This window comes from Thermobia domestica, chromosome 11 (genome assembly GCF_964235325.1).
Source record: "Thermobia domestica chromosome 11, izTheDome1.hap1.1, whole genome shotgun sequence".
Classification (NCBI taxonomy): domain Eukaryota; kingdom Metazoa; phylum Arthropoda; class Insecta; order Zygentoma; family Lepismatidae; genus Thermobia; species Thermobia domestica.
In genome coordinates, this window is record NC_137464.1 from 231,437,671 (window position 1) to 231,726,028 (window position 288,358).

Below are 288,358 nucleotides of genomic sequence, written 5' to 3' on the forward strand. Positions count from 1 at the left end.
CGCTGTTACGGGGCTAGTGAAGTAAACAGAATGAATGACTGTGTTGAGTATCGGACGGTAACCAGGCGTTAGAGAGCACTGAAATGTCAGGTGATAAATAGAACCTTCATTTTTTCCGCAATAACACAAACGTGAGGGGCGCTGCTGGATGGGAGTCTGAGCAGTATGAAGACGAAGGCGAGAATATAAACAATGATGTTTTCTTGCGTGCGTAGTCCTGCCCCCCTCCCCATCATGTAATTCTTCGAAAACAATTTCAATCGTTTTTACTTCGTTTGCTCCCATTTGCTCAGCAGTAGCTCCGTTTGCTCCCTTACCGTTCCCGAAAAAATAGAAATTTAAAGTTGGGGGGACAGAACAACATGGTTCCAGCCCCCCACCCAATAGCAAAGAGGAACGGATGGTGGCAATCGTTTGTACTTCGTTTGCTCCCATTTGCTCCGCAGTTTCTACGTTTGCTCCCCTACCGTTCTCGAGAAAATAGAAATTTAAAGTGAGGAACCAGAAAAAGGTGGTCCTAGACCCTCGAATTGAAAACAGTCAGAGACGGGAACAGATGGTTGCATTCGTTTGTACTTCGTTTGCTCCCATTTGCTCAGCAGTAGCTCCGTTTGCTCCCTTACCGTTCCCGAAAAAATAGAAATTTAAAGTTGGGGGGACAGAACAACATGGTCCCAGCCCCCCACCCAATAGCAAAGAGGAACGGATGGTGGCAATCGTTTGTACTTCGTTTGCTCCCATTTGCTCCGCAGTTTCTACGTTTGCTCCCCTACCGTTCTCGAGAAAATAGAAATTTAAAGTGAGGAACCAGAAAAAGGTGGTCCTAGACCCTCGAATTGAAAACAGTCAGAGACGGGAACAGATGGTTGCATTCGTTTGTACTTCGTTTGCTCCCATTTGCTCCGCAGTGGCTCCGTTTGCTCCCTTACCGTTCTCGAGAAAATGGAACCTTAAAGTGGGAAGGGGGGCAGAACTACGTCGTCCCAGCCCCCCACCCAATAGCAAAGAGGAACGGATGGTGGCAATCGTTTGTACTTCGTTTGCTCCCATTTGCTCCGCAGTTTCTACGTTTGCTCCCCTACCGTTCTCGAGAAAATAGAAATTTAAAGTGAGGAACCAGAAAAAGGTGGTCCTAGACCCTCGAATTGAAAACAGTCAGAGACGGGAACAGATGGTTGCATTCGTTTGTACTTCGTTTGCTCCCATTTGCTCCGCAGTGGCTCCGTTTGCTCCCTTACCGTTCTCGAGAAAATGGAACCTTAAAGTGGGAAGGGGGGCAGAACTACGTCGTCCCAGCCCCCCACCCAATAGCAAAGAGGAACGGATGGTGGCAATCGTTTGTACTTCGTTTGCTCCCATTTGCTCCGCAGTTTCTACGTTTGCTCCCCTACCGTTCTCGAGAAAATAGAAATTTAAAGTGAGGAACCAGAAAAAGGTGGTCCTAGACCCTCGAATTGAAAACAGTCAGAGACGGGAACAGATGGTTGCATTCGTTTGTACTTCGTTTGCTCCCATTTGCTCCGCAGTGGCTTCGTTTGCTCCCTTACCGTTCTCGAGAAAATGGAACCTTAAAGTGGGAAGGGGGGCAGAAATACGTCGTCCCAGCCCCCCACCCAACGAAACATAATCGCTGAATGGAACTGATGGTGGCATTCGTTTGTACTTTGTTTGCTCCCATTTGCTCCGTAGTTTCTACGTTTGTTACCCTACCGTTCCCGAAAAAATAGAAATTTAAAGTGGGAGAGGAGGCAGAACAACATGGTCCCAGCCCCCACCCAATAGCAGAGAGAAACGGATGGTGGCATTCATTTGTACTTCGTTGCTCCCATTTGCTCCGCAGTTTCTCCGTTTACTCCCCTACCGTTCGCGAGAAACAGAATTTTAAAGCGGAGGAGCAAGAGCAACATGGTTTTAGCCCCCATGCAATGGTACAGAGGAACGGATATTGGCATTCGCTTCTACTTTATTTGCTCCCATTTGCTCCGAAGTTTCTCAATTTTCTCCCCTGCTGTTCCCAAGAAAATGGAACATTAAACTAGTGGTTTAGGAAAACGTAGTCCCAGCACCTCGAATTGAAAATTATTTCAAAGAGGAACGGATGGCGACATTCATTTGTACTTGGTTTGCTTCGCGGTAGCTACGTTTACTCCCTTACCATTCCCGAGGAAATGGAACTTTAAAGTGGAGACTAGAACAAAATTGTCTCAGCATCCCACTCAAATAATCATAATGTCATAGGGGAGCGGATGGTGGCATTATTTTGTACTTCGTTAATTTCGATTTGCTTCTCAGTCGCCTGGGTTGCTCTCCTAGCGTTCTCGAGTAACAGACCTTAAACACGTGATCTCAGCCACCCTCCCAACTAATTTGATCGCAGAGGGGAGTGGATGTTGGCTATATCTCGTTTGCCCATATTTGCTCCACGATTGTTCTGAATGCTCGTCTACTCCGATTGGTGTTAAGAAAGAGGAATTTTGAAGCGGTTGGTCTGTTAATGTGATCCCAGTCCTCAAGCTTCTAAAAATTATAGTAAAAAATAATTGTTTGCGTGATTTGCCCCGAATTGCTCTGGAATTGTTTCACTTTCTTCCTTACTGTTCCCTGTAAAATGCCCTTTCAAAATGGGAGGTGGAACAACATTGACCCAAGCCCCTCGTTACTAAAATTAATCGCAGATGAGAATAGAAAGTGGCGTTTCTTTGTACTGCCTTCGCTTCGATTTAGAGTACATTTCCTCTTTTTTCTGCCTTATAGTTCTCCAAAAACTGCAATTTTAAATTTCTGCTAGAATAAGATATTCTGAGCCCTGCCCCTATCTCACTACATGTAGGTCATAAATAATGGAAGTTGGTGTTTGTTTTTGCTGCGTATCCTCCGATTTGCTCCGAAGTTGTTTGTGTGTTCCTTTAATGTTTCCAAGAAAATGCAATTTTATGTTACTACTCTATATGCAAAGCAACTGGCAACTATTGATCTTGTGTTTATTTTGCTTTTGTAGGCGGCCGCGGTAGTTCAGTGGTAGAGCGTGCAACTCTGGTGTTTGGGGTCCCGGGTTCGATCCCAGCCCCCGCCAAGTGAACTTTGTGGTGGACAAACACCGTGTATGTGGTTTTCCTCGGGGTTTTCCCGTTTCCTTCCACTTCCTTCATTCCACCATTTCATTCACTACTCATCATCACCGTCTCCTTTAGCATAACCGTGGGACGTAAAATTTTTCATTTCATTTTTGATTTTAGTAGTTTGTCTGTTATGGCCGTTAATGGCAGCGATTGTCATGGGATATGAAATATTAATGACATACCTGTACATGTATTATTTCAACTTGAGTTTTGACTCCAAAATATTGAAAAATACACAGCTAAAGAGGGCATTTCCCTGAACGTTACGAATGTATTGTCCGCCATTTTGTGTTCGTTCCCTCCAAAAAAAAAAAAAAATCAGCGTTGAATCCTAAAAGAAATGTCACAGGAACCTATGTACCATAGCTCTACGGTGGATGCCTCCTCCTATTTCAATTCTTTAGAATCTTACGACAAAATAAAAATTAAGAAAAATGTACAATCTGGAAAATCAGTAGTTTTGAAAACACGTCAGTCTATAAAAACGGAAGATGGCACTCATGCATACGAACTAGGATTCAACCATCTTGTTTTGCGCCATTTTGAAGATATTCAGAAATAAATAGTTTATAGAAACAAGTTTCTTTCCTAAAGAAGTCGACATTTCAAATGACCATATTAAAAAATCATTAAAGGGAAAGAATGGTTTTTACATATATGCAAATTTCGTATCCACCATCTTGCTTTCCGCCATTATGGAAATATTCAGAGTAGAGCAAGTGATATGAGTGAATAGCTCGCATCCGGAAACCCTAAGTTTGGTGTCAAAATATTGGAAATACACCGCAAAAAATGGAAGTTCTTGTATAGAATAAGAATTTCACCAAGAGTCCGCTATTTTGTTTTCGCCATTTTAGGCACTTTCCCCCAAAAATTCAGCCTGGAATCCGGCAAGGCGTGTTACAGGGATCAATGTGCCATAACCCTACGGTGGATACTTTCTCCTAACACACAAATGCCATCCGTTCATTTTTTTATTGAATTTCCGAGGCTTGGCTGGCTGACTAAAAAAGGTAAAGTACATAATTTTCAGAAACCTCTTGCAACTGTGACAACGTGCAGCAAAATTCGTTAACATTATCCGCTGCAACAATAACTATAAAAATATCCTTTCTACTAAAAGTAAGTCACTGGTTCTAAATGAGTATTAAACAAAATTCCTACCTTCTCTATATGTATGTCATTAATATTATCTTCATATATCATGACAATCATTGCCATCAACTGTCATAACACCCAAACTACTAAAAACAAAATATTAATGGAGAGCAACCCAGGCAACTGAGAAGCAAATCGAAGTTAACGAAGTACAAAATAATGCCACCATTCGCTCCCCTATGACATGATTATTTGAGTGGGATGCTGAGACAATTTTGTTCTAATCTCCACTGGAGTAAACGTAGCTACCGCGAAGCAAACCAAGTACAAACGAATGTTGCCATCCGTTCCTCTTTGAAATAATTTTCAATTTGAGGTGCTGGGGCTACGTTTAATTTCTATTTTTTCGGGAACAGTAGGGGAGCAAACGGAGCCACTGCGGAGCAAATGGGAGCAAACGAAGTAGAAACGAATGCCACCATCCGTTCCCCTCTGCTATTGGGTGGGGGGCTGGGAGCATGTTGTTCTGGCCCCCCACTTTAAATTTCTATTTTTTCGGGAACGGTTGGGGAGCAAACGTAGAAACTGCGGAGCAAATGGGAGCAAACAAAGTATAAGCGAATGCCACAATCAGTTCCCCTCAGCGATTATTTTTAGTTGGGTGGGGGGCTGGGATGACGTTGTTCTGGCCCCCCACTTTAAGGTTCCATTTTCTCGGGAACGGTAAGGGAGCAAACGGAGCTACTGCGGAGCAAATGGGAGCAAACGAAGTACAAACGATTGAAATTGTTTTCGAAGAATTGCGTGATGGTGGGAGGCCAGGACTACGCACGCTCCCAGCACCTCGAATTGAAAATAATTTCAATGAGGAACGGATGGCGGCGTTCGTTTGTTCTTGGTTTGCTTCGCAGTAGCTACGTTTACGCTCTTACCATTCCCGAGGAAATGGAACTTTAAAGTTGAAACTAGAACAAAATTGTCTCAGCATCCCACTGCAATAAACATAGTAACATAGGGGAGCGGATGGTGGAATATTTTGTACTTCGTTAACTTCGATTTGCTTCGGAGTTTCTTGGGTTTCTCTCCTTGCGTTCTCGAGTAAACAGAACTTACACACGTGATTTCAGCCACCCTCCCAACTTATATAATCGCAGAGGGGAGTGGATGTTGACTATATCTCGTTTGTTCATATTTGCTCCACAATTGCTCTGAGTACTCGTCTACTCCGATTGATGTTATGATAGAGGAATTTTGAAGCGGCTGGTGTGGAAATGTGATCCCAGTTCTCAACCCCCTAAAAATCAGGGAACAGTAGGGAAGAAAGTGAAACATTTCCAGAGCAATTCACGGCAAATCACCCAAACAATTATTTCTTACTACATTTTATAGGAGGTTGAGGACTGGGATCACATTTCCACACCAACCGCTTCAAAATTTCTCTTTCTTAACAACAATCGGAGTATACGAATACTCAGAGCAATTGTGGAGCAAATATGAAAAAACGAGATATAGCCAACATCCACTCCCCTCTGCGACTATATACGTCGGGACGGTGGCTGAGATCATGTGTTTAAGTTCTGCTTACTCGAGAACGTTAGGGAAGCAACCCAAGCAACTGTGAATCAAATCGAAGCTAAAGAGGTACAAAGTAATGCCACGTACCGCTCCCCTTTGTTATTATGTTTATTTGAGTGGGATGCTGGGAGAATTTTGTTCTAGTCTCCACTTTAAAGTTCCATTTCCTCGGGAATGGTGAGTAGACGTAGCTACCGCGAAGCAAATCAAGTACAAAATAATCCCGCCATCCGTTCCTCATTGAAATTATTTTCTATTCGAGGTGCTGGGACTACGCTTCCCTGGACCTCTAGTTTAATGTTCCATTTTCTCGGGAACGGCAAGGGAGCAAATTGAGAAACTGCGAAGAAAATTGAAGCAAATGAAGTAGAAGCGAATGCCACCATCCGTTCCTCTCTACCATTGCGTGGGGGGCTAGGACCATGTTGTTCTGACTCTCCCAGTCTAAAATTCTATTTTTTCGCGAACGCCAGAGGAGCAACCGGACAAATTGCGGAGCAAATGAGAGCAAAGAAACTATAAACGATTGCGACCATCTGTTCCTCTCCTTGATTTTTTCTTAATTCGAGGGGCTGGGATCACTTTTTTCTGGCCCCTCGAAGTTCCCGGGCTCCTTTTTTCTGGCCCCTCACAGTTTAAAGTTCCATTTTCTTGGGAACGGTAAGGATGAAAACTTAGGAACTGCGGAGCAAATGGGAGCAAATGAAGTACAAGCGAATGCCACAATCCGTTCCTATCTGCTATTGATTGGGGGGCTGGGAGCATGTTATTTTGGCCTCCTACTTTAAATTTCTATTTTCTCAGGAACGGTAAGAGAGCAAACGGAGCTACTGCGGAGCAAATCGGAGCAAGCGAAGTATAAACGAATGTCACCATCCGTTCCTCTCTGCTATTGGGTGGGGGGGACCATGTTGTTCTGGCCCCCACTTTAAATTTCATTTTTCTCGGGAACGGTAAGGGAGCAAACGGAGCTACTACGGAGCAAATGGGAGCAAACGAAGTACAAACGAATACGACCATCTGTTCCTCTCTGTGACTGTTTTTAATTCGAGTGTCTGGGACCACGTTTTTCTTTCTGTTCCGGAACGGGAACACTTTAAATTTCAATTTTTTCGGGAACGATAAAGAAGCAAACGCAGAAGCTGCGAAGCAAATAGGAGCAAACGAGGTACAAACGAATGCCACTATCCGTTCCCTTCAGTGATTATTTTTAGTTGGGTTGGGGGGCTGGGACGACGTTGTTCTGGCCACCCCACTTTAAGGTTTCATTTTCTCGGGACCGTAAGGAAGCAAACGGAGCTATTGCGAAGCAAATGGGAACAAACGAAGCACAAACGAATGCGACCATCTGTTCTTCTCTGTGACTGTTTTTAATTCGGAGGTCTGGGACCAACTTTTTCTGGCCCCTCAGTTTAAATTTCTATTTTCTCGGGAACGGTAACGGAGCAAACGGAGCTACTGCGGAGCAAATGGGAGCAAACGAAGTACAAACGAATGTCATCATCCGTTCCCCTCTGCTATTAGGTGGGTGGGCTGGGACCATGTTGTTCTGCCCCCCCTCCCCACTTTAAATTTCAATTTTCTCGGGAACGGTAAGGGAGCAAAAGGAGCTACTGCGGAGCAAATGGGACCAAACGAAATACAAACGAATGCCACCATCCGTTTCACTCAGCGATTACTTTAGTTGGGTGGGGGGCTTGGACGACGTTGTTCTGGTCCCCCCACTTTAAGTGTCCATTTTCTCGAGAACGATAAGGGAGCAAACGGAGCTACTGCGAAGCAAATGGGAGCAAACGAAGTACAAACGATTGAAATTGTTTTCGAAGAATTGCGTGATGGTTGGGGGGCCAGGGCTACGCACCAGCGGCGTAGCGTAAGGGGACGCCTGTATGCCCGGCATCCCCTTTAATAAGAGAAAAGTACGTATTTCATTATATTTATAAATTCTTTGCTTATAATTATCACAATTATTTCCACTGCAATCTTCTGGATGCGCTCTCTTGCTTTGGCAAGCCGAACCTACGCATGCGCATCACTCAGATGCACATTTTCTGTCTTTCCTCTTGTTGTATGCTATGTTCCTCGGGCATCCAGGCCTACTGCAAGCGTCGGGGTTTTCGTCTGCTTTCTGTCGAATGCGCATGCCCAACTACTTCTTTTCCTGCTCCCGCCATCCCTTTGCATCCCAACATTTGCTTTAGATATAAGCTGGCGTATGCTCAAGTACTGCCAACTCTATATATTTTGAACTAAGCTATGGTTTCTATATAGAACGTATGAGCGCTGTCAAGGAAATAGAACAAAACATAAATAGTTAGTTCAACGCCATTATGAAGCATGTCGTTTATGTAAGTGATAGTACAAAAATAGTTATACTTTAATCGTAATTAAATGCATCGTAATTGTAATAGTAATTAAAGGCAAACTAATAATCTACGTCATAAATACATATCATGTCCCAGAATGTAGCCAGATAGTCTTTGAGAGGACTTACATACACAAGCATAACTATAATGCACTCTGTAGAATCACGGTCACCGATCCGGTAGGCCACCCTCCGCCCTTCACAAAGTTTACTTGGGCTCTTCCGTATCTGGATATCTGACAATGAAGTAGATACACAGAAATAGGCCCCCAAAATTGCTTTAAGTGCTTTCTATTTGTATCTTCAAATGATATACACACTCAGGCCCATATTCACGAACGGGTACCTGAGGTCCGGACCCAAGATTACAAATTTCTAGGGGTGACATTAAAAAAAAAAAAAAAAAACGAGATTGAAGTATGGTATCCGGAGAAAGAAGTTCCCACAAGAAAGAAATAAAGAGAATTATACTGAAAACAATATTTATACAAAAGTGGAGCCGGTTTTTCTCGTCACAATGCTAGTGGCAGAAAAGGAGCTGAGACAATTGCTTATTGGCATCTATCGTAATCTACGCATTTGCTACTGTATGCCCCACCAGGCGTGCAATTAGGGGAGCCTGGACCCCTAAATGTTTTGGCCTCCTAATTATTAAGAGTAGTTATTGATAAAAGAGATCCAGAATTGTGATGATTGGACCTCCTAGCATTTGTGCCTCTCTCCTAAATTTTAATGGCTGGTTGCGGGCCTTAATGAGCAGACTCAGCCTGTTAATCTTCTATTTGTGTTGTGTAATCGTATGGGATGGTTGCAAATTATGCCGTGCTAAATATAAAGCTTCTGCAAGTTGTTTAATCAACATGGCTTTACACTCCTTTCTTGTGATAAATTATTGGCTCACCTCTCCCTGGCTATGCTCTTGCGTTCTGTACTAGATTTATGCTTTTGATTAGCAACATTGATCGTTGATGGCCAAGAAAAATTGGCGATATAAAGTTTCTTTTGCGTTGTGATTTGAAATGAATATTTGTTTTATTGTTTTACTGTAGTATGAAGAAAATTATATTTATAACTAAGAGACAAAGCTGTGGAAAGTGTTCGGCTGCTACAAGGTATAGTACCTTACTAACTTTTAGCAAATGATGACTACGATAACAATACCAGACATAAATTTAATTGATTTTTTGTTAACAACTACCCTATCTCGGTTGACTTACGAGCAGCGCTGCTCTCTGAAAGGGATATGACCTACCCCAAAGCTTTCCATAAAAACGACAACTAGCAATCAGTCGCGAATATTTCAGTCTTCGTGGTATGATGAATGGTTTTCTTGGCTTTCTAGGTGTTCTGTAGGGAATAAAATGTTATGCTTCGTCTGCATTATGTTTGGGGCAAAGGAGTCGGATTGGTGTTCAAACGGTATTTCTGATTTGAGTAATTTCATGGAGAAAGCTATAAAACATGAGTCATCGAAACAACATTTGTTGCATAGTGAATCTTTTCACTTGTTAAGGAGAACACACATTGAACATGCATTGCATTGTATTGTATTATATCAGACAAGTGACTAACTTTGGCATCCCCATTTCGGAATACCACGCTACGCTACTGCTACACACGCTGTTTTCTTGTCCAATTATGAGGGGCCTCCCATTCTCTCGTGGTGAGAATCGGTTCTAGTTGCCAATAATAAATCCCTGGTCCTGATCGTTGTTGTTGTTGGTAGGGTCGCCATTCGGTTTGCCGTTTCTGGAGCAGCATCTCGGCGAACGAAGACGGAGATCAATCGGTGTGCCATGATGGGTTGCATATCTGCTCAGGATATCACTGACTTAGTTCCCGGGGATGTCGCAGTGGGATGGCGTATGAATTAACGTAACCACTTGATGATTGTTATGTAATATTCGAAGCTGTTGACGAATATTGATGTGTAACCATGTATAGGCAGATGACCATGGGGTTCTACACATTCCTTGTAACGCGCTAAGGCTATCACTACAAATGCCCACGATAGGTAGTTTTCGTTGTAAGGCGACTTTCAATGCCGTGCGAATTGCCCAGCATTCTGCTAAATAGATTGATGTATTCGGTGGAAGTCTGTGAGTCTCTGCGTAATTAAGCGCTGGTATATAAATTCCTGCTCCAACCACAGATCCATGTTCGGTATGCTGTTTAGAAGCATCCGTGTAAATTAAAATGGTATTTGAGTGATGAGATTGGGTGTGGTGTTCCCAGAGATGGCGCACTATCTGAGGCTGATTGGAGCGAAGACGTTTGAAAGAGACAACCGGTTGCTCAAGTGTGGGAGAATGTAGAAGAGTAATCGAAAGAGAGATATTGTGCAGTGTAACATGGTAGTTTTGGTCCTCGATGCAATTGATTAAGCCAGTTATGAATACTAACGAATGCTCGATAAATGCAAGGTAACTGTTTATAATATGGAAGTCGGGTATGAAGGTTGCTATTGTATAGGAATTGTAATTTTGGTACTAATAGGGAGGAGGTGCAGCACATGCGTTGAAGAAGGAATTTTTTAGCCACAAAATACAGTTTTTATTGGGAAACGAATTATTCCAGCTTCGTCTAAAAGTGCTGAGGAAGGTGCCGTCTTTGGTTGTCGGAATATAATTCACTGCGTTATGGCTTGAAGACGGATGTGATGTTCGCTGATCCGTTTGGGTAGTGGAGAGAGTAATATTCCGCCATAGTGAAGTTTTGCATCCACACATTGAGTACTGACTTGTTGCAGGGAGGATATCTCTGTTCCCCACCCCTTGTGGCTGATGCAGGACAGCAACTTAAAATAAGGTTGGGCTTTAAGTGCTATTTTTTGAGATGATGCTGCCAATTTACTTTAGAATCGAGATGGAAACCAAGATATTGTAAAGTGGGTGTAAGTGGTAAAGGAGCTGCCCCATCAGCATTTGTATACGTTTTCGCAAATTTTGCGTTTCGCTCACTTTGAGTGGTGTGACTGAGCGCTCCGCTCACTAACCTTCTAAACTCCACTTGGCTGTCTAAACTTGACTGGCAACAGTGACAACACATGATCAGCGCAGCAGTGTGAGGAGCAGGTTGCAGGTAGATAGAGAAGAAGAGAAATACAGCGGAAAAATAATTTTAAGTGATGTAATAATCCAGTGAGAAGCATATGAGGAACAATAAAATGAAAACATGTACTTTCACCTGCCGATCAAGGTAAGAAAGCGGAATTTGCGTAAAACTAAGGCGTATTCGTAAAGAAGCAAAACACTGCAAGTAAACATCGCATGTCACTATTGAAGATCGTCATATTTAAAACACCTGTATTATACTTATTTAGTTTGCATGCGTCATAGTAAAAAAAAGATTTGAGCAATTGAATTTAACGTGAATTCACGTATTGACGTCAAAGAAAAGGATTAAGACAGGTGATGTGTGTATACGGTACACGACACACTAAAGCATGCTTTGCACTCGTAACCTTATAGAATTCTTTTAATATAATCGTTGAAAAAAATGTGCATATAAAAAGTAAGTCTGAAATATTGATACAGTATTTATGTCAAGCGATATAATAATATTCATTTCAAATACTTCATTCAGAACCTAATCTATTTTACTGTATACAGCATAACAGTGATACAAGGATTAAATGTAAAGTTTCTTGCGCCAGTCAGTATTAGTAAAAGTCAATCACTCGTATACACTCTAGAGGATCAATAAATATAAAACGTCGTATATATAATGAGCGCACAATATGAACGCATTACTTTGCATTAAATTCTTTTCGCCTTAAGCACAAATTTGGAACATATATCCAGTAAAAGCGCTTGAAAGAAAATCAATCTATATATAATATACGTGTATATAATAGCATAACTTCAATTTATAGCTATAAAAATATCTAACAACTATAGTAGTAATGTAACATCGTGCTAACTAACCTATTTATCTGTAAAGAATGTTTGAAGTATCGGTACTAAATTGAATTTAATCTAAATAAAAGTTTGCCAGTCGCGACCATCAAGCGTCATTAAGTTAGTCACTTTGTATGTAAAGCAGTATTACACTAATGAATCATCTGTTCAGGCAAAGACAGAACTAAAGATAAAAACAATTATACCAAAGTATCAAGCATAATATAAGTTTAGTGCATCCGTAAAAAGGAAATAATAAAAAATAGTAAATATAAAAATAAATAAAAGATCAAGCTTCTCTAAAACAATTCTTTCTCAACTTATGAAATAACATAATTTGCTACTGTCGTCTAGACTTTCATTTATTCTAAAAAGACTTTTAGAAATATAGTAGAAAAACCCTATTCCATGTATTATTATTATTTTGGTTGTATGTAGTATTTTGTATATTTCCTTGTTTTATATATCTTATTTCTTTTAAGTACTTGCCAATCTCATTTTTATGTTAAACGGTATCAGTAATTGAAATCAGTAACGTTGCCAAATCATTATTAAATCGACTGTTTACGTCAAAATATTATTCGTTTGTGCTGAGCATTATCTGTTGTGTATATAAATACTGTTTTGTAATAAAATGTGGTATTATAAAAACAAATATAGTACATAAATATATATGGTTTTTAATAACAAGTTTGCGCAAGTGTATTCTAAAACTTCTAAGTCTCAATTGCATCATCTCTCTACGTCCACGCTACGTCTGACAACTTCGTAAATCACAACATTATAAAAATTTATATTAAAGGCTCAAATGGTAAGTTGTCAATTACAACCCAAAAGTGTTATTGTATTAATATTGGTATTCTTATTTAAGTTCATTATTTCTAATGCACTTTGTTCTCAAAGCATGCGCTCCTGCTACCAAAATTCCAAATAACAAAAGGTTATTAAAAATTTGTTTCATATTTTAACCACTAATACTCTCCACCGTTACCGTCACTGTTACAATTTACCGTGAGATGGATTGGAGGTTGAAAACGTTTTCGGGTGAAGAGAGTGCAAGAAGATTTTGCCCAGTTGACTGACATGCCGTTTTCAGAGGTCCAGGAATGAAGTTCTAGGAGAACGTCGTGCAAAATTCGTAGTCCGTCCACGATGTTAGAAGTTTTGACATATAACAACATGCTATCACAGTATTGTTGAATACGAACCAGTTTTCTAAGTCTTGATGAAAAGAGAGTGTGTAGATGTTAAATAAGGTTGGACAGAGACTAGAGCCTTGAGGAATACCCAAGTTAGTTGTACGGTAAGAAAAAAATCTGTTATGGTATTTGATGCAGATGCGACGCTGTACCAACCAATTATGAGTATAGCGGAGAAAAGGTGAGGGAAGTTGGAGTTGTGCCATAAGAGTGATGAGGCAATCGAGAATGATGGAGTCATATGCATGTTCCAGATCCAGTTTAACACCAATCAAATACTGTCGATGTTGAAATGTGTTCCAGATATCGAGAAGAAGAGCAGCTACCGAGTCCCAAGATGACATGCCTTTTCGGTAACCAGTTAATGTGGGTGGGAAGATTGAAAAATATTACATGTGCCAGTTCAATTGAGAGAGGATGATCTTCTCAAAAACTTTCACGACACATGAAATAAGAGGAATCGGACGATAGCTCTGAGCCAACCCGATAGGTTTATCTGGTTTAAGTATGGGGACTACCACTAACTCTTTCCATGAAGATGGAATGTGTCCTATCCTCCATATCTGACAGTAGAGTTGAAGAAGTACGGATCGACCGTATGGAGATAAGTCGTACAAGTGTTGATATCTAATTTGATCTCTCCCAGGAGCTGTGGATCGCCGAGCAGTTAACACCAGGTTCAGTTCTTGGATGGTGATATTCTTGTAGATTGGTGAAACGCACTCCGTATCGAGAAGATGTATATTTCGTCTGTCATTCAGTGGTTCTGGAGGCGTGAGAAGGCGATAAAATTCGTCAATCAAAGGCGGGAGACTTTCAGTGGGAACTGCTCGTGGAGGAGACCCTGTAATTTGGTTCCGTATAAATCTCCAGATAGAAGACGAAGTAGCCTATGGGTGGAGCGTGGCACAAAATTGTTGCCAGTGTTGTTTGCGACATTGCTGGATGTATCGTTTATACATCGCCTGGGACTGGCGATAGAGTACATATGTTTGTTGACTCTTCTCTTTAAAAAATGCCTTTCGCTTCTCTTTACTATCATTTAGGAGTTGTTGGCAACGCCTGTTCCACCAAGGAAAATGGGAACGGGATGCTTGCATTCGAGTCTGGCCAGGAATTTGAGAGGTAGATGTGGAGGCTTCTGAGGATGCTGTTTCTGTAATATGTATGAAATAAGAGGTATTGAAAGGAGTGACTTTTGCAGAAAAATACCGGAAAAGTTCGTCGGTCGCACCCTGGTATGTTGTACGATTGTATGATTGAGGAATGCTAAAAACGGTTGGGGCAGATGACGAGAGGTGAGCCTTAGGCGTTCTCGGAAAAGTAACTCCTTCAAGTGTAGTTATGATGGGAAAATGATCGCTACCACTTGTATATCCATAGACACTCCAACTATGGTTTGCATACACAGCAGAACTGAGGATGGTGGTGTCAGGCGCACTGGGATGACCATTGAGGTTCGGGAGGCGAGTATCAGTCCCATCATTTGCAATGAGATGAGTTGTATGGTCCATTGCAGCGAGAAGCTTCCGGGCAGCTACGTTGGTGTAACGATTGCCCCATTTTACACTTTTACAGTTCGGATCACCCCCAATAACACAGGGACCTTGGATTGAAGTAAATAATTGTTGCCAGTAATTTGTTGTAGGAGGGCTGTCTGGTGGGACGTAGATGTTGTTAAAAGTGAGTCCAGCACACACCACTCCGAGAACTTGTGTTTTTGTTGAGCCGGTTGGTGGAAGTGTTGAGATAGCACTAGCCGGTAAAGAGGTGTGGATACCCAAGGCGATCCCACCGTAGCGGTCATTCCGAGGACGGTGATAAACTCGGTATCCAGGAATTCTTAAGTTGTCTTCAAGGCGAGTCCAGGTTTCTTGTAACAGTATGATAGCAGGGGTAAAGAAGCGGCATAGTTGAGATAAAACACCTCCTTGCCACGAAATTGTTGGTTATTCCATTGGAGTATTCTTAACTGCTGTAACCGAGTCATTCTTGTATATGTTCCAGAAAGCTAATAATTCGTAGCAGTAGCGCCTGTAAATGTAATCCGGTAAATGTCTGGGTGTCGGACTGAAGTTTGGGAGTTAACTGATGCAATTCCTGTAGTATGTCCTGTTTCTTGACATAACTAGTATCAAGTTCTTGGTTCCAGACTGTCTTCGAAGAGCCGATGTACAAGCTATCTCCTCTGAACGTGCGAGTCCGTCTAATCGGAGAGGATCCTGGAGAACCTATTAATGCTCGTTCTTCTGAGGAAGAGGAATTAGTCGAAGTTGGAATAAACGATGGTGTCTGTGGAGCCGATTGGATCGAATCATGTCCAGTTGGGCGTCGTCGTTTTGGAGGAAGAACGTGGGGATGTTCGTCGTGGAGCTCTATTTCTTTACGAGAGAAAGGTCGTTCGGGTTTGGGAGAATAGTAGTAAGAAAGGGTGTTCACTTTCGTGGAAGAGGAAGTAATTGGTTGGCGCTAAGGCGTGGGCTGCTGAGGTAGTGCAAGGAGTGGGGAGTAGAAATTAGAGGTAGGGAAGGCCGAGTAAGGGTTAGGAGAGGAGCGCTGCAAAGGAGGCACTCGTTTTTGCGCTTCGTTATAAGATAATTTTTCCAATACCATGAGTTGATTAATTCGCTCATGTCGTTTCCGGGCCGGGCAGGTGCGTTCAGTGGTTGCGTGAGGTCCGTGACAAGTGATGCAGCAAAGGGGCTTGATGCAAGTGTCAGTATCATGTGAATCTCCACATTTAACGCATATTGATTGTTTGGAGCGGCATCCAACTTTTCAGTGTCCCAGACGGAAACAACCCCCCCAGCACTGTTTGACTGAGGGGATATACGTTGCTATTCGGAATTTCGCATAGTAGAGCGAGCATTCCTCTGGTAAATTTTGAGAGGTAAAAGTAAGTACCACTGTGGTGATGGGGATGAACTCGTTATTTTGCCGGCGATGAATGCGGCGGATATGGGTTATTTCTTCCCTACTTTTTATATCTGTTTTGAGTTCGGCATCCGTTATGTCAGTGTCCACCCCTGTGATCACGCCAACGGAATGGGTGGCGTAGGTTGGTATGTATGCTTTCCATCCGTTTTCTCGTAGAATCGGGTTAGTCAGAAAGTCATTAGCTTGCTGTCCGGTATAAAAAAGTACTTTAATAAGATTTCGTCCCGTAGGTTGAGAAGATTTTATTCGTGGAACCTTATTGTGAAAAAGTAGTCTACCAAGACTTAAGGGGTGTTTGCGCCCAATATTTGGACTGGTATTAGAAGAAGGATCAGATGTCATGTGCACTACGAAATCTGGAAAGTGGTGGTTTTGGTAAAGATTCACCGGTGGTATAGTTTCAACGGTAACCTCTGACGCTATAGGGATTGCAAAATCAGCAAATGTATTGTCTGTGGGAGGATCCGTGACCATGGAATGTGCAGGAGGAGAGTTTCCTCCCGATTGTTCAGCCATGATTAACACTTCCCTATATTATATATAACATAGTATGAATTATATGAATCACTGTCACAGGTAGAACAAATTAAGGAAACACGTCAATTAGTAATACTCAGCACTTCACTCGCGATTATGTAATCACTCAAGTACACAGCACCGCGCGCGAAACCGAACTGGTTTTTCTCTTACCTCTCCCATTCATGTACTTCAGAGGCAGCTACTCCCGCTCTCTGAATTGTGATTCGCTGTTGGCGCGCTGACGTCACCTCGTTGATAGCTGTAGGAAGATTTTTTCTGCTACTACGTGAAACACCATAAGTTTCCGCAATGAGCGACCCTTCCGAGGGAATAACTGTAACAAGCAGGCAGGCATTTTTTAAAAGAAAAACTTTTGTATTCCATTATAATATAGTTTCTTCAAAGATGGGTCTTCTTATACATATCGTTTGATTTATATTACATTTTTCCCTCACCATCTTTCAATAACGTAGAAACTGGTTTTCATTTTTTTTTTTAAAAAAATGCAAATCCTGTGTGTATGAAACGTTCTGCAAGTCAAAATTTTGACACAAAACAAAGTTGTTTGACCCAATAAGGCTACGCTTATTGTTACTGAATATTAATACAGGCCTATTTTTAATTTGAGTGTGAATATAAATATATTATATATAAAATCATTACTTAAAGGGCATTTTGAAGCCCATAATTATAACTATAACTAATTTGCGTTGCATAACAATAACAACGAAAAAAGGATTTGGAAAACTGTCGGTTAGGACCTATTTGCAAGGTACCATCACAGCATTTGCTTAGTAGGACTGAAGCAAACCTTGAAAAACCCGTGAGGATGATTGGCGGGAATGAGAATCGAGCCCACGACCTTCCAAATGCAAGGTTAGTTCTCTATCAACACAGCTAACTCGCTTGTCAAAGCTTATTACCTATACATAAGTCATCATCCCCCATGGAAGGCAATGGAAAATCACCAGGGATCTTTTGCGTCAAAGACCTGTTTTCGGGTAGAACACAACATCATCATCACTACTATTAAAGAAATAAATATCTCTTTTACTTACCCCGTAGGAAGAAGGTGTGGAAATTAGTCCTACTGCAAACTTCTTATTTCCCAAAATACGAAGAAGCTCACAACTGATTCCTCTTCGCAGCTGATTTCTTCATGCTTTGTTCCTTTAAGTTCTTATTCAGATGTCTGATTCTGATAAATATCCTCGTTCGAACATACGTACGTATGACCTTATCATGAAGCTCAGGAAACTTTTCTTTTACTATAGCACACAATCGCTCCATTACACTCTTGCCTAACGCATAATTAGAACCATGGAAGGCATCGAAAATAACCTCCAGTTGCTTAATTGTTTCAGTCCATTGCGGAGATGGAGTTAAAAGTCCTCTTCGCGAAACGAATGAAATCCAGTCATTAGAGGATGTTTCACTTTCGTCGCATAATTTGGAGGGGTTCCCTAGTGTTCTATCAATGGAATGGCATCTAAAAGCGATGTAACCAGCAACATACTTTAAAGCATCTAAAGAAATATCTTCACTGTCAACTTGATCACCATATTCTTCTAATGACAGCAGTGTATTTTTCGCTAGCTCTTCACCTGCAGTTGTTTGTGGCTGAATTTGGGATGAATTTGGTTTATCAATGATGTCGATGAAAAGTCGTTGGTCATTATGTTTATTCGATCATCACTGCTTTCCTCACTAGCCTCCTCACTTACATTGGCATCCTCAACGGCTGTTCTTGAAGAGAGTGGTATCTCACTTGCGTCTTTGCTGAGAATAAGCATACGTATTCTGTTTCTGACTTCAAAAGGAGAAGGCTGGTTATAAAATACACCAAGCCCACGTACTGTGGAGAAGAAATTTTCAAGACAGTCTTAATTCAATCTACAAGTGAGGATGTAGGAAACTTTCATTTTTTTCAAGTCTTCAAACAAACCCAAAAGTGACTTAATAGATGTCATGAATGCAGTTTGACAGAGAAGCAACCCTTTCCTGTCCCCAAAACGCATCGTGCTGCACACCTCAGAAAACATTTTCAGTACGTTTTCTTGGCTCGCCAGATTCAACTCATAAGCACAACGCAAGGGTGTTCTATTGTCTTTGGGCACTCTTAAGTTGAATACATCGAAAACATCATTTATCAATTCTATGAAATTGGCTTCTTTATCCTTATGGAGAACGTATCTTAACGCACAAGCTGTTCGTCGTGAGAAAAGTTGTGCTGCAAGCCTAAAGTTTTGCCGCAAGCGCCCTCTGACGTTTATGTACATTTCAGAAATATGGTGTGCGACGTTGACTTCATGCGGTAGATGGTCTAACAAATCAAGAATTAGATGTTTATCAATTTTTGTTCCATCTTGAAGTGTTATGCCTTCGTCGACAAAATGGTTTCGAAACAGTTTCAGCAGATCGGGGACGTCGTGGAAAACCCAGATTTTCCTATTTGTATCCACAGGGTTGTGGAAATATGGCTTTATTTTATTGACGCAAAGTTCACTCCATACTTCTGAATTCCCCCCCCCCCCTGTGTCACATGTGACGCCGACAACCTTTAGACCAATTTTTTCTACTTCACTTATGATTTCGTTTAGAAGTTTGCTGATCATTGTAGTATCATAATCATAGAAAATGGGTTGCTTTCATCGCTTGCAAAGCCCACGAATCATCACTACTTGAATATTTGAATGCGGACCAAGAATTTTATCATCAGCCGAGTCATAGCATATGCGACCGTCCACATTTGTCTCGTCAAAACATAACACCGCTATTTTATCTAATTCATCGAGTGCCATTACTTTTGAATTCAGTAGAACTCAGTAGAACTAAAACTTCATGAAGTATGCCCGCCTTACACTTAAAAGATTTTGTCCAGTTCTGAAGAGTAGCACGCGATGGAAAAGGGAATTTTAATGTCCTTAAATAGGAATATGCTTTAGGAGAGAGAGCTCTTAATGTCAAAGCTCTTGCTATATCTTCTGCACTCCACGTCACTCGCTGGTTCCCACGAAGAAGACGCTTTATCTGTCCTTTTGTAAAACAAGGAGACAGAATATTGTGAATTTCTTCTGTTACAAGTTTTCGTGTATTACATGGGGAAATTTTCAGGTTTCTTTTCCGAATCTTATATCGTGCAGCCTTAGCTTCTTTTAATGCTGATTTGCATCTCAGTAACATTTTCTGCTGTGATGCAACCTTTTTTTCTAGTTCTTCAATTTTCTTTCGAAGTTCGTTGATTTCTACTTCCTTATCACGCACTTCTGGGACATCTTTAATGTCTATAGTATTACTACCTTCATGCGGCGTTCTTTTAATTGGTGATACGTTCTGAAGTTTAGAGACAGCACGTTTTTTCACTTCCTGAGAGAGGTATCTTTGCGAGCGAGAACCTTTTTCAGCACTTGAAGAAGGTATTTTTTCCCCATGCCAATTCGGTATGTTACAAGATGGGATAGCTACCGCACGTAACTTCTTTCTGGGAGGGATCCCTAAGAGTTAATTACGCAAGTCCCGTTCATAATCATCCGGTAAGAAGTGATTTGAGCAGACACGCGCACAGTTAACATGGATTTTGTCGGTTCTCTTGCATCGTGCTACCCATTCTCTTAAAACCCATTCATTTTTCGGAAAACTATGATATATTACAGGGGTGCCCACAAGGGGGTGCTATGACGCAAACTGCGTCATTGAAATATTTGGGGGGGGGTTAAAATCTATATAAATATGTTTGATGAGGGGGGTAAAATTAATCGAAAAGAAGATTTTTTCATGGAAGAACACCTACGGATAGACAATTGGGGGGTGCGTCATAGACATAAGGGGGGTGGGCACCACTGATATATTACCCCTTCCGTTTTCCGCGAATTATTAGGACAATCCGCTACGGCACAAGTACTCATACTGACAAGAATGAGCGCAAAGTATCAGAAAACTATAAAGTAAATAATACACAGAATTTTTTCTCTGTCACTCATGAGTTGCTAAATTAGCAAGGAATAAACAGTAACAACTCCCACTCACAGAACACTAATACACAAACACACACGAACACACTGAAACACATACTTGCAATTGTTGTGTGCAATTGTTCTGTGTAATTGTTTTATGTATCCAATATGTGGCAGAGGTTCACAGAAGTGAAAAAGAAATAAAAGACAAGTAATGCACACACGCGTGAAATCACCTGCTAAATGCTTCAAACTTGTCGCGCCCGATTTAGCAGACGATGCAACCAATCAGCGGGGTGACGTCAGAACGCTCAAAGCATGATGGTCAAAATTGCGCGCGCTTTCTCGACTCTAGCATACCTTTAGTGGATATATCTTGCATGTACTTGTTCAGATAAACCTATAAGGAGTCAGTAGATTGGAGGAGATGCGGCGTTTATTAGCTAAGTCCGTTATGGTCCTGGAGTTATTAAAAGATAATAATAAAAATCAGCGTCGTATTTAGGGGGATTTCTGGGCTTAAGCCTCCCTCCGAAATATTACTTGCTATAGTAAATTATATGAAATATCTTGCAAAATTTTCACATTTTCAGCCAAAGCCCCCCCCCCCCCCGAAAGTTAGCAAAGCCCTCCCCGAAACAAAATCGTAAATACGCCACTGATAAAATAAAAAAAAAATTAAAAAAGGAGAGAGAGGGTAAGCATACCATCTGGCATATATATACCTGAACTGTCCAGACGTCTGGGGCCGGGGCAAGAAAGCAAGCAAGCAAGAAGAAGAAGCACTACCATAGGAATTCATTACATAATGTATTATACATATGTAACTAATTGCGCCCAGCAAAAATCTTTGAAGAAAGTGGATGTTGTGTGCACTGAAGACGATACCTAGAGAGAAAGGTTGAAAGCTATAGACCCTATAGGTAATGATTTCTGCAAATGGTTAGCGAATGTACATGGTTATCCCATACAATATTTTTCGTTAAAGAATTTACGTCGCGAACTATGTATAGTGATTTTGCTGTTTGGTCTTAAATCCATTATTGTATTGATTTTAGGTTTACAAAAGACCGTTCTATAATCAATTTACTTTCTAACAAAATTAAAAATTGATAATTTTCTTCCTAGCATTTCATTTTCCCGCTAGATATTACTCTCAATTCTCAGCGGAGTAATAGAAGTTAATATATTCTCTAATCTACAATACTATGTGCGTGCCTCTTGTAGTAACGGTTGGTGCAAAATCAGCGTATTCAAATCAGTTCAAATAACTATAATAACGAGAATCGCAAAGTAAAACAATAATTTTGCATTGCGTGAACACAAAGTGTTTCGAAATGATCCGAAACTTCCAGATAGCCCTGAAATGGCTGTTGTTTCATCACAATTAACTTCTATTTACTCGCTCCGCCTACGGAAACCGATCCACTGAGAGGAAACCTAATTGTTTGCTAGCCCGTAGTTCGCTAGCACACTGTTATGGAGGTACCTACGTGAACGCAAAAGGAGTTATACGTTTCTCCCTGCTGGCAGCAGACGGTTGAAGCCAAGGGGTTGCCAAATCATCAGTATCTACAAAAATGAAAGGGATTGCGTTCTTAGCGTTAATACGTATTCATGTTTGCGAAAATATAGAGAAACTAATACCATGAAAATAATTAATTTATACGTGTTATTTTAACTTTCTTTATTAATGTTGCGGGTCTACCACCGGTAGCCTAGGTTACCCATAAACTACAACACTGCTTAACAGCACAAAATGTGCTAGTCATGTGCCATTTAAGTGTCCCGTGTAAGTGTCCTACTTTTTAGGTACCCGACACTAGGCACATATGATATTTATGTGCTAAATATGTACTTCAGCTACCTACAGTTTTATGTTCTTGTTACTCCTAGTTGATATTTGCCACTATGTACCACAAATATAGCGTTTGTTTCCCTGGCTCAGTTTCGCACTCTAAAAGTCAATTGTTTCAATGACGTCACTTGGGACATATATATCTCTCATGTTCTAGGTACGTCCTTTAGGTACATATTGTTTCAGATACCCTAATAGCACAAGATGTGCTAGGCGTGCACCATTTAGGTGTTCTAAATTTATCTCCCATATTTGATGCATTTGTTGCTTTTTGTTTCCTAATCGACTGTGTACTAGAAGCAACAAACGCATCAAATTTATTAGATGGCAACTGTCGCCGAACATTTGAAAGTGAATATGGAAGAACCATGAAATAAAGTAAATAGAACTCGCCATTTTGTTATAAAATTACATGCCTATCATATTACATCTGATCCCAAATATTTATCGTCGAATATATGCGGTTAAAGGAGCACTCTGATTAGCCAAATTCAAAAGACGTCAACAATTTATCCTCTACAAGTGATATTTTCTTCATCGCCCTCGTGGCCAAATCGGAAGAGCACGCGGCTAGTAATCGAGAGATTGGTGGTTCGCGCCTACCCTGGGATACATTTTTTTTTGTTTAAAGTGTTTTTTAGTCTCACCTTAATGTACACATATGCATATATTCGATTTAACATTTTTGGGGGGGAGTAATTTTGTGGTTCATTGATGCTTACGGCATGGATAGCATACCTAGAACATACTAGGTAAGTTCCCCAGGTACGTGTCAGGCATGTGGCTAGGGACGGATATAGACTGTGACTATCACTTGCTATCTTTGTAAAGGCTCTCTCAGAAGTACATAAGGCACACACTGGAGACATTCCCATATACCTGAAGGAACATGACCGGCATAGCCTGCCAGGCCCGTATCCACGGGGGGGCTAGGGGGGGGCGGCCCCCCCCTAAATTTTGGCTGGCCCCCATAAAATTTTACGGTAGGATTCCAAATGAACTATAATATGGTGATGAAGTATAATATAATTGGGTCGGGCCCCCCTAACTTTCACCGGGCCCTCCTAAGTTTTTGGGCTGGCTACGAGCCTGTAGCCTGCTATGTTATTGTGCTGTTAAGGTGATGGTCAGTAATGCTGCAGCAGCAAGAACTTAAAGGCTAGTATTGCAAGATCTTAAGATTAAAATGTGATAAAATAAATATTGAAAGTTTTAGTAAACTAGTTTTCACTGCGAATATAACATTCAACAAACAAAGCTTGTATTATATAATACTAATAAAGTTTTGGGAATTTATATCATGAAAATATTAAAGTAAGGCATTGTTATGAGTTATAGCTCTCAGATAATTAGTAATAGATCATAAAATAGCCTGTTGCAGACTTTAAAATTTTTGTACCGAGGGTGATTTTTAAAAAAAAAATTCATTCCGCTATTTGTAGCCGAACGTAGCAACACTGCCTACTGCAAGTTAACATATCAAAGTTTGCATAGGTTCGACAGTGGCCGTAACGGCGAGTGCCACGTGTGTGGTGGTACTCTGTGAGGAAGAGTTAAGTGGGATTTCCTATACAACACGTAGACTTTCTTTTCCAGTTACATGTACATACATCCCCTTTTTATACTCTCTCTTTTTTCATTTTCCACTTTTCCCCTGTTCAACTTGGCTTTCAGCCCTCTTTCACTGTCTGAACTTCTTTCCCGATTTTGACAATTTTGCACTCGTAGCGCACATGACTAGTGAGCTAGTGCACCTATCTATTTGTTCGGTAATGGTCTACGACAAGACAAGACAAAGTTTGAATAATAGGACAAAGTGAAAGAATAATGGAGAGGAAGTAAAGTTGAATAATAACTTAACAGTTAAACAGTTAGGTCTACAGTTCATTTTGAAGACAGTTTCCCATTTGTTTTGAGGATTTCTTGGTTTACAATGAATTTGTATGCCAGCTCACAACATTGGTTCAGTTCCTAGTTGATTGAGACCTAAAATACATTGAGAAAAATAGGTTGCGCAAATAATAGTAATTTGAAAGCTTAACACTGTCTCAATTTTGAACTTTGATATTGGATTTGACCTTGATGCCAGAAATTGAACCAGTGCTAATCGGTTGGTCACATCGTATTACATTGGAATGCTTGAGTTTTTTTTTCTTTATTTATAGGAAGAAAAATAGAGTTAAGTAAAAGTTTTTGTACTAGTATAATTAAATAATAGTTTTATTTAGTTTTTAATAAACAAAGTGCAGTTTTACTATACTGATCCACAGGTTGTACAAGTCGCAAAAAAATTTAGGAAAGTCTTTAATTTGTCCATTTTATGTCGAGAACAGAACCTAACGAACCCCTGCGAGGCTTCTAACCCGTTTATACTTCTACTGCTACCCCTACTTCTACCTCTCCTTCAACTACTGCTTATAATATAGATTCTTATAGTAAAACTGTACGGTAAAATGTACAGACAAGAAGTAGACATTTCTTTAATTAGCCCATTTTATGTCGAGAACAGAACCCAACCAACCAGCAAATCTGTTAATAGTACTACCACTACTAGTACTTACAACTACTAATATTGGGGGCGCGGTAGATCAGTGGTGGAGTGTTCACCTCCGGTGTTTGGGGTCCCTGGTTCGACCCCAGCTCGCGCCGTGCGGACTTTCGGGTGGACAAGCACCGTGCTCGTGGGTTTTTTTCGGGGTTCTCCCACTTTCTTTATTCCACCATTACACTCATTGTTCATCATCATCGTCTCCTTTAGCCTAACCGGCATACGCGTGGGACATAAAACTTAAAGATTTCATTTCAACTACTAATAGTATGGATCCATATAGTAAAACTGCACGCAAAATAATTTTAACACACAGTTATTGAAATTAAATAAAAGTCTTATATAAAAAGTAGTTCACAGAACATCAAGACAACCTCATACGTAATCAAGTGCAGTTGAGTTCGTTAAGTGCAGTCGCTGCCTTAACTTAGATTTTCTGAAAATGTTATCTCCCAACACTGCAATTTCTATGGGCGGAAACACTGAAGAGGTAAATGTTTAGGAGAGGGAGTCCAGAAGTACTTAGAAAATTCAAAATTTACGGGTAAAATGAAAGATGCAAGTACTTAGGCTTAACATAACCTAACCAAATTTAACCTGAACTAAACAAAACTAACTTAGTATTAATAAAAATAAGGGAAATTTCTTCTTTTTTTCTTTTGAAATTTATGCTGGGCTCAGACTAATATAATCTAACATAAACTAACTTAACGTAACCGAACTAAACTGATATGAACATAAACTAGCGAAAGTGTAACACTTTTAGAGAAAAAAAAAATGGCTCAACCCTTTGTGTTAAACATTGTACACTGCAAGTTCTTCAGGTGCATATTTTCTGTTGGAGAATAGCATTATCTGTAATTGTGGCAAGTCGCATTTAATTATCTCCTTTCAGTTATGAAAATCAAGGAAAAAAGATTTTTTTTTCAATTCCGAAGTTGGTCCTCCACCTAGTATTTCGCTAAAAGCGTAATAATTGGTTCTCATTTCTGTACCAAAGTTTAATATTTAATTCACATAGTATTGGTTAGCGAGTGAAGGTGGGTTAGAGGTCCATATTGCACGTTGTTTTCTGTCTTTAATACAGCTAAATGGAAAGAGGGACCTATGTTCTACAACCTTGCCGCCACGTTTGATTTGTTACCGTTACCTTGAAAAGTATAACTTTCTGCACGTTTCTTTACAGTTATTTGCTTACCGCATTTTCTACAATTTATTTTTAGATTTATTAAGCCACGACTTTTACTTTTAATAGATTTTCCTGATTATCACCAGCCATATTTACAGAACACATGCATTACATTAACATGAAGTAGCCTTGCGCGAAGTAGTTCTCTCCGCTTGACAAATAGTTCATTGTTCAGAGCTGTTTATGTAAGAAATTAAACATAACTTTCGCTCTCCTTATAAATTATCAAGCATACGTACAAGCAAATTATTAATTTCTTCCCGGTGAATTTTCAAAATTTTGCTAGAAACGGAGGACCTATTTTGGAACTTAATCCTTATTTTTAGTCAGGCAGACTTAAGCTATTTTTGTTACTTGTAACATGGTATAGAAATTGATTCTTGCACATCCGCTCTCAGATATATTCGTAGAGAAATTCCTGGAATATATACTCCTTTTTTCTCTTCATTCACTTTCTGTATCTTCAGCAAATGTTTTTGAGGTGTGCACTTGCACTCTCTGGTGCAGAGACACTTCAAGAGGTCTTGTTCTAAAACACCAACAAACCTGTACGAGGTGGCCAGTAAAACTCACGAATACTATCTAACCAAGTCATTACTAGTAATGAGAAATTCCCAGGAAAATATTATTCGGGAATGTTCTCTGGGAAAATTGCCGAGAATGGTAATATTCCGGGAATTCATGTACAAAGAAAATTGAATTTATTACTGTATTATGATTTCAAACTAAAATTCGCTTTTGTCACAGTATACCTATTACTGTTGTCTCCGGAGGGTTCTTTAAAATGTATATTCTTGGCAGTATTACGTTATTTTATTAGTTTTTCTATTTAGAAACTACAAATAAATGTATGTTTATTTACAATATGTTTTATTGAGTAAATATGTAGGAAAAACACTTGTATAGAAAGTCAACATACCTTTACACCGCTAAAACAGTTTAAATTTATATGTGAGTGGATTTTCTAAACTTGACCCTACTACTAATATTATAATCATATTAAATTTTTAAATGTTATAAACAAATGAGGCTAGGTTTGTAATTGCTGGAAAATATGCGTAGTCTGCTGAAAATTTCGTATGGTTGCTGGTGTGTGGGATGACATAAATACAGAACGTTGATTTGAGGTACACTCTGTTTAGTTACTGTGTACAATTAAATCTCTAATTTAAAAAGACAGGTAATTTCGAACAACCTACACGATGTTGGAAAAATTCACCAACAAAGCTTTGTACATGAATAAATGAAGCAAAAAAAAAAAAAAAAAAACTCCTAATTAACACAGGTCCTTAAACACCGGTACTAATGGAACATCATGAGATGCAACCCTAATTTTGATATGTAAAGTTTACATTTTAAAATTATATTTATGTACAACAACAGAGATCTCTTTATTCAATATTTTATTGTTTCTCAGACAACGAATTTCGAGTCAGGGACAGCAGTGCGTCTGACATTTATTACTGACGGCGGTTCGGGGTTTGTTGATAGTACTTAACCTTTAACTCTCCAGAATTACTAGATTAGTTTAATAATAGGTTCCTTTTCATCGTTTATAAATTAGTACTTTACTACTTTCTACTGCAAATGGAAATTAAGAAATCATATTATTACTTATATAAGGTAGAGTCAAGGAATTTCAATTCTTTGAACCTCCAAATTATTTAAAACCTAGAAGTAAATGATGATAAATTAAAATTTTGTAATTCGTCATATGGTTCTTATAATTTGGAAAAGATTTTAAAGAAATCGAAATAAATTTCTTCCCGGGATTTTTTATGCCAGGGAAAAACCCTGAAATATTCCATTTTTTCTTTCCCGGCGGAAACATTGCCACTTTCCATCACTAGTCAGGGCATGAGCGGAGCAGGGGACTTGCACGTGGTTGTGTCTCTTCGGAGCAGACGAATCTGCGATGGTAGGTATGCGTGTAAACGAGGATTGTGGAAAGCACTGCTTTCGTAATTCAAAAATATGCGATTGGTTCCTTCAGTTACATTTTGACTTTAAAATTTAAAAAAAAATCTATTACTGTTCTGCCGATATGTACTTCTTATCACTTTCGTGCTGACGATTTGTATGAACTTCAGAAATACGGTTTTCCCTTATGTCAGTGCTTCCTTCTTAAATACATATTGCCCGATATAATTTATAAATCCCTGAATTCAAGAATTTAAGTTTTGGTGTACCTCCGAACACTAACGTTTCATCTTTCTCAATCTCATGAAGTACTAACTTCATCCTCGATTTACATTGAATTTATGAACTATATCACAGATTTTTTCCACTATTTACAATTCTAGAATGGGCATATATTTCCGTGTATACATACTACATCAATGGTTCTGCTCCTCAACACTTCACCTTCGTATACCGTGTTTCACATTTGTTCACTTTATACACTGTGCATAATGACTACATGAATGACAATGTTTGTCTAATATGTTACACTTCAATTTTTATTTTCCTACTTAAAAATCCGTGCAAGACATAACACAACCAGGTATCTTTTAATTCCTCCTCCAATCTTAGGCATATAAGACCCAGTGCTACTTCATAAAATATAGCTGAGCGAGCGAAGGAGGTTAGAAGCCCCACAGGGCTTGTTTTCACTTTCTCGCAATTTAGACAAAGTATAATTGCTTCTGAAGTGGTGAAACAAGTTGGGGGAGATTCTATATGTTATCCACATAACCAACTTCGATTGTTCAGATACTGGTCTGTTACAATATTATTACTAATGTATTTTGAAAGCTTTAGAAATTTTCCATCGATCGATACTTGCGTTATGGCCGAATATGTGCGTACCAGTTTCGATTTTCATTAACGTGTTTTCACAATCATACGCATATCACTGGTAAGAACACACTATATCTTGTTTATTTACACACTACTCTATTAAAATCTTATTACAAATTTGTCTATAAATTCAAAAACTCTGTGGATACGTTCAATCCATTTGCTCCCGAAACGCTAAAGCTTGAACATAAACCGTTAAAATGTGCAATATCTTATAGGGGAAGGAAGACCACGATTTTGAAAGAAATTATATTTGTCCTTCGGGTATAATTGATGTTTGAGACAGATTAAGAATGCCAAAGAAAGGTTTTTGACAAATCAACGAAAAGTATACTTTGCAATGTTTCAAGTGCCTTTGTGTATAGCATTCGAAAACCCAATAATCTCATTGCAGTAAATTTGGAAACATATGTCAAAGCATACACTTATTTGTAAAAAGAATACACAGGTAAAATAGTATTTCATTGCATTTGAGTTAAATTTCAGTTTAAGAAGTATGTAATGTTTTAAGAGAAAGAGGTAGCGTATGACAGATTCCGTGTTAGAACCAGTATGTCTCTGTCGGGAAGACATTTTATGAACGACCTGAGTTCTGTTCCTATTAGTCCCAGTTCAGCAGAGAGACTGTTTTATATAACATTATGGCTTTGATCCCGCACGCTTTAGTTCGGAATCTATTTTATGGTACGTCCTGGGTTTGAAGCTTTGTATCCCTGTTTAAAACATTTTGTGACAGAAGTGAACTTTGTGGTGGACAAACACCGTGTGCGTGGGTTTTCTCGGGGTTCTCCCGTTTCCTCCCACTTTCTTCATTCCACCATTTGATTCATTACTCATCATCACCGTCTCCTTTAGCCTAACCGGCATAGCCGTGGGACGTAAAACTCAAAGATTTCATTTTGTGACAGATTTATCGTTGCTTACAGTGCGTTTGGGATTCGAACCCACATACGAAGTTAATTCAATCTTTCGTCTGGGATTCACTACACCAAATCGGCGTATGAAATGCTTTATCCTCTTAGTAGGAAAGTTTGTTCGCCCAACAAGTAACTAATATTAAAAGGAACTAAAAGAGAAAAAGTACCCTCAATAAGTCACCCATTCTATTCTGTCAGCTGTCTCAAAATAGCCCCGGGTTTCAGGAAATCTGATTCCATATTACTGCCGATTAAAAAAGAAAATTCTACGATGCACTGATGTTAAGCAGAGGAAATGAATCTTGACTGCACTGCATAAGAAAAAATGCAACATGTAAAAGAAAATCTTAATACTAGAACGTGTAACTTACGGAAATAAAGTACTGTACAAAATAAATGTAGCTCATAGAATGTATCTTTACATAACAGTACGTATAATCATTTACACTGTATTATGGAACATTAAAAAAATATTTGAAACTCTATTGGATTTGTTTTTAAAAATAATTTAAATTGTATTAAAAAAGAAAAGATGAATGACAATTTACTAATCACAAATTACATTTTGGTGATTATAAAATTTTCGGACCTGATTACGAATACCGCTATCACGGAACGTAATGCGAAAAATATGCGGTAGTACGCGCACGATCGATTTTTTTCCTTTACGGACGCAGAAGAGTTCATCTTGTCAAAGTCCTAGTTAACTGTTCTTTCAGTTTGAGTCAGGAGGTTAACGTAATCATTTAGACGACCACCATTCTCCAAGGATTGTACCAACTTTTAATAACATTTTCAATCCACTTCCTTTGTATTTACTTCATTCATGTTGACATGTACACCTTGTCTCGAAAAGGTCGAGCGCATTCTTTATTGGTGTTTTGAGACAAAAATTTTCTAAGTCCAACTTCGGGTATCTTCGGAAAATAGTAAACCAGGTTCCAACCTCGAAGCCAGTCTTTGCAATCAGGAAAAAGTTTGCAGTTGTGTTTCTTTTTAAATATAATAAGACTTGTTATCAAGTTGAAAAAAGTAACCTTATTTGAAATACTTAATGATACAATATTTCGAAACCTTGTATTAATGTCGGCACATGCTTGTTTGTCATTTAGCTCTCCATAGGTAATGGAACATTTAGATACGTTAAAGAATCTTTCCATACGTAAAATAATGCTCAAAGTTAAGACATAGAATATAATTTTCGCGTGAGTACTAAAATAAAAGTCAAAGAAGAACAAAAACAGCGTTTGTAGTGGATATAAATGTCATAATTTTCTTGAGAACCGTTATATAACGCTAGAAGCATGTTTCCAAAAGTCTTTGTGTTAGCTCACTGGTAAGCTGTCGGATTTCAAATCATAAGATTGAGAGTTCGATTCTCTTCTGGGTCAATGCTTTTTTTAATTATATTTTCCGCAATACATGAAAAATTATATAAAATAATTACATTAAAATACATCAGTTGTATATATATAACATAATCATTGCAGAACAGTAATTAGTATGTTTAAAATATAACATCTGAAATAGGTAGATGTTCACAGTAGGTCGGTATTATATATGAGATTAAGAAACTTGTTCAATAGCAATAAATAATTCATGTAGTGTATTTATTTGCAGGTATTTGTCATATAGAGGGTAATTCTCAACATTCATAATGCAACATGTCATTTATGTTCGTGAAAAATTATTCGATGCTGCACAGAGGGTATAAACAGTGAATCCAAAGTTGCAACGCTCGCAAGAAATTCATGAACCCTAAAGGTCACGTGAGCAGACTGGAATTATCCTTATGAAGCATGCCAGATCAGAAAGTCTTTACATAGATTTTCAATTCAATTCCTGATATATGCTTTTGCAATGTGGAAGTGTTGATGCCTTGAGTCGCTCTCTCTCGCTCGCTCGCTCACTCTCTATTTATACAGAATATAAATGTGGATATATATGTGTGTTTCAACATAATTCTGATACTGTATATCTAGAGCAATTTTAACTATATTTCTTACAATCTGGAAAAGATTACTGTCGGGATACATATCAAAAATGCTAGAAACGAGTCGATATTAGTATCGAATCCATAGTTTCGTGGTCGCTTAGGTGAATAGTTCTACTTTCAATTCAAGTCCAATTAAGCTCCCATTAGCACCCAGGGTGGTTACGTAGCGACGTAAATATCGAAATCAACCAATATTAGGATCGAATCGTAAGTTTTCAGCGCCGCTAATAGTGCCGCATTTCCCATTAGTCCACATTAGTCCACATTTCATATTAGACCCATTGCCTAGAGGGCAACATATTTGCATAGTGCAAAGTTTAAAATTTAAATAATATTTTAATTTTTTCCGTATCAAAAAGTTAAAAATCAAGAGCAAATATACTATTTAATGAACAATTCTCTTTTACTATTCTAATATGTTTAATAATAGCGTAAGAAGTCTAAAAATAATTCAGAACATGTTTCACATTTGTTATTTTTTGTTACGTAGTTGTAGCTGTAGCATGTAGTGAGTGGTATTTAACTGTAATGAATTCACTAATTAAGCATATTCGAATTAAGTTTTGTTTTTAAGTTAGGGATGAAGGGGCGGAGAAATATGTAGTTATTTGGGGCGCCGAGAGCAAAAGAGTGTAGGGACGCCGAGCTTTTAAATGTAACACTGGTCGCAAAATTAATTTGTAGAAATTTTAATGTCATTTAAGACCAAATTTAGTCCTAACGATGGCTGTATCCGGTTGCTCTCCTATGAAAAATGAAAGGGGCTGACATTAAAATTATAAAAAAGACCGACATTAGTGTCGAATCCATATTTTTCGTGGTGAATTAGATAAAAAATGGCACTCCAGGTGCCACGTAAGTTAAGCCCTCATTAGCACCCTGAAGGTGTGTGTGAAATTTTGACATGTAGAAGTAATTGAAAATGACCAATGTTAGTGTCGAATCCATATCTTTAGGGGTCCCCAAGTTCATTGGGAGCAGTTCTGATGGCCTTTAAGTTCAACTTCCAGCAAGAGTAAAATCCCCTAGCACATCTAATGAGAGTCGAGAGTCGAGTAACATATACAATGATTTAAAACGACCGATATTAGTGTAGAGTCCATAGTTTCGTTATCACCGAGATAAATAGCAATACTTCTGAACGAACATGTCAGCTGGATTTTGAATGCGCAGGTTCAGCATCGAAGGCATTGCTCGCACAGCTCTGAGTATTTTAATGTTTCTGTATAACTGTATATTCCAGCGTAACCCATTAATGTCTGGGGCAACATTTACCAAACTTGTGGGACATATTACTTTCAATCTAAGAAGAAAATATTGTGGTAGTATGAAGTTATGGAAGTTGGGAGGTGTGACATATAAAAAAAAATGTAAAACGACTGATCTCTCTTATTTCATAATTTTCATAATTCTGATCATAATTTTCTCTGTCATTGAGATGGATAGTGGTGCGCAGAATAGAGTTCACATCCAAATTCATCCCCATCTTTACAGGATGATGGCCTGGGAGAGATAAAAATATAATCTCAAAAATTACTGAAATATTTGTTGAATTTATGGTTTTCGGGGTTGAGAGAGCGTTTCTAATAACTTTGGAAGGTAGTTTGTACCCACTTCAAGATGGGTGTTTTAATCATATCAATTTCTCACCGTGAGAAAAATGACCATTTCAACTATTATATGAAGCCAAGCTTCGCAATCGACGAAGAAATTGTGTGGATGTATGTTTCGTCTTTAAAATGAAAGAAGACATGTCAAAATCAAAGATGGAGTTGGTCAATGGGTCGGTTGCTAAGTGGGTGAAATGGGTCAAGATTTGTGAGTAGGTCAGTAATAGTGACCTACTGCGAAACACTACTCAGCGTGACTCGCTCAACCTCCGACCCATTCTGTTCAGTGCATTGTAGACATCTTCTGAACACTAGTGAGCTTTTCTACATTTTACTTTCTAGATCTCCATTTTTTGTCATTTGTTTCTAATGAAAAAAGTTCAGTTGAGAAAATGAGAAATGGCCATAAATTTGTATTGTAAACTTAATTACATAAGGATTTTCAATTAGTACGGCATGCTTAATTATATAGAAAATTAGTTTTTCTTTCTTTTTTTTACGTTGGTCTACTTTTCCTTGATTTGAGACTTGCAAATTTCATCCTATTTTCTACCGAAATGTGTCTGTAAGGCAACAAAGAAAGAATTATATATGATAAATTTAAATTCATTTTAATACGGTAGATGAGAAACACTTTGCCATTATATATCGTAAAGGTCATATCCACCAGTATTGTAACAGAGAGGTGCTTGAGCCATTGATAGAAATTCAAACTCCGATAAGTGATAATTTCGCAGTCTTGTTTTATTACAAGTGTAATCTCTTTAGTCAATGGAAAGGAGGACGTGGATAATGGGTCAGAGTTGATGTCGATGGGTTTTGGTGGGTCGGAGTTGGTCGCAATGGTTCAGAGTGCTTCATAGTTGGTGGTGGGTCAGAGTGGATCACGATGGATGAAGGGGCAGAGTGAGCCAATGGGTCATTTGGGTGATGGTTGATAGTGGGTCATGGATCAAATTTTCATTGACCCGCACCATCTCTGGTTAAAATTGTACTAAAGATAAGAGGCACCGAAGATGCATGTCGGCTATTATGCTCAAATTTTGCACATAGATAGTACCCCACCAGAAAGCAATAAATCTGAAACGGTTCACGGTATCACCTCCTAGAACTCGAGATGTATTGGTTTGATTGGCTAAATTAAGACTTCAGTGATTTATCCTTCAACAACCAAGCTTTTTATGATCGTTTCCGTGGGGAAGTCAGAAAAGCACGTGCCTAGTAATCGTAATATTGATAGTTCGCGTCCACGCCGGGGTATTTGTTTTGTGTTTCTTTGACTTACCTAAATATAAACAAATCACACATATAGGCTTTTAAACATATTTTGGGAGAGTAATTTTGTGCTTCGTTGGCGTTTCATCGCATCTCTTCCGCTGGTAGTAAAGTTTTCAAAATGGAGCTGGGGCCACCGCGGATCGTCGCTGCGGGGCCACCAATTTTTGGCGAGAGATCAATGGTTGACCATCTGTAGCCCACCGACGCTTCCAGCTTAGAGTAATGAACGATGTCTTTGCCTTATAGACTTCATGACTACCGACGTCGGCAGTCAACTAGCTTTTAGTATTCCTTTACTAACCCTCTATCGTTCATGTTTATACACGGTGTTGTCATAATAATAATAATAATAATAATAATAATAATAATTATTATTATTATTATTATTATTATTATTATTATTTGTAGTAATAGTAGTATAATTGATAATAGAATAACTATATTGTCTATGTATTGTCTAGGTAGGACTGCACACAGGATTTGGCTCGTTTTGGTTCGACTCGAATCTAATCCGAGTCGAGTAGGAGGATATTTTTCGCGCCAAGTTCTAGAGTGGACCTCAAATATATCTGTTTCGAGTCGAGTCGAGTTTCAAAGAAAAGTCGCTCGTGCCCATCCCTACTAATGAGAGCTTAATCGGAGTTAAGCGAAATCGAAAGTCACACTATTTATCTAAGCAACCCCGAAAACTATGAATTCGACATTAATATCGATCATTTTCTAGCAATCTTTAATATGTATCCCCCTCCCATTCACCATAGGTAACCCGACAGCACTTTTTTTCAGACTATAAGAAATGTGATTAAAATTACATTAAAGAAGTTCTGGACACAGCTAAGGAGAAATGGATACAACGAAGATGATAAGATCACAAGAGAGAGAAAGAAAGGAAGAAGACAAGAACAAAAATGGTTTGGAATAGAAAGCCTAGGCAAAGAAACAGAGGAGATAAAGAGAATGCTTCGGAAAGCTGGAATTAGGACGTACAGGAAAGGAGGAAGCAGAATAATTGAACTAGTAAGAACCAAGAGAAAAGCAGTAGCGGACAAAGATCAAAGGGGAGTAATATATACCGGGTGCGTCATTTATAATGTCAAACCTTGAAGACGGAGAAACCAAAAGAGAGAGAGAAGCGAAACTTTGCACGAAGCAACTATACAAAGGGGCACATTGGTAGACGTATTATTTGACATCACCGGATGAACAGTGTTGCCAACCCAATATAAAGTTATGATTTTTTAAATGGAACGACCTAAATTGCATTTCATAATTTAATTCAACACTAAAAGGGAAGACGAAAGATATGCCACCCGCAGGTCAGTGTTGCAAACTTCTCGAGAAATAACGTTAAATATGTGTCACATTTAAACGCCTTTTTCACACACAGGGAGTGAGGTACACACTAGTTTTGCACAATAATTTAAATATTGGCCAGAACGGTTTAAATTGACACCAAGTTTAGATGGGTCCGTTAAACAGTGTTGACATAACAGAAAAGACAAAAGTCGAGTTTGGATATGGTGCAATAACTCGAAAAAGGCCATAAGTACATTACGGTTTTAAATTTATAGGACAATTTGTTATGTCATAAGAAACATTCTCACGTTTATTTGAAGTCGATAAGTCAAGTACTTACCGAGATATTCGGAATTTTGTAAAAGCTGAGAATTTTGCGCTGTAGAAGTTGGTAACGCTGTCTCAAATTCCCACTTTTCCCCCCAACGTTGAGGAATTCGTAAAAAAAGTGGTTGAAACAAAATATAAACATTAATAAACACACATACGATGATAAAGAAACGTTTTTCAGTACTTGAAATGACTAATTAGACGTAATTTAGTGGATATGAAAAAAAAACGTAAGGAAGTAATAGGACTTCATATGACAAGATAATACAAAGACGTAGAAGACATGTATTTACCTAGTAGCTACTTTCACACGATGAAAATATTTATTCTCTTATAAGTGTGGGACACCAAAATCAAAACAATCCAATACTCGCACCACTAAACGATACGACAGGTCAAGCTGCTTTACTGTGACAAATCTGGATTGAGCTACGAAGGTATGTATCATATGTTTGAAAGATTTGCATATACTGATATGTAGGGTTACCAGATGTGTTCTTTTATGAGTACATGCACTGTTTTTCAAGGTATTCACTTTTCTACCCTCTCATTTTGAAGTGGAATATTCTTTTGTCCTTTTTTTTTTAATAACGTGTGACTCCTGACATGCTGAATAATTTTTCCATGTATCTGTTAACAGGAATTGGTAACATGCTGGTAATGTACACAGTGAGTATTGGATTGTTTTGATTTTGGTGTCCCAAACTTATAAGAGGATAAATATTTTCATCGTGTGAAAGTAGCTACTAGGTAAATACATGTCTTCTACGTCTTTGTATTATCTTGTCATATGAAGTCCTATTACTTCCTTACGTTTATTTTTTCATATCCAGTAAATTACGCTTAATTAGTCATTTCAAGTACTGAAAAACGTTTCTTTATCATCGTATATGTGTTTATTAATGTTTATATTTTGTTTCAACCACTTCTTTACGAATTCCTCAACGTTGGGGGAAAAAATGGGAATTTGAGACAGCGTTACCAACTTCTACAGCGCAAAATTCTCAGCTTTTACAAAATTCCGAATATCTCGGTAAGTACTTGACTTATCGACTTCAAATAAATATGAGAATGTTTCTTATGGCATAACAAATTGTCCTATAAATTTAAAACCGTAATGTACTTATGGCCTTTTTCGAGTTATTGCACCATATCCAAACTCGACTTTTGTCTTTTCTGTTATGTCAACACTGTTTAACGGACTCATCTAAACTTGGGGTCAATTTAAACCGTTCTGGCCAATATTTAAATTATTGTGCAAAACTAGTGTGTACCTCACTCCCTGTGTGTGAAAAAGGCGTTTAAATGTGACACATATTTAACGTTATTTCTCGAGAAGTTTGCAACACTGACCTGCGGGTGGCATATCTTTCGTCTTCCCTTTTAGTGTTGAATTAAATTATGAAATGCAATTTAGGTCGTTCCATTTAAAAAATCATAACTTTATATTGGGTTGGCAACACTGTTCATCCGGTGATGTCAAATAATACGTCTACCAATGTGCCCCTTTGTATAGTTGCTTCGTGCAAAGTTTCGCTTCTCTCTCTCTTTTGGTTTCTCCGTCATCAAGGTTTGACATTATAAATGACGCACCCTGTAGAGTAGGATGCGCGGAGTGTAACAAAATTTACATAGGAGAAACAAAAAAGAAAATGCAAGAAATGATTAAACAGCACCAGGATGATGTAAGATTCAAAAGGGACAACAATGCGATATACAAGCGTCAGAAAGAGATAAACCACAGGATAGAGTGGGAAGGAGCAGAGGTCATAGAAGTAGAGAACAGGACTTTGGGGAGAAAATGGAAGAAACCCAGGGAAATTATGAAGGCAGGAGACAAGGTAATGAACTGGAATGCAGGATTCTCGATAAATAAGGAGTGGGAGAAGATTCTGGTTAAAGAAGAAGAAACGAATAGGAAGAAGAAAGGAAAAAAATTAACAAAGAAAATAAGGATAATTAGAGGACAATGCATCCAGCGAAAAAAGTAAACTTTGAATTGAACATGTGTGCAGCTAAAAAGTGAAAGTGAAAGCCACACAAGTGGTACTTTTTAATGTAGAGGCGGAGCCTAATTAAAAGTTGATCTCCGGAGAGTATATAAGTGATGACCAACTCCCAAGCAGCCAGAAGGAGTGGAAGTCTGATGAAGACACAGGTATTGTGTTAAAACTTTTACGTGATACTGTTTTTTTTTACATATTATCACATAGTCTTGCTCAGTGTGTTATTGTGTACTCTAGGCCAGTGGTTCTCAATCTAATTCCTATCACGATCCCCTTTTATCAATCCTCTTGCCAGCGACCCTTTTATAATTTGTATTTTATAATAAGCTTGTATGGAATTTTTAACATACCTATTTCCATTTCTTCTTTATAGTGAACAGTGCCGTGGCATGGAAAATCAGCGCCCGCGGCGAGAGTATACGACGATGTCTGCGTACATATAAGTGAGGTCGACAGACTAGCTGCGAAGCGCCACCATGATTGGCACGAAGGTCAATAAAATTTTCAAAAGTGAACCCTGCCTTTCCTTGATTTTGAGCACATTTTATTACGTTTTTCCTTCTATTTTATACATGTACACATGCACTTTTCTAACATGAGTAACACACTTCCTCTGAAATTTGTGCCCCCTTTTTTCGGCGCCCGGCACTGACAGTGGATACAGTAACTGTAATATCTATATTCCCAACGACGAAGGTGCTGGTTCAAGATGGATGTTAAACTCCTTTATTGAAAAGGCCATTAACGTATCTGATCTAAGCCCACAACTTCTTGACCAAATAATAGAATGATCATGCGACAAGTCTTTGCTACAGGTTTTCTGTAACGAAGACTTGGACAAGTTCTGCCTGATAAGGAGAGAAGAATACCCTGGTCTGGTATCTGCTGCTTTAAAAGTAATAATTCCATTTGCTAGATTGTACTTGTGCGAAAGTGTTTTTTTTTTTTTTTCATGTTAAACATTAAAACAAAGACAAGAAATCGCTTATCAGTTGAAAATGGCTTGATAAGTTCGTCACGAAGATTGAACAGAGCATTGCTGCACTAGTGAAATCACACCATGCTTAGGTATCTCATTAGGTTTCAATTTTAATTGTATTTCAATGTGCAGGTTTTGTTGCATGTGTATTTTTCTAGTATTTCTATATACAGTTCTCATTAGTTTCATATCATACCTCTTTCATTTAAATTCATTTTTAAACAACTCTGCACCCTTTGAAAATGTTAAGTAGACATTTTTTATTGTTCTTTATAGTATGTATAAAAAATAGAAGTATGCCTATCAGGAAAAAATTCAAAATAATATTTATAAATAATTTCTGGTATTAGATTCTAACTATTTTTATCTCTTCCGCTTATCTTCGCAACCCCTAGGGGCCGCGACTTCCAGGTTGAGAAACCCTGCTCTAGGCATACACGACTTATGTTGGAACATACATACATACATACACTTTTATATGTATAAATGCAGATAACAGAGAGTAGAGAGAGAGAGCGATTAAGGTATTACCGCTCTCAGTCTCTTCACTTAACTTTTGCTATTCGTGAATTTCCTTATGTGACAGTTTGGGGCTAGCTAGTTTTTTGTCTTGAACCAAGATCTGATTTTCGATATGCTCTACCTAAATGCTGTAATGCGAATATTGGGAAGTTATCTGCGTATAAAATAGCTGCAAATAAATACATTACATAACTCATTTATTGCTATTACACGATTTTCTTAATTTGTATTTAATAGTCACATATAACATACCGACGTTCTGTCAATACCTCAGATGTTATATTTTAAAGATAAGAATTACATATGTCGTGAAATATGAATATATATATATATATATATATATATTCAACTGATGATATGAATATATATATCAACTGATATAAACAACTGATGAATTGTACTGTAACTATTATACATAATTTTCACGCATTGAGGAAAGTAGTATATCATAAAAGAATCTCACCTGAACGGGTATCGAACTCACGATTTAAACGCTCGGGGGTGCACCACTGAGCTAACATGACCGCTTTTCGGAAGCTCCTTCTGAAATATAACTGAGCTCAAATGTAAATGTTCTTTTCCGTATGGAAATCACAATGACGAAATGAGAGTGTGAATACATAGTTTCGAAATATAGTATCATTAAGTATTTCAATCAACGTTACTTTTTTTTTTTACACCTAATACCATTTCCACATGTCTTATTATATTTAGCAGAAGGAAAAACATATCAGTACATTTTTTCCCGATTTCTAAGATTGGCTTGGAGGTTCGAACCAGCAGCTTTAGTTTACTGTTTTCCGAAAATACTTGAAGTTGGAATTCGAAAGTGTACGTCTCAAAACAGCTATCATCATATCGCTTAATCTGTTTTGTATATGGTATATGTTTTTATAGGTGTAAAGTCAGTATAACAATTCATTCTTTAAACAGCTTTTCGTATGGATTAATATTCCTTTATAAAAACTGTTTTTAATATTATTATTACGGCGCACCATTTTCAGATTTCTTTTGCGAGTCGTTGACCAAGTCGTTCCCTACAATAGGCGTGTCGTGCAAGTAACTAATCACACGTCAGGTACTAGCTTTTACCTATTTCTTCCTACTCACAGCTCAGAACATTGGTAACTATTAATAGACGTACAGCAGTAATTACTTTATGGGATTTGGAAGGCTATTCTGCAACTGCAGCTTGCAGGCGAGTAGGTGTCCCGGCCTCTACAAGAAGGCGATGGATTCAGAAATATGGTGCTACAGGTCAGACTGGTAATTTACTATCTCCTGGTCGTCCGCATGTGTGAACCGAAGCCGAAAATGCGAGATTAGTAAACAAAGCCCGGTTAGACCCACTAAGGACGTCTAGGCAGCTAAGGGAAGCTTCTCTCTTTCCTGGTAGTAAGCATACAGCTCTGCGAAGGCTTCGTCATGCTGGGTTACGTAACCGTTTTGCTGCCGTGAAGAACAAACTCAGACAACCACAAAATTTACCGTCTCGCGTTTGCACAGGCGAATGTGGGTCGCAATTGGGAAAACGTAGTTTTCTCAGATGAATCCATATTCACGACATCAAATGAGGGACGCCGTTTTGTGTATCGTCCGAGAGGCATCCGATATGACCCTGGATATGTGGCTGCTTGGAGTCGCAGTGGCCATGATCTATTTCATGTTGGGATTGGATTTCCAGTCGCGGAGCAGGACAGCACAGAATTGAAGGACATCTGGACAGTGCTCAGTACTTAGACATTATGAGCAATATCATGGTGCCATCTGTACGGGTATTTCAGCCTGATGGTGTAATTCACTTCCAGCAAGACCAGTCGCCAATACATACATCCCATGTGGTTCAGGAATGGTTCGCAGGGCAGCTTGAGATTGATTTAATTGACTGGCCGCCTAGTGGAGCAGACTTCAATCCCATGGAAAATATGTGGGCAGAAGTGAAGCGTACTATAAGGAACAGTTGGCCTGAGGCAGATCCACCAAGAACTGAGGATGACCTGTGGCATCTTGTTTGCGAAGCATGTCTGGAGGTAGGGGAAGGAGATAGATTTGTCACCCATTTAATAGATTCCATGCCCAGAAGAATGAGGCATGTAATAAATTCAGAAGGGTCTTGGACACAATATTATTGTCCCCGCCTTAATTCCCGAAAACAGCCCTTTCAGGGCTACCTAAACGCTTCTGAAAATATTTCTAGAAGTAAACCACTCCTTCTATCCGATTTCTGTGCGATTCTACTAACAAAAAAAAAATGATAATTCGCTACAGGCTTTGAACTCAAGACCCTTTCATTGCCCGTACTCTACCAGTAAGCTAACATAAACACGCAAACACAACCTGAAGAAACGCCTTTCAATTTCCGGTATTCAATGACAATGATGCTCATATACTTTGCAAATGTTGTATTGAACTTAGGATATTCCGCAACACACACACACATAAACAAAGCGAAAGAGACACAGAGAGAGAGAGATGAATATACAAAAGCATTTTCAACGTATTCGAATGAGACTCTAAGTAACGGCATTCCGTTCTAAAGGGAATTTGTGTTTCTTCCCTTGCCGTTTAGGGGATCGGGAAAAGTTGTGTCTTGAAGCAGGATCCGACTTTGGATACTCTGTTTATACACTTTCTATATCCGTAGGAATATACTGTATTTCACGAATGTAAATGACATGCTGCAATAAGAATATTGATAAGTTACATCTGTATGAAAAATAGCTGCAAATAAATATACTACATAATTTATTTATTGCTATTAAACGATTTTCCTAACTTGTATTTAACATTTTCATATATAATACCAATCTACTGTGAAAATTACCTCAGATGTTATATTTTAAACATAATAATTACTATGATCTTCAATGTTTATGCTACATATATACAACTGATGTATTTTCATGTAATTATTTTATATAATTTTTCATGCATTGCGGAAAATATAATTTCATAAAATATCATTGACCCAGATGGGAATCGAACTCATAACCTTATGATTTGAAATCCGACAGCTTACCAGTGAGCTAACAGAAGGACTTCTGGAAAAATGCTTCTAGCGATATACAACGGTTCTCAAGAAAATTATGACATTCATATCCACTACAAACGCTGTTTTTGTTCTATTTTGACTTTTATTTTAGTACTCAGGAGATAGTTATATTCTATGTCTTAACTTTGAGCATTCTTTTGCATATGGAAAGATTCGTTTACGTATCTAAATGTTCCATCACGTACGGAGAGCTAAATGACAAACAAGCATGTGCTGACATTAATGCGAGGTTTCGAAATATTGTATCATTAAGTATTTCAATCAAGGTTGCTTTTTTTCTACACTTGATAACAAGTCTTATTATATTTAAGAGAAGAAAAACACATCTGCAAACTTTTTCCCGATTGCAAAGGTTGACTTGGAAGTTCGAACCTGCTTTACTATTTTCCGAAGATACCCGAAGTTGGACTTAAAAAATTTTTGTCTCAAAACACCAATAAAGAATGCGCTCAACCTTTTTGAGACAAGGTGTACATATCACATTTTTCAATTTTATAACATTTGGTACTGGTAATCATGATATCACTATTGGAACACATCAATCTCTTGCATGTACAAGTGGCACTGCCTATAGTTGTTGGCGTCGTCGACTCGTCAGCAAAGTGGCTAACAGGAGCATCATGGAGACTACGTTTGCAATTCTTTTCTTGATTTGTAACCAACTGGTTTCTTCGTTTCTCCAGATTTTAACTGCTAATCAAGCAGAGCTAACTAATAACTAACGCCACTAAAAACAGTACAAATGGGAATTAGCTATTCAAATGAACAATATTTTACATTAAAATGTTACCATTTTTATTACTCACTCAAGTATTTTTCTTAGGAAGATTCTGCTTTCGTAAAATCCTACATGTATTTATAGAAATGAAATCTTTGAGTTTTACGTGCCACAGATACGTCTGCTCTAGGCTACAGGAGACGGGCATGACGAGAAATGAATGAAATGGTGGAAGGAAAGATAGGATCCCGAGTAAACCCACGCACACGGTATTTGTACACCACAAGCTTACTTGGCGCGAGCTGGAATCGAACCGTGCTCCAGAGGTAAACTCGGTAGCAAATGATCCACCGCGGCACTATAAAAATATGGACATGCGAACATTCTATACTATAATGAGCGTAGTAAATTTTATTGATGCGTATATATTGAGGGCATTGACATCTAAGAGAATTTTACTCCCAAGCAAGGCCTACCGCTTGAGCAGACGAATTTCTGAGAATAGGCCAAGTGAATAAAAGCAAGTAGGTAGTAATAGTGGGTAGTATGTATACCTTACTACTGAACTAATAATATGTACTGATCCTTTTTATTGCCAGGACATTTTCCATCATAACTGCAATATTTTTTTAATATTTCTTTTGTTGAAACTTTTACACAGTTAATCTTACCTTTACATGTATTAGTTCAGAACTGAAATTCATGTGTAAAAGGTGATATTTTTGGCATTGATCCTCTGTACAATAGTTTCTTGGCAAAAACGCAGCACGGAATGAAATTATGCAAACTGTGATTGTTCCATTGTAACGAATTATTTTTCATATCCCAGTCGTCACTCAATAAACATTCCATAAATTTTCAAACATTGCGGTCATTCTACTACACTTAGTTTAGTTTAATCAGTTAATACTATCTATATCCTTATATTTATCTCGTACAAACCTCGAATTTTTGTGTTATCCAGTTTTCCTTTTTAGTAAGTCTGGATCATTTTGTCATTGATTTAAGCAAAGTAAGGATATAGTCCTGATTTCGTCTAATCATTATAAATACAGGCTCTCTTAATTTTCCTTAACCTGTTCTCGTAGTGAAACGATTCGTGAGAAATTACCTTATATGTGTCAAACCAATACACCAAAATGATAGTCGCATATGTATAACTGCCTTCTTGTAAGAATATAATTTGATAATGATTTTGCATGGTACTTTTAATACTGATACTGTGTATAATCGTGAAATGTGTATTTGTTGTAAGTTTCATAGGAAAAGAATTATAAATACGAAAGTTAGAATGAGTAAAAAAAATGTTGCTAAGTGGACAAAAAGGTTTTCCTTTCGTTTTATTCTTATTTACTGCTCTTTTGACATGAGATTTGCCACATATGTGTCTTTGCCAATTAAACACACACTAACATTTTAAGAAATACTGGGTGAATTCGCTATCAAATCATGTTACTACAACATATTTGTAGACATGCGACAATGTTTTTGGACATGAGTGTACATTCCTCCACATTTTAATTCTATATCCGTTTCTACGTGCGTGAATTTTTTCTTTATTAGTCACTTGAAACAAGCACAGTAGTAAGAGCACGTCAAGAAGGAGTAACGAAGCATTTGATACACGACTGACAGTTTTCTGTTTGGAATTTTTTATTGTTACTTTCACAACAATGTGTCATGGGTAATGCAGTACAGTTAGTTGTTTTAAAGAAGCTATTCTTCGACCACGAAATTAACAATACAAAAGAAAATCGAAACAGACTGCTGAAAAATTCAGCAAATACAAACATTATTGATGGGCAAATCTTCACTTGTTTTCGTGGCCATGTCAATGTTTCGACTAAGTACATACTTTTAAGAGAATTCGAAAAGTCGACGCGAGGAATTACTATAATGTGAAGTATACTTTTATGCATATCTCGGACTGCAGAATAAATTTGATTTGTATTCCATTAATATCACTATGTGCTACTTTTGATTCAAGTCAACTTTAGTGATTCTTACGATTTTAAATTAATTAAATATTCTGTCAGTGTTCCTTTTTTTTTTGTCTTTTTAGGTTCAGTTCAGAAAAACACTGCAATTAAATAAGTCATTGTGGATTATTCTTTAGTGTGTTTCGAAATATAATATGCTAAATTAAATTTTAGAAACTTGGTGAATATTACGTATTAGTGGTGAAATAAGTTCTACGACAATTCGATAAATCATGGGAGATGAATATCAAATAGAATCTAAAGCTAATTTTACGCTAGATGAAATGTTCCTCAAGACCGAAAATATTGACAATTACCTTGAAGAAGATCCATTGGGAGAGGGTGATAAGACATTCACAGAAATCAAAGAATGCAAGAAACCTCTATCTACAGGAGAAAATCGAATAAAAACGGAACCCGTAGAGTTGCCCTCCACATCAAATGTGAGTAATGTACTCATACCAGAGCCTTCAAACTGTGATGGTCTTATACAGTTAACTGTTTGTGATGACAAACTGAAGATAGAAGAATGCAATCTTTCTACACAGTTATCTGAATCATTGCCCAATGAGGAAATTGGAGATACAAAAGATGAGCAAAAGAAACATCATAGGTATGTTGTTTGAAAAATCTCATTTCAATTATATAATCTTATGTACCATATTTTGTTTTTTATCCTTTCAATTTTTATATTGTTTTCGAGAAATTTTATACAGGATGTTTCAAAACAACACGGATAAAGTTTGGGAGGTGGTTCTTGACATCAAGATACTACAAAAGATAAAGACCAACCTGAGTGCACAAGTGCTTTCTTTCGAAGTTATAGGCTGCCAAAAACATGAAAAAAAAAGAACTTTAAAGGTCTATAGCTCCAAAAGTATGGGACATACCGTAGTCGGGTCAAGACTTCATTTAGGAACTACTATGTGCACTAGCTAAAATACATGTTCGATAATACTAAGGTACTCACGCAACAAGTTTTATAGCGGGAATTTTATATACGGGCATAGTACTCAGCAACTACCTCGATAAATATTGTTGTGGAACTATCGCAGGATTCTGAAACTTGGGTATTTGAATAGAGCACGTACTAGTTCCTAAACCTCTAAAGTTCATTTTTTTTCATATTTTCGGCAGCGTATAACTCGGATAGGAAGCATTTTTATACCCAGGTTGGTCTATACTTTTTGTCTTATCTTTGTGTCAGAAGTCACCTCTCAAATGTTGTTTTAAAACATCCTGTATATAGGATTGAACTATTTATCTTGGAATGATTTTGTAAGTTCTATACTTCTGGATAAAACCAATGAAATCTTGCAATATGCAAGTATCGACAGGAGACATTGTTTGACATATCCCACTACACCACGTGATTATCAATGCTACCAAATTTCACCATATCTGCGGAATAGAACTAAATAGCAAATTTCTGTTAACTACATTCTCTGATCCTCATGTACCGATAACCATGTATGTGGTTGAGTATAATAGTACTTTTTCGAAACAGTTCTCATGTTAATGAAGAAGCCGCAGTGGCTTAGTGATAGAGCGTTCACCTTTGGTGCATGGGGTCCCTGGGTTTGATCCCAATTCGCACCAAGTGAACTTTCTGGTAGACAAGCCTCTTGTGCGTGGGTTTCTTCGAGGCTCTCCCGTTTCTTCGCACTTTCTTTGCACCGTTTCACTTTTTTTCATCACCATCTCCCATAGCCTAGCTAACCGTGTGACATAAAATTCAAAAATATCATTTCACGATAATGAAATTTTCAGTTCTTTCTAATACGTCAATCATGATTATGGGATTTTACAGTAAGTTTCATCCGATGTCCATCGACGCATCCGTCTTACTTGTGTTATTGCAGTGTCAAGTTGTGACGCTGATAATAAGTGTGACATGAGAAGGAAGAGAAATACCTTGATCCTTGAATTGGAAGTTTGTTAAAAACGTTGTTTGATAATGTAATGACTTTACGTAGTGCCACTTCAAAATAGAACTATAACCTAATGTTAGGTTGGAAACACTGTTAATTAATTGTTATTATAGAGGATTTCGAACAGTTTTTTCCTGTAGATATTTTGCAAAATACAAATTTCTACTCAATTTTACCTTCTAAAATAAGAAGGGCATTTCAAGGTAAATGATGGATTACAGGATATCCATAAATTAAGTTACCATTTCCTGCATGTGTGAACTGCTGAAATTTGGACAAATACGAGACTCATTCCATTATTTTGAGTGGTTGATATTTTGTGCAAAGTAAATTTGCAATGGCGTTGCTGCACATGTGGGCAGGGTAAGTAAAGAAACTTAAGTAACGAAGGGACAGTAAAATATATTATTTCAGAAGGGTTAAGGAAATAACGTGGTACAATTTTCGAGTCGGCCGGTAATTTTATCGAATGACAGATGAAAATCCGAATACTTAAAGGCTGTTAACCTGTATAATTCCGAAACTTCTGAAACTTAAAAACTACGTAACGTCTTTAATAATTATTTTTGGCGGAAAACATTTCAAAAACCAAAGTTAACACAGGAGAAACAGAAAGGCTAACTCCAAAGTTGAAATTAGTAATTAGGATATTGTAATATTCAGAAAATCTTATTACACACAGCAACGTGGAATAACAACAGAGTCGCTTTTCTTTTTTTTACCTGTATTTAGAATGCTAGGGAATAAAATGTCGAAGAGGTATCTTCTGTTTTCGAGCAGAAAAAACGATAATATGGCAGTTATTTAAATGAGCATTTCTCGCTTCAGATTGCTGGTTCCATATTCTACCCGTGCCGTCTGACACACCAAGAATATAAAGATCTTGTATAAAAAAAAAAAAAAAGGTAAATAATTTGTAACTGTTGAAGGTTGTTCATTGCACATGTCGAAGGGAGCTGAAAGACTCCTGAAGCGGCGCTGCGCTCTAACATACGCAAAGAATGAAGAGGTACTTTTACACACGCTCAGTTACTTTATTATAACACAAGTTCGTATAAGCGCCATTCACCTCCTGCCAAAATAATAAGGTATTTACGACTTTCTTGCCGCATTTTCTTGGAAAATTCAAAGCATTCACCGAAGTGGTTGGCTACCTCGCCGTTAATCGTTCTACTAATCTTCTACAGGGTGAGGCAAAAGTCTGGATACACCACAATAGAAGCCGAATGGTGTGAGGAATCATAATGTCGTTTGGTGTGGGGTGTCTATAGGTAGGGACGCAAGTTATAGGAGCTGTCGCCATAGCTCCTATAAGTTGCGTTCCACCTATAGACTTCCCACACCAAACGACATTGATTCCTCACACCATTCGGCTTCTACTGGGGTGTATCCAGACTTTTACCTCATCCTGTAGAGTAGTCGGTCATGTTTAGATTACTGATATTAGGAAATCATTTCGATTTTATTCTGCCATTTCGAACATAGATAATATAGCAATACCAGTGTTACTGTATGTTGCATAGTCTAAGAAAACTTCCAACTTTCTGAATATGGTGCTCTATGATCCTATTGCCATTTGCAGTTTTTGAGTTGGAACATTTGCCTCCTTTAAAGAGCATCTATAACTCACTTTCATTTTGCTTGAAATATTTTTCGTTAGAACGAATTGAGAATAGCTTTCACACAATTCTAGTAGTTTTAGAATTACAGGTGTAGCATTAGCCTTTTTTCTACACCGACTTCGATCTAACGTTGTAGAAAATTCCCATCGAACAACCGGATACTTTTACCACATTATATATTTTCTTTCTTAAACACTTCCAAATAAAAGGCGGTATAAAAAAAACTAGGGAAACGACTCCTGTACAATTCAAAACCGTCACACATCACTGTTGATTTTGTTATGTTGTGTTAAAAGTCTAGTTTTGCAATATTTATGACTCTCATAACATTGAGATACTACTGCTTTTGTTATTTGTGCACATTTGTGACTAATCGGCTAGCGTACGCGCTTTTGGCGTGGGAACCCATGTTCGATTGGAGCGGGAGCTAATGTGGTTCGGATTCGACCTTAATTTGTAGGTCCACGTCTCATATAACCTCGCTGCTGAATGGGACGTTAAACTCAAAATCAACTCAACTCTGATTCCATCTTTGTTTTCGTACTTAGATTTACCCATCAAATTCTGCAAAAGGAATATCAGTCATATATATATATATATATATATATATATATATATATATATATATATATATATATATATATATATATATATATATATATATATATATATTGTCCAGTTTTCAGGGCATATCAAACGTTTACCGGATTTAGTCAATACACGGGCGCAAAAACCACTTACCAAATTACAAAAAGACTGGCGAACGTTGAGCAGTCTGTCACAAAACAATGCCATGAGTTATTAGGACAAGTTTAAGCAAACAACACAAAACACTAAAGCTTTAAGTAATGTGCGCCCTGAAGGAACTCTACCGAATGTCCATAAAAATAACTTCTGTGACGCCTTAATTAAACCAACGTATGTCAGAATCGTAGAAAACAAGGTCTTATTTGTTGCACTCGACTACGTAATTAAATATACGTTCTAACAGATTGACTTTGTACTCATTTGGATCATTTGTTATTACATTTTTTTACTACCTCTGATTTTGAATAAAGTAGTTGCACAAAAATACTAGATGAGTATTCTGTTTGCTTGTAAGTATGTCAGGCTAAGTAATGAATGATTTCAGCAAGTAATTTCAATAAGTAATACATAAACTAAGTAAGTGAACTAGAACTAATGATCAAGGAATACGAGGGTTTTAAGCATTTGAACGAAGGTATACAATGTCTGTTGTAAAGCTAAGGTAAGCTTCATTAACTCTCCACTATTCTGTATCTCCTTATATCTTCATATTTTTCTAGGTCGAGATTCTAATCTTTAATTTGTTTGTTGAGAAAATGCTTTTCATACCTATGTCCTTATGTAATCAAGCGTTACCCTGTTTTGGATATATTAACGTCAGTTATACATTCAGAAATACTAAAACTTACGACCTCGTATCAAATTAGGCTGAAATTCATTGGACCACTATCACGGTTAGTAGCCTTTAGATATCCAACATGACACGTAATTGTGTATTTTAGTTGCAGTTTTTTGGAAAGTGTTAATTATTTAGGCCTAGATTAATGTCATAGTTGTTTTTCTATACTTCTTTTCTTTTAGCTGGTAACTTAAATTACTTTATCGTTCCCTTTTTGGTGTAGCTTGGAACTAAACATTGGTCAACATGTGATGAAAACGGATCCTAAAACCGATCAATGGAATGAGTATATCAGCTCACTGTTAGAGAGGTAAGACTAGTTATCTATATCACATATCTGCTATAGCTTATAACATTGTTCTGTATAAATTTCTGGGTCTTATTCTGATTCAACTAAGGACTCACAATAACCTGATCTATCTTCTATCTTTTTGGCAACCGAACTCTTCATGATAATTAAGTTCGTGCCTCATTTATTGCTTTTCTAGTAACTTATATGCATGAAAGAAGAGATCACTTGCTGTATTCTTTTGCGGTTTTCAACGCTATAAAATTTGGAAGCATATGTAGTGTAATGAGAACAAATTGACTGGATATCTGTCGTCTCAGGTGCACCATTTCAACCACAAACTAAATGGATTCATGAAGTTATATGACTCTATGGATGATGTTTTCTGTACCGTACACTATAATCAGTATATCCAGAGGTAGTTTGCGAAGAAGGAGACCGTCCTGAGGATCTCAGTGGCGAAATAAACAATATGATTATTGCTAGGAAGAATTGCTGACTCGCGAAGTGCTTAATTCTGTGAGTAACATGATCTAGATTAGTGTTCTTCATTCGTACATTATTAGCGTCATTTGATCCAGCTGTAGAACTTTATTTCTTTGGTTTTAACTATATGAATCACATTCGCATGAGGAAGATACCAGTCAAATCGCAAGGGTATAGAGGAAAGAGCAGAAAGAATGTTCCGACTGTGTAACAAAAAATATGAAACGAGAAAATGCTCAAAAGATTTTGTGAAGACGATGATGGTACCGTTAGCTAAGAAATCGAATCCAAAGAGGTGTAAGGACTACGGAACTATTACGCCCATATCGCTTGCAGCAAAAAGTAATTCTTCGACCACCGAAGAGAATGTATGTGGAAGCATAAATGAAGAAGCTGAAACCCCATCGTGGGTACATGATTAGCGTAGGAGTCCTTACGGAGAGACACTCAGTTCTTCAGATCTCCACGATAAAGTGTGAGGTCACGTCTTATGAAACCTTGCTCCTGAAATAGACGCTAAATCCCAATACAACAAACAAATGACGAAATTGAGGAAGAACAGTTCAAGTTTAGGAGAAGTAAAAGCATTAGAAATGGAATCAACTTCTTACAAGTAATCGGTGTCAAATTTATATGAAAGGAGAATAAGGTTGTGTTTATTCATCAAACAAAAGCTTTTGACCGGCTGAACTGGGTATTATTGATGAGAGTTGTAACGAAGGTTGGATAGAAATAGAATGAGCGAAGATTCGCAAGAAATCTACATACGAAAAAGGGAATGTTATAATAGGGGAAAAGGGATGACAGTTAGTGTTGTAAATAGAAAAAAAAACCGTTCGTATTTTTTCAGAAATGTACGTTTTTTTTAGAAAAAAAAACATTGCCTCTCGTTTTTTTTCTAAATTTCGTTTTTTTTCAAATAGTCATTTGTAATGCATCTTACGTCTATTTAAGTATTAAATATTCTTATGTAGTATAATCACCGTAAAATGCAACATAAATTAAACGCTAGATACTGATACGCTACAAATATTTTACAATTTACATGAATACCTTACCTATTAACAATTCCGGTTTCACCAGTTTTCATCAATATCAACTAAGAAATAAAAGTAGAAATAAAATTTTGTTTTGTTTTTTTTTCGTGAAAGCAGGCCTTTAATAAGTACGAAAATAATGTCACGAACAGTATACAATTCAAATAACTTGTCTAAAGGTAAAAACTAATACTAATTTGCCCAATAGTATTTTTCTAAATGTCATATATAAATAATTTGTCGACTAGATATACTGTAGGGTGAGTTCGCCAATAGTCGACCGCTGAAAAAAAATCTTACTTCTGAACACTTATAAAACGTGATGATTTCATAATATTTGACAAAAGTGAATTGTTTGCTTCATTTGGGTTCTTTTGTACCATACCGTGTATTAACTGCTTACTTTTAAAATTTTTCAGTGACATAAAAATACGTTTTACGAAAACTTATCAAAATTTCCACTTGTCGACCATCGTCATTCAGTAGTCGACCGCATTCATGCTATTAGTCGACCACGCGCAATTTCTATCGTTTCTATCGCTTAGAAGTAATTAATTGCGTTAGATGATGTTTGGAAATTGTATTATTCGTGAGGTTTGAACTTGACAAAACGATGATACAGATTTTATCTAATTTTCTTAAAGTTTTTCTCCTTAGTGGTTATAAATTAAAGGATTAGGCTATTAGGTTTTGATACATAGCTACTTTATTTGGAATAATGGATTTGATTATTAAATGGTTCTTCCGCGTGAAACAAGATTTCTCTCCTGCGTTATACGCACACGTTATCTTATCACTTATTATAGCTTTACACATTTTAAATAAAGTACGACCCTAGTAGTAAGAAAGCTTTTGGCCAGTTTAGTGCGTGCTTGGCTTTCGGCTTACTACGCTTGCACTTGAAAAGCATGCTTTCATACAATCTTCCTTTTGTTGTTCTTGCAAGCGATGCTTTAGACTCTTCGCAGAGCGTCATAGCATCACTGGCCGTCCATTGGCTATTGATTAGACTTGACTTGTAAAACGCTTGCGTCAAGCTTGATTGGAGCACTGAATGCAAGGTTGCCCCCATGTAACTTCGTTACTGGAACCCAGCTTGCGGCATGCTTGCACGTTTTCCAATCAATCTGGATGCAAGCTTGACCGCTCTTGTAATTCAAGCTTACAGCAAGCGGTTTGCAAGTTATCTCTACTACTAGGAGAGTCACTATTTAAAAAGATCCTACGTGATCACGTTTCCCCCGTGTGAGGTTTATCTCCTGTGTTACTTGAGCACACCGAGTTATCTTCTCATATATGATAAGGTTTCCCTTCTGAGTTACTTTAGCACATTGAGTTATCTTTTCATGTAATAACAGTAAGTTCCTCATGTTTGTTCAAATAATTTATATGGCACACTCTGCACACACAAACAGTTTATCTGCGAGATCTTCCCATGCATAGCCAGCGGTACATCGAAAATGGAACCATTTACCACATTCATCGCAACCCATTAGTTTATCCTCACTTTCTAAAGGAAAATCGTTAATTATCACTCCACATTCTCTGCATATGGCTCTATCGTCATAGTAAATTACATAATTTTTATTGTGATGTTCTACAACAGCAGTTGTTCTACAGTTCTTCTTCGATCTTTTCTGAGGATTTTCCGTCTTGTTGCTCTTTTTTTGCCGTTCTTTAATCTCTGTTGCGTTTCTTTTCCTCCTCTAGTTTCTTCTGTTTTTGTTGTTTTGCAGTCGGTACTCGGCGATATTATTCTTAGTTAATTGCAAACAGTATCTTCTCTACCTTCCTCTTAGGTTTTTTGACTGGACTCTTGAGCCAGAGAAAATGCTTTTTAAAAGTTGCTGTTATATATTTATTGGTCTGATAATTTTAGGTGTTGCGATATTCTTCTGACTTGGTTCACTTAGTCCATCAACAACATCGCTTTCAATGTCCTTTGTTTCTTGCTATTCTTCTAGTATATAAACCAGAGCTTCAGTAGAATGTTCTTTGGGAGAATAAGTATCTTGCTGAATATCCTTCATAGGTTCAGCTCATTCAGTGGAGTTGATGACAACTGATTCTTCGTTTGGCACAATACTGATTTCCTCTTTCTTCTGTACTGCAATGGTGTCTGATTCATCAGGTTTCGTTGGTAGAATAGGTGCTATATTCACTGTTTTCAGTTGTTACACTTGGATTGGCTTCAGCAGTCAATGACTGGAGAAGGTCATTTAGTAAATCCTCACTAACAGTAAGAGTAGATTGAGGTAAGTATTCCTTATCATCAAATACAGGGATTTCACCAACTACAACTTCGTCACCTACTGATAAGCTGGCATTTTTATAATCAGTTTGTAGTGTTTCGTCCATCGGCTCTTCTGCTGAAAGTTTCAAAACTTCAAGGCCTGTTCTGAAGTTAACCGCAGCCTTTTGAAGTTCATCCTTGTACACAGTAATAACTTTTCTTGCAGTAAGAACATCTTCTTCACTAACGTTTAGCTGAGTGGAAGTACTCTTTGTTTTTGCATACACTTTTGATTGATGCATTTTGTGTACTCAACGGCGTCAGGATTGAAATGATACAGTCCACATTTGCGAAATACATTATTGTTGACGGTGTAGCTGCTGTTACTAGGACCTCTGCAATAAATGGTACAAACTGAACTCTTGTAACGGAAGATAACTTATGTTCCGATAGATAGCTGCGGACAACGAATTTTCAATTTGTTTTTAACGCCTTGAAGACGGATACATCGCTTAGTTGCAAAATATGCGTTGCATGAGGGTACAGTGCATACAATATGATCTCGTTGTTGTCAGAAAATTTGTTTACTTCATAAGTAAACTAAGTTCCGTGACCGTCGATGAAAAGTATTACAGGCTTAGGTACATCGTAATCTACTAGCCATTTATTGAAACCATTGGCGATCCACGAAAGAATGTCTCGCTAATCATCCAGCCAGATTCGGATCGTTCTACCACAATCGACGAGGGAATATTGGACACAATGTGCTTTATGTAGAGTCGTTTTCACGTATGATTAGAGTCATACTAAAGGCCTGACTGCTGCAGGGAACACATGTTAGTCGAACGCTTTAGTATTGCACTAATCACCCGTCAGAACGACTCTGCATAAGGCCCAATATCTCTGAGTACTCGCCACTTGTATGGATAAACAATCGTTGGAGCAACTGTTTCTCTCCAAGCACTAAACGTAACTAGAAAAGTAAGCGTTAACTTTTCTTTATTTTGAACCTCATAAATATTCTTCCCGCTCTTTGATCCCAAAATTTTCCTGGATGATGGGCATAATTGAAAAGAAGATTCATACGCGTTCAAAATTCTACGTGCATCTTCTAGAATGAAAAGATTGTTCGTACTGGCGAGGTAAGTCTTAAGATCATGGCACGCGTGCTAGCCATTAGATCAGCTAGGAGGTCTTCTTGTTCTTGTGTAAAAAAAAAAAAAAAAAAAAAAAGTCCACATTGAAATAGATTGTCAGCAAAAGAAACTTTCAACTAATGTTACTGAACAAATTCGAGTCAGCAAAACGCAAAACACAGTATAAAACAGTGTGGTCGACAGCTGACAAGAAATATTCCAATAGTCGACCAACATGAGGAACAGGCGGTCGATTTTTAGAATATGTCACGAAATTGAAAATTTTATACATTCATGTTGAAAAAGAGGCCTTAATACCATACAAGGAATAATTTGAAGCAATTTGGCCCACTCTCAAATAATCCAATAATCGACCACCCTTGGTCGACAATTGGTTTGTATGGGAAAGGAAAAATGCCAAATTTCGACCACATTTTAACGCGTATTTTTTCATTTAATACTTTCCAGTTATTAACAAATTATGCTGGTACAGCTTCTAGACTAACTTAGTTATGTAACTAAAACATTTCTTACCTCACGTACTATCTATATCCTCAGAAAAATGAAAAACAACAGGAACACAACATTCTCATTACACGCTGTCGTAAATTGCGCACTTCAGTCGTAATTCTACAGATACGTCGAAATTTATTGGTCGAAGACGACCACCTAAACAAGGGAGAGTTAAACAACGAATGTCATTGGTAGTATATGATGCAAGTTTTATCATGAATAATTTTTCGCTCCGAAGGACCATGAGATATATTTTATATAGACAATAGTAAGCAAAAATGGTCGACTATTGGATGGCGGTCGACTAGTGGCGAACTCACCCTATATGATATGCAGAGCCGGCTCTACCATATATGCAACACGTGTATTTGCGTGGAGCGGCAAGTTTGGATGGTCCGGCAAAATCTGTCATAAGTATATTTTTTAAATTAAATATTTCTTGTTGGAAACAGACTTCATGATGATGGTAGTTACATTTACTAAGCTGACCTTCTATTTGAATACTACATTCATAAATTATGTTTAGGTTGCATTAGTTTAAGGCCACATGGACAATGCTAAAGCAAATGGTCGAATAAATCCGAGCACAAATTGCCTGATTGTTGCCAAATGCAAGAATTCAATTCTCGAGTAGTAGTGAATATCTGTTCCATTTAGTAAGTTATCACAGTTTTGGTATGACAACTAGTCTTGTTTTTGTCAGAAACAAGTTCCTTATCACTGAAGATAGAAACAAGTTTTTTTAAAAAAATGTTAACAGATATAGAAGAGAAATCAAGAAATAAAGATAAAAGAGCTAGTTGTACTGGAATTGCAAACTGATACATTGAGATTGAAGCTCGATAGTGAATTCTATAAAAAGGATTACCATCTTTCCTCTGCAGGTGTGTTTGCTTTATCTTTCACTAACATAATAGATTAATATTTAAAAAAAAACACACACACACACACACACACACACAACGGGACTGCCTTTTTAGTAAGTATTTAAGCCTTTCTGAGTGCAACTGTACTTACCCTCACCTTTGTTGTTCATGCTGGAGTAGCATACTTAAAATCATGACTTTTAAGATTTGTTCTTTCTGGAGAAAGGGGGAGGCGGCAAATTATGCCATTGCATGGGGCGACAAATTGACTAGGACCGGCCCTGATGATATGTATATAAAAGACATGAATATAGGATGACACAATTTGAAGTAATGCAGGGTGTTTCAAAATGAATATTACAGTTTTGAAACTTTGTAGTATCTATTATAATTAACTTACAATTATAAATATTATATCAAATGAAAGAGCAACTCAAACAGGTTTGTACGCACGGATGTACATGCATTGTTTCTTCTGTCTGCCGTCAGAAAGAGCAAGCAGCAAAGATGTAGACTAGAGAGCAGAAAGTTTTTTGTGTTTTAATAAAGACTGAATCTGTACAGTGCAACGGTCTGTGTGAAGAATATTAAGGAGACGCTTGCAACTACGTCCTTATCGTTTGCAGTTGCTACAGGTCTAAAGCCTACAGACTACGGTTTACGTGCCAATTTCGCAAGTGAAATATTGCTGCATAACAATGAAGATTTTCTGGATCGTGTCGTCTTCAGTGATAAATCGACCTTTCACCTAAGAGCTAATGAACACTCATAATGTTTACATCTGGCCGTCAGCAAATCCTCAGGAAATGGTACACTTGAAACGAGACTCCCCTAACTTGAAAGTGTTTTGTGACATATGGCGGAAAGTTTATGGGCCTTTCTCGCCTATCGACTAGATGTGTGCCATGAGACGAATGAATCTCAGATTGAACACTTGTAGCAAAGACTGTTTGAGGTGCTCTTTTACTTGATGCATTGCTCATAATTGTACGTAAAATGTAATAAGTACTACGAAGACTTAAAACCCCAAAATTCATTTTGAAACACCCTGCATTTCTCACCAACAGTGTTGGAACTAAGATGTAAAAAGGAGAGAAAATTTTCCTTATAAAGTTATTGTTTACAACAACGATATTATTATTAGTCGAGACTATAACTACAACAACAACACGAGTTAGTAGTCAAAAAAATGTAATCAAATGTATACTCGGTGGCCAAAGTGGCACACACGGGTGTGTCATTTGTTTAATCCGCTCCTGTGTGGACACTAATTAAGATATCGGGATATTATTCTTGCAAAATATGATTGGACTATAGTTTATCATATTAATTTTTTTCTTCTGGTGTCGAATTTCCTTCTCAAATTTCACCCCAGTCAAAAATTCGAGAATTTTCTGATTTCGAATTTCCTTTACTTCTTTTTTTCCCTGTAGCTTCCTTCGTTGTAGAAAGACCTCTTTAAGACTTGCCAGATAGATACCTCGGATGGATACCTTCTGTTGACATCAATTGGACGGGCCTGAGCGTAGTGTTGCCAATTAGGGAAATTAAAACTTCCCTAAATTTGGGCAAAAAATTCGAGATTTTTGTTTATAAATCCGTACCTATACGTCCGAGTGCAAGTCAACTTACGCCAATCGAACATTTGTCCTCACTTAACAAACGCAAGTGCAGATAATTAGAATGGGGTAATTAGCGAACGCACGAAAAATTCGTATTTAGGTTCTAACCCTTGATTTTTCTAGTTTTCCCTACTTTTCTGTTTACCGTAATATATTTTTGGTAATTAGAAGTTTTGTTCCTTAAATATCGCCATAATACTTGTAGGATATATTAGTGCTGTATTAATGTTTAATTTAAGATAGTTTGCGTCTGTCTGGTAGCACTGTTACCAGCTACAGAAAATTTAATTCCAGAATTTAGGGGCAAATTTTGGAAAAAATCCCTTTTTATTTCTATTATTTCCTTCTTGTTGGCTACATTCGAACAAACGTAACAGTGTCTAACAGCCTCATCCTTAACCTACACAGCGCACTGTAAAAAGTCTCACTAGAATAATTAGGGAAAGTACAGTTGATGTTTATAATAAACAATGTTCTGTAAATGGTAAGAAAATGGTGAATTTCTGAGGTAGAATGAGATTTTTTTTTTAAATTTCATGCTTACTTTTTTATATATCGCCATGATACTTGTAGGATATATTCTTGGAGTACTAAGGTTTATTTTCAGATAGTTTTCGTCTGTCTGATGGCAGTGTTTCCAGCCAAAACAATTAATTCCCGCTTTTAGGTGAAAAATTCGGAAAATTTCCCTTTTCTTCTCTATTATTACCCTCTTACTGGCTACATTGAAACAAACGTACCACTACCTGAAAGCTTCCTCTTTGCCCTACAGAATGCACTATAAAAAGTTTTAATAGGATAATTAGAGAAGCTGTAGCCCCGGCATATTTGATTTTTGCTTGTGAGGCGTAAAAAGTGTCAAAATTTCATGTGTATGACATAATTTTTTCTTTCCTTCTTTGGATGGAAGCAAGCGACTTTAGGATTTCACTGTGCCTTGTCAACATACCAAAGATTCTTTTAGGTGACTTGAACCCATATAGCAGGAGTGGTACTAGATACAAAAAAAAAATTGAAATTCGGTTAGGGAATTTTTGTAAATTTTCACCCGTACATTTCCCTCAGTAATTTCCCAGCCATTGGCAACACTGCAATGCCACTTACACCAAAAAATAGCCACATCCATTTTCTAAAATACAAGGCCTTAACTATATCAATCGAATGAATGGTTTTTGAGCAATAAGTCACTAACTGGAAATGTAGGAAAACGCCAAAAATGACCTGGGGCCGAAAGGAATAATTACACAATTTTGCTAGTATATAGGTACAAAGAAACAAAAGATTTGTAAGTTACGAGGGCTTCGACTCAAGTTCTGTTGATTATTTCAATAATCTGCAACGCAAATCAATAAATAATAGTTGCCAGAAAAAAAACAGACATTTGAAAAAAAACATGAAAAAGAACGATGTTTTTTATTGAAAAAAAACTTCACAGAAAAAAAACCGTTTTTTTTACAACACTAATGACAGTGAGTAAAATAGTTCAATAGGTTTGTCTTTCACGGACGTAATTTAATATCTATCTAGAAGAAATAGTAAAGAAATGCCTATGTAATAAAACGGTATTTTCTAGGAGGTAAAAGTGAAAGGTGTTGCTATTGTTTGCAGAATTTATGCAAAAACTGGAGGGAAAGCATTTATTTGTCAAGAACTTTTGATGAAATTTTGTATATTAGGTAACAATGGACCTGATAGTACATAATTAAAAACCATTTTGTTATACTGCTTTCCTATTGATCGGTAATGGGTCGAATTTTATGCAGTACTTTGGGTCTCAAATTGCTATGTATTGCATACAATACACAAGAAAAATCGTATATTTCCCTTCGTAATATAAGCATAAAATATGTAAATCATTAAACTTGAAATTTACTTCCCCATGTTTTATTTTCTGAGAAATTATTCAATTAATGTACCTGGATCAGATGCGTCCATAACCCCAATTGTCTTCTTCCCGCCTTCAGCAGACAATAGAGCCACCTGTAGGTAAAAACAAAAACCAGCTGCATTTTCCGCAGTAATTTCGACACTTCCCGAATACAATAACCGAGATTCGGGCATGTTCTTAAATGTTCGTAGCCATGACGGGTGTACGAAAAACGTATTGTATGTATAAAGTGTTTACCTTTGGTGCATGGGTTCCTTGGTTCGATCCCAGCTCGCATGGAGTGAATTTTGTGATGGACAAACACCATGTGCATGGGTTTTCTCGGGGTTGTTCCGCCTTCTCGCACTCTGCATTCCACCATTTCATTCATTTCTCATCATCACCGTCTCCTTTAGCTTAGCCATTATAACCGTGTGTCGTAAAACTTAAAGATTTTATTTCAAATAATTCCAACCCAAACAGTTGCAGGAAGTATGTCATTTCGAATAAAACAAACTACTCTATAAAATTCTGAGTATTATTATTTTTTGTATATACAATTCTAGCGGACCTTCTTTCTAAATCGAAGGGTAAGAAGACTAAATTCACTTTCTTCTTACTATAGATTCGTTTCAATTGAAGCAGTTAAAATAGTTGGGAAAAATTGGAAATCCATGCCCTATATCCAGTGTGCCAAAACCTGATAACACGGCACAATGGCGTGCCCAGCAAAATGAACAGTGTGACGCAAAATTTTACCTATTATTTACAAGAATATTTGTCGAGTTTATTTTATTTATTATTATCAACGATTCTTCCACGGATCAGCTGTCTGTATACAGTTAAACAAATATGACATTGAGGGAATGAGTGTAATTAATTACTTTAATAGTAACAGAAAGGTATTTTTTCTTGTATTTCTACCGGGAATAACTGTATCCGGTCTAGAAAGCTAGAACTAACAAAGGAACCCGATGTGCCAACCACACACCACCCTATAGGCGTGAGTGCCCCAAGTCCTTTTCTACATCTTGGCACCCTAAGGCCTTCAAAGATAGAGAGAAATAAGTTAAGTTCATTGCACTTCCATGCTTAAATAAATAATGTAAATAACTGTTTCGTTTTCTGTTTATTATTATTTTTATTATTTTCTTTGGAAGTTGACTGACATATGTATGCACACGGCTCTCCCGTGCAGCGCCTCGTGTATGATTTTTCATACAAACTATATATTCCAAGTTTATTGTGTTCGTGTTATAGGTGTGTTTGTAATTAGATGCATATGGTGTAGAAGTCAAAATTTAATATGCACGCTACGTATGTGCAAAACCATAGACAAAGAAATTTATGAACAAAGACATTCATGGCGCTAAAACAGCTTACAAAAATAAATAATTACTGTTGGATTGTTGCTCATAGTGCACAGGTGATAACGGTTAACAGTGTTAAATTTTAACAAATATAATTTTAATTAAGCACGAATTTAACTTATAGTGTACAGTGGGGAAGGCTCAGGAGTTCGCTCGGATCGTTACAATATCGAACCCTGTGAAATGCATTGCAAACCCGTCTGCAAGCCCCCCATAATGTTCAACAGATATTGTGTATTAATGCTCATTCAGTGCAAACCTACATAAGCCTACGCACTTCAATACTGAACGAAGGTGTAGACTATTCATGATTTGCAGTATTAAACTCTCTCACCCACTGTATTCTCCTAACATGTCTCCCAGGGATTACAACATTTTTTGGTATCTCAATCACTTCCTAGTAGGATAGCTTTACCTAGAGATCACTGATTAACCTGGTATTGGATGTTTCACTTTCTTACTTATGGAGTTGACAGTCATCGGTTGGACATTTCACAAGCAAATATCTAATAGTAACGTTTCTTCTATAACTTCGTAATATTGTATTATTTCTTTGTATTATTCATTAGTTTGGTTAAGCTTGTTTAAACACTTTTCTCTTTGCACCTACTTATTACCTGTACCTTATCGTTGGATAAAAATACACTAGCTCTCACCGGGAATCAAATTCAGAACCAATGCACTTGAACTATTTGGCCACAACGAGGCACAGTTAAAAACAAGTTTCAAGTTTGTTAGGAAAATTGTGATGTAAAAATATATTTAAGAATGGGTACGGATGAAATGCACTAAATTTTCTCCCTCGAATTTCTAAAATGACTCGTGTTAGGCTGCAGCTATTACTGAAACATTTATTTGGGAAATGCAAATAAAATTATGTGTTTTGGAAAACATTGTTCGAAGTAACTTACGTCCAAAAGTAAAGGACCCATTGGTCATATTTCTATTAGAAATAACTTATGTCATATATGAGAATTATTAAGGAAATAATTATATGTGAACTATAAGAATAAGCTTCTGAGTACTTTCTGAGATAATCGTCAAAAAGTCATCCCCAAGAATAAAATATCACTTGTATATCTTTTCAGGACAAACGAGCTATGCTATTTATGAAATACGAACAAAATTGCCTGAGTCATTCTCGACAAAATCGTAGGGTAAAACTTTCTCCGAAAAGTAATATACCACTTCTAGCTTTTTAGGATGATGGAATTATACCATATCGTCATTTTATTTATGTAACATTTATTTATGAAATATGAACAAAATTGCGTCAGGCGATAATGAGAAAATCGTCGAAGAGTAAACTAAGAGTAAACTACCCCTTCTGAATTTTACAGGACGAACGAGTTGTGTCATATTGTTAGGTTATTAATGCTACATTTATTTATGAAATGTGATTGAGAATATTGTTTGAAAAAAGGCATCCCATACAGTAAATTACATCTTATATATTTTTTCAGAGCACTGATTCATACTACGGTGAAGGGTTATTAATGAAATATATATTTGTAGAAAATAAGCAAAATCTTTAGAGCTGTTTTTGAGACAATTTAATTATTTTAAATTTTCATCCTTCAGTAAACTACCCTTATTTTTAGTTGTCGGAGGATATGTAATTCGAAACGATAAAGTTTTATTAAAAAGTCATGTCTAGAATTCGGTCCAGATACGTCGAACAATATGGCCTCTATTTGAATGCATGTAAAAGCGTGACGAACCGACAGACGAACAGATGGACATACATCAAAATCACTTTTTCGATATGTGGGGAGTGAAACTTGAACACATTGAAATCTCGAATTCGATTTTTATCACTATCACTACAATTTCTTTTTTCGTCGCTCGAACGTGAAAACGAATAGCAATACAACGACATGTAGGGTGATAATTTGTAATCCGCAAAATTTAATGATTTACGTTTAATGTGTTGCCATGCTAGAAAAAATCTTATGCCTGTTTGTTATTTCAATATCAGTTTTTCACGCTACTGTATAATGTAGAAATATGGCATGATTATCGTTCATATTCATGCTATCGTGTGGAAATATTCGTGTTCCGCATACATAGACCTGTATAATTTAGTTACGTTCAACGAAAGCATTCTTGCACTTGTAGATATGAAAAAAAAAGAGAAAATCAATACTCTAAAATTCAAAACACACAAGCACACACACACACACAAACGATAATTTGACATCAGGTCGATGTAACAAGGGGTAAGACTGGAAAGAGTGTCAAGGTCGCGTGTGTTCTTTTTCCTGTTCCTGACACAGAAATCCGAAGTGAGTTTTCTGCTGTTCAAGAACGAGCAGGGGAGGTGTAACATACAAGACCATAAACTGAAAGCAATCGCTGTTTCCAATAGTAGGCCTACATGTCCTACTTCCTAGTCCTACCAGAACTATTAACTAAGAAGCTAGTATTCAGTTCAACATTCCCTCCTTCGATGAACAAGTGGTCTGATAGCGTATTTTGAAACAACTGTAGATTTTCAAATTGTGGTTTTGGTATTAAAACCGAAGATCGCAGAATGTAACTTTCGGTTTCAATAGAGTGGTAAGGCCGTAGATGGAACCTGTTCTTCTAATGCTGAATGAAAGCATTCTGTCTATATACTAATATTTTTGACCCAAGAATGTGAGAATTCAAAACTGGTAGTTACATGGATTTCTACAACTTCCAGTTTTTCTATAAAAGTAAGAGAATTATTCCTACTATGCTGTATCCAAACAAAAGGACTACTTATAGCTATCCATTCTCGTGTTTTTTCATGGCAATCAGTGTAGAAATGAAAAATGTGATAACCATTAAGTTTGAGTGCAGGAATAAATGTTAGGGTATTCTATTCTGACAATAATGAGCTACGTTCTAGTATTGATGATCGCATTATTATGACTTATAGTGATTTCCTGAACACTAAAACTCCAGATTTTTGTTTTTGAGGTTTACGAAAATGGTAGAAGTCGTTGAAAGAAGTGACTTGCACTAAGGAGAAATTACATTGGAAAAATAAGTAGTCAGTAGCTTAACGTGTGTACGACTTCTTAGTTTTTGCTAATCCGAAAAAAATGTCAGTCACTCTCGCGTAAAACAACAACAACAACAAAAAAATTCTACAACAAGAATAAGAGGAGAGTTAAGAAACATTATAATCAGCCAGTGAGAATCCCAAATTACGTAACATGCAGGCCTATCGAAACATTTGCAGAAAATCCCTCCACTTATATTACTATAGAATGAACTCCTTAACAACCCTTTTTTATGACTTTTTCTTTTTGAGAAACGTGTGCGTTTTCTGTAAACAAGATTTCTGCATTGGATTGGCTAAGTGTTTGAAACAACAAACTGTGACCTGCTAACAAGTCTTGATTTTTCACTACTCCCCCTCCTATTACTTAGCATGTTTTGTTACCATACTGGAAATTTTAGGGAACTATGAAAAATATACATGCGTATTTAAATTTTGAAGAAGTGAAGAATTCTTTCTGAAACGTTCAGCAAGGTATTTGAAATGAAAGATCAAGTTTCGTTACAGTCATTTTTAATAGCTGTAAATATCGCTTAAAATTGTGTTGAGCACAAATTTAGTTGATTGATATATTCTAACAAAAAATGCTGTTACATTATCATTGAATTATGTGATCCTGTGAAATTGAAACCTAATACACTATATCCTATAAACATATTTGTTTTCCTCAAATTTAGAAGCGTTCATGTAAGTTTTAATATATTTAAACCTTTAAAATAGTGTGGTTAGAACAACTCAACCTGTAGTGTTCAAATTTAGTTGCCTGTTACAATAACCGGGAGATAACTTAAACTTCTTGCTTTACCAGATTTCTTTACTCTTCTAAAACCTGATAAAATATTAACTAATCTTAAACTACGACATAACACCAGATGGTCCTAGTATTCGAATGCCAAATTAATATTTATATGGTTTCAAATACAGTATACAATATTTAATGATTCTTCTAATTTGACACTGACGGCTACAGTTAATTCCGGTCAGTGGGTCATATGAATTCAGATTCCAAGTGTTGAATGTAAAATACTATTTTTATCATCATGTTGATAAAAAATAAAAATGGTCTCGTCTACGAAAGTTTGTGAAGGAATATTGTGATTCTGCATTTATGACTTCTTCAGAAACGTTTCACACATTGGTCTTAATTTGGTATCACTCCATTTCTCAGTTGGAAAATGTAATTACCACTAATTATCAACATCTCAAATTTACTTAGTCAGGAGTTATACGACTAGCTTTAGTAATCTGATTAGGGATTTCACATTTATAAGGAATCAGCTGCCGTGTGTAAAAACTATTCTACTTCCTAAATATTTTTTTCATTTTTTCTACACCAAATAATGATCAAAAAGTGTTGTTACGTGAAATTATAAGCTACTTTACTTACAACCAGTAAATATTTTGAACCTTGTATATCTTTTTAATGTAGAGTCAATAGGCTTTAAAAATTAAAAGGTTCTAAATTGTTTTCCTAGAAAAAGATTTTTTCGTACGCTATCTTTTAGTTTCAATTTCGTGAAAGGTTTATCATTCAGCTATGTCTTAGTTTTAATTGCTAAACAATTATTGTTTCCTGAAAAATTTTACAACCCTATAAAAGAATTAGATTAAACAATCAAAACGGTATAGAATTTTAGACAATATGACAGAACCTACACAAAAATCTGACCGAATCAAGTCCTCCTGATTCCTATAGTTGATTGCTACATCTCGTTGCTGTCTTGTTCATGGTGTGTTGAAGAATTCAATTAATCGTTATTATAATTCATTAATCAAATTTTAGGGCTTTCTTTGTACTGCAGTAATTCACATGTTAGTAAAAATAACTTTCCACAAGTGAGAATTCAGCATAACTAATAAACAAAATGTGACTATCCAATTAAAATAGAACGATAAGATGGAAATATAGCAATCTGTGTGACAACATATGTAATCTTTTAACAGTCCAATATTTTGAGAGGACCAAATCGAGGTAAATAAAGATCTTTAGATAACACTTCATTTAAAATTATTAAATAACATTTCAATAAATGCGAAGTCAGAAATAAAGTTTATTATTTACTGTATTTTATATCTTGTTAATATTTTGGTGCTCTCGGCACTTACCGATCTAATTAATACTTCCATAATTAATACTTAATCATTTTATGATGCCAAGACCAATATAAAAAGTAGTTATTCTGCTTGATGTATTTATTTATGTGATACGTGTTTCTGTTTGAATATAGACTAATGAACCCTATTAAATCTTCCAGGGTACGTGCTCCACCGAGCCATGAATCAGACACGTCAATATATACAGAAAAATCATTCGTATGTGAGGTGTGCTCCAAAACATTCAGCCGCGGGTCTTCTTTGAAAAAACACTCAGTAATACATTCAGGTGAGAGAGCACATATGTGTCACCAATGTGGTATGACCTTTACTCAGAGATCTAGTTTGTATACTCATATACGTACGCACACAACAGAAAGGCCATTTTCTTGTAAGAACTGTGACTGGACATTCGCTTGCAAACGATATTTGATAAAACATCAATTTACACATACAGAAGAAAAAACATACACTTGCCACGAGTGCGGTGATGTATTCTCTAAAAAGTGTAACTTAAAAAAACATCTATTGCGTCATTAAAGTAACGGATCACATTCGCATCATGATTGTACAAAGATGATCGGTTAAATGTCTTACCAGATACAGCATATGTTAATGCAATCAACTGAGAAGCCTTCGAGATGTGATTAATACGGTGAGGTGGTCATTTATATGCGTATTTTAAACAAACACATAACTAACTCATGCATTTGAGAGAGCACATATTTGTATACATTGAGGTAAAATATAATTTCTGAAGTGCAGGGTAAACTTTATTGGAAAGTAATATTTAGAATCGCATGCCTTAGTCCATATACGTCAGCGTCGATACGCGTGCGAAAAATGCAGCAAAATTTAGTTAGAAGTTCGCGTTGAAAGAATTTACATTCATACAGTGATGTGAAAACCAAACAAGTGCGAAATTTTTTGGGTAATATTCGCCCAAAATTACTCTTTTGTTCAGCGTACATTTAAATATACACATCAGAAAACCAAATACAATTATTGCAAAATATTATATAAAGAAGATTGTAACAGAGAAAACTGCATTAAACCAAAAAAAAAATATATATGACAGTACTCTTTTTACTAATTTTATTTTACGAGCAGAATGTGATACATGTTCAGGTAGAACCACACAGTTATCATACTGCCACGAAATGATGTAAATATTACTCTTAAGATGCAACAGCGCAGTTCTGAATTCAGATAATAATGTGTATTTGTACAAATGTCTCGTTCCAAGACGGCAAATGAACTTTACTTGCAAATTAAGTATAAATCTAACATTAATGTGTGTGTGTGACTTGAATTTACAAAACTACAAAAATATAGAAATGGTGTCAAAAGAACCAAATATAATATTGAACAGATTTTTTATGTACTTACGGCTTGTTCCTCTAGCTGCCATTATCATGGAATATCTTGTATTAATCTGCAAGTTGGCATTTTTCAGTGCTGTTATTCGTTCGTAGTTTTGCATTGGTTGTAATGCTGCAGCAAGAATGTTACTATCTTTGATTGATTGTTTAGATGGGAAACCAAAAGATTAAGGGATCTGCTAAATTATGTTTCTTCTTGAAGAAAAAAAATAAGGAAAAGTAAAAAAGCTATAGTTGAGTCCGTCGTTAATTTTCGCTAAGCTTATAATAATGTTGCTTTCGAAAACGCACAAATCTAGGAGAGATTTTCACACTTTAGAAATGGCTTCACATCAACAAAGACTAGTCTCGGTGTAGGCGTCCTTCGAGAATAACTCGAAATGAGACCATCGAAAGAATATCGAGCGAATTTCCGGAAAAATAGGGCTGTATTCGAGCATCTTCAAGCGCATTTTAACTCACAATTTACGGATGAGTTGGGGATTCCGAGATATTTGTCCCTGCCTTGCAGGGTTTGCCTAAGTGGGCCCAGCCCGAAAAAAAACCGCCGGGTTTTTTCTGGTTAGACCCACCTAAAAGAAACCACTTTAAAACCCACCTGGGTTTTTGAGCTTTTTGTTAGTATATTATTGGTACAAATAAAGTGATCACATTGAAAGTGATTTTTATCAATCTTGGACTTTCCTTGGACGAATTCGGTGCTTTCATGTAAAAGTATACAACATTCAACGTTTGACCTATATAAAGTTCTGAATGCACTGAATGAATAAAAAGCTTACCTTAGCTTGAGATAATTACAGAACAAGCTATTGTATGGATTGTGTTTATAGCCTATTTGAAGTAAGATATGCAATTTTATATCTAAGAAAACACTTTCCGTGAATAGTGTGCTCGGCGACGCAGGGGGACTTTATCCCTAATACATTTTACGAGTTTAAGGCCATGGGTGCTTGTACCACCAGTAAATATGTAAACATATTAGTATTATTTCATACATTCGATGGTAACACAAGTATTCTTCAGTAACATTTTGTTTTGCAACAACAATAGTGTAGTGTAGTTCCGTCATTAGTTGCGACTCTTCAAATCAGCATTCTGTAGAATCAACACCAGCAATAGCGTAGAAATTCTTGTCACTTTTAAGAAGCTTAATGCTCGGAGTTCCGAAGACTATGTAACGCTACTATTTCAGGTACTGAACTTCCGTACTAGTGGAAGTCGATGTACAGTAAAGAAAGCTGCATTTTCGGGGAAATCCCGTCGTGAAAGAAGTGCTCGGGAAATTCCCGCAACTGAACGCACAAAGCATCGGAAGTGAATGTTTAAACAATAAAACTATTTATTTTAAGATGGAAGATATTTAATTTCATTTGAGACATTTTGAAACATTTACTTTACAAAATATGAATTATCTCTTAATTGTTTTAAATTCATTTTCGGGAAAGAACCGTCTTGCTAGTGCTAGGGAAATTCCCGTATTTGAACGCGCAAAGTATCGGAAGTGAACTTCAACAACAAAACTATTTATTTTACGCTGTAAAATATTTGCCATATAAGACATTTTGAAACATTTATTCTGAAATACATGAAAGATATCCTTGTTTTAAATTAATATATTTGGTATTCATATTTGGCGAACGTTACTAAGGCTCCTGAGATAACTGGATCTACATTTGTTCGTTTGTCTGCCTGTTCCACACAAATATTACAGGATACAACTTTCGGTCTTTTAAGTCTAAATTTTCAAGGTACAAGCACGAGACACACTAAATTTCTTGTATAGATTTTGGCGCCATACCAACGTAAAAATTTCAAAATGGCGGCAATCTTTTTTTTTTCAAAATAGTGGGTATCCACGCCACAAGGCGCAATTTTGGGTCTTTTGACTAGAAATTTTCAGAATAGAAGCAGGAGAAAGTAAATGAGCTGTATGTATATTTTGGCGGCGATCCAACATAAAATTTCAAAATGGCTGCTGTTTTGCAACTAGTGGATATCCACATTACAGGGTGCAATTTTCGGACCTTTAAGTTTAAATTTTGAAGGTAGAAGCACGAGACGTTGTAAATTTGCTGTATAGATTTTCTCGGCGATCCAATGAAAAATTTCAAAATGGCGGCGATTTTTTCAAAACAGTAGTGAACAGAATATTGTTGCAATTTACGACATTGACAATCTTGAAATATAAATCACATTTTAACACTTTTAATACAAAGACATTGAAATATTTCGAAAACCCCGATTAAACCCGAAAATACCCGAAAAAACCTATATAAGCCCAGGTGGGTTGGGGTTTTTTAAAAAATACCTGTTTTTTTTTAAACCCTGCTGCCTTGTTGTTAAAGGAACAAAGATATCCAGGTGACTATTTGACATGACTTGAAGATTGAACAGAGTAATTAGTCAAATTTCCTCAAACAAATTGCGATGGGATGTCCTGAATCTATAGATATATAATCTAATATAAATGATAATACCAGCGGTGAAAAACGCTACATTCACCACGTCATATTCGATTCACAATGAAAATAATGTTGATTTGTTTTATTGATGTAAGTGCAGTTGTCCATAAGTAATTTCTTCCCCAAGAACAAACAGTGAACCAGCTATTTTAGGTGGATGCCTTGTTAGTGAAAGTGTGCGACGAAAACGTCCAAAAATGTGGAATGTGGCTGCGGTACCACAACAACACTCCAGCGAACATGGCTGTATTAATACGACAGTTCTTGACAAGGAAGAACATGGTCCTAGTGCCATACATCACGTACTCACCCTATTTAGTGCCCTGTGACTCTTTGTTCGCATGGCTGATGAAGAATTAAAAGGGAAACCATTCAGTGACATGAGGCCAAAGACATTACGAAAAAAAAAAGAAAAATGTTCAACACTAGTGCGCCAGACAATGCGAAAAACGTTGGGACGAATGCACTATAGAATAGGGGCAATACTTTGAATGTGACTACAGGAATATACATGCAGATATGCGTACCTAAATGTACCTAAACAATATTCATGTAAGAAAAATAAAGTAAGGTGAAACAATTCCGGTTTCTGGAGTATCCACGCGTAAGTGTGTGAAAAGCAACTCGGATCTTTATGCTTCTAGGTTAAAAATGTCATTTAATACATTCCGAAATACTTCAAAAACCGAGCGTTTGCCTCTCCTGTTTCCTCCCACTCTTATTTTATCAACTATTTGATAATGATTCATTTCCATGAACCGTTAATTTGTAATCATTTTTACATCACCAACCTAAAAGGCTGCAAACTGCAGAGTAAAACCAGTATTTTTCGGTAAGTATCTAAAAATAAGGCAGTATTTCTGACTGGAAAATTAAACTTAAAATTTTCAATTATGAAACATTATAAATATGTTACATGGTCTAACAATATATTGTTTGTAATCTGATGACACATTAATGCATATATTATTTTGCGGCGGAGGAAAGAAACAAGTGAAACAGAAATATTTTGTGTAGTATCCGTCAAAACATTTAGTATATCATTGTGCTAAGATACAGTGGTGCAACATGCAGCTACTTGTAAACAGAAATCTCGTGAAACACTAACTTGCTTTCATTTTGCTTATATTCAGACCGTTCAGTTGAGATTATTCTGGAGCTTCTACTTCCAGTAATGATTTCCTACCACCAGAACCTGTATAGTTATATATCATATACAGTGCTTTTAAAGCTGGACAAAATTGGTTAATTAAATCCATTGCTGCAGATTTGCTCGTATCGTTCTCTTGCAGTAGGTTCATGAAAAATTTGATTCCTGTTTTTTTTTTTTTTTTTTTTTTTTTTTTTTTTCGGAATGTATCAAGTGATTTTTCACTTTTCTATAACAAAGGTCAGTTACTTAATAACTAAAGCCTATGAGATGAATGCCGTTGTTTCTAAAGAATTACAAACTGCAGTGAAGTATTGGCCAATGTCCAAAGAAATGGTGTCCATTTCATACCTCCAAACATTTTGTATGATTTCAGCGACCTATAATGATTTGTACGTAAAACTGTGTGAGGCTGTAAGTAGTGCTAACTTATCACACTAAACTTGTTAATGCTGAGTAGTGATGGATCAAATGTTAGTAAAACTGTTACTGAGTTCATGAACCCCTACCTTATTCTGCCACGGAAAACAAATGGTTGACGTAGGAACGTGTACTATTCATGTACTGCGAAATATATTTAGAACTATTATGGTGAAACTAAGTGATTCTGTTTCGGATCTTGTAAATGAAGTCACATATTGTGTATGTATATCTAAAATGCTGTTTGATCTGGCTTATATTCCTTGTAAGAGAGTCACAGTACTGTGAAGGGCAGAAAAAAAAACAAAGAGACGGAAAAAAGAAAAGTAAAAACAACGAGCAGCTAAAATGAACTGGAAAAATACATTTAAATGAGAAGTAATCATTCAGGTAAAAATAGGAGCGGAGCGCCAAAGGTCAAGAACGAGGAATTAGCATTACTCACAACCAAGAAGTTTTGTTTCTATAATGTCTAAATCAGATGCCTGAAGTGATTTACGTGTGTATTAACTATACGTGCATTAAAGCCTGAATCTTAAACAAAACCTTACACTTATCCTATATAAGAACTCTGGATGACTGTGGTGAGTCGTTTAATTTTATGGTTGTTTACAATAGAAATGCTGTGACTAATAACAATGTAGATTTTGAACCTTACATTAGGGACTTATCGAGATGGACTCGAATCGCTATAAAATGATATTTTAATAGGCATTGTAGTATGAAAGCCTCTATTAACTTTACTTTTGTATATGAGTGCTCAGATGGTAATCAACTTATTTTCATGTTTTCATCATTGCCATTAAAACATACAGAAGCAATGGGAGATAATGTGCAAATTAAGTTGAGATGTTGTCATCTTTACACATCATTTTTAAGAAACCCTGTTATGACTAATTAAATGTTTACCTGTAACTCTTAATCAAATTTAGTTATAGCTTTCCCCACTAGAAGTTCACATGGCTTCAGACCTCTACAAACAAGAATTCAGGGGAATTTACTTTCCTGAAATGTATCTTCTTTTGTTAAGACAGAGTAGACTGAGCCATTTTAAGAGAAGAGGAAAATTATTTATTCCTTTCGAAATTCTGTCACACATAGGAATTTTTACTATTGAAAGCATTGTAAGTAGCTTAATCAAAGCGAAGTTAACTGAGATACCCTCAAATTTAAAATTGCCTAATACATAGTCTTCCTTTCATGACGGCAGAATTTGACTTGTATGTAGGGATGCGCACGAGTCGAGTCGAGATTTGAGCCTGTCTCGACTCAAAAATATGTTTCTGTCTCGTCTCGAATTCGAAACGAGACGTCTGGAAATTCGAGTCTAGACAAAACATACAAGTTAAAATATACGCATACATCAGCCAGAAAATTATGACTACCTACCTAATTGTCAGTATGTCCACCTTTGGCACGGATAACAACGGCGATGCGTCTTGGCACGGACGCAATGATCCTTGGTAGTTCGCTAAAGAAATTTGGCACCACATGGGCACACACAAGTCATCTAATTTGCGTAAATTCCGGGGAGGGGGGCTATGCGCTCTGTCGTCACGTTCAATCACATCCCAGATGCGTTCGATTGTGTTCAGATCCGGCGAGTTGCGCGGCCACCACATCACTTGGAACTCGCCCCTGTGTTCCTCGAACTTCCGTCATACTCTTGGCCTTGTGTCATGGTGCATTATCTTGTCGAAAAATGCCTCTACCGCTGGAAAACATGGTCGTCATGAAGGGGTGTACGTCGTCTGCAAGCAGTGTGCGAACTGCATCGGCCATCGTGATGCCTTCTTCGAGCTCCACTAGACACATGGATGCTCACGTGAATGTTCTTTAGAGGATAATTAAGCCTCCGCCAACTTGTCTCCGTCCCGCAGTACAGGTGTCAAGGAGATGTTCCCTTGAAACACGACGGATTCGCACCCTCCCGTCGTCATGATGAAGAACGTACCGGGATTCATCAGACAATGCAATGTTCTGGCACTGCGTCAAGGTTCAGTGACGATGGTCACGTGTTCATTTCAGTCGTAGTTGCCGATGTCGTAGTGTTAACATTCGCACATGGTTGGGTCGTCGGCTACGGAGGCCCATTGTTAGGATTGTTCGATGCACTGTGTGTTCAGACACTTGTACTTTGCCCAGCATTAAAGTCTGATGTTAGTTCCGCCAGAGTTTGCTGCCTGTCTTGTTTTACCAGTCTGCCCCCTCGATGTTTGGACGTCGTTTCTCTTGGTTTCGCCACTTATTAAAGACACTCACTACAGCACTCCTCGAACATTCGACAAGTCCTGCAGTTTCCGAAATTCTCGTACCGAGTCTCCGGGCCATTGCAGCCTTCCCTCGGTTAAACTCAAATAGTTCGCGCGTCTTCCCCATTCTATACACGGCCAGCAGTCTCACTGATACTATATGCACCGCACATGTGTCTCACTGGTAGGCATTTCTCGGCAGGTGGCGCTGCTATCGCCAGGACATGTTTATATCGATAGTAGGTAGGTCTGGAAGCGAATAATCCATACGTTATGTTGCCCTATTGCTTTCATGGGAACAAAGACACAATAATTATAACCAGCGTTTCTGTTTCTAATACGAGGGTCACTACGAAAGTTTTGAAATACGCATTGTTGTGGCACAGTATTTGAATTCCTATAATTGCGTTCGGTAGTGGTATCTAGAGCGAAGAAGCGAAGGAAGTTTCAACTCGCCTTGCTTATCGGCGTGGCCGTATCGCCTTCACTTGTTTGTTGATGTGAGTAGTATTCGGCTGTCTAGAATGGAGCTCGAAAGGGAACATTTTCGGGCAGTGATCCTTTACGATTTCAAAAGTGGTTTGAACGAGACACAAAACCTTGACCGTTTGCAGGGGGCATTTGGGGACCTTGCTCCTTCCCGTGCTACAATTTTTGGTGGTTTGGTGAATTCAAAAGAGGCCGGACATCGCGTAAAGATGGATTGAGAGCTGGACGGCCGGCAACAGCTGTGTCAGATGAAAACATTGCCGCTGTGGAACAAATGATTCAAGAAAATCCTCGAACAACTTTCAAGGACATTGAATCTACAGTGAACATTTGATCGCCAGCAGTAACAAAATTTCTTCATGATCATCTTCGGCTCATGAAGGTTTCATCTCGTTGGATGCCTCACACTGACATAACAGCAGAAGCGTATGCGTGTGGAATGGTGTGAAGAAGTACTTGCAAGATTTGATGGAGGCAATTCTCGACGTGTGTCTGATATTGTTACTGGTGATGAGACTTGGATCTATCAATTTGACCCTGAAAATAAACACCAGTCTACAGTTTGGATCTTTCCAGACGAAAATCCACCCACGAAAGTGAGGCGACCGCGAAGTGTGGGGAAGAAGATGGTCGCAACTTTCTTCTCTAAATCGGGCCATATTGCAACTGTTCCACTTAAAGAACAAAGGAATGTTACTGCTCAGTGGTACACCACTCTTTTCCTAACAAAAGTGTTCCAGAAGCTTCGGGAACGGCGTTCAAGTACTGGATTACGTGGGATCCTGCTTCATCATGACAAACGCGTCCGCACACACGGCCAACATCACAATTTAGTTTTTAGAATCTACGGAGGTCAAACTTATGACTCATCCGCCGTATAGTCCTCACCTGGCCCCTTGTATTTTTTTTCTGTTCCCCAGGATCAAGGATTGCATGCGTGGGAAGAGATTTTGCAGCCCTGAAAAAGCTGTTCTGACTTACGGGAATGAACTTTCAACACTTGAAGAAAAAGACTGGCAACACTGCTTCGAAAAGTGGTTTCCGAGGATGCAAAACTGTGCACAGTGTAATGGTGAATACTTTGAGAAAATGTAAGTGTTAAATTGATTTTAATTATGTAAGTTATTTCACATCTCAAAACTTCCGTAGTGACTCTCGTAATATAGGTGTCGGTACGCTGGACCTCACGTTCACAACAATGAAAAAGTCGGTTGCATACCTTTCAGAGTAATAATAATAATAATAATAATAATAATAATAATAATAATAATAATAATAATAATCACAAATAGCCCCTATTCTTCAGACACGAAACCCTACTTTTGTGTAGAACAGCATATTCATAAGATAACTGAAATATAAGCATGTACGCAGGAGTGTATTTCGGAATTGTCAAAAGCATTTGGGGAGTTCAAATTCGAGGATAAATTATATTAAAATTTGCAAACTTGCCTCTAGAATTAGACTAAATGTGAAGAAAGATTGTTTTTTTGGGGGGGGTGAGGGTCTGGACTCCCAAATCCCATTTCCTGCGTACGTCCCTGTTTAAATATCTACGTTTTATAGCCTATTCCAAACAGCAACGTAAATTACGAAAAGACAGCATAAAAATTTAAAACATAGAATAAGAAATGTACTCACATGGTCATTGGCAATTTTAAAAAGGCGACTAAATTTTTGTCATATGTGGAGATAACTACTCGACGTTCCTCTACACACTACACACTATACACTTATAAGTTTAAGATTAAAATGTTCATAATGAATTAAAATGAATTAAAATGTTCATAATTCGGAAATATTTACAGCTTTCTCGTCTGCCACATCATACAACAAATCGGAAATATTTACAGCTTTCTCGTCTGCCACATCATACAACAAATCACACGAGCAACTGAATTAAAGATTATTTAATTGATGCAAATCTATCCCACCACGTTTTAGTGTACCCGAAACCGAAGCCTCTTGCAAAATGTTCAGATTCACGCGGTCTCTTGAGTTGCCGTGGTGGGAACTTCAATCTTTTCCATCTGTAAGCCAGCACAACGAGTTAAATTGATTATCAGTCAGAAATAAATAAAAATAAGTTTTCAGGCACAAAGCTTGGTTTACTAAATTGCTTTTCTCAATGTGTCCACAAGTAACACAAATAAGCGGGCGTCGACATCCAAAGAAGTTTCTGCCAAAGTTTAATTACTTTTTTCTTTAGCATATGAAAAAACAATAGCACAATAGTTTCGAAAACATCTGTGTCGTCCTTCGGTAAGCTACACTTCCCGTAAGAAGCTCAATCCTAAATTGTAAAATTGGTAGGAAGAAAGGGTAGTTCGGACTGCACCCGTGGCCAAAACAAAAGACTCGTTGCCGGCTTGTATAGATAATTGAATAGGAATTTTCAAATATTTCTGCATCTTGAATGCACATTTCCATTTACGGTTACCAATGTCATGTATGCATGTGTGTGTCTGTGGCAGAGAGAGAAACTGACTTTTGTTTACCGTCCATTTTTGCCTTATTGCTTCATTTATCTCAGGAATTCAACCTTAATTGGACTTTGGCGACAGACAAATTTGTTGGGATTATTTTGTTATGAGGCGTGTGTCTTTTCAAAAAAAATCTGTTCGGTTCAGAGAACTTATGGTTTATATTACTATACGAAAAAGGAATGAACAAAGAAAAGCGCGAGGATGTACCAGCGAGGAAAAGACAAAAGGGACATATATTTCTAGTCCCTTGTAACTGGCTTCAAGAAGGAATAAAGATCCACAGCTATTTCCCGGCGCCTCCACCATAATAACTTTCCTCGTTTAGTGTTTATATTTTGGGGATGAAATTGAACGCAGGAAAGTTATCTTTTGTTTGCCTTTTAGAATGAATGGGAATATTAAATTAAACATAAATTATACGAGAGGTAATGACTTGCATGGAATAATAATTTAATTTTAACTATTATTTGGTTTATGTATTTTAAATTTGTATGTAAATTTTTCTGTAGTGTGTTGGAAGGTAATATTGGGTATTTTATATTTGCCAAATTGAATATGGCATTTTTAAACATTGAATCGCTGACAACAGAATTAGAAAGTAACACATACTTTTAATGTTTTTTGTAGTTTTTGGACTGATGATCGGTTTCTAACAGCAATTCCAGATGGTTGGTGTGATAATAGGTTTAAGTTTTCTGGGCGTCGGGGTAAATTTTTTGAACAGCGAGTTGGTTTTATTTATGCGTTTACAGTAACGACGATAAAATATGAATTTCCGAGTTTAACGTAAACTAATTATCTTTATATTTTGACTTTTTTGGTAATTGTAAAAGTATAAGTTTGTTATTTTAGAACGCAATTGCGCGACTTCGCGCTCCGAGGTTACTTTAACCTTTATTTTACGACTTATCAGTACACTGCCAGAATAGTAAATCCGTTCTTTCCTGCGTGTCACTGTACTGACACAGGCGAAAGGTCTACTTTGACCCGCGAGCACACATATTTTTTTTTAAAAATGATGTGCCTTATACAACGACTTATCAAAAAGATAGTCGTAAACCTGGTTCGTTTGCTGAGATAAAAATCCGAAGTGGTAGTAATTCTTTGGCATAAAAATATTAGCTTCGATATTTAAATACCATTAATCTCACCTTTTTAATAAAACTGACAACGTCTATAAACGATGTTAAACTGGTTTATTATTTGATATAACTTATAATATCCTTTTCTTAAAACTGTTAAATACACAAACTCACTGACTAGGTAACCATAAAACATGTCCATATCATCAACTATCCCATAATAATCTCTTACATATATTAAAAACATTCTTCTTCTGTTAATATGAAATGAACATTCTACTAAGTATAGTGCATATGTATGAGTACTTTCTGCCCAAGGTACAGGTAAATATTACACAAACCAAAGTATTTTGTTGTATAAAAATGTCGCTCGACAAAGGGACTGAATATAAAAGTCATGAGTAGGCTTGGCTTTTATCTTCAAGAACCACTGGTCCGTTTACATTAGTGTTCTTATATTATATATGTCCATTATATTTTGATCGCACCTTGTATATCTATTCATTATATTTCACATATACATATATATATAAATACATTCATAACAATTCTTTCATTTCATCAATATTTATCTTTAATTACATTAATTATATTTATTTCATTATTATCCATTATATTATTATTACATTTTCTTATTAAAAATATCGTCGCTTATTTAATTAGTCGTCGACGGGTGCGATTTCAAAAATCGTAAAGGACAAACGTTGGTTACAAATAGTCAGAGCGCATTATATAATAAATAAGTTAGATGTTGCATATAAAGGTATACATCGTAGCACTAAGATATTATAATAAAGAAGAATTTCTTTCAAGGTAGTCGTTGGATAATTGATTTTATAGAATAGAGCTTCTTTTTAACATAATCTTTGACAATTAAGTTTTCAACACAAATCAATCTAATATAAATAATCTTTGCTTTTAATTGATTATAAATCGAATTATAATTCCTCATATTAACAAGAAAGAATAAAAATCATTTGAAAATTAATTTTCCAATCTACCTAAAACTCTATTTAAGCATTTCAAGTATTTTTAAGAATCGTTTTCATTATTGATATTAACACATAAACTTAAAATGAAAATTTACAAGAATCTACAACTAACATGAATTTAACCTAATTTCAGTAACGGTAATCAGGTTACATTTGAACTTGCATACGGTTCTAATAACGTACACTGTACTGCGCTATCATGATTAGGTTCTACATTGTGTTGTACATGTCTTTCATCGTGATTCTGACTTTGGTATGAAGTCCCATCTCTTGATCTCCAATTACGTCTATCCACGTAGTTCGCTGCATTTCTGGAATTTCGCTCAGTACTTCGATTATTTTTATATCTACTTTGACTATATGGTCTAACATACGAATTGCTACTATTAATTAGGTTAGGCGGATTCTCTACATAACCTTGCCTATTGTGCGCATTTTGATTGCTAGAGTATACTCGGCTTAGGTTAGGTCCTGTATTATTCACACTCCGAATATTTAAATTCCGAACAGGCACCAAATGATCTGAATTATTCTTATTTTTACCCATTCCTGATTGTGGGTTCATGGCATGGTATTGAGTTTCGTAGCATTGGACAAGCATCAATAAATGGCTGAAACTCATACACTGTGTAGAAAATAAGATCTGTTGCAGTTTAAATGGAAGCAAATTTCGAATCGATGCTATTATTCTCGATTCCGATTGCAAAGGATTAACGACCTTTAATTCGTTGTAGACATTTACAACAATCTCTACAAGAGATTTGTGCAATCGAGGATTGAAGTGTTGATTTCTAAGGGTGGCATCTCTATTTGCCAGCAAAAAGTCATTTTCATAATTTGCGATCAATGCCGCTTTGAATTCCTCATAGGTACTAATGTGATCACGTAATGCTTTAAACCATAAGGAACAAGGTGGGAGTAATACATGGGGTATTAATTTCATATATTGTGATCGATCGATAGACATTATATTGCATTCGTCTTGGAATTTCTCTAAGAAAGAAGTAGCATTCTCATTACACTTACCACTGAATTTGCTCATAGCTCTAATTTCACTCATCTTAACACTTAATTTTACCTTCCTTTTCTCATTCCTTGTTCTTGTTGAGTGATAGTTCCTATTCGTGACGTGCTGTGTCATGACACCATCTATGTTTCGCTCATCAGTGTTCTTCGGACAACTTTCTTCTAGTATAATATCCTCATCCGATCCGGGCGAAGGCGAGTTCATCTCTGGTGAGTGGGGCAACTCAAAGCGATCACTACCCAAGTTATTACGGTAAATATTGTCTTTAGCCTGTAACGTTCTAATCTCTTCCTGAATAGTAGCTAACAACTGTGTATTTACACGTATGTTATTAGAGTTGTTGCTGACCTGCATCTTTTGCTGTTTAATGGAAGATTCTATTACTTCTAAATCTTTTTTTACAGCACTAATTTCTTGGTTTTGTTGATTGTGCTTTTCTTGACAATCATCGGATATCCTTTTTAACTTTTCCTCGAACTGTGAGGAAATGTCGTTCACCACCTGGACAATTGTCTGTTTCGTTTCATTTGATTTCTGTTCTATCCGTCTACTTAATTCTTCATATTGCTTGTTAGCTTCGTCAAACTTCAGTTCTATCTTATGTTCCATGGTCTTGTTAGATTCGTTGAATTTCTGTTCCATGGTCTGCTTTAATTCTTCATTTTGTTTGTGAGCTTCGTTGAACTTCTGTTCCATGGTCTGCTATATCTCGGTAGACATCTGCATTATTTGTCGCTGTAAAGCTAACAAGATATCTTCCGATGCCAATCCTGGTGTTACACTAGTCTCATCGCTATCACTAGTATTTGATTCCTGCTGCATTGTTTCGTTGTCCATTTTTCTTATGATTACTTTACCACTTCGCAATATAGTTAAGTTCGTATTCATTAACTGTAATATGAAAGTAAATTCAGCCTTACTCTTCTTCGGGAATTGAATTTACAAAGTCCCGGGTGAGGTAAACCAAATTTTTACAACGACTTATCAAAAAGATAGTCGTAAACCTGGTTCGTTTGCTGAGATAAAAATCCGAAGTGGTAGTAATTCTTTGGCATAAAAATATTAGCTTCGATATTTAAATACCATTAATCTCACCTTTTTAATAAAACTGACAACGTCTATAAACGATGTTAAACTGGTTTATTATTTGATATAACTTATAATATCCTTTTCTTAAAACTGTTAAATACACAAACTCACTGACTAGGTAACCATAAAACATGTCCATATCATCAACTATCCCATAATAATCTCTTACATATATTAAAAACATTCTTCTTCTGTTAATATGAAATGAACATTCTACTAAGTATAGTGCATATGTATGAGTACTTTCTGCCCAAGGTACAGGTAAATATTACACAAACCAAAGTATTTTGTTGTACTTATTGTATGAAGAGATAGTCCATAGTGAAATTAACCAAAAACGTTGGTTCACAACCCGTGTGCTCGCGGGTCAAAATAGACCTTTCGCCTGTGTCAGTGCAGTGACACGCGGGAAAGAACGGATTTACTATTCTGGCAGTGTACTGACAAGTCGTAAAATAAAGGTTAATTGTCGTTTGGATTTTTGAATTTACTTTTTAAATTTGCCTGAATCCTTCCATCCTTGGATTTTTGTTTACTTTTTTAAATCTGCAATTTGCCTTCTCAACATGACGTTAGAAGCGTGTTTTTTTTTTTTTTTTTTTTGCTCCAGGAAACTTTTTAGTTTCCTCATTGTTGTTCAGCGATTGCAGTTCTTAAAATGCCTGTGTCCGCAATACTTTTCAATTTTAATATACCCAAAATTGTGTTTGTGTTAACAAACATTTTACAAACTTCATAACACTAGATTTTTATATTTTTTAGTAATACATAATTTAAAATTTGTTTTTATTTTTAACAATTAAAATAATTTGCCAAATTATAGTTTTTTAAATGGCACTGTTATATAATTATTTTATAAATTAAATGCAATGTCAAACTTTTATATAATTTGTTGTTGTTTGTTTCTTTTTAACTTTGTTTTGCTAAATATTATTTAATAAATTAATATTTAAAATTTATTTGTACATAAAAAGTAAAATTTGAAATAAAAAAATAAAAATAAAATAACCAAATATATGCGTACTGCCACAATACAAACCAGATAGTCAAATATTATTATTATATATAAACTACAATCAAATATCACGACATTAATTATTAGTTTTAATTAACTGAATTGAGATGAAAATTAAATAAGATTAACTATTAAGCAGGGCCGGTCTTAGGTAGTGCGGGGTCCGATTGGGAACATTTTGCGGGCCCCAGGTTTACAACTATATATATATATATATATATATATATATATATATATATATATATATATATATATATACGAGAAGTGACTGAAAAGTTTTGAGCCTTGAGGAAACTATAAGAAGTGTAGATTTGGTAATATCTTTATTTTTCAACGTAATTCCTTTGGACAACAACACACTTGCTCCAACGGTGCTGTAGTGCTCTTATTCCAGTAGAAAATTTTTCCTTACGTTGTGCGACGTCATTATCCCTTGCGAAACGTCGTCCTGCTAGAGCCTTTTTTATATTAGGGAACAAATGGAAGTCTGAGGGGCCAGATCTGGAGAATAGAGTGGATGAGGAACGAGATCAAAGCCGCATTCATGAATAGTAGGCATGGCAACTGCTGATGTGTCCGGGAACATTATCATGATGGTAGAGAACGCCTTTTGAGATCATTTGTGGCCCTTTTTCTTAAATTTGGACTCGAAGTTTTTTCGAAAGGTCACTATAGTATTGTCCTGTGATGGTATGGCCCTTTTGCAAGTAATCAATGAATATCACACCTTGGGAATTCCAGAAAAATAGAGGCCATCACTTTCCCAGCAAAGGGCATCATCTTTGCCTACTTTGGGGAAGGGAAGGAGGGGTGCTTCCATTGTTTGTTGTTTTGCTTCTGGCTGTAATGATGTACCCAGCACTCATCCGTACTGATAAATGGACAGAAAAATCGTCCACATCCCGGTATAACAGTTTCAAATTGTCCACGGATAGGAGATACCGAATGCGTTTTTGTTCTTGAGTCCGAAGGCGTTTTGAAATTTAAAAATCACATTTTATTTCTAAAACGGATAAAAGGATGAAAAACAAAAACACGTTAATCGACACCGGGGGGAAATATACATTTATTTGAGGGTATGCTTATTATGGCCGCCATCTTGAAGTCGGTCATCTTGTATCTCTCTAGGCTTTTTAAATCTAAAGAGGGTCACGTAATATATAAAATCTTTGGAGATCTTTTTGAAAAGAGCTCAAGTCAGGAAAACCTAATGTACGCTAGTGAGAATATCGTAGGTAGCTACTTATGAAAGGTATAATCAGCTTTAAATCATTATTGACTAAAGACAAAATGAAATAGTGATGAGACGATCACAAACCTTAAGGAACTGATGAAAGATGCATGACATATTTTCGACCAGATTATTCGAGTTAGAAGACCAGTCATTATAAGCAGCCACCTATTCATTATGCACTGCTAAAAAAATAGTATATATTCGGTTTTCCTAACGTGACTTTAAAAAAAATAAAATCACGGGATTTTTTGCATGAGAGGGTAGTTTCTTCTCTGGTTTTGAATTTTTAATATAGCTATAATAAGCACTAGCGCAAATCCCGGAGGGATGACGAGGACATGTCCTCCCAATCTTCGAACTGGGGAGACCTTCCCGCCCAATAATCCGATTTGAAATGTATTTTGGGGAGAGAAATGTGATAATTTGTGTCCGACTGCCATGAAAGAAAGTGAGATGAAATTGATGTCCCCCAGAATAAGCCTCTGACTGCCTCTCAATGTTGAAGACAACTTTACTTCCCTGATCCCCCACATCATTGTTTTTGAACATCCCTAAAACAATGAGCGGAACGGTCTTACCAGTCTTCCTCAATGTTGAAGACAGATTTGCGCTGCTGAAATAAGAAAAAGGATATGCAAAGAAGTCGCACTGAGACTGATTTATTTGATACCATTTCGATATTCGCGGTAGTATGACATTACGTAATCAGTAAGAACGCCAGAAACTTTTACTTAATGGAGTGTTCAAAATAAAAGAGGGTGTACACCCAGTATAATGATATAGATTTTTATACAAACTCAACGAAAATATTTTTAAGCCCAGGGATGTATATAAGGAAGTTTGGGGGCGTTGAGGGTTTGCACAATACTCCCTGGACGTAATATCAATTTCTACAACAAAAGTTGTGAAAAATAAACTACTGCAGCAATAAATTCAGAAATTTTTTGCTTATGCCTGGAAACTTAGTATAAACTATTCATTTACTTGTTAGGGAGAGGACATACCCTCCCTTGTGTAGTCTATGGATGTAGTTGTATTGTAATATGCTGTTGTGTGTACTTGACAACCGAGAGTAGCAGAGCCATCTTAACGGTATCATAGATCTTGGCTTGGGGCCCCGCGAGCATAATGGCATTTATTAATTACATATACTAGGAGCAAAATTTAGTCCTAGAGACCACAACACACTTGTTTGCTTCGTAACCTAATATGCTGTTAAAACGGCACTGAAAAAATAGATTAAACTGGACAGCAGAGTAGAGGGCACTACCGCCGGTCCCCTTAGGCGTGGGATCCGATTGGGAGAAATCGGTCCAAGTGGCTTAAGCCGGCCCTGTTAAGTTTAAGCGTTCTGTACCTTTCTAAAGTAACAAATGGTGGAATTGGATTCAAGGCAATTTCTGAGTGAAAGCTTACTTCAAAATAAATATTAAAAATTATAGAAAGATTTTCAGGACATTCGAGTCGAGTCGAGTTTCGAGAAATGTCTCGACTCGTGCGCATTCCTACTTGTATGTTTCTCAGATTCATCTTAAAATCTATTTTGAACGCGGGGGGCACGGTGGCTCAGTGGTAGAGCGTTCACCTCCGGTGCTTGGGGTCCTGGTTCGATCGAAGCTCGCGCCGTATGGACTTTGTGGTGGACAAACACCATGCTCGTGGGTTTTCTCGGGGTTCTCCCGTTTCCCCCACTTTCTTCATTCCACCATTTCACTCATTTCTCACTATCACCGTCTCCTTTAGCCTAACCGGCATAACCGTGGGACGTTAAACTTAGAGATTTCATTTCATTTTCTATTTTGAATATACACTACTGACACTTGATTTAATGTACACTTCTCCAAAATGTATTTACTCGCCTAAATTTTTACGTCCCTTAAGTTATCCAACAAATGAATGAAATGAAATTAAATTTGAGTTTTGCTTCCCACATTTATGGCGGCTAGGCTAAAGGAGAGGGTGATAATGAAAACTGAATGAAATGGTGGAATAAATAAAGTGGGACGAAACGGGAGAATTTCGAGGAAACCCACGTACACGGTGTTTGTCCACCACAACGTTCACTTTTGCTGGAGCAGGGTTTGAACCCCGGGCCCAATGCACCAGAGGTAAACGCTTTACCACCGAGCCACCGCGGCCCCCAGTGAGGCAACAAGACACCGAAATAATAGGAAAGGAAGTTATACGAAAAAAAGAGCTGTGAAGCCTTCCCAACACACCTTGTTTCTTCTTTGAAATATTTAGGTCCTATTCCATTACTAGATGCAACGTTAGTTTCAGAGCGAAGTAGTACTTGGTAAATGCATATATATCTTTGCATAGTTGAAGACAATACACACGCTTTCAATATAGCAGAAAGGTGGTCTTATAGCCGTCGTACGTGTTTACTCCTTTCTTTCTGTTGGCCTTCAAACTTTTTTTATGTGGGTCGAATCCCACTAGCTGCTTTCATTTATCTAAAAAAAAAAAAAAAATGGAGTAAAAAGTTTCCACTCTTCTTGCTTTACATATTCTAATTCATTTCATTCTTTCTTCAGAATTATGTTTTAGAAAGTCGCTAACTAATTTCGGTTTGTATCTAACGATTTCCAAACACCAAGATAATAAATAATGTGACCATTTTTTTCTTTTTGTAAGGGTTCATAGATGTTACTATATATTTATTAAAATGGGTTAAAGCTTTTACTCTACCCAGTGTGACTGTTGATGTTGGGGATTTCTTGGGATGCTAGTGATTTCCGCTGAGAAAAATGTGACAGAAAATCGAGTAGTTCCGGTTTGAGTGCTATTCGCTATAGAGTAAAAGCGGTCGTAGATAGTAAAAAATGTTTCCTGCAATCAATGAAGTGTCCCAAGAATTTATTCTGTCTTTACTCTAATATTTCTTACTACCACTTTCAGTTTTAATGTTGAGAAAATATCACGTTGAGATCATAAAAAAATCATCCTGAAACCATACAGCCGACCTCACCTGCCTGTACAGTACGCACCTTGCAGGAGGCGTGCAAAGATTCGTGTGGTTGGCTCAACACAAGCATGCGACCGTTCTAGTGGTATAGCACAAACCATGATTCATCGGACCAACACGTTCTTTTCCAATCATCGAGGTCCAATTAGTGTGCTCTTGTGCTCAAGCGCAACAAAGTCCGCGGTGACGAGAGGGTGGTCTGCTGTAGAACTTCATGTGTGCAAGTGTACACCGCATAGTTGCGTGGGCTATGGGTGTTGTGCATCCAGTAGTGTATTTAGCACGTAATTCCCGAACACTAATGTTCGTTTGGTTGTCACGAGCCGCCTGACCCGACGCTCGCCCTGCGTCGTGACTTTCCATACGCCCTTGCATTTCCGTCTCTTAAAGGCTGGTATCCCATTTTCTTGCGACTTCTTATATACCGTCACTGAACTGGAACGAACACATAAGTATTGCTGTCTGAGTTATTGATTTACCTGTTGCCCGGGGACCCACAATCTTGCTCTTGTGAAATAGTAATTGATCCTGGCCACCTCCCACGGTAATTCTGTATTACCTGCTAACTATTCTTTCTCAGCAATACTTCCAGTCGGGATGGTCATACTTTCAACTCGGCTTCTGATCGCTCCATCTGTGGAAGGGTGATCGCAATTCAGTGAGCACTGTATATACATAATGTGTGATGGCTGGGCACATATGGCTGGATTTATCTTCTTTGGAGACATTAATTTACATACTGATTCCCCTTCATATTTTTATTCTCGAACTTTATACCAAACTTCCAGTAATTCGTACTTCTAATAATTTCTTTCTTTTTCATATTTCATTCCTACAGTCATTGCTGCTGCCCTGATTTAGTTTAGATCAGTTGTCCTTGAACTTCGTATCGCTATTTCCTGGTGCTTCTTGAGAAACTTCAATAGTTTCCACGAATTATTTAATGAGGTCATTTCAAACTTATAATTAATATTTGTGACACAAAGAGTGTTTTAACTGTAAGTTCTGGTCCATTATTTTTAAAATCTTTAAAAACTCAACCTATAGACCAGGCACACCTATACACTATGTAGACCTATGTTCTGACTTCGGACAGTGGTAAAATCTTGGCGCATTTCCCAAGGACACCAGTCGTCTTGATACGCTATGGACTCTCCAGAAATATCTAATAAACTAAAGAAAAGAGCCTACTTGATTTCTGTGATGCTACCAAACAAAATTGTTTCTAGCCTCTGATGAATCTCCATTGGATGAGCTGGTACTAAATACTGAATTAGTTACGTCTGTGAATAGTGTTTTGCAGGTCTTTAAAGATTGTAATTTGATAGCCAGAGCTGTCTCGTAGGTGAACTAAAAGGGTCATTTGCCTAAGACCGACACCATACGAAGAGACAGGCTGTTTAAGAAAACTAACAATTCATTCCGATTCATTCTTGGAAATAAAAATATTTAGAGATAATGTATCATCTTTTTCTAAGGCACTTTTACAAGTGTTATTATTAATATCGTGAAATGTACGTAACAAATTAACAAAGGTACGTTAAAGATAACTATGATGCGTATCAAATTTAAACTTTAAAACTGCGAAAGTTTGTTAGAAACTTCGTGTGTACTAGATAAGAATTGTATACTATTGAACTCTAAATCTGGTTGTACTATATTCAATAAAACACAACACTGCATATGAGATGGTTCCCACAAATAATTCACTGATAACTTCTTATGTTAAGTTAATAGTGGAGCGATTGGTCCAATCATTATCGCTACAGCGCTGATTACTGATATCATATGACTCTTATCCTAATATCATATAACAATAGCCTATCTTATTCTCACCATTCGTATTAGAGCTGCGTCTGGCAAATGCAGTTTTGAAATCAAATAATAATAATTATAAATACCTAAGAACATACACAAAGCAACAGCGCTTGAATAGACTTAAATTGAAATTACAAAGAAATCCAAAAATATGAGTTGGTATAGTACTTATTTAGACAGTAGGCAACGACTACGGCAAGAAATTCCCTTCTTCCAATGTTAGACCCTCTTGACTAAAATAAATAACACAATGTGATTACAAAAACAACACCAGTCGTAATGGAAATGATTAATTAGTTTTTTGAAATGTGTTATATATGTGAAATTAAATATTTTCAAGTCCTACTAGAACTATTACCTGACAACCTAAATCATTCTTCGGTTAATTTTTACCTTTTAATGAACAAGTGTATTGTGCTGCGTATTGTGAAACAACGATAGATTTGCAAATTATGTGTTTTAATATTAAAGCCGAAAGTGGTAGATCTATAGGGGGATAAAGAGAAAGATAGAACCTGGTTTACAAACGCTGATCCAAGACGATAAAAATTGAAATTGGAAGAATATAACTTTCTAAAGCTTCCAGTTTTTGTGTTAAGTAATTACAAAAATATTACATATTCCTACGATTCTGGTTTCATATATTCATTTTGTTATAATTTGAAATTGATCTCATGACATGTGAAAGGTAGCGAATGCTGTTTAACATATGCCCAGTACAATATTATAATGTTATTGATTGGCTTATTATTATTATTATTTGTAGTAGTAGTAGTACTGTCCTTTTGTGTTAAATACTTAGCGAGATACCTCTGTAATTGATATGGATTGTTCAAGCTAGCATAAAAAAATTCATGATGGAGATATAATTCTCACCTACATCATTCGTCTTACAGTTTAATTTTACCCCAAACCCAGCAAATCGACAGAATTGCCCTGTGAATAGGCATGGCCAAGGAAAAACGGACGAAAAACCGATGAATGATTGAATAACACTACAAGAAGAATATGTTCCCAAAATTCCATCTTGATAGATGTCAGTCGTTGGGGAGCCATGCAACTTCTAATGCTATTGTGAGAATTTGAGTTGCAGATTTCGAAAAGTGTGACGTTCATTGATGATGAAGTTTGCTGCGGTTCAACAAGTTTGCTGCGGTTTGCTTGCACTTTCAACAATACTGACCCAGAAAACATGGATTTCATCCATGACATAGTGTTGCAGAATGAAGACTTGGTGTGTCATATAAATTCTAGGTATTTCGTATAAGAGATTACAACTCCCTCTAATGAAGTGCTGAAGATACGAATTCAGAAGAGCATGAGGAAAATTTTGACGAGAAAGGTTCCCAAATGTGAATGCTGAACACAGTGGGCAGCGACTTGAATATTCTTTCCAGTCGTACTTGTTCCCTTTTCCCCTCGGAGTTACATTGCCGTGAGCAGCAGGTACGATATATCAAAGTGTGGCCCCATCTCACTTTGGTTTTTTCCCGGACAAACTTTTCCATAGGAAAATGTGAGCGAATGCTTCCTTGAGAGCATATAATTTATCTTTATAAAGAGGCTGTTTCGTAAATTCGTAATTAAATATGTTACTTGCATCCATCGCTTTGAACCTGAGACAATACAGGTTTGAAAGCGTTAGAAAATATCTCTCACCCGTATTCCCAAAATATTCATGTGCGATTGTTCAGGGTAGGTGATAGCCAGTGCTTTATGGAACTCTCAGGGCATTCTTATTGTGAAACCATAGTCTTCAAATTTAATCATTTTCAGAAGTTTGGAAAAACAAAGTGTAGCTATATTTTAAATGTTTTTAATCTCTTTTCTGTTATGCATTTGTGTGTCACAAGAGTTTGTCTGATAATGTATGTTAATATAGAAACTCGTATTTACGTGATTGTAAATAAAATTGTATAATCTGTAAACAACTACACAACCGTCGGACAGCATGCTGAAATATATTTCATTTTGGTGTGATGTCAGGGAGATTTTTGGTTCATCAAGATTTTATCAGAGTCCTGGGAGCACGTATGAGATTTCAACCAGATTATAGAAACTGTATTACAGCAAGTCAGCACTTTCCAGTAATACATGTCTCAGATTACTTCCTGAAGAGAGAGTGAAATCGGCAGTGTGATATAGAGGATAGATCTGATATAGAGATCTCAGCAGTAATACAACGAAAACTTCATTTAATAACTAGTAAAATTAACGTGGTAAAAATCTGGGATTAATACTCTGGAAGAAAGCTGAAGCTTAATACGTTGTTTTCATCACCACGTGATTCTACACGGCGTGAAGGTATGTACCTATCAACCATAAACGTCTCTACATTAGCTTAAGACTGACACACACATTCAAATTAATATCTTTCAGATAGAGCTACACAACAACACAATACACACGAAATTCAAAGCTATTATGAATACACGTTTACAAATTCAATGAGTCGATTTCATTTTTATCACTGTTCTGTTTGGCCGTTAAGCAAACAGTGGTTGGCATCCCTAAATCATCAACACCGCTTGCACATCATAAGTGCGTCACAAGGTACTGTTAGTTCCAGATACTAACAGGTAAAATCTGGGTTACATATGAATCTCAAAGAGTTACATTCAACTCAAATTTGATAAAAGATAACGAAGTTTCACAGTACGATAGACTCTGCAACAAATGATGATGCGTGACTATATCTTATTGAGAACTAGTAACACGTTTAAGTGACAAAAATGTGAGATCGCCGTGAAAACCTGAACAACATCGTTCTGATGCACCAATTAAACAAAAGTTCATAGGTGTAACAAAACAGTGCGAAGAAATAAATTGTCTTGCCAAATTTACTACCTCACAACTTTTTTCTATTTCCTTCTTAATAATGATAATGATTTGATTTTGAGTTTAGTTCCTCTTCAGCTGAGAGGCTATATGAGACAAGGACCTACAGCTTAAACTGAGCTCCGACTACATAAGGTCCCGCCAGGAATTGAATCTGGGTGTCCCACACCAAAGACGCGTATAATAATAATAATACCTACGAACATTCACGAGAAAAAAGCACTTGAATAGGCTGACTGATTTTTATTCAAAATGAAGTAACAAAACAAAAAAAAAAAAAATTGTACAGATCAATTGGTGTAAAATTATTAGGAAGAAGACGACGACGACTACATTAGAAAATTCCTCATTTTACATTAAGTTCTCTTCGATAAAATCAACAGTACAGGGCGATTGTAAAAACAGTAATAGTGTAATGATAATATAATTAGTCGATTTCTTGGAAATCCCCTGAAGAGTTTAATACTTCCTAGACCTATCAGGACTATTTAAAGAGAAGCTGTTATTCAGTTCAACATTTTTCCGCTTCCAATGCACAAGTCATCTGCGTTGCGTATTTTGAAACAACGGTAGATTTTCAAATTATTGTTTTGGTATCAGGGGCGGATCCAGAGGGGGGCGATCGGGGCGATCGCCCCCCCCCACACAAGAGGAAACTTTCTTATTTTATATATAAATAAACCCATCCATAACAAGTTTGGAGCTCTTAAAAGTAGCAGTATTACCGCCGACCGCCCCCCCCCAGAAGTCCGTCCTGGATCCGCCCCTGTTTGGTATTAAAACCGAAAATTGTAACTCCCGGTTGCAATAGGGGGGCGGGGTAAGGCCGGAGATAACCCTGTCTTTCAAACTCTGAATCCAAATGAAAGCAATCTCTTTATGTACTACAATTTTAGATCCAACAAGAACAGAATTGAAACTGATAGTTAACTAAGACTTCTACAGCTTCCAGTTTTACTGTAAAAGTAAGAAAATTATTGCTACCATGCTGAATCCAAATAAAGAGACTACTTCTATACTTCTAGCTTTTTATTATCGTTTGTTTTCATGGCAATCAGTGTAGAAATGAAAAATGTATTATCCGTTGTTTGAAGAGAGGAATAAAATTTACGATATTCTATTGTGACAATAATGAACTACGTATGTTTCAGTATTGAGTAAGGTATTAATATGACTTATAGTGTTTTCCTGAATACTAGAACTCGAGATCTGTTTTCAGGATTAGGAAAATCTTACGAATCGCTGCAAGAAGTGACTTACACTAAGGAGAAACTACATTGGGAGATGTAATTGGTAAAAAGCTTCACGCCTGTACGACTTCTTATTTTTCTACAAAGTTAAAAAAATTGTGAATCACTCTCGCGTAAATCATATAAAGGAAAAAGAAATAGCACGACAAGAATAAAAGAAAATTTAAAAAAAAAAAACATAATCAGCCAGTGGGAGTTCGAATCCCACATTACTTAACACGCAGGCCTATCGAAACAGCTGTAAACACCACTGCATTTGCATTACTATATAACGAACTTCTTAACCCTTCTATTTTTTTTCGAGAAGCGTGTGTGTTTTCTTTAACCAAGATGTTTGCAATGGATACAGATTTGTTTTAATAGTATTATATTAAGAAACAGTAGAGGAACAACAATCAATATTTCAGTATTTCAAACAACAATCTGTGACGTTCTCAAGTCTTGTTTCATCACTGCTTCCCCTCCTGTTACGTAGAATATGTTGTTACCAAATTTTAAGGGACTTAGAGAAATATGCATGCGTATTTAAGTTTTGGAGAAGTGTACAATTCTTTTTGAAAAGTTAAAACAGTAAGGAACTTTAAGATCAAGTTTCGGGACAGTCAATTTTAATAGATGTAAATATCGTTCAACAAATTTAAACAAAAAATGCTGTCACATTATCATTGAATTCTGTGATCCGGTTGAATTTAAATCTAGTGCACGGTGTTCTATAAACATATTTGTTAACCTCAATTTTAGATATTTGCTTGAAAATTGAAAAATAAGATTAAATTTACTTAACTGTTGTGAATCATTAAAATACTGTGATTATAACAATTAGTTTGACCTTTGCTCTTGAAATTTATTTGCCAGTCACATAACCAAATGAGGACTTTTTGTTTTCCCAGATCTGTTTACTCTTTAAAACCTGATAAAGTATTAATGAATCTTAAACTACAACACAAGACCAAGTGGTCCTAGTGTTCAGATGCCGAATTAATAATTATATGGTTTGAACTACAGTATACAATTAAAAATAATTCTTCTAATGTAATACTGATAGATACAGTTGAATCTAGTCAACGGTTTATATTAATAAAATCAGATCCTGAGTGTTCAATATAAATTATAATTTGTAGATCAGGTTGGTAAAAATTCAAATGTTTCTTCTACGATAACTTGTGAAGAAATATTGATAACCTACATTTATGATTAATATACCACTTCGTTGCTCATTATAATTTGCACTAATGATTAACATCTCAAATTTGCTTATCCAGGAATTATACGTGTAGCGTTAATAATATATTATTAATATCACATTTATAAGGAATCAGCTACAGTAAACAAGATCGGATTATTTGCGTAACCATGATACAGAAAGTAAAGGTAATTTTCAGTTGCTTGTTCGTGTTTAAAGGGTTTAATTTACATTGCGGCGTGTAGTGGTATCTTGGTAGCACATTTAGAGAATTGGGGTGAACTCCGATATTTTGGTTTGTACAAAACACTATAGATTACATTTATTTTCAAAAGATTATCTCTACTTAAATTTCACATATTTCAATGATGTTTCCTAATTAGCTAGCATTCTTTTTATAGCTACAAGTATAAATGTTTCCTTTAGGTTTTTGTCTCACGGTTATTGACCCTAAGGCTGTTGACAAGTAAACCAAAATTAAATATTTTCATTAATATAAACTTTTAGTAAATGTTAAAAATCCTGAATATTTTTACATATGCCCTACACCAAATTAATCAGAAAATTGTTAGGTGAAATTAGAAAATACTTTACTCTTAGCAGTGAACCTTGTTTATTTTTTAATATAGACAACTATGCTTTTAAAGTTGATAGGTAAAAGATTATTTCTAGATAAAAATATTTTTATAATTCTTTTAGTTTCATTTCCTTGAAAGATTTTTCATTCACCATTTTCCTAGATTTAATTTATAATTTTTTTTTTTTTTTTTTTTTGTAATTTGGAAATTACGAATTAGATTTCTGGGTTGTCGAAATCTAAAGTTATTTAGCCTCTCACATACATGAGGGATTACGTCGTTCGGTAAACACACTATCCAATGAAGAGGAAGGATGGAAGCGGCCTATTACCATTATGTTAGGTACCATCCCGTCATTTGCCTGGTGTGAATGAGGGAAAGCCAGCAAAACTAGGGTTCCCAGGTTTTGTAAACGAAAAACCGGGACACCAATCTCAGGCTATATATAAGGTGAGGGGTCCTACTCATCTGATCAGAATCAATTAAGTGCCCGTCTTTTCCAGATTATTACTCACAATTTTCCAGTTTATTCTATACACAGTTAACAAATGAAGACTCACAAGAAATGTATAAAGAATGTGAAGAAAAGGTAATATAGGCATCCCTTATTGTTGTGTCCGACGGGTCCTAAACATTGCGCCAATTACAATACACCCTATCTTTTATGATTGCAGAGATATTGTTTTCTTTGTAGCTTCATCACCTCAATCAGAAACACTACAATAATGTTGCAAATTTAGCATTTAGGAAAAAAACATTCGAAGTATAAAATAACTAGTAGTTAAAGCCCGTCACCGAGAAAAAAGACGCTCATTTCTATTGAAAGTGATATTTCGAGAAATTATTGTCAAAATATTCTTCTCTTGAATACTTTTTAAAGATATCTTTTTCTTCCCTCTGAAAACAAAACAACCCCATAGGACAAAAGAATGGATGTGATTTTCAACCTCCTTGTTTTTTGTTTGGAATTATTTGGCTACATAAACCCTCCGTTTTAAGTGAGACATACTAGTTTTGTAGGTTGATTTTTGTAGTCTGACGAACGAAAACCGGAAAATAAGCGTCCCAAAAGCATTTTTCGGGACAGTTGATAATTTCACTGAAAATCGGGACTGTCCTGGAAAACCGGGGCTTCCCTAAGCAAAACCCTCACTCAACATGGCTGGCCTGAAAAAGCTGTTACATCTTATCGAATGAGTGTCCAACGGGGAATCGAACCCAAAGAAAAAATATTTATTTCTGAAAAGATTTACAACTCTAAATAAGAGAATCAGTTTAAGCGGTCGGAACGGTTGATTACTTCAGACAATATGGCAGAAACATACAGAAAAATCTTACTGACTCAAGTCCACGTTATTCCCACATATCAGTACTTTCTTGTTCATAGTACACCGTTATAGAATCAACTACCCATTATTATAATCAATTCAAAATTTAGGAATCTGTTTGCACTACACTAATCAAACATTAATAAAGTTACTTTTGCACGTATGAGAATTCAGCATAGCTAATAAACAAAATTATGTACTAATCCAGTGGAAGTAAAACGATTAAGTGTCAATTGGGCAAAGGATCCTTGTGACAATCGTAGCACTCCTTGCAGCCGTTACTCAAAACTGTTACTATTAACAATAAATAATGAAAAAATATTCCGAAGTTGAATATACGATGTAGCAGGCGCTTGTTGAAAAGATGATTCAACGAGTATTTTAAATTACTAATTTCCTAACAAAAGATAATTCAAGCCAAATTACTCTAAAATCCAGGAAATGACCAAATTATTTATTGAAACAAAATACTTTAACAAATCCTAAGAGTATATAATTTATTATTTATATTTTAACTCAACTTTAAAAAAATAATTTACAAACCAATTTAATGCTAATAATAACAATAATAATAATATATTCAACAACAATTGAAAGCTGTTCCAATAGCAAATAAGTCAAACAGAATGAAAATTTAGTTTGACCAACTACACAATTGAATTTGTTTACACACCACGCTTCTTATCTGATTTAATTAATTTCAGACAATTCAAAGTTTGGTTTAATTTTTATTAATTTAAGGTACAGATCTCTGTTCGAAAAAAGCAATAACACAATAAATTGTACCTGTTAAATTCTACCGTAATCCAATTCAATTATCAAGCGTTTTCCGGATATTACTTCGCAGTCAAACTCACTTATTTTTAATCGACAAGAAAGGCAATCAAACAGCCTCTATACATCCTATTCAATCCTATCGCCAAATTAATATAAATTAAGAATCTATTTTAGCTAATAGAACGACTAAAGTAAATTTGTTGTCGACTACTCTATTAACAGGACCTATCAATCAGAAACCTATTTTAATGGAACTAATACTAAATCCTATAGACACCATTTATTTTTATCAAAACGATTCAAAAAACGAATCCCAAGAAAACCCAATTAAAAAATAAATTACATTGTACTTACCAAATTTTACAACTGGGCTTAATGATCCGCTACTACTGCATTGGACACCTCTCAGTAGTACCCAAATGGCTTCAAACAGCGACTTCGGAAGAACCAGGAGAAATTCAAACAAAAATCCTCTAAAATCCAAATATACTCGATTCAAAACTTTGCAGAAACCATTTAAATTACCGAAAGTAATCGACGAACAACTAAGCGAAATTAACTGCGAATTTTTTGTGTAATTCCATTAATCCACTGGGAAATCAGTACCCATTAAATAACTCCGATCCGATCTTTTCAGTTACAATCCTAGATTTCAACTCTCTACCGGGAGTTGCTCGCAACGAAAAGAACGGAGACGGCTGTATTTCACGCGGCTGCGTTCTTGAAGCAGGAGACCTTGAACTAATAGCTCTTTGTTCTTACAATAGCTAGTTGAGAAAATAAAACAAAATATTTTTTATATTCCAATAACTGTCACAATACATACATTGCTATTTTTATTATTTTTATGTTCTTTATCTTTTTTGCAATATTCTATTCATATTCACTTTTATTAATACTTCATAATAGTCATTTTTATTTAGTACCTTTTTAATTTTGTTCTTTTCATCAATCCATTATTCAGCTGGACCATTAGCAGCATACAGTCTGTGAAATTTCCAGTAGCTGTACTGACGGTACCATCGCCACAGACCTACCCTGGAGAGAAAAATTCCACAAGAATTTTTCCATTCCAAAGCAGCACAGGACTCATTATGGTGGCTGAAAACCTCATACAAAAAAGAAAATAATAAGACGCATTAGTGAAGTTTTATAACAATTGTTGCATAAGTATAACATTAACAATTCAATTCCATTCTAAAAATCGGTTTTTTGTTCATTCAAATTTCTAATTAATTCTTCATGAAACATTTAATTTACATCAAAGCTAATATTGTCTCATTTCTAAAACATTTAAAAATCATTTGTTTAATTTCACTTTGAATATTTTACTTTAGATATATATTAGATTGTTTATTGTTTTGCGCAAAGCAATTTAAAATTTAATTTCAAAACATTATTTCTAATTATGACTTCAACAAATTTAGTTAAAACTTTTTAACACATTAAAATATAAAAATGTGTTAATATGTAAAATGTGTGAATTTACTTTTTAAAATCCTTACAATTCAAATACATTTACTGATTAATCTACCTTACTTGACAATTAGTTTTATACTACTAACCAAGAATTTTCGAAAGTCAATTGCTACCGTTGTTTTCATTTCTTATAGGGAAATATTTCTTTATCTCGGAAAGATGAACTCGTCTGAAGTAGTCTCTCGAATTCTCCAAATCAGAAACCAACACTGTGTTCGGAGTCAATCCGAATAATATACTGTCCTCACTTCACACTCAATGACTTCGATACCTTTTCAGACGAGGAAGATTTAATATGAGATTTGATCGAAATGTGATCATCGACATTTACTATTACTGAATCTCTCATTTTAGCAAATAATTTCCTTCTATTCATCCATGACTTCTCCATATTGACAATAGCTCGAGTCCAAATTTCAGTTATTAAAATTCATGATTTCTTGGTTGTTAATTTTCCATCGAGATTCTAGCGGGATGTTAATCAGACGTCCATAAAATTTCGTATGGTATAGACTTTGACCCAGAATGTTCGCAAAGATTGAGAGGGAACTGTAACGCAGGAATAAACCGCGACCATCTGGATTACTTTTCTGAAATAAAAGCACGAAGAGAATATTTCAAGGTTTTCACGGATCTCTGAGATATTTGCCTCAGCGTGGTACGGATTTGTTATATGCTCACCTACCCAAGCCAAAAAGGAATGTCTTAAAGTGATTTGATATAAATACAGATGCATTGTCAGCAGAAATTTACTCTCGTAAACCAAGTCTACTGAACACTTCGAGAAGGTGATTACAAATTGAATGTAAATTTAAATGTCTTAATTTCTCAGAAAAGACAAAATATGAAGAATTATCTACTCCCATCTGGATAAATCTGTATCCATTGGAAGTAGGGAGAGGGCCAGTTATATCGATCATTATATTTTCAAGAACTCTAGTAGCAAATTTTCAAATTAAAGGTCCCATTTTCTTTTGATTATTATCTTTCACAAGTTGACATCTAGGACAAGTTTTAACATAATCCTTCACATCTGCCACTATCGTATCCCACTTACAGCGTCGCATTATCTTTTTTAGTGTACGAAAAATCCTTGAGTGTCCTCCGGTCAAATGTTGATCATGAAAGAATTCAATGATCAATCGCTGCAAATTTCTGGGAATTACAATCGTGTACGGTAACGTTACTGCTCTACTTTTTCTCATTAAAATTCCATTATTCATAGTAAAATTTCTAACATTCCGTATTCAATTCTTTCCATAATGTTTCTCAATTCCTCATCTTCTCTTTGCTAAACCTCGATTGGTTCTTTTATGAGAGAAAAATTCCAGCTATTAGCTATTTTTAAATTTTTCCTCGTAATAGCAAAGTCAACTGGATCGTCCACTTGCACAAACTCAAAGGAATCATAAACACGTGTTACAAATCCGCAACTACATTCTTGGAAGATCCAATATGCTTAATAGTGAAATTAAATTGACAATCTTTCTACTAAAGGCCCATATTTAAGAAGTCGCTTGGAATTTCCAAGTATTCAAAAAGGGCCTTATTATCAGTAAGACGACAGTCATTCACTAGATAGTGGCGAAATTATAGTTTTTACTAAACTAATAAACTTTATTTCGTATATATTTCTGTCGGCCAGCTTCAGTTAATGTTTTACGAAAAAGCAATGGGAATTTATTTATTTATAATAGTCCTCTACAGAGCCAAACTTCATTTACAGAGGAACATATGTATACACACATAATAACATACGAAATACATATATATCTATATACTGAAAGAAATAAAAAATACATGTAAACAAGGAAAAATACAAGTTAAAAACAAATTAAAATATTAATAGTATAAATTTAAAAGAAAATGAAAAATATAAAAAGTAAAAGTCTCCAACATAGGTTCAACTCATAGAGATAACACTTCTTAATTATTTAATTAATCCATACATAACGTTTTTTCAAAATAATTTTGAGTTGAGTTGATTTTGAGTTTAATGTCCCGTTCAGCAGCGAGGCTATATGAGACGTGGACCTACTGATTAACGTGGAATCCGAACCACATGAGCTCCCGCCGGGAATCGAACCCGGGTCTCCCACAAAATAATTTTGAGTATACGCAAAAATAGAGAGATAGGATAACAGAAGTCAAGATCCAAATCTGATGAAACCAGCTGATTGAAATTCTTACAAGCTCTAACTATGAATGTTTCCTGGTGAATTGTAATATGAGATCTCGTTATGTTAAATACTAAATTCTTACGCAATAGTCGTTTCGTTATATTGAAATTAATATATTGGAGCAACTTACAATTATCTGTTACTGAGTTTACTGTCCTGTACAAATATGTTTGTTGAATAAGGAAACGTCTACTGTAAAGAGAATGCATATCAAATTTAAGTAAAAGAAAAGAATAAGAGATCTTATTTTTAGTTGCTGATATATGATACAATTTAAAGATGTTTCAAAAATTTAACTTGTACTTGTTCTATGTTATTTGCTTGTAATTTGTAAATAGGATCCCAAAGAACACAACAGTATTCCAACTTACTTCTAATCATCGCTATAAAAAGATGTTTTAAAGCTTGGATATTATGTAGGTCTCTTGTACTCATTAAAAATCCTAGTGCCCTGTACGACTCTGCAATAATTTTATTTATGTGACATTTAAGTGTAAACTTATGATCTAGTAATATACCTAAGTCATTAACAGAATATACTCTTTTTAACTTTTAACTATTAATCTTATACTCCAAAGATGGACAATTAATTTTATTTGAAAACGTTATAACATTACATTTTTGTTAAAATACAATTTCTGATACACCATTGCAGACAACTATTGATATCTCTTTGTAGTTCATGTCGATCGTTATTCACTTTTATAGCTTTAAATATTTTCATGTCGTCGGCATATAATAAACAATTACTATATTTTACAACATTTGGTAAATCATTAATGAATAATGAAAATAGCAATGGGTCCAAATTTGAACCTTGCGGTATATCTGAATTAGCTACAAAAATAAAATATTTTACAAAATTATAGTTTACAAAATATGTACTATGTCGCAAATAACAGAGATTTTTTATCAAAGAGGTTGAAAATTCCATACTTAGAAACTTATTTATTAAAACCGTGTGATTTAATTTATCAAATCCTTTTTGAAAATCCGTATAAATTACATCTACGTAATATCCATCATTTATAGAACTTGCAATAAATTGAGAAAAAAAGTTAAATTGGTCAAAGTTGAGCGTTCTGGATAAAAACTATGCTGAAAAGGTGAAATGTAGGATTTGACGTGCGAGAAAATTCTATTAAATACAATTTTTTAGAAAATTTTTGAAGGAAATGAAATTAGGGCAATAGGTCTATAATTTTCAATATTCTTAGAGTTTCCTGTTTTTAATATCGGTGTTATTTTACTCAGCTTCCATTTATCCGGAAAGGATTGAGTTTTCAAAATTAAATTGAATATCAAATATAGTGGAACTAATAAAGGTTCAACACAACCTTTAAATAAATATGTGGGAAGTTCATCTGGACCACTACTTCTGCTAGATTTTAATTGCTTTATTGATTGCTGAATTTCATTTTTAGAAATATGTTATTGCTAAGGTATAGCTTATAACTGATTCATAATTTTCATTCAAAGTATATGTGGGTGGGCTAGGATCATAAACGCTGCCAAAATACTTACCGAACCCATTTGTAATTTCTTGAGGTGAATTTAATGAATCATCTTTGTATTGCATTACAGAAATATTAGATTTTCTTTTTCTTTTACTATTCAATAAATTCCAAATTTTTTAAGGGCCGTGTTTGATTATTTCTTCATAAGATTTAACTTAGTTATTATACGCAGTTTTTATCAATTTTTTCGAATGTCTATAAAATTCATTATATTGTACGTCATGATAATTTGAAGCTTTTCTGCGTCTCTTATGATACTCTTTTTAGAACATTAATTATTTCATTATCGAACCAGGGTGGAAATTTTCTTCTATTTCTATTGTTAAACTTGGGTACGTGTGTTTCAATAATTTTATATACTGTATCATAGAAAATATCTACAGCGTCATTTATATTCCTAACGTTTCTTAAAATCATTCAATGTTTGATTCTTTAAGTCTCTATAGATACCACAAAAATCTGCCTTATAATAATTATAAGAAGAGAAGTCACATCTCTTTCGGGTATCCTTATAATTACATGGAATATTAAATACCAACGGTGGGTGATGAACATCAACTGATACCAGAGGTGAGGTACATAACTTTAATTACATCATCACAGCCGCATAAAACCAAATCAAGTGTTCTGTGATTAACATTTAAGACATTATTCGTATTTGTTAACCCTAACAGTGATATAAAATTATTAATTTCTGTGATGAAAATATCATTTGCATTCCCATTTCTTGCAGTGCCGATAAGTGATTAATTTATCATTATACTTGACAAATAAATACTCTATTTTTGAATACAACTCTATAAGTATCAATACTTGTACCAGAAGGTAATAAAGCACAATAACCATTATGCTAATTGCTCATATTACAATTCGTGTACAAACAATTTGTATGCCATCGATACTAGTATCAATAGAATGATCAGTGGTAGAGCGTTCACCTTGGGGTCCTGGGTTCGATCCCAGCCCCCGCCAAGTGAACTTTGTGGTGGACAAACACCGTGTGCATGGGTTTTCTCGGGGCTCTCCCGTTTCCTCACTTTCTTCATTTCACCATTTCATTCATTACTCATCACCGTCTCCTTTAGCGTAAACGGCATAACCGTGGGACGTAAAACAAAGATTTAATTTCATTTTCAGTAGAATAACTATTATATTTGTCTTTAATGGCTGAGATTACACTACCTCTTCTAGTCCCCAACCTCTCCTGTCTATAGATTATATATATGTTATCTAATATTTCATTGTCATAAACATTACTGGTAAGCCAAGTTTCTGTAATAGCTATTAAATCATAATTCTCCGCCAAGACTACCAAATGATAGTCACATGATTTGTTATTAATACTACGCATATTTTGATAAACAGATAAATCATACTCACTAAACATGTCTACTTATGCAAGAGAGCTTGTACATCTGCCATCGAATTCAATGTATATACGCGTCTGTCATTGGCTGATTTTCTAAGCTTAATCTTACAAGCCCAGTGTATCCACACAAACTCATAATTATTTTCAAGCTTCACCTTCCTTGCTTCCTTTAACAAGTTTCGCCTGTAACTAGTAAGGTTCGGATTGACATAGGATTATTAACCTTCAGTATCACGACAGGAAAGATTACGTTTTACCTTTAGTTTTTGAAGGAATGCGTCCCTATCTTGTCTCCGGACAAACTTTACAATTATGCCTGGAATGGAGTTACCTACTGTAGAACTTAATCTATGACAAGTATCTATCCTAGAAGCGTCCAACTTACAATCAAGCTCATTATCTACACCTTTTATTACTTGGGTAACATTTTCGTTATTCGCAACTGGAATACCACGCACTTCCAGTATATTCCTACGACCATACTGGTCCAACTCCTCAATTCTTGACTCCAGTACATCAAGTTGCTTAACTAAATTAACAGTTTCACTTTTCACTTGTTCTACCTGCTCAACATACTTTTTAAGGTCACTATTGTATTGTTTTAGCATCTTGTTATTTTCTTCTATTTTCTCATGAATAAATTCAATCGATTTTCCGAGTTCCACTGTTTTATTCTCCTTTTTTATTGTCTTAATTTCCTTCTGTATTGACAATAAAAGCTGATACACCTCTAATAATGTAGGACATGAATTTTTGGGTGAGTTTTTAGGAGAATCGACACCACCACTTTTCGTCCGAATATTTACACATGTATCACCTCGCCACGGATTATCAGAATTGCGTATTGATTTAACATCCTCCTCTTTCAAATTTGCGCATTTAGAATGACAGATTCTTACAAACAGTAAATCTCACTTTCATATCTTTGTCCAACCTGGAGACGGATTTTGTACAATTTCCACAGACACTCATTTTTATAAAACTAAGATAGTTTCGATTTCTCGATTCCGCTCCAATAATTCTTAATAATTCAAGGTTTGCAACACTGATTTCGACTGTCGTTTGTTTGTTTACATTCCTCGCGAATTCCAGACACGAGTTAATTGCATTATTTTAGTTAATTTTGTATAGATACTGAATAATTATTATTCAATGTAATATTAGTACTTACGTGGTTGTAATATGCCTCATTTCATGCACACACTGCAGGATACCCACTTAAATAACATAATTTCAGGAGCACAACCACAAGCTGCTTATCACTCGAGCATTGTTGACAACTCTTGTGCTGATCTAATTGTAAAACTAGTCTTCCAATGGCTTTCCCTGACCTATCGATATGGACAAAAAAAAACTCCTTCGAGAGATCAGGCGTCTTCAAAATATTTTCAATCAATAATTCCTTCAATTTGTTTAGTTTCCTGGTGTTCATGCGTCCAAACAAAAGGATTTTTGGGCGATTTCAATTCACTAATGGATGCCATCACTTCCAACCCACTAGGAAACCTGCCTAGTAAGATAAAAGGCCACAAATTTTCTGAACACCCTTGTCTCTTACGAGTGGGAGGGATATTCTTAATCGCTGCAATTCTCGATGGACCAAGCTCAATTGTTTCCCATCTGATAAATCCTAGATATTTAATCTTTTTTCTAAAGAAAAGCTTGTCTGGTGAGATAGTAGTCTGGTGTTTTCTTAATCTTTCTAAAACTAATTTAAGTACCCTTTTATGTTCTTCCACCATTTCTGTAGATACTAAAAGATCATCGAAATAAGTGCTTACGTCTTGACCTTTCATATCACCCAATATTTTCTCCATTGCTCGAGCCAAAATACAACTACTAGTCTTTATACCGACTGGTACTCGAGTATATTGATAACTTCCACGAGGAGTTACAATCGCAGTGATCTCTCTCGAGCTTTTATGATGGGGAATTTGAAAATATTCTTTGGTTCAATCGAGCGAAAACCAACGCCTTCCCGCTAAACTAGAGAAACGCTTCGCTTTGAAATTAGGCGAAGAATAAACATCGTCACATATCAGCTTATTAGCATTACAGAAATTTCCTACGATACGATGGGTACTATTTTTATTTCTCACTAAAAACAACTACTTCCATAGTTAGAGTGATCCACCTCCACTGACACCCTGTAACACAAGATCTATGCAATTTTAAAATGATGTTTCTTTAATTTTAGCAACCGGAAAGAGGTTCTTTTAATGGCTTTTCTTCTTTGAGATATAATTTTGCTTCAAAGTTATTAATACAACACACTTTATCATTGATAACATCCATAAAGTCGGAACGCATCTCACTGATAAACTCGAAAACTGGATCATCACAACAATCTAAATCCTCCGAATTCCCTAAATTGCTTTTATCTTAATTGACGTTCGAAATTGCATTATTATCAGTAGCTGAAAATTGTTTATCATTTTTATTAAATTCTGAAAGTTCTTCGATTGTTCTAAGTCAATATCAGAAGTAGTAGAGTCACTATCAATTACATCCTTTTGCACAGCTGCAATACATTCCATCATTTTTGAACCATCTTCCTTCATTTCCTTTTTAAAATCCTTCCTTATTTTTCCTCCTTTTCTTATCCGATGTTTTCGAAGAAGTACCATAAATTGAACCATCTTCAGGAATGCTGACAAGTCCTTGTTCAGCATCCTTCGCATTCCAACTAATACTTGGTCTATCTTCAATCACATATCCTATATCCACCATTAACGACTGGTCGATCTTCCTCATTTCTGTCAGATGTCATTGCACTCACACCACCTTGATCCGAAGAATAACTTGGAATACCCGAAAAATAACTCGGATTAACTAAAGCAAGCAGTTTTTCAGTACCCTCAGAAATAATTGATACTCCTGAAGAATCCTTATCGAAAAGTTATCTGTGGCCTTTTAATTGTTCTCGAGATGGCACAGTGATTTCCAATAGTTGTCTTTCAATTTCTGCTAATTCAATCTCACATTGAAAACCAATCTCCGTTTTCACCTTTACTGATGTTAATTCCCGACATTTCATCTAAAATTCATTTAAAATTCTTCAGGCATTTCATCTAATTCATCGAAATGGCCTGCACGACCTCCTGATATAAACAGCAGAAATATCTCGAAGGAAAAATATTTTTCCGATATCCATCTTCACCATTTCCTTCAATTCCATTTCGATGGCCGGCACCATGTCCAGATTTAAATTCCAAAATGGTTGACGAAAACCTTTAATTTGATTTCAAACGAAAATGTCCAAATTGTAAAAGAACTGATTTCCTGTTGTTGTGTAGCAACAATCTCTTGGCGAAGTCCACTAAAGATGAGGTATTTTTCAAAAATGGAGTTTCCAGTAAACATTCGCATGGTATATCCACAACCTCTAAAAATCTTACATGCTCAAACCATTCTGATAAATTTATAGTAACAGTTATTTCACTCTCACAGGTTAACCCATGAGGTGCACGAATATTTAATGGTTTGATTTCTACTCGATTGTGCGTCACCCCACAACGTTCAACTAATTCTTTGGAAATGAGGTTATATGAAGAGCCGCTGTCAATACAAACATTTACGCGATTATTATTAATAATCACACTAACAAAGGTTGCTCCGACGTTATGAAGCTGTGCAGGTAAGACACCAGACTGGTTAAAAATATTCTTACGACCATTGGACTTCATCAGTGAATCTCGCTCCTTCCTTTCAGAATCTCATTTAAATTTCACATTATTTTCAAATTTCCTACCCTGAAAACTTCCAGTCAGAACTTTCTATTGAGCCGCTCAAACAACACTAACATTAAATGAATTAGTTTTTATTCCTAATTTTCTATTTAAGCTGATTCCTAAAAATTTTCGCATATTCTTCAGCTCTTTAAGTTCCAGAATATTTTCAGGAACGTAACATTTTAAATCTGACCGCCGGATTCATGCTATCGAGTATAATATTCACTAGTTGAAACTCCTCTCTATTGCAATCTAAAACTAATGAGTTGAAGTAAATATCATTAACAAAAATGATCAACCGTCTCATTTATTCTCTGTTTTCTTAATATCGTATCTGCAATCAAAGTATGTTTCCGTTTTTGAAATAAATTTATCAAGAGTCCTGGCTCTAAATAACTCCGAAGGAGCATTTACTTGAATAGCTAGCTCAACTTCAATTAAGAATTCTTCCTCACATTTACTTATCAGCGAACAATACACTAAACTCATGGAATAATTGGAGTATTCGTTAATTTCTTTCAGTGCGAACAAAATTTCAAAAACTAACAAACTGTTCTTACCATCTATATTTTTAAAATTCTTCAGTTTAGAATTTAACAGCTCAGTTGTTTTCGTAAAAAGATACTGATTGCATAAACGTTTCGGGAAAAATCCAGGAAAACCTTCATTTAAGGTCGGTTGCTCTTTCCTCGTTGGATACCTTCACCTCTAATCCTTTCACCTGTAAGTTCTATTAATTCTAATCGACCATTACCTACTGGAGTAGAATTTCTAATTGCAGCAACTCTTTTAAAATAATTTACTATCCTTTGATAGTTTGTAAATTTAGATTGACTCGAACCCTGAGTACTGCTAACATTTTGTAAGTCAAACCACTTGTCTAGTTCGACATTTTCTAGACATTCAACTCCTGTAAGGTTTCTTATGAGTGGTTCCTTGTTTGATTTCCACCTGAGTATTCAATCCTGCAAACTCCCTTGACCCAAGCACATTCGCCGCTGACACCCCTTTCATTGTAGGCGCCCTGGGTTCAAACCTAATTCTATTAAACAAATCATTAGTCGGGGTAGGAGTTTGAGCCAACTAACTTGTGGCCAACTAACTGTTAATATTACTAACTTGTGGTTCCTCTAAACTTGAACCGTTATTGTTTGAAAAATAATCACTTCCTATTCCAAACCCATTCCAAGATTCCCTATTACTTTCCGAGCTAAAGTAATTTCTGTTTAAAAATAGCAAAGAGTCTCGATTTGGAGGTGTTAAACTCATATTCATTACTACCCAATTACTATCAACAAATCCAATTTGATCTAAGGTTACTAAATCCTCAGTCAAATTTTCTTCTGGTATATTAATGCATACATCAACAGACATGATTCTTTTAAACAATTAGAAATATACAAAAATGCATAAGAATATAAATAATCAAGAATTTCTAACTACATTAACTACAGGAAAAATTGAACCAGAACCATTAACAACACACAATAATTCTCGTGGGCAACACCACAGCTTCAAATCAATACCAATTATAGTGGCCAACCCTACAGCGATCAATAACTCCTCTCGTCTCGTGCGCAACACGGCAATAAATGATCACAGAAAACCTAATTTAATTCCAAATATATCATAATAATCAGGATTTAAATTACAAAAATAAAAAATGTAACCACTAACCTCCTTTAGCATCCAATACTAATACAAACCTACTGATTTCAAGCACCATGTACCTAAGTATAACGGAAAAAGTAGGTGGAGCTGAAATCTAGGATCTTGTAGCACTCCTTGCAGTCGTTACTCAAAACTGTCGGTTACTATTAACAATTAATAAAGTAATAAAAAAAAAATATTCCGAAGTTAAACATACGATGTTGTAGTACACTTGTTGAAAAGATTCTTCAAGGAGTATTTTCAAATACTAATTTATTAACAAAAGATAATTCAGTCCAAATTATTCTAAAATTCAGGAAATGACCAAATTCTTTACTGAAAGAAAATACTTTAACAAATCCTAAGAGTATATAATTTATTATTTGTATTTTAATTCAAAAAATAATTTACAAACCAATTTAATGCTTATAATAACTAATAATAAATCCAACAATTGAAAGCTGTTCCAATAGCAAATAAGTCAAACAGAATGAAAATTTAGTTTGATCAAATACACAATTGAATTTGTTTACACACCACGTTTCTTATCTGATTCAATTAATTTCAGACAATTCAAAGTTTGGTTTAATGTTTTATTAATTTAAGGTACAGATCTCTGCTCGAAAGAAAGCAATAACGCAATAAATTGTACCTGTTAAATTCTACCGTAATCCAATTCAATTATCAAGCGTTTTCCGGAAATTACTTCGCAGTCAAACTCACTTATTTTTAACCGACAAGAAAGGGAATCAAACGGCCTCTATACATCCTATTCAATCCTATCGCCAAATTAATATAAATTAAGAATCTAATTTAGCTAATAGAACGACTAAAGTAAATTTGTTGTCAACTACTCTATTAACAGGACCTATCAATCAGAAACCTATTTAAATGTGGGACTAATACCAAATCCTATGGACACCATTTGTTTTTATCAAAACGATTCAGAAAAACGAATCCAAAGAAAACCCAATTAAAAATAAATTACATTGTACTTACCAAATTTTACAACTGGGCTTAATGATCCGCTACTACTGCATTGGATACTTCTCAGTACTACCAAAATGGCTTCAAACGACGACTCCGGCCGAACCAGGAGAAATTCAAAGAAAATAATCTACTAAAATCCAAATATACTCCAATTAAATTACCAAAATTCATCGACAAACAATTAAGCGAAATTAATGTCGAATATTTTTACGTGTAATTCCATTCATCCGCAGGGAAATCAGTACCCATTAAATAACTCCGATCCGATCTTTTCAGTTACAATCCTAGATTTCAACTCCGCTACCGCGAGCTGCTCGCAACGAAAACAACAGACGGCTGTATGAAGTCACGCGGCTGCGTTCTTGAAGCAGGAGACCTTGACTTTCATCTCTTCGTTCTTAACAATAGCTAGTTGAGAAAAGAAAAAAAAGTATTTTTTACATTCCAATAACTGTCACAATACATACATTGCTATTTTTATTCTTTTTATGTTCTTTCTTTTTCTCTTTTGGCAATGTCCTATTCATAGTTACTTTTATTAATACCTCCTAATAGTCATATTTATTTAGTACCTTTTTATTTTATTTTATTTTAGTTTTTTTTTTTTTTTTGGTTCTTTTCATCAATCCATTCTTCAGCCGGACCATTAGCAACATTCACAGTCTGTCCAATTTCTAGTGGCGTACCCTATACTTGCGGTACCATCGACACACAACGTAAGTATGCATTTTAGAGTCCAATATTTTCAGAAGACCCTGATTGAGGTAAATCAAGATGTTTAGATAACGCTTTATTTAAAATGATTTCAACCAAAGTAAATACCAAGACAAAATTTACCCTCCGTATTTACTTATAGTTAGTTAATATTTAGGTCCCTTTGTACTCATACTTACCGATGTACTAAACTCTTTCATATGTGGTTAAAAATGTTTGGTATGAATTTGATTAGAAGACGAATTCGTTTCTTAACATCCATACTCAACACCCCTAATTTAAAATTACATATATAAATAAAGCTAATGTTAATATTCATAACAATTTTATCTTTAATGGTATTGTTAAAATTTCCGGTTGTGCTTGCCTAAGGACCCTTATCTTAACGTTCGTTTGAATAGACCATGACATACTGATTGCCAAACTGTCTTCCTTCTACAACTTCTCCCAGTCAACTTTATCTTGGTTTAGCTCCTATTTATCAAATAGAAAACAAAAAGTTGTCACTAATAACATATGTTCCAATACGAAACTTGTTCCATCCATGTGGAGTCCCGCAGGGCAGCGTCCTAGGACCTCTTCTGTTTTCCTTATACATCAACGATTTACCTGAGCACATCACCCATTGTAAATATCACTTATATGCAGATGATATACAATGCTATTTAACTACTAATCCCCTAAATTTAACCACCGCGATTGATTACTTAAACAGTGACATTGAAAGTATCTGCACATGGACACGTAACAATGGACTGCAAGTAAACCCAACCAAATCAAAATATATAATGCTTGGTTCTCGTAAACTACTCTCCACAATCAAAATTACAAGCTTACCGAATGTTCTTGTAAACAACGTAGCCATTCCTGTAAGCGATAGCGTCAATAGCCTAGGACTCCAGATCGATAAATTCCCAAATTGGACAGACCATATTAATAGAGTATGCAAGAAAGCTTACGGCTCCGTTCATTCTCTTCAGCGTTTAAAAAACCTTCTTCCGGAATCCATTAAAGCGTCCCTGGTTCAGTCATTGGTAATCTCTCATTTAGATTATTGTGATGCAGCGTATGTTGATTTAACCGAAAATCTGGCAAAACGTTTACAGCGCATTCAGAATGCCTGCGTTCGATTCATATTTAATAAACAGCGCTTCGACCACATCTCCCATTGTTATCAGCAACTAGGATGGTGCAATCTAAGCACCCGCCGCCGCATTCATTCTCTAACACTTTTATATAAAATAATTAATTGTAAAAAACCTACTTCTCTATCCTCTAAATTTAAATTTCTCGGCAATACTCACCCACTAAATACCCGGTCTAAATAAAATACAACACTCGCCGTTCAAACGCACAAATCTAATTTCTTTTCCAAATCTTTCACACTATTTGCCACCAAAGCTTGGAATGACACCCCTGAAAGTATCAGAAACTCTGGTTCAGTATTGACTTTTAAACGTCGGCTTAAAGAATATCATTCTAATGAACGTCTTCAGTAAGTTTTAAAAAAAAAAAGTTATTTTTTTCCTGACACGAAACTATTCCTGGCGTTACCATGCAGTAGTTCGTTTGTTTTTTCCTCTCTTTCCATTTCTTCTTTTCCTTTTTTCTTTTCTATTCCCTTCTGATACGTGTGTATGAATACATACATTATACACAATCACTTAAGTAGGTGCATTTTATCTATAGATAGTGAATCATAGGAATGCATTTTATGTAATATATAATCAAGATTGATATCGTTTCTTCTTGTATAGTTTAACATGTTTTTCACATTGTCTTTTGTTTATTTTAGTGTTTATTTTATATGTAATAAGCTTCATTTTCATTTTTCATGTTTTATTTTCTGTATTGTTCTGTATGTCGGTAACTCTTTAACATACCTAACTGTATATCATTTTTATTCTCGTCATAAAAAAATGAGTTCCGACTGTAAAAGAAAAGTGTAAATGGTTGAGTGGAAGAAAAGGTTATGCCTTAACTCCGCCATTTTAAATAATAAATAAATAAATAAATAAATTTTTACTTAATTGTGTTTTTAATACCTCAGGTTAATGTGCCACCTGCAAGAGTTTTATCGACGCTAATTGGCTTTGGCTGAGGAAATAAATCCAATGCAATCGTTCGTTGCATCAATGAATTTTAAAGTTTGTAATAATATTATTATTATTAATAATAATAATAATTAAAAAGACGATAATAGTATACCACCTTAATGCAAGATTGCACTCCCCAAATTTGTTGAACACCCCCTAAATTAAATTTCTGAATAAATCACTGCTTTAACATTTTTTTGCCGGAGTTCACGATTTTCCTTTCTGTTTCGTCACTTATTTATTTAAAACAGGCTATGAATTTGAAAATGTTCCAATCAACGTAGACAGAGATGAAGATTGAGTCAAGTATTGGAAGTCATCTGCTGTTTTTTTTTATGATTTGTTCTCATTATCGAATAATATTTGTGTGTACCTAATTGCTTTGTATGTTAAATTAGTATCTTCAGTAAATAATTTTACTCAAACGTATGTATGTAAAATGAAAGTACATTGATATAGCTATAATGCAAATATCGTTTCCGCTTGTTTTTGTCTTAAATGCGCTTTTATTTTTTTCAACTCTTAAACTTTGTTTTTGTACATTAAAACTTGTATCCAAAACTGCGAATTGGAAAAAACAACTGCAATTTTGTATAAAGTAGATTTCAAATTGAACTTTTGATAAAGAAACATTATACTACCTAGGTAAATACAGATAAACTTGAGAAAAGATTGAAAAGGAAGGTTCGGTATCAAAAATATGTTACAAAAAACGTTTCCAAGTACTTTTTTTTAAAATATTAAGATGGATTCAAAGTTTTAACATTGAGGGTCGTAAAATGGTCAAAAAACTGTGAAATTTTTTTCATTTTTGGCATCACTTTTAGATCCTGAAAAATACACGTTGTACCTAAGGTTTGAACAAGAAATTCAACAACGTCCCTCATTCAATTTTTTACGATTTTTTAAGGGGGAACAGTGCTGTATTTTGGTTCTAAACGATATAAAACCCTTAAGTGCAACATAGATGTTTTTCAGTGTCTTAAAATGATGGCAGCATTGTAGAAATAATTAAAACTAAAAAACTTCTCCATGGTTTTGCCCATTTTTTGACCAAACTTAATAATATAGGTATTCTTTGTCTACAGATTGGCGAAAATTTCATGATATATATTTCTACCCTTATTTAAAGCCAGTGTCGACTACTCATAATTTCCTTTGTCTTGAAATTGAGTTGAGGCAGCGAATTACTCTGCTATATATTTCCTTTGAAGTCGTGACGATCGATCAAAAAGAATACCCGTTCAATATTCATGCATACAATATGCTGAGGTCTCAGATATAATTGGAGATCGACAATATGCTTTTCTCCTTTCAAAGAGAAGTTCGATTAAATACACATACACGTGTTGCGTGGTGTCACTAAAGACACACCTAAAGTTTTCCGTCGTCTTTTATTACATATAAATATGTAATATGGAGCTATTGTTAATCATACATGTTATTTAATCACTTCGTGATAAGACCAAAGTAAAAAAAGGTAGTGATTCTTGTGGATGTTGTATTGATGTATATAATAACGAGTTTACGTTTCAATATAGACTAATGAATACTATCAAATCTTTCAGGATACGTGATCCATCTTGCCATAAATCAGGTACGTCTTCAGTACATATAAAAAAGAAATCATTCGCATGTGAGGTCTGCTTCAAAACATTCAGGCTGAAATATTATTTAAGAAAACATTCAGTAAATACATCAGGTGAGAGAACACACATGTATCATCAGTGTGGTAAGGTGTTTACTCAGAAATCTAGTTTGAATACTCACATAATGACGCATTCGAAAGAAAAGCCATTTTCTTGTGAGAAGTGTGCCAAAACATTCGCTTGTAAACGCTATTTAACAAAACATAAATCTAAACACACAGGAGAAAAAACATACACTTGCTACGAATGCAATTCTGCATTCAGTAAAAAGTGTAACTTAAAAAGGCATGTATTGCTTCATTGAAGTGATTTATTGGATCACACTCGTGTCATGGTTGTGGTAGGATGTTCGGTCACATGTCCTGATACAGCACATGTTAATGCAATCAAGAGAGAGGACTTCCAGATGTGATAACTATGGTAAGGTGTTTGCTCAAAACGTATGTTACGAGAACACAGATACCGGTATTTACCTCATGGATTTGAGGGAGCAGATATTTGAGTGAGTGTGGTAAAACGTTTTCTCTGGAGTGCGGGCTAGACTTTACTCAAAACTAATATTTAGAAAAGCATACTTTATTTCATACATGTAAGCGTCGATACGCGTGTGATATGCAGCAAAATTTATGATTCAGGTTCGTGTTGATTGAACATACACTTATCCAATGAGGTGAGAAACACACGAGTGCGAAGCTTTTGGATTGATATTCGCCCGCAAGAAACTCTTTTTTTTTTTTTTTTTTTTTTTTTAGCATACATTAAGGTATTCACATCAGAAAATGCAAATACAATTATCGGACAATATTATTTGAAAGGAATTGTAACAAAGGAAACTGTATTAATTGTAACAAATATAAGGAAATATATTTTTTGACTGAATTTGTGCGTTTACTATTTTTATTTTATGACCAGAATGTGATATATGTCAGATAGAACCACACAACTATCATATTACTACGAAATCATGTTAAGATAGCCCTTGGGATGCAGCAACAAAGTTCTTAATTAAGATAATACTGTATATTTGTGCAAATAACACGCCCGTTTTAAGACGGTAAGTGTATTTACCTGCAAATTAAGTTAAATTTAACATTAATATGTCTTACTTCAATTTTGCAAAACTACGAAAATATAGAAAGGGTGCGAAAGAAACCAGAAATACAATATTGAGCGAATTATCGATGTAGTTACAGCTTGTGCCGCTAGCTGCCATTAGTATAGAATATCTTGCATTAATCTGCGAGTTGGCATTGTTCTGATCTGAGTGATTCGTTTTGCAGTTGTGCATTGGTTGCGCTGCTGCGGCAGAGTTTTAATATATTTGATTGACACCACAAGAACAGGATTTGTTAAATTATGTTTTTTGTTGAAAAAAGCTATAATTGAGTTCGTTGTTATTCTTCTTCAAGCTTTCAATGCTGCTTTGCGAAAGACCCAAATCTAGGACTAATTTTCCTACTTGAAAAATGTCAACATATGAAGTGAAGACTTTCCTCGGTCTAGCCGTCACACAATAAATCGAAATGGAATCATAGAAACAGTGGCGGTGATTTTCCCCCCGCAAAAACAACAAAAAGCTATGTGTTGCTCGAACTTTATTTACAATTTCTATTGCGTACTAATGTATCATTTTACAATGTTAACAGTATTATCACTATGATTATAGCTACTACGGGTAATAATAATAATAGTAATACAGTATAACCCCCGATTAACCGAACTAAAGTAGGGGAGTTATTTCGGATATTTTTTGTTAGCTCATGGACACCTATTACCGGGCCTTTACTACAGTATTTTTTATTTATAATTTTATTTATCTGTTTCGCAGATCCCAAGCTCTTCATTGAATGGACAAAAGCGTTTCTATACTAATACAAACAACAGTACTTTACGTTTGCCATCAAATATTTCTTCCCGATGGAAGAAAAAAGACCTAGTAAAAACAAATGCAGTCTTTCCAGAAAGTAATTTTTCCAAAGTACTCTGATGTTCGAGCTTTTTTTCGATAATGAGCTGTTCGATTTGATGTTAGAAGAGAGTCATCGTTATGCTGAATTCAAAAACTGCCCTGATCCAAATATTTCAAAAAAGGAATTCAAGTGTTTCTTAGGGAATCTTGTGATGTCTGGGTATAATCCACTTCCTGGATTTCGGTCTTACTAGGAATCAGGCTCAGATATGCGAAATCAACTTGTATATGATTCTATGAGGCGAAACAGATTCCGTCAGATAATGCGCTTTCTGCATTTTGCAGATAACAACAAGATTGGTACTTCCGAGAAAATGTATAAGCTACGCCCACTTATAAGTAAACTACAAAAGAACTTAATGGAACGCTTTGTTCCTATTTAGCAACTTGATTTCGATGAATCAATGATAGTCTATTGTGGCAGACATTCCTCTAAACAATTTATTAGGGGAAATCCAATTAGATTTGGATTCAAGGCATGGTGTCTGAATACATTCAATGGTTATCTGGTCAATTTTGATATACAGTATATCAAGGTAAACAAAGCCAGAGTGATGACTATGACAAAATATTTGACAAGCCTTCAGATACAATGGTTCGTATGTTGAACCAATTACCCAATGAGAAGAATCTCCCTTATCATTTGTATTTTGACAATCTATTCACTACCATGAATTTATTACCATACCTTAAAAAATGTAGATATTCTTCTACCGGGACTATAAGGGGAAATCGTGTTCCTAATGATTGCAAAATCGTTTCTACAAAGGAAGGAAAGAAGAAGGAAAGAGGTTTTTCTTATTACAAAATCAGCGATGATCAAACAAACACGCTTTTTAAAATGATATTGATGTGTATATTAACATATAAATCCACTTAAAAAGTGTTTAATACACAACATTGATACCACGCTTGTTTTAAAAGCACATTCGGTGACCATCAAAGAGACGTACGAAATCTTAAATTTCTGCTGGAAAAGGTGCAAACATTATATCTGGTCTGTGTGCGAGAATTTCAAGGTGATAGGAATATTGCTCGGCCAACAAGCAGGGTACACAAGATACCCTTGCCTTTTGTGTAAATGGGACTTAAGGGCAAGAACTGAACATTGGGCTCGGAAGCAGTGGTCAGTCAGACGTATCTTTATACCTGGAGAAAAGAACATTGTTTCTGTTCCACTGGTTGTTCCCACCCACGAAAATTCTGTTAGCACCGTTGCACATAAAGCTAGGCTTGATGAAGCAATTCGTGACAGCTTTAAGCAGAAACAGTTAAATGCTTTCGGTACCTTGATGTTAAGTTTCCATCAATGATGTCGGAAAAATCAAATCTGGCATTTTTACAGGCCCACAAACAAGAAAATTAATGGTGGACAAAACATTCGATAAAACTATGAGTGAGAACTAATTGCAAGCATAGACTGCATTTAGAAGTGTGGTACAAAACATTTTGGGGAACACGAAAGCTGCAAATTATAGCGTTTTAGTCGACGAGATGTTGGAATCTTATAGATTGCTTGGCTGAAACATGAGCGTGAACGTTCACTTTCTTCATGCTCGTCTAAATTACTTTCCTGATAATCTTGATGATTTTACGGAGAAACATGGCGAGCATTTCCATCAAGACATTCAAATAATGAAAAAGATATCAGGGAAAGTGGACTGTCCATATGATGGCTGACTATTTTGGACGTTAAAAGGAGAAAATGCGGAAGAACACCGAAGAAAATTCAAAAAGAGGAAGTTTCAAGTGAAGCCCAGCGTTGAAAGTTAGGTATGTATGCTTTGAAATATGTATTTATGGTCTTACACAATCATTCCGTCCATCTAGAATGCAATTGAACATATTGCAAACGTTGCCATGTATAAAAAAATCATTTAAAAATACATTTTTTCAATTGTTCAATTGTCACATTTTCGTGATTTGTGAAGAAACCGTTAGTAATACAACATTTTGAAGGTCATTTTTGGAATTTGCGGACGAAATTCATTCTGATACACCTCTTCACTTCAAAACAACAAAACCTAGTAAATCAGGATAAAGGATAAGAGTACGTTATTAATACATGTGGACTTCATGGTCAAAGTTTATTTTTCCTTTAGGATCTTGTCAAGTAAATAATGCGAATTTTTCAATCGCAACTTAATGGGCCTTATGCAGAGTCGGTCTAAAGCGTGATTAGTGCCATACTAAAAAGTTGGACTAACATGTTATCTGAACTAGTCAGGCTTTTAGTATGACGCTAATCATACATCAAAACGATTCTGCATGAGGCGGAATATGTATTGCCATGTAGTGCTTTAACCTAATGTATACATTAGTGACCATTTTATTTTCTTACATGATCAAATACTAAATAACCGTTCAAAATATTGAATAGGCCTAAATAGTTTCTTTGAGTAACGTCTTTTTATTCAAGAATATACATTAGACAAAAATAAATTCTCTGTTTTTTCTTCAACGCCGTACGTTAGTAAATGATTTTGAATCTTTATACTATCTCACCGGGAACCAAACTCAAGACTACGTGCACATTGGAAATAAACGGACATGGATTTGTGATTTTTTTAATGTGTTATTTAATTTCGTATATTACGTATCTCTGACATATTTATAATTTTTTTGCATTCATGCATCCATACATGAAACATGGATATTCTTCGCAATAAAAGTGATTCTTTAATTTTAAGTAAATATTTTTTTGCAGAAAGGATTCAAACTAATGCTAAAATAAGCATCTCCATAAACATTCGTGATGTTTTCCTTCCTTTACGCCACGTGCCGTAGGATAAATTTTTAGAGTAAACCAGCTTACAACAAAACTTCGTAACCATGAGAACTTCGATCCAAGGACGGCAGTTCCGGAGCTGAAAGTAAGACCGCCTTCATAGGAAAGCGTACTACGTTCATTTCCCTACAACGAAATGACACGTCACACCGTATCACCTTGTAACTACTGGTTAATTGCATAATTTGGTCTTAAGTGTAGTCGCGGGTTAGATTCATAGGAACAACGAGATGACTTTGTATTAGGTTCTAACAACAATCAGCTTCCATTCCTTTACAGACACAGCATTTCATAGTTCAGTCTTGTTGTTCTTTACTACATAAACGAAGCTCAGCATCTTCACATATTTTATTTCGCAGTCTGATTACGCGTATTAACATGTATTCAACCAAAATCTTATTCCTCATATAGAAAATTCATTGTCAACTCTAATTGCAGGTTCAAAAAAAATCAACAAGACATAGCTATATACTGAGGTTCATACTACAGATTGGCCGTTACTTCGCACAGAGAGAATAAAATTAAAGACGACAACAGTTTTAATTTTGGGGAAGGGAAAGAACTTTTAGGAGGGGAGCTTATTTATTAATTTTTTCTATATGCCGAAAGTTATAGTCTTATATTACTTAATCTACATACCAATACAACATGTCTGGGGCAAACTCATAGCTAAGGCGCACGGGGTCCACCCTTTTTTTATCAACCTGTGCTAGTTTCGTCATTTCGAGGCTCAAATAGGGCAAAGATTGAAATAAGGGATGGAGGCACCAAAGGACCGAAACCTCACTATAAAGTACTTGTAACCTACCAGTAGTATCAACATTATTCACTAATATTTATGGTTTTACTGACAAAAGCTTTTCGAATAAATTCAAAACAGTACATATTCTGAAATAAATCACTGTATAATTTATTCAACTGTTTTTGAATCTCAGTATGCTACACACAACTAAATCATGTTTTTAGTGAGAACTGTTATATTAATAAACAAAATACGGCATTCTACAATAAGTGTTTCTTTCAAACATGTTTTTGGTGGCACTGCCCCCGGAGTTCTGAGAGTGGTCCCCGGAGAGAACCTAAATAATACGTCTATTATATAATAACAAATAGAATAGTAATATGTGACCCTGGAATATTTTTTCTGAAAGAAACACAATCCACAATCACTCTCACACAAACATATTTAGACTCAGACTAGCGTCTTTTAGTAGTAGTGAATCAATGTAGAAAGTTCATAACTTGGAAGCAACTTACGTTATCTAAAGAATGTTTCTTTCAAATTCTTAATTTATTTTATTTTATGTCGGTATTTATATTGCTCCTTTAAAATGTGAGAAATTATTGTCTGTCTTTTTGAGAGTCGTTCTGACGATTAGTGCCATACTAAAGAGTTCGAATATCATATGTTTCCTGCAGTAGTCAGGTCTTTAATATTACGCTATCATATGTCAAAACGACTCTGCAAGAGACGGTGTGAGTTTAAAGTAGTTGAGCTTCTTGTAGACGTCTTTCCAAGATAATATGAATAAGTTTGTTATTCGCTGACCGAGAAAACCAAGTGTTTAAACCAATTATCTACAACTGACCAACATGAGCAGTCACAGTGAATATCTGGAGTTGAAGGTTCAGTTAGTAATATTCAGAGCAAGTTGTCAAGTGGGGAAGCTACAACCTAGAATTTCATTGCACAAGGGACCAACCATCCTACTAATCTTGTAGAGAGTTTTTCTACAGTCTACGGGATCAGGCTTTTACTATAGCAGAATGTTGCAACAGCAGGGGAAGTTTGATTGATTTCATAAGCTTGCTTCCTCTAGAAGCCACATAGAAGGAATTTGAATTTGGGAAGAGCTTAAGACTGCACAGGGGAAATTATTATAATTCTAGGTGCGGAATAGATAGCAACAAACATGCACCATTTTAAGTGCATATCTGAGTTTTGTGTAGTTTCTTGCAGTAAATGAGCTACAATATCGTAGGGATTGAGGGAGGTACTCGAAGATTTGCAAGAATTAAATCATTATGAATTGTTCTACTGGAACTTTTCCAGCACTATTCACGTACACAATGAAAAAAGATTCGGAACTGAATAAGAACGTTTAATATACGTCACCTAAAGTTCAGAACAAAATAATAGATGTGCTGAAAGAAACGGTACTGGACAGAAAAGAACAGAATATGATGAAAGTGAATCACAGTTTCTTTGTTTGAAAACGTGCAATTTGTGAAAAGGCGAAACCATTTTTTAAATGCTAAATTTGTGGAGCATTTTAAGAGCCTTTTTCTAGTAATGCATTTAGCATCAAAAGACATGCTAGAGAAAATCTTTGAAGCTCTTTATAATGCAGGATTTCGAAGATAAGAAATAATTTGTTAACATTATGAGGTGCTAATGTGATGGCAGGAAGTAAGGGAGATATTCAGAAACTATTTCAGAGGTAATTTGAAAAAACACTTCCTTATATTCATTGTTATAATCAAATTCGTATTGGTAAATATGCACATTTTCAACTTTTCTCCGATCTCTAATGTGAATTGTTCGCCATATTTTGAAATACTGAAGTTGTACAGCTTTCTCAGAGAACATCGTGCACAGTAAAAATGGTTGTGTTAATTCAGCTCAAATTTAACACAGGGCAGTGGTTCCAGCGTGACCACCACTATACGGTGTTAATTCAACACAGACTCCGCGGTGTTGGAGATTAACACAGGGGGTGTGTTACATTTTTAACACACAACCGGTGTTGAGCGGTGTTAAATTCGGATCTGTGTTAGTATTTCAGTGTTGATTCGACACGATGTCAGGGTCGGTAGTGCGGGGAAAAGTGTTGATTGTTACTTTTCGCGGTGTTGCACCAACACAAAGAAAATAACATAATGTGTAGTGTCTTAATTATTTTGTGTTAATATTATACCATGTCAAGTATCAATATAACACAGTCCCTGTGTTATTTCAACATCATTTTCGTATTATTTCAACACACAATCTGTGTCATAATTCAAGGTCAAAGCCGTATAAGTAACACCGTTTTGGGGTTAATTCAACACTCCCTGTGTTAAAATTCAAGGTCGGACCACCAGATTAACACCGTTTTTTGTGTTCGACTCCACTTCTATGTTACTATGACACCTATTTCAGTGTTGAAATAACTCCGTGTGCGGTGTTAATGTAACCATTTTTCTGTATTCGAAAGGCTTGTGGTGTGCATGCTTATGACTAGTGAAGATTCTAATTTTAAAATAAGAATAGTAAAGTACAGAACACTTCATTTAGAAAACCTTCATGAACTTTTTGTCGTTCTCCCCAACATTTATACATGGTGCGAAACTCAACCTTCACCAATATCTTGTTCAAGAATGATAGAAACACTTACCGGTACCTATATCCTTATAATATGTTTGCCTCTCAATGGTGTTTCTACTTGTTTTCCGCCATTTTTGAAATACAGTCCCCGCTGTTGACTAGTGAGCTCTAGTGCTGTGCAGAAGTGACCCAGCAATATGGTACTGTTTCTCGCTGTTGACATTCCTCAGAAACATTATGTAAAACAATTGAAAACACATCGTGCGCTTTGCACGTTGAAATTTTGCGAAGACCTATATTTGTTTAAGTATTTCTTTCTACTGTGTTTGTCTGTAGCTTCAGTTCATAAGCCTTTATAATCATGGCAATCACGCAGAAAACAACATCGAAGATTCTACACTTGTGTTAATTTAACACACAGGCTGTGTGTCATTTCAACTACCGACATTTGACACAACTCCAAATGGAGAGTAAGTTGTTCTAACCACATGTTTGTGAAATAACACAACAATATTTTACAGTGTGTATCAGAGATGCATAAGGGCCAGAAGCGTAAAAGGAAATGGATCAATGGTGGACTGGACACTTGGAAACAGTGAAAACTATTCAAGAAAATGTTATTGTCATAGTATATTTTCTAGAGTTTTTTTTTCTTAGGGGAAGTTAGGTCATGTAGTAACTGATTTATCTATTGAAGCTACGGGGCCCTTAAAAAAGTGTGTAACATTACAATTGTGATCAATTTCCGCTCAAATGTTACAAATACTAGCAACATTTAGTGCATTGCAAGACTGTTGGGAAAACAAATCAAGTTGTGTGTTTTTTGTCTGTCAATTTTGGAGAAGAGAGAGTTCGACAAATCCTTACTGTAACTAAGTAAGGATTACAGAAGATTTGACTAAAATATCAGATCCTGAAGCTAATTCGGAAGATTCTCCTGTCTTCAAAGCATTTTGTTGTTGAAGAATATTTAATGACTTAAGATAAAGCCATTCACATGGGGTTAATTTTTAATAAGGCATTCGACCATACAATATTACAAACAAAAATTAATTTGCAGGAAATAATGAACAGTATTTGATATGCCTCGATGGTTTGTTGCCAGAATCAGAAACATTTTTAACAGTTTCAAAGTATTGCCTCTATTGAATCTCCTAGGTTGAGATAAACAAGTTTTCGAATTTGAAGTTGGGAGTAGTTATAATGAATCCAATAACAATAGTAACAGTAATATTTTAAAGATCTTAGATATATTGTATCCGTTTAAAAGCGGTCGTCGAAATGCAAGAGCTGTAAAAAAATGGTGCTTCAAAGAGCAACATGCAAGAACAGATTACACCACAAAGAGAATTCATCCTTCACGATATAAGATTTAATCTTATTCTATTAACGTTTGAAAAATAATACTCGAATCGTTTGAAAATAATAACATCTTTGTCGACTAATTTTTAAGACGCTCTAGACGTTTACAACTGTAGAAGGTTTGTGAGAAATGAAACAAAACTTACGAGGCTACCAGGCACGTAGCCAGCCCCAAAATTAAGGAAAGGGGGCAGTAGAAGTTAGGGGGGCCAGATGCAATCATATCATAGTTCACCAGCATATTATAGTTTATTTGTAAGCCGTGGCCTCGTGTAACCGTGAAAATTTTAGAGGGCCCCGGCCCCTAGTTTCCCGTGAATACGTACCTGGTGGCTACTAAGTATTTTCGAAAACAAGTATACCTAGAAACCTATGAATGACCATGGCTTATATTACTTTTTGTGCTATAGAGACTCTTATGTGATTAACGATCCACAATTAGTCAGGGTATCAATTTTCATAAATATCTAGCTGTCACGGTTCGCATAAGTCCCTTGTTAGGTAAGTAAACAGAAACAAATGAAAAAGGACTCTCTCAAAGTAAAATGTAGACAGATTCACCAGTGTTCAGCGCGGCCTTCACCCAGCGTCGTGAAGACAATTGGAAGCTACTTGAAAGAAAAAAAGTAGCGAACTGCAGTCCAGGAAGCCAGCATTAACGGCGAGGGTAGCCGATCTGCTGACAACACATCATCGTACAGGAATGAGTGCCGTAAGTCCAAGCCTTCTAAGGGCTGTTGCGCCAGGAATTTAGTTCCCTATTATTACTGCTAATAATAATATTAGTAATAGGCTTAATAAAGATTTTGCCTGTTTGTCTTCTCTGCTCGTAAGTACATTATAACTTTATGATATAGTTAGACAGGTCAATAATTGATCAGTTTCTTTCTAATGTGATTCGTCACGTGCATAAAAACTTAACAAACTACAAATTAGGATACTATACACAGGAAATTAAAAATGATATCTTTATTACTCAGATATTACCTGCATACATTAATAAATATGAGGATCTAGGTAATTAATAGAATGCTTTTTAATCATTTCTTTTTTAAACAAAAAAGTTTAAATTGACATTATAGACAGATGGCCTGTCGAATAATAATAATAATAATAATAATAATAATAATAATAATAATAATAATAATGTTTTCCCAGGACATTGAACAAAGTTATCGTGTCTTGCAAAATGTTTTTGATAGAGATAAGAATCATGTTATCATCGAGATACTGTAGATCAATCGTCCTCAGAAAGTGGGGGAAACGAAAACGAGGCCATGTTTTAAACTCTTAAAGTGTTAAGTTTTAATTGTTTATTTTATCTGTTTTTTTCATGTGAGAATTTTCAAAATAATATTTAATCAGTCTGATATAATGCTTTATGTGAGATTAATTCTAAGTTGCATGAAGGGCATAAACAACAACAACAACAACAACAAATAATAATAATTATAATAATAATAATAATAATAATAATAATAATAATAATAATAATGTTTTTATAAAAGACTAATATTAGTGTATCACGCTAACTCCTAATAGTAAATCACGTTCATGCTCATTGCAATAATATAATGCAATAATTTAGTTTTGAGCATTTATAGTTGTATCCGCAAGTTCGTTCGTCGAATAACTAAAAAAAAGTGAATGCAAACAATTAGAGCTCTTAAGTATAATTTGAACCTATAATTAGTGACTGAACGTTTCGGGTAAACAGTATCCGCTGTAACGCCCCTTCCACCTAGCATACACAGAAAGCTCCCAGTCCAACAACTATTTTTATTCAAAGATATAATAATAATAATAATAATAATAATAATAATAATAATAATAATAATAATAATAATAATAATCGTCAGACCGAATGCAAACCGATTAACGCCTAGTCGATGGGACTTTGAACCAGAAGATTTAGTTCTCTAGCGTACATCTAGTCAGTGTGAAAGAGAATTATCATTCCAATATTTCCACGCAAAATTAAATTTAAAATAATTAGGAAACAATTTATTATATATTAAATAAATGACGACAACAACAATTCAATTTTCAATAACAATTTTATTAACAATATTGGGTTGTATATTTGCACTATTGCGTTAGAATAGTGTAAATATACTATTGAAAAAAAATACAATCAAAAAAAATTATATAAAAAAAATACTATCAAAAAACCTGAGTGAATCTATAAGCAAAAATTTCTTTAATAAACTTGAAAACTAAATAGTAAATATCCAAAAAATTCTTAAATGTATCTTCTATTATGCAAGAAAATACAAAATGCAATACGTTAAATTAAGTTCCTCTAAATATCAATGATTCTCAATTATTCTATAAAGGTTACTTTTTACCTGAATTCATAAAAATAATCAAACTAAAAATTTACAAGCGCGCATCTAAATTTCTCTTTCTTTAAGAATTCTAATAATATTTTATTACTGAAATATTCAATTTCAAGCAAAAAAGTCTATATAATGTCTCTTTATGTTGTAATAAACAATGAATTTATTATAAGAACTCTCACTCTCGATTTTTATAAAAAGTGGAATGAAAATGTTGAATCTCAATTCTTGGCTTAAACATATATTATTCAACCTTTCACACAATTCTTAATCAATACCCTTTTAATATCTTTCATTACTCTTTTCTATAAAGTGGAATGAGAATGTTAGAGGAAAAGATATTTGCATTCTAGTTTTCTAACGGCAAAATACTCGGAACTTCTCATATAAAATGAATCTTAACCAAATACTGTAAAAGAAACCAAATTAAACTGGAAATATTGGAATTCTTAAGGATTTTTAATAATTGGTCACTTTTGTCGCCCGTACTACTTAACTCCGAAAAGATGGAAAATTCCATAAAATTCTAGAAATTTTCGTAAGGGTAAAAAAATGATGGAATTGCCTTAGCAATACAACCTGAAGTGGATTTCAAAGCATACAACCTCACAAAACACAGAATAAGACAAGTCACAGTCACTACTTGTAATAATTCAAAAATTACACTCACCTTGACTTGTTTATAGTATGGATTACCTTCTATGTGTAATGCTCGCTCTCTTTCGATAGTCAGGCTTCCGTCTGAGCTTTCTGATGTTCGATTGAAATCAGATTGGTGGTAAAGACATCTTTTTTCGAAAGTAAAGTAATTCCTTGCAATAAACTTTCTATGCCTTAGTTTCCGAACGAAAAATAAAAGCAAGAAAGAAATATTTCTGATGTTTAAGCTAACCACACCAGCTAGTGCCCGATAGGAATTACTAATAAGGTGATCTAAGCGGGCTTTCACTCGGCACAATAGGCCCCACAAGCACTGCCCTTTAAACTTCACTATTCCTCTGCACAGAAGTAACAAAAAAGCAAGAATAAGCTTATAAAGCAAATAACACTCTGTGCTACTATTTCACAAGCATATAATTCACTATGAAAGAAAACTTTCACTCTACTAATCACTTTCATTACTTAGCGACCACAAAACGAGGAAACAAAAAGAGCCCGTTTGACTTGCCACTAAGTTTGCTTGCGAGAATAGAATAGACGAGGAATAAAACATTCCTTTTTTTACTGATCACTTCGTTATTTAACTGACTTAACACCAATGTGATTTCATCGAAAGTCGACGATAATACTCTCATCACACAAAACAGAAATAAAAACGGTGAACAAATTCTCAAAACAGAAATCCTGACGAAACGAAACAAAACTCCATTGACTGCACAATCCTCTTGTTAAACCAATACTCGGTTTTAACACTATTACAGTTATACAATAAGAATAGAGTAAGTATCCGGCTATACCACTACGAAACAGAAGGGTAACCTTCCGGTTAAATAAATACGACAGAGTAACCTTCCGGCTAAGTAAATACGAACACAAGTAAAGTAGGCATGGGACCCACTTTAGCTTGTAGATTCGGATTTTTAAGACCACGCCCATTATTCGCGACTGCAATCTTTCCTCTAACAGTCTTACCAACTCTCCTTACACTTTTAACAGTTTCAATATTTTTCCTTCCCTCCTTCCAACATTTTTTACTTTTTCTTTTTTTTAAAAAAAACATAATATGACAATACCAATGAATCTAAAACAACCCATAGTGACTCTTACAATGTCTAATGATTAACTCAATCTATTTTACATTGTTTTATCCTTCATTGGATTAAATTCTCCTTGTGTCGTGTCCATACTCGTCGGCCTCATTCCTCAGTCGGCCTCATTCCGAAGGCGACACGGCACACCGCCCGATACCCATTGCGTTTGATTTACTCGATCCTCAGACCTGATAAATCCGTTTGACCCGTGTTTGGCCTGTTTGGACCGTTTGACCCGAGAGACTCGTTATGAGTTCGTACATGATAATTAGAACAATTTGTGTTACGATAATAAAGTAAAACAACACACCATTTACAATCATGACAGACTAAGCCTGTTTTCGTAAAAACGGGGTTATCAGGCCAACCCTATTCATACGGTTCAATCGGGCAAACCCGATTCATACGGGTAAAAATACAATATCGGTTCAACGTGCTGTCCAGGATCGATTCTATTTTCCGAGCATTACCGAAAATGCACAGGAGCCCGAAACGGCTCAATATTATTATTATTATTATTATTATTATTATTATTATTATTATTATTATTATTATTTTTATTATTATTATTAAAAGGAGAGAAAATTACTTATTGAATGACCTGTACGTATTTATTCCTCTTTAAATAATTATTCTTGTTTTATTTATCTGCTTATTGGTTTGCAACACTCAGAAAGGAGAATAGTTCAAGACTTCATTGTTTCCTGGCGACAGTGAAACCGGTCAAGCTTTTGTAATACCGGCAACATCCAACCGGTTGACAAACCGCACGTGGCCGCTAACAACCATATGACAGTTTTACTGCTGATAAGAAAAATCGGTTTAGCTTTGAAAACAACTGTACAAGAAGTAAATAATTTATATATTTATTCTACGTATTCTTTAAAAATATGCAAATTGGCAACTTACGGTTTTAATCCTCCTCGAGTGACCACACACCACTAATGTCGGAATCATGGCTGTCACTTGCTGAATCATTGTTTAACGATATAAGCAACCTTTCACTCATTTCGTCTGTCAAACAATCAACCTCCCACAGTCTCTTATTTTTTCTTTTAAATTACGTGATGAACTGGGCTGCCCAGTCCGATTTGGTAACACGAGACACAACTGCTTCAAAAAAAACCTTTGACCTCGTCCAGCTAAAATGATCTATTGTTCATAGCCACGTAACGCTTTATTTGACTCCAGATTATTTCTATTGGATTAAGGTTGCAATGATAGGGGGTAACCGCAGCACTGTATGACCAAGTCTTGCTGCCATTTCGTCAACAACATATTTGTTATATATACGCTGTATAGATTTCACCTGTTGCAGTAATTCTACACGCAGCATACCAGATGTAACTTCCGCACCTTTATCTTGTAACCACTTAAATATTTCAGGCTTTCTCCATGTGATGGTGGAAATTTTTTCACTTCGAACATGATGGTACGGTGCATTATCTAGACAAATTACACTGTGCGGTTCTAATTTTGGAAGCACAGATTCAAACCACTTATGAAACGTGTCGCAGTTCATTTCTTCGTGGTAATCAAATGTTGACCTTGACACAAACACAAGCTCTACCCGTTCGACAAACCCAGTGTCACTACCAATATGCGCGACAATCAACCTCTTTTCCTTCCCGGAAGGCTGTTTTAATCCAGTTGACAATCCTTTCAAGAAAGCCTGCTTCTTGGATGTGATAGTTTGGTCTTGCCAAACCTTTGATACCGATGTCCTGCGTTTACCCACGTCTCATCAAAATAATATATTTTTCTACTTTCCTGTCGAAATGATTTTATTGACCTTAGATATTTTCTTCGCCATTCTACAATATCATCTCTGTCCATCAAGGCCGTCTCACGATTTCTTTACCAAAGACAAAACCAATGTCCTTCATAAGTCGGCAAAGTGTAGCAGCACTGAAATTTGGTAGCTCCACGTCACTGTTAATATCCTGAAGGACTTCGTTCAAAGTTGGTATCTCATTTTTGAAAAAATAATTATGAACTTTTTTCCTAATTGCATCTAAGTCAAAAGAATCATATTTGTCCACTCGGGCAACAACATTATGAGTTCTAACAGGTGAACGAACATTACCACTGACATGCTTTTTTTTAATAATGCTGGAGACAGTTCTTTTAGATACGCCAGGTTTGTCTGGATACCACTCACAAAAACTACTAAATACATTTAGCACTATTTGTTTTTCCCCGGCACTTAAAGGTTTACCTTGTTTATGCTTTTTATAATAACTTGGAGACACTGGTAACCTTCCTGCCTGAGTGACCATCTTCAAATATAGCGCGCGCTCTGCGTATTTGTCAGTGGTTGTAACTGCTTTCCTGTTAAATTTAATATTTTTGTGGAAGATATCAATCAACATATAGAGCTGTGCTTTTAATTGAAACTAAAATGTTCTTAGTGTGTTTTAAAAATACAATAATTGCTACCTAGGTTGAACAAGTGCATTTTCTTGGGGACTATTTTCTTATCGAAGAATAATGGTCATTTGGCTCATTGTAAGTGTTGCTCACTTCCGATTATATTTCATTCTTTTTCGAAGAATCGTTGTCAGAATTAAGACTGTTGTCAGTTTCAGAGAACTGGGCTGCAATGTTCATTATGTTACCCAAAAGAAAAACAGCCCTTGTACTACATTTCTATTTAATATATTAAATGCATTACACTTCAGATAATTGGAGGGCCTTTCATTGTATATAAAAAGTTGTAGGCCTATTATTTTAAAGATAAGTAAGAAAGAAAGATAAAAGCTATTTCACCGATTCGAAATAGCGTAACGTCTGATGTTAATTCTGTATGTTATAATCAGGGGTAAAATTGGATCTGAAAAGGTAGGGGAACGGCAGCAAGCGGCATGACGTCACCCCATCCCCCCACCTATTCTTGCCCATTCTAATTTTTTTAAGAACTGGGGGACGCCGTACATATTTTTTCGAGGTCGGGGGATGACGTTTGACGTTCCCCCACACTTTTACCTCTGGTTATAATTCGCATATCGATTAAAAGAAACGATCGGGTTTAAATGAACATTTAAGAGTCGCATGAATGATTGTTCGGTCTCAGGAGTAACAAAATATCTAATAAAATCTTCAAGAGATACTAAAATTGTAATTTATTCAATAAATAAACTGTTTCGCTTTTTTTTTAAATGAACAATTATTTGATCCACATGTTCTCTCGCCCCTACTTGAGAGTCACGTAGTGATCCGAAACACAGCCTTGAAATGGACGGGAGTAAAAGAGCATATGTTTTAGTAGATCTGCTCAAGCTAATAAACATAGTAAGACAACAGAGACTAGGGAACATAATAAGATCCAATAGCTCTGATTCTAATTTTCCATGTTATTAGTTGATGCTATGGGCAGGCTAAATAAAATTTAGTAGTGATAGATAGAATATTTTGAACCATTAATGCGAACTCCCTGATATACAGAGGACGAAGATTTATGGTCAACCACGATTAGCCATGATTTGCAGTTACAGGGAAAATTTAAGAGATTGTTCAACCCGGCTTCCAGGCATGAACGTTCGCAGGACTTTTTCAAGGGGGCAAAATACCGATTCCAGGTGGGGGGACGAAAGACCGACACACAAACTCAGTAACGAATACACAATATTTTGATACACAAGGACACATAATACTTCATGTAAAACAACAGTTATTTACGCGCCTATCCTTATTACCTACAGTAATAATCTATAATACCAGATACTATAGTATTTAATATGAGCATATTAAGTGTTATAACATTTAAGTAATCAAATTAATATGTCTTGACATACACTTCCAAAAACCTTTCAAAACCCAGGGAGGCAACATCCCCCTTCCCCCTATCCCGCTGCGGGCAGCCATGCTTCCTAGTGTTCTGTCTCTATGTTTATATGGTACTTCAAAGATTCAGGAGAGAGAAAATGCATCTTGGTAATCTATCAGAAATCCATGTCATTTCATTTTCAATCTCCCGCTCTTCGGTTTGTTTCTTAATTTGTTAGCTCAAGGTTTTCTATAAACTTTTTAGTCTATTAGTCGGCAACATTTACACACTGCCGTCTGCATTGTTTACAAGGGCTGCAAAGCCTCGTGAAAAAGCGAATAGTCTTAATACTATGCTTTGACATTATAAAAGACCACACTTCAATTATGTAATCTCATGTATTTCGAATTTACGGTTCTTTAGTTTTCCCATTGTCTTCGATGAATTCAATATATGGGTTGAGACATTTACCTTGAAACGATTTTGTAACTTCTATACTTGTGAATAAAATGTATGAAATCTTATGGTATGCAAATATCGAAAAGGACATTGTTTGACATACCTGACTGCACTACCTGATCATGAGTACTACGAGCAACGTTCGTCACATCTCCGGAACGGGTGGAGATAACCAAATTGCTGTAAACTGAATTATATGACGCTTGTGTATCGAAAACCGCGTGTGTGGCTTAGCATGACAGTACTTTTTCGAAAGAAAATATTTTAAATATAACAAATTAATAACTGCGTACGCACACGTATTGAGGGTTCAGCTCTCTCCGCTGAAGGTGTATCTCTGAGAAACGAGATCTAAAGTTCAATTTTCGGGGGGGGGGTGCATTTAACGCTTCTGGTGGCACCTGCTCCACCTTAAACTGAAAGTTTACCGTTCATATAGCCTCGTTGCTGAAAGGGACGCTGTACTTCAATCCACTTAAAACAGCTAACATGCCCTAAGTTTTTTCGTGGTGAGAAAATTAGACTTTAATGCTTAAAACTTTCTCTTGGACCAGAGCAGTTTTGAAGACAAGTTAAATGTCTAAGAACAGTATTAATCGCTGCGAACTCGGGACTTCAATTAAATGTCTTATAGCAGAGTACTAACCATTAGGAAATTAGTTCATATGCGCTATGGCGGACTAAACAATTCGAAATATGAGATTAAGCTCGAGATTTAAAAAAAACTACTTAATTTTAAGATAATGTAAATGTCTAGCAACATATTTGCTGCGAAATGAAATCAGTTATGACCGACCAAACAGTTGAAGACATTAAAAACTTTCTCTTAAATAATCCTTTCATGGCAACCATAGACTATTAATCATTATGAAATAAAATTGAGTTTATAAAGGCTATGGCTGGCCAAACAGTTTTTGTACATAATCTAACCCGAAATCAAATGTTTATGCTTTACCAGCTTTCAACTTTAATTTAGTCGTATTTCAAAACTGCGAATGTTGAGATTATGTTACTAAAGTATGGGATCTTTGCGTCAGAGGCAAGAAATCTAATTTCTAAACTATTCATCCTGTGATTAGTTTAGAAAACGTTGCAGGAATCAACGCCAGTATTTCATTAACTCAAATTTCTTTTATCTATTCTTACAAGTGAGTAAACTTTAACAAACTTTTCTTAAGCAGTGCACTTACAACATAGCATATCCCTATATCCACATTATTAATACCCTGATGCAATATCGTGGTTGTATATATTAAAAACATGTGCGCTAATCTATAACTTAACCTGTGGAAACGGAGGAATAATCAACTGCAAACGCTGTTTTTGTTGTACTTCAACTTTTATTTTAGTACTCAGGCGAGAATTATGTTCTATGTCAACTTTCAGCATTCTTCTACATATGGAAAGATTCCTTTACGTATCTAAATGTTCTTTTACGTATGGAGAGCTAAATGACCAACAAGTATGTGCTGACATTATTACAACGTTTCGAAATATTGTATCATTAAGTATTTCAATCAATGTTGCTTTTTTTCTATACTTAGTAACAAGTTTTATTATAATTAAAAGAAAAATGCATCTGCAAAACTTTTCCCGATTGCAAAGGTTGGCTTGGAGGTTCGAACCTGGTTTACTTTTTTCCGAAGATACCCGAAGTTGGACTTAGAAAATTTTTGCCTCAAAACAGCAATAAAGAGTGCAACCAAGCTTTATGAGAGAAAGTGTACATCAGTTGATACCAGCGGTGAGGTGCACAACTCAACTTTAATTCCATGATCACGGCCACATACAACCAAATCAAGTGTTCTACGATTAGCAGTTAAGACATTATTCACATTTCTTAAACTTAACAATGATATAAAATTATTAATTTTTGTGATGAATATATCATTTGAATTCCAATTTGTTGTAGTAACACTAGGTAATGATATGTTAAAGTCACCTATAATTAATAATTTTCCAATGTATTGTAGTACCAATAGGTAATGGTATGTTAAAGTCACCTATAATTAATAATTTATCATTATACTTGACAGATAAATATATTTTTGAATATAACTCTCTGTAAATATTGTAAGGATCCCCACATCACGGCAGAAACACATGTCAACGTGCTATTGTAACACGTGTTATTGTTATAAACAGTGTAGCAGACAAGAAACCGACACGGAAGACGCCGGAAGAAGACGGACCTCACGAAAGGACCCGAAGAGGACAAATAAAAGCCCAACCACCGAACGACCTGGCATCAGTCGACCAACTGATCAACTAACCAACACCTGCCCTGAGGTCGCATTCGACTATGGGTACACCTATCCTTACCAGAGGTCGCAATGGACTATGGGTACACCTATCCTTACCAGAGGTTGCATTGGACTTGGGATCCTTACTACAACCAAGCCTCTCGAAGCTGCCTTGGGCTGAGGGGGCTATCCTTCAAGACTCATCAGAACCAGCAGGTGCCTTGGAGACTGTCTTGAGAGAAGAGGCACCGTGCAAAACACGAATTTCCTCTCATCTGGTCAATAACAAGATAGACACTATTTTACTCTTTGTAATCAAAGAAATTTGTATTTAACATTTTTTATAATAAATTTCTGAAGGGGAAAAGACTAGCCAGGACCGTCATTTAGCCTCTACCTATAAAATCATTACAATACTTATGCCAGGAGGTATATAGAGCACAATAGCCATTATCGTAGTAGCTCGAATTACAATTCGCGTACAAACAATTTGAATGCAATTGATACAAATATCAATGGAACAGCTATTATATTTATCTTTAATGGTTAATATTACACCTCCTTCTCTAGTCCCAAACCTATCCTGTCTATAAATTATATATCTGTTATCTAATATTTCATTGTCATAACCTTTATTTGTAAGCCAAGTTTCTGTAATGGCTGTTAAATCATAATTTTCCGCCAAGACTTCCAAATACAAGTCACATGATTTGTTATTAATACTACTCATATTTTGATAATAAACAGATAAATCGTACTCCCTAAACATGTCTACTTATGCGACAGAGCTGGTATATCTGCCATTGAATTCAATGTATATATTTGTCTGCCATTGGCTTATTTTCTAAGCTTAAACTTACAAGTACAATCTATCCACAGAAACTCATAATTATTTTCAAGTTTCACCTTTCTTTCTTCCTTGAACAAGTTTCGACTGTAACTGGTAAGGTTCGGATTGATATAGATAGGATTATGAACCTTCAATCCAATATATCGACAGGAAAGATTACGTTTCACCTTTCGCTTTTGAAGGAATGCGTCCCTATTTTGTCTGCGGACAAACTTTACAATTATGCCTGGAACGGGATAACATGCTGTAGAACTTAATCTATGATAAGTATTTATCATAGAAGTGTCCAACTTACAATAAAGTGAATTACCTTTATCTTTCGTTATTTGATTAACATTTTCATTATTTCCCACTTGAATACCATGCACTTCCAGTGTATTCCTACGACCATATTGGTTCAACTCCTCAATTCTTGACTCCAGCATATCAAACTGCTTAACTAAATTAGCAGTAGTTTTCAAAACATTACTATACACAATTTTCACACATTATGATGATATTCCGTAGTTTAGTAGCATTATTTTTCAAAATAATTATTTTAGTTCTTTGTCTCACGGTTATGATCTTCTGGCTATTAGCAAGTAAACCATAATTATTATTTCAAAAGTAAATGTTTCCAGTAATCAAAATTTTCAGTATATGTAGAAAATTTTAAATATTTGTTCATTTTTTCCACATCTAACCGTAAGAAAATATGTTGAAATTAGAAACCACTTTGCTGCTACCAAAAGATGTTTTGAACATAGTCAACATGATTTATAAATTGAAAAGTTGAAAATCCCTTTCCTAAAGAAAAAATATTTTAACTTATTTTGTTCATTATCTTTTTTTTTCATATTTTCGTTAAAGGTTTCTCATTCACTATTTTTTAGTTTTGATTGCTAAAATGATTTTCTTTCCCGACAAGTTTTTTAATATTAATAAAATGAATCAATTGAAAGAGTCGGAACAGTTGTTAATTTTAGACAATACGGCAGCGCCGTGCACAAAAATCTTATGAGTCAAGTCCACATTATCCCAACAGTTGATTGCTACAGCAACTCATTGCTGTCTCATTCATAGTTTGTGATAAAGGAAACCAATTAACCATTATTATAATTAATTAATCAAAATTTAAGGCTAATCAGATGTTAATAAAATAACTTTCCACGAATGAAAATTAAGCATAGTTGATAAATAAAATTAAGTGAATATCTATTAAAAATAAGACGATAAGGTGACAGTATATCAAAATATCTATTTTACATCATAAGTAAACATTTCAGTATCCAATATTTTGAGAAGGCCCTGATCAAACTATAATGCTCTAATGACGCCTCATTTAAAATGATTTCAACCAAAATAAATGCCAAGTCAAAAATAATATTTAAAATCTATTGTGTATATTGTAAGCAGTTAATATTAAGGGCCCTTTGTAGTCATACTTACCGATTTATTTAATACTTTCGTACGTAGAGTAGAACGTTCGGTATGTATTTGATTAGAAGCCGAATTCGTTTGATAACATCCATACTCATTCCCACTATCTTTGAAATTACATTTATAAATAAAATTAATGCTAACGTTCCTCTCAATGGTATCGTTAAAATCTTTGATTGTGCCTGTTCAAAAGGACCCATAAAGTTTCGTTTTTTTCTTCTCTTTAACGGTATTCTTAATATCTCAGGTTTTGTGCCGTCTGAAAGAGCCTTAGCACAAATGTGTCTTGTATTTTATTTTTATATTTTTCATATTGCGTGTACAATTTTCCATTAAACGTGAACCCCATATTGGGTACGATATAATCGTCGGTCCAATGCCGGAACCCCCAAAATGACAATTTGCCATTTTCACAAATCAAGTGCAGTTTCGTATTACTTTGGGCAGATACATTCGAATATCAAACATCAGTATATTTAAGTTCACTCTGCCGACATTTATATAATCACTTTTAAAAGCACTAACCATCTTCAACACAACATTCTAAAATGGCAAAATCATGAACGTATCGCATACCTCAAAACTTAAAGTTAGCATATTCAGATTTCCGCGTTGATGACATATAAATTGTAGTAAATGTTTGCACTGATTTAACTGTGCAAAACGTGACAACACAAATGTTCTTTGTAGACAAATTCGTGAAATATATTTTCACTGAATTTCTAGATGGAGCCAACTGCTAAATATTTGAGACAATAATGAAAGAAGCAGACGTACTTTAAATGAAGTATGTAGTATCATACAGGAGAATATGTGTGAAGTTGAAAATGAGATTCATCTCTAAAGGCATAGGCAGAAATATCCCAAACAAAAATTTTGAAAATATAAAAAATGTAAAGAGTAACAGATAGTCAATTTCTAATTAGATCTGAAGAAAAACTGCATTAGCTAAATAGATGTATTTTAAGTCAATTTGTACAAATCTCATTTTAAAAATTCTCAATTATTTATTAAAAGAAACTGGTGCTCACTTCGATGATTCTTGAGACTTTTAATGTCACCAAGTTTCACTAAATTCATTATGTTGAATCGAAGTTCGTAAGATCACAACGTCGGAGATATACTGATGAAGTTTTAGAATTCTCGCGAAATCAGTTGAAGAACTTCGGCTTTATGTTTAACTCGTGACTGCTACGACTAATCGTCCACTAGTCTTCTGTTCAGTACTTAATCTCGAGATAAGTCCTACAATTTCTTCCATAGGTGCCTGGTTCCCAAGTGTCAACGACCAGTCACTTTCCCTGGGATTTTGCTGATGTAGCTGATTTCACAGTGATAGATTTCCTTTGAAGTCGTGATTATCGACCGAAGAGAAATTTATTGATCTATATATATATGTTAAGAACGTCTTAGATTTAATTTGAAAGAGGTGATATGTTTAGATTAAGTTCATTAATCGTTCTGTTGAATGTATTACAGTACATGTATGTTTGTACAAAATGGTATAGAACTTGTCAGTATATAAAATAGATACCATACTTGGAACAAACACAATGCTTTTCTTTTAATAGCTTGTGAAAATATATATAGGCTAAACCAAATCTGCAATCTTTATAACAATAATATATATATATATATATATATATATATATATATATATGGACTTTATTATTTTAATTACTCCACATGTGTATATTTTACTGTTTTAATTATTGCATATGTATTTATTTGTATTTATCATCAGATACATACAATAGTGATTTAATCATTTTTCGAAGTTTCACAATAAGTTTTAAGGTATTCATGTACTGTATGAAGAGTGTTGTTTAATAGCAGTTTGCGCAAAAACTTTATAAAGAAACTCTTTTCATGAGTATTTTTTAAATAGGCACGTGCCTTATTATATATTTGTACACCCATATACATATGTGATTTTCCATAATCAAATATTCTATGATACACAGTAGATAAGTTATCTTTCCCGCGCATAAGATACTTGTGAATATCACCATCTCCTTTGATATTATTCAAATGATTCCAAGTATTTTTAAGAAGTTCAAATATGTACAACGAAGGAACTGTCATTATATTCAATGATTCAAATAGTTTCTTACAGGTGGCGAGTTTCGGTGATTTTATAATGATTCTTATGACACATTTTTTGTTGCTGATTACATTCTGAAGTTTTGGCAAAGATCCCCAGAAGTCAATTCCGTATTTAATATGAGAATAGAATATGGCATAATACAGGGACAGAAGTAATTGTAGACTCAGTATTGGAACTAGAGTTCGTATTATGTACACAGCCTGAGCTAATTTTTCCTTAATTTGTCTACGTGTTCTTGCCATGAAAATTTATCATCTAGATACATATCTAAAAATTTTACGCTATTAATAAATGTACAAAACTTCATGATTCATGGATATTTTGCGGTAATTGATGTGGTGTTGTGTGAGATAAATGGTAGTAGAAACACTTTGTTTTATCTGCGTTTAGTTTTTGCAGAAAGCCACTATATAACTTGGAATGTAGGATCAATGGCATCTTGCAAGCTGTTTCTGTTTTTTTTTTTTTTTTTTTTTTTTTTTTAGTTATGATTACTGTTGCAATCATTAACAGAAAGAACTGTGTTACCCCTTTCTACATTTAATAAATCTTTTAGATACAGGAGAATCAGTATTAAGTCCTAGAACTGACAATTGTGGAACATCTGTTCTACTTATTTGTGCGTTTGAGTTTATTTTACTCAAAGTTTTAATTGTTTCGTCCATATGAACAATCTGTACGATTTGTTTTCGATTGTACTAGTATGATTTGAACCACTCCAAAGCAAAAAATCTAATACCTTTTTTATTTTCTAATTTAGCAAAAATATATCATAGTCTCCACAATCAAAAGCTTTTGGAAGATCACAATATATGCCTACAGAGTTGACTTTTTGATCAACAGATGTTATAGCTACTGTGATATGTTTATATATGGAAGTAATTGTGGATTTGCCTTTATAAAGCCGTGTTGCGTTTTCAACATTAAGTCTTGTTCATTAATGAAACGTAGCAGTTGTTTACCTACTAGTTTTTCAACAAGATTTAAAGAAATAGAAGATAGTGAAATGGGATGGCAATTTTCTATTTCTTTTCTACATCCCTTTTGAACAAGAATTTGACGAATAAGAGTTTTGATGCAATGACTCTTTAATGATGTCCACTAATGCAGGCACAATAATATGGATACTTATCTTCAAAGGAAAGAGAGAGAAAAGCGTGAGCAGATCTACATACACGAGTCGCATATTGTCACTTAATACACTCTTACTGTCGGCTTTCATTACAAATAAATTAGTGATGGGAGCTGTTAGAATTAATCATACATTTTTTTATTCTTTTGATTATATCAAAATAAGAGTAGAAAAATGTTTTTTCTTTTGTATTTTGTATACATAAATGTGATCCTTTTATGTGTGTGTGTGTGTGAATATCAACTAATGAACCTTATTAAATCTTTCAGGATATGTGTTCCATCTTGCCATGAGTCAGACACGTCCTCAGGATATACAAGAAAGACATCATTCGTTGCCAGGATTGTTCCAAAACATTCACCCGCCGGTCTTCGCTGAGGAAACACTCTTTAATACTTTCAGGTGAGAAACAACATATTTGTCACGGATGTGGTAAGACGTTTGCCCAGAAATCAGGATTGAGTGCTCATATAATTACGCATACAGAGGGAAAGCCATTTCATTTTCCTGTCATTTCTTTGTCAAAACATTCACTTGCAAGCGCTATTTTCAGTTCATGAATCTATACATACAGGAGAGAAATCATACATTTGCCGCGAATGCGGTGGTGCATTATTTAGAAAGCCTAATTCCATGAGACATATATTGCTTCATAGAAGTGATGAATCATATTCGTGTCATGATTGTAAAAAGACTTACGCTCAAAAGTATTACCTGATATAGCATATGTTAACGCATTCAACTGAGAGGCTTACAGATGTGATGAATGCGGTAAGGCGTTCCCTCGCAAACATATGTTAAAAACACACAGATTATTAACTCATGCAGTTGAGAAAGCAGATATTTGCACAGAATGCGGTAAAACATTTCCTCACAAATCGTATCTGACAAAGCACCTTGTAACGCATTCGAAGGAGGTGTATACTTGCCAGAAATGTGCAAAAAGTTTTAAAAATAAGTGGTTTGCGGAGACACTTATTAACGTATGCAAGTGAAATATCCTATTTATGTCAAGAGTGTGGGCTAATCTCTACTCAGAAACAATATTTGACAAATCACTCCTCAATTCATACATGAGAGCGTCGATACGCATGTGACAAATGTGGCAAAATTTATGGTTATGAGTTTGAGTTGATCAAACATATATTCACTCATACAGGTGAGAAACCACACAAATCCAAGATTTGTGGGATGGCATCCACCCGAAAATACTCTTTTTCTTATACATTAAGGCGTAAACGTCAGAAAACAAAAACACAAGAATTACTGCAAAATGGTATTTGAAGTACTTTATAACAGATAAAACTGTATCAAATGATTTCTCTGTATATGGGTTTGATAGGAACAAATACAAGACAATACTTTTGGATACACTATGGAATTTGCGCTTAACAATTTTATTTTACAAGCAGATTGTCATATACGTAGAACCATACAACTATAATAGGTCTATCAAATAATATAAATATTAGTTCTTGAGATGCAACAAGTAACTCCTGAATTCAGATGGTGTGTATTTGTACAATCCGCGGCAAAAAACTTGCAACATGAGGATGTACGTTTATTGTGAAACTACGCCTAACAACACAGGGAATGAACATAACGGCTAAGTGGAACGAATCACGCCAGGATAAACCTCGGCCTCCTCCCGTGCACACTTATTTTGGAGCAAAAGACTTCGTCATTTCACAATAAACTTATATTCTCATGTTGCAGGTTTTTTGCCGCGGATTGTACAAATGACATAATTGTTCTAACTCTGGCAAACTTATTTTACTGGCAAATTAAATATAAATTTAACATTAGCATATGCTACTTCAATTTTGCAAAACTATGAAAATATAGAGAGGAATTCGGTCCCCACAAAACGAAAGGAAAATGTTGAGCGGATAACCGATGTAGTTACTGCTTCTGCCGATAGGGGCCACTAGTTTGTGATATCTTTCATTAATCTGGAATTTGGTATTCGTCTGTGCTAAATGACTCGTTCTTAGTTTTGCATTGTTTCTGGTGGTGTTGCGACAAGGATCTGGCGATTTTTGATTGATTCTTGAGATTGCGGATCACAAGGATCTGTGTTAAATTGTTTCTTGGTGGGGGTCGCAGTGGCTTAGTGGTATAACGTTCACCTCTGGTACGTGGGGTCCTTGGTTCAATTCCAGCTCGCGCCAAGTGAATTTTGTGGTGGACAAACACCGTGTTTGGAGGTTCTCGCATTTTCTTTATTCCGCCATTTCATTCATTTCTCATCGTCACCGTCTCCTTTAGCCTAACCGGTATAACCGTGGGACGTATAACTCAAAGATGTAATTTCCTTTTATTTCTTGGGTGATAAAACTGTAGCTGAGTCTGATCTTCGCCAAGCTTTTAATGATGTTTCTTTAGGAAAGACACAAGTGTACGATTGATTTTCCCGCTTTAAAATGGTGACATGTCAACTGAAGACTTGCCATATGACCGCCCTTCGATAAGGAGAAACCGAGAAAGCTTGGTAAAGTTAGAGATGCCTTGAATGGAGATCGTCCAAAGATTATCGAGTGAGTTTGCCCTGGAGTATCTGCCAGCGCATTTTATCAGACGATTTGAAGATGGGATGGGTTTCCTCAAAATTTTTACTTCACTGTGAGAGAAGCACAGATTTTTGGGCGAATGTTTGTCACGACTTGAAGATTGAACTTCATAGTGACCAAAGTTTCTTCAAATTAATTGTGACTACAGATAAGTTCTGAATCTACAGATAGGATACTGAATAAAAACAATCATCCAGCCAGTGGAAAACTTCAAATTCTGCACGTGCCAACAAAGCACGTCAAAATCAATCCAATGTGAAACGTTATTTTTTTTCTTTTTAAATGAGATTGGGATTGTTCACAAGGAATTTATTCTCCAAGAAAAAATATTGAACCAGCAATTTTACGTGGATGTTTTGAGAAAATCACAGGGCGCTTCGAAAATGTGACGTGCATCGAAAACAGCCAGAGATTTGGGAGGTAGTTACTGGAGCAAGACAACGCCCCACCCAACATGGCCTTGTTAGTCAACTGTTCTTGGCAAAAAGCAACATGGTACTTATACACTATGAGCCATACTCATCCAATTTACCGCCCTGTGACATTTTTGTTCCCGCGGCTAAAGATACATCTAAAAGTGAAAGTATTCAGTGACATCTATGAGCCCGAAGACATTAGGGAAAAACCTTGAACAATAGTTTCGAGATTGTTTTCAACAATGTGAAAAACGTTGAGACGAGTGCACTGTAGCACATGGACAATACTTTGAATGTAACTAGAGCAATATACATACAGATATGCATACCTAAACAATGTACAAGTAGAACAGTAAAACAAGATGGAAAAATTCCGGTTTCTTTAGTCACCTTGCATACATGTGTCAAAAGCAACTCTATGTTTGTAGAATGAAAATGGCAATACATTCGTAAGTGCTTTGAAAACCCAATGTTCGCCTCTCCTGTTTCCTCCCACTCTCTTTTTATCAATTAATTAGTAATGATTCATTCTCATCAATCACTACAAGGCTGCAATTTGGTCAGTAAAGTCAATATTTTTCTCAACATCAGTATTTTAAAAACGAGTCACTATTTCAGGCTATTTGGAAGATTGAACTCAAAATTTTCCATTGTGAAACAGGATTTTAATATTTTCCGTGGTCTGACAGTAGTGCATATGTAAGGCAGAGGAAACAAAGAGCAAATGAAGCTGAATTTTTTTGTGTAGTGTACACTAAAACTTGTAGTATTTCATGGGGTTATGATACAGTTGTGCAGCATGCAGCTACTCGTAAACAAAAAGATAAGTTTCGACAAACGCTAGCTACCTTTCAACGTGCTTATCTTCAGTTCGTCCAGTTGCGACGCTTTTGAGTCTTCTCTTCCAGTATTGGTATCCTACCACCACAACTGTACCATTATACAAAATCAGTACTTTTATACAACATCAGTACAGTGTTTGTAAAACTGGACTCATTTAGGTAATGAAATCCATTGCTGCATGTTCCCCCATATCTTTGTCTTCGCAGTACATTCATGAAACATTTCATGTTTGATTTCCTGGAGACGTACCAAACGATTGTTCAGTTTCTAAAACAGAAGTCAGTTTCTTACTAACTTAGCCTTTGGGTCATTATTCAAGAAACAGATGATAAATAAAAGGGAAAATGTTATTTTTTCTACGCTTTGATGAAATGAATAGTGCAGCTTATAAAGAATTACAGATTGCAGTGAAGTATTGGCCGATGATCAAAGAAATTATAGTCATTCCATATTTACAAACATTTTATATAATTTCAGTGATTGCTAATGATTTGTACGTAAAACTGTATGAGCCTGTAAATAGTGCTAACTTGCAACGCTCAAACTTGTTAACCCCAGCAGTGATGGACCAAAAGTTCTTATTGAGTTCATGAATGAAACCCTTATTATACTACGGAAAGACAAATCGTTGACAACATAAAAACGTGTAACATTCATGTACTGCTAAATATATTTAGAAGTGGTGCAGTGGAATTAGGTAATTCTGCTTAAGATCTTGTAAATAACGGCATATATATATATATAATCAAAGGAGCTTTTGATTTGTTTTACACTACTTGTAAGAGTTATACACAGTAGAGTGAGGAGCAGAAAAAGAAGAAACCACAGAGGGAAAGAGAAGCAAAGGAAACATAACGACCACCTAAAATGAACTGGAAAAAATTGAAATGAGAGGGTAACCATTCAGGAAAAAACTTTAAATTGTTTAAGAGATGAAGAAGAAGCGAAAGCAATTTTGCTTAAATCTCGAATCCGTCGTCTTAAATGCTGATTATTGTTATCCCATCTTCTGTATCAGTTTGACCAGCAATGTGATGAACTGATATCTATAATATCAATACCTTGGTCTGACTTCTTACCGAAATGTGCTTTTCGTTTTCCATTGTTAAATCTCATTAAAGCTTACATTTTAAAAAATATTACGAAAACATCATCAAACGTGAACCTATTGATGGTTCGGGTTTCCGCTTAACCTTCCTTATCAGCGCTGAACTGATCTGGAACAGAACAGGGTACCTGTGAGCAAATACTAATAAATGATTGTAATGAAGCAAATAATGTATAAAATAATGAATTGCTGTGAAACCTGAGCTAATGATCGGAATTATATCTGTGACAAACGTCCCTACTAGGAATCAAACGTATGCGTACATATCAGAATATTCGCGCGTTAGCCACTGAGCAGTTGAAGTGTTTGAATAGGCCCATCGTTTGATAGAGTCATTACAACATTGATTCTCACAGAGAATTAGACCCATGATTTCCATACTAAAGTGGTGAAACTTACCTTAAATTAATCAAATATATTGTGTTCCTATTAAGTAGCTGTAACGGCACTGATCGGTGCTAGCAGCCTAGTGGTTAGGTTTAATAGAACCAGCTGTAATATAGTTGCAGGAACCGGATTTTGAAGATAAATCCGATAAGTAACAATTTATTATAACAAAGAAACTCAATACTACCACAATATATATATATATATATATATATATATATATATATATATATATATATATATATATAACAACTAACAGTATATACAAATTATAACGAAAGGGATAGCTGAAATCCCTGCTGTGCGCAATATTACCGTGTATACGTTGCACGTGGTGAATTTGTTACGATACAAATGATCAGTTTTAAATTTTGAAGAGGTTATTCCAAAAGAACAATTTAATATTACCAATAATTATTACTCTAATATGATTAATAGGCAATCAGTAATTAACCCTATGTTGAAATAATATGAAACTTAAATAAAGTAAATTACTAAAGAAAAAAGGTAAAAGAAACACTACTAAAGAAACAAATTTCTACATACGGCCAAGTGCTGATTCTCTATTACTCATTAACAAATCCAAAGAATTATATAGTATCCTCCATAATTCGTAAATTACAGCAACATTATGCACAACAAAGATTTGACTTCTTATCAGTATGTGATTACCTTTTACCAGTGGCGGCTGGTACTATATGTTGCATGGTTGTGCAACCGGATATTTTTTTAAATACTAAAAATATTTTTAAGTGTTAAAGTAGTGTATCAGTAAAAAATAAACCTTTGCTCTTGAGCGCAAAACAGTATTGATGCATTTCTGAAAAAAGTCAATTAAAAAACGGAAAGAAAGAGAGAGATTTACCTTTCCAGTGGCAGCGAACGTTGCCACTGGAAGCAGTAACATTGAGCATATGGCAGCGAGCTCCTATCTCTTAACATGAGGAAGTGGATTTATTCTTGCAACGCTCCTATCTTCCCGTATTGGTCCCTTACGGTTGCATTTTTTCCGCAACTGGTCAGCTTCTGTAATAGTTACGAATTCCTCCGCTTAGCAGCGCTTGACTCAGTTGATAGGGTGAGGAAGATACAGACGCGTGGAAGAAAGAAGTTATTCACAAAACATAAACTCGCAAAGAACAAATATAAGTCTGGTGGTAGCAGGGACGGATCCAGGCTGAAAGTTTGGGGGGCGGTCGTTCGAAGTCAATAGATTTTATTTAACATTTATAATACAAAGGTGAAAATTCTTGGGATAAGATTTATTTTTTTAAAAATCCTATTCTGGGGGGGGGAAGGGGGGTCAATCGAGTCTCCAAGAAGAAAATGTCTTACTACGGGTCTAATTCCTAGCTCTGTGTCCTTCGTGCACATGATTCCGTGTTCGATTTCCGGCGGAGAGCATAAATTAATATCAAATCATTCACTTCCAATACTCACCTGTCTTCTTTAGCCTAATTTGCTGGAATGTTAAACTATTTTTTTTTTTTTAATTTTCAAAGGATAACATCTTAGATTTCATGCTTCTTTACAGACAAAAAATACGTGGTTCCTGAAAATGGACTTTTTGTTCCGTATATTTATACAAAGAAATGCTAACAAAATGCATATTGTCGAAGGAGAGAGGTGTTTCTGGACCCCAAAGAAAATAAAGCGGAAAATATTTGCGGTAGCGATGCTTTCTATTCAGAGAAACTTGGCGAGCAGCATTTCAGATTTCAATAAAGTCATAGAAAAATTTGATGCCCGAAAGATCGAAGAAAGACCTTCCATTCTAAAATAATGCATAGTTTATATAATTAAATAAGTTTGTTTAACTGCGTGCATGCAATTTTCTTGCTTTTTTTTCTTCTTTTCGGATTAACGCCATCATTCATGGCTTACAGCACATACTATATATTCGATTTATCTCGTGTCCAATAACATGAGTGTAGAGGTTTTGTATATAAATAGTGTATAAACGTACATTGATAGTGGTTGTTTGAAAAAAAGGAAATAGCTTATATATTAAATTAATATTCGAGAAATAATTTAATCAATAATATACAAATAGAGCTTAAAAGACTTTCCTCTTCATATTTCCTGAATATTTCTTGGATAGGACTCAAGAATGCTGGGGGAGGGGAACACTTGCGCGTACCTACATACCTTTGATATTGCAACATTGCAACCGGTGCTTGTACAGACTACGAGCCGCTACTGCCTTTTACACTGCGCCGAGCGCTATGAGCTATATAGTGCAATATTTAACGTTAATGTCCACAGATGGCAGCACAATATAGAGCATTTATTATAAGCGCAAGCAAACCTGACATCTATGATGAACCTATAAACTTCGATTACAATGTTCCTCTTTATCGAGATGAAAATTTCTTTCTTTCTTTTTTTTTTAACATCACTGTTACAGTAGCCCTTTTCAGTTGTCTTGAATTTTATTATTAAGTAAATAATAATAAAAGATAGTAATAGTAATAATAATAATAATAATAATAATAATAATAATAATAATAATAGATTATAAGTAACCTATATCAATGTCCTTGAGTCTTAGTTTACTTGTATTCGACCTCAGAACTCGTTTCGGTTTACACCAAGTTTTCGATGCTTAAATTAAGCAATTTTAGAAGTAGATAATAATTAATTGCTACTTGAGAGGTTAGCATTCCTTGCAGCAGCCACTGTCCTACAGGCTGACGTGGGATCAAAACCACATGGTTTCAACAGGAATCGAACCTAGACCTCTCGCGCCAAAGCTGCACATGTTAACCATATATCACGAGCGAGCTCACTAGAAGTAGATAATGTCTTAATATTAACAAAATGCAAAAGACTATAAGGGGACAATTGTTCCCTATGCAATTTATACCCCACCCATATTCAACAAATACAAGTTAGTGGTACATCAAAATGGGTTGATGTTAACATAAAAATTAGTCTATAGCAGAGTACGTATTGCCTAGACAGTTAATACCTCCTCATGTCAACAACTGAAGCGGAGGGAGAAACAGATGATACCTGGAGAAACTCGGGAATGTAAATTGTTTCAAGTTTCACAGTATGTACTAGAGATGTTCAAAGAAACTATGCAAACACTTTCCACTGCATAATGTTGATCTGCAAAGACAGACTCTACATGCTAGCAGCAACCTTCACATGATATCTTTTAAATTTCTGTATCACAAATATGGTTGTGGAAATTTAAACGTGCACACATCCTTCCTCGAAAAGTGACGAAATCTGTATTTACTACATATGGGATACGAATTGCGCACGACAATAACAAAACCATAAATGCCTTTATTAACGAAGCGAAGCAAGCACAACCTACTATCCATTTCATAAAGATAGGCCCCTGACTTGGCGGTGCTGCCGTGACGTCCAGTCATAACTTATATTACATTGTCGTACCTCGTTGGAATTGTTGGAATGTTGTCTTTTCAATACTTAAGACATACAAATTTTCTTTGTACTGTGTAGTGAGAAAAAAATAGAAATTAATGAAAAAGTGCGTATTTTTTCGTACTTTTTTGGTAAATCAATGTTTATAGGACTATATCTCGGAAAGGAGATAACATAAAATAATTTCCTGTGCACCATATGTAGATGCATATGTTACCTGTAAGTTCTGAAAATTTCATTACTCAACACGTAGTAATTTTCTTGTTATTCAGTAAAAAGTGAGACATCATTATCTCTGAATTGCTGCGGTGTATTAACAATCTTAAAAAACTTTTAGAAAGATCTTAAAGTAGCTTTTTCAACCAAACTGTTTTGACTTGTTTCAAAAGATAAACAATCACAAATATGACATTATGATTTTCTCAGCTTTGCGCCCTTCGCTATCGCAGTTTATACGGAGTGCTACGTTGCCGCATTTTCCTGGCGCGTATACACTCTCAGACGGACGGGTATTTAAACTTGTCACGCACACTGTCCGGCACTTTTTAGATATATTTTTAAAATTTTATGTCTCCACAGATTTTAAACCAATTTCTTAGAAATTAACAGGATATACAGAAAATGTGCCAAATGTTCAAAATTAGAAAAGCGAACTCTTATTTTGTTTGGATTTGCATGTGATGGTCTTCGAAAATTTGTTGCTTTTTGTCAGTTTTTCACTTACTGCACGCAGTACAAAATACACTTGCACAGAAACAAATACAAGCATAAACTTTATTATATGATACAACCTTAGTTGATATGTAATATTGAGTTTACACTTCACAGAAGATCTGTTCCACCACTTGACAGACATACTAATAGCTCTTGCGTAGTTGATTTGTAAAAATCGCGTAAAGCTGGCTTCCGTGCAAGGCTTATGTGAATAATTAGTGTAAAAAGTTCCTGGTTTTTAATTAAAGTAACACGCTTTCATTTAGAAAACAAAGATTTTTGTTTTAGTATTTTTTCTTTTTCTCAATCTGCTGTTTTTGCGTATTGATTCATAACTTTTACTACTATTCCTGGGAGAGCTCATGTAGTTTGGATTTCACGTTAATGAGTAGGTCGACGTCAGCCTCACTGCTGAACAGGACGTTCAACTCAAAATCAATTCAACTTTTTTTTTACTATAAAACTTCATCGGTAAAAACAGCTGAAACAGTTTATATGCGGAATACTCTGTAGATAACCCAGCATTTTGATCAATTCCCGGGATACCACTAAACAGGGGTTTTGCATTTACTTGAATTTTATCGCTCCAAGCTACATCAGAATCTGTCTTTGAATAGGAACGACACGTTTTTTTCTCTCTTTCCCGGCGCAGCCGCAGGTTCACTTGAAACAGAGTTACTATCTTGTTCACTCCCGAATACGCCACTGAGCACAGAATAATCAATGTCATTACTATTCATTACTAACTCATAACCGTCTGAGTCGGGAGTCATTCATCAGTTCTGCAATTTCATTATCGCTAAAAATTTTGCCTCTTCTTTTTGTAATACCGCCGCTCGTAAAGGAATATCCATATATATATATATATATATATATATATATATATATATATATATATATATATATATATATATATATATATATTAATCAAAAACCACGACATATACTAAGGAAAATATAAATGCCCATTCGTCCGTCTCATTGCAATGAACCCATATGGTGTGAGTGCATGTCTAAGTTTTTGACGCCTACGAACCGAAGGGAAGTGTTGAAGGCGTAATCAGTGCAACGTGATTAGACGCAAATACAGCCCTCGTCACCTACACATTGCATAGTTTTCTTTCGTTGAAAGAAAACAAAGGACCCATTCTGTGTTATTGTATACATTCGGCAGGGGAATTGATCGCAGAACTTGGGTGAACACGTGATTGCCAAGGATACATTTCTTTTTAACCTTTAACATGTTCGTAAGCTGGAAAGTGTGTATACTGATAGATCTTGAGGTAAAAATGGAGCCATTGTTAATAAGTGTACAGGAAGATAACAGGAGCAGCGATGAGTCAACAAACCCATTACGAAAGTGAATGAAGTAAATAGATTAAGAGATGAGTTTTTGGATGTTTTACTTCAACGTTTTATTTCGATTAAATTGAGATGTGTAATGCATTATTATTATTTTTATGATGTTGTGAAAGGTTATAATAAATACTTTTTCCTATTACATTCTTATGAAATAAGCTTCACGCTACAAGCTTCCTGAACGCGACAACACTGCACGACAGCGTTGCCGCACTTCCACTTACTGTATGCTGTTTCTTCATATAAGCGCGGGGAATTTAAAGATTGGGCAGCAACATGGCTCACCGCTTAACGCAGAGAACATGTTGAAGTAAAAGAATTTTTTAAAAAAATAAATACTCTACAACTAAACCCTTTTTTGTTAATAGTTCCAAATATTTGGAACACTAGACTTCCAAATTTTCGAGCAGTGTTTTGTACGTTTCTCTAACTACCATGGTAAAGGAGATCAGAGCGTCGTACATTTGTTTTAATTACACAAAAAGTATCAAGTGATGAAAATTGAAATTCTCACAACTTACAGTTAATGGATGCATCTACATATTCTACACAGGAAATTATTTCACGTGATCTCTTTTCTGAGATATAGTACTATAAACATTGATCTACCAAAAAAGTACGAAAAAATACGCACTTTTTCATTAATTTTTATTTTTTTCTCACTACATAGTACAAAGAAAATTTTTATGTCTTAAGTATTGAAAAGACAACATTTCAGGAATTCCAACGAGGTACGACAATGCAATATAAGTTTTGACTGAACGTCACGGCAGCACCACGAAGTCAGGGGCCTATCTTTATGAAATGGATAGTAGTTCTCCAATTTAGGACAAGTAACATGTATATTCCCGATCAAAGTGGATTTCAGTTAGAAATGTATCGTGGCCGTATGTTGACTGTAAAAGGAGTCAAGGCTGTCGACATAGTCGTCCAATCCGTAAGTGCTACAACCTGTGGCGTATTTAGAATTTGGTTTTTGGGGGGCTATGCACAACGTGTGAACAAGCACTTATATTTTTTCTTAGAAATGATAAGAAGGATTATTGTTATATGTGGAATTTCGGGGAGGGGAGCTTAAGCCCGATAGCCATCCCCCTAAATACGCTACTGGTTACAACCCACAGTTATACCATTCAACCAATCCTATCAATAGATGGTATTTTGTTGACACCATTATTCAAAATGTGAGTTCAGTTCCAGAGTGCACGAAAATGTTCTCTGGCCACGTAATATTTCTTTCCGCCTCAAAGTCAGGAAAACTTACAAAGGAACATTTCCGTACGTCATTAGCGAACGTTTATTTCCCTACAACAAAGAATAAAACAGTGTTGCTATTAGATGCCTGGAGTGGACATTGTTAAAATACGATACACATAATTCAAGCACGAAACAAGATGTGATGCTTCTAACAATACCGAAACGATTAACTTGGAAAGGAAACTTCAACCATTTGATGTTATATTTTCGTCTGTGGAAGAATTTTGTTCGAAATTTTTCATTATTTAGTTATCTTACAGCAACACAATATTACTTTGCAGTTACGAGATAATACAAAATTACAATTACTGATTCACAATCAGTTTCCATATTTAAGATTTAGAATCGTATTCAGGTACCCGTGGTTTTACATTGGATTCGTAATAGAAAGAACGAATCGCTTTCAGATGTGTGTAAAGTATTGCTTTGGCACAAATCCAGACAAGTATAAGTACCTATAATTCGTTGTGCATGGTGCAAAAAGAACTTTTTTTTAAAAAAAAAAAAAAAGAAAAACACTTCTTTGTTGATTATAATTACTGTGAAAATTATGATGACAAACAAAATGTAAATTAAAGAAAAACCTTCTAACAGAAATAATGTGATTGTATTGATGGTGTTCTCGTCTTTAATTTCACTAATTATGAATCAATGTAACACACTTCGACACTTGGAAATCGTCTGTTATAGGCGAGTTTCTGTCTTCAGTTCCGCAAAAGGAAATTACGTCAGATTATGACTTTTTAGTCTTTATATATACTCAGTGTTCATGACTTCTTGTGATTTCTGAGGTGATTGCAAAATCTTTCGTTATGTAGGTTTTACCCCCTTAAACTTTTTTTTTTTTTTTTTTTTTTTTTTTTTTTTTTTTACTGAAAAGTATACGCGTTCGCTTATTTTATGTCTACTATTTGTGTATGAAGTTTCATTTAAATCTGTGGATTTCAGCACCGGGTAGAAATAATTTCGAAGAGGGCTTTTGCCCCTTAAACCGGTTTTCCGCAGGAAAAAAAAAATTACATGTTATTTTATGTCTACTATATGTGTGTGAAATTTCTTTGAATTTATGCATGCACTTTTAGGGGTTATACTAAAAACTGACGAAAAATATCACATTGGCCTGATATGTTTAGAGAGTGCTTCTGCCTCTTAAGCCGTTTTCCAGCAGGAAAGAGAACACACGTGTTCACTTATTTTATGTCTACTATTTGTATATACTTTAATTTCAACTGTTCATATCTTTCTGTGGATTTCATCCCTGGGTAGAAGTCATTTCAGAGAGGGCTTTTGCCCCTTAAACCGGTTTTCCGCAGAAAGGGTCCATATTTGGTCATTGTAGGCAGTGGCGAAGCGTACTATGAGGCCCTGAGGCCGGGCCTACCCTGTTTTCTACCAATACTTTCTTTTATTTGCTTTCTTACAAAATAAAGTCAATACTTCAACATTTCGGAGTTTTCGGTAAAAAAAAAAAATAAAAAAAATAGAAGGTTGGAAACATTTGGAGACCCTTCCATCTAAGTCTCACTAGCTCGCTAGATAGGCTTACGGGTTATGCTGCTCAGGGAGCGAAGCTATTATCGCTGTGGATTGCACGCATTGTTGGGAAGGTGCGAAGGCTAGCCTCTGGGAGTTTTGTTTTAGCGTTGAAGGCATCTTTCAATGTTAATATGTTATAAAATGATTTCCTTAACACAGAGTAAGAAGTTTCTGTGTAGAATTATGTATTTCTGTTAGTGATAACTTGTTTAATTTAGGTGTATACTCTCAGGAGTTATTCAGAGTAGCTGTTTTTTCCCCTACATGAGGCTGGTCCATAATAACTTGTAAAATATTAGTCTGATACATTAAACAAATGTATAAATTTAACAAACGCTACTGTTCAGGATAAAATAACATTTGTGTGTAATTTTAGTTAAGTTTTCCATTTCATAAAATCAGTGGGGTATTTACGATTTTGTTTCGAGGGGTTTTGCTTGTTTCGGGAGGGACTTTGCCAACTTTATTCCTGGAAATGTGAAAATTCTAAAATAATAGAAAGCTGCGATAAAATTTCGGTAAGTGGTTAAGCCCGGAAGCCACCTCCTTAAATATGCCACTGCGTAGAATACAATATTAAATATCTTGCGTTGATTTAAAAGAAATTCCTTCTGTGAAGTAACTGAAGTAACTATGTATTGGATATAAAGAAACATGAACTTTTGAAAACTTATGAAAGAAAACTGACTAGAAGTGTACATTCTCAGACACCTGTTGTAAATGCATATTTGTTAAATAAACTCGACTAGCTTCCTTCTTTCCTTTCCGCATACCTTCAAGCACAGCCTGATACTTCCCGATTAGGTCATCATTCTTGAATTGATCAAAACCACGAGGAACAGAACAACAAGGGGTATTCAACACACGATTGGGACAGGTGCAGGATCATCGGAGAGAAGCGGATCCCACCATTGGAGGACCACCGACTCCACAAGTCAAAGAGTACCATTCTGTTGGTTTATCACCGCAGACTCAACAAGCTCCAGCAGTCTAGTAGAATGAAGATGTAGAAGGACATTATCGTAAAGACGCTTTATCGACGCCCCTTGCAGATCAACAGGATAGAGATCCAGATGTTGACTGCCTCCAGCTATCCAAGCTCTTCCAGGAGAGAACATTCATCGTTCCAGATGACTCGGACGACACCAGCTTCATTGGATCTATCAGGCTAGTGCTCATTCCTATTCCTTAATTACAACCTTTCTCTTTTTCTCACCCTTTTCCCCAACTAGTCATTTTCGAAATTAGAAACATTTGAATTTTATTTAAATTCAATCACAATTTAGTTGTTAAGTACCGTGTTGTGCATCAGTTCCATCCCCATTAGTCACTTTATTCTATGAGTATTTTAGAGATTATTCTGAGCTACTACTGATGGCACAGCACCGGCACACTTCTAAGCATTAATATTTCTAGTGAAGTCTATCACGTGATGCATTAATTAAATGCAGTATTGTACTCTAAAGTAGGAGATGCAAGTAACAAACACTCATCCAAGAAATTTGATAGCTAAATGTAAAAATGCACTCTCTTTTCCTCTCCCTTCATTTTCAAATATGCAGGAAATGAAAAGAGCAAGTGAGGAGGAAATTCCCGTCATGCTCCCTGCAAATCCTAGAGAAAAGTAAATATGAACTGCACTTCAAAATATTTGTAGTGGAGCTAAATGGGAATATTAGTTTATCGGGCCTACCCTACTTGTGGGATTGCGGTTCGCCACTGATTATAGGTCTACTTTCTATCTACAAAATTTCATAAAAATCGGAGTGCAACACTTTGCAAAGGTTTCTTGTTAGCACATACGCCTTCAAAATATTCGGATCTTCAGTCTTGCAGTACCAATGTAAACTTCAGATTCGGTACCTCCCTCCGACATCACAAAATTACGCATATTCGAAAACAAATATAGCTTCCACTCGAAACCTATCATCTCTACGATTAAATTAATGATTGTTTTTAACTAACATTGTAAGGTGACTGCACGGAAAACTCAACATTTTTAAAAATTGGCGAGCAACATGACTGGACCATGTAATACAGATTAACCCAAGGTGTAACAGATAAAACGTCCAGTGCTTATTATAAACAGTTGAAGATACGAAGATGAAACAAAAGCGGGATAGAGAAATATCACAGTGCGTATTGAATGGAAACTACTATTTTTTCACAGGGCTCTCCTACTTTTAACTACTTCTGATTGTGCTTATTGTGTTGGGCACCGTTTCCGAGACGGACACCATTTAAATGTAAATTCTTGTACACAATCAGATAAAATGTTCAGTGCTTACAATTCACATAAACAAAGATAAAACAAAATAAATAAACAAAAAGTGGCATAGGGAAATGCCACAGGGCGCATTGAATAGGGAGATTATTTTTGCCTCAGGGCACCCTATCAAGACGACTGGAAGTCACTCAAAAATTTTAAATGGAAAAGTATGTCATATGATGTATTCTTGACAACATGTCTTTGAAAAAATAAATTTTGTACTATTTTATTTCAAGTGTAGTATCGTTTATGGAAATGTCCACCTTTCAAATGTGAGCTCTCATACAGCAGTTATTAATACAGGATGGCAAATGTGAAAGACGGCAAAATCAAAGCAGACATCATTATAAAATTCGGACGATTCCACACAGCTGCTAAGTGTAGGAGTGAATTTATTTATTTAACAATCACCAGATACTAGCTCAGAGGCCATTTTATACTGAATATCCAACAACAATAACAATGGAAAGGTATCGGCCATGGCCTGCCTAGTAGGTACCATCCCGGCATTTGCCTGGCAGGATTGAGGAAAACCCGTCAGGATGGTCGGAAGCGGGAATCGAACCCACGACCTCTCGAATGCGAAGCCAATGCTCTACCACTTGAGCTATTTCACTTCTTTTTTTTTTTTTATGATGAAATGGTGATCGTGTGATATCACGTATAGCAAACCATCCAAAGTGTCATAAGTATATATACTGTATATTGTAATGAAATACGAATGCAGGAGAGGAAAAAGTAGTATTGGCACGGAAGGCACGCACATGTCTCTACTAACCATTTACTTCTTACATATGATCGTATGGCCTTCGTCAAAACTGGAACATTACGTTTTGTCTAAGGAAACAAATCATGAAGCTTGAAAGTAGCATTCTGAAACATTAATTATAAAACTAAGGAGTAATGCCCAAAGAAATGGATGTATTTACTAACTCCTTTGCGTACCAATAACACCCAAATGGATGTTATAAAACACTCCGTTCCAAATACCAGTGACATCCGTGGCGATATCATAAAAACGTATCCTTTATTAAGGGTCGTATTCATGGCTGGCCTTAAGCCAATTGGACCGATTGCTCCAAATTAGGCCCCGCGCTAGTGCCGTCTACTCTACTGCCCAGTCCAATCTGCTCGCCAGTGCTGTTTTAACACCATATCAGGCCCCAGAGCAAACAACTGTGTTGTGGTCCCTATGACTAAATTTTGCTCCTAATACATGTAATTAATACATGCCATTCTGTTTGCGGGTTCGTCCATCGTGCAATCGTCAAGAACTTCTGTGACATAACGATATCAGATGATCGAGTGTTCTTAGAACACTAAAACGTAATGAAACCATTCACTTCATACTTTGGATTCTCAACTTCATGGTGCATTTTGACTGCCAACAAAAACGCATAAACCTGTAGTGCTATACATTTTGTACAGAAACCTTTTATGGGAAGTGGTTCATTTTACAAGTTGCTGGGTGCTGCATGTTTATCGTTCCGCGAACACAGTATATTTCTGCCAATGGATTGGAGCTAAAAGCGTATGGCAAGTGTACACAAAAGTAATCTCCTAGTACAATATGGGGACCTTAATATCATGGATGCATATTTAAATAATAGCAAATGAATATTACTTTCTGGATGTGTTGCGTCCTAACAACGTCTTGTTTGAAACATTTTCTAGCCCCTTCTCTTATAGTATGAAAAAAAAAATGTATTGAAGAATTACGTATAGTCCTGAATCTCTTTATTTTAACATATTTTCTAACGTTTCTCTCACACTGTGCGTCATCTCGTATGTCTCTTCTCATGTTTCTTAAGATTACTTTTCACAGCAAACGCTGCATTGCACACTTTGCATTCAAATGGTCTCTCACCAGTATGACAACGTATATGACTGTCAAGATTTCCCTTCTGAGCGAAAGTTTTACTACAGTATTCACAAACAAAAGGTTTATCACCTGTATGAATTCGAACATGCCGTTCGAGACATACTTTAAGATAAAAAGTCTTCTTACACTGTGGACAAGTGAAGTCAGCCTTTTTCGTATGGATTATCATATGCCTTTGCAACATAAGTTTCGTGGCAAAAGCCTTGTTACAATATACACAGCAGAAAGAACGAACTTCCATATGCACACCCATATGTCGAATTAGGCATCCTTTAGAGGAAAAACGTTTGTTACATATATGACAAACAAATATTCCATGCGTTTCCATGTGTTTGTATAAATGAAGTTTTTCTTTAAATTTTTTGTGACACATTTCACATGAATACTTTTTAACATCGACACCATCAGAGGTTTCAGTCACAGTATAATATTGTAGCCATGCAAGTCTTTGTTCCAACTCGGACTCGTGATGTGCTTGTGAAGGTGAAGTCAACGAACAATTAACTTTGTCCGGAGAAACGTGCTCTTCAGTAGATCCACGATTAATCCTGCAATACAAATCAAGTATTAAATAAGAAACGTGTGAAACATTACTTTCAAATTGATACTACTTTTGATAAAAAGCATATGACAATTACGTAAACAATATACCCTATTTGTATACGTTACTAAGTTTTATTATGTTCTGAATTTAATTGAGCATAATTTGAACACAAATCACAATTTCTTCTTCGCAGGTCCATAATAAAGTTCGAAACTCAACAACTAAATATTTTCGATACATATACATTTAACCTCATTAATCCACATCCAGATAAGCCGGACTTCATTAAACAGGATGCAAGCTTTAAATGTGGCTAGAAGTGAAAAATCGCAATCATCACGTGGCTCCGTGACAGCCCCATATCAGAACATGCCGCGATCTGCGATGTGATCGCAGAAAATTTGCCGCGCTTGTGCAGAAAAATTATTAAAGGAAATAAAAATAGCCAAGAGAAAAGTATAAAAACATGCCTGCTATGTGCAGATGTCATAAATGCAACGACAACTCGCATAAATATGGTTTGAACTGTTTTTTTTACGTCGCGTAATGCGTATTTTTTATCAATCAAGTGTTTCTTTTGCAGAAAAGTTTTGCAAATTCCTACAGATTTTTTTTTTTTTTTTTTTACTTACAATCGCTCATCGCAGAAAGACAAAGAAAGTTCTGCCATCGGGCGTGACAGTTAAGGATATTGTACTGTATTTGCCCTTACATAACACGGTTGGCAATACATTACAGTACAATAATGGTATATTATTTAAATCTATGCCCTTTAAATGCATCATAAACAACGTGTTTGGTCGCTATAGAGATCGTACCTTGTCTAGACAAAAGTTTAACACACATGTTGGTACATGCAAGCAAGTGTGAACATAGGTATATTCTTTACACAAATTTATGGGATATAACCTAGTGCACATACACCATATTCAAAATGTCCGACTGTAGACATTCCTACATGAAGTAAACGCGTTGATTAGGCATCAACGACAGAATGCATCGCTTCGAAACGAAATCCTGCCACTTCTCACACAAGGGCACGTTTTAGAGACTCAATGACGGCCTACAAAACTACATAGCGTCCTACGGGTAGTACGCACAAAAACTGTGAAAACGATTTGGTATCCGGACTTTTCATTTAAAATAACGAGACAAGTTTTTAAGTTTTTTTTAATTATTATTATTATTTAACATGGAAGAAATGAGAAGGGGATGAGAAGGAAAAAGAGGTGGGGATTACAATTACTAAATTAAGAGCCCATAACTCGAAAGCTTTTAAGGTGAAAGACATAAAATTTGGTGTTTGAACTTCTCATTTAAAATAATAAGACAAGTGTTTCAAAATTTTTTAATATTTGTCCTAGAAGGGAAGAAAGATGTATGGCGTTCCAATTATTATAATAAGATGTCCGTATCTCGGAATCCCTTACTCACAACACAGATCTATCCTTGATGATACAATTCGACTTGAAGAAGGTAGTGAGCTTTATTTATTTATTTTTTTTTTTAAAGAAAACTATTAAATAATTTTAAAGGAAAAATTTAATAATAACAACAAATTCAAACCAACATTGGTAATTATTGGTTCCAGGAAAGCAATTAGCAAAAGTGCCAAAAATGTTTGAAAGAATTTAATGTGCCTAACTTCACTGTCAAGCGTATTGCTGTGCTAACTCTAAAGTCAAGTACTGAAATTCTTAGTGCACATTTAGATTATATGATGAGTTAGAGGAATTTTTACTGTAGCGTTCAGACGTTTTTGTTTATATATAACACAATTAAAGACTTTACATGTGTTTTGGTATTTTAATAATTGCTTTCTTATTCATTATATTTATTTATTGCCTTTTTATATTGGAGATGTTGGGCGAGTAATTTTATTACAAAGTATTATATATTATTATGTTATTTGTTGTCATAACGGTGTTGTTGCTGTGGATAATACCTGAGATGTTAGAAAAATTTTATTTCAATTCTTAGATGGTGCTTTTTATTATTGTTACTATATATCTTTCTTAACTTGGTCTGTGGCGTGTTTTGTAATGTTTGCTACGAATTGACTTGTCTATATTATTAAAACTTTGTACACACAAGCCTATCCTTCTATACAGACTTATCTTACAAAGTACGATTGTACTTTCCTCTTGTTATCAGTCTATATGTATCCCGGATTCGATCCCAGCCCCCGCCAAGTGAACTTTGTGGTGGACAAACATCGTGTGCGTGAGTTTTCTCAGGGTTCTCCCGTTTCCTCCCACTTTCTTCATTCTATCATTTTATTCATTACTCATCATTACCGTCTCCTTTAGCCTAACCGGCATAACCGTGGGACGTAAAACTCAAAGACTTCATTTCATTTCAGTCTATATGTAATGTGTGTTAGTCAAAATATAGTATTGGTTTATAAAACTACGATAAAAGGGGTTCAAGGTGGTTCCTAAGATGCTTAAATTTGTTACCAGCTCTGGGAATACTCCTTTGGGCCTTTATATTTTACAGATATAAAGTCTGGTGTTTGAAATTTTCGTAACAAAATAATTAAACACGTTTTTCGGCGTGTTTAGATGTTTGATCTACAATGGAAGAAAAACGGGTGAGTTAGCTTCCGTAAGTAGTCTCTCTCTATATAAAAGAAAAGTCTTCAGTGAATGGGTGACGGACTGATCAACGCCTAGGCTGAACTGCTTAAGCTAGAAACTTAAAATTTCGATACTACTGTGAGATAAGGTACCATTAAGAAAGTATTTTTGGAAATTGGACGGGGAAAGGGAATGGGGGTGGTAATTATTATACTACAATAAAAAGCACATATGTCGGAATTTATTAAGGTTGGAGATTTGAAATTTTGTATTTGGACTTCTTGTTTAAAATAACCAGATACGTGTTTCAGATATTTTAATTTTTATTTATATATTTATTTATTTTTCGTATTTGATCTGAAAAGGAAGAAATCAGGGTGGGTAGAAAAAGGAATGAAAATTACAACTATTATAATAACGGTCCATTAACTCGACATCTCTTATGGTTAGAGATATGAAATTATTTGATATTTAAACTTCTAATCTAAAATACTTAACACATGTTTTCAGATATTTGATCTAGAATGAAAACAAAATGTGGAGGTGCTTCTTTAAGATGCCCATACGAAACGTTCGATTTTTTTGCACAGATACTAAAGGGGAAAGACAAAATATTGCCCACAGTGGCACGTAGGGGCATCTGCTAGTTATCTTATATTTACTCTATAGATGAGTATAGTATATTTTTACTCAAATGCAATTTATGTACTTTGCAAACCCATTTGTAATACTGTATTTTGAAAATATAATGTTTCTTATTCTTTATTAATTTTACTCTTTGTATTATTATATTATCATCAACAATTACATTCAAAAAATTATATGAACAAAATATTATAAGGTTGCGTAGGTTGCTGTAGGTTGCGTAACATGGACATACGGAGCCGGGCTGAGTGGCAAAAGTGCTGATAAGGGACCATAATGCTTTCGCACAACGACAATGGTACAGAGAACATACAAAGCGGACCGCTTATGACTGGAAACGCATGATAAGCTCGGATGAGTCTCAATCACCTTATTTCAAATTATGGGCCGTGTTTATGTGTATTGGAGGTTGCAATGAATCGTATGATCTGCTATGTCTCCGCTCAACCACAAAACACGGTGACAGTTCTGTGAAGCTGTACATCGCAATATCCTGGTCTTCAGTGAGTCCTGTGCTGATGTATATCGGTCGCGTCACTGTCTGTGATTTTGTAGCCATTTTAAGGGATCATGTGCACCTTACGATTCAGATGTTGTTTCCAGGCAATGATGATAATGTGCCCATTCATATAGCTGGTGATACTGCAAAATGGTTTCAGGAATAACATACAAAGAGTGAAAAACTGACCGATATACCGTGCCGATGCGTTAACCATTACGTCACTCAGTCCGATTCCCAAACAGCCAAACACCCTCCTACTCCTCTACGCCACCCAGTCCGCTTCCTAGAACAGCCAACACTCTCTCACTTCTACAGTCGCTGCTCTCCGTTTACACCACAGCCCAGCTGCGGTGCTGGACAATCCAGTGTCCATATATTGAAAATGGGACAGGAGTGGGGAGGGAGTTTGGCTGTTCTGGGAAGCGGACTGGGTAGCGTAGTGATTAATGCATCAGCAGGGTATACCGGAAATCCGGATTCGAGTCCCGGTACAGTCAATCACTTTTCCACTCTTTTTGTGTTGCAAAGAGGATTTGGTGTGTAAAAATAAGTTTAAATCGATTGTTTCCTCTTTTTATTAATATATAGTTTGAGGAATATTGGGATGAAGTTAAATATCTTGGCCATCCCAATCCGCTGGACGTGAATATAATTGAACATTTGTGATCCTTTTAGAATCACAAATTTGACGCAGGTTTCCGCCTTCATCTTCTCTCACAGAAGAGTGTGATATACTTACACACAGAATGGAGTGCAGCTTTCCACTTGCTACCATTCACCACCTCAACGACTCCATTCCACGTCACATTAGAAATGTACTGTGGACGAAATGTGGTCCAATACCACAATATTCTGTTTAAGTGTTTGATTGGTAATCAGCCATTCGGCTGCAAACCATTGCCTTATCATTAGAAGAGGACGTTCAGTTCTATGTTCTGTGTGGTAATTGTATGCAACATACAATAAATATATTATTTAAAAGATCCTTTTGAAATACGGTTTCTTTTTTTTTAACGTCTCACGATTATGCTCTTTAGGTTAAGGGAGATGGTTAAAATACTGTAATCAGTACTCAAATTACTGAACGAATGATAAGAAATCTTACTCTGTAAAGCAACAAAAGATTTGCTGCGCAGGGGACAATTTATATGGGCATGCACTAGAAATTCTGTGAATTTTCGTCTTAACTCCAAGTCATATTTCTATAAAAGTCCCTTAATTCGCTTACTGACTGTACCGACAATGAAAGTAACCCAATAAGTATATGCAAAATTATTATTATTATTATACGGGAAAAGTCTGTAGTAAGTCTGCCATGTTATTCTGCGAACACTAGGAATTAGCAAGTATATTTCTAGGCCTTTTAAATCCGTCACGTATGAGGGATGAGGTCCTTCGAAATCACACTATCCGAGAAAGGGGCGGAAGCGCCCTGGAACCCATTTCTTAGGTACCATCCAAGTATTTGCCTCGTGTGAATGAGGAGAAACCGCACTCAGGATGGCTGGCTTGGAATGGCTTTTACACTTTCTCGACTGCGTGTCCTCAATCCGGGAATCGAACCCGGGACCGTTTCTCTTGACACTGTTTTCTGTTCGAAATTTGGTTGCAGCTCGTGGATTAGTTGCAATCAATCAAAGATTTATTTTTCAAATTGCGGCGAATATTTTCTGTGCTACACGTTTGTCAGCTGAAAATAATTCCTGTCTGCTAAGAAGACATTATTAAAACGTTGAGGCTAAAAGAAGACTGCCTGATTTGTATCTGAGATGGTCTTCTCCCATAATAATACGCATACTTTTGCCGGAACAGCAAAAAAAAATGTCTGTATTAAGGAGATTTCCGCTTTCAGAGGTGTCCGTTACGGGAAGTTTCACTGTACATTGAAGCCTTTGACGTAGACCAAGGGAATATGAAGGCTATCTGAAAACTTTCGATCAATAGTGCTACACTAATAATATTCTGGATTAGGTAAAGTCTCTTTCTTAACTTCTGTGATAGGACAAGCTGTTTATGGAACGCTAAGACAAATCGTAGCTCCTATAAGGTATCACACCTGAAGTATTCAGAGCTAGGCAAGGGGCTGTATTCATTACGCTTATGGAACTTATTACATATCTAACTAGCACTTTCTGACCAGAGCTTAATAAACTTGTTTCTTAAAACTAAAATAATAACACTTTATCTATGTTTCCATATAAAAAGAAATATATATATATATATATAAGGCTCTGATCAGAAAAAAATGAAATGAAATCTTTGAGTTTTGCGTCCCACAGTTATGCCGGTTAGGCTAAAGGAGACGGTGATGATGCGTAATGAATGAAAATGGTGGAATGAAGAAAGTGGGAGTAAACAGGAGAACCCCGAGAAAACCCACGCACACGGTGTTTGTCCACCACAAAGTTCACTTGGCGGGGGCTGGGATCGAACCCGGGACCCCAAGCACCAGAGGTGAACGCTCTACCACTGAGCCACTCTGATCAGAATGGGTTAGTTATAGTTTGGAGATAAAATAATAAAGCATTATGGGCATGTCACCAATTATACAGTTGAACAATTCGAAGTTCATTCCGTAAAGCAAACAAGGGGACAGTGGGACTATTGTGCAAGAAATTAGGTAGCTTTAAAAATGTAAGCCAACAAATTTCCTTTTGAAGATCACTGTGGATTGGAAGAGGCCATCAGGTCAACTAATTTTTGTATAAATAATGCAATAATAATAATTATTATTATGTCCCGACATGCAACGCTGTGCAACAAAGCAACTGTTGCTGAGCCTGCCTGTTCCTGGCTAAGCTCAGGCACCAAATATAGCTATTTTTATTCTTTAGACCAGAGGTGCCCCATCTTTTTAGGGTTGAGGGCTAGTTTTCATTCAAAAATCATTTGCGGTATACTTACCTGTTCAATGGACCGCTAGAGGAAATCATAAACCAATGACAGTGATCGATACAATCAGCATAATACAGATCACGCGCGCTACCTTTTATTTTACCGGTCGACGCGTTTGGCCATCCGTCCCGACTTGCCCACTGAATTTCCTTCAGGTCCGGTCAGTAGTTATCGAGAAATGATGTACCACATACAACAAGGCTCTGTCTCTCGCCGAGCTCTGCAACCAAATACAGCGATTTTTATTTCTTGACAACGAGTTGCTGGGTCATTAACAGGGCTGGCAAAAACCATTTTGGTTTAAACTTTTTTTTTTTTTTTTTTTTTTTTTTTTTTTTTTTTTTTTTTTTTTTAATAATTTGCTCTATGTATTTATATCACATACGGACAGAAATAAGTTTGTTTCGCCTTGGTGTTATTATGCAACAACCAAATTATGCTGGAAGGGGTCAAGTAAGCTTAAAGTGGAATCCAAACTGCTTCTCGGCTTACATTCGTGAGAAATTGTCCTCCATTTGAACTCGAAACCGGGACTAATTTGTCACAAATGCGATACGCCTGCTGACTCACTCACGAAGGACTCCTGATAAAAATGCGTTGTACTGATCTTTACATACTTGTTAATATAATTGTCAAGAGCCATTTCAGAAGGACAAGTTGCAGAAGTGAAGCCATTATACAGAATTACATATGGACAATTTCAAAATACTGCAGAGTACAGAAGAACTAATTTAGTCCAAGTTAGTTCACTATGACTTTTATTAGTCCAAGTTAAAGAAATACAACTTAATTTGCATATCAGTAGGAAAAGCGACTAAAGATACGAATTATATGTGTCCACTTTGGCTCTGACCCATTTATACATAGATACCAAAGACACTTCTGATTTCAATAAATGCCTCTCGTGGGGTTTGAATGGGAAATCCCCCACAAAAGTATGGCATTTCGATGTATTTTATCAATAGTAAACATTATTAAAGCGAAAGAATATTTAGGATTATTTATTGCAATTGCCTAAGAATAATAACAAACTACAAAAAAATCACAAAGGAAACATTCATAAACTTATAGAAAAAAAAAAAAAACAAGTTGTTTCTGTAGTATAATCTCTTTGAGTTCTGGATGGGGAATTTAGGTCTGAATATAATACGAATATTTATGAGAGTAAAACGCGATAGTCCAAAAATGTGTGCTCATCAAGATTTTACGAACACTTACACTTTTACCAACATTTTCCGCTTTTTTGGTTTAAACCAGCCAACCCTGCCCATTAATAAAGAAAGAACATAAAGAACTTGCGAGCCTTGACCCTTCAAGGCCTCTCCGCAAAAGGGAGGGACCTTTACTTCTTAAGAAGTTCGGTTCACCAAAATTCCTTTAAGTATATTTACTCTGTCCGTGTATTCGTCCGTGAGACAAAAAATCTCCTCGACTACTTGATGGATCGCCACCAAAGTTGGTCTTGATGTAGAGGGCCGAAAATTAGGATTGGGTTCCTTGATGGGAGGTCATATTCGAACTACGAGTAGTAGAAATCAACAATTTCTCCGGTTATAAAGTTGATCACTATAGAGCAAAAACGCTAACTAACTAACTCTATGGCCTATGGAACCAGGAGGTTCAATGCCGCGTTCACAAAAGCTCTCCACTGACTTCTATCCTTAGCTAACTGCATCCAGTTTCTACTTTGTGTTCCAATCTCTGCTAGATCCATCTTAATATTGTCCTCCCATCTGCGCCTAGGTCTTCCTAATGGTCGTTTTCCGATTGGTCTTCCAGTCAAAACTTTGAAAGCGTTTCTACTTTCTTCCATTCTAGCTACATGACTCACACACCTAAGCCTCCTAGACTTGACGACCCTAACAATGTTGGGTAAACCGTATAAATTATGTAGTTCCTCGTTATGAAGTTTCCGCCATTCCCCATTCCCGTTCCTCTTGGCTCCTTGAAATCCCTGCTTTTAGTCGACATTTAATTTCTTCGTGAATATGAATTTCCTCTGTTAATACTGATCCTAGATATTTGAAACTATCCACTTTATCAAAAGTATTATTTAATATTTTAACGCATCTATAATTTGCCGTATTACGGTCCCGACACACTTCCATGTATTTAGTTTTCTCTGCATTTACTTCTAAACCCATGTCCCTGCAAGTGTTTAATAATATCTGTGCATTTCTTTCTATTGTTCTCCTATCATCCCCTATTAAATTTACATCATCAGCATATGCCATAACCTGGTGAATACCGTTCAACTCTAGGCCCTGGTTGCTATCTTTGATTTCCCTTATTGCGTATTCCAGAACAAAGTTAAATAATAATGGCAACAACGCATCTCCTTGTTTCAGGCCATTTTCGACGTGAAAGCTCGTGGACAAAAATTTTCCTACCCGGACTTTACTTTGGGATTCATTTAAACATATCTTAATTAATCTAATTAGCTTTCTCGGTATTCCAAGTTCTGTAAGAACGTTGTATAATGTTTCTCTCCTAACCGACTCGTACGCCTTTCTAAAATCAATAAATATTTTATGTACCGGTTTATTGTATTCCGACTTTTTTTCGAGTATTTGAAGAATGGTAGGAAAAAGCAGTTTTCTTTCTATATTCGATTAAGCATTTCAAGAATGCATTTCATCCCCATTCTTAATGCCTTTCTGAAACCGGAAGTAATTGAAAGCCACTTCAACTTCCGGTTCCAATAATGATTTACATAAGAGGATAAACGATAAGATACAGCGTTTATTTAACCGATTTAGCGTTTTACGGATAGGTACCATTCTCTCTTAATCTTTTATTCAAACCACTGGCGGTTTTAACGTCGATCACGATAGAACAAAAATAACAACTGATGTCGAAAAGCGGTTTGTTGAAATTAACTAAGTGACCCAAGAATCTGTTCCACAAGCACTATAATCTCTCTACTGAAACCGGAAGTGGTATGAAACAGCCACTTCCGATTTATCGTTGATCGCTAGAGTAAAAACAGTAATGGATAGGAAAAGAAGACTTTTTTTTCAATCAATTACGCGTCCCCCCCCCCAAAAAAAATATTCCCTCTCAACTCTAATTTTCCTACTAACATCTACTATTACTTCCAGATTCAATATTGTTTAAGATAATATCGCGCCAAACTAACCAAACTCCTTTACGTGGCTGTACACATAACACTACTATTTAGTATTATTTTTCTTTGTCATACGCTCTAAGAATAAAACGACTGTACTGAAAGCTTTAAAAAAAATACCTATTTATTTCCTGATATCATTGTAACCGTAACTCTGGTGGGACCTACTTTTCTTACAGGGTTGGCAAAAACCATGGTTTTTATTAAAAAAAAAACAAAACAAAAAAACGGTTTTTTGGGTTTAAACCAGGTTTTTTTTTTGTTTGTTTGTTTGTTTAAACCAGGTTTATTTGGTTTAAATAATTTGCTCTATATATTCATATCATATATGGACAGAAATAAGTTTGTTTCGCCTTGATGTTATTATGCAACAGCCGGGTTATGCTGGAAGGGGTCACATAAGCTTAAAGCGGAATAAAAACTGCTTCTCGAGTTACATCCGAGAGAAATTGTCCTCCATTTGAACTCGGAACCAGGACTAATTGGCCACAAATGCGATACGTCTGCCGACTCACTCACGAAGGAATCCTGATAAAAATACGTTGTACTGATCATTACATGCTTCTTAATATAACTGTCAAGTCATTTCAGAAGGACAAAAAGATACACAGTTGCACAAGTGAAACCATTATACAGAATTACATACGGACAATTTCAAAGTACTACGGAGTACAGAAGAACTACTTTAGTTCAAGTTAGTTAACAACGACTTTTATTGGTCCAAATTAAAGAAATACGACGACTTAATTTGCATATCACAAAGATACGAATTATTTCAGTCCACTTTGGCTCAGACTCATTTATACATAAATAGATATCGAAGATACTTCTCATTTCACTAAATGCCTCTCATGGGGTCTGTATGACCCTCCCCCCCACACACACAAAGTACGGCATTTCGATGTATTTTATCAATAGTAAACATTGAAACGAAACAATATTTAGAATTTTTCTTTGATTGCAATTACACAACAATAATAACTACAAAAAAATCACAAAGCAAACATTTATAAACTTATATATAAAAAAAAGTTGCTTTTGTAGTATAATCTTTTTGAGTAATGAATGGGGAATTTAGGTCTGAATATAATACGAATAATATACGGGAGTGAAACGAGATAACCCACAAATGTGTGTTCATCAAGATTTTACAAACACTTACATGCATTTTTACGAACATTTTTCGTTTTTTGATTTAAACCATAGTTTAAACCACCTTGGTTTAAACCAGCCACCCTGCTTTTCTATTTATTTCATTACTTAATTGATAAAGCGTTTAGTAACAACACTCATATTAGGTTGTCTAGAAAATATTGAGCCTTTGGAGGTCGAAAAATAAAATGAAATCTTTGAGTTTTACGTCCCACGGTTATGCCGGTTAGGCTAAAGGAGACGGCGATGATGAGAGATGAGTGAAATGGTGGAATGAAGAATGTGGGTGGAAACGGGAGAACTCTGAGAAAACCCACGAGCACGGTTTTTGTCCACCTGAAAGCTCACTTGGCGGGGGCTAGGATCGAACCCGGGACCCCAAGCACCAGAGGTGAACGCTCTACCACTGAGCCACCGCGCCCCCCTTTGGAGATCGAAATTGAGGATATAAAGTATTTGTGATTTGAAAATAACGTTATGAAAACATATTTTCACCATTTCGTTAGTGCACTCCTGGCCTGGAATCCAACGATCAGAGGTGAGTCACCGTGTCCCGACTCCTCAATTATAGTTAATATCATCATATTATCACATAAGCCAACACTCGACTCGACTTATACAGTATTTTCATCTATACATAAATACTAATGTTTACAACTTTTATTTGATTATTTTTTTTTAATTCTTAATTGGTAAATTTATTTCAATTCGTCAATATGTGTAATAATAAAAACCATCTTATGCAAGGCATTCCTGTGCAGCCGTGTTCAAAATAATGAGAAAGCTTCTCACCCTTTCTTGGAAAAAGCTATTAATTTGAAAGGATTGTATGAAACAAAATCAATTATCATTATCAGGGATGCCCACAAGCGGGTTTTAGGGTACAAGTTACGTCCTCAGATTATTTGGGGAACAATTTTTCTCTGGAAATGATACAATCAAGCTGGAGAATGTTAAATTGGAGGAGAGGTAGAAAAGCCTTTGAGAACAATGGGCACCCCCTGATCATTATTGATCTCAGAAACTATTTTAAATCCTCGTTTTAATCTTCTACTAATGCAATTTGTTTTATTATTATTAATAATAAAATAGGCAATATCCTACTTCTTTTTTTATCACACCAATTCCTTTCTAGATGAGAATTCAATAGTCTACAATACATAAAAAATGCAGGACTGGATTGAGTAGCTAAGTACCAACTTCAAGATTGATATACGGTATGACTGTGCAGGTAGCGGATTGCATAGCGCAGTGGTTAACAAATCGGCACGTTTAGCAGGAGACTTGAGGTTCGAATCTCGGTCCAGTCGTGCATTTTCCCCCTCTTTGTATATTTTTATTATCTATCAGATGAAGCTTTGGCGGCAAATAAACTATACACTTTTCAACACTAAGACTATGTAATAACTACCAACATAATGTTGGATCCAAACACTGACTTTCTAATGGGAATCAAATCAAATCTGAAACATCAAAGGCAAGAACACTAACGCTTTAACTAAATAAAATGAAAGCTTTTCGAAATGTCTTGGCCGTGAATTATGTAGGGTCATTTGTGTATTTACTAATGAAAATGAAATTTTTCAGTTTTACGTCCCATGGTTAGGCTACGGGAGACGGTGATGATGAGAAATGAATGAAATGGTAGAATGAATAAAGTGGAAGGCAATTAGAGAACCTCGAAAAAATGAAGCAAAATCTTTAAGTTTTACGTCCCACAGTTATGCTGAGTAGGCTAAAGGAGACAGTGGTGATGAGAAATGAATGAAATGGTGCAAAGAAGAAAGTAGGAGGGAACAGGAGAACCCCGAGAAAACCCACCCACGCACAGTGTTTGCCCACCTCAAAGTTCACTTGGAACGAGCTGGGTTCGAACCAAGGACCCCATGCACAAGAGGTGAAAGCTCTACAACTGAGCCACCGCGGCCTCACGGGAGAACCCGAGAAAAACCTATGAACACGGTGTTTGTCCACCACAAAGTCCACTTGGCGAGAGCTGAGATCGAACCAGGGCCCCATGCACCAGAGGCGAACGCTCTACCACTGATCCACCATGTCCCCGTGTATTTACTAATGGGCGCTGTAGAATACATATTACTAAATTAATATTAAGTACTAATCTTATATCCCAAAATATTATACTAAATAATTTCAACCCTATCTGGAATCTTCATCAGTATGTATCATTAGCTTACCTCGTTAATAATCCCGCTAATATACTCTTTTCGTCCTTTTTTGATACAAAAGAACTTCCGCCATCTTCGTTTTCAGGTGAACCTTCGTCGCTATTTGAAGAAAATGTATTTTCGTCTTTCACCTGATTTTCACCGAAATCCGCATGTCTTTCACTTTCATCTGAGCATCCCTCACTTTGTAAATTAAGGTTTTCGCCAATTGGTTCTTCCTTAATAAGTACTGTACAAAAAGCAATAGTATCAACCGTATCGTCACTATTTTGTGTAGACGTCTGTTCAACACTGTGAGGAGCAATTGTATTTTTTTCACTTTTATTTGATGATACAAGATCACTTTCACTTTCCGATACAAGATCATCATCTATTGGTTCGTCTTTAATATTTATAGTATTTCGAGCAATAGTATCAACCGTGTCGTCACGGTTTTCTGAAGAACTATGTTCAACATCGTCAGCAACATTGGTATTTGCTTCACTTTTATTTGATGATTCACAACCATCCCATACAAGATCATCGTCTACTGGTTCTTTTTCAACTTTAATAATTATAGTACTTGAAGCCATAGTATCAACAGTATCATGATCTGAGGGGATATGTTCCTTAAACTTCTCTCGCTCATCATTCACGCCAATTGAGAGACTCATGTTAGAGTTATCGTCAGTACCTCCACATTTCTCACGTTCCACTTCTAATCGGGATACACAAGCTGAAAAGTACATTGAAGATATCATGAACTGTAAACTATTAGTAACCTTTCAGATGAGAAAAACTATTTTTACCTTGCATCTTGGAAATATACAGGGTGATCACAAAGTCCTGTTACCCCCTTGTATTACATAGATGTTAATGAATTGTTGTTTCTTATTGTTGCAAGTACTGATATACATCTAAATCATTGCTGATGAATCCACTTACACCATAGAGGAACGGATCGTAATGAGCACGTGGGCTCATGAACGACCCCAAACAGTAAAATAAATTAGAGATATTCAGCATGATTTCACTGTCGGATTTCGGACACCCTCCTCTCCAAATTACGGCAGGAGAAAAAACTCTTTGCAACTGGTTGCATAAAAGGTAAACCCCGATTAAGACGACCAGTAACACGACTGGAAACGTGTGTGGAGACAGCAGCATCTGTCGAACGTTCGCCCAAAAAGTCTATTCGTAAGCGGTCACAGAAATTAGGTGTTCCATTCTTGACATTAGAAAAAAATACGACCAAGTATTTGCAGTTAAAGGCATTTAAACTTTCCTTCGTAAACGAATCGAGTGACAGTAACAAGCGAAAACATCAGTAGGCTTGTGAGCGAATGCTTGATGTCTTTACAGCTAGCTCTTCCTTTTAAGGTAAGTGTGCAATATATTGCAGTGCAAAAGCCAGGCCCGTTTATTTCTGGAGTAAAGAAAGCCCACATTTTTATGCAGAACTTGAACACAATCCTCCACATCATGTCTACAACCCACTTGGTAAGTTCGTATTTCTTTGACGGCTGTGAATCACATTGCATATCTCACCATGTTACGAGATTAGTTTATTCCATATCTGCAATATCGGGGGACTGCTCAGTCGTGTATGGTTCCAGTAGGGTGGAGCACCAGCCCATTATGCTATTGCCCTTAGAGAATATCTCAAAGAGATATTACCTGATAAATGGATTGGAAGTACTTCTATCCATTTACCTGCACCTTTGGAGTGGCCATCATGAAGTCCTGATCGGTCATCTTGCGACAATGCATTATGGGAGTTCATTAAACAAAAGGAGGCTGCCACACGTTACGAGACAGTAAACGAACTTAGAGATGCTGTTCGACATGCATTTACTGCCATCACGCCAGCAAAGTTGAGGAAAATTCCACATCGTACATGAAGGAGAATCATACTCTGTTGTACATATAGATACTCTGGAATCAATAATAAAGAATAGTCACACTACCTCAAAGCTGTCCTCTGCCATGGTCCCACATGGCGACCATTTATGAATATGTGGACACGCGATAGAGAGTAATAGGACATTGTCATCACTCTGTATATCAAAAATGAACACTTTGAGGATTCCTCCATCCCTTTTACCAATGTATCTCCTTCCGCTACGCTACCAATTAAAATATCCTGACAAGTGCTGTTTATCCGTGAAAAACTTTGCAACAAAAAAATTAACTAAGTTTAATTTACACTTGTAAAATATGTTCGAAAAAGATGTAGAAACTGCATCAAATGAAAACCCGTCACAAGTAGTAAGATATATTCACATCTTGATGTTAAGGAAGTTTTTCCGAAGTGTCAGAAATAAAGAACGTATAATCACTAATAATGTCAGATAACGAAATCTGTTGTATTAATCAGTAATTTCCATTTAAAATGTTGCACTGATACTTATCCACTTCTTTTAGGTACGACTTTCAAGAAGAAAAAGAAGAGAAATGAAATATGACTAGCGATAGTGATCAGGACACAAGCTATACATTCATCTCGCAGCATAGAAACTGTTTTCCTGGTCAGTAACTCTGGTATTATTTTATTTCTTCTTCTTTCAAATTATATTTAAAAGAAGTGAGTAAAAGTCAGTCAAAGCTGTTCATGGAAATTATAAATTAATAGAACAGATTCATTCCCCTTCCTATCTTTTAACCCCCCCCCTCCCATGTGATGCACTTTATATATATAGTTAATCAACAAATTAAGAAAGTATCGATTGAACTTACTTATTTCCTGTATAAACATCAAAAATTATAGTAATTTACCATATGACGATTGGAGTTTTATTATGTACCGATAATTCGATGGCTATGCTTATCTGCTGACACCTGCGACTGGATTGGATGTATGTGAAAGTTCAGTGCTTTTGACAGGAGTAAAGTTTAGAAGAAAGTAGAATATATATATAATAAAGCAACTTTCGTCGTCGCGAATTCTGTCGAGGAATTTAAAGCGTAAAATATATAAAATAATAATAATGTATTTTGTTCTGTATAGTTGCGAAACATGTTCGCTTACTCTGAGAGAAGAACGTAGACTGAAAGTATTTGAGAACAAGGCCATGAGACGAATATTCGGACCCAAAAGGAACGAGAATGTGGAATGGCGGAAACTTCATAACGAGGAACTACACAATTTATACCGTTTACCAAACATTGTTAAGGTCATCAAATCTAGGAGGCTCAGGTGGGCAGGCCATGTAGCCAGAATGGAAGAAAGTTTGAACGCTTTCAGTTTTAACCGGAAGTCTAATCGGAAAACGACCATTACGAAGACCTAGGTGCAGATGGGAGGACAATATTACGGTGAATCTCGCAGAAATAGGAATACAAAGTAGAAACTGGATCCAGTTGGCTAAGGACAGGAGTCAATGGAGAGCTTTTGTGAATGCGGCAGCCATTAAACCTCCGGGTTTCATGGCCATAGAGTGAGTTAGTTAATAAAGCAACTCGGTTATACTGTTAAAGGTATTATGACCATGGAAGAAGATGTCAACTGAAAACTATTGAAATTATCAGCACATAAAGAACTCCAATACAAATAAGGTAAAGCACTACAGGGTGTTCAATTTATAATACAATTCGGAGTTGGCATGGATATTACTTCTGAAGCGGAAATGGTTCACATAAATTGCTTAAACCAAAATAAATCTTTGTTCACGCAGATTTTTTTAAACCAGGAAACAATTATTGAATTTAATTAGTATTCATAATGTTGCCTAATGCAACAGAAGGTGTAAGTGAAATTCTTTACAAAGCATGTAAAACGGCATGTAACATATATTTATGGACATTCTGCTTAATTTTCAGTTTAGTTAGGAGAAGTAGCTCGGCATTTATTGCAGTGAAACTGAGTTGTTCATTTCTACCAATACTCAATTGGATGAGACCTCTGTAATGGGGAACTAGGGAAATTGTTCTTTTATAAATTAAGACTATGAATTGGCAACACTAAAGATGTCCCAGTGCCTCGCCAGTGTTTCGGCGTTGCAACTGTCAGTAAACAAAGAACTAAGTAGAATAAATAACGACAAACAACGCCTCCACCGTTGTCCCTGCCTATTCCGGACCAATAGACATGCGAAACGCTCAGCAGAATAATAACGATAAGCAATGCCTTTATTATTGTCTCTATTACAACATACGGAACCAAGCACAATAAATAACGACACTGTATAAATTCCCCAGCCAGTTGACATGACCGCTCTTGCCTAAACTTAGGCTTAAGTGTCCTTCGGGATTGGCACTTTAACAACTTATCAATCCCGAAAACTACATATTCGAGAGTAATCTCGGTCATTTTATGATATTTATTTTTCACTTCTTCTCCCCATTCCCCTCTGATGCCGATAGAGACTGAATTTGAACTTTAATGTTATCGGGGAGTTTCACTATCCACTTCAGCGACCGGAAAACTACGGATTCAATAATGATATCGCTCAGTTTCCATTATCTTTATATATAAGGGTAACCAAGAAAGTTTTGTAGTTTTTTGTGGAGGTCTCTGTTCAATTGGCCCTTACACCATGAGTTGAGTGCCAATGGAGATAAGGCGAGGGTCTGTTGTTGCTCTGGATATCCAACACACTACCTGGTTGTGGCAGTTCAGTTACACCTTGAACTTGCGTACGGACAGAGTGAACATGGAACCTCCATAGAGCGTCATAAGGGCGTGTATGCTGTAAGAGTTCAAACTGGGGTCAAACGCCACTGCAGTGGAGCGGAACGTATGTCAGGCCTTTGGTGAGTGTGTCGTGACTACGTGAACAGTAGAGCGGAAGTTTAAGGAAGGTGACGAAACACTCGAAGACGTACCACGTGCTGGAAGACCAACACATGTACAAAATGAAGATCTTCAGGCAGTAATTCAGGCGAACAGTGGCCAGATATGAGGAACTGGGACTACAATTCAGTGTCAATGGATAAACTATTCGGCAGAACCTCCATCAACTTGGGAAGCACTATCAGTTGGGTCGATGGGTCCCACATGATTTGTTCCGGGTCAGAAGGCAACGCGAGCAGATACCTGTGTTTCTTTGCTGTTTCGTCTGAGGAAGGAGCCATTTCTGGACAGGGTGTTGACATATGATGACAAGTAGGTCCTATTCGAAGTTCCACGGCGCCGTCATCATTGATTAGCATCCCATGAACCGGTTCCAAAACAGCCGAAACCAGCACTGAACCGCAAGAAGGTCCTTCTGTCTGGTGGAGTGCTCGCCGCATTGTGCATCGGGAACTGCTACCAGCTGGTCAGAGCATCAATGCAACTGTGTACTGTCAGTAGTTGAGCAGTGTTAAAGAAAAACTCAAAACTCTGGATCCAGCACTTCTGAATCGCAAAGGGGTTCTCCTCTTACAGGACAACCCTAAGCCCCACGTGGTTAGGATGACCTGGAATACCATTCTACGCCTTGGATGAGAAACACTATTGCATCTGCCATACTCCCCGAACACTGCACCGTCCGATTATCATCTGTTCCATTCCTTGGACAATCACCTTAGAGGACGCCAGTTCAAATTCCTAGTAGAGATGCAAAATGCACTTGGTAGCTTCTTCGCTTCACGGCCCACCAAGTTCTACCGCAATGGACTCCATGGCAGTCCAGAACGTTGACAGAAGGTCGATGGGGACTATTTTTGATCTACCCGATACGTTTTAGGTGACATATCGATGTTCGAAGGTGCTGGGTGAAAAAGCGACAGAACTTTCTTGGTTACCTTTATATATACACCTTTGTGGATAATGGGAGCTGAACGTAAACGGCATCCATAGTGACACTATCCATCTCAGCGACCCCGAAAATTATGAATTGGACACTAATACTGATCAGTTTTAATTATTTTTATACATTCCATCCTTCCCACACCTGCTAGTAGTGCTAGGGGTCTTATACCCTCATTGAGGCTGAGCTTGGACTTACAGGTATCGGGACTGTCACCAATTAACTTTACGATACTGAAAACCAGAGTTGACAAAAACCATGGTTTGTACTGAAAAAAAAAACGGTTGTTTTGGTTTAAACCCGGCTTTTTTGGTTTAAACCACTTTTTTTTGGGGGGGGGTTAAATAATTTCCTCTATGTATTTATATCACATATGTACAGAAATAAGTTTGTTTCGCATTGGTGTTATTATGCAACAACCGGGTTATGCTGGAAGGAATCACATAAGCTTGATGCGGAATCCAAACCATTCCTCGGCATACGTCCGAGAGAAATTGTCCTCCATTTGAACTTGAAACCGGGACTAATTGGCCACAAATGCGATACGTCTGCCGACTCACTCACGAAGGACTCCCGATAAAAATACGTTGTACTGATCTTTACATACTTGTTAATATAATTGTCAAAGAGTCATTTCAGAAGGACAAAAAGATAAATAGTTGCACAAGTGAAACCATTACACAGAATTATATATGGACATTTTCAAAATACTGCAGAGTACAGAAGAACTAATTTAGTTCAAGTTAAAGAAATACAGCGTCTTAATTTGCATATCAACAAGAAAAGTGAATAAAAATACGAATTATTAGTATAATCTCTTTGAGTAATGAATGTGGAATTTAGGTCTGAATATAATAAGAATAATATACGGGAGTGAAACGTGATAACTCACAAATATGTGTTCACCAGTTTACCAAAATTTTACGAACACTTACACTTTTACGAACATCTTTCGTGTTTTGATTTAACCAGTTTCTTTTTTTGAAGAAAGAAAAAAAAAAAAACAGCTGGTTTAAACCAGCCAACCCTGCTAAAAACTGTTGACTGGACAATAATATCGGTCGTTTTCGTTTATTTTACATGTCACCCCTTTCCTCCCTAGACCTGGTACTGGGGCCTGAACTTGGACTTAAGCAGCATCAGGGGGAATGACACGATTCACCTCAGTAACCCCGAAAACTATGTATTCGACAGTAATATTGGTCATTCTCGACCATTTTTGTTACCTTCTGCTTCTCCGTCCTTGGTGTGCTATAGGGGATTTTTATCCGCACAGTATTTATTTCCAGGTTGTAAATAATACGTGTATTAGGTTTGGTTGGAATAGCTCCAGGCGCTCAAGAGTTATGCTCCAACATACACACACATATATTTATATAGATAGATAAATAGATAGATATAAGAAGTTTATACACTGAGTTTTATATTTCTAGCTTGAGAGGTTGGTGAAATACTCTATTTTTCACATGAACTATGACCTCCTGTTCGCCTTTCAGGATATGCATTTTAACCAAAAATAATATGACAAAAACCCAGATCGAGGTACGTGATAACTAGATTAAAAAAAAAGAAAAGAAAAGAAAAGAAATAAAATAAAATAAAATAAAAATAAAATAAATAAATAAAAAATCGATCAGCCATTTTCACGTGATTCAGTTAACCAACAAAATCACTTTCATTTTTATATAATAGATTTAAGAAACAAAATACTTATATCTTATATCCCTGTTGATTTTTCTTAAACACATTGTTTCAAGGGCCGTGGTGGCTCATTGGTAGAACGTTCAGCTCTGGTGTTTGGGGTCCCGGGTTCGATCCCAGCCCCCGCCAAGTGAACTTTGTGGTGGACAAATACCGTGTGCGTGGGTTTTCTCGGGGTTCTCCCGTTTCCTCCCACTTTCTTCATTCCACCATTTCATTCATTACCCATAATCACCGTCTCCTTTAGCCTAACCGGCATAATCGTGGGACGTAAAACTCAAATATCATTTTAACACTGTTTCAAGGCTATTCTGGCTTCATCTCTCATTACTTTGCATTTATTTTCTATTTATTCAGTACATTGAACACATATTGAACATTTAACCTTGTAAGTTTCTTCACGGTTTGTAAAACCTTCGCAACTTCAATCTTCATAGCTTGGTAATGTAAAACAATTTATATTGTTTTTTTTAAAGGTATGGTATTTTAAAGAAGAAAACTTCCCATCAATATGTTACGCGTTTGGCAAGTATCCAAAGAAGCAATAACGTAAAACGGCGAGAAGGGCTTTGAAACAGTTTGTTGTAAAATGAAATTTTAAAAATCTATAAGGTTGCAAAGTATGATGTCTTTCGTCTTTTAAATATGTTGTTATTGATTAGACGCCATTCCAAGCATAAAGTGAGGGCCTTCTCAAAAGTGTTTGAACAAAAAGTTTTCTGTTTTCCATCACATGTCCCAAACTCGAAACAAAACTCATGACATTCCATTTTAGACCCGTCTGAATATGTTGGTCTTGATCCTTGCCTTAACCAGAAAACTTCGTCATGTAATACACCATTCGGTACTTAGTTATCACAGTATTTAATATTTTGGTACAATTTACGTTTCTCACTTTTATAATATATGAACGGGATGTGTCTTATACATAATCTCACTTTATCCATCACATTTTTAATGTCACCTATACTGAAAACGGGAAAAAATGAAATGAAATCTAAGTTTTACGTCCCAGGTTATGGCGGCTAGGCTAAAAAAGACGGTGAAATGAAATGAAATCTTTGAGTTTTACGTCCCACGGTTATGCCGGTTAGGCTAAAGGAGACGTTGATGATGTGTAATGAATGAAATGGTGGAATGAAGAAAGTGGGAGGAAACGGGAGAACCCCGAGGAAACCCACGCACACGGTGTTTGTCCACCACAAAGTTTACTTGGCGAGGGCTGGGATCGAACCCGGGACCTCAAGCACCAGAGGTGAATGCTCTACCACTGAGCCACCGCGGCCCAAAGAAGACGGTGATAATGAGAAATGGTTGAAATGGTGGAATGAAGAAAGTAAGACGAAACGGGAGAATCCCGAAAAATACACGGTGTTTGTCCACCACAAAGTTCACTTGGTGCGAGCTAGAATCGAACCAAGAATCCCGTGAACCAGAGGTGAACGCTCTACCACTAAGCCACCGCGGCACCGTCGCAAAATGGGAGTAGAGGAGGGTATGAAAATAAGAGTTTCATATTCTCTTGAGTAATTTTGATTCTGAATCAAAAATAAGAAGTTTTCATTACTTTTTTCTTTTTTCTTTTTTTTTTTTTTTTTTTTTTTTTTGCAAGCAGATTACTTACGATTACTTTTGAGTTTAAAATAACATAACTAAAGTTGTCATTTCCTATGTGATATGTCATGTTTTTACTTGAGTGTTTGAATAATATGAGTTAAGTTAAAGGCCATACGAATTAACGGCATCATCATATACACAAAACTGTTTCCTAATTGCCCCATGACTAAAATATTTGATACAAATATGTACAAGGTACGGAACCAAGTTACCAAGCAATTAGCAAACTTTTCATCAAGATTAAATAATAGTATTTTCTATTTTACCGTTCAATTTTTACTACAATTAAATACAAATATATAGGAACATAAATATTCTTTATCCTATTACCAGTCAACGTACCTTCCATTCCGACATTTTGAAATATACAACTTGCATCCTGCAACTATGGTAGTTAGGGAGCACTTGAAACTCGAATCACTGTTAGTACAGCAAGTTTAATTGAAGAATTCCTGCTGGAATTTATTGGTAGTTCTCAAAGTGCTCCATACATAAAAACAATTTTTGTGCAATTTCTTAAGCAGGTCTTCTCGCCGGCAACCCATTTTTTTGTCCTGAAAATAAGTACGACAAAACAAAAGTATTTTAATATATAAGCGAGTTTAGAACATACATACACTTTTGAATAGGGGTGACCTACGCATTTTTCTAATTGGTATTGGTAAACCAGCTGCCCCTCCCCCACTCACAACATGTACTGAAATGTAAAATAACATTTTTGGAATACGACAAAAATTGTTGCCCCCTCCAAGAATTTCTTTATTTCTCGCTTGCTCCACTAAGAAATTAAAGCTGGTGTCATCCCTAGTAATAAGGTTCCCCAATCCTGGAAAAAAAAAAAAAAAAAAATGTCCTTCATTGATTTATAGCATTATCAGTATATGTGGTATTTACATTACGTTTAACATCACATTAATGTTGTCCAGAAGAAACGTGGCTTTACCTTGTACCTTTATTATCTTCCATTTAGTTTAGAGATTCCAACCCTATGTGGAAACCTTACTCGGCGTAAGTTTATACTGCATCACCGGACTGTTTTTCTTTCACATCTGTTAATGTCATTTAGGAGCTTACTTTTAAAAAATACAATTTTACGTAAAATATTCCGTAAATTTTGTTGTGGTTCATGCTTATCACCTACTCACTCATACTATAATTTTCCCTATTCACTGTAATATGCATCCTATAGCCTCAATAAGTAGATGACGTTGAACAAGCTTGATCCAGGAAGTATTTTACTCCAGTTTTTCTTATATGTAGTAATTAGTGAAAATTCTTTAGCCAAAACCTGACTAACTCCAAACCCTAATTCTAAAGGTCCATAATTCAAGAACCAAAAGTCAGCATCGGAAAATATTTCACATCCATGCTCAGTAAACCAAAATCTGCAACCGTGACAAGTTCGAAGGTTGGGCAAGTTCTGTAGATCACGTACGATAATTGATTTTATATACTAGCTAAAATGCTTGTTATTCGCACGGAGACAGCAGGTTTATAAAAAATATTTGAACATTCAGAAACCATTTTACCACTAATAACACCACACTGTGATTAAGTCATTTCTCTACGAAAAATCAAGAAGGAGTAGTTTATTCTTAGGGATGAGTTCTTCCCGGGCGATTTTCGCAAAAAAAAATAAAATAAATAAATAAATAAAAAATAAATAAATAAAAATAAAAAAATAATAAAATAAAATAAAATAAAATAAAAAAATAAAATAAATAAATAAATAAAAAATAAAAAAACATTCATTTTCCCCTGTATTTCATAAATAAATATGTCATTAATTACCTGAGAATGAGCCATAACTCATTTGTCTTGAAAACAAAAAGTAAGAGTAGTAGTTTACTGTTGAGGCTGAGTTTTTTTCGGACGATTTTCTCAAAAATAACTGACGTGATTTTGTTTATACCTCATAAATAAATATTTAATTAATAACATCATAATATGGCATAACGTGTTTGTTCGTTCTGAAGAAACATAAGAGGGATGGATTTTATTCGTAAGGGTGTGTAATTTCGAAGTAATTCCTTTAAAAAAAAAAAAAATATATATATATATATATATATATATAATTAAAGGTTTTACTAATAACCTGACGATATGGCATAAGTCAATTGTTCTAAATCAATCTTCTTGGGAGTGAGTTTTTTTTTTCTATTTTCATTTTCTCTAGAACCATTCAGCCAAGTTTGTTCATATTATTATTAACCTAACAATATGACACAACTCAATTGTCCTGAAGTGATACTGCGTTCACCTCTGGTGCATGGGGTTCTTGGTTCGATTCCAGCTCGCACCAACTGATCACAGTGCTGGACAAACACCGAGTGCGTGTTTTCTCAGGGTTCTCCCTCCCGTTTCCTCCCACTTTCTTCATTCCACCAATTCATTCATTTTCTCGTCATCGCCGTCTCCTTTAGCCTAGCCGGCGTAACTGTGGAACATAAATAAAACTTAATGATTTCATTTCATTTCATTTTCACTTGTCCTGAAAGAATGTACGAAGGGTAGTTTATTTTTCGGAACTTTTTTTTTTTTTTTTTTTTTTTACAATTTTCTCAAAAACGACTCGCATTTTTGTTCATATTTCAAAAATAACTATTTCATTAATTATCTGACAACACAGCATGATGATTCGTTTGTCCTGAAAAAATGTACGAGGGCATTTTATTCTTAGAGTTGAGTTATTTCCTCGAACGATTTTTTAAAAAAAAATAACGAATAGATTTTGTTCACATTTTGCAATTATTGTCAAAAAATAAAAAAAAATACTAGCAGTAGTTTATTCTTGTGGGTGAGCTTTTGGACGATTTTCTTTAAAAAAAAAAAAAAAAAAAAACTATATTTTATTTATTAGTGACTTGACTATGTCATAACTCATTTGTTCTGACAAATATAAGATAGATAGTTTATTCTTTGGTTATTTATAGTTGATAAATAAATACCCCTTTAATAATCTAACAATATGGCATAATAATTTGTCCTGGAAAACGTATGAGGGTTTTTTATTCTTGGGATGAGTTTTTTTTCGGACGCTTTTCTCACATCGACTCAGTAATTACACAGCGAATCCCCACACTGAGCAGTCTCTCAATAAAGAAATAAATTAGGATATTATAGAAATGACAGCCTTTCCCTTCGGAGCGAACTTTTCCACAATACTGAAACAAATGTCCTGTTACTTTACGTTAAATATGCCAAGTTTTATCGTGTGGAACACTATTCTTGAAGAAAAAAATATATTCATCCCCTTGAATACGTAATTATTTAAAAATCTTTCCTTACTCCTTCCTCTGTTAACAAAGAAGAAGAAAAAAGTATTCCGAACAAATTTCACGTTTCTACCTGTAGTAGTATAACCTGGGTGATGATGAACTGTTCCTTCTATTATTTTATATAATAATAATATACATAGATTGCAATCCCTACCCATTTTCTTTCCTTCTAGATTAGATATTAAAATAAAAAAAGAAAAGAAAAGAAAAAGCGGTGAAAAACGTGTCTAATTATTTTGAATGAGAAGTCTAAGCCACGAATTTCGTTTCTCTAAACTTAAAAGATTCCGATATATGGACATCTGATTATAATAAAAACAATCCCCATCCTTCTCCCCTTTTTTTCTAGGGTTAAAAATATCAAAGACGCTGAAACACCTGTCTAATTATTTTAAGGGGGCAGAGTAATAAATACTTTTTAAAAAACTAATAATTTCTCTTTTGTCGTAAGTGGAAAGAGGTAATAAAATGTAACTTACTACAATAACAGATAATATTATTCTACACCCGAAAATACGAATCGAAAGAGTTTTCAGTTTTGCCATCCATAGAAATTACAGTGTGACCAGAATTTGAATTACTCAAAAATCTAGGTAAAGGCAGAGACTAGAAAAATGAACTCAACGGTAATTAATGACTTATCATGCTGTCTATGTTCCTTGTTTACTACTTCTTAAATAATGTTTCTATTTATTTTGTAATACTTACATAAATTATTACAAAATAAATAAGTTATTACAAAATAAATAGAAATATTATTTAAAAAATAGTAAACAAGAAATATAGATAGCATGATAAGTCATTAATTATCGTTGAGTTCATTTTTCTAGTCTCTGCCTTTACCTAGATTTTTGAGTAATTCAAATTCTGGTCACACTGTAATTTCTGTGGATTGCAACACTGAAAATTCTTCCGATTCGTATTTTCGGGTGTAGAATAACATTATCTATCATTGTGGTAAGTTACATTTTATTACCTCTTTCCACTTACGAGAAACGGGTAAAAGAAAAAAATATTAGTTTTCAAAAACATTTAGTAGTCTGCCGCCTTAAGTGAGAAATCGAAATACCAACTTCTAACCTACAAAATTTCAGAATTATGCACTCTTTATCATACGATGTGTGGCAATTAAATAACGAGACTGCTGTCATAAATGTGATGTATTGCAAAGAAAGTTACAATTGACTGTTATCCCCTTCAATATACTCCCCTCCCCTATCTATACACCGCTGCATATGTGCGTTCCATTGTTCAAAGCAATGCTGTAGATCACCAGATGTCATCCTGTTCAACAACTCTGCCGTTTTTCGTTTCACCTCTTCCACATACTTAAAATCTTTTTCCCTTCAATGCACTTTTCACTTTTGGGAATAGATAAAAGTCACAAGGAGCCAAGTCTGGGGAATGCGGATGACGGTCGAGTACAGGAATGCGCTTGGCTACTAAAATCTGCTTCACAGAAAGGGCATTATGGGCAGGCGCATTGTCTTGGTGGAGGATCCATGCATCGATCTTCCACAAATCCTGTCTCTTCTTCCTTATTCTTTCCCTCAGCTTGATTAGGACTTCTTTGTAGTAGGTCTGATTCACCGTTTGACCTGAGGCACCCATTCAGTCATGATGATACCCCTGATATCGAAAAAAAAATTATGAGCATTGCCTTCACTTTTGACTTGCTCATTCGTGGTTTTTTTTCATTCTTGGCGATGTGGGAGTCTTCCAGTGCATGGATTGACGCTTAGTCTCGGGGTCATACTGGAAAATCCATGTTTCATCACATGGGTTTCTCGGGATTCTCCCGCTTCCTCCCACTTTCTTCATTCCACCATTTTATTCATTTCTTATAATCACCGTCTCCTTTAGCCTAACCGGTATAGACGTGGGACGTAAAACTTAAAGATTTCATTTCATTTCCTTATTACAACTCAATGAGGATGTGGGCCAGTATTCTTCAATCCTTGTTAAATTCCTCGGTGCAAACTAACTTTCGGAGGATCTTACCGATTTGCGAATAAATATTCCGTCCGGACATAACATACAAACTTGTGTAAAATCACGAACCAACCTGTGCTACGTGACCACTAAAAGCACGAATACTATCTAACCGACTCTAGCTAGGGCGAAGATGATGGGACAATGTGTTCGTTGGAAGCACCAGGCGTATAAGTGGGGAAGGGTATACGCGTAAAGGAAGATGTCATCATAAAACATTAGGTCAGGTTAGAGTCGGTTAATTGCTTTCATAATATGTTCAATGAAATTACCTTCAGAACATCACTCCGATATTCATATTTAAATATGTAACTTTCTCCATCTTATTTTGAAGGACTTCCTATATTTACCACATTTTCTGCTCAATCTAAATAGAACAACGTGTAGCAGAAGAGGTCCAGCTATTTCTTTCTAAAAAATGTTACAATTTCGGTAGTTTCTGTTTACATTAGGTTGATTTCGGTTAGGTTAGGATAGATTATGTTTGATTATATTAGTGTCCAACATAATTTTCGAAAAAAAAAATATATATAGAATTTCGCGTATTTCTATCATTAGGTTAGTTCAGGTTAATGTAAGTTAGTTTAGTTTGGGTTAGATTTGACAAGATTATCTTAGGTCTAAGTACTTGCATCCTCCATTTCACTCGTAAATTTTGTGCTTTCTACGTACTTCTCGACCCCTTCTGCTAAACATTTACCAATTTAAATAATCTGTGCCTCTCTACGAAACGTAATTACTCCTTTCCTCACCACCATACGATGTTATAAAACTGAGAAGTCACATTCGCCACATGGAACTGCCATCTTTCAATTCAGGGAACTAATTGTCTCATTACACCCTAAAGTCTAATGTCAGCATGACTCCACTTTATAAAGAGCCTACAAGACGCAGCTTTTAACATGTCAGAATAACAAATGAATTTCAGAAAAAGTAACCGACTTACCATTCCTTTCCTGTAATGGACGGGACTCTGTATTTATTTGCAAATCGTGAAATTGTAACATTTCAACGCGTTAGCTGTTGTATTGCCGGACCAACTTTAGGAAATTTAGTGGGTCAATTGGAGAATTTATTTAAGTTTGTGAGGAAGAATGAATGAAAGTCACGTAAGGGGAATAGTAAAAGTTAAGCAAGTGGTTGTATTTGATGTTGTAAGCGGCATTCTATATGGAGGGGACGGACAATTTCGCGCAGAGGAACACTTATTTTACTATACGGATCCATAGAGTGAAATGTATAGAAAAATGTAAAGTGTTTAATTTGCCCATTTCATGTTGAGAACAGAACCCAACTAACCCCAGCTGGGATTCTAATCCATTTCTACTACTACTATTACTACTTATACAACGGATGCGTATAGTAAAACTACACGCCTAATAATGTAACCTAACGTAACTTAATGTATTCCAACCAAATATAACCGAATGCAGTATATTTTGGTACTCTTTCGATTTTCAAATTGGTCCGGCGATACAGCAGTAATGCCTTTTCAATGATTATTTCTGATAGTCCCCTTGCTCTTTATCTATGTTAACTGCGGTTTCGCAAAACACTATATACAAAATTTGTGAATTATAATTCTTCCACAATTATCTCGCGTAGCTAGTGAAAAAACGAATGAATGATGCAAGTACTTGGACGTAACATAACGTAACCTAACGTTAGTAGAAATAAGCGAAATTCTGTCATTTCTTTTGGAAAATTATGCTGGACCCCTACACTTATATAACCTAAACTAACCTAATGTGAACAGAAATTACCAAAATTGAACATTAAAAAAAGAACTGGACCCCCTTTGCATAAGGCCACAAATTTTATGTTAAATTTCTTTTATCCTGGGTTATTAGTATTCTGCACCACTTGAGTTTCAATTGTTGGCTAATGTTTGGCAGAAGGGGTCCAAAAATTATTTCTAAAAAATGTTATGTTCATATTAGGGTAGTTTAGGTTAGTTTACATTATGTTAATATAGGAATCCAGCATAATTTTCCAAAAAAAAAAAAAAAAAAAATAGAATTTCGCTTGTGTTAGATTAGATTAGGTTAGTGTTGGTATGTTTGGTTACGTTATGTCAGGGCTAAGTACTTGCATCATCCATTTCTCCTGTAAATTTTGTTTTTTATGTGCTTCTGGACCCCTTGTTCTAAACATAACCTCAATTGTTTTTTGCACTGGGGTGTTTCTATGTTCAGTACACACCTTGCACAATCATATGATATGAAAATATTACAAGCTTACTTGAACAGAATGCTCCCAAAAATGTATTATTTTAAATTTATTCTAACCGTGAACTTTCTGCACTATATAAACTAAACCTTTTCCGACGTAAACAATAAACTTCATTTTCCTTTACTTCACAGATTACTCACTAAAGAAAACTAAGCACCATAAAATTTCTTAATAGTACAATAGGTCAAGGTCTACCACCATGACAAGTTTCATGTACATCGGATGAGTTCGGTTGAACTCGTGTAATATATAGACACTTTTCATTGATTTTTTAAGGAATAACCAAATTAAGGACCACAATCTGCAATAAATATAAATTCAAACCACTAATTGATTACAGAAAGGTTTGGTATAGCCATTCTATTAAAACTTTCTGTAACAGTTTGCGTCAACGCAACGCAAACCTTGCGTTTTAGTTTGTGATAATCGGTGTAAAAGCTAACTGTCCTTATGCTTAGTCTTCTTAAGCGTTATTAGTATCATACTAAAGAGTTGGACTAACATAAGTTTCCTGCAGTAGTCAGGCTTTTAGTATGACGTTAATCATACGTCAAAATGATCCCTCATAAGGCGGATTGTAACTTTATGCATTTTTTGCTTTGTGTTGCTGTTCGGAGAATTTTTACGAAGGCTGGTACGGAATGACCACAAAACTGACCTACTTTTACTACCACTAAGTTTGTCATAAATTGATTTTTTTGTAGCAGACAAGAGCAAATATAATTAATCTTCGTCTTGCGTGTAATATACGAGGAAGCGATCGATTTGGTATATCAATTACCAAACGAGAATTTGATTTGGTATATGAATCAATTTGCGTGTTAAAGACTGTTGATCATCGAGATCAAGAAATACTCTTAATGAATTAGAGCAAAGAAACACATCCAAAGGAAAGCCTACTGCTAGTGAAAAACAAAATTTGACTTTTCGATGTGAATCCAGCTGTTCAGGAACTTAAGGTCGTGTCTAACGTTTTGAGCTGAGATCATCAGTTCCTATATAATAACATGGTGAACTTCTTTCCAAAATATGAAAACTATTTGTCGTATGCAGTAAAAACTTTCTCCAGATGTTAACCTATCCCAATACTACATGTTCACTTTTTTTATTTTTAAACTAGCTCTTATAGTCCATTAATATTATTTTTTTACAAGGAAATCTGACAACGCTGTAAACAATATTCAGGCATTGCAGAAACAGCAGGGTTTGATTTCCTACACGTGGAGGTGAAGAAATAAACACGCACTGCTGATACATTCACAGTTGCCCCCTCACTTTTTTGAAATAACCCATTAATGTATATAATTTCATTTGGAAATTTAGTTTTTGTATATATTACTGGTTCATAGAAAAAAATGACGCCATATAATATTTGCCGTTGCGTGAGTACGTATGGGTTGTCTTCCGTGGAGTTAACAAAGCTAGAGAAATTGCGTTTCAATTGCAATTCAAAGCAATTAATATTGCAATTGCATATTTCTTTAAATGTCGTAGCATATGCTTGTAGTATTTACTATCTTTCATTTTCTAACAGTATAACACACGTTTAATAGCATACGGGAACTTTCTAATATAAATAAAATAAAGAATTTGTTTGTGTGGTTGTCTGTCTGTGTGCGGCCTGGGGACCAGACGAGTGGACCGAGAGCTACCAAATTTTCGTCAGAGGTATTTTGGTACAGGCCCCAGACCAAGACGAAGCATTTTTTCAAAATTCTAACCAGGGGGTCTCAGGGGGAGCGTTTACCGTAACATGTAAAAGTAGTAGAAAATGACATTTCTTCTTTCGTCGTTCAGTATGTTTACATAGATATTTATCTGGCCCACGCGAAGAATGGATATTTCAGCTGGTTAAAAATATGAGCTGTTTATTAATCCCCAGTTTCAACATAACTTTTACAAAACAAACCGCATTATTCATTAGTATGATTAATATTAGGCCTATTCTTTCTCTTTATTTGTTTTGCAAACTTGTTATTAAATAATCTGATTACACAATTTTCCAGACAGGATTTTAAGACGTTCATGAGCAAGGAATCAAATCTTTTCTTACATTTTCGTTGTTTAAGGGTACAAAGAGCTAGTACCTATTTGCGTTGCTCTTGTCGATTTGCTTAAAATATGAAATACGATATACGGTACTTTAACTGAAAAAAATAGTATCCTATTAGTTATACAACCTTTCGTCAAGCAAAGTGTTAGAAGCAACCAGGGAAACTAACACTGATATGCAAATATTCAGATCATGTCTTTCCCCCCCCCCCACTTTTAACGTCCAATCGCCGCCACTGTTCACACCATTGTTCCTCACTGATCTTCAGAAGGTTGTTAGGGGAGGGAAACGAATTACGAAATGAGAAAAGATCGTTCATCTAATAATGTGGAGAATGGATATCTTCAAAGTTATGTTAGTTGACAATCTGATTATATGATTCGGAAAACCAAAGGGTTGCGGGAGGCAAGACTGGCCGCTGTCAGAAACGAGACAACGTTATCTGCCTACACATCTTTTTACTTGTATTTTATAACAAGACTTGTCAAACAGGGTGAACTTTCTCTATTTTAATTTTTCAACCATTTTTGATTCTAAATCTTGATTTTTTGCGAGGTGAAAAAAGGAGATACAACAGAAGGAACACAAAATTATTGTAAAAACATTATCATCAATATTTTGTATTCCAAAATAAGAAATGTTACTTTAAAAAATAAAACTTATAACTTTAAAAGAAATATCCGGGAAGTGAAAGAACAAATCATAACATTTTAGGCGTGTGCGTAACAGTAATATACAAAATAAATAAATACATACATAAATAAATATTACAATACTTTAGAGGATCTAGATCATTTGTACCAGATATTGGTATTCCAAAGGTAAACAAATTAAATATTTTTACTAACGTTACGTTACTTCTTAGGAATCTACAATTGCGTCACTTTTGAACAAAGAGACATTTATTCTTGTTTTCCTTACGTAGTACATAACACTTCATAATTTTAGTGGAAAATACCTGGTAATGTGTATCACTTCTACTCTCCTTATTTATATAAAGAACCAATTACCGGTTGGTCGCAAACTGGAATTATTATTTTCCGCTGAGGAATCTTATCAAACTCTAAATCAAATTTGGCCGACACATGAAAAGTAATGGCCTTGTCGCAGAGAAATGATTACAAATTGCACGGAATCGATAAAAATATATCTACGGAAAGCTATATTGGTCCATATATCCACATTCGTGCATACTTCTATTTTGTAGTTGACCATCCAATACAATAGATTTGTTGATGATTTGGGAATGAAACATCGCAACCAAAATCTCACAACCCACAATCTCGCCTTTCGAAAATCTCGCTTACTAAAATGTCACATAAAGAAAATCTTGCCTAACGAAATCTAGCCTAGCCAGATCCTCGCAGGATAAAACTTAGCCATCTAAAATCTCGCGGGACCAAACTTTGCAGTAGCTATTTCTTCTGTATAAAATGTTTAAAATGTATATTTAAAATCTTCACTGTACACTTGCAAAATAATAATAATTATTATAAATAAATTACAAGGCAGAACATAAATGATTTTATTAATTTTTAAAAGAGGAAAAGATAGATAAGTAGTTAGTTCCTGGCTTATTAACACTTGCGTCGAAAATAGATCTTCACATTTCACGCTCACCATATAATTTAATTAAATAGAGACAGAATAAGAATGAAGTGGCCACTTTCTTGGAAAATTTACGGATAAAACATGTTAACTCAGAAACGAAGAACTTAGTTATGCAAGCGGATAACTTGTAACTCATGTAACTGCGATACAACACTAAAAGGTTTGTTCCATCACCATGATATTGTTCTATATGAACAATGCAATGGACATACGTATTTAGTAAAATTATGAAGGGTAACTTGCATTTATGGACTAAAAATTATGAAAAATATGTTTTGATCAGTGGTGTATTTAGGGGCTATCGGGCTAATACCCCCAGAAACGATTTCATTATTACGTTTTTGCATCATATTTACAACACAAATGATGGTACGAAAGCGATGAAGAGCATTTATCTACGTTTAAAATATCCAAGTCACTACGTATCTACGTTTAAAATATCCACTAGCTGGCAGATGTATTTTAGGTGCATTTTTTGCATGAATAATCGATTTTATGGCATATCAATCTCGAAGCATATCATCAATCTGTACGCTATTACTTTGTATTAGCCAAAAATAGAACGTTGTAGAATGCATTAGGTTATTTAGAAATGAAATGAAATCTTTCAGTTTTACGTTCCACGTTTATACCAGATACGCTAAAGAAGACTGTGATGAGAATGAACGAAATGCTGTAATGAAGAAAGTGGGAGAAACGTGAGAACCCCAAGAAAACCCACGCACATGGCGTTTATCCATCACAAAGCTCACTTGGCGCGAGCTGAAATCGAACCTGGGACCCCATACAACCGGAGGTGAGCTCCCTACTACTGAGCCACCATGGTCCCCGTTATTCTTCAAGGGATAATAACTGATGTAAAAGAATTCTTGTAATTCCCATATTCTCAATCTACACGAAAATAGATTTGATGAATAATATTTCTTCTACCTGGGTTTATTAAACTTTCAAACTATTCTATGGATAAATATCGAAAGTCTAATAGAACGGCTATATCCGTGTGTTAACAGGTATCAGACCAAAAGTGGTAAGAGATATTGAGAAGGATTTTCCGGAATAGACTTAGCGTCATAAGAATAGGTTCCATCTCCTCCGTCAATCTTCTATATAAAACCCCGTTTTTTTTTTTTTTTTTTTTTTTTTTTTTTTTTTTTTTTTTACAGTATATACAAGTGTAAAATATTTGTTTTTGAGAAGTTTCACACTTGTATTACAAGACTAGTAGTTTTGAGAGGTAGGCCCCTGTAGTATCAAGTTTGATTTTTTTTTAAAAAAGGAAAAGAATTGGGTTCTCTATGCCATTCAAAACACAGATATGTAAATAAAATATATATAGCAAAAGAATTGTATGGAAAGTTCTTTATTTTTTACTCATTTCTAGATTTATTAGACAATTTTGATACGAATATACCTAACAGACAGTAAGTACCAGCATTTAGTATATCGTCCGTTTTTCCCTAAGACTTTTCTTTGATCTATATATAAACTTTTGTCAGTTGATGCAACAAATAAGTGACTGCTCTACGCTATACAGTTCAAAACTAATTTTATAAGATGAACAGACTTCCCTCACTTGAAAACAACATAGACAGATTTTCTGAAACTTTCGTACGTTGTTAGCTGCAATATGCCTGTATAGGTAACTATTCGCGAAGATGTTTACGTAGGATCAAGGAAATCTTTACGATCTATGAAGAGACAAAAAAAACAGACTTTGCTCTTATCTGCTGTCAATCTGCATTCCATCGGTTTCTTTTTCTTCGCGGGCAACCCTAAGTTCTTGCACGTGACCTAGCGGGGGCAGAAAATGAAATAAATCTAAATTAGCTTCCTATCTGCTGTTCTGCACTGTTGCAATATGCAGCCAATATCTTAGACAGCTTTTAAATGAAAGAAAATTAATGTTTAATTAGCGCGCTGTAATATTACCTTAGCAAGAAAAAGTAAAAGTGAACATGCAATATTAATACTAACAAACATTTGGCCGAATTTTGAACCGTATAAAATAATAGTTTTCATAAAATTTTGGAAAGAAATATGCCATGTTATTATATAGGGAAATCCTATCGCATTCCGAGTGTTGGACACAGCCTTAAGAAAGCTGTGGAAGTAATACCGATATCAACTGCAGAATGTGAACGTGGGTTTAGTGCTATGAATCAAACATTGAATGATCTGAGGAATCGTATGCAGACTGTAACACTTAGCAAGCTCCTTTTTGTATCTATAAATGGTCCACCTTTGTGTTTCTTTAATGCCGAAAAATATGCAACAATATGGATAAAATTGAAGCGTCACAGTGCTACAAACAATCCTACCGGGAAAGCAAGAAATGTCGAAGAATGTTCACATGCATCTCGAATTTTCAACTAAAAAATAAGTAATGTTTTTCTTTAAGTAATGTTAAATAAGTAATGTTTAGTTTCTTGTGTTATTTTTGATAGTTGAATGTTTTGTTTAGTTAGATTTTGAATTTGAACATAAAATATTACTCTGATTAGAGGAGGCTCCAGGAAATATTTTTGGCCATCTCACAACTTTGAAGCCCCACTGCCCCTAATGTATATGCAAATACACTACACATTGTGATCCACCTATCCCCCTACTGATAAATTAACAAATCGAACCCTGTCAGGAATAATAATAAAGTATCGGTACGTATAAAGTGATAAATGTAATTACTAGAGTTAAGTCCCAGAAAGTAAATAAGGCGTCAAAATTAGGAAACATTGTCTATCTCGGTACGAATTTTGTGAAACTAGAGGAGCCGCTGTGAAGGTGGACGAGAAGTAAGAAAGAGAAATGGAACGCAATATATAGGATGTATACAAACTTTATGATACATTTAATAAATTAGAAACGAATGAAGATACAAATAAACTGATAGCAGTGACAAACTCAAAAGTTTTGTGTCATATATCAGTATAATTGTATTGTGCTCCTCTCGTCGCGTTGAGAATTTCAAGACGATAATCGAGTTCTTTCCTTGTAAGGTTCAACATATCAACATACACAATGGTTATCGCGTTGGTTATTCTGGTTTTCGGTTCAAAAATACTCATCAATTTTGTCTTACAAAATGTGTCTTTCACACATATCCAGAGGAAAAAATCCAATGGATTATACAGGGTGACCACAGGGACCACAAAATCGAACAACCGCGTACCATTCATCTTTTCAGAAAATATTTGTTCAAAGCACGACGAATAAATGATATAAGATGGTGTTCATCCTGTTGGAATACAATATCAGACTGAAGCTCTTCGATTTGTGGAAATACAAAATTTTCCAACATGTATAAGTAGATAACTGCTGTGATCTTAGTAGGATGTTGAAAGATGCCTTTAGTAGCATAATATTTGACTAGGTCCTCTAAGCCATGACCTGGATCTTTGCCATGACCATTGGCAGCAAAATAACATGTATAATGAGCAGTCTTCCCAGTTTGTATAATCGGTACCAGTTTTTGAAATCTTGTGCAGTTCCATCTAAGATATGTGTTACATGAGTAGATATAATATTAGTATGAGAATCAACTCAATTTGCAATTTTATCAATGGCTAATAACGAATGAACAGTCATGGTCAAGTCCTTGCATATAACACCAGAACTCTGAATATTATCATAGATGTAGGCCACACATGTAAAAACGAAAATTTGGCAGTTATACCAATAGTGGGATTGAATTTCATTTTCTGGGGCACAGTGGCTTAGTGGTAAAGAGCTTAGCGTATGCGTGTGGTCCCTGGTTTGATCCCCGACCGTGTAAGTTTATAGTTGACATCTTGTCTGTGGATTTCTGGAGGTACTCCCCTTTCCTTCCACATTCTCATCCCACTCATTCTTCCATCATCATTCACTTGTCTAAATCATCTGTCTATCTTGGCTTAAAAGACATAATTGTCATGTCTTCGTATCACAAAGTGATATGCTGCATCTTCAATACTCATTTGACCTTCCATGACTGCTTAAGCCGCATTCCTCATTTCCTCTTCCAACAAATTTTCCTTTTTCCCTGCTAACCATTTTGGCAGTACCTGGAAACGGAAAAGATTCTATGATTAACACTGGATCTTTGGTAGGTAGGGACACCTATTTGGATGTGTGATACTGGATACATCCATATTGTCCATTACTTGAAAATTCTCGTGTTCACATAAAATTTGCCTTCCGTACTAACAGATGTACTAGATGCTACAAAACGTTAACCTTTTACCCGTAAAGTCGACACAATAGACAAAATTTTAAACAAAGCACCGATGTATCTTGTAGACTTGCTCCTTCCGCTTAAACAAGAATAACAATAACCAACGTGTGTCTGCCTTTCTTTCGGACATGAACAGCACTGCTACTCTTTGGCGTGAGAGGTACGGTGACTCAGTGGTAGAACGCCTTTTATCTCTGATGTATGGGGTCCCTAGTTCAATTCTCGGCTAAGTAAGTTTGTGGTGAACAACTTCGTGTCCGTGCGTTTTTAGCCCAACGGGTATAAACGTGAGACATTAAACTGCAAGATTTCATTTCAGTTTTTTTTTCTCATTTCCTACTCTTTGGCACTAGAAGATGTCCGGTTCTGTACATAGTTCCCCTACCTCCGGTCTCAACATTGATCACAATAGTACCAAATAGGATAGCGGCAAGGAGTGTTTTTGAAATCGATTCAGCGTCTCAAGAAAAAAATAACAGCTCAACTTATAATACTGTACTAAAAATGGATATGATTTTAAAAAATCCTAGTGTTTTCGGTTTTAACGTTTATCTTCAGGTTGGTTTAAAGGGACAAGTTTTGTCGATAGATGGCAGTACAATCCGTATCTCTTCCACGTGTTTTTTTTTTTTTTTTACCTTTCACGAAAATTTACAATTTCTTTTACAAATTTCAACGTAGAGACTTCAAATTTTTAGAGAAGGAAGTTCATAACCTATTAAAGGGAACAATCCGTGCCGATTTTTTATTTAGAATTCTCTTCATTGTTGAAATGGCTTGATTGTTGAAATGGATATCCAAACCTTTAACAATGGAACTGTTTCAACAATGAAGAGAATTCTAAATAAAAAAAAATCGGCACGGATTGTTTCCTTTAATAGCTTATGAAGTTCCTTCTCTAAAACTTTGAAATCTCTACGTTGAAATTTGTAATAAATTGTAAATTTTCGTGAAAGGTAAAAAAATACATGGGAGAGATACGAAGATTGTAGTGACATCTATCGGCAAAACTTGTCCCTTTACACTAACCTGAAAGCGGTAAGAGTTATCGTCAAGCAGTTATTTGAAGTTGGTTCAGTGTCCCAAGAGTAAGTTTCATCTTCTTCGTTAACTCCGTACTCAAGGCGGAAGTTATATATATATCTGCATTTTCGCTTTCAACTTTGAGTACCGATTGCCGATTCAGAGTCTGAAGAGAACTGAATATTTCCATCCATAACACTATTCAAAAATCCTAAAGTGCTTGAAATTTACTAGCATTTTCGGTTTCAATATTGATTCACACAAATCAAAAACGGTAAGAGATATCTGAAATCGGTATTCTGAAATCGATTCAGCGTTTCAAGAATAGGTTCCATCTCCTCAATTAACTCTAAAATCATATCATAAGTGGTACAAATCAACTGTTTCCCATTCTAACTTTAGTAGGCAAAAGAACAATAGCGGCAAGAGTTTTTGAAGCCGATTCGATGTCACAAGAAAGGATATCATTTGTTACCTCACCTGTATAATTCAACCGGAAGTAGTAAAACAAAAATAGTACCTGCGATTTCAACGTTGATCAGCATACGAAGAAAATGACTCTAAGCAGTGACAAGCTGAGTTTTGGAATCTTTTAAGACTGTTGAAAAAAATATACCATCTCTACCATTAACACTCAATAAAACCGGAGAAGATAGACATTTTTAGTATTTCCAGTTTCAGAATTGATTTTAAAACAAAAAAACACTAACAAATTGCGACAACTGGATTTTTGAAAAGGATTCAACTTCCCAAGAAAATATACCATCTCCAACCGTATTACTGTACTGTAACCGGAAGTCGTAAGAATTACTAGAGCCTTACTATTTTAACTGTGCCCTTGCTGGCGCTGCTATCGATATGTGATTTCCCGTACCCTTCTCGAAAGAGGAGGGAGAAGTTCCTACGGCCGAGATCTTTCAATTGTTGGATGCGGAAGCGTTGCCACAATGAATTATTTCACGGACTTCACTGTCCTCTATCTTGTTAGCCATTCTAAGTAGCCTACGATCTTCACTTGTCAAAACCAAACGATTGAATGACAAATTGGCAACACAGGTGAGGGCATTCACTACTTTCCCTAAGCAAAGGGAGGCTTTCACCCATCAGGAGGTGGAGAGGGTGGGGGCCGAAGTATAGTTCGCATATTTTCCGTGGAAACAGGTGGAATAGACAGGTTCTAGTGCTTCCAATTTCAACTTTCATTTAAAAACAATAAAACGGTAGTAGATAGCGACAACTGGTGTCTTGAAATCGATTCAGCATTTCAATAAAATATTCCATCTCCACTTAGAACAGTTTATTGAAACCAAAATGATAGAAATTTCATACGGTTTCAATATTAATTTTCATAGAGCAAAAACTGTAATACAGTGTATATCAAGGAATGTTTTCTTTCTTTCAATTGATTCGGCGTCCCAAGAATAAGTTTTATCTCCTCCATCAACCCTCTATTCAAACCAGAAGTGTCAAAATTCAATCGATTTCAGCTTCCACGTTGATTACCTTAAACATAAACGGTAATGCATTGCATGAAGCGATTTTTTAAAGATTTTTTTTTTGTATCAATAAAACTTACCATTTCTATGAATGTTAATCTTAAAACCGGAAGTGGTAAAAATTGTTTGAACTTTCGATATTAATATTGATCTCCATTGAACACAAGAACGACAATAAATATCGAGAAACTGGTTTTCGGAACGGATTCAACGTCCCAAGAGTAGATTCCATTCCTGCTGGTACCCTGGGATGGGAATTGAAATTGTGATGTGGGAAAATGATTGAACATGACTGATATTCAATCCATGACTGATGTTCATGACTGATGTCGAATCCATAATTTTCGGGATCGCTGAAACTAATCCAAGTTCATCTCCGTCTGCAGAGGATGGGGTGGGGAAGATGTAAAATAAAATGTCAAACATTTCTGAGATTTCTGTCGAGTTCATAATTTTCAGGGTCGGGAAAACGTCTGATCCTTTGAAATGACTTTTGAAAGATGGTTAATATTAACTTTAAGTTGGATTTTTAATCATATCAACTTGGTGAAGTATGTATTCATTGGGGATAGGGTATTTTAATATTCATTCCAAAAATAGAGTATCTTCTGTATTTTTATTATTACGCCTTCATTGAAATAAATATTCTATTCAAATATTTAACATAAAAATATTCTCCCTTTGCTAAGAATGGGTATTTAACTAATATATATATATATATATATATATATATATATATATATATATATATATAATGGATGTTTCATTTACATCTGTTTCAGGATAATTCTGGAACGCCTGAAGCAATTTTAACCAAACTTGGTATGTACATTACTTGGAGTCTGGAAAAGATTACTATCTGAAGTAAAAACCCCCTAGCCCACATATGGGGGAGAGAAAAAATCTGAAATATATAAAAATGAACAAAAATGACCGTCAGTAGTGTTGCATCCATAGTTTTTGGGGTCATTGAGTTGATTGGTGATAGTTCAGATTCCCTATTACAGCGTTTACCAACTGGTGTGCCGTGAATGGGCCGCTGGTGTGCCGCGAGTAAATCAAAACAAAATTATTAATTCTACAGCAATTAAATTGCAGGACACAGGGAAAAATGTATATTTGTATTTCACATTACTATGAAGCTCTAATACGAATCTGCAATTTTTATATTTATACCGCGTTACTTTTCTGTACATTTTTAATATTGAAAAAGGTATTTGTTATCATTGTTATGACCACTATTGCTTTTTTATTGTTGCAGACTATTTCGTAACTTCAAATTTTAAAATACTCAATCCTTTCGACAAAACAAACATGCATACGAATTACCAACATTTGTGTTTTAAAAGTAAGAAACTTGTTTTTTCGTTCGTTATTTAGTGATCTTCCTTGTTAGTGAAAGTTTGGATGCAGTTTTCGAAAAAGAAAGCGTATTTTTTAAAAACCTAAGTCCAATATTTCATTGCAATTATTTTCTATTTTTAAATTAGAATGAAAAATAAGCATAATGATTTAGCATCGTGGAAAACCAGTGATCGGGCTTTCTTCTCTGTGAGGAGATCAGTAATTACAGAAAAAGATACCATGGTATTTTATATTTAAATATAATAAAATCTATGAGTGCGCCGCGAGAATTCAAGTTACACCCATAGTGTGCCGCGAGTTGAAAAAGGTTGGGAAACGCTGCCCTATTATGTCCAATTTCAGCCCCCCTCTTAAGATAAGATTCACTAACCACACCTAGGAGGGTTGGCATAAAAATGATCGAAAACGACCAAATGAGGGTCGAATCAGTAATTTTCGTGATCGTCGAGATTATCAGCAACATTTCTGTTGCCATTTTTTATCAAAATTCATCTTCCATGTCCTTCTCCTCAAGAAAAAAGGATGTTTACATGTAAAAATATCTGAGAATGACCTATATTACTATCGAATCCATAGTTTTTAGGATCCCTAAGTTCATTGGTGACTGTCTTGGCGTTCTTTAGTTCTAAGGCCAGCTCTTAGTTGGGGTAAGACACCCTAGGACGGATATATAATGATCGAAATCGTTCGATAACAGTGTCGAGTTCATAGATTTCAGGATCGCTTCTATAAACACTGACACTACCGATGACGTTTAAATCCGATTTAAGAGAATTAAGATCATATTATCATCTAAAATCCTTAGAATTTGGGAGGAATACATAAAAGATTAGAATAATCAGAAGAACCGCCCCAAAGATATTGCGATCGAAACAGAGGAAGAGATGGATAATATAGAGAAAGGACCCAGTATGTTGAAAAGTGAAGTAGTACAAACCATCAAAGACATGCAAACCAGGAAAACCATTGGAAACGACGATATAGACAAACTTCTAAAGGTAGTCAAAGAAATTGGGAGTCAACTTGAGAGCAGGGTTGATATGTTTAAAACAAAATGTTTAAAACATGTTTAAAACGAGGGCTGTAGTTTTATTCAGTTTGTTTTAAACGTTTAAAACAAATTGTTTTAAACGTGTTTTTTTTTTCGATGCTGGTTGGGCATGTTTAAAACAACTAAAATATCAGATTGAAAAAGCTAATTTAATTTTCTAACAAACAACCCATGCTCCGCAGGATTTGTGCGTGGAGTAAATTACAAGCAGAGTTATATTCTTATTATAACAGCAATTACTGAACGAAATTCTGCACATCAGTGTGCGTATAACTAAATCAACAGAAATTCAAGTCAAGTATTTGAACATTTCTTAATTTCCAAGAATAACGGAGGTTAAACACACTATATACTATTCTAAGATCCAAATTCACAAATTCAAAACTTGGGTATTTTTTGATCACTATCATTTCCATAATAATGAACAGTTCTCACATCATAAGCTAGAAGAAATACTCAGACAAATACAATTCAACTCATAGAAAAGAGCAGTGACTAGCCTACAAGGAGCAAATGACATTTTAACTAAACAGTTTTCAAGATACATCTCTATCTGCAACATAGGTAGTTAATAATGATTAGTGTCTACGGCATAACAACACAATTAACTTTAGACACCCGCCAGGGATTTTAACAAAACGGTAGACACTAACGTTCGGGGCTCTGGTGTCCCCCCCTAATTATCACGAAGTCATGAGTTATACACCATTGGAAAGCTTATAGATTACAAATTCCAACGAGGTAACATTCGTGAAATTCCCGCCGTATTCGTAGAAAAAGAACAGACATAAAAAATCATAAAAAATATGAAAATATTGACTTTGCGGGGCCCTGGCAACCCTTGCAGTCACCCGACGCTGACAAAATGATGCTAATGTGTAGGCTACATACTTGTGACAATAATATAAGAAATGGTAGCCATTGCGTAATAAATTCGTTTTATGTAGGAAATATTTTTTTAAAAAAATATGCGCAGAAAAACATTCATTGAATTAGACATTCTCTCCCCTCCCCCACTATAGTACCACGTCCATATGAAAATCATTTTTGCTGCACACATCATGTATACGAACAAGAATTATGCTTCTAGACCACTTCAGTGAAATACATCTTGTGTTATATGGGACCGTCCCGAAAATAAATGTAAATTAACCAAATTTGACCCCCTCTTCCTCTATAAACAACAAGTACACATACAGGCTATTATCATGTAGGGGACTACTTCATTACTTCACATACCAATTTTTATGGATGTACCGCAATGGGGGAGGAATACCCGCCAAACCTTATGAAAAAATTTGATGAAAAATAAAAAAAAAAAAAAAACAGCATAGTATCCCTATATACATAAAATGCAACTGACGGAAAGCTTCATCCCTCAAAAATACTTTAGTACCAAATCATCTTTCTAGCTTAATTAAGGACTGGGCTATTGATTTTTGTTTGTAAAAATAAATGTAATTTACGTCAAATAACATAAACTCCAAAAATTGGCTAACTTTGACCCTTCTCTGCTGCCCCATATAAGCAAGAAGTACAAATACGCGATATTACCATGTAGTGGCCTACTTCATTGCTTCATGTAACATTTTTTTATGAATCTATCCCCAAAGAGGGGGAATGGCCCCCAAAAAACTGTTGAAAAAACAAACAAAAAAAAACACGATATTTACCCTCCTCCCACATACATAAAATTCACATTAGCAAAGCTGCATCTTTTAGGAATAAATTGGTACCAAAACCATCTCCCAGCCTTAATTTGAGGTTTAAGACTGAGCCATTGAGGTTTAAAACCCTGACACAGCAGTTGCGTCAATGGGCGTTTAAAGATTAAGAATGCAGACGACCAGTAGAACGTAACACAAAGAAACTAAACTACATATTCTGTGAACGGAGATCGGGAAATTCCCGATTTCTTTCTCCGGAATTGAACATTTGGGCGAATCGAGATTAGGGAAGTTCCCGAAATTTGATGTAGCAGTTGAATATAGATGGCAAGCAATACCTAAGAGTGTAAAAATGTAATATATATGCCTATTTAGATTATTGTTTTAAACAAAATAAACATTTTAAACGTTTTTTTTGTTTAAAACAAAGTCCTTTTTAAAAACGTTTAAAACGTTTTAAACAAAAGAAGAACATGTTTTAAACATAAAAAACATTCTTTTTGTTTTTTTCTAAAACGTTTTTTTAACCCTGCTTGAGAGACCGTTGACTCATTCGCAACCTACATAGGACAGTGAGTGAAGTTGTGGTTGAACGAAGGAGAAACCAATAATGTGAAGATTGGAATTGAAGTCAGACAAGGATATAGTATCTATCCCTAATTATTCAACATCTATAGTGTGAACGTGTAATGAATTAAGCATTAATGGGAATTCGAAATTTCAAGATCGGGTAGCAGATCTTTAACAAAATCAGATTTACAGACGATATGGTTATTATAGCTAGAACGAAATAGGACTACAGGAGATTATTAACAAAACAGTTAACACTGGAAAATTGTATGGAATGGAAAACAACATCGAAAAGTTGAAAGTCATGATAATAACAAATGGGAAAGTCGTGATAATAACCCATATATATAGGGCTGGATCCATGATTTTCTGAGGGGGTACACCAAACAATTGCCAGTACATTTGAATTAAATTTGAGGTTTTAAAATGACGTTGTGTATCTGTGATGTGAATGAGAAATTGCCTTGGAAATGCTGAATGTATGCTCTCAATGAATCCTATTCCTTCAACCTTCAGAAAATTGACTGAAACTATTGATTTTGCAAAACTCACTGCTAGCTTCTCACTTAAGGTAGTGTACATTTACAATGAAGAGGGGTGCACGTGCACCTTTGCAACTCCTAAATCCGGCTATATATATACTTTTCTCTTCCAAAATTTTACGCCCCCTTACTTCGGCGCCCGGCACCGTCGTCTCGCTCACCCTCCTCCTCCCCCCGACGGCACGGTACCGCCAATTGGATTGGAAACAGAAATTGTTTTCTTCATGCCACCATAGAAGAAAAGATGGAAGGAAGCCAAGAAATAGGAAGAAGAACACAAGTGATCGATAATTTGAAAAATAAAAGAAAATATTGGGAGTTAAAAGAGGAAGCTGAGAATCGAAAAAAGTGGAAGAAACATTTCCAGGAATAAACTAAAATTAAAAAAAAAAAATAGTCCTAAGCCTTAGCAAAAGGCAGAATACTTAAGAATAAAGAATGAAACGTCCTCTCTCATCGTCAAACCGAAAAGAAAAATAACATTTTCATATTTTGTTTGACAGTTATAGCGGACGCCTTAACGGAATACTCACGACGTGGAAGTGACACACGTGCTCTTCCAAATGTTCTTTCTTTTCTGCCAGTAGTGTTTCCTGTAGAACAGCTGGTAATACCGCAACCCACAATACAATGCTTATTTGCCGGTTGCATAAGCAGCAGATAATCAGCTGATCTGAAAAAGAAATACTCAAGTGAAAAATAATTACTAACAAGCAAGCGTTCCGAGTGCCGAAAAAAAAAAGTTTTCTAATTTGATTGTTAGATTAGAATCCATTCTAGTGACTCTTTCAGCAGCAAGGCTACACGAGACGTGAATCTACAACTTAAGAGTCTTCATCCCGGTGAAATTAAAATACCGCTAATTTTACAGTAATTATGGTGATATCTTCAAATAGATAAAAGATAATTAAAATATGGAACAAGAGCGCCCTAGACAATATTATTTTGCGTGAGGTACTGTTATCACAAGTCACCTAGTGGCTTTCCGTTTTCAGCTGTTTAGAAACGCGAAAATAAATGCCGATTTTCAAAATGGCTCGAAATCGAAAGCAGATAAGTGAGTCGTGATAACGGTTTCTCATGTAAAATAATATTGTCTAGGGCGCTCTTGATCCATATTTCAATTATCTTTTATCTATTTGAAGATATCACATAATTACTGTAAAATTGCGGTATTTTAATTTCGCCGGGATGAAGACTCTTAACGTGGAGTCCGAACTGCATAATCTCCTACCCAGAAACACTTCTGTTGTATTCAGTTGTATTCAGTTGTATATCAAAGTAATTTCTGCCGCAAAAATTTTTTTAAGGCTATCATCATTGATTTAACAGAAAAATATATTTAAAATTTCTGTCCTTCATAAGATTTTTCTATTTTGGCAAAATTGTAGACACATACTTAGACACACATAAGTCACGTTCTAATTAAAGTATGAATACAAGTTATCAATAATTTAAAGTGTAATTACGTGCCCTTTCCTTTGGTATAAGTTTAGTTTAAGTAGTCGGAAACACCAATTGTAGTAAAGCACAAAATAATTTTCACTAATATACCTTCCGTTTGGAGTGTAAGTACAATTTCACTTGAATTCTAGTTAAGTGACCTTTGTCTTGCTGCTAAGTTTAATTTGATTACAAAGAGAAAATAGGATAATGGTGATAGTATACACGCTACGCACGTACATGCCAAAGCTGAAAGCCCATATCTGCTCAGCAAATTCACCATCCTCACGGTTTTCTTCTCTGAAGTACTAAAGTACAATCAAGAAGCCTTCTCAGCACTACATTCCTTGTTATACATTTTTTTATTTTATTTGTACTGTTCTGTATTTTTGTATTTTGTAATTATGTAAACAGCCAAAATTAATCACTCAATAAATAAATCCTGTTACCCATCTTCCAGTGAAAACTACAAATAAATAAATAAATAAATAAATACTGATGACCCAAGAGAAGGCGTTACCTTCTCCGGCCCACCCATTTTCAAATGGGAATGAAGTTACACTTAAAAAAATGAAAGAGAGATAACTTTGAAATGTACCATAGCCTAACACCGTTAACCTACATGCATATAATTCCTTTGCAACCCTTTTCTAAGACAGGGTGTAGCCTTCTACAGAGTAGATAGAATGCAAGCTAGCACTAAACAAAAAGAAATAAATTTTGAAAATTGCTCAACGAAAATATTCATTTTTCTATTTTATTCGCTGATGAGTTCCTTTTTACTACGTCTAATATCTGTAAGAACAACACAACGATTATGCATTTTAATTACCGATGTAAAAAAAAAATCCATTTCCAGTCACTGCCTCTCCCCTACTCTATCCATGAAAATAGTAAGTGCAGTGCAAATATTCTATATTTTACTCTGACGTACCATGAGAGTTATCACATACAGAATACAGGAAACACATAATACTTTTGTGAGATAAAGATATTTGCACTAATTTTATGTATCATGTCTCCAAGTTACAGTGTTCATGATTGTTCATGGTTATTAGTGATAAATAAATAAGTTGTGAATGAAAGATTTTTTTTTTAGAAAAAGGAAATTTTTCAAATATTCGCCTATTGGTTCCCTTTAGTACGTTTTGTCCATTCAATTAAAAAATCCACTTTAAGTGTAATTCAAACGAAATGTAAATCGTACATAATTAGATGTGTCTAAATGAACCAATTAGAATGTGTTAGACAAATTAGAATGTGTCTAAGTGCACTTTAACTTCCACTTTGTTAAATATAACTTTCTACTCTCTCATTTCAAGAAAGATCATATTGTAAGTATACAGCAAAACAAACAGTACTGAAATTCGTGTACCGATAGCGCGCAGGAGCAATGTGATATGGGCTGTGAGGGCCAAATGTATGCTTAGTTATGTGTGAACTAGCGTAGTGTGCAGTTGACGGAAAGATAATGTTACTCACAGCAGAGGAGAAAATGTTTATTGTGGAGCATTATTTCCTCTCGTACGGTATGGGGCAGCATCTCACTGAAGATGAGCGCACACGTCTATTGTATTGCTCTGAAGCTACAGCATGTGAATATGAAGATTTCATCAGCAACCTGTGGCCCAGTGATGATAGCTATGTATACTTTGATCGCTATATCAATACACAGTTGATAATTGATCCGTTCTTGCATGATTTGGGCTTTTTCTTTGACGCACTAAAAATCTGTCGTTACCATAACAATGGATACGGCAAGGCGGAGCTACTGCCCCCGAGTCAGTTGTTCTTCTGTCCACGAGTGTTTGGACATCGCTTGATTTTCCATGAAAAGGATTTTCCATATCCCTCACCTCACGGTTCCAGATGCCTACATATGGGTTATGCTGAATGAAACAATTTTCCGAACAGATAACCCCTACCACCACACCGGAGTTAAGATAGAAGTACCGGTCGTTTGTTTTATCGTTCCAGCAACCCGGTGCACTAACATATTCATTGATCTATCTATCTACAGGACAGCTATGAAGAATGTGTGTAACATAATAGTCAACATATTGAACACATGATGTACAGGCGCGATTCCTCTTAAATTTACAATATGTGCTGAGTAACATTCACTTGACATCCATTTGACAACATTTCTTATGTTTCATAATGTTGTACAACAAATTAATAAACAAATGTCAACGATGTGATTTCAGTAGTGTTTGTTTTGTCATATACTGTATCTCAGGTATTACAGTAGCACATCATTTATAGATTGACACTGAAAAGCAATGGATGTGTTTCAGTTCGTTTTGTTTGTCTCCAAGATAATTTCGTCAAGTTATAAGCGAATAAATACAGAAATAAACATTTTTCAGAATTTTCAAAATTCCCCTTCGTTATTTCCCTGTTTATGGGGATATTCAAATCAAACTTATAGCAATGGGAAGACCTCCTAAATGAAGTATAATTCGTGTATTCTCCTTTACTTATGACTTGATTTATATGTGTCTAAGTCAGAGTCTACGATTTTATCAGAAAACAAAAATCTTATTAGGGGTGGAATACTTAAGCCAATGGTGACTGAGTTGAGAAAATTTGCATAAGCACTTATTTTACCATAATTAATATAACCAAAGTAGGAAAATAATAAGTTTCTTTCTCTGTTTCCTTCCGAACGTTGCTTGTATCTTATACACTGTGAGTATTGCTTTTTCAAAGTTGGATACATTTTGGCTTCGGTGCTAATAAATAATTTGAAACTTTCAGCTGTGCATGCGGAAAATCATTACTGTACACAAAAACAAACATTTAAATAATAACCTTAACTTTGACTTACAGTGAAACAGGTAATTAATTTCACAAGAATTGTGTGTTTTTTATATCTTATGTTTAGTTTTTTAAAAATTATGTTCTATTATGCTTTTAAGATTAGCTTTATCTGAACCATTAGATACACGGAGAAAAATGCATAATCCAGTCAGCGTGTAAATGCTGCTTTTACCAGGTTACGCGCGTCACCACATTAAGTGATGTTGTTTCATCAGTACCATGATCTACACCACAGTCCAGCGAAAATTTTGTATTGTGGGACCACAATTTCAAATCTAGAATTAACGCCATACCCATTCCGACGGTGGTAACTTAGGTATATAATGTTGTTACTACCTTCCTACGAGTGTCTCCTCTTGGTTCTTTCTAAATCTGTGACTCCCTACCTTACAAGAATAATAGTTTTTAACACGAAATCAATCATGTGAATAAAATTATCCAATCACAGCGAGTCTAGTTCGACGCCGAACTCCAGACTTGGCATGGTGTTCCCACCGGCTGTACTTTTATACATGAAATTATATTACTTAAGGAGCGCACCCGCGTAAATACGATGTATCCGCACGGAAATCCTAGTCCTTTTTTCTCAGTGTAGAGGTGCCATATGTTTACTATTCTAAGCCACTTCTGTGGATGGTAAATATTCCAAACCGGGATACGTTGTTGGTTTGTTTATATGCACCCCTTCAATCGCTATCAAGCACTTAATTGACACATGAATAACTTTTATTTCATGCCTGTGGTTGAATTAATAATGTGTTTTGGAGAGTAATACAGATCGTAGATCCAATGTTTGAATATGGACAGTATGCCATGATATATCGTGCTCTATCAATATTCAAACATCCTGTAAGTTGATTTACATAAGCATGAATATAAAAATAATGTAATATCGAAAGCATATATCAAAAATAATATTTTGAATACTATAGTGAAGATGGATCATACAAAATATGGTTTAAAATTTGTGAAAACTGACTGAAACCCGATACAAAATGTAAATTGGCGGTCACCACGTAATAATAATAATAATAATAATAATAATAATAATAATAATAATAATAATAATAATAATAATAATAATAATAATAATAATAATAATAATAATAATAATACATTCCTGATATTACATCTAGAAAATGACTTTTAACTGAGTAATCTGCGGTCTGAATATCAATCCCAGCGCAATTATTACTGATGTTTATAGACCTACGAGATTTCATTTAGTTAAGTTTTGATTAGTCACCACACTGATCCAAACGCGATTGTTATTGAGTTTCTAGTCCTACCAGAAAAGTTTTAGTTGAGGATGTATGACCAGCAAATCGATTTCAATGCTATTGTTATTGGATTTCTAAGTTTATCAAACAACGTTTAGTTGAGCAATGTGTCGTTAACACATTGACCCCAACGTAAATTGTTACTGATATATCCAGAGATAAAAATGAGGGGGAACTCCGGGAACGCAGTTCCCCCACCATCATAAATTACGTACGGCGTTTCCTAAAAATACAATGGGCAAAGATAGGCAGAGGGACGGTGTGACGTCATGCCGCTTCCTACCGTCCTCGTACCTTTTCGGATCCACTTTTACCCCTGGATGTATGTAGGACTACTAGACTGCCATTAGTTGAGTGATGTGTTGTAAGTATATTGTTACTGGATATCTGGTCCTACCAGAAGCATATCGTTAAGTGGTATGTGATCAGCACATGGGCACGAACGCGATTCTTACTGTGCTTTCTACGTATAACAAACAGCTTTTAGTTGAATGATGTATGGTCACAATATCGACCACCAGCACTATTGCTACTGGTTTTCCTATGCTTATAGGAATGGTTTTAGTTAAATGGTGTCGAGAAAATGAAATGCAAATTAGCAGCAAACAGCAAATTATTATATTCCAGAGCTTAACCGAACAGAAGTAGAAATCGCTGTAAATAAATTAAGGAAACACAAATCTCCGGCTGTAGATGAAATTCCGGCTCAGTTTGTAACAACGTACACAAACTCATTATCCTTATTTGGAACAAAGAATAAATGCAACAAGAGTGGAAAGAATCAATCCTTGTTCCAATTCACAAGAACACAACTGATTGAAATAATTATTGAGGTATTTATAAAATGCTCTCTCAAACATTATATTAAAAAGATTTACCCCACATACGCATGAAATCATTGGAGAATATCAGTGCGATTTAGCCGAAATCGATCAACTATTGGCCAGATTTTTACCACTCGACAAATATTCGAAAAGAAATGGAAATACAATATCTCGGTACATCAATAAGTTATTGATTTTAGAAAGGCTTACTAGTCGCTTAGCAGCAAAATATTGTACAACGTATAAGTAGCAAGATTCTTGTCCATGAACTTCCACGTCGAGAATGGTCTGAAACAAGGATGCATTGTCGCCATTATTATTCAGCTCCATACTGGAGTACGCTATAAGGAAAATTCAATATAGCAACCAGGGGCTAGAGTTGAATGGTATTCACTAGGTTATGGCATATGCTGATGATGAAAATTTGTTAGGGGAAATAGGAGAACAATAGAAAGAATGCAGAGGTCTTATTAAGCGCTTGCACGGACATAGGTTTGAAAGTAAATACAGAGAAAACTAAATACATGGAAGTTCGCCGGGATTGCAATACTGCAAGTTATGAATGCTCAAAATATTAAATAATACTTTCGAGAAAATGGATACTTACAAATATTTAAGATCAGTGTTAACAGATCAAAATTATATCATAAAAATTAAATGTTGATTGAAAGCAGAAAACTCGTGTTATTATTCAGTTCTAAATCTTTTGTCTTCGCAAATTCTGTCGAGGAAGTTAAAACTTTAAAAATATAGAACGATAATCATGCCTATTGTTCAGTATGGTTACTAAACACGGTCGCTTAATCTAAGGGAAGAAAACAGACTGAAAGTAGTTGAGAATAAGATCCTGAGACAAATATTAGGACTCAAGAGGAATTGGAATGGGAAATGGTGGAAACTTGATAACAAGGAACTACATTATTTACACTGTCTACTAAAGATAGTTAGTGTTGGGAGGCTCAGGTGCACAAATCATGTGGCCAGAATGGAAGCAAGTATGAATTCTTTCAAAACTTTTACTGGAAATTTAATCGGAAAATGGCCATTAGGAAAACCTAGGCGCAGATGGGGGGGACAATATTAAGATGGATCTCGCAGAAATAGGAATACAAAGTAGAAACTGGATCCAGTTGCCTAAGGATAAAAGTCAGTGGAGAGCTTTGTCGGCTGCAGCATTAAACCTCCGGGTTTCATCAGCCATAGTTAGTAAGTTAGTTAGTGGTCGGCACATTAGTTCCAACGCAATTGTAACTCTGCTTTTTAGGTCTACCAGATTGGTGTTAGTTGGGTGATGTGCGTTAAACACACGGTTCCAAGGCAACTACAAATAGTTTTCTAGAGCCAGCACACGGTTTTGGAAATTAGAGAAGTCGGGAGAGAAATAAAGTCTAGTAGTTCATGATGCAGGGCATTTTACACTATCACTGTCTGCTTACTGCACACTGACGTGCTAACGCCTCACTACGTTGTACGAACTTTACCTTAACATACTATTACCAACATCCCCGACTGTTGCCAGCTTACACTTCTGATTCTGATATATATATATATATATATATATATATATATATATATATATATATATATATATATATATATATATAGTGTGTGTGTCTGTGTGACACTAAGAATGAAAGAGAGAAACTATCAATATAACTCAATGTTCTAAAATTTGAAATTTTGTTCCTGTTGAATGATAAATTTAACACAATTATCTGTACATAGACGACAGTCCATACATGAGATCGTAGATCTGCTTTACTATTCCGAAAATATTTTTCTATTAACATTGTAAACGTTGTGTTTGTGTTTTATTTTCTTGTTCCTCCCTTGCTACATTGAAATGTGTCTGTTGTACAGCGGGGGACACTTCTAAATGGTACAGCCATATGGAGATTTACGGCTAAGGTGTACCATTTAGAAGTGTCCCCCGCTGTACATAGAGTTAGTTTTTCAAAATAAATTGTAAATTTAAAAGGTTTTGGGAATTGAGATCTTGATGAATTAGCATTTATCTGTTTAGTCCACAAAAAGGAACATTTCAATAGCTGTATGAGATATAGACCTTTAGTCTGTAGTGAGTTCCGAACATAAACTGTAGCTTCGAGTCCCAGGTAAGTTCCACTTCCAGAGCGAGAACCGTAGTCATTATTTGTCTTCCTGGCTCCTAGGAGTCTATTTTCTCTCTGTGTGTATGTTTCCTGGACATAGTGAAAAGGAAACAACATACATTTCGGTTGATCAGTTAACTAACTTTGGTTAATATCATTGTTCGCTTTACGTGAATAAAAAAGAGAGAAAATTTAGAGGAAAGCAAATCAAAGTTTCAACGAGGATTGCACCCAGACCGTATCAAAATACGAAAGTCGAAAGCATCCACCTCTTCAGTCATACAAGAAAAGAGCAGCTTTATCATTTCTTATCATTCGTGAACTACAAATATTTTCTCGTATTAACATACTATATATAACTATTTGAATAAGCTGGTTCTTCGATAATGCAATATGACAAACCCAATGAAATGCATGACTTTGCCCGGATTTATATGCAAAATGCATGTTTATAGTAACATGCAGAAACGTATGGAAATATATATATATATATATATATATATATATATATATATATATATATATATATATATATATATATATATATATATATATATATATATATTTTGACGAACCTGTAAGGAGACGCATATGATAGAGCATGTAAGTGCATATTTTGAGTGAATTTCGATGTGCATGCATATTTCGTAAACTTTGCAGGATACTGCATATTTCCGAATTTTATTGCTGCATACTAGCATATTTCAGAGTATATGACATAGAATATTTCGTGAAAGTTTTCAATACCGGATTTTCCGACCATGAAGCTCAAATTTTTACTATTCTAAATGTAACCAGTAGTAATACTAACAGAATATAGAAAACTGTCACTAAAAGAAATTTTAGCGAAGACAATGTGGTTTACTTCAACTATTTCTTAAGCGGTGAAACATGGGAGGATATCTACAAGCAAACTACAGTAGATAAAGCCTGAGAATATTTCCTTAATATATATAGTAATTATTTTAATGCCGCATTCCCGACTACCACTCATAAAATTTATACACATAAGACAAAGTCGTGGATAACTTCAGGAATAAAGAAATCCAGGAAAACAATTAGAGAGTTGACACAAAGAGTCAAACAAGAGTTATCGAACCCGGAACTTAATAGATATTGCGCGAATTACAAGCGCATATATAGACGTGTAATAAAAATGGCTAAAAGAATGGAATATGACAAACAAATTGGACGTTCAAAAAATAAATCAAAAACACTGGAAAATAGTAAAAAGTGAAACAAATAGTAAAGCATCTACGGAGATAGGAAACATTGAATTGAATCATGGAGACACTAAAATAACTGACCCAATATTAGTTGCTCATATTATGAACAACTATTTTACTGAAATCGGAAATAAAAGTGTAACGGGTACTAAATTCGAAATAAAGTCTACGGAAGATAGGATACAAAAAACGATGTTACTTCAGCCAGTAATACCTAACGAAGATGCTCAAATAATTTCAAAGCAAAAAGACAAATGGTCGGTAGGTTTTGATAACATTCCAATGACAATACTGAAGAAAAGTTCCGTTTATATAGAGAAATCTTTGACATATCTTGTAAATCTTTCCTTTTCATCAGGATAGTTCCCTCAAAAATTAAAGTTAGCACGAATTAAGCCAATTCATAAAGAAGAGGATAGGTATAAGGTAGAAAACTATAGACCCATTGCCTTACTTTCGCCCTTCTCAAAAATCATCGAATTAACTATGCAAAAACGTATAGTAAGCTTCTTGGAAAAATATAATATAATATACATTGCTCAAACTAGTTTCCAACGCAAAAAGTCAACTGAGACGGCAATATTTAATTATCTTGATTATATTCTGGATGCATTACACGACAGGAAAAAATGTACTGGCATTTTTCTACAGTTAACAAAGGCATTCGACCTTGTTTCATATCAAATACTCCTCGAAAAACTAAACAATATCGGTGTAAGAGGAGTTGTAAATAAATGTTTCCAAAGCTATTTAGAGGATAGACATCAAACCGTAGTAATTGATTACACGGATCAGTGGGGTACAAGTTCCAAATATACCTCTGACATCAAACCAATAAAATGCGGGATGCTACAAGGCTCGATTTTAGGTCCTACTCTCTTTATAATTTTCATCAATGATCTTCCAGCTTACATAAAAACAGCCAAACCAACCATGTTTGCTGACGATACAAGTCTAGCCATTACTAAATACACTGACAGTAAAATGAAAGTTAGTATCGAACAAACAATAGAAGAATTAAACTCATGGCTTGAAAATAATAAATTAAAATTAAATACCGATAAAACTACAGTAATAAACTTTCATCACTCTCGAAATACAAATGTAAATAATCCAATCATATCTATTAAAAATAAATTTATAGATAACGTTAAACCATCGAAATTTCTAGGGCGTGCACAATGTTGCCAAACGTATTTCGGGATGGAAAATGTGCATTTTTATTGAGTATACACAGAAGTAGCTCTGTATAAGATACTCATTTTCAAATCGTATAAGCAAAGTTACTTTGTGCTGTTGAATAATCGACTCCTCACTCCTAGTACTCTTCTGAAGGAAGTGAATGAGTCACCTGCTAAGAATCTAGTGTTCTGTTATATTACCAGACGTTACTAAGCGATCTTTCCTCTGTGACCTTGATTTTACTTTTCATCCAACTCATCATGCTTTTTTTCTTTTTTCTTGGACGTTGAGTTCTACAAGAATGTTTCCATATGAGACCAGCACATTTTCATTATTTTTTCAGTTAGAATTAAAATAAATTATAAATATTTATATTATACAACTATGAAATACAGAATTAAATGAACTGTGATTGGTAATCAAATTTCATAGTAGTGATCAATTAAAATCCATCAATAGCTTATATACTCTGCATCTTTTTGAGATGAATTAATTACATTATGTTTAAAGTATTAACTAAATCGATATCACAGTATTAATTAGTCATTTGCACGAAACTACTCTGTATGGTATTATTCGAAAAAAATAGTTATGCTAATATATTTATTAGCATTTATATTTATTTGCATTACGCAAAAATGATTGAAAACGACTGGAATCTTTCGAAATGTGAGTGTGGAGAAGAATGGAGACAGCTAACTAGGTCGAGCGGGAAATGAATGAGAGGGTGTTATTTTTGGAAGGGAGAAAAGAAAGAAGTCAGATATTATTAAGAAGAGAAAGATAAACTGGTTGGGACATTGGCTAAGATGGAACTGTATCATGAGGAACGTGCTAAAAGGTATGGGGGCAGGAAAGATAGGGAGGGGTAGAAGGAGACTACAATTAATGGACGATATCAAAACAAAGAAATCGTACGTGAAGACGAAGAGTTTAGTGGAAGACCATGGAGCATGAAAGCTTCCCAGTTATGGCAAAAGACTTGCCAATAATGGCAGAATACCTATGATGATGATGATGATTGTATGTTTGTCTATATTTATTGAAATATTATTTATGAAATATTATCGTCATTAATATAAACATTTTCGAGGCATTCATTGATAGAAACTCGGGATTCACAAATGAATTATCTGTTCTCGAGTTTCGCGAGAGAAATGAAGTGCAGTAGTTCCGTGATGCAGGACTATCAATAAAATATTTATAAAATACATAATAAAATATTTATATAATAGCTGAAGTTATTTCTTAGAGTTCTAAACTGACTTGAACATTTAATATTTCATTGTAAAAAGTTTTTTCTCTGAGTTTGACAAAGAAATTTGCACAAAGTCAGCCACTCCTCCATATTCGCTAATTTTGGCCTCGGAACAAAATCCTTAAATGCAATGAATACATGTTTACCTCAATAGACGTAACACAACAATCATTAAAGCTTAATCAAGATATTTTCAACAAAATAGAACAAAAAACATTTTTAGAGGTTTATGCAGTACGTACTTTTAAGTTCGTCGATTTAGATATACTTTTGAAAGCTGAATTTTGAGATGGTGATTGGAACGAAGCGGTCGGTGTCAAATATAGGTATAGAATTAGGGGGGGGGGGAGAAAATAGAACACGTAACTAGTTTTAGATACCTGAATAGTATTATTAGTGATGATATGAAGTGTGAACATGAAACAAAAGCAAGAATAGGAATGGTGAAGAAGTCTTTAGGAGGAAGAAAAAAACTATTTTGTGGGACCTTGAATAAAGAGTTGAGAAAAAGACTCATAACATGCTTTATGTGGAGTATTGTTTTGTATGGCAAGGAAATATGGACATCACGCAAAAATTATGTAAAACGACTGGAAGCCTTAGAAATGTGGATATAGAGAAGAAGGGAGAGAACTAGCAGGGTGGAGCGGAAAACGAATGAGAGGGTGTTAGAAATGGTGGGAGAGAAAAGAACAATTTTAGTATTAAAATGAGGAAGAGAAACTGGTTGGAACATTGGCTAAGAAGGAACTGGATCATGAGAGACGTGCTATAAGGTATGGCGGCAGAAAAGAGAGGGAGTGGACGAAGGAGACTTAATTAATGGACAAGGTAGGAGAGTAGATAAACGGGCCCTCGGATTTTCGGTTCAAATTTGATTACAATATGTTCTTGAGATCTGAAATAGTGTTTCCAGAAAATTTCGGGCCGCAGAAACTTCAAAAAGGTGCCCAAAATTACGATAGGCCTATAATGTACCATCTATTACCATCTATGGACAGGGTAGATAAAAGGAGCCGCAGATTTTTAGTTCAAATTGGACCAGAACGTGTAAATCAGGTTCTAAGTAATTGTTACAGAAAGTTTCACACCACAAAAAACTCAAAAAGTTGTCCAAAAGTACAATGAAATTAAATTTACCGTGTATGAGTAGAAAACATAAAAAATTCCTCGACTTTTTAGGTTAAATTTGACTACAATGTATGCCTGCGGTCCCAAGTAGAGTTTACCAGATAATTTCAGAACTCAGGGACCTCAAAAATTGTCCTCAAGAATTTTGAGAAAGAAATAAGATGGAATTTGCCGCTTACGTTTGGGGAAAGTAAAAGACCCCGCAATCGTTCGCTCGCAATTTGATCACAATGTGCTGTTTAAGTCTTACAGTTATAGCGTTTTTTGGGAAAAAATCAGGTCATAAAAGCTTTTAAAAAAGAAAAGAAAGAAGGAAATTTTGATTAAAATCTATTTTAGGTATTCCTAGGGATGCCAGCAGAATTTTTTTCCAAGGGGAATAAAAGACTGATACACGCTCTTTGAAGCACGTGTGCACATAATACAGCTGTAAAACAACTGTTATTTACGTACGTAACCTTATTAACTACAGTAAACTATAGAAGTCTAATATAAATATATTAAGTACATATGAGTAAGTAAGTACCTCTTCATATGTAGTTCCAAGAACTGAACACCTTTCGGAAATCTACGAGGAGCAACTGCCTCCGCACTTACGGGCGGCCATAGATATATTTCTTCCTACATCGGGCGAATGATAATGAAGTTAACCTGCGATTATTTTGATGTAATTTGGTCTTATTGTGCACATGATGTCTCCAAGTGATTTTTTTTTCAAATGCCGGTTTAAATGCAAAATGTGCTTAGAAACATAGATCCTAGGTACGAGGGTAAGTCGATAAGTGATGCAATATTTGCAAGTTGGCTCTACAGCATTATGTGTTTACCAGACGTTAGGTATCACCATTGGCTTTGCCTGTAGTAAATTACAGCCTTATCACGTCAGTCAGCTTTGCGCTGTTGCGAAGTAAAAATGACCGCACCACTGTCTGATTGCACCAAAGAAAAACGTCTTGCGTTCTTTCATTATTATTTGTGTGTGTGTGTGTGTGTGTGTGATCTAAAAATGTACCTGGAGCGGAAATTAATGGAAGACTTTCAGCTCAATGTAAAGATAACGTGTTATCATAGTGAAGTTTTTACCAGTGGATTGAACAGGTCAAAAGTGGTCGAACGAGCGTGAGGGATGAGAAAAGAGCAGGGCGTCCAGTTATGGCAACAACTGATGACATTATTGAACTAGTCCGTGCCTTGATTCTGAATAAGAGACGAGTGACTGTTAATGAAGTGGCAACCCATATGCAGATTAGTCATTGGAGTGTTCTATGAATGACATCATGTGTAACAGGCTCAATGTTCACAAAGTCTGTGCGAAATGGGTCCCACAAAACTCGATGAAGAGAACAAGCGAATCCGTGAGAGAATCTGTTAGCACCTACTAGACCATTATGCTAACGAAGATGAATCGTTTCTCAGGCGAATCATCCCTGGAGATTAAAAGTGGATTCATGGCTTTGAACCAGAGAGCAAACGACAGAGCATGGAATAGCAGCACCCAGAATCACCTGTAAGAAGAAATTCAAGAGTCAGCCTTCTGCAGGGAAAGTGATTCTCACAGTGTTTTGGGATTCACAAGGTCCAATCCTGGAAAAAGGATTAACGTTACAAACAGTAAAAGGTACAGCTATATGCTGGTAAGCAAGTTAAAGCCTGCAATTCGTAATAAACGCAGAGATCTATTGTTGAAAGCATCCGTGTGATGCATGACAATGTGCATCCACACACCGCTCAAACTCTTCAGACGCTGCGTTTCGAGGTGTAGGATATCCTGCATACGGTCTCTATCTCGCCCCGTCGGATTACCATCTGCTTGGTCCACTTAAAGATGCTCTCAGAGGCTGTCAATTCAGCTCCAATCAACAAGTGAAGGAAGTGGTGCATTTGTGGCTTCCTGCCAGGGATGCCAACTTGGAATCGAAACTTGAATCTTGACAACTGGAACGAAACAGACAGATGTACACATACTTCGAGAGGTGATTCGTAACATCAAAAGAAGAGAAAACGCCCTCTTGCATGTTGTCAAATTCTGCATCGTGTACGCTGTACACATCTTTCTGTTCCGTTCCAATTGTCAGTATTCGAGTTTTGATTTCAAGTTGGTACCCCTGCTTCCTGCGCAATTAGAAACTTTTCCTGTAGAGAGTATCGGAAAGCTTGTGCAACAGTGGACCAGGTGCATTGAAAACCTTGGTGACTATGCTGAAAAATGATATGAATTAAAACAATGTATTCGTGTGGTAATAAATATAGATATTAAAAATTGATTGCCGATACTTACTGACTTGCCCTCGTAGTACGATACGTTAAACTTTGTGCAATCTCTCAAATAGAAGCTGTCATATGAAGTAACGTGTGCAAATTTTAAATCTATTCACTTAAGTGCTTCTGAAAAGATTAATTGAAACCTGATTTACACTTTGTGATCAAATTTGAACCGAAAATCCGCGGGCCATCTTATCTACTCTGCCCGTAGATGGTAAATACTTTCGTAATTTTGGGCAACGTTTTGAAGTTTCTGCGATCTAAAAGTTTCTGGAAACACTATTTGGAACTTCAAGAACATATTGTGATCGAATCTAAACTAAAAATCCGCAAGCCTTTATATCTAAACCTGCCCATAGATGATACGTTCGATCGTAATTTTGGGTACCTTTCTGATGTTTCTGGGGTCTGAAATTTTCTGGAAACACTATTTGAGACCTTAAAAACACATTGTGATAAAATTTGAACTGCGATCTCTTTTATCCCGCAGTTCCACAGATGGTAAATTATATCGTAATTTTGGGCAACTTTTTGAAGTTTCCGCGATCTGAAGTTTTCTGAAAACACTACTTGGGACTTCAAGAATCAAGTTTGAACCGAAAATGCGTTGACCCTTTTATCTACCCTGTCTAGTGATGAGCAAATGCAAGACCAAAACCACGACTCGGGTGGTCTTGGTCTTGCTTGCAAGAGTCTTGCAAGACTTGTTTTTAAGAAATCTTATGCTTTCCATAGGTAAATTTTACCCTGGATATAAGGAATAATAAATTCTATAATGCGCCATTAGTAACGAAAATATAATGTTTGTTTCTAAATGTAATATTAGTTTACCACGTAATAGCGTACAACATAGACGGTGACCTTTTTTTCACGCTTTACTACTTATAAATCGCAATATTTTTGAATCTTTTTATATTTTTTTAACAGATCCCATACTCCACTGGTTCCCAAACTGGGGAGACTACTCCTGAGACGCATGAAAGAAAGTCAAGACGGTGCAGATTACTGAAATATCATGAGTTGTAAAATTATTTTTACACTCTAAAGGCGTCAGATTATTTTCCTTTCAACCACGATTAGCCAATCTTTGTATTGAACGAACTTCCATTTAAATATTACTGATTCAAATATGTAGGCCTACTCTAAGAGGAAGAAACATGGACATTACATAAAACCGATGAAAAAATGGGGGATTTCAGAACGGGGGCATGGAGAAACAAAGAGAGAATTAACTGGGTTGAAGGGAAAACGAATGAAAAGGTGTTACAAATAGTAGCAGTAGAGGAGAAAAGAAGAATTTTAGACGTAATTAAGAGGAGGAAGAGGATCTGGTTGGGACATTGGCTGAGAAGAAACTGTATTATAAGGGGCGTGCTAGAGGGTATGGTGGAAGGAAAGAAAGGGAGGGAGCGAAGGAGTCTAGTTCAAGGAAGGTATTAAAACAAGAAATTGCTACGTCAGGACGAAGAAACTAGCTGAGAACCTTCATACAGCGAAGCTTCTCACAAGTAAACCTTACGTTTGGGTGAATCGAGTTGCTGACGGAGACACATATGAGAAAGTAGTACTAAATGTGGTCAGTATTTCAGTGAAGTTATAGGTGCGAAGCTCCAGGGGTTTAGGAGATATAGCTACCAGAACATTACATGGAAGTACAGAATAGTCTTCATACAGTTGGAGGTAAAAGCTCTATAAGACCTCTTGTAACGACAAAAGATGAATAACAAATATATGGGTACATATTAGGACTAGGGGGAAGTCATATAGTAAGGGTATACCTGACGGCGGCCATCTTGAAATCCGCCATTTTGAATTAAGGTTAAGTTTTTAAAATAGGAATAGGGTCATGTGATACATGCTTTAAGACTCGAATTTAATCAGAAGAACAATGGTGACGTTAATTTTGATTTACGCGCAATTGGTAAAAAGTTACAGGGAAATTAAATATTGTTGCAGCATATGTATTAGTCCTTTACCCCACCTTGTAAATTTTGTGTTAATGATAATAATTAAATAAAAAGGAGGTGGATAAATATTAGGTCTATGGTAAGAGTTGCCTTGATGGCGGCCATGTTCAAATCCGCCATTTTGAATCAGACAAAAGTTTTAAACAAAACGCATGACAGTGACATCTTATTAATAGCAAATTTGCCATAAATCCAACGGTATAACCATTTTTGCTTTATCATTATTCAGCACAAAATTAAATGGGAATAGAGTAATGCAATAGATGACTTCGGGCTAGAAGTTAATCAAAAATAGAATGTTGGCGTTACAATGTTACTTGTTTGATGCTGTACTTCCACGCCATTTCGTTGTTTTTCTTGTATCCTGTTCACATCTATTTCTCGTTCGCTATTTAAAACTTTGTCTGATTCAAAATGGCGGATTTGAACATGGCCGCCATCAAGGCAACTCTTACCATAGACCTAATATTTATCTACCTGCTTTTTATTTAATTATTATCATTAACAAAAAATTTACAAGGTGGGGTAAAGGACTAATACATATGCTGCAACAATATTTAATTTCCCTATAACTTTTTACCAATTGCCCGTAAATCAAAATTAACGTCACCATTGTTCTTCTGATTAAATTTGCGCCTTAAATCATGTATCACATGACCCTATTCCTATTTTAAAAACTTAACCTTAATTCAAAATGGCGGATTTCAAGATGGCCGCCGTCAGGTATACCCTTACTATATGACTTCTCCCTAGTCCTAATATGTACCCATATATTTGTTATTCACCTTTTGTCGTTACAAGAGGTCTTACAGGGCTTTTACCTCCAACTGTATGAAGACTATTCTGTACTTCCATGTGATGTTCTGGTAGCTGTATCTCCTAAACCCCTGGAGCTTCGCACCTATAACTTCACTGAAATACTGACCACATTTAGTACTACTTTCTCATATGTGTCTCCGTCAGCAACTCGATTCACCCAAACGTAAGGTTTACTTGTCAGTTTTAGAAAGTGGCCTGCCGATACTGGCAGAATACCTACGATGATGATAATGATTGAAAAGTGAATAACTTTTCGAACAGGTTATATAATGATCTGTTTGTCAAATATATCGTTATTTTTGGAAAAAGATTTAACTAGGCTTGTTCTAGGTTAATTATGGTAATCTTCTTTGGTTTATGTGTGTAACTAAAGGTGTATATATACAGTGTATAATGCCATTAAATATTTAACATAACGTTTCACGATTACGCCCCTTTCTTGCTAACGTAGATGACTAAGTAATGGAAGTGATACATTATGAAGGAACTGTTGAAATAGTAATCAGGTAACTACTTTTTTTTTCATTTCCCTGTTACCGACATAATGCCGTACGCTGCTGAATCATCAATACCCATTCACGCATACCTGAACACTACTGCAAAATAAACAAAGATATTATCTAGATGTTTTCTTTTCGTTAAAGTACTGTGTATAACATCATCGATTTCACTCTTACCAATGTTTGGTTTTAATTAGACAACCTTCCCGCCCCCCCCCCAAAAAAAAATCACGCTCACATTTTGAGAAAGAAAAGGACATTTTGAATTTTAGTTAGGTAATGTTTTGAATATACAACTTTATTAGCGTTAGATGATACAAGAAAACATTCCATGTTATGCTAAACTTTGAAACGAAACTAACCTAAATCCATTTTCAAATCAAAATGATCATGCTAAATTTACTTTTAAACTCATAATGTAAAATCGAGCTCAGGTAAATTTAATTTTTCAGGTAGGTAACAAAAAAAAAATCCTGATCTCAATAAGTTAAACTCAGCTGATTTGCAAAGTGAAAAATATGACTTAAGCTCATCATCAAAGTTATAGTTGAGAAAATTCTTGAAAACAAATCAACGAGTACTGTAGATTTAACGCAAGATAGAGAGAGAGAGAGAGAGAGGGAGAGAGAGAGAGAGAGAAAGAAAGAAATCATTCTTAATGAATTATAGAAAAAAATATTTTGAGTATACAATGAAATAACAGGTTAATCAGCAAAGACAATTGTCACTGATAAAAGTCGACCACCATACCAGATTTGGTTAGAAACGGATAAGTTTCATACATTGAGTTTGCGTAATTCTTTTTCCTGGGAAATTCGACAAGGTTCAAACCAATTAGAAGCAATAACTCGGAAACAAGAGTTTTGTGCATCATAATATTTAAAATACATACTAAGCATGCTGAGATGCATCAACATTCTACGTTTGGTTGAGAACGGTTGAGTTCCATTGATAGCACGCAACATAAAATATTCTTTTACTGTAAGTCCAAAGTCAAAATTTGGTGGTCAATAACTCGATACTCAATACTCGATACTATACTACTTTGTATATATAACTTTCGTCGAAAAGAGGATTTTGATTTTGATTCATCCGACCCCCCAGATTTAAAAGGCTAACAACGCCGGTGGTAATATTGTTAAGTATTAGCAATTTCAAATTTGATGAAGATCGCATGAGTTTCATTCATCGCGTGTCAGTAAAATTTATTAATTTCACTTATTTAAACTCAATTTTAATGTCCAATAATTCTGAAACCAAAGGGATTAACATAATATTTCATATTTGTAGTTAGAGTGTTGAGTTATATCTGCGTGGTAAGCTTGGTCAAAATTGGATGTTTTTCAATGGTAACATGGGATAGGGAATATTCTTTCTCCAAGCCCAAACATAAATTTGATGACCGGGAATCAAAGCTTTGCATTCCATATTGTTCCATATATCTATTTATTTTGTCAAGGTCTAAAATATATATCAAGTTTGCCCTAAACAAAATGAGTTCTATATTTCAAGTTTTAGTGAAATTTTTAAATTTAACTTACTTAGTAGAAATTCAAGTTTGATAGACAACTTGGGAACCAAAGGTTTGCAAGCCATAATGTTTCGTACTAAGCTCGCATACGTACGTACTCAGCTCGTCAAAGATATCTATTACCATACTAAACTTGGTCAAAATGGGATTAATTTTACCGATAGCATTCAGTGAAAATTTTAGAATTTACAAAGTCCTAACCCAAAGTCCATGGTAAATAAATTGAAAACCAATGGCCTACATATGATAATATTTTATATGTATACTAAGAAAGTTCTTCGAGTTGTAATCCCATGCCAAATTAAATCAAGGTCGGATGAGTTTCATCGACTGCATAGTTATATTTGTTTTATTTTTAAAGAAAAATCAAGTAAAAGATAGAAAAGAGAAACAAAGAGATACGAAATACCGGTGCTAAAACTTATACTTGATATTTAAACTCCCCAAGTAGCAAGAAAACTTTCAGCCAGTTGCGCGTGCTTGCCTTTCGGCTTTCTACGCTTGCACCTTCAACGCATGCTTTCATACAATCTGCTTTTTGTGGTACTTGCAAGCGATGCTTTAGACCCTTCGCAGAGCGTCCGAGCATCACTGGTCGTTCATTGGCTATTGACTTGACTCGAGAGATGTTGTGCAATCCAGCTTGCGACATGCTTGCATGCTTTCCCATCAAGCTGGATGTAAGCTTGGTCGACTTGCAATGCAAGCTTACAGCAAGCGTTTTGCAAAATGTTTCTGCTAATTGAATCTGTACTATGATCCATTAAGTTTTAAAAATTAACCAATTTTGCTCATCGTTCAAAAAACAGTTAATTTCAATTTACATTCACTTTCTGTCTGTTACACTTCCAGCCTGCGCAAGTTGAATTACGTTAATTTAAAATGTAAGTGTAGAAAGTAGTATAGTTATAACTTTATGTGCCACGCGAGGTTCGATTTGGATTATGTCATCGTCGGTAAGAATGGATGTAATATTGAACAGTGACAGAACGTGATAAAACAAATAAATGAACTTTGAAAGGCTCAGAAGAGTTATACATTTAACTACTGTAGTGGAAGATTTTTTTTATCATTGACTTTAAGTTCAAGGCAAATTTTCTGGAGACTTAAATACAAAAATGAATTCTTTCAAAAAAGAACTCAAACCATATTCAGTGAAACTCAATTCACACTGACGTTTAGGAAAGTAATTGTGCTTATAAGGAAATTTACAAAAACCTGAAGGCATTCACATTCGGGCCTTCATCTGAGTGTATTCTTGAACAATTTCAACTCCAAGCATGTGGGATAATTATCAACACATACTAAAACCACATGTCGCGTTTTGTAGTAACAGGAGCATTTCACGAAGGTTATTTCGGAAGGTTTAAAAGTCGGTGATACGATGAATTGAATCTCCTCCTGGGACTCTGATAGTTAATTAATATGAGTAAAATTCATTGGAAAAAATGAAATCTTTGAGTTTTACGTCTCACGGTTATGCCGGTTAGGCTAAAGGAGACGGTGATGGTGATTAATGAATGAAATGGTGGAATGAAGAAAGTGGGAGGAAACGGGAGAACCCTGAGAAAACCCACGTACACGGTGTTTGTCCACCACAAAGCTCACTTGGCGGGGTTGTTATTGAACCCGGGACCCCAAGTACCAGAGGTGAACGCTCTACCACTGAGCCGGCGACCCATGATTAATTTATTTTGTGTAATATTTTGTTTTCACTTAAAAACATGTCTGGTGATTTGCTGTGTTTGATACAATAAATATTCTAATTATTTTTTCAACAAATTACATTATATATATATTTAGTGATTATGAAAACGCAAGGAAAATATCAACTGTCTTTCATATTGATTAGTTTCATCCTGCAAAACCCTATTTAAATTTACATTTCATCTACCCTCGCATCACCTTGAACAGAGCCCGCGAACCACTTGGAGACGCGACCCCAACATTGAGGAACCGTGATTTAGAGCAGCGTTTCCCAACCTTTCTCAACTTGCGGCACACTAAGGGTGTTACTTGGATTCTCGCGGCACACTTATAGATGTTATTATTTGTAAATATAAAGCACAGTGGTATTTTTTTCTGTGATTACTGATCTGCTTCTCACAGAGAAGAAAGCTCTATCACTGTTTTTTTTTTTTTCCTGTGGTAAGTCATTATGCTTATTTTTCATTCAAATTTAAAAATAGAAAACAATTACAACGAAATATTCGACTCAGGTTTTTAAAAATACGCTTTCTTTTTAAAAAACTGTATTCAACCTTTTACTAAGAAGGAAGATCACTAAATAACGAACGAACAAACAAATCTCTTAGCTTTTAAAACACAAATGTAGGTAATTTGTCGAAAGGATTGAATGTTATTTTAAATTTTCAAGTTACAAAATAGTCTGCAACAATAAAGAAGCAATAATGACCATAACAATGATAACAAATACTTTTTTCAACATTAGAAATGTACAGAATAGTAACCCGGTATGAAACAAAATTGTAGATTCATAGTAGAGTTTCATAGTAATGTGAAATATCAAATATAGATTTTCCCTACGTTTTGCAATTTGATTGCTGTAAAATTAATAATTTTTGTTTCGATTCCTCACGGCACACCAGTGGCCCATTCACGGCACACCGGTTGGGAAACGCTGATTTAGAGACTTCATATGTTCCTTTGGGAATATTTAAAAATAATCGGTAGTAATTAATAACTAATAAGCATGTTTTTTTAGATTAAAGCATTTCCTATTTTATGTGTTATGTTCTAAGTGTTATAATACAGTAAAATATGTTATTTTACAGCGATCCAGAAAACCAACGTAGCCTTAAGGAAATGAACAACCTGTTTCTAGTGGACTGTTACCCATACTATATATCACTGCTTAAGAGAAATAGTGTTGAAGTGACACCCAATTGTAAAACATAAAATTTCACATTTGGACATCATGCACTATAATTTTCTCCATCTATGACACCAACAAAAGCAGACGTCTTTAGACATTACTTGTATCTAACAAAACGCGAAGAAAACTTTCTGGTGCTGCAAAACAGCAAATGGAGTGTTATAGAATTGCTGCAAGAGAAGTGCAAAGCATTTGGGAAATGTTTTCATTGCCGCATATTGGGTTTGAAGTAATAGTTGTAAAAGTGTAACGGCTAGTAGAATCTGCTATGAAGAGAAACAAAAGTCCTCGTAAACGAAGAAACGTAAATTTTCAGTGGAAATTAGAATCATACGACGACGATGTTCGACATAATGTACTTACTCATGTTATGACAAGGTATTAGTAAACTGAATTGTAGATAATTCACGGTGGCTCAGTGGTAGAGCGTTCACATCTGGTGCCTGAGATCCTTGGTTCAATCTCAGCTAGCGCCAAGTGGGCTTTGCGGTAGGCAAACACCGTGTGCGCTGAGTTTCTCGGGGCTCTCCCATTTCCTCCCACTTTCTTCATTCCACCGTTTCCATTCAATTCTCATCATCACCGTCTCCTTTAACCTAACCGGCATAACCGTGAGACATAAAACTCAAAAGATTTCATGAGGGCCGCGGTGGCTCAGGTGTAGAGCGTTCACCTCCGGTGCATGGGGTCCTGGGTTCAAACCCTGCTCCCGCCAAGTGAATTTTGTGGTGGAAAAACACCGTGTGCGTGAGTTTTCTCGGGGTTCTCCCGTTTCCTCCCACTTTCTTCATTCCACCATTTCATTCATTTCTCATAATCACCGTCTCCTTTAGCCTAACCGACATAACCGTGGGACGTAAAACTCAAAGATTTCATTTCATTTTTCAAAAAATTTCATTTTATTTATTTTATTTCATTTGAATTGTAGATATGAGATGAGAATTCCAGTTCTTGAAAGGATTCATCTGTTAGGCAGGAAAATAAGAATAAATCAGTTAGGGTCTCCTTATAAGAACACAACTGCTACACGGAAGAAAACAGTAGATAGAGAAGAAGTATTGAAAAGAAGAAAGATATTTAGTTGCAGAGTGAAGTACTAGTGATACAATGTTTGGCAATATTGTAGGCGATAATATTGAGTCTGAGATGTGCAACGAGACCCAAGTATTTTCTTAATTATGAACTGACGGAAAATCTGCAGAATAGATTTACTTACGAAAATTTGACTATATCATGTGATGTCACTCCGGTGAATATAGGGCGACGCGGAGTGGAGTTATCAACTTGATTGAACAATACCTCGACAAACCACTACAATGGCTTATTTGGCTTTTTACATAAATGAGTTTCCCTTTAAGCATATTTTTGAAGTATTACATGGGGAAAAACAGGGCCGCAAACTTTTAAATTGCTGTGAAATTTAAAAAGAAAAAAAACGAAGACTTAACTAAGTTGGAAATGGTTAAATTTGACATAATAAAAAGCAGTGTTCAAGAAATTCCAGCAATGGTTATTGACACTTTAAGCTCAGACCCCCTCCCCCCCCAAAAAAAAAGTAGCTATGAAATGTGCTACAGTATCCATTGTGACACTGTTCCAGACCATTCATCTAAGATATCACCAGGACAAATGCACCATGCAAGATGGCTTACAAGGACCAATAGAATCCTTCGACTGTAATTTTCTTTGAGTGAACCAACAGAAAACATAAAAATAACCTCGTGAAAGTAATCATGAGAGTGTATGCACCTGATAGTTTTGGATTAAGTCGGATCCAAAAGTATGTAAAGGAGGGACAGATCTTCTGTATATTAGCAAGTTCCTAGCATATACTACCCGCTTCGCTGGGCTGAAATAAATAATTTAAATGCACACTGATATTGTTCATTTTCGATCCTTTTAATGTATACCACCCCTCCTCATTCCCCAAGTGTCGAGGAGGGTTGAAAATGGATTTAAACGGCATCAGAAGTGTCACTGTTCATCTCGGCGACCGCAAGAACTGTAGATTCAACACTAATATCGGTCACTTTTGAACATTTATATTTCCCCCTCTCCCATGTTGCGGGCCATAGCATCGGAAGTGTCACCGTTCATCTCAGGTATCCCAAAAATGTGGATTCAGCACTAATATCGGTCATTTTCGATTATTTTTAAATATCTCCTCTCCCCAAGTTGCTGGTTTGAATTTGCATTTAAACGGAATCGAAAGTATCACTGTTCATCTAAGGGACGCAGAAAACTATAAATTCGACACTGATAGTGGCCATTTTCGATCATTTTTATATATCTCTTTCTCCCACTCCCCTCAAGTGGCGGGATTGATTTTTTATTTAAACCGGATCAGAAATGTCACTGTTCATCTGAATGATCCGGAAAACTATGGATTAGACACTAATATTGGTCATTTTCGATCATTATTATATATAGAGCTCTCCCTCCCCTCGTCCGTGCTGCGGCATACGGCATCAGAATTGTCACTGTTAATCTCAGCTACTCCTAAAACTATGGCTTCGACACTAATATTAGTCATTTTCGATCATTTTTAAATGTTATTTATATAGATTAAGAGATGATGACGTAAAAGAACAACACAAGGAAGGTTTATGTAAAAAGTGCTGAGAAACGATACTTATTTCGCTCATAGTGAAAATATTCTTCTTTCTGTGTTGGCAGACTCAAGGAAGCAGTGTAGAGAAACGGCAACTCAGTAAGTCATCGAAGCAAGACAAGTTACCTCTGGCGAACTAATGAATTTTCAATTGCCACATAATCTCAATTTAGAAGCAGACGACCACATGAATATCATTAATTGGGGAAGTGAATTGATTACACCTCCTCCACTTCTGGGAAATGTAACAAATGAAAATCTTATTCAAGCTTTTGACGGGCCACTCCCAATGAATCCTATACCGTGCCACAGTCAAGGCGTGGAACGTGCTGTGAATTTGGCAACTGAAGCTGTCCAATCGAGACAAAAGCTTCGATTCTTGTTCAAGAATGAAGAAAAATACTTCCTACATTTGACTGAAAAAGCCAGTCAAATATTCTTGTTAATTCCTAAAATGTTCTTGAACATGTTTGCTGTGTTTGGTTTATTGGCAAGGTTCCTCGTAAACGAACAATGAAAAAATATCAATGTGTTTCGTTTCATACCACATTCTACTACACTACAACTCTTATAATTAAGATCTATTGCACATTCGCTTGTAATTAAGTTTGTGTTCGTGTATTGTAATTCTCACAATATTACTTGCATTCACGTGCTCTCAAATATGAAAGAGTATTTTACAATAGCATTACAACAAACAATACAGCCTGATTTAAATAGATTTGTGAATTATTAATTTTATAATGCACTCCCAGTTAAGGAGAAACTTGCGACGGGTAGAGGGTTCTCATAACTTTTCTTTTTGATTCCCTCATTCAGAGGAGCATACATAATGAACTGCATGCAACACGTGGAGTAAGAGTGTAAAATTTCAACCTACTCTAATATTATATTATATATATACAGGGTGTTGTAACGCCCCTATCCAGGCCCAATCACTGCAACGCGGGAAATACGTCGAACGATCTAGCCAACAGAAAGGGCTTTGCGCGGACCAGATCCATGCTCAAGAATTACTGGTGGAATGAAAATCCAGAGGTTTGGCAATATGGCAAAATCACAATAAAGCAGTATAAATTCAATAAGAAACACAACAAATCAGATTTATAATTTTATTTACAATTAATAATACAGATTCAAAAAAATATTCTTCTTCCTGGTAGTCAAAAAAAAATATTTAATTTTAAAAAAAAATAATTGTATTGAAATAATTATGTCAATTCCTTCTTGGATGAAATTTCAATTATCATTGGATACAATGCACACAAAGGCCAATCCAGGACCTCTCTCATTAAAGGTACAAAATTCCAGATTCAGTTTACAGTCGTCAGAGGCCAGTCCAGGACCTCTTCCTTCTTCAGACCTAATTTTTACCTATTAAAGCTTCCGAACTATCAAGTTTAATTTATTTCTACCATTTTTTAGTAAAGATTTCCTTCCTGTGTTTGTACTCTCTGATCTAGTCAAGAAATTATTAAAGCAGCTAATAATCCAACAAAAAATTAATAACTTCCTTAAATCCAGAAAAAATATCCTTTTCAATAATTATATTACTTATTATTCCGATGCCTGAGACTCGGATATTAATTTCCAAGCAAGTTATTTCCTCTCTAATTATTTTTAATCAAAAAAATATTATTTAACTTCACGCGTAATAATTCCAAGAAAATAATTTTTGAAATCGCAGATTCTGGTGACCAAACCTGAAAAAGACAACATTCATATAACTGAGGTTTTGGGTCCAAACCCTCCACCTCGCTTCCCCTGGATTTTCAGTTGGAACAGGGACAACCGTAATGAATCCTTATTCTTTGAGAATTAAGCAAGCCAATTACTCTCTATTTTGGAGGCAATTACACAACCCACACAAGACGTCACAAACATTGGACTTAAACAGGAACTAACTTAGTACAAAGTTTTAACACTCACCTCATTTTTTCCTTAGTAATATATTACCTCTCTGGAATAATTCCTGGCTTCAATTGACTTTGGACCACTCCATGCAAACAAGAATAATTTTCATTTTATGAGGAGAAAATAGCATAAAGAGAAATCACCGGGCCTGGGGACCTCCGGAGTCCGAAATCAGATCCACTTAATATCCCAAGAGGGAAAAGAAATTGATACCTCTCATGCATACAGTTCCATTACTAATTTTAAAAAAAATATATTTTTACACATCACTCGCAAAAAAAACAAAAAAAAAATATTTCGTCAAACCACTCTAAGGCAACAGCTGCTATAACAAACCAACAGCAATTAACAGAAGCACACGAATAATTGCATACTTCTCAGAATTCCAATACGTAATATATTAACTCGAACAACACTTCACTCCTCATAGCACAAATTATTCTTGTTTTGCACTGTTCTTCAAATAATAATAATATTTCGTCGAAAAATCCAATAATCTTTATCAACTGACTGGATTCCTATTTCAATGCCACTCCATTTTGACAAGCATGGAAAGCGAGACCACATAGAAACATGCAAGCACACAAAGCGAGGTCACAAGCAATCCAACAAGTACAAATTCGTAACGAACACAGCAATCCCTAGTCATGATCCGATCCACAGGGCAGCTTCCTTCCAAGTTACCACACAAAGGTGGGAGCTTGGAGAAGTCAGCTGCGGTCATGCGCAAAGAAACAAAGGTCACCACTAGTAATCCTAACTCGACCGTAAGGTCGCACGGGAGAAAAAAACCTTGACCGTAAGGTCGCACGGGAGAAAGGAAATCTTTTTACATTTTATTTTTTTTTCCTTGTAAGTCTTGATAATGTAAATTAACAGTAGTTAATTTCCTTAGTGTTTTAAATACATAATTCAAACAGCAACAAAGAATATTACTTTTTTTTTGAAAAGTGTAACGGTACGTTACAAACTCGGCGGCCAGGAAAAAGAAAAATTCTGACTCCGGAATTTTTCGTCAAATCACTCCTCCTCTGGCAAGCTACGAAACATAAAAGAGACATTATAGTTATACATATTTACATATTGACATACATATCTTAAAATATATAACTCATTCAAGTTTTAATCATACACAATTTATTATTCAATTAATTTATCAATATTAAATTCATATTAAATCTGATTTTCACTATGAATAACTATATCCAACTTATATAATTTGATTAATATGAATGACTATCACTTCACTAAATAAAATTTTGATTACTATGGCCATAGTAATGAAAACAATTTAATCAAATATATTTACAATTAACACTTAATAACAATAGAATATGACAAAATAACATTTAGCAAACATGGAAAATTTACAAATAACAAATATCTGATTAAGACTATCAATATCTATTTTCTTCAAAGGATAAGCAAGGAGTCAATCTAGACAATTTAATTCAAAAAACTACTTTAAGATCTTCGAGATCTATAGATCTTAATTTCCGAAACGTGAGATCTACGGTAGGTTTCTGCTGCATCTGATTCATCCGATAACAAAATGGTATTGGGAGTCAAAAATCTTCTAATAACAAAGGGACCTACCCATTTTTCAGCCAGAGATTTTGTAAATTTATCTTTTAGAGATGATTTCGCATGGGACTTCACCAGAACCTTGTCTCCAACATTCAACGTGACTGGATTTCTCCGACGCATCATTAGCATTCGACGTTTTTGCCAACTCTTCTCTAAATTTTCCATTGCCTGTTTCCACATTTCTGCTGAACTTTTACCACCAAAATCAGAATCTACAATGTCCCATCGATTTTCTAACGGTGTTGTGTACGGACGTCCATAAAATATTTCGAATGGCGACATCTTCAATCCTTCATGCTCACTGATGTTTAGGGTGAATTGCAATCGTGGAATGAAATTTGACCAGAGTTTTTGGTTTCCAGATATATAAGAGCGTAACGCAGCCTTCAAGGTTTTGATGAAGCGCTCCGCTACATTTCCCCCAGGGTGATACGGGCTCAAACGAATGTGTTTGATTCCTAGACCAAATAAAAATCTCTTGAAGGTCTCAGATACAAAAATGGATGCGTTATCAGTCGAAATGGCTTCCGGAACCCCAATTCGGCTGAATATGTCCATCAATTTATTGGCTACCAAATTTGAAGAGATATTTCGTAATTTTTCAATTACAACATATCTACTAGCATTGTCTACACCAATTAATATGTACCTGAAACCATTTGAATTGGGAAGAGCTCCTACTATATCATACATCCAGTGTGCATTTACACGATTACTATATTCAGAAGCTAAATAACCCATCTTACGCCTGTTTGATTCCTTCATCTTCTGGCAAACGTCACATGTTGAAACAAACTCTTTAACTTCTTCCTTCATCTTCTCCCACGTGAATTTTCGCATCAGTTTTCTTAACGTTCTGTATGTTCCAGAATGTCCACCCACCAGATTATCATTGTGGTGATATTCTATGAGAACTCTTCGTAATCTTTTGGGAATTACTATTTTAAATGGATTAAGGGCAGATTTTGTCCTTTTCATAAGAATCTTATTATTCAAATGATACCCTACTACTTGTTCTCCTTTTTCAATCTTCTCAATAATCATCTTCAGTTCTTCATCCTCCCTTTGTAGTTCGTCCAACGAATTCTCCACTATTGGTAATTTCCACTGGTTCGCAGCTCTCATATTTCCTTTGAACACAGCCAGGCCAACAGGTCCATCAATAATATTGAATTCGAATGGATCGTACATCCTCGTTAAGAAATCTGCTACGGTATTGTCGGCTGACCTAACATGTTTGACTTTAAATGAAAATTGGCATAGGGTTTCAACCAAAGGCCCGTATTTCAAAAGTCTCTTACTATTTCCCAGGATCCATGTCAAAGCTTTGTTATCGGTCAGGACTTCAAATTCATTTACAAGATAATGCTTGTACCTGGATATCGTTTTCACAAGACTGATGAACTCGATTTCGTAAATGCTTCTATGCCTGTCAGCCTCTGACAGGCGTTTACTGAAATAGGCGACAGGTACCAAGTTCCCTTTATCGTTTTCTTGTGACACGCATCCAGCTACACTTTTCCCTGATCCGTCGACGTTGACAACAAAGCGCTTGTTTAAGTCCGGAATTTTTAAAACAACATTTTCTATCAATATGTTCTTCAATTTATCAAGAATTCTCTGATGCTCTTGTTTCCATTCAAATTTTACCTTTGGTGATTTCAGTGCACTTAATGGCCCCATTAACTCCTGGAATTCGGACGCGAATTTTGAATAGTAGTTGAATAAACCTAAAATTTTCATCAACCCTCTTCTATTTCTTGGTGGAGGGATGTTACGAATCGCAGAAACTCTACTGGGGTCGATTTCCATTTGATCTCCCTCAATTAGATAACCCAAATAGTTTATCTTTTTACAAAAGAAATGACATTTATCAGGTGACACCGTAATGTTGAATTCTTTAAATCTTTGTAATACCTTTTCCACTAGAATCATGTGTTCTGATAAACTACGTGACGCTATTAAAACATCATCAAAAAATAATTTTACACCATCATTTATCATGTCACCAAGTACCTTCTCCATAGCCCGAGACAAAATATTACTACCTGTCTTTATCCCGACTGGTAACCGCGTATAACGATAACAGCCTTTAGGAGTAACTATGGTAGTTATATCCCTTGACTCTTTATCCAGTAAGCACTGGAAATATGCTCGGCGCAAGTCAATTTTAGTGTATACGGTCTTATCTGCAAGCCCTGTGAGACATTCCTCTAAATTAGGTGAAGGAAAAACATCATTAACAATAAGTGAATTCGCCCTAATGTAATTTCCTACAATTCTATGCGTATTATTCTTGTTTCGCACCAAAAAACAACTACTAGCGAAATTTGAATGATCAACTTCCTCAATTATACCCTCGTCTAGTAACTCCTGAATTTGTTCATAGAAAATTCGTTCTTTGCCCTTTGGTATCGGAAAAGGTGTATCTTTAAATGGCTTGTGTTCTTTCAAATATAATCTAGCAACAAAATTCTTAATACACCCAACTTTGTCAGTTATTACATCCTTATACCTCTCCTTCAAAGAATCAATGAAAGCCATGATCTCCGGCTCGGTGAATTTCCAAGAATCATTTTCAATAATTTGGTTTTTCACCTGTATATGTTTATGGTCTTTCACCTGTACAGGAGTCTGATCCTTTCCTTCACTAGATTGTCTAATATCTTCATCAATGTACTTCTTGTTTCGTTTAATAAGTTTATGAAAGTTCTCAGCTTGATCCAGGTCGATATCCGACGCCACTGAATCACTTTCACTTTTGGATGCACAACTTTGTTTTGTACTAGCGGCTAATCCATCACTCCTCTTAAGATCTTCTGCACAATTCACCAATTTGATTTCCGATACATTAATGACCTTCTTCCGGGAATCACGTGGTTTCCGACGTTTCTTTCTTGATTTAGGTTTATTTGCATCTTCAACAGTCTTTCCATCTTCAATCATCTCCTTAGAATTTAAGTTGTTGTCGCAACCCAAAGATTCTTTCTTGTTGTCAATAGCTAAACTATTAGATGATGTCAGTCCCACCACACATGGTAGATTCACTCTGTCTGTCGCACTGGACTCCTTAACCTTGGATGGTTTCATTGTCTTTAATTTTGTTTGTTTCTTGTTGACACCTTCCAAGGACATTTCAATTGCACCACCTCCATAATTTCCTGAATTATCAATTACTGATCCACAATCTATTCTTCGGATTAGTCCATCAGTTTCCGAACATCTTGGTTCTTGAACTCCTAAGTCATCTGTCTTAATAGGTAGCCTTTGATCACCACTACTTCGAAGAGCTCCTTCACATCTCACCTCAATTGAATTCTCAGGTAGATCAGCCTTGACTTCAGAATCAATCAAAGATCTAAGTTCCTTTAACTGCATTACACTCGGTGCACTTATTTCAAGCATCCTTAATTCAATGTCCCGATAGTCCAATTCACATTGAACCGCTACATGACTATACCTAGAAACAAACCCATCCTCGCATATAAATAATGACGCCATGAATCCAGATAAAACTCCTAAATCCGCCTTTTCAGCAGGTGAATCCCCAAAAGATTTTTGGTCCTCAACGTTTTTTATATCTTTTAACTTACCGTTTGGTTGAACCAATCTCTTGTAGTTTAACTTCAATCTTTTTAGTCCACCACGCAAATTCAAGCAATTCCTAAAGTAGTCAATAACCGAATTCGTCGATCTCAAAAACGGTGTACCCAGTAAACACGAACAGGGTAACTCTTTAACCACCTTAAACCATACCCTCTCAAAATGACCTGAGAGATTTACGTTCACTAGAATTTCCATGTTCGTATAAAAATTAAGTCCTGATGGTGCATTAACCAACTTCTCTGGAGTAGATTTAATAAATCTCTCCAACCCACAAGCTTGAACCAAGTCTAAACGTATTATATTAAAGCTTGAGCCACCATCAATACAAATATCGGACAAGCGTCCATGAATCCTCCCAACTACAAAAGAAGCCACAGTGTCAGACATCTCACATGGAATGGTTACTGCTGAAATTTTAATTTTCTTTGAATAATCAGACTTTTCAAAACGATCCTTGTATATTCCTCGAGCCTGAGACTTAACTTTCATCTGACTCTGAACATCAAATGAATTAGGTTGATTCAAATGTACATTAGTATTATGTTTTCCAGATTTTTCAAAATTTTTGGAATAACTAACATCAGGATTTTGGTTAAACATTACTAAATTCGATTTCCTTCTACAAATGCCCATCTCCTTATTATATTCCGTCTGATTTCTAAATTCTAAATCATACCTTTCAGCAATTTCCAATAACTCTAACCTAGACACTGGAACATAATTATTTAACATTTTAAATTTATGATTTGGGTTCATCCCACTAATCATTACATTAACCATGTCGTACTCATTTACCCCGAATTGCAAAATATTCATAGCAATAAATACTGATTTGACATACTGATAAACCGATTCTGACAATCGCTGACGCCTATATATTTTCTCAGAAATAAATTGATGTAAACAAACTGGGGTAATAAACAGACCCACAAGCCTGCCTCTTAATTCACTCCAACTCATTTGATTATTTAAGGCAAATAATATTTCTTTCAAAAAAGCTCCTTGACACTTTCCAATTAACAATGACAGAATCATATTAAGAGAGTAACTAGTGTCTAGTAAAGTCTCTTCAATTTTGGACAAAATGTCAAATACAAGTACGCTATCGCTACCATCGGTTAACTTGACATCCTTAAATTTACATTCAAGAAAGTCGTTCGTTCTCTTAAAGGTATATTTCAACAAAAGATTATGTTCGAAATGCGAGTCTTCATTAATATTACCAAGATTTGGCAACCCTGCATTTACATCACCCCGTAACGGAGGTTCTCTAGTGTAATATAAATGCCTATTATTATGACTTAACCTAGGTGTTAAATTTCTCATCAAAGAAACTCGCTTATAATAATCTCTTAAATTTTGATAACCAGATGGCGATGATAATCTATTAGCCTCTGACGATCAAAATTCAGATGGAACACAACGACCTAATTGTCCTGAATTATCAAAGGGCTCACTAAAATTTACCTGTCTGTGATCACGAGCAGTTTCATTTACACTGCCGACATTAGCTAATCTACTAAAATTATTAGCAAAATTCTGAGGGCTCACTCCAGATTCTAAATCAACATTCAAGGTTGATGAGCGTCTTCTAGCAAAGCTATCAAAAATGGGTGGAGTCAAAGACATATTCACCTGACCACAGTCAGACCTAGTCTCAAGGTCCATAAAACCGGTACGGTCGAGGGTTACAAATTCTGAATTCTGTTCAGGAATGTCAATAGATACATAATCCCTTGGGCTACACATGATATTCAATAATAAATAAATAAATATCACTTCAAACATTTAACAACCAATTATCATCACAAATGTACCCACTAACTACTGACACTACAGTCGAACCAAACATAAGATCAAATGGAATCAACCTAACAAACACCTTCCTTGCTTACCTTTGCTAATAATGAAAATTTATTACAAGCTTCTTTTTTTTTTCAACTGATGACGAAAGATACTCAATAACACATTAAAAAATTTTTATATATCGAAAAAAGTTAATATTAAATTCAAAATTTATTATGACAACGCTAATAACTATATTAACCACAAATTAGACACGTAGTATAATTAAACTCTATATTCATATTACCAGACTTAAACAACACAAAGTTATTTTTGAACGCAGAACAACACAAAAGTTGTTTTGAGAATTTGGAACAACACAAAAGTTGTTTTTGAACTTGGAAGGAAGCCACAGATGTAACGCCCCTATCCAGGCCCAATCACTGCAACGCGGGAAATACGTCGAACGATCTAGCCAACAGAAAGGGCTTTGCGCGGACCAGATCCATGCTCAAGAATTACTGGTGGAATGAAAATCCAGAGGTTTGGCAATATGGCAAAATCACAATAAAGCAGTATAAATTCAATAAGAAACACAACAAATCAGATTTATAATTTTATTTACAATTAATAATACAGATTCAAAAAAATATTCTTCTTCCTGGTAGTCAAAAAAAAATATTTAATTTTAAAAAAAAATAATTGTATTGAAATAATTATGTCAATTCCTTCTTGGATGAAATTTCAATTATCATTGGATACAATGCACACAAAGGCCAATCCAGGACCTCTCTCATTAAAGGTACAAAATTCCAGATTCAGTTTACAGTCGTCAGAGGCCAGTCCAGGACCTCTTCCTTCTTCAGACCTAATTTTTACCTATTAAAGCTTCCGAACTATCAAGTTTAATTTATTTCTACCATTTTTTAGTAAAGATTTCCTTCCTGTGTTTGTACTCTCTGATCTAGTCAAGAAATTATTAAAGCAGCTAATAATCCAACAAAAAATTAATAACTTCCTTAAATCCAGAAAAAATATCCTTTTCAATAATTATATTACTTATTATTCCGATGCCTGAGACTCGGATATTAATTTCCAAGCAAGTTATTTCCTCTCTAATTATTTTTAATCAAAAAAATATTATTTAACTTCACGCGTAATAATTCCAAGAAAATAATTTTTGAAATCGCAGATTCTGGTGACCAAACCTGAAAAAGACAACATTCATATAACTGAGGTTTTGGGTCCAAACCCTCCACCTCGCTTCCCCTGGATTTTCAGTTGGAACAGGGACAACCGTAATGAATCCTTATTCTTTGAGAATTAAGCAAGCCAATTACTCTCTATTTTGGAGGCAATTACACAACCCACACAAGACGTCACAAACATTGGACTTAAACAGGAACTAACTTAGTACAAAGTTTTAACACTCACCTCATTTTTTCCTTAGTAATATATTACCTCTCTGGAATAATTCCTGGCTTCAATTGACTTTGGACCACTCCATGCAAACAAGAATAATTTTCATTTTATGAGGAGAAAATAGCATAAAGAGAAATCACCGGGCCTGGGGACCTCCGGAGTCCGAAATCAGATCCACTTAATATCCCAAGAGGGAAAAGAAATTGATACCTCTCATGCATACAGTTCCATTACTAATTTTAAAAAAAAATATATTTTTACACATCACTCGCAAAAAAAACAAAAAAAAAATATTTCGTCAAACCACTCTAAGGCAACAGCTGCTATAACAAACCAACAGCAATTAACAGAAGCACACGAATAATTGCATACTTCTCAGAATTCCAATACGTAATATATTAACTCGAACAACACTTCACTCCTCATAGCACAAATTATTCTTGTTTTGCACTGTTCTTCAAATAATAATAATATTTCGTCGAAAAATCCAATAATCTTTATCAACTGACTGGATTCCTATTTCAATGCCACTCCATTTTGACAAGCATGGAAAGCGAGACCACATAGAAACATGCAAGCACACAAAGCGAGGTCACAAGCAATCCAACAAGTACAAATTCGTAACGAACACAGCAATCCCTAGTCATGATCCGATCCACAGGGCAGCTTCCTTCCAAGTTACCACACAAAAGGTGGGAGCTTGGAGAAGTCAGCTGCGGTCATGCGCAAAGAAACAAAGGTCACCACTAGTAATCCTAACTCGACCGTAAGGTCGCACGGGAGAAAAAAACCTTGACCGTAAGGTCGCACGGGAGAAAGGAAATCTTTTTACATTTTATTTTTTTTTCCTTGTAAGTCTTGATAATGTAAATTAACAGTAGTTAATTTCCTTAGTGTTTTAAATACATAATTCAAACAGCAACAAAGAATATTACTTTTTTTTTGAAAAGTGTAACGGTACGTTACAGTGTTCAGAAAGTAAATATGCAGTTCATGACTTGCCGTATTTTTATTTTTCATAAACCACTTTAAACAACTTAAATTAACTCGAAGATAAAGTTTAATGTCATGGAAGTTATAAGAGATGCTGGAAGTGATCCCCTTGCACTTGAAGATACAGTTGCACACGTTTCTGCATGTTCTTGAAGACGTTATACAACATGGCACTGCATAGTTACTTTCTGAACATCCGGTATATATATATATGTAGGTAGATAGATAGATATAGATATTAGATATATTCGATAAAGTATTGTTCGAGAAAATACTTAATTTTACTTAATATTTATTCTTAATTTATTTCGTTCCAGGAAGAGCGTAGATTTAATCAAATGAAGGGATAGAAATTAAATATACTATGAATATATCCCGTTATCTAAACGAGAGAACGATAAAAGAAGCGAAATACGCGTATACTAGGACAGAAAATAGTGAGAGGGAACGGAGAAACCCCGGGAAGATCCACGAACCACTAGCTCTACGGATAACTAAAAGAAAACGTAGTGTTTACATATAGGCATTAACCGCTCAGTTGATCAAAATATATCCGTAATATGTTCCGAAGCATTTAAAACTATTGTACGTGCATAATTCGAAATGAAACATGTAAATGCATATTTCTTAAGAAACTACAATATTTGGCTTTGCACACTATGAATATACCCTGTTATCTAAACGAGACGAACGATAAAAGAAGCGAAATACGCGTATACTGGGACAGTAAATAGTGAGAGGGAACGGAGAAACCCGGGAAGATCCACGAATCACAAGCTTCAACTGGTATCCAACGAACGAACTCTTAGCAGGAAAGATGAGACAATATCACTGACTCACTCGCCTGTACAGTGTGAAGCTTTTATTTATTTTACATAAACTAAGTTTCTAGGCAAACATTAAAGGAAAAACACTAAGATTGTAAATAGGCTTCCAAAGTTCTTAAGTTTAAGCCAAAAGCGATTTTATTTTAGTCTCTTTCCAGTTATCCCCTCAGGACACATATATTTACTTGATAGGCCTTGAAATATATTAAAGTTATAATCTGACTAAATACAGTACTTCCAGTTACCTAATGTTACACTCTAAAATGATATTTAATATATTTTGGGTAAATGTTTAGTAGAAGGGGTCCAGAAATACGTAAAAAAAAAAATACAAAATTTACAGGAGAAATGGAAGATCTAAGTACTTAGACCTAACCTAACCTAACCAAATCTAACCTCAACTAATCTGAACCAACGGCGCCGACTTTCCAAAATTTATGTGGGTGCATATCACTGGCGTATTATATGTTTTTAGGGGAGTCTCGATATCTTTTTGATTGATTTCTTTTTACTTAAAATCTTTTATGAACACTGTGATAAATGGCTATTGTCGATTCTATTTACAATATAGTTCCATTTTTTATTGTGGGGACTGCCTTTGACTAGGAAAGAGACAAGCAAGGAAGAGGTAAGTGTGTTGCTTGCTTGCCTTTGCAGAAACACATATGAAACAAGCAATGTTTTAGAGGTTAGAAATTTTAACTGTGAATTCAATGTTTTAATTGCTTATTATTCTTCGAAAATGGCAAGTGAGAAATATTTATTTTGTTTCTATCAAACTAAAAATCTTGTGGGAGCTGAAGCCCCGGAACACCCACGTAGTCAGTGCGTATGACCTGAACTAATCTAATAATAGAAATAAACGAAATTCTATTTTTTTTTTCGAAAATTATGCTGGATCCTTACAGTAACATAATCTAACATAAACTAACCTAAACTAACCTAATATGAACAGAAACTACTGAAATTGTATTTTTTTAAAGAAAAAATAGCTGGACCCCTTCTGCTAAGCATTGTCCATATTTTGTATATATGCAATTTTTTAATGTATTCTTAATTGTAAGGAAAATGTAGAAATCTAAATTTAAGAAATCATTCTCACATTATTTTTTATATAATAAAAATACAAATGATTCATCTTTCTAAAATCAATATTCGTTCATAATAAAAACGATCTTACGTAAATAGGCACTACTTTCTTGTGTACTCGTATAAAGCGTCAGCACACGCCATCTCTGATTGGTCAATTCCAGTCAGTCAAACGTCACTGCAACTTAGCTTCAAAATAATGTTATGTTAAAATTATTTTCTAAATACTTTTTGAACTCTTAAAGTACTAAAAGTTTGTTTCGTTAAAACCTCTGTTTTCAGCTTGACTTTTGTTTTTTTTTTTCTTTCAAAAAGCAGAAATCGCGTAAGAATACAATTTTGCACTGACTTTGGTAGTACTGCAACGCCTACTGTATGCGTGCGCATGAACACTTGTATAAAAGGGATAGCCTGGACGATATACGTCGCAGTCTTTCAGAGTCTTCAGTTGGAGCGTTCAGTGTTCAACATGGGAATACACTTTTTCCGAATGCTGACGACAGCTAAGAAGAGAAACGGAAATCAACTACCGAGAAGCCACCGATACAAATGTTGGACGTAAGACTTTTTATAGACAATCATTTATTATATGCAATGATATATCAACTTTGTTTTTCACAAAATGATGTGAAAGTTGAGCTTTGAATTCCTGCTTAAACTAAATGCTATTTTATGAATTATGCTAAATGTTACTTTTTTACTTTTTAGACGATTATTAAGAGTAGAAATAGAACTAAGTAGAAGTATTTTGTATATTTTTTAAATAATACGGATTATGTATTAATGACTCTTGGTTTCGTTTTACCGTGAACAGGAAATAATATTAAAATTCACCATGTGCTTGCCATACCAGAATTTTGTACCTAGTTTGATTACTGTTGACAGAGTAGTTTTAAGTTTAGAGAATTTTCATTGGTCATATTGTAAAGTTGATTAAATTATGATATTGTGAATTCTGGTCTTGAAAGCCAGAAGTGACGTTGCCTGGTAGTGTGCAGTTTACTGAGTATGTGTGACTCAATTAACACATGATTGCATCATGCTATACGGGGGTGTAGGAGCATGAAGTTAACTTGAAAAAACATAGAATAAAAATTGTGGTTACCGGATAAAGGACAACTTTACTTCTTGTTTATATTAGGTTTTTTGTCATAAGTTTCGTTTCGTGATCTTTCGTTACTAATGTTGTGAATCAATGACGAGGTAAGCTTCAATTTTGGGGAAGAAGCGGAGAGGAAGAGAAATTTTCATGAAATGAAAACTTTGAGTTTTACGTCCCACGGTTATGCCCATTAGGCTAAAAGAGACGGTGATGAAGAGAAATGAATGAAATGTTGTAATGAAGAAAGTAGAAGGAACTGAAGAACGCCGAGAAAATCCACTCGCACGGTGTTTGTCCACCACAAAGTTCACTCGGCACGAGCTGGGATCGAACCAAGAACTCCATGTACCAGAGGAGAATGCTCTCCACTGAGTCACCACGGCCCAAGAAAATCTGTCAGGGGGCAGCATTCTTTGTGTATCGAAATAGATAGTTTATGTTACTTGACGTACATTGGCGGAGGGCAGTTGGTGGGGTGCTTTCTAAACACTATCGCGTTACTGGTATAGGCAACTGTAACAAAAAAACAAACAAACAAACAAAAAAAAACGAAATTTCAATTTTTATGTATCACAAATATTGAGTTGACAGCATAAGGAATTCAAGTGTACTTCCTAAAGTTGGGAGAAAAAGATATGTAAATTCTGTTCTTTCCGTTTAAATACAGGGAAAACCAAACACTATTTTTTTTACATTATAAGAACTATTTAGAACATCTGGATATGATTCTTTTTAAGTAGTGAAAGAAATCCAGGCACATATCTTAAATATTAAATAAATATTGCAAAACTTGTACTTGAATCTCTTCTACACTGAACCCACCAAACATGCCCTACTGTTGGCTAAAAAATATATTAATGAATAAATAATTATGAAGCAATTAAAGTAACGAGAGTATGAAAGATAACGAGACAAACTTCGAAAAGAAAAACAGACCGATGTATTTTTTTTTATTACAAAGTCGTGTGATCAGGAATCGAATAAGGGTATCCTCTCATCCGAGCTGAGCACTCTACCACTGAGCTACCTTGCATCTTGTATAGAAAAAGGTTTGAGTTTATGTTGGGGAGTTTTTTTTTCTGTAATTAACTTTGTATTCAGTACATTGGCGGTTGTCTTACCTCAAATGATAATAATACGTGCTAAAAAAAAATAAATCTTTGAGTTTAACGTCCAGCAATTATGTCTGTTAGGCTTAGTGAGATGATGAATAAAGTAAGTGAATGAAGATGGAATAATTGGTGGAATGAGAAAGTGGGAGGAAACTGGAGTACCCCAAGATAATCCATGAGCACGATGTTGTCCATCACAAACTTACTTGGCCGGAGATCGAACTAAGTTCCTCATACACCAGAGGCAAATGCTTTACCACTGAGCCACCGTGCCCTCCGATACGGGTTCAAAAGAAGCAGTCAATTCAAACATGACAGTAAAGTTTCTTGTTCGTATTCCCACTAAACCAAAAATACAAAACAAGGAAAAGGCACAAAGCCTACCATTGATAAAAAAGAAACAAGAGTAGGCCAACCGAAGCCAACTTAATTTTTTTTTTTGAAATGACTATGTCACGTTATTACACATTCAAATGAACATGTCAAAAGAAAACTTCCAATATGGGGCCGCGATGGCTCAGTGGTAGAGCGTTCATCTCTGGTGCATGGGGTTCCGGGTTCGACTCCAGCTCCCGCTAAGTGAACTTTGTGGTGGACAAACACCGTGTGCGTGGGTTTCCTCGGGGTTCTGCCGTTTCCTCCCACTTTATTCATTCCACCATTTCATTCATTTCTCATCATCACCGTCGCCTTTCGCCTAGCCGTGGGACGTAAAACTCAAAGATTTCATTTCATTTTTTTCAACTTTCAATGTTACATTCGTTATTCCTTGATGAAAACTAAGGATGCTACAGTATGACAAACATCCAAATATTGGTGGACTCAATAGCAGCAGGCACGTAGCCAAGGGGGGGGGGGTCCGGACCCCCCCTTCGAGACCAGAACTGAAAAAAATTAAGGAAGGATGAAATAAAATGAAATGAGAAAAAGAAGGATCAGTCTTAAAAATAAACTACAGGATAAAATGAATCTCCTTTTTCTTATGAGGAGATTTGTATTACTTACAATACATAGTGGCGAGGTGAGCGAGATATCCTGGAAGAGTAAGGGAATTTGTAATTTCTAGAAAAGTTACGGAATTGTCAGAATTTCTTCTGCTAGTCAGGGAGATTTCAACCTTCCCAAAGCATAGTGCCGTTGTGTAACTGCGTGGATATTTTTTTAATCATAAATTTTCATCGCATCCTTACAGTATCAAACATGTTATTTCAAAAACAACTTTCTACGGCTCTTTTGACCTGTCATTTGGAACAGAGAGTAGTTGACGGAACAATAAAAACAAAAATTTATGTGGGAAGAAAGCTCTCTCAACATTTGATTCAACAGAGAAGGGAACGCAGATATTGTAAAATGCTTGACAAGACATTATTCAGTATGTACTGTTTATAATAGTGAATATGTACTTTTTATAATAGTTGAGGTCGTAATGAAGGGAAAATTGTTGTATTTGAATAACCAGAGGAAGGACGTATATATTGTAAAATCTTTTTCAATACGTTTTTTTTTATTTTTTACTCGAGATTTCTTCATAGTTTGTTATTAAAATACTTACCAACATATCCTGATTTTATTGTCCTAACAAACCAATATAAGTTGATAGTAAAGCAGTTTAGATTGATCGAGCTCCTGGGACTTCAGAATTTCATGTCACGCCCCCCCCCCCTTCCGTTACGAAATTCTGGTTAAACGAACCAATATATGTTCCAGTAAAAAAAGTTTAGAATGATCGAGCCGCTGGTTTGATGACCACAGTATTTCATATCACGGACCCCCCCCCCTTCACGAAATCCTGGCTACGTGCCTGATAGCAGTAATTACGCAAATGGCACGAACAAAGCAATGCACATTCATTGTATTTTAGCCTTTAAACGCCCATTGACGAAACTGCTGTGTTAACCCTTTAAAGCCGAATTGCTCAATCCCTAATTAAGCTGGGAAGATAATTTTCATATGAATGTGTTTCTAAAAGATGAAGCTTTCCGTCAATTTGCATTTTATATATGTGTGAGTGGGGAGGGTAAAGTTTCTTTTTTTTTGCATCAAATGTTTTGGGGGTCACTCCCCCCTTGAGGGTACACTCATAAATATTGGTATGTGAAACAAAGAAGTAGTCCACTATATCGTAATACTCTGTATGTGCACTTCTTGCTTATAAGGAGTGGAGGGGGAGGAAAGTAGATCAATTTTTTTGAGTCAGTTTTTTGGTGTAAATTACATTTATTTTCAGGACGGTTCCATATAAGACAAGGCAAAACATCTTTTAGTGACCCCGCGTACGGTAGTCGCTAACGTTCTCGCCTTCGGTGCGAGCGGTCCCGGGTTCGATTCCCGGTGGGGGCACTCGGTAGAAAAAGTGTAAAACTTTTTTTCAGGCCAGTCATCCTAAATGAGGTTTCCCTGGCTTTTACTCATTGACACCACGCAAATGCCGGAGTGTTACCTAACTTATACCTTCCCCAATCCTTTCTTCCTTCCTTCCCTTTCCCCGGATAGTGTGCTCACCGAGGAACGTCATCCCTCATACGTGATGAGCTAAATGGCCTTAGATGCCGAAAGTCCAGAAATCTAAATCCTAAAATATTTTTCACTGAATTGGTCTTCACAAATGTTATCTCATTTGAATTTGTGTTCCGTAAGCTTTCCAACGATGTATCAATTATGACCCTGTGATAATTAAGAAGGTCACCAGATCCGCCAACGCGAAGGTATGCAACAGCCCTTCGAAAATGATATACAGAGCGTTTTTTATAGGAATTTCGTACTGAATTTTTATCTCACTTTATGTTGCATCAATGGTACCACTTTTTTACTATTGCCACAAATGTATTGCCCACACATTAGCATCATGTAGTCAGCTAAAGTGACTGAAAGGGTTTCCAGGGCCCTCCAAATTCTTTTTTTTAAAATACTTTTAGTACTTTTTTGTTTCTTCTTCTTCTAATAAGGTGAAAACTGTACAGATATTACCTCGTTGGAATTTGTGTTCTATGAGCTTTCCAACGATGTATCAGTCATGAATCTGTGATAATTAGGGAGGTCACCAGGGCCCTCAACGTGAGAGTCTACGAGTTCATTCAAATCACTGGCGGTCGTGGGAAGGTTAGTGTCTAATCCTATCTCATGATTTCCTGGATTTTGAATAGAAACAAATATTAAAAGTATAGAAAATTTTATACAATCTAAAGCTTTTATTTCGAAAATCTACTTAGGTAAGTATCTAATCCAATTGCATATACGGTTTTCAATAGATTTGAAGATTACAATTTCCGTTTACAGCAATTTGATATATTAAACCATTCTGGAGATATGATAGAAACTGTTAAAGTTTGCAGCAGTGCTTGAAGTTAAAGAATTCTGAGAATTGAAGACTTCTGGGCAAAAACCCGTCAAATCCAAAAGGTGAAAATATAAAGGAGACAGTTTCACAAGGGTTGCAGGGGGCAATGGCCCCTTCGAAGTGAAAAAAGGACCTGCACAATTCTTACGGAAATTTGATTTCGGTGGAATTGTTTGAAACCGTGATATGTTGTAGATATTGTGTTCTTGAGAAAAAGTCTCAATGGGCACAAACACAAATCACTGACAGTTTGGCCACTAGATGGCCACTTTTTTGAAGATAATAGAAGGTAACGGTATTCTTTATTTTTTGGTATTGCTTGAAGTCATATGTTGTTGATATTGTGATCCTAAGAAAAAGTCTTAGTGGACACATTCACCCATAACTGACCGTTTTACCAGTTCAGGATCACGTTTTTTAACAGCAGCAGAAAGTATGTATTCTGGATTTCGGTGTAATTGCTTGAAACCGTGATATGTTGTAGATACTATGATCTTCAGAAAAAGTATCAATGGGCACAATCACTGACCATTTGGCAACTACGGGGTCACATTTTTTTAAAAACAGCAGAAGGTAAGGATATTCTGAAATGTTGGTGGAACTGTATGAAGCACGAACAGTCCTATCCCACAACCCGGAAAAGGGATGGGGAGGTAACGGCTAACATCATTTAAGCATAGATAACATTCAGATGTTTATCTTGCGAGACAAAGGAGAACCCTGGATCACGACATCTACAACATATCACAGTTACATTCATCTACACCGAAATCAAAAATATCTTTATACTATACTGTTTTCAAAAATCTGGGCCTGTAGTGGACAAACGGTCACTTTTTTTCACGATGAGAAGATCTACAACATATCACAGTTTTACTCATTCTCACCGAAATCCAGAACATCGTTATACTCGGCTGTCTTTTAAGAAGGTAGCCCTGTAGTGATCAAACAATTAGTGATTGCTGGTTGCGTCCGTTGAGACATTCTCTCAGGATGGCAATATCTACAACATATCACGGTTTCAAACAATTACACTGAAATCCAGAATACTGTTACCTTCCGCTCTTTCACAAAACTGGCCCCATAGTGGCCAAACGGTTAGTGATGGATGGTTGTGCAAATTCAGACTTTTTCTCAGGATCACAATATCTACCACGTGTCACAGTTTCACGTAATTCTACTGAAATCAAGAATACCATCTGCTGTTTTCAAAAAAGTGGTCTCGTAATGGTCAAACGATCAATGATTGGTGATTATGTCCATTAAGAAGACTTTTTCTTAGGATCACAATATCTCCAAAATATCACGGATTCAGCCATTTTTACCGAAATCCAGAATATCGTTATCTTCGGCTGTTCTCAAAAAGTGGCCCAGTAGTGGCCAAACTGTCAGTGATTTGTGGTTGTGCCCATTGAGTTTTTTCCTCAAGAACACAATATCTACAACATATCACGGTCTCAAGCAATTCATCGAAACCAAATTTCCGTAAGAATTGTGCAGGTACTTTTTCACTTCGAAGGGGCCATTGCCCCCTGCAACCCTTTTCTCGCAGAAACCACAAAACCCGTATTTCCTACTTTGAAGTCATCTTTGCATCGGCACAGTTTCGTTTCTTTAATGTGACCCTTTCAATCGAGGGGGCCCTTATTTTCAAAAAGGGTCCTTTGCCCTCCTCTATTATCCGAAAGAAACAAAAAAAAAATGTCGATTTATTTTCGGTCTAATAAATATGTGCCAAGTTTGAAGAAACTCGGATGAAGAGAAACGCTCTCCTTTACAGTTTTATTTTATTGAATTGACAGGTTTTTGCCCCAAAGTCTTCAATTATTTTTTACACCTACCAGAATGTATTGTTGCTGTCATAGAAGCAAAGTAATAAAAAAAAGTATTTCAAAAGTTCTCATAAATGTGGTATTTTAAGGAATATATAAAATTTTATCTTTTCTTTTTCTTTCCTTTTTACTTCCCTTATTGCTTGATATAAAAAAAATGTTGTACACAACGTTATGATCTACATGTCTTTTACGAACAATGTACTTAATTCGGTGTGATACTTATCTAAAGACTTCTCGAAATAAAGTTCTTTGGAAAAGTCTATATTTCAATTCCTCGTAACTTCGTTCTACTTTTTCGAAGTACGTTATATGTTGATCTTAGTATTCATTATGAAGGAACTTCGTGCATTACCCTGTCCGTCTCACCCGCCTTATTACTGTTGTAGAACCCTCCAATATCTGTTTTTTTTTTTATGTATGTGATACTGTAGCTCCCTTCGTTTGCAACACTGCATAATTGTAAATTCCCGTTTTGTGTAGCTTTGAAATATGTAATAACCTGACGTATTGCCATTTTACATAATAATAATAATAATAATAATAATAATAATAATAATAATAATAATAATAATAATAATAATAATAATAATAATAATAATAATAATAACTATGTGAACTTGCGCTCTCTACACAGCGCATCATTCACATATGAGCATGAATCTCCTTGTTATTCCTCACATCTGTACATGTCCCTTTACAGACACAAGTGAAAGACGTCTTTATAAAAATCGGCAAGGGGTACCATAAAGGGGAGATTTTGTCAACTATTTTTTAATATCTCGCATCGTTTGCAAGATTTGAGCCTACAGGGTAATCCGGAAGTGGGCGTACCCCTAAATGGTGTTTTCTGACAGTTTTACGTCTTACCCATTTGTTACGACATGGATGGTGATTATACTGATGTTCATGACTTTTAAAACTTTTAAGACTTCAAGGTAACTGTGTACACTCATTCTACAATAACTAACACTATACTGTTGAAACTAAAGGGGTACGCCCACTTCCGGACCAGCTACTTCCTTTTTTAGTTTCTAATTCATGTATGATCAGTGTTTTCTTTCTTCTTGCATGCAGTATGTAATAAGCAAATACATTACATACACAATTAATTATATCAATGATATATGATGTTCATTGGGCAAAAAACTCCAAACAATAAATATTCATCTTAGCTTGGAGAAATGGTTATCCTCCGTTTTTCGTTATCATTTGGCCATGAAACAAACGCCCGAGAGTTATACAATCCCGGTGTACATCTGTGTTGTGTTGGAATGTATAACCCATAGGGTATAATGCTTTAATTTTTTTTTAAATTCAGCACTTCCATTGTAGCCCTAAAAAGTAATAAAGAAATAACGGCCATGTTTTTCAAACTTTTAATTCAAACTCAACAATCTACACAAAATTTGGTATCAACCAGTGAAAACGGCACGTTTCTAGCACTCGTGCTTTTCGAGATCTCATTGTCGAAAGGATTGGAGACAAACATATAACCTAGCATTTTAATATATAGACTAGCTGAATCTACGCTGTCTGGTCAGCGCATCGTTCTGTTATGACCATGAATCTCCTTCCCACTGTGCATGTCTCCTTACTCACACAAGTAAAGGATAGAAGACTCACAAAGGATGTGAGTTGCTATGTGTAATGTTAGAATGATTTTGTAGCAAATTTGTAGAATTAACACGATATCAAGTGGAAATATTTTTTCTAATAAATCAATATCCGTCCGAGTACGCCTCATTACGTCTCTTGAGGCATTTGAAGTTGCCAGCATGCAATAGGTTTTGCCATTCAGATTTAAGCAAAGCGACTGCAATGTCCGTCAACCCGCCATACGTAACTTCTCTACTGGTTGCCTAAGAGCGTAGTTTCGGCCAGCAACAATGTTAATCTTATGGGCTCAAAACGACCCCTAAAATGTTGAATCTATATTATAAAATTGAAAGTGACTATGTTTGTGACCCTTAATCTCTTGAACCGCCCAACCGATCTCGATGAAATTTTCAACGTAAATCTGGTTCTGGCCTGGGAGTGTTTTAAGCTATTTACTTTGACGGTACAACTTAGGGGAGGGGGAGGGGGGACATTGAAAAAATAAATAAAACTTTATAACTCTTGAACCGACCCATCTTGATCAAATTTTCAATGTAGATGCGGTTCGGGAATGGGATGATTTTTATCATTTCACTTTGACGGAGCAACGTAGGGAAGGGGATGGAGGGGCGATATACAAAAATCAATATAAAAATAAAAGTGACTATGTTTGTGAATTAATTACTTTTGAACCACACGATCGATCACAATCAAATTTTCAACATATATGAAGTTCAAACCTGGGAAGTTGACAGTAAATCTTAAGGGAGGGGAGGGGAGGAGGGGAAATATACGAAAATAAATAAAACTTAATAACTCTTGAACCACCCTACCGATCTTGATCTAATTTTCAACATAGATAAGATTTGGGCCTGTGATCCTTTCTTCATTTCACTTTTACAATGCAACGAAGGGGAGGGGAGGGGAGATATATGTAAAATAGTAAAAATAAAAGTGACTCTCTTTGTGACTTCATCACGTTTAAACCACCCGATCGATCTTTAAAAAAAATGAACATAGATGAGGTTCGGACCTGAGGTGTTTTTTTTTTTTTTATCATATCACTTTAACGGTAGAATTAGAAGAGGGGAAGGGGAGGGAGAAATCTATAAAAATAAATGAAATTTGATAACTCTTAAGCCACCAGACCTACCTTGACCAAACTTTCAACATAGATAAGGTTCGGTCCTGGGATGTTTTCGTTATTTCACTTTTACGGTGGAACCTACGGGAGGGCAAGGGGGAGATATATGTAAAAAGAATAAAAATAAAAGTGACCGTCTTTGTGACTTCATCACGCTTTAACCACAAGACCGATCTTAATCAAATTTTCAATATGGATGAAGTTCGGACCTGAGATGGTTTTTATATCACTTTGACGGTAGACCTTAGGGGAGGGACAAATATATAAAAATAAATAAAACAATAACTTTTGAACCACCCAACCGATCTCGATCAAATTTTCAACATAGATAACGTTCGGACCTAGGATAAGTTTTATCATTTCACTTTTACGGTGCAATGTAGGGGAGGGGGAGGGGGAGGCGGAGATGTATGTAAAAAATAAACATTGAAGTGACTGTCTATGTGACTTCACTCTTGAACTACGTGACCGATCTCGGTCAAATTTTTAACATAGATGAGGTTCGGTCCTGGGATGGTATTTATGTATTCACTTTGACGATAGAACTTAGGTGAGGAGGTAGGAGGGGTAGATATATAAAAATAAATAAAATTTAATAACTCTTGAACAACCGGACCGATCTCGATCAAATTTTCAACCTAGATTAAGTTCGAGCATGAGATGATTTTTGTCATATTACTTTGACGATGTGACTTAAAGGAGGGGAAGACATTTACAAATGATCGAAAATGACCGATATTAGTATCGAATCTATAGTTTTTGCGGCCGCGGAGATGAACAGTGACACTTCTGATGCCATTTAAATCCAAATTGAGCCCCGCAAAAATTGTGGGAGGGGAGGGGTATATATATATTACCTATATCAGTGTCGATATTAATACTTTTCGGGGTCGCTGAGGTGAACAATGACACTTCCGATGCCATGGCCCGCAACATGTGGAGGAGAGGGGATATATAAAAATCATCGAAAATGACCAATATCAAGGAGTGCTTTAGCAATAGTAAAAAGTGACTGGCTATCGAAACATATTACTATTTTTTCTTAATTTAACCCAACGAAGCGAGTAATTGATGCTAGTATAAAATAACGACACGGTTTTTGAAAATTAAAATGAGAACTGCACAATCTATGCAAAATTTGGAAGCGACCAGTAAAAAAGGCACTTTCTAGCACTTGTGGTTTTCGAGATCTCATTCTCATATAAACCTAGCATTTTAATATATAGATTAATAATAATAATAATAATAATAATAATAATAATAATAATAATAATAATAATAATAATAATAATAATAATAATAATGGGATGACAATACTGTCAATCTAGTGATATTGCAGAGTATGTCAAACAATGCTGTATGTGATTATTTGCATAGTACGAAATGGCATCGTTTTGTCTCTAGTTTAAATGTTACAAGGGCGTGTCAAGATAAATGCACCATACTAGTAGGCGAAATGAATTGGGATTTATCTCATTAACAGGAATCATATATGAATCAAATTCTGTATGTACGGTATACTATAGTTTTTTTCATCTTTTGTTTAAATATTACTGCTGTTTTATTTTGTGGTTAATTGAAGTTAAGCTTCCCTTTGCACGGGGGCTTTATAAGATTGAGGTGAGCCTGAGCTTGTAGTTATTTCTGCAAAACATAATTGTCACTTTCTATTGGCAGCGACGACAAATCATTTTAGCACTACAAAGGTTCACTTTTTTTTTTCGAAAACTTCATATGAACATTTATCCTTAAGGGTCTTCACTACAGCAAAATTAAATTACTGCTATTTTTAGAGTTTTTCTGTAATGTCTTCAAAACAAATAAAAATATTCGAAAAGCAGAAACGCACTGCACTAGACAATACGATTTTGCATGTGGTACCTTTACCACAATTCACCTATCTGCTTTTGGTATGCCGCTATTTGCAGAACCACACAAAAAATGCTAAATCTATCGACAGTTGCAAATCGAAAACAGATGATAAGTTGTGATTACGCAGGAATGCAAATAACCACTCGCCCACGCGCCCGGGGAATTAATGGTTCACCGGTGCGGGCAAGTATTTAATACCATACCGAAGGTAAGTAAATGATTTTTATTGTTGGATATGGGCTAATAGGTTTTTTTTTTCTTGGGCTAGTAAAATTTTGTTGCTTATTTGCATCCCTGAGATAACGGTATCACATGCAAAATAGTATTGTCTACTGCACTACGTTTTTGCTTTTCGAATATTTTTATTTGTTTTGAAGATATTACAGAAAAACTCTAAAATTATCGGTAGTTTAATTTCGCTGTAGTGAAGACCCTTAAATATACGGTATTATGTTGTTTAGCTCACTGCAATCTACCGATTAAGTCATGTTTTATATTTGAACATTTGAGACAAACGGAATTTAAAACTTTGTAATTAAGGGTAAGTATGTCTCATTTGCCACATCCTGCGAGTGCTGTAAAGAAGAACTGAATGAGGGTATTTGAAATGAGTTTGGTGTGACATTAATTCTTTTAAGTTTATAAATTAATAGTTGTATTTCTTCATTATCTGGAAGTTACACATGAGAAATTAAAGATTTCAAGGTTAGTATACAGGGTGCATCAAAGTTCTGGGGCCATAGACTAACTTCGTTATAAGTAAAGATATGAAAAAAATGGAAGGAGAAGAAAGTTGTTAGAAATACATGGTTTTCAATGAAAATGGTCGGAGTCTTCAGTTGTTTGGGCTGTACAGTCAGTGACAGAAGTTTTCTCCGTTTGGTAAAATTTATTTTGGGAATAACGGTGGTGTAGTTGGAAAGTACAACGGTGGTTTGGGAGCTCCTCGGTTAGCGTACGTGCCTTTGGCGTGGGAGACCCTGGTTCGATTCCCGGCGGGAGCTCATGTGGTTTGGATTCCACGTTAATCAGTAGGTCCACGTCTCATATAGCCTCGGTGCTGAACGGGACGTTAAACCCAAAATCAACTCAACTCAACAACGATGGTTTGGCTGAAACATAAGAAAATTACACTCTTTTTAATCTATTGAAAACTGTACTCAAATTGTCTTTCCATTCTGAAGATATTTACGAAACTAATTTCATCAAACGGAAGAAAATTTTTGTCGCTGACTGTACACTGTAAGGTGCTCCACGATAAATGAAAAAGTTACTATTCCAGCTCTGCAAGCTGTTCAAACGAAACATAACGACACGCAAAAATGAGACAAAGAACTTGTACATTGCAGTATGATGGAATCCAAAACTCGTTTCCCAATAATACTATATTCTCGGTATGGTGAGGGCTTAAGTAAACAGCATGCTGAATGGACAAAATGTAGTTTTTTTCATTTATCATAGTTGTGTCATACCAACAAAGCCTAGTTGGCTGGTACGATTAGAAATTTTTCACCATTTTGGATTGAAAATGACTTATTCTAACTACATTCATCTCCATTTTATTTTGTATCTTTACACGTAACTGAGTTGGAGCATAGCACCGGACTTTTGATACACCATGTATGTATCATCTTCGGATATTTTTTGCGTTAAATGCTACTAATATTGTAGAGTTTGTGCGTTTTAGCACTTCAGAATCTAGTGAACAGTAAAGACACGAGTAAACAATTGCAATAATTTCGTCGGATCTTAATTCTAATGGTCTTGCGACCGGGATTTAAACTTCGTCCTCTTTCGTGTGACATCTTCGGCATGTCTTTACCCTAACGCTATCTCACGATCTCTCATTGTCGCTTAAAATCTTTCCCTTCAACTTCACTATCTATTAGTTACCATAAACTTCACTCATTCAATTAGACTGGGATTGAGTTTCGTGTGAGTATTAATCTCTATAGTAGAGCGGCTAGCATTATGTGTGTGGGACATCAAATAATGGTCAATCTCGTTTTTCATACTATCAGTGTTGGTAGATTCAAGTCTAAAAATGAAATGAAATCTGTAAGTTTTACGTCCCACGTTTATGGTGGTTAGGCTAAAGGAGACGGTGATGATGAGAGATGAATGAAATGGTGGAATGAAGAAAGTGGGGGAAACGGGAGAACCCCGGGAAAACCCACGAACGGTGTTTGTCCACCACAAATTCCACACGGCGCGAGCTGGGATCGAATCAGGGACCCCAAGCACCGGAAATGAACGCTCTATCACTGAGCCACCGTGCCCCACAAAGATTCAAGTCTAGTGCCTTGGTGTTCTTGTTAAGTAAGAAAGAAAGATACGAACGAAGTACTCGTACATATATGCATAAGTAATACTGCTATTGGGTTTACCGTGGCTCAGTGGTAGGGTGCTCATATCTGATGGAATGAATCAATATTAAACCGGAATTTGTACTATATTCACTACTTCCAGTTGCAATAGAGAGATAAACCCAAAACTTGGACGTATTCCTGGGACTCTGAATCCATATTTTAAAAAATGCTTCTCGCTATCTATTACCGTTTTTGATCTATTGAGATATATATATACTGAAACCGGAAGTCATACTAGGTTTCTACTATTCCTGGTTCCAATAGAAAAATAAAGTTAAAGCTGGAAGTTCTTGCGGCACTGGAAATTTATTTAAAAATGATTATAGCTAAGTGTTACACTTCGTTTACTACGCCAATCAATTTTGAAACAGGATATCGTTGATTTTTACTGTCCTTCTGGTTCAAACATGAGGTTTATTCTCGGAACGTTTAATCGAGTTTTTTCTTTTCTTTTAATCTCATTATTGCTTGCCATTTTTACTTTATGAAACTCAATTTTTGATTCGGAAATGTTCTTGGATTTCTACAACTTTTGATTTTTACTAAAGAGATATGGGAGAGGATGAAATTTATTCATGATACGCTGAATCACTTCCAGGAAACAATTTTTCGCTCTCTACAGTATTCAACAAAACTAACTATTGAAATTCGGCTACGAATTGCGCGCAGGTGCAATGTAGTATGAACTGCAAGCGCCACTTACATGTATGCTTAGTTGAGTGTGGACTAGGGTAGTGTGCAGCTGGCACGAAGACAATGTTACTCGCAACAGAGAAGAAGGTGTTTATTGTCAAGCACTATTTCCGCTCATACGTTGTGAGGCAACGTATCTCTGAGGAGATGAGCGCGCACGTCTACTGTATTGCTCTGGAGCTATGGCATATGAAGATTAAGATTTCATCAGCAACATATATTTCATATAGTTCAGTGCCTTGATCGCTACATCAATCAGCAGTTGATTATTGACTCATTCTTGCTCCATCAGGATCCTGCCGCCTACAGTCGGACAATTTGTCCATGCCGACCAGATCCCGCGGTCGGATTACCAGCGCCGAACACCGGCGTCTTTCCGCGCGATTTTCGACCGCGACGAATAGTTGCCTTGCCGAGCAGTCGGCAAACAGGCGGAAATAAGCATTAAATGCGTCGGCGTCGCCGTCGAAAGAGGCCGGCATAAGGAATCGGCAGAGGGTTGGAAAGAGGCCTTTCCGACTGTTTTGTTGACTCTGACGGTCGGCAACAGTCGGCAAAGAGTCTGCAAAAGGGCATTTTATTTTACGATTTTCGACTGCTTGCCGCCTCGGACTAGTACATCGTTGTGCTGCCGCGGACGGGTGCCGGCTGCCTCCGGCGGCCTGCCATCGTCGACGGCGGCAATCCCTCTTTCCGACCGCGACTTCCTGATGGGGTGATAATTTGCGCGGTTTTTGCCACACCAAAAATCTGACGTTACAACAACAATAGATGTAGGAAGACGGTGCTACTGCCCACACTATAAGTAAGTGACATGCCTTTCTGCCCACGAGAGTTTGGACATTGGTTGATTTACCGGGGAACGAATTTTCCATATCCTTATCACTTCGCTGACCTCACGGCTCCAGGTGTCTACATTTGGGGTATGCTGAAGGAAGAAATTTTCCGAACAGATAATCCCCTACCACTATACCGGAGTTAAGAGAGAAGAGTCGGTCATTTGCTTTTTAGTTCCAGCAACCAGTGTTCACTAACATGTTCGTACAGGACCGCTATGAAGGATGTACGTGACGTAATACTCAAAATTTTGAACATATGATATACAGGTGCAATTTCTCTTAAATTTACAATGTGTTGAGTAACGTTTAGTTGATATCAATTTCACAGCATTTCGTATGTTTCATTATGTTGTTCAACAATGTCAACGATGTGATTTCAGTACCGTTTGTTTTGCCGCATACTGTACCATTCGTTTTGCTCTATAGTGATCAACGAAATAGTAGGAAATGCTTGATTTTTTTTGTCCCACTTCTGGTTTGAGTAGATTGTTAAAGAGAGAAGCTGGAATCGATTCTTTGCACGTGGAATCGATTCCGGGGAATTGATTCAAACTAGTCTCTTGCCATTTCTAATCTAATACTTGTTGACAAAGACCGTCGAAAGGACGTAGTCGCTATATAAGAGTTCCGATACTTGTAAATAGCATTTGCATACTCGTACATTAATGAATTAGAAGTTATTCAGAAACAGTGAAACAGTGAAAATCAAAATTTAATACTAAAATTCATAGCATTGTCAGATTTAACCATAAAAGTTAAAATTTAAATTTGCATAAATAAAAAAGAAAGTGATTATGTTTGTGACTTAATAACTCTTGAACCACCCAACCGATCTCGATCAAACTTTCAACATAGATGATGTTCGGGCCTCGGATACCTTTTATCATTTTACTTTGACGGTGCAAATTAGGGGAGCGGGAGGGGAAGGATATTTAAAAATGATCGATATTAGTATGATGTTACTAATTAGTCTTAGTGTTAGTAACTATGATGATATTAGTCTTAGTAACCCCGATTCATAGTTTTCGGAGTTACTAAGATGAATAGTGACACTTTCGATGCCATTTAAATCCAAATTCAGCCCGCAATTCGGGGAAGGGAAGGGGGGATATATATATAAAAATGATCGAAAATGACCGATGTCAGAGAGCGCTTTAGTAATAGTAAGAAGTGACTGACTAACGGAATTTATTACTGATTTTTTTCTTATTTTAACCCAGTGAAGGGGATAATTGACGTTAGTATTAGATATTTCAGAGTTTTTATTTAAAACTTTTAATTAACGATATGATTCGATACATATGAAATGTAAGGAGCACGATCTAAGGAAAGCTTGCCACTGTATTTCATATGACTATGACCTTAATTTTAGGACGTTTCATACTCCAAATGTTAATTTTACATTCTAATCCGTAACCATTTTGAAATATAAAAGATAAATCACATGTATAACGCTTAAATATTTAGGATATATTGGATTATGGTCAAGATACAAATTAAGACAACTGACCATTTATCTCCCTGAAAAATTATAACAATTGTTTTACACTTATTGAATGCAAAATCTCTTTACTGAATTTACATATTGATTTCAAGCCTAAAATACTGAATTCCTACGCACGGCTGTGGGAACATGGCCTTTCAATAAAAGATACACATGTGTTTATTTTTAATCAAATATGGGGGACCAGGCCAGATTCTAGCCCGGGGCCAGGCGGGTCTAGGCCCCCAGCTTTTGAGTGTCAAAAATAATTGAAGCCATTCCTTATATATTTTTGAAATAATAAACTCATGATATACCTATCATAGCCTTGGTTTTAGCTGTCCCCCTTCCCAGTGTTTACCTTCTAGATCCATCACTGCAAAGATGCTTTTAGAATAGGTAAATTGTATTCTCTCATTTGCACGAAAAAAAAAAACTACACATTTGCTTCTGGAGATCTTTTCTTTCTTTTAAGCATGAAAGTAACTTAATCTCAAAAAGAATTGTATAATGTTCAGCGGAACATGGATATCTGTTATATGGAAACACATCCAAATCAATGTTGTTTAATTTATGTATTTATTATTTTAAATAAATAGAGTATCAGATAGACATAGTAAATCAGTTTTACCTGGAAGAGTTAGTAGAGAATGTTTTTTTATAAAGAAAACTAACAGAATAAAGAAACAATGCCTATTGTTTTGTGTATGATTAATTACTCATTGACTATACGTAGACTCAATCATGTCATTGTATCACATGACTATTTTAGCCATTATTAGTTTATTTATTTATTTATTTATTTATTTATTTATTTATTCAGACTGACATGGAAATCCTGTTTTACATTAGAAATATCAACAATAGGATTTCGCCGAATGGTTCCTATCCTAAGAGCATTTATGAATCCTAAGAGCATACCTTTATAATCCTAGAAATAAAGTTTCCTTGAAGTTATGTTGTTGCTAAGCGTTTTCTCTGTTTAGAAGATCCTGCGTTGATTGCAAGTCGGAGCATTTTGTGTTCAAATTCTACGTTAACTTTTAGCTTACGTAGAAAAAGCACAGATAAAACGGTAAAATTTTATACTTGAATATGTTCTGTAAAGGTTAATTTTACAGAAATTTCAATTGAAATATGAGTATTTTTATTTTTTTCAATTTTATAGTTAATTGCATACTTCGTTTGTAGGGAAACCTATAATCATACTTCTAATATATGCACTATTGTTATTACTATTCTGATTATTATTGGTTGTTATTATAGTAAAGGTACACGTAATAGTTAGTACTAGCAATACTTATGATAATAACAGCTGTAGGAAATCTAACTAATATGTAAATATCGTATTTTCATTATACCTTTTACGAAATTATTTCAACAGCAAACCACAGAGCTTTATGAAAGAACTACACATTTTATAACATAAAGAACATTACGAATGAAATAACAATCAAGCCAGGTAGTCCTACTTGAGTATTCTTTGAAACTGATCTGGCCTCGCGTAGCATAGTCGCTAGCACTCTCGTCTTTGGTGTGAGCGGTCCCCGGTTCGATTACCGTTGGGAACACTCGGTCGAAAAATTGTAAACCCTTTATCAGACTAGCTATCCTGAGTGAAGTTTTCCTGGATTTTTCTCATTTACACAGGCAAATGCCAGGATAGTAAATAACACATAGGTCCCAGTATACTACCTTCTCCAATCTTTTCTTCCTTCCTTTTTGTCGGATAGTGTGATCGCTGAGGGACGTTGTCCCCCATACGTTATGGCCTAACATAGTCATAGATGCCGAAAGCCCAGAAATCTAATTTCTACATCATACATCCTTGAAACTGATATATGAGCGCATAAATTATCTTTCGTTTTCTCAGGAAAGTATGCCCAGTTTCTATGTGATACAAACATATTTATTCGGAATTTACTGCGAAGTGTTTTCACTGTTATCATGTGTTCAGCTCATGTTTGTCTTGGTCAGGTTTCTTGGCCAAAGTCTAATCCCCATATGAGCACCCAGCTTCGCCACAACCAAAAGCATCATGAAGAAGTCTTTAAATACGAGTTCGTACCCTTTCGTACTATATTTCTTCTATAATCTTTTCAAATTTTCGTAATTTTCTTTCATTTTCTTCATCGTGTATTCAGTATTCCACCAATATCTTTTGTCACTAGTCCTTGTAAGGATATCCAGGACCACTTTTTATCTAAAAGGAGCAAGATATTCTTCGGTATGATATTAAATACTCGGCAGCACCGATGAACCACTCGCCCCGAGTGGTTATTTGCATCCCTGCATTAAACCTAATATATCAATTGCCACTTTTGGTTCATTTACCTAAATATCAATATCTTCAGTCACTTGTGGCTCTATTCCTACAACAACTCAATTACACATATAAACAAACACTAACTTACGCTCTTCATTTTCTAAACCATCGTTCTAAATTTAATTACATTCTTTATTTCATTTACATAATCTATATACTAACTTTTAACACTTTTTACTCCCAGTATCGATCTCGATTTCGACTTACGATCTCGAATTCTTGGATTAGAAGTCTTGTGTAGCTACACTGAATAAAACAACTTACAAACTCCATATATGTGTTCAGGACTTCAATACAAGAAAAAAGTTTACCTGAGACTTTCCTCGGAAACGCTTACTTATTACGATAAAGCTAATTAAAGGCAATTAATGGAGTTGGTCATAGGGTGGCTACATTGAATAAAACAACCGTTAAACTTCAGATACGTGTTCAGGATCTCCATATAAGAAAAACGTTTATCTTTGACTTTGATCGGAAACACTTAATTACGGAGATAGCGCTAATTAAAGGTTATTAATGGATATAGTTGTTACCCTAATTACCTTTAATTAGCCTTCTGTCCTTAATTAACTTTTTCTGATCAAAGACGCACATATACTTTTTTCTTGCATTGAAGTCCTGAACACGAATGCGAAGTTTGTCGCTTGCTTTATTGGTGTAGTCACCTAGGCGAGATTACGTTCCGCGTAGTTTAGGCCAGGCGAGATTCTTTGTCCCGAGATTTAGGATCACGAAGTTCTGACTAGTGTTGTAAAGGCCTGGAAAAAAACCGGAAAATTTGGGTAAAAAACAGATTTTTACTGTTTTTTTCCCGAGCTTGGAAAAAAACCGGAAAAATTGGGAAAAATTGAAATTTTCGAATATTGTAGCTACTATATGATGCTTTTAAAATGAGAACTATTTTATATTTACTAGTTTACAGTTAAGATCATTGAGTAGTTATGTTTCTTGTATTAGAATAGGGAATTTTTGTGGCAACGAATATATTTGCACCCCTCCTTTAAAGTTAGCAGCGTGATAGAATAAAGTTATGGCCACAAAAGATACTGAAATATAATCCTAGTTAGATTAATTAACATACATGCATGTAAATTTTCTTAAGTAATCTTATAAAGTTACAGTTTTATGGCAGGGAAGTGTTAAAGTAACAGGGACAGAATCATTTTAGTTAATACCAGTATGTTAAAACCAAATATATATTTTACAGAGATACGTATCCTCTCGGAAATATTGGCAAAACCCGGAAAATATAATTTAAAAACTATTTCTTCGCCTGATGCTAATCTTATTTGCTGTAACGTGCTTTTAATTTTACTTTTTAGTTTTTTGATTTGCGATAAAAAAATCCCTCTTTATTATTTCGAACAACTCCAAAAGAGAGATGATCTTATTTGCATATAAAGACATGCACCGTACAAGTGCGTAAATTTGAGCAGCGACAAAGAATTTAAAGTGTGAAACTTCCGTTCGTTATTATTAAAGACTAGCAGAATACCCGTTCTTCGCACGGGGAGAATAGTTTCATTTTAGACGTAAAGAGCACCAAATCTGTCACCAATGAACTTAGGGACCCTAAAAACTATTAATTTTACACTAGTATCAGTCATTCTCAATTAGTTTTTCATGTCACTCTCCCCCTTTAGGAGTACAAATGGGGACTGAATTTGGATTTAAACTTCATCGCAAGTATCACTGTTCATCTCAGCCACCCCGGAAACTATGGATTCGATATTAATATCGGCCATTTTTTTTATCATTTTTATATATCCACCCCTTCTCCCTCCTGCAAGTTGAGGCGCTGAATTTGGATTTAAACAGCATCGGAAGTGTTAATGTTCATCTCAGGACCCCAAAAAACCATGGATTCAACACTAATATCGGTAATTTTCAATCATATTTATATATCTCCCAAGTTGCGGGGATGAATTTGGGTTCAAACGGCATCGGAAATGTCACTGCTTATCTTAGCGACCCCGGAAATTATGGATTTGATACTAATATATGTTATTTTCACTTATTTTCATATATCTCTTCCAACCCAAGTTGCGGGCCTGAATTTGTATTTAAACGGTATCGGAAGTGTTAATGTTCATCACATCAATCCCTAACGGTATGTATCTCCCCTCCCCCAGGTCACGGCGCTGAATTTGGATTTAAGCGGCATTAGAAGCGTAACTGTTCATGTCAGCGACCCCGAAAACCATGGATTCGACACTAATATAAGTCATTTTTGATCATTTTTTTTATATATCACACCCTTCCCCCTCCTTAAAGTTTCGGCGTTGAATTTGGATTTAAACTGGATCGGAAATGTCACTGTTCATCTTAACGGCACTGAAAACTATGGATTCACAGTAATATCGATCATTTTGCACCATTTTTGCATCATTTTTATATACCTCCCCCTTCCCCAATTTGCGGGGATAAATTTGGATCTAAACGGCATCGAAAGTGTCACTGTTCACCTCAGCGACCCCGAAAACTGTGGATTCGACACTGATATAGCCTATTTTCAATCACTTTTATATATCTCCCTTTCTCCCTCTCTAAGTTGTGGGCCTGAATTTTTATTTAAACAGCATCAGAAGTGTTATTGTTCATCTCAGAAACCCCGGAAACTATGGATTTGACACTAATATTGGTCATTTTCGATCATTTTATATATCTCCCCTCCCTTTCCTTGAAGTTGCAGTGATGAATTTGAATTTTAGCTTCATCGGAAATACGACTGTTCATCTCAGCAACGCCGAAAACTATGCGTTCGACACTAAGATCTGTTCCACACTTCCTTCCTCTAAGTTGCAGCTTCAAAGTGAAATGGTAAAATAAATCCCAGGCCCGAACCTAATCTATGTTGAAAATTTTTATCGAGATCAGTTTGATAGTTCAAGATTTGTTAAGTTACAAATATAGCATCCTTCATTTTTTATATAGTGTATATAGATAATTTGTCGCACTAGAAAACAGGTATTTGTTTACAAACAAAATTTTGTACATAAAGTTTATATTAAAGTTTGTATTTGAATATTAAATAATAGTAGTTATATGTTTTAGTGCATGAGTATTAGTGAAATTTGCCTACTGTTGTCTCTTTTAAGAAGTAATTTGGTTAAAATTAACAAAATTTCACCAGATCAAAGAGCACATTAAGAACTCAGTTTCATTCAAGAGCCCTATTTGTTGCTTCATGATGGTAGATGTGTATGCAATTGTAAAAGTTCTGTAATTAATGCACATCCAGGTGTAAACGACTAAAAGGCACATAAAGGAAATGAGTGCAGACTATTAATTTTTATAATTACTAGTTTTATTTTCGAATGCTTCTTTTTTAAATATTCACAATATTGAAATTTCTCAATTTACATTTTTCACGCGTTCGGAAAAAAACAACTGTACCATTACTAGTAAAACTAACCTAATACAAAGATTTTTGTTATTTTCCCTATTTTCCGGAAAGAAACCGGAAAAACGTTTTTTTACCAGCAGGTTCAAAATTTCCGGAATTTTTACAACAATAGTTCTGACCAGGCGAGATTTTGGGACAGGTGGTTTTCGGCGGCGATGTTTTAGTCAGGCAAGTTAGAGTATTGGCCTGACGAGATTTTGTCCTGCGAAGTTTTGAGCGGCAAAATTCTGGCCAGGCGAGGTTTCGGCCAGGTGAGATTTCGGTCCGCAAGGTTTCGGGCGGCGGGGTTTTGGCCAGGCGAGGTTTGGTACCCAAACCAACTGTAGGTAACAAATACCCTAGCAATGAAAGGGTAGTCTATATATTTTTAAATACATTATTTTCTTCTCCTTTTTTCCAGGATCCGAATTAAGATCTAGAAACAATGGATACTTTCAGCTAGTAATAATAAAACAATGCTTGCGGCTGTGTCCCTTCTATAACTTTTCGCATAGAAAGAAGTCACCTAGCAACACTGAATGTTGTATACATACTTCACTAGATCTAATCGCGTACAAAGCAACTTTTTCGATTTTCGGTTCGGGGGGAATTTAAGGGGTGGTCCGTATTTATGAATGTTTATGGTTCTCAAAGAACGCCTTGTCTGTATGCAACCCGAGTTACATGATACAGGCTTACATAACAGCATAGGATAAATACCGATACAGTTGAATAGCTGCTCATCTACATAAAATGATATGATCGATGTTCACTATTAGCTCAGTCCAATTCCCGTTTTAAGGAGGGAAAGATGTTATGTAAAAATAATCTTAAAAAACAAATATCAGTGTCGAATCCATAGTTTTGGAGGTCGCTGAGATAAACAGTGACATTTCCGACGTCATTTAGATCCAAATTTAGCCACCTAACTTCGAGGAGAGGAAGAAGGAGGTACGTAAAAATGATCAAAAGTGACGAATCCATATTAGTGCCGATATTAGTGTCGAATCCATAGTTTTCGAAGTTGCTGAAATGAACAGTGACACTTCCGATGCCATTTGAATCGAAATTCAGCCCCCCCAACTTAGGAGATGGGGGAGGATATATATATATATATATATATATATATATATATATATATATATATATATATATATATATATATGATCGAAATCAGAGACTGCTCCAATAATAGGAAAAAGTAACTGACTAACGGAATATATCACTAGTTTTTCTTATTTTAATTCAGCGAAGCGGGTAATTGATAGTTATATAACTTTAATATGCACATGAAATTATTGAAATTTACTTTTCGTCCCTATACAACGACATAGCTAAGAAGTGCAAGATTACTCTTCAAGATGCCTTATCACTTATTATCTGTTCCGTAGAACAGATATGATAGATCATATTCCATTGTATAACTCTATTCTCACTATTCATTCTTTCTTTCATCTACAGGGTGTTAAGGAAGGAAGTGACTATAATTTCGGAAAAGATAGTATGGATGATTCTGAGCAAAATAAATAAACAAAAAGATATATATATATATATATATATATATATATATATATATATATATATATATATATATATATATATATATATATATATATATATATATATATATATGAACATAGGTCCTATTCTCCACGCTCTGAGAACTATAAATAGTGAACAACATTTATAACTTATATTACTTTTTGCTCACCCTATAGTTATTCTACAACGTATTTGAAATATGATTAAATAGATTTTCCAATGTTATGCAACATATGGCAGTGGTTTCTTTGAAAGTGAACTTATTGAGGGAAATTTGGGAAAGTTAAGGTTATTTGAAGATCGTTTCTTACAATTGTATAACATTACTGATTCTAAAAGTTTCCACAAAAACTTTCCTTCCCAAGAAATCATTGCCATATTTTGCATACCATTGGGAAATCCATTTGACCACCTGTTTGATGCTCTGTGTCTCGAACGGTTAAACAACAAGCAATATAAAATCAAAAATGGTTCACAGCCTATAGCTTTCAAACCATGAAAAATAAAACTTATATTTTCTTAGAATCACTCATATTACTATTTCCCAAAGTATGAATTGAGATTCTTTCTCTCAGCGCACATTGTATACTGTACATAGATTAAAAATACACCGTATCGTGTATGTACTGGACTCTACATTTATTTAAACTATCATTTAGATCAAACAAATACTAAATATTTACTTGCCATTTGCAGAAATATGTTTGGCAGTTTATGTAGTATTTTAAACACGAAAAAACTGACTTTACATTGTACTGTCGCAATTGTTTCAAACATGATTTGTAATTTCAATGTTTAACAGTTTCAATTGTTTACATCAGTCTAAGATATTATGCATTCTTAAAATACCCTTTCTTTGTTTGCAGGATGATAGGGAATCCACTTCATCGCTTCGTTGGAAACACTCTCCATGGAATGAGGAATTCAATGCACCGAGATACTTTTAAAAATAATTTTAACATTGAGTCGGTGTTCCAGCTCCATAAGTACACGTCACTGCTTCTCCTGGTATTCACGATTAGTGTGGCCATCTTCCAATACGTCGGGTATCCGATTCGATGCACAATGATTGGTAACATGACGATGTCTCAATCTTTACTTGAAAATCAGTGCTGGATCGTATCATCCTTTCAACTCTCAGAGAGATACGTTAACGTAGATCACGACGCTACACATCAGGCTTATTTCCGTTTCATTCCACAATTGTTGTTGATGGCAGCCTGTATGTTCTACTTGCCCTATTGTATATTATCGTCGAAGAGGGAAGGATTGGTGTCAGTTGAAGAAGGAATACGTTTAAGGCCACGCAATTTGAATAATGATCTTCTTGATCCTGATGGATCAAGTAAAATTTACTTCAAGAGTCCTTTCCGTCTTTTGCTCTGCCAGATTTTCAACTTAGCAAACGTAATTTCTTGGTTGTTCATGATCAATTGGTTCCTGGGTTACTTTTTTCTACAAAACCTGCTTCCATTTCTGGGTAATCCACCAATATCATCATGGAAGAGGAGCGACAAAACAATCGAAATTATTCCCCGTGAAATTAAATGCATTCTGGGCGATGGTATTGTGAAGGATGAGGCAATATGCTCACTTCCAATCAACAGTTTCAACGAGATCGTCATCAGTGTTCTGTGGGGCTGGTTCAGCTTCCTAGCTTTTCTATCTGCTGTTGAGTTCAAGTGCACCATAATATATATAATTTGGTCATGTCTTCGTCCAGTAAAATACCGTTTTTCAGCACAAAGAGATGTGAGCATGATGAATACGCCGCTGGAAGCCAATTGCAAGTTTGAAACACCGAATGCTAACAACAAAGTTTCTGCTGGAAGTTTGAAGACCCAGGATTTGGAGAAAAGAGAAATTCCAGATAATAACTTCAGCCAATTGCCTTTCGATGTCGATCCCGTTGATGAGTAGAGAAATGTTCGTGATTGATAGCTGGAAGTTGAAAACGATAAAACAAAGGAACAAAAGAACCATGCAAGGAAAAATAATCGAACATCTTGCATTACGAGCACCAAGTGGAGTCCTAAAGGACCTGATTTTACCTTTTTTGTTGTTTAACATAGTCGGCATTCTTAGAATTTCACTTTAATCAGTAATAGTAGATATGCTTCAATTTTATAATCATAGAGATAACCATTATATTTACTTACAAACTATAATTCACATGTTAACAGTATATAATTTCTGTTTATACTATTTTTATTAAGTAACAAACTTCGGAGACACATTATGAGATCGAATTTCATAAAGTGTATTTTACTAACATATTGTATTAACCTTTCTCTCTCTCTCTAAGCTAAAATTGCATTTTTCTTGAATGTCCAATTTTAAATTTCTCAATGATTGTCAAACAAAGCCATGAAAATTTCTTCGGTTTAGGTCAGTTTCGATCATTTTATGAAATATGAATCAGAATTGTATTGGTTAACTTCTTGAAAAAAAGTCAAGTATGAAAAGTTAAATTATTCTACACCATAAGTTTACTAAACATGTACAAGAAGCTCATCAAATGATTAGTTTTAATGACTACATTTTAAAAAAATCATGTTTAGAAAATTTTTGAGTAGATTTGTTTCTTTCAGTAAGTTTGGAGAATAGAAAAAAATATATAGTCCCACCATCTTTATATTAGAGCAGATATGAGTATTACATGTTGTAGTTTTTAATGATTTATTGTAATTTATGAATTGTAATTATAAAACAAAGAAAATTATATTATAAAACCATTGAAAAACACTTTTATTCATATGTCATTTTTTACATCAGAAAAATATGTGATATTCATGTTATTACTATCGTGGAAATGTAGTTAATTTTGACATTTTATTGAGATTGAAAAGCAAAACTTTAATTATCCCGCTTTATCTGTAATTGTTTCTAGGAAATTGGTTTTAATATATTTTTTAACCAAATATATTTAAAGTATTATTCGTTTCATTTATTGCTACAATATACAAAGAAAAAATAATTGGCTGTCTAAACTAATTCAGCAAAATATTGTGCAAGTAGTTTTACTAGTGTTTCTTGTTCGTATTATTCTGTATACATTTACCAGTGTAAAGTTACAAAACATATTTTAACCATCAATTATATCAACGTAGCTTGCACGATTGCTAAAAATGTTCAGTAACACTTTCTCAGAAATATTAGATCAAAAATAAATACGAGTGATATAGCCAAATGCTTTGTCAAAGGTTTCAATATTTTGTGGTGTTATTAGATAATTGGTTCATTAAAGATGAGATGATAATTTGGTTTTATAAAACTGTTTATTACTTTTTAAATCTCGTCTCATCCATATACTGTCAAAGAAAGTAAATCTTCTGTATTTTGTAAACAATGACTTTATTAGTTTGAATTTCAGTGCGTGTTTATTCTAGTAGAAACATTACCAATTTGATTTTCACAGAAATAGATCAAGACCTAAATGATATATTTTGTTTTGTTCTCATTCTTTTATCATTTGCCTAAATTTCATTGAAATTTCAAATGTATTATTGAACAAAATTTAATACTCATTTCATGTAACATTAATTGATTTACTTCGAAAATTATTGAGAAAGTAAATATATTAATACTTTGCAAATATTACTGTTACGGTTTTTATTTTTTTAAGAAAAAAAATATGGTACAAAAGCTGATAAGGAGGTACTTATTTGGTTCATAGTTCATCTTAGAAACACAGACGTAAATAATATATTCTCTTAGAAATTATTGTATTATCTTTCTTTAAAAGAACTTTCTAAAACTTTTGCTACAATTATTATTAAAAAAGATTTATGATTGGAACAATGTTGAGTTTATTATTTAGTTGGTTGTATTGGATTGAGAGTGTACAATAAAGGCAAAGTGAAATACATGAATAAGTAAAATTTATTTAATTTTATTGAAACGTTAGATAATATGAAAAATTAATTATGTTGACTAGTCATAATGCTAACTTATTTATTAATAGTATTATTAAATGTACATTTCTATATTTCTTAAATTTATATACAGTATATATTAGTTCCTATTTATTTCTTTCGTAATCTGGCAAGAAAATGAAAAAAACCTTTAAGTTTTACGTTCCATGGTGATGCCAGGTAGGTTAAAGGAGACGGTGATGTTGAGAAAATGAATGAAATAGTGGATTGAAGAAAGTGGGAGGAAACAGGAGAACCCCGAGAAAATTCACGCACGCGGTATTTGTCCATCACAAAGCTCACATGGCGCGAGCTGGAATCGAAACAAGAACCCCAAGCACCACAGGTGAACGCTCTACCACTGAGCCACCGCAGCCTCTTGATCTGGCAAGAATTGCACTACAAAATTATTCTAGTTCTAGTTGAAAAACTATTTTAAAATAATATAAAATATTCTAGGTTATGGTATTAATTAGCGATTTGTGGTAAACGATGAGACAAATGAATCAATCCACTATAATATTACTAAAATTTGTTTAGAAGAATCGACATTTATTCTGAGATTACTATAACTTCTGTTTTACCTTGTATAGTTGAATCGTGTTTCTAACATATTTTCAACTGAACTTCTGGCATAATAAAATTTAATACCAGGACCAAGAAAGTGTTTTTGAAAGTGATGGGACAGTGTGCTAATCAGGACATTGATGGATGAAATGAAAAGCTTTTGTCAGTGCTAATGCTATACATTTTAAAAGGTAGAAACAATATTATGATGAAATAAGTTAATGCTTGGTTTCTTCGTATCAAATAAATATCAGTACTCGTAAGATTATTAACACGCTCAAAAAAATCCGACTGCTTTTTAACTTAAATTCGTCATTATTTTGAGTTTAACGTTCTACAATTGTGACTCGGCTAAAATAGACGATGATGAAATGGATAATAATTGTCAAATGAAGAGAATGGGAGCAAACCAGAGACGACGGCGTTTACGGTGTTTCTTCACCACAAAGTTCACTTGGCTGGGACTGGATTGGATCCAGGAACCTCACGCACAAGAGGTGAATGCTCTACCACTGAGCCACCTCGGCTCCCTGAAGTTGGTTATACAGGGTGCTTCAAAACAACACCGACAACGTTTGGGAGGTGATACCTGACACCAAGACAATATGAAAAGTATAGAACAACGTGAGTGCACAAATGCTTCCTTCCGGAGTTATAGCCTGCCGAAAACATGAAAAAGTGAACTTTAAAGGTCCATAGCTCCAAAACTATGGGACCTACAGTAGTCGGGTCAAGACTTCACTTAGAAACTAGTATGTGCTCTATCCAAATATCCATGTTTGCGAGTCCTGCGGTACTTCCGCAACAATTTTTATAGAAGTAGTTGGTGAGTACTTCAAATTATATGCCAGTAGCCAAACTCTCTCTATAATAATTGTTGGGTGAGTACCTTAGAATTCTGAAACATGGATTTTTGGATAGGACACATGTTAGTTCCTAAGTGAAGTCTTGACCCGACTACGGCAGATCCCATAGTATTGGAGCTATGGACATTTAAATTTCATTTTTTCATGTTCTCGGCAGCCTATAACTCGGGAAGGAAGCATTTGTGCACCCAAGTTCATCTATACTTTTCGTTTTACCTTGGTGTCAGGAATCACCTCCCAAACGTTGTCAGTGTATGATAGAAAAGCGAATTTTGTCATCTTGTAGAAGTATTCTGAGTAAGAAAAACAAAAACAAACAAACAAAAATGAACGAAAGTACTGAAGAATTTTACATAAGGTTTCCGTAATGTTAAGTTTCTGTAGAGCACATTTCGATAAATATGTAAATACAGTAAAACCTGTCTTCAACGGACCCTTTATTAAACGGAAAACTGTCTTAAACGGAAATATTTCACGGTCCCATGAATTTTGGAGAACAAAACGTGTAAAAAGTCCCTTCATTAAGCGGAAATTGTGTTACGCGGACAACGGAAAGAAAAATAAACATTTAACGGAAAATTCTGTGTTCCGGACTACAGCATTTAGAAGATGTTTAGACATTTTGTGAGACATATACATTACACTGTCTGCGATAAAATGTTAGTTCTTTTGTTAAATATTTCTGGACAGTGTTTACCTTCACCAACCATTATTCATATTCAACCCCACAAATTGTCCTTAATCCCTGCAACTTAATCAAAAATCATACGGAATGTCGGAAAGAAGAAAACGAGATAGAGGAAGAAGAGGAATACGATACCGAGTTCGAAGACGACTGTAGAATAAATACATATCAAGAATGCTCTCAGAAGTTTAAAGGAACTGAAAAATTTGTCTTACGGAAAAATGATTCTGATTCACTTAGTATAATTTCTCAGGCTAAAGTGTATGCGGAAAGTCAAGCAGCCAAGCAGCAATGTACACAGAAAACCCTGCTTGGCTATTAGAAAAATAAAGAAAACGTGTGCAGAGTATATTTTGTATTCATTTTAATTTTTTGTGTATTTATTCGTAGAAGAAAGAAGTACTGTAATCGAACAATGTACGTAGAGCAATATATTTTCTCATACTTTATAAGCATGTATTTTTTTAAGAGGAAAGGTCTACCTCCACTAAGCGGAAACCTGGCTTTAACGGAAATTTTTGCAAGTCCCGTTCGATTCCGCTAAAGACAGGTTTCACTGTATATGTCATTTCAATAATTAAGACTTGCAGAATATATCACTATTATCTTATAATACATTTGTTCGTATGGCTCAACGCCAACTACAAACAAGATTCAGGAAATGACATCAAGCCAAGCTAATAAATGTTTTGATATTCTAGGTTTATGAGCATTTCTATTTCTAAGACATTTTCAGTTAATATATTTTATGCCACTGTCATTTGGCGGACCCGCACATTAGATATGGTGAAAAGAAAAACATGAAATTAAATTTTTGAAATGAAATGAAATGAAATCTTTAAGTTTTACGTCCTACGGTTATGCCGGTTAGGCTAAAGGAGACGGTGATGATGAGAAATGAATGAAATGGTAGAATGAAGAAAGTGGGAGGAAACGGAAGAACCCTTAGAAAACCCTTGAGCACGGTGTTTTGTCACCACAAAGTCCACACGGGGCGAGCTGGGATCGAACCAGGGACCCCAAGCACCGGAGGTGAACGCTCTACCACTGAGCCACCGCGCCCCCTGAAGTCTTTGAGTTTTACGTCCCACGAATATGCCCGAATAGGCGAAAGGAGACAGTGATGATGAAAAATGAATGAAATAGTGGAATGAAAAAAGCGGGAGAACCCCGAGGAAACCCATACACACGGTGTTATTCCATCATAAAATTCACTTGGCACTACCTGGGATTGAACCCGGACCCCATGCACTAGAGCTGAACGTTCTAACAGTGAGCCACAGTGGCGCCATAGGTATGGTGAAAAGGATAAACTGATGGACTCTACATGAGTTAACACTAACCGACAAGAATCGTTGTTTAGAGGTGTGCAATTCTCTGAGTGTACGTAATAACATGAAAGATTTCCTTAATTAGATTGTCACTTCTAACGACAAATGGAACTGAATATGACAATTGTAAATTACCAGTGTACTGGTTGGATCGCGATAAACATGGCGAAGAAGGTGTTGTTCCTTGTATTTTGAACTAAGGTAAGTACGATCCATCATGTATTTCTCTGTTGAAGGAAAACCATTACTTTGAATCGTTATATTTGTTGGTATTTACAACAAACTTTTTTAGCAAGCATCCAGCAATTGTCGAGAGACATAGCATCCTCATGTTGCCACAATCCACGCTTCTACCCAGCTCAAAGAATAGTGCTCCTTTACCGTGAATTGTAATATTAAAATCTTTCTCACCCACCTTATTCTCCTTAAGTTTCTCTAGCCCCTTCTAGCATTTGGATCACTTATTGGCAGGAAGAATTTTCATGACCTGACGATGCAGTATTGATTAAGAAATTCTTTGCATTGCAGTCTCCAGGCTTGTTTCGTCATGGAACCTAATTGCCAGTTAGATGATGTTAAAAAACTATATAGCTCCAACACTGACTGACCAAACATTGTAGTTTTAATTATTTTGGGCTTTGAACGTGATAAACGTAAGTCGAATATTTCAACCTCAGTAATCTAATATAGAGTGTGAACCAAAAACCTCATCACTTTCCAATGTATATTACAAATATTAGTGTTGATGAAAGTGAAGTGAACAAAGGATAATGACAGCAGATATATATGTTATTATACTTTGCATATATATGAAGAGGCTATAGACGTTTTATTCAAAAGTGTTTGTGTTGATGCCATCATTTTACTAACAGAGAACTTTTGGCCAGGCATGGTGTGAATTTTTCCGAAGATCTGCAAGATGCTTATAGGGATGCGCACGAGACAAGATTTATGGCTGTCTCGTCTCTAAAATGTGCTGTAAAAGTGATGTCTCGATTCGAAAAATGTATATTTCTCTATTGGAAGAGCCGTGTCTCGACTCGAATTTTGTCAGAAAAATCCTGTCCCGAGTCGTCTCGTGGGCATCCCTAGATGTTTAAATAAAAGTCTTCTAATGCAATATTGTTTGCTTGGATGTTAAACCTTACAATAAAATTTCTTTTGATGTTTGCCATTGATTTGAATGTGTGAGTTACTCATGGCCTGCGCTGTTTACAATCGGTTTCTCTACAGTATGTGATGACTCGTGGGTCAAACACTAACAACAATGAGGAAGTATCTGCAATGAAACATGCACGGATTAGATTACTTTCTGGAAAGTAACACGTACAGGATGAGCACTTACAGCTCACGTACGTAAGAGGTAATTGAAATTTGGATACGTTCAAAATAAATAAAACTATCCTTTCTTCAATAGCATGTATTTGATCAAAGCTTTATAGTACTTATTGTTGAAAAAGTTGCCATCCATTAAGTTGTTTATTGTTTTCTTCTATTTGTGTCTTCTAGTAGCAGTATGTAGCAGTATGTGCAAAGCAGTTATTTTTGTTTATTTGGATACATTAATAACTGAGAAACTATTATTCTTTCAACGACTTACTAATTATAATCAGTCGAAGAACTTTTCAGTCGCCTAAACAAGAATTTTAGGAATGATCCAAAAAATATTTCAAAAGATTGCAATCTTGGCTAAGGATTTTAGTACAGTAATTATTTTTAAAAAATGCATCAAAAGATTGCGATCTTGGCCAAGAATTAATTTTTGGATCAGGAGCCACAACATTTTTGAACGGTCCTTAAATTGAGTTTTCGTTTTTTTTTTTTTTTAACGTAATAAGCACACATCATACTGAGTTAAGTGATAATTTGCGTTTGGCTAAACTGCATGTAGTTCTCCAGATATAAGCTGTAGAAAAAATTTTTGATTGAAATATATTGGCTCTTTTGATGCATTTTTGGATCAGGGGCCCCAATATTTTTGAACGGTCACTAAATCGAGTTTTCGCTTTTTTTTTAAACGGAATAAGCACATCATACTAAGTTAAGTAATAGTTTGAGTTTGGTTACACTACGTGTAGTTCTCCTGATATAAGGCGTACAAGAAACTTTTTGCCTGAGATATATTAAATCTTTCGATCAAAAGAAAAAAAGGCATAAAAAACAAGACCACTTGTTGAATATCGTGGAAACTGATGTGACTTCAAATGAATATATTTTGGACATAGTGTTGAATATTTCGGAATAAATGAACAAAATAAAAAATTTGGCGTTGGAGTCGTGAAAATCGAAGCATAGTTCGTGAAAATATGTAATTTCTTATGATTGCACAATGAGTAAAAATGACAGGATTTTTCCATTTTTGGGAACAAAACTTAAGAAATGAGAAGGACGAAAATGTCGCTCTACCTCTAATTTTCAGTAATGCCCAAATGCACAAGACTTTGAACACATAGTGAGGTTAGTTTAATGCAGGGTCGTCGCGTGGGCGAGGCGACCAGAGCAATCGCGGGCTCCGCGATCAAGGGGGCGCCGGGACGACAAATCAAAAAATTCAAGGAATTCAGACTACGTTGTAAATGATTGTTTTAAAAAAATAATGTTATTTGAGATATTTTAATAACGATCAGGCTACGGCCAAGTAAAATTGATTTATTTCCTAAGGATAACACAACAGGCTTAATACCTAGTTATAGTGTCGTGTACATAATTATCTAACATACACTATTATACATACATTATTATACATATACAAATATACATCATTTAATTACGCAGAAGTTATTGCCTGACAATTCTTTTGAACTTGTTGTTGGACATACTAAATACATCTATTACATGAAATCTAATCATTTCGTTATATGAAGCACACATTCCCCACAGAGGAGACTTATATAATATGCTAGTTCTTGCTTTTTTACAATAGAATATCCCAGTGTTTGCTGTTCTAGTCTTCCCTGTTGGGACATGTAATAATACTTCTGAAACTAATTCTGGACAATTAATTTTACAATTTAATAATTTATGTAAAAGTAACAGATCAAACATCCATCTCCTTTTTTTCTAATGTGTAAAAACTAAAATTCGGTACTATGTTTTCATAGCGGACATACATTGGGTAGAAACCAGTTTTCTCGTATGCAAGCATTTTTAAAAATTTAAATTGAATATTTTCTATTGCGCCAGAATATTTAGTGACACTTTGTGTCCAAACAGTACAACGCTATTCTAATTTTGACCACTCATACGAAACAATATAACCTTATAAATGTTGATTCTTTGTAGAAATCCTGTCCTATTCTATAAATTAAACCTAGTCTCCTTATGCACTACTCGTTATCGCTTCAATGTGTTGATTAAAGATTAGTTTGCTATTAAATATAATTCCAAGATCATTGATAGTATTTGGAAGGAAGTGCATTTATTTTATACCTAAAGTTAAATGGATTCTCTTTCCTTGTGAAAGATTCAGATACACATTTGGACACATTCAAGACTAATTTATTCTTACCACACCATATTTGAACTCTCTGTCGATCCTGTTGAACTTTCACGCAGTCATCAATTGAACTTACTTTGAAGTAAACAACAGGGGACCTAGATTAGATCCTTGAGGGACTCTCGATAGAATATTAAACTTGAAAATTACCGGTAATATCAAACCTCGTCTAGGATTATTCTACTGCAACTCTCTCTAACCCTCTGTTAGAAGAGATGTTTTTTTTTTTTTATCTTGAAATATTTGTATCGTTATTTATACCTAGGTATATTCTATGCTATTACTATGTTGATGTGTAAAGTTTAAAATAAACAAGAATAGCACTGAATTCAATAATTCAAAGATTTTTTTCATTAACTTTTATGTTTTAACTACAAAAGCCATTAAAATTGACATAATAACAACTCCTTTTGTCATACATTATGACCTTACATTCCATATTTAAATCTAGAAGTACAGAATAAACTCTAGTTGTTTTTCATATCACACTGGGGGGAGGGGGCGTCTTTGAATTCGCGCCCCGGGCGCTTACAACCCACGAGACGGCCCTGGTTAAATTACTCGTACCGCACTGCAGAAGGTGGATTGAATTCTAATAGCAAAATATACATCCATGCCACTTGTAATTGCTTTCTAAGCGTTTGATCACAAAGTGACATGTGTAACCCCTCTATTAATAGCATTTCCGGCTCAATCTTGTCTTTGTTTGTGACCAAAACTTCGAAGTATGATTACAAGGTACATGGTTTATGGGTGCCTTTTTCTTCAACTTCTTCACAATTCAATGTGCTTTTACACACTGTAAAAAATACAGAAACTACTTTTAGATACAGTAGGACACTGAACACATTACAGACACTCTTTGAACACCTCCTCATGACACATATTTATCCGTTGTAAATACTGAGTTGTCCAAGTATGTCCCTGATGTATGTACAAAATGTGCAAAATGTATGTCATCGCTTTGTTTTCGAACTGTTTTTCCGAGAAGAAGTATTTTAAATATGTAATACTAGATACTGTTTTCGGAGATTGAACACTTTTGGACATGCGAAGCATACTTTGTATATTTCCCCCTCAAAATTTGTACTAAAAGTATTTAAATGCTATTTTATTTCTTAGAGTAGGTGCGATTCAAGTCACTGAAGCAACCCCACTATATGTTTAAAATTTTGTGTTTAGACAGTATTAAAAACAGTGCTAGTACAACTCAATTATCTTTGTAAATTTCAGTAGTAAAGATGAAGAAATACTATAAATTTCACTTATTGTGCATTTCACGAACTGTGCTTCGATTTTCGTGATTCAAACGCCAAAATATGCATTTATCAAACTAATTAACTAACTCTATGGCCTATGGAACCCGGAGGTTCAATGCCGCGTTCACAAAAGCTCTCCACTGACTTTTATCCTTAGCTAATTGCATCCAGTTCCTACTTTGTATTCCTATCTCTGCGAGATCCATCTTAATATTGTCCTCCCATTTGCGCCTAGGTCTTCCTAATGGTCGTTTTCCGATTGGTCTTCCAGTCAAGACTTTGAAAGCGTTTCTACTTTCTTCCATTCTAGCTACATGACCTGCCCACCTAAGCCTCCTAGACTTGACGACCCTAACAATGTTGGGTAAACCGTATAAATTATGTAGTTCCTCGTTATGAAGTTTCCGCCATTCCCCATTCTTGTTCCTCTTGTGTCCGAATATTTTTCTCAGGACCCTGTTCTCAAATACTTTCAGTCTATGTTCTTCCCTCAGAGTAAGCAACCATGTATCGCAACCGTACAGAACAACAAGCATGATTATCGTTTCATATATTTTAAGCTTCAAATTCTTCGACAGAATTCGCGACGACAAAAGATTTTCAACCGAAATGAAAAGAAATCTTTAAGTTTTACGTCCCACGTTTATGCCGGTTAGGCTAAAGGAGACGATGATGATGAGTAATGAATGAAATGGTGGAATGAAGAAAGTGGGAGGAAACGGGAGAACCCGGATGAAACCCACGCACACGGTGTTTGTTCACCACAAGGTTCACTTGGCGGGGGATGGGATCGAACCCGGGACCCCAAGCACCAGAGGTGAACGCTCTACCACTGAGCCACCGCGGAGATTTTGAACCGAATAGTAACACGAATTCCCTGCTTTTATTCGACATTTAATTTCTTCGTAAATATGATTTTCCTCTGTTAATATTGATCCTCGATATTTGAAACTATCCACTTTATCAAAAGTATTATTTAATATTTTAACGCCTCCACAATTTGCCATATTACGGTCCCGACGCACTTCCATGTATTTAGTTTTCTCTGCATTTACTTCTAAACCCAGGTCCCTGCAAGCGTTTAATAAGATCTCTGCATTTCTTTCTACTGTTCTCCTATCATCCCCTATTAAATTTACATAATCAGCATATGCCATAACCTGGTGAATACCGTTCAACTGTAGGCCCTGGTTTCTATCTTTAATTTTCCTTATGGCGTATTCCAGAACAAAGTTAAATAATAATGGCGATAACGCATCTCCTTGTTTCAGGCCATTTTCGACGTGAAAGCTCGTGGACAAAAATTTTCCTACCCGGACTTTACTTTGGGATTCATTTAAACATATCTTAATTAATCTAATTAGCCTTCTCGGTATTCCAAGTTCTGTAAGAACGTTGTATAATGTTTCTTCCCTAACCGAGTCGTACGCCTTTCTAAAATCAATAAATAGTTGATGTACCGGTGTATTGTATTCCCACTTTTTTCAAGTATTTGGCGAATAGTAAATATTTGGTCGATAGTTGATCGATTTCGTCTAAATCCGCACTGATAATCTCCAATAATTTCATCTGCGTATGGAGTCAATATTGCTAATAGAATACTTGAAAGGATTTTATAGAATGTTGACAGAAGAGAAATGCCTCGATAATTATTACAGTCAGTTTTGTCGCCTTTTTGTGAATTGGAACAATGATTGATTCTTTCCACTCTTGCGGCAATTCTTCCTTGTTCCAGATAAGGACAATGAGTTTGTGTATCTTGTTCCACAATTTTTCGCCTCCAGCTAAAATTAACTCAGCCGGAAATTCATCTACACCCGGAGATTTGTGTTTCTTTAATTTCTTTATAGCGGTTTCTACTTCTATTCGGTTGGGTTCTGGAATATACGGTTCTGTGGTGTGTATCTCCTTTTCTCCACGCACATTACTTTTTGGCTGCGAGTTCAGCAAATCGTCAAATAAATCTTTCCATCTATTTAAGATGCTATCCGTGTCAGTGAGAACTGTACCGTCAGATTTCTTTAATATATAAGCACGGAGTTGATAGCCTTTCTTAAATTCACTGATCCCCTTATACATGTCCCGATTATTTTTCTTTTTACTATTATCTTCGAGTTCCTTAATTTTAGCTTTCAAAAAATCCCGTTTCTTTGTTCTGAAAGTTTTGGAAGTTTCCCGCCTGATATCTGCGAAATTTTGTGTAGTTATTTCATTAGGATTTTGTAGCCACCGTAATTTTGCCTGTTTTATCTTCTCTGCTAGTTTAATGCATTCCTGGTCGAACCATGGTTTGTTCCTACGTATTTCCGCGTGTCCCAATTTTTCTATTGCTGAACTTTAAATGCTATCTCTAATTTCAATCCAAGTATCCTCAACACTAGTGCACTCCGAGTCTTCTAAAACCGAGAATCTATTCGAAACTTCAATCTGGTATTCCTCCCTTACCTGGCTCTCTTTTAATTTCTTTAAATTAAATCTCTGAGTTTTCGAACATTGAATATTACACTTATTGAACGATAATCTCTCTCGTATTATCGCTACTACCAGGTAGTGATCAGTGTCACAATCAGCCCCTCTAAACGACCGGACGTCAATTATACTAGATTGCCTTCTTCTATTTACTAAAACATGATCAATTTGATTATGTGTTTTTCCGTCTGGTGATGTCCAAGTGTATTTATGAACGTCGCGATGTGGGAATTTTGTACTCTTCACGATTAGGTTTTTGGATGTTGCAAAGTTCACAAGTCTAACACCGTTATCATTACTTTCCTTATGCAAACTTTCGTTCCCTATAATCGGTTTGAAAATATCCTCTCGTCCTATCTTCGCATTGAAATCCCCTAATAGAATGTTCATATGGTATCGCGGGATTTGGTCAAATATCCGTTCTAGTTCTTCGTAAAAACTATCTTTCATATCGTCGCCCTTATCTTCAGTTGGAGCATGTACATTTAAAACAATATCACACTACCGTCCCTTAAGAGTAATAAAAGAAAGTCTGTCAGTAACAAATTCAATCCGTTTAATTGCTGGTAATATTCGTTTGTGAACGAAATGCATTTATCATTCATTCTAAAATTCCCAACATACTCAAAATCATGTTTTAATTATTTATTTGTAACTACAATCACTTTCTACCATATTCCACACGTGACCTTAAACTTTTGTTAATGAATGTACGTTAAAACTAATAGTAAAGTTTCATTAGCATAGATTTATGAGTTATTGTTGAGGAAAAAAATATCAGTTACGCAGTTAATTGTTCAGCAACTAACCACATCTGAAATGATAAAACAACCTCTACATATTTATTAGCGCAGATTGCTACTTATTTTCCGAAAAAGACAAATTAAGGGCATATTTTTAAATTTTTCATTGTGCCACAAAGAATTACGAACTGAAAACTATTAGTGTTAAAATGTTAACATAAAAATGAAAAAAGTATTAAAAGTAGTTTAATCCAATACAAGAATTGTATGTGAAGATTTGAATTAGATGGCAAAGGTTAAAAGTGTTGCTTTTCGATAGTATAAAACTTTGAATCACATTTCAAAGTGATTTGTAGAAAGTACACTCATGTCCAAAATGATTATCGCATATCTATAACTGTCATCTTGTAAGAATATAATTTGATAATGATATGTAGGTTACTTTTAATACTGACAGTATGTGCATAATCGGAAAATGTATATTTGTGGTAAATTTCATAGAAGAATTATAAATACAAAAAATAAGAATGAGTAAAACAAAATGTTGTTAAATGGACAAGAAAGTTTTATTTTCGTTTTATTGTTCTTATTTACTGCTCTTTTGACATAAAATTTTCCATATACATGTCTTTGCCGATTAAACACATACTAACATTATAAGATATATAGGGGCATGTCCCCTCCAATCTTGGAACTGGGGGGACTGTCCCTCCCAATAATGCGATTCGAAATGTGTTTTTTAGGGAGATACGTGATGATTTGTGTCCGACTGGCACAAAGGAAAGTGAGATAAAATTGAAGTCCCTTGCTGTATAATATACAACAGGTTCACTTCAGAAATCAGATTCATCTATCATAATATGAGTATCATCTCCCCCTCCCAGAATATGCCTCAAATCTGACCGTCTCCCAATATTGAAGACAACTCTGCTCTCCTGATCCTCCACGGAATTGTTTTTGAACTTCATAAATATTTTGAACATCGCTTTAAAACAAACATATGGTAACGATCTTACCCGTTCTTCCCAAATGTTGAAGAGAGATTTGCGCCGCTGGTCTACAAAGACATTAATTAGCAATTGCAGTTACTTCGGCAACCGCTAATTAGTTACCGGGCTAAGCCGCAGGAGCTTCGAAGCAAAGAATGCTGATTTGATTCACTAAACACAAACTTTAACCGCTTAACTTAAAACCACGAATTATTACGTTTTTTCCCCCTAAAATTATGATTACGAATATATTCCTGCAAAGAAAAAAGATCTGAATATAAATTTTAATGGCGATTCCTTACGTTTGCCATACGCAGCTGAGTATATGGGTATCCGCTAGATGTGGGTAAGATCAAGGGCGCCGATTACTCTGTAAATTTGTGTGTGTGTGTGGGGGGGGTCCACTTAGACGCAGAAGATGTATATATGAGGATGTTAAGACAAATTGCATTCAAATTATGCCAAATATTGTAGATTCATAAATACGCTAGGGGAACCCACATGAGGTTTTGCGGGTTCTCAGATTCGGCGCCCTTGGGTATGATTCATTTAACTATTTTCGGCTAATATTTTGCATTAGAGGCCAATGCTTATTGACGAAATGACGGAACTGAAATAGCACATCTACATTGTACCGAGAAATCGTTTCTGTTATTTCTGTTTGAAATAATGGTATTTTTGCAAAAAGAATACAAAAATTCGTAGTGAATTGAGTGGAATATCTACTTATACTGTACTCATTTTTCCCACTGTTTCGTTTTCTCAAGATGCTAGTGTAATTTGGTAATGTTTATTGTGGAACGCACATATTCGGGAAAATTTAAATCTCAATTTTGATCAGCTTGTAGTTCAAATAAATTGAACGAACTGAATAAAACATTTTAAAAGATTCGTTGTAGCTTCATGTACACAAAAAGTGTTCAAAAGAGTATGACTAACAATAAGATACATCTGCTCTTATTACGAACGAATATACTGGTGGTTTTAAAATCTGTGATTTTCTAGAGCCTAATTCGGGCCTAAATTTTAGACAGTTTTAGTAACGTTTGGATTTTCGAAAAGGATTGAGTTCTACCTTCAATGTATAACAAAAATAGCCAATAAAAAATATAACATTTGGAACGACTTTTGCGGAAAAAAAATAATAAGTTAAGCGGTTTAAAAAATCTGGTCCAAGTAGGGTTTCTTCTAGGCATAATTTTGAGGGTTTTGCTTTCCCAAAGTTGGACAATTGCTCCTCCTGGAGCTAAGAAAAATTAAATTACTATCCTGTTCAGCCCCTTCACTTTTTGATCTTGTCCCCTGGGGAAAAATTCTAGAAGGAAGCTTGGATGGTAGTGCAACAAACTGAATTTTAGCAGTGGCGTACCTTTTGTCCCAGCAGTGCAGGCGGTCTCGTCATAGTTTAATGTCCAATACTCTGTCCTTTTATGATTGAGAGATGCCAGATTACGTATTACAGTGGCTATATACTATAGTCATAAGGATGGACGCTCACAGCGGAAAGCAAGAGAGGATAATTTCCCTCCATGGATTTTCGAAAAGGGTTGAGTTCTTTGAATGCATGAACAAACGTTTTAGATTTGCTTACTCACTCACACCATGTATTTAATACATTTACTATAGTAATAAAGCTATGCAATATGCGTCATTAATAATACTATTACATGAAGAATATTATTTGTATCAAGATGTGTATATTCCAGGGCGCGGTGGCTCAGTGGTAGAGCCTTCACCTCCGGTTCGATCCCAGCTCGCACCGTGTGGACTTTGTGGTGGACAAACACCGTGCTCGTGGGTTCTCCCGTTTCATCCCACTTTCTTCCTTCTACCATTTCACTCATCTCTCATCATCACCGTCTCCTTTAGCCTAACCGGCATAACCTTGGGACGTAAAACTTAAAGATTTCATTTTGTGTATATTCGATACTTCGCTCGTGTATCGATCTTTTCCCTCCCGTTCTTGCGGGAGGGGGAAATCCTGCGGGCGCTAATTATTCATTATGGGTAAGACAAAAATTATTAAAATATAAAGTAATTTCTTATTTTAATTTTGTTCTGAGGTCGGTGCAGGTTTTAAGAATGGTCACTAATTTGAAAATTGTCCAGTATCGGCTCTCTCTCAATCAAATAGTTTTCCTTTCTTTTAGTATTATCATAATACCGGCCATGAAATCAGGAGGTTCCAACATGGAAAACCAGGAGGCATGTCTAATGAAAAACTTAAGTATAAATGGAGCCGAAGATGTACAAAATTGTAATAGACTTAATAGTTATAATATTCCTTTTCATTCCACCCAGTTAAGTAATTTGAAATTCATTTCTTATCAATATTTTTTCATTGCCGTATAAATAGCGACAGTATTATGAAATGGAATCTTTCAGTTTTACTTCCGATGGTTATGCCATATAGGCTAAAGAAGACGGTGAGAGTGAATGAAATGCAGAATGATTAAAGTGGGAGAAAACAGAGAAATCTTCAGAAAACTCACGCACGCTGTTTGTCCATTAAAAAACACACTTGGCGTAAGCTGAGATCGAAGCAGGGACCCGAAATAACTTTAAGTCTAGGAAATAATTTGTGACGGAAATTTTCAGTGGAAGAGCACAAAAAATTAGTCTCCCAATCATTCACTTTCAATAGTCATCTTTTCCTCTAGCCTAGAGGCTTCATCCCGGCGAAATTAAAATACCGGTAATTTTACAGTAATTATGTGATATCTTCAAATAGATAAAATATAATCGAAATGTGAAATAAGAGCGCCTTAAACAATATCATTTTACATGAGATACCGTTATCACGACTCACTTATCTGCTTTCGATTTCGAACCGTTTTGAAACTTGGCATTTATTTTCGCGTTTCTAAACGGCTGGAAAGGGAAAGCCACTAGGTAACTTATGATAACGGTATCTCACGCAAAATAATATTGTCTAGGGTGCTCTTGTTCCACATTTCAATTATCTTTTATGTATGTGAAGATATCACATAATCACTGTAAAATTAGCGGTATTTTAATTTCGCCGGGATGAGGCCTCTTTAGCTAATATTTTTTTTTTTATTTTCGAAGGAAAATATCTTAGGTTTCTTTTGTTTTTTTCTGCTTCTTTACAGTAAAGCAGAATACAAACATACATGGTCACTAAAAATTTGATTTCTATCCCTTGTATTCATACAAAAAGTGCTAACAAAATGCCGATTGTCGGATGAGAGAGAGAGAGTTTCTGTACAATATAGGTAAATACAGATTGAATCAAAACGAGGGCACTTCCAGAATCTGCTGTAAAACTGACAATTCAGTTCGTGATGAATAGCAATGTTGCCGGGTGCATATAAGTAAAAGTTTTATCATGATAATCTCAAAGTTTCTTTTTCATTGTTTTCAGGAATTGCATAATGTAGACAGATCCTTAACACACCTTTAGATGCACTGAAACATCAGCACCGTTGCCAATTCAGAATGTTAATTTATGAAAACCACGGTTTCCTTAGTAACCCCTTACAGAGGTCTCGTCCGATTAATTATCGGTGGAAATGAAAAATTATTTTTCCCATTCCATAGTTTTCAAGCCACTCCAACTATACAAACTGAAAGTTAACGACAGAAAATCCATACATATGAGTTATGAGTCAATTTTCGTGACTTGTAAAAAAATGATTTACACCTTCAGTTACATCTGACAGCACTGAGTAGTTTCTAGTGAACTTCAATCGTTACTTTCTATAATATATGTTTGAACAAGGCTTCATTTTGGTATAACCATTACTTGTGTACCGCTTCCGGTTCAAAAGTTCTACTATCCCAAACTCTGGGTTGCATTGTATATTGGACATCCTGTATAATATGCTGTTTAAAATTTAAGCGAGTAATGTTAGATTTTGAAGTAGAGCTCCCGAAACAACAAATTGAGGACTATTTTCCTCTAGAATTCAGCATTTCACCTGGAATCATGGGAATGGGCGTCACTCAGATATCGCTCTGAGGAGTCGAAAACTATTTAAGCAATACACAAATTCAACACGATGCAATGAAAGTGGATAAGTGCTGACAAAGCTGACTGAGGCTAGTCTTTCGGGTGTTCGGGAACGCAAAAGTGACAGACATGGTCTTGTATAAAAAATATAAAACCAATATACTATCAATAATTTAGCAGCTCACATTTAATAAAAAAAAAGAATAAAAATATGTTATTAGGATTAGGATTTATACACTAAGGCCTTATTCCGTACTGGTTTGCGACATCGCAACTCAAAATTGTAGCAGTTGCATGCGATAACAGGCAAAGCAATCATAATTTGTTGTATTGTTTTGCGTTCCGTTGCGATCCGCAAATTTGGCTAAAGACTGATACGGGCCGAAGCCACGGGTGGGGTATAGTTTCTTTCATTAGTACTTCGGATCTAAAATTGCTATTTGAGTAAAACCATATAATAGTACAATTCATTGTGCGTTGCTGCACTACTGTTTTGCGTTAGTACGCTGATATGTATTGTTGTAGGTGGAGTGGTTACGTCTGTATGATCTGGGGAATTTATACTTAAATATAGGCCTATACCCGGTTTTACTTATTTCTTTGATGATGTAATTCAGTGTACTTTGTCACTTTTTCACTCGGTCGAAAAAGTGTGACACGCTTTTCCAGGCCAGCCACCCTGAATGAAGTTTTCCTGGATTTTCCTCATTCATACCAGGCAAATGCCGGGATGGTACCTAACTTATAGGTCCCAGGCCGCTTGCTTCCTTCCCTTTTCCTGGATTCTGTGCTCGCCGAGGGACGTCATCCCTCAAATCGTGAGGTGTTAAATGGCCTTAGATGCCGAAAGCCCAGAAATCTAAATCCTAAAATCCATACTTTGTCACTTTTGTGTGATATGCGTGTG

The 288,358-nt window shown here is 35.6% G+C and overlaps 3 protein-coding genes across 21 annotated transcripts; 2 read left to right on the forward strand and 1 right to left on the reverse strand.

Annotated features, from left to right (window-relative positions):
• The first annotated feature begins 23,976 nt into the window (after positions 1–23,976).
• LOC145664809 (uncharacterized) lies at positions 23,977–145,427 on the forward strand. 16 transcript variants are annotated; one of them, XM_081731793.1, is made up of 5 exons: positions 38,865–46,354; positions 50,944–51,030; positions 67,426–67,553; positions 110,639–110,716; positions 114,379–114,563. In XM_081731793.1, exons 1-5 carry the CDS (start codon positions 45,975–45,977, stop codon positions 114,426–114,428), a joined length of 723 nt encoding a protein of 240 aa, XP_081587919.1. In that variant the 5' UTR covers positions 38,865–45,974; the 3' UTR covers positions 114,429–114,563. The 16 variants fall into 16 exon arrangements, with proteins under 16 accessions (XP_081587913.1, XP_081587916.1, XP_081587909.1 ...); XM_081731787.1 differs by lacking the exons at positions 67,426–67,553; positions 110,639–110,716 and adding an exon at positions 23,977–24,074 and having other exon boundaries at positions 45,825–46,354; positions 114,379–115,338; XM_081731790.1 differs by lacking the exons at positions 67,426–67,553; positions 110,639–110,716 and adding an exon at positions 24,106–24,124 and having other exon boundaries at positions 45,825–46,354; positions 114,379–115,338.
• Positions 145,428–157,531: 12,104 nt separating this feature from the next.
• On the reverse strand, positions 157,532–188,128 carry LOC145664807 (uncharacterized). Of its 4 annotated transcripts, none has more exons than XM_081731774.1 (4): positions 187,993–188,128; positions 180,693–180,904; positions 171,331–172,036; positions 157,532–158,239 (listed from the first exon to the last, which is right to left on the reverse strand). In XM_081731774.1, exons 2-4 carry the CDS (start codon positions 180,697–180,699, stop codon positions 157,588–157,590), a joined length of 1,365 nt encoding a protein of 454 aa, XP_081587900.1. In that variant the 5' UTR covers positions 180,700–180,904; positions 187,993–188,128; the 3' UTR covers positions 157,532–157,587. The 4 variants fall into 4 exon arrangements, with proteins under 4 accessions (XP_081587900.1, XP_081587898.1, XP_081587897.1 ...); XM_081731772.1 differs by having other exon boundaries at positions 187,909–188,054; XM_081731771.1 differs by lacking the exon at positions 187,993–188,128 and adding an exon at positions 187,862–187,986.
• Positions 188,129–242,946: 54,818 nt separating this feature from the next.
• Positions 242,947–271,044, forward strand: LOC145664810 (innexin shaking-B-like). The gene is made up of 2 exons (XM_081731797.1): positions 242,947–243,082; positions 268,026–271,044. Exons 1-2 carry the CDS (start codon positions 242,994–242,996, stop codon positions 269,077–269,079), a joined length of 1,143 nt encoding a protein of 380 aa, XP_081587923.1. The 5' UTR covers positions 242,947–242,993; the 3' UTR covers positions 269,080–271,044.
• The last annotated feature ends 17,314 nt before the right edge of the window (positions 271,045–288,358 follow it).

Excerpts from the sequence above, each read along its gene's own strand:
- LOC145664809 (XM_081731787.1), top strand. The coding sequence starts at position 45,975 with ATGGGAGATGAATATCAAATAGAATCTAAAGCTAATTTTACGCTAGAT. Across the intron at positions 46,355-50,943 it reads GAGCAAAAGAAACATCATAG|CTTGGAACTAAACATTGGTC; the intron begins GTATGTTGTTTG and ends TTTTTGGTGTAG. Across the intron at positions 51,031-114,378 it reads ATCAGCTCACTGTTAGAGAG|GATACGTGATCCATCTTGCC; the intron begins GTAAGACTAGTT and ends CAAATCTTTCAG.
- LOC145664807 (XM_081731774.1), bottom strand. Across the intron at positions 158,240-171,330 it reads TTAGCGGGATTATTAACGAG|GATTAATCGTGGATCTACTG; the intron begins GTAAGCTAATGA and ends TTTGTATTGCAG.
- LOC145664810 (XM_081731797.1), top strand. The coding sequence starts at position 242,994 with ATGGGAATACACTTTTTCCGAATGCTGACGACAGCTAAGAAGAGAAAC. Across the intron at positions 243,083-268,025 it reads CACCGATACAAATGTTGGAC|GATGATAGGGAATCCACTTC; the intron begins GTAAGACTTTTT and ends CTTTGTTTGCAG.